General features: G+C 39.8%; 1 protein-coding gene across 18 annotated transcripts; it reads right to left on the minus strand.

Moving 5' to 3' along the window:
* Positions 1-17973: 17973 nt before the first annotated feature.
* C1H2orf42 (chromosome 1 C2orf42 homolog) lies at positions 17974-216508 on the minus strand. 18 transcript variants are annotated; one of them, XR_011972686.1, is made up of 14 exons: positions 215950-216085; positions 208131-208965; positions 204873-204983; positions 203618-203722; positions 201383-201487; positions 198482-198589; positions 196331-196431; positions 192636-192798; positions 170616-170728; positions 103902-103971; positions 102841-103102; positions 86755-86858; positions 78484-84959; positions 75787-77709 (listed from the first exon to the last, which is right to left on the minus strand). XR_011972686.1 is itself a non-coding variant. In XM_072635268.1 (11 exons), exons 2-11 carry the CDS (start codon positions 208951-208953, stop codon positions 103098-103100), a joined length of 1704 nt encoding a protein of 567 aa, XP_072491369.1. In that variant the 5' UTR covers positions 208954-208965; positions 215950-216085; the 3' UTR covers positions 102698-103097. The 18 variants fall into 18 exon arrangements, 11 of the variants coding, with proteins under 11 accessions (XP_072491369.1, XP_072491374.1, XP_072491365.1 ...); XR_011972687.1 differs by having other exon boundaries at positions 75787-77712; XR_011972685.1 differs by lacking the exons at positions 75787-77709; positions 78484-84959 and adding an exon at positions 17974-18228.
* Positions 216509-224792: the final 8284 nt, after the last annotated feature.

Below are 224792 nucleotides of genomic sequence, written 5' to 3' on the forward strand. Positions count from 1 at the left end.
CTCCCATCATTGAGTCAAATAAGCCAGGCTGCTTACAGAACACTAGTTGGTCAAGTGGAACCAAGGCTTTTCCACCCTGAATCATATACAGAACAATTCTGAGCATTAGAAGATATATTGTCCGTATTGCGGTTTCAGACAATGTATTTGCACAAATACTGTGGGTTGTTGCTGCCAGGAAAGCTGCATGGAGGATGTTAGACTCTCCCACATTGATTTCTCTCATCTCTCTGACCCCCACGTAGGCCTCCCCTCCTCCTCTTCTCATATCACTTAGATGCCATCTGCCATTATCTTCTCCTTTGTCCCAGTCTCATTTAAAGAAGTGTCCCTTCTCCTTGACAAGGCTCTAACATGCACAAGTGATCTCATTTCAATCCATCTTCTGTTAATTCCCTTTCTCTCACTATCTTATCTCCCTGGTTACTTTCTTCCTACTTACTCTACCCTCAAAAAACTCTCACTTGCTCCATCCATTCCCATTAACTATTAATCTAGCATCTTGCTTCCTTTTCATTGCTAAGCTGGAGAAGGCCATCTACAACTGGTGCCTTCACCTCTTTCCTTCTCACTCTCTGGAGTCTGACTTCTGACCTCATCGTTTGACTGAAACTCCTCTCTCCAAAGTTACCAATGATCTCTTCATGGCCAGACCTAATGGCCTTTTCTCAATCCTAATCCCTCTTGACCTTTCCACAGGCTCTGATACTTCTCCCTTGACACTCTCTTCTCTCTAGGTTTTTATGACCTGGTTCTCCTCCTGCCCGTTTGAGCACTCATTCTTAGTTTGCTTTGCCAGACCTTCACCAAGTCCCTCTATGCTACTTCCTTTGATGATCTCAGCAGCTCCCATAGATTCAGTTATCTCCTTCATGCTGATGATTCTCAAATCTGCTTATCCAGACATAAATTCTCTCCTTATCTCTGGTATCACAATTCCTACTGTTTAATGAATATTTCAAACTGGATATTGTCTAGGCATGATAAACGCAATATGGCCAAACCTAAACTCACTTTCTTTTCCCAAATCTCTCCCTTTCCCTCTTCTTAACTTTCCTTTTCCTAAGAAAGGCCCCACCATGGATGGTTTGTTATTCCCATTTTGCATAAGAGGAAACTAAGGTACACAGAAATTAAGTAATTTGCCTGGGGGGGGGTCACACAGCTATTAAGTGTCTGGGGTAAGACTTGAACTCAGGTCTTCCCGATGCCAGGTCCAGCATTTTAGGCACTGTACCACCCAGCTGTACAAGGTTCCATCCAAATATAGGATATCCAAATATAATCCCAATTCTCCTCAGGGACAGTTAGGACTTGTATGAGAGAATCACTGGAGAGTAGTAATTTATAGTCCATAATGTTTATGTTCATTTACCATTGATAAGGGGTACAAAGGCGTTCTCTGTAGCCTGGCACTAGTACAATCCAGTCCTATTAATCCCCTATCAACTTCTTTATTTGTGTGGGTTTAATCATGCCAAATTGGCTTCAGAGGGATGTTGTGGGTATCCCAGGAGAATATATGGATGAAAATGTTGAATAAAGCAGAAAAACAAAAGCAAAAAACCACAGAAACAATAGGAGGATGTAGAAGGGGGAAGGCAGGGAGGTGTGTAGACAGCTTGACTGGCAGGTAGGCCTGGCTGTTGATCTGGGACCCTTTAGTTTGGCTGACTCACCTGGATCCCTTAATGACTCCATGGACACTCAGAAGGAAGAGAAGGAGGCCTGCGTGAGGTTGGGAGGGTGGAGCAGTGACTACCCAGTGACTAACTGTCTACTGAGTATTGCAGCTATCTCAGTGGCCTCATCTGTGAAATGGGTGCTGGACTTCACCCCACCCTTCCCCCAGATAGTACAGAGGGGTGGAGAGTTTACGGTAAGTGAGTAAAATATTTACATAACCCTACCCCTACCAAGGCTAAAAATAATCACGGTCATAAAAATGTCACCAATTCTATCTCCTTCAGAAAAACTATCTCATACAAGCATAGGCCACCAGAGCTAGAAGAAAAGTTAGGGTTCATCTAGTCACTAGAAGCCCAGAGAGCTAAAGTGGGCCTGTGGCCCCTTACCTGAGGTCCAGTGCTTCAGGAGCTGTACCTATACACTGCCCCACCCTGATAACAACATCCAATGCTGCTGTCTCAGTTTCCTGATTGCCTCCTAGACTACCAGCATCACCTGTCATCAGCAACAATCATTCATTGAGTGACTAAGTGCAAGGCCCTGGGTGCAGGGCTCTGGGGGAAGATGCAAAGAATTTTAACGCATGGTACCTACACCCTCAAGGAGTGTTCGATATACTGGGGGGATAAAAGAAAAAGATTCAGATTCAGAGTTGAAACCATAGGATCCTAGAGTTGGAAGAGACTTTAGAGGATATGGAATCCAACCCTTTTATTTTACAAATAAGGAAACTGAGGCACAAAGAAATAAAGTGACTTGCCCAGGAGCACACAATTAGTATGTGGTATCTAAGGTGAGATTTGACCAAGGTCTTTTTGACTCCTTATCAGTTTCAGATCTCAGAAATCATTTACTTGTTTTCCCTGGTCTGGACCTCTGATCTCACAGGTGTGTGAAACTCCCTCCCTCAAGACAGATTGTCAAATCACATGTAATTTATAGTCTTGAAGAGTTGCCTGGGTCACTGAGGGGTGAAATAACTAACTCGAGATGACAAAACTAGTATGCATCAAAGGCAGAACTTTAATTCCTCTATCCAATCTCACGTCTTCCTACTAAAACCTACTAAAAACTTGGATAATTCACAATCTCCCTGGGCTTCAGTTTCCTTATCTATAAATGGGGCCTCTGGGTTCCCTTCCAGCTCTCCCTCTATAATTCTATAACTCTAAGACTGGCTTCCTACCCATGATGCCATATTAGAGGCTAGATTTGGAATTGAAACTGTGTGACCCTGGACAAGTGACCTAACCATTTTCAAGCCTCCCTTTCCTCAACTATGTAGGAAACAGAGGAAGAAATTCTGTTTCCAAAGGTTAATCAGAGTTGTAACCTAGCATGGTCAGATTGTGGGTTAGAAACTTGTGCACAGACTTGATAAGGTATTTGAGGAAAAGCCTATCAGAGAGGAGAGCATGAAGTCATATGGCAATGGGTGGGAGGTCCACAATTCGGAACAGTATCAGAAGCTTCCATTGGTCTGAACAAATAGTAGTGTTCCTGTAACCTTACTTGGGAAGATACTCATTCTTTCAAGGGGAATAAACGTAAAGCTTAATAAAAGCTTTCCTGATTTCACAACAGGTACTGTTCTGTGTTTAAGGTGAGCATGTTTCTCACAGCTGGAGACTTGTTAGTTGGACTCATTTCTCACAACTATAAAATGGGGACAGCATTAGTATCTACTTCCCAGGTTTGTTTAGAGAATCAAATAAGAAAACACATAATGCACTTGACCAGTCTTAAAGGGCAATTACTATTGTTCTGTATTATCAGTTGCGTCTAACTCTCCATGATCCCAGTTGGAATTTTCTTGTCAAAGATTCTGGAGTGATTTGTTATTTCCTTTTCCAGCCCATTTGACAGAGTAGGAAACTGAGGCAAACGGGGGTAAGTGACTTGCCCAGGGTCACACAGTAAGTATATGAGGTCAGATTTGAATGCAGTTCTTCCTGACTCCAGGCCAGATACTCTATCCATTGGATCACCTAGCTGCACCATTATTAAAAGACTGTGTATGTTCAGTGCCAAATGAATGGTGCGTAGATGAGGTGCTGCAAGTGATCAGAAGGAGAGCTGGGTCATCAAGGAAGGGTTCTCAGAGGAAATGAAACTGGAACGAAGTCTATGTTCTCCTGTTGTTTCTGTGTTTATTTGGTTTTTTGTTTGTTTTTTGCTCTACTCAACATTTTTATCTCTATATTCTCCTGGAATACCCACAACATCTCTCTGAAGCCAGTTTGGTCACTCAAAAAAGAAAACTGATAGGGGATTAGTAGGACTGGATTGTACTAATGTACTAAGAAGAACTTTGTGTCACTTACTGACATGAAATGAACATAAATATTATGGACGATAAATGACTACTCTCTGGTGATTGTCTCAGACAAGTCCTAATTCTCCCTGAGGTTATAACATCCTATATTTGCATAGAACCTTATACAGCTAGGGAGTACAGTGCATACAAAGCCGAACCTGGCACAAGGAAGATGATGTTGATGAACCCGAGTTCAAGTCTTTCCCCAGACACTTAACAACTGTGTGACAACGCCCCCCGGCAAGTTTTTTAACCTCTGTCTGACTTAGTTTCCTCTTTTGCAAAATGGGAATAATAAAGCCTCCATGGTGGGGCTTTCCACAGTAAAAGAAAAGTTTGGAAGAGAGAGAGGGACAAATTTGGAGACAGAAAATGAGTTTAGTTTTAGACGTACTGAGTCAATGATATCTAGACAATATCCAGTTAGAGATATTCATTAAGCAGTGGGAATTGTGAGACTAGGGAGAAGGAGAGGTTACACCTGGGCAAGTAGGACCTTAAGGAATCTGAGTGGGGGTGGGGGTGGGGGTGCAGGGCGGGGGGGATTCTAGAGAACAGCTTTTCCAACCTCCTCATTTTTCCTCCCAAAACTTTACAGATGAAGCAACTGAGGTGCAGAGAGATACAGCGATTTAGGTAAGGTCACACAGACTATAAGTATCAAAGCCAGGACTGGAAACTTGGTCTCCCAGTTCCAAATTTTGCCTCTGTACCATGTTGTCTAAATAAACGAGTAAAAAAGGCTAGGATGGTGCAAGCAAGAGCAGGAAGGGAAAAATAAATGTTCCAGAAACAGTAGGTAGAACCGTTTGGCTAGCAGTGTCATAAGGGAGGAGTGGGACCAGATTGTACTGGGCCTTGAATGGTAAGCACCAACTATGGATATTAACAAACACAAATACTATAGGTTATGGGATACTTTTGTTCTCTTATTGCTTCCCCTGGCTAAGTCCTATCTCTTCCCAGAATTATAAGATCTTCAGGCTATAAGGATCCTTGTCTCCATACATTTCACAAGCCCAGCCCAGAGGTAAACAAACATAGAGAGGCAGGATGGGACATTGGAAAGTATCCTATACTTGAAATCAGAGCACCAAATCTAAGTTCTGAGACTTTCTAGCCAAATGACCAAAGGAAAGTTACTTTCTGTCTCAAAAACTCCCCATTTGTCAAAAGAGAATTGGACTGGGTGATCGATCTCAAAGGTCTCTTCCAGCTCAAAATAAAATACTATCCTAACATGACGCCAACACTCAGAACTACCTGGAACATAGCACATTCTTAATAAAAGTTTGCTAACTTGACTCAACAACTTGAAATAACAACAACAGTGATGAGATAAAGGTGCAGAGAAAAGATGATTGATCCCAGGAGTGAAACTTAAGCAATTTCCAGTGATAGGCTGAGGGAAGAAGGAGGCTGCCAGAGATGGTGAATAATCTGTGAGTAGTTGAGAGAGGAGGATGAGTCAGAGAGAGCCAGAAAGGTGCTTCCTCCCAGAAAGCCAAAGGGACATGGAGAGTCACAAGTAGGCCTGTGCCATATTCCTGAGCTAGGGGTGAAATTGAATCACTTTAATTCTTTCTCTTCTTCCCTAGCCATCGCACCAAACCCCTGGAGGTGGTAAAGGTGTGTCCCACTTTAGTTTTTTAAAAATGCAATATACCAAAAAAAATAATAATAATCTTAATTTCCAAAACATTTTTAAAAGGATGGTTAATCGTGCAGGAAAAGGCTTTATGAAAAATTTTCCCACAGGCATCCTTTTTAAATATCAAACTCAACCAAGTAACTTAATATAAAACTTGGCTCACAAGAATTCAGTTTATAGAAAGTTACTAAGGAAGGCACAATGGAATTTGCCATCAGGATATCTAGTCCTGGGGTTACAAGTGGTGTGTGTTATATGATCCTGGGCAATTCAGTTCAATTCAACAAGTCATTCCCCAATTGATAAATGGTCAAAGGATATGAGAAGGTAGTTTTCAGATGAAGAAATTAAAGCTATCTATAGTCATATGAAAACATACTCTAAATCATTACAAATTAGTGAAATGCAAATCAAAACAGCTCTGAGGTACCACATCACACCTATCAGATTGGCTAATATGACAAAACAGGAAAATGATAAATGTTGGAGAAGATGTGGGAAAATTGGAACACTGATGCATTGTTGATGGAGTTGTAAACTGATTCAACCATTCTGGAGAGCAATTTGGAACTATGCCCAAAGGAATATAAAGCTATGCATGCCCTCTGACCCAGCAATACCACTTCTAAGTCTGTATCCCAAAGAGATCGTAAAAATGGGAAATGGACCCATTTATACAAAAATATTTATAGCAGCTCTTTTTGTGGTGGCCAAGAATTGGAAACTGAGGGGATTCCCATCAATTGGAGAATGGCTAAACAAGTTGTAGTATATAAATACAATGGAACACTATTGTGCTATAAGAAGTGATGAGCAGGTAGACTTCAGAAAAACCTGGAGAGACTGATATGAACTGATGCTGAGTGAAGTAAGCAGAAGCAGAACACTGTACACAGTGACAGCAACACAGTGTGATGACTAACTTTGAGAGACTTAGCTCTTCTCAGCAGTGCAAGAATCTAAGAGAACTCCAAAAGACACGTAATGGAAAATGCTATTCACATCCAGAAAAAGAATTAGAGAGTTTGAATGCAGATCATCGAGGTGTACTATTTGCTCTCTTTCGCTCTCTCTTCTCATTTTTTTGCTTCTTCTTTCTCATGGTTCATTCCATTGTTTCTAATTCTTCTTTACAACATGACTAATGTGAAAATATGTTTAATATGGATGTATACGTAGAGCCTATATCAGACTGCATGTTTGGGGATGGGGAGAAAATTCAGAACTCAAAATTTTATGGAAGTGAATGTTGAAAACTAAAAATTAGTTAATTAGTTCATTGATTTTTAAAATTTCAGTTCAATTCAACAAGCATTTATTACACCCTTCTCATGTACCAGGCACTGGGCTGGGTGCCCAAAATACAATAAAAATGCCTGCCCTCAGAGAGCTGGCATTTTACTGGGAGAAAAGGAAAAAGAGAGGAAGGAAGGCTTAAGGAAGGAAGTAACAGTTGTACACTAGAGGAATGCAACATCTATACAAATAGCAGATACAAGGTAATTCAAGAAAGGAGACCACACTAAGTGTATATGGGAGGAAGGCGGGAGGATCAGGAAGACTTTCTATAGGAGTTGCCAGCTGAGCTGAGGCTGGAGACCACCATAACTTGAGGCACTAGTGAGCAGGGAGAATATTCCAGGCATTTGGAGGTGGACGTGGGCGTGAGGGCAGGGAAGAGAAGGGGATAGTCTATGCCAAGACACAGAGATGTGAATTTGAATGCTGAGTTAGCACTTTGACTTAGACAAAGTCAATGCTGGTGGTTTCAGTATCAGGAAGATCTGCATTCAGATTATGATTTTGACATCTTACAGTTGTGTGACCCTGGGCAAGTCACGTAACCTGAAACTCAGTTTCTCCTCCAATGGAGGGATTGGCCTAGAGACTACTCAATGAACTCCAGTGGCTTCCTCTTACTTCCAGGAACAAATATAAATCCTCTTTGACTTTCAAAGCCCTTCATAACCTGCTTCCCACCCCCTTTCCAGTCTTCTTACAGCCTGTATCTTCCCACACACACTCTTTGATCCATTGACATTTGATCCTTCTTACTGTTCCTTAGACAAGATACTCCATCTCTCGGCTCTGGGAATTTTCACTGGCTCTCCCCCATGCCTGGAATGCTCTCTTTCCTCATCTCTCTGCCTTCTGACTTCCCCGGCTTCCTTCAAGTCTCAGCTAACTTCTTCTACAAGAAGTATTTCCCAATCCCTTGTATTCCTAGTGCCTTCTCCCTGTTCCCTTCCAATTTATCCTGCATATGGCTTATTTGCACGTTGTCTCCCCCATTAGATTGTGAGCTCCCCTAGGGCAGGGTTTTATCTTTTACTTCTTTTTCCAGCCCTTAGCACAGTGCCTGGCACACAGTACTTAGCACACAGTAGGTACTTAATAAATGCTTAGTGACAGATTGGTCTCTGTGGCCCTCCCTCCCAGCTCTACAGCTATGATCTGATGAAAGTTGAGTCCGGAAAGTTCAACTGGAGCCAGATGGAGCAAGGCTTTAAATGTCAGGCTGAGAAATTTATATTTTTGAGCAGTAAAATGATGTGGTCCTGTCCCTTGGAAGGATTAGTTAGGGAGTTGTGCAGAGAATGGATTGAAGGGAAGAAAGTCCAGAAAGAGGGCCACCAGTTAGAAGACTGTTTCAATAGTCCAGGTGAGATATAAGGAGAGCCTGAATTAGAAGAGATGCTGTATAAGGGGACAGAACAGGGCAAAGGTACCGGAGAGACAAATTATCAATATTTAGTAACTCATTAGCTCTCAGGCGGGGCAGCTAGGTGGTACCTAGAGCACCAGGCCTGGAGTCAGGAAGACCTGAGTTCAAATTTGGCTTCAGACACTTACTAGACATGTGATCCTGGACAAGTCACTTAGCCCTGTTTGCCTCAGTTTCCTCATCTGTTAAATGAGCTGGAAAAGGACTTCAAACTACTTTAGTATCTTTGCCCAGAAAACCCCAAATAAGGTCAGAGAGTCAGATACAACCAAAAAACACCTAAACTACAACAAAACGTCTAGGAGTAAATTAACTGAAAGAGTCAAGGATGACTGAGGTTATGGATCATTTGGGTGACTGAGAGGATAGAGGTGCCCTCAAAAGAAATGGGTAAATTTAGAACAGAAGGTTTAGGAGGATTTTGAAATGTTAACAAGGTGAAGGTATCCAACCCAGAGTTGATGATCTGAGACTGGTGCTTAAGAAACAGATCTGACCTGGATATAAAGATTTGGGAATCACCTGACTAGAATTGAGAATTGACTCTTTAGGCTCAGATGAGCTCACCAGGAGGGAGCACAGAGAAAGAAGAGGGCCCAGCACAGAGATAGCCTTGGGAAACAACCCTTCTTGAAGAGCTAAAGACAGATGACAATCCAGCAAAGAAGGAGGAGGATGAGCAGAGAGATGAGTAGGCAGTAGAACAGTAGAGGGGTGTCTCTCAGAAGCCAAGGTGGGTGAATGTCCAGGAGGAGATGGTTGGCAGCATCAAAAGCTGAGAAAAGTTCAGCAAGGATGAAGCCTTAGAAGAGGCCATTAAACTTAATCTTAGACAGTGGTCAACTTGAAGAAGGACGTTTCAGTTGAGTGATGGTTTTGGAAACCAGGATGCAGAACATGTGGCTTCATTTTACTGAGCCCCAAGTCTCCATGAACACAGAGAAACCTTCTAGCTCTATTGGTTAATATTTCTATTGGGCTTTAAAACTGACTTTCTTTATGTCCCTGTGAACAAAGTAAGGCAAAAAGTATTTTCCTCATTTTATAGATAAGGATAATAGGCTCTTGGAGATTACATGACTTCCCCAGGTTCTCACAGTTCTCAAGGAGGAGAGCTGAGACTTAACCCAAGGGCTGTTTCCATTATACCTGACTAACCTCTCACTTAAGACACTATACTATAGCTAACAAGAGGTATACCTGAGCCTGGGATATCTTATTCCTCCTTTGACCTCACAGGAAGCCTTGCCAATGATAAAAGCCATACATAAAGTTATTTTCATAACCCAGAGTATGGCGGGCAAAAGGATAGTTTACAAAGTTTGATTCCAAAGACCATAAGAGTTTGAATGTGGAAAGGGCACTGAGTTTGGAGTCAGATGACACTGATTTAAATCCCTGCTATATAGCATATCAGCTTTGTGTCCTTGGACACTCAAAGACCAGCAGATGACACAGAAAAAAGTTTAGAAACTCAGAAATGCATGAAATATATGTATAGTATTGTATGACATCAACATCCTTTATCTTTTACTACTGTAAGTCAGACTACTTCTCTGGTATGAAGGGAGGACCAGAAACTTTTACATGGATTTTCCAGATCATGGGGGTGCCTCACCCCAAAACCCCACAATGTGGAAGGGATAACTACCATTTATGTGGTGCCTACTATGTGCCAAGCACTTGCTAAGTACTTTGCAAATATTATCTCAATTGATCTTCACAAAATTCCTAGAAGATAGGCACTATCATTATCTGAATTTTACAGTTAAGGAAACTGAGGTAAACAGATGAAGTAACTTAACCACATAGCTAGTAAGTGTCTGAAACTGGATTTGAACTCAGGTCTTCCTGACTCCAGGAAGCTGCAGTATTAGCTGCCCCTAATCATAACCCTTCTCAGGTGATTAAATTAAGGAGATTACATACAAATCCTGACTCAGCTACCCTATCTGTGTGGCATCTGGTGAGTCATTTAACTTCTGTGCTATTTCCTCAACTATAAAATGAAAGGGCTGGACTAGATGTCTTCTGAGGATCTTCCCAACTCTAACTCTGTGATCCTTTTGGACAACTTGTTGGACTTGGAGGCGAGAAAATTCAGGTTGGAATTCTGCCTCAAGCACTTACTAGATTTGTGATTTTGGGCAAGTCACTTAAACTTGGCCTCAGTTTCCTCGTCTGTAAAATGGGTGTGATTGCAGTGTTGCGGTAAGAAGCAAATGAGACGACATATGTGCAGTATTTTGCAGACCTTAAAGCACCAGTGTAAATGATGTCCTCCTCCTCATCATTCCTCAAAGCAGCAATTCTAAAATGTCTTGGTCAGTCAGTCACCTTAACCCTTCAGGTATCATGGGAATAAACAAACACTTCCCAGAAATTTTTAGATACTATTATAGCTATATTTAAATGTTCTTCATTTCTAATGTAGCTCCAAATATACAAAAGAGTTTCACACACACACACACACACGCACACACTTTTTTCTGCACTTGATACCTCTGTGATGAGTCTTCAGAGCCAGCTGCTATTACATTCAAACAACGGTAACTATTGTTCAGTGTCCAGGGGGGTGAAAAGGCTAATAGAGGAATAACTTTATACTCAGTCTGCAGAACTGCAGACCTGAAAGTCTCGAGACCTTGGAAGAAAGAAAACAAGTTGTAAGAGAACTTTTAAAATAAAATATTAGAACTGAAGGGCCTTAGAATGTAGAATGTCAGACATGGCAGGAATCTTAGAATATCTGACCTAGAAGGGATCTTAGAACGTAGAATTCAATTTAATGAATATTGACTAAAGTCCATATATGTGCATGGCACTGTTCTTAATGCTAGAAATATAAACTAGTTCCTGTCCTCAAGGAATTTACATCCTAAAGAGGGAAATATGCTTTAAATACAAATAGGCATTATTATGATAATTTTTTGGAAAAGGATATGGCAAACCACTCCAGTATCTTTGCCAAGAAAACTCCAAATGGGTCATGACGAGTTGTGAAGACACAACTGATAGTGAGTGAATAACAACAAATGGCTGTGTTTTAACATTCTGAACATTTGCCCAAATAAGTGTAATAGAAGGAAATTAGAGTAAGAGTGGAGAGAGGTGGAAAGACATGAGGGAAGGTTTAACAAAGAATGTAGGCCCTGAGCTGAGCCTTCAGGAAAAACAAAGATTATCAGAGACATAAGTGAGGAGTGAGTATATTCCAGACACGAGGGACATTCAAAGGGATGGACATGAGAGATGAAGGGCTGAGTCCAAATCTCTTGGAATATAAAGCTCATGCAGGGGCGTGGAATGAAATAAGGCAGGAAAGCAGCAAAGTAAGAGCAGGAGTGGAGATGACCAGGCTGAAGAGTTTGCATTCTATCCTAAGAGCAATGAGAAGCCAGGGAGACAGGACTGCACACTTGCGACCCCCAAAGGATTTGGGATAGCTGGAGAAAAATGTAGGGTTGCCACTGCACCCTTTGTCACATGACCGGTGGCAACCAATTATTATCAGTCTGTCTCTAGTCTAACCTATCTGCAGCCCAAGAAGTTTAGTCTATTTTAATTCTGGCCCCTTCCTGTTGCCAAGCTGTGCAGGTCTACACTGAGGGCTTTTGAAGGGGAAAGTGATGTAGTCAATCTGACTGTGCCTTAGGAACATTCATTTGGCAGCACTATGGAGGCTGTATTGAAGAGGGAGAGAAACCAGAAATGGACAGACCAACTCAGTCAATCATTTAATAAGCATTTGCTAAATACTTACTATGCCATAAGCACTATGCTAAGTGCTAAATACAAGCAGAAAGAAAGAGTCCCTGCCCACAAAGAGCTTACATATTAATAAGGAAAAGACAACAAAAAAGGAAGGAAGGAAAAGGGGATAGATACATGGCAAACAGGCAGAGTAGAAAAAGTCCAGAGGGTAGTTTGGGGAAACATGAAATATGGCTGCTCTGGACACGCTGAATGAAGGCTCTGGGAGGAGCTATTCTATCAGAGGGAGATTCTGCAGGGGCAGAAGATGCTTCCAATGTGTGAATCGCATGGTTACAGTAAGGCTTCAGAATGCACAGGTTCCTGAGATATGACAGAAGTCCAGAGTGTATCTGGAGAAGAATGAGGAATTAGGAAGCTGGTGCAGCAGTCTAGTTGATGAAGGTCTCAGAGTTAGGATGGCACCAGTGCCAAGAGGTAGGATCTAAAAACTACATATGGAAATTGAGGAGAAGCAAAAAAGTCAAGGATGCATCTAAGGTTAGAAACATGAGTGACTGGGCAAAGGTGTCTACCTGACTAAAATGGGTAAGGTTAGAGGAAGGATAAGTGGAAGGGGAAAGATGATAAGATGGTAAATTCTACTTTGAATGTGCTAAATGGGAGGCCTTAGAGATTATGCAACAAAGTTGAATCTGGGGTTTGTGAGCAGATTTATTTATTGTGGGTGACAGTAAAGAGGGCAGCTAGGTGGTGCAGTGGATAGAGCACCAGTGCAGGAGTCAGGAAGACCTGAGTGTAAATCTCACCTCAGACACTTGACACTCACTAGTTGTGTGACCTTAGGCAAGTCACTTAACCCCAATTGCCTCATCTTGGGTCATCTCCAGTCATCCTGATGAATATCTGGTTATTGGATTCAGATGGCTGTGGAGATGAAGTGAGGCTGGTGACCTGCACAGCCCTCCCTCACTCAAAACAAAGTCAAGTGCAAGTCATGTCATTATTTCTCTGATGGCATGGTCTTCTTCGTCAATGAAGGACGAACACACAGTACATAATATATAAATACTTCAATATTCAATGGCTCTATGAGCTTACCCATATGGGCACTCCTTTTAGTGACGCACATCACATACTATTCATCCCTTTGTATCCTCTACGATTCTTGTCCATGTTCTCCCATAAATCCTTGAAAGGGGGTCCAGCCAGAGGACTAGGAGAGACTGTTCCTCTAGATCTCTCGGCATTGCATGAACACCAATGCAGGATAGGGGTTGTCCCTCTGTTCTCTCTCTCTCTCTCTCTCTCTCTCTCTCTCTCTCTCTCTCTCTCTCTCTCTCTCTCTCTCTCTCTCTCTCTCTCGTTGTCATAGATTTCTTTGATGGCTTCTCTTGATATTGTTATTGGTACCTAATCCATCACCAGTAATATGTATAGGGAGCTCACCCTTACTATGTACTTCTTTGAGTTTTCAAATGCAATTGACCTTAATACAAATGAACTGAAATCTTATTTCTTTGGAGATGGCCTTTGTCTCAGGGAGAAGCTTAGGAACATCGAAAGCTCTGTTCAAAAACCTAAACAATAAACCCAGTGGGATCTTGTATTCTCTTACCTTTCAGTCTATGCAGGATGCGTAAATTTGGGATATCCATCCCAAATGTTTATACAGATTATCTGTGCCCAACCTGTGGCAGAGCGTTCTGAACTCGTACTGGTCTGATCAGTCACAGTCGGACACATTGAAATTTCACTTTACAGCGGTGATGTAATTTTGGTTTGCTTCGAAGACGAAGGACGACAACCAACCAGTCTATATATTTATATATTATATTATATATTAATACATTACATTGTATCATATAACTATATTTTGAAATTTTATATATTTATATATCATATCACATATCTGTAAATTATTTCCAGAGTATATTTATTATTAATAGTATTGTATATTATATATTTATAGTGACACTTTGTGTTACTATAAAGATATGGCCCTCCACATATTATGATTTTCAAATGTCCATCCTCTTATTTTCATCATGGATGTTTTCAACATATGTACAAGCCATTCTCATAATGGTCTTGTACAGAGATGAGAAAGTAGGTATGTGGGTTAGTGGTTCTTAGTATTTTTTCAGTCACCTTTTTAAAGTAATAATATTATGATTTTTCCACTCAGCCTAGTGAGCATAATTTTGGCTATTTTGAGCCTCAATCCTTAAAAAATTCTCTCAAAATTGGGTAATATCCAGGATGCACCCCCTCTCTATATGCAATTGCTTTTTTCCATCTTTGTTTTCTTCAGTACCATTTCCACTTGCCCATGTGATGCAATAGTCCAAGAGTGGCAGTTCTCTCATCAACAGTTTGTTGTAGAAATCTTGATGGAGGTAGTATGGTGTGCTGGCTAGAGCTGAGGACTATATTAATTTGTTACACAAGGAAGACTCCTATTAAGTGTCATGGGGACATGTAAAGAGTGATTTAGTTGTCAGTGATAGACATACCAAAAAAAAAGAAGAAAAGATCAATAAAACATTAAAAAGTACACAGAACAAAATAAGAAGTTTAAAAGGTCAGAAGGGGACAAGGAGGGCAATTGTATTACTACATCATTAAACTTAATATACTTTTTTTAAAAAATTGTACTGTTTAACCTGATGAACCCTGAACCCAAGAACCTTTGGAATAACAATGCTTCCAACCCAGTGTCAGATGGTTCAACATCAGAAACTAATAGGATTTTTTAAAATAATTTTTTTATTTCTAGAAATCAGTACTTGGATTCCAAGGCTATTCTGAAATCATGCAGTTAAAAGCCAGAACATTCATTGTAAAACACACACACACACACACACACATACACACAACAAACCAGAAGGTAAACTAAGATCACAGTGCAATTAATGAAGTACATGAGTCAACATAAATATTAACATGTGCCTAATTATCAATTTTACAAATAAAAATTAGATACTAACAAGAAGTGATAGGGATACTACTGGCAGGGGAACAACTATACAGCCTTGCCATTCTAGCAGAACTGAAGAACCTTCCTAAGCCCAGAGAAGACAGTCCTCTCCTACACCATGTGGGTAGATTGACATCCCGTAAATTGAAATCCTGGATCATGACTATTCACGAGATCACTAGATCACCAAGTCACTGGATTGGAACTAAAACTAGAAAACATCAAACTACAACAGCTTAGAAAAGAGCTATTACATGAGCACCACAACAAAATTATGGACAAGAAGTTTTTCTTCCAAGATTAAAGAAATTCGAAGTAAACTTTTCTAAAGCGATCCAATACTTCAGTACAAAAATATAAAACACTGATTACAGCCATGACCCAAATGAAATTTATTGTATCGTACATGTATTTCCAAGGGCAATGAGATGCTGGTGGAAAGGGATTTTGAAACAGTAAAAAAAAAAAAACACAGCTAAAAACCAGTATGATTTTATCAGTTTGTTGTTGTTCAGTCATGTTCAATTCTTCCTGACCCCATTTGTGGTATTCTTGGCAAAGAGACCAGAGTGTTTTGTCATTCTTTCTCCAGCTCATTTTATATATGAGGAAACCAAGGCAAACAGGGTTAAGTGACTTGTCAAGGGTCACATAGCTCATAAGTGTCTGAGTCTGGATTTGAACTCTATCCACTGTGTCACCTAACTGCCCTGATTTTTCATTGGAAAGGTATTAATAAAGAAGTATTACCATCTCTTTTTTTGTCCCTATAATTTAGGAACCAGAGGATCTTTTCATCTGACTTTAGAATGTGAGTTACCTGAGAGTACAAACTTTTGCTTCTTCTATTTGTATCCCCACACTTTAGTACAATGCTTTACACATAGTAAGCATTTAATAAATGCATTATGCATCCATTTAAAAACATAAATTCACACTTCCCTATATGATCCTTTTTAAAAAATTCCTTTTGTATGTTGAAATGTTCGTGTTTGTTAAGGACTGTCAGGTTCACAATTTTAAAGATAGAACTCTGAGCATGGAGTCAGAAAGACCTGGGTTCATATATAACCTTGAAGTGCACACTAACTACAAATTAATTAAACTCCCTTAGACTCGGTTTCTTTATTTGTAAAATTGTGATAAGAGCACTTATCTTGCACTGTTGTTGTGAGAATCAATTCAGACAATGTGCTAATGTACATGAAGCTCTTTGGAGTCCTTATAAGTACTATGTGTCAGAAAGCATTATCTTTTCCATTATTTTTTTGTCTGTTGCCTTTTAGTTTTAATTCTTCTACAAATGCTCTTAAGATTATCTGGCTTAAATAAAGACTTTCTCAAAGCTTTCCATGAAATAATTACTAATTCTCACTATTTTATGAAGCAATATTGCTCATAATTTTCTGCCACAAAAATGGACAAATGACTTTATATTTTAAACTGTTGCCCTTGGCTACCATACATCTCTTGGCAAATAAATCTAATGTTTGTTGATTAAGATGGTTTCTAGATCATTTTTGACCTGCTTAAGCTGCTCTACTTTCTTTCAACTTTAGGAACATCACCTGAAATCTCATCAGCATGAAGATTGATCCACATTTAATATTCAACAACTTCTTAATACCCTCAGTTACCTCCCTCCCTCCACGCCATTGGAGGGCTAGAGGACAAAGCAATAAACTTCTCCCAAAGTTTTCCCTTTATAGAGTACTCTGAATGTCTCAGCTAATTTCATTTTCCATTAACTGCTCTCCTTGATCTGAACTCCACAAATATCGTGTCCTCTGCACAAGGTAATCTCTGATATACCACCTTCCAACTCCTTTCTAGCTTCCTGTTATGTATTATCTAGATATGTAATGGGAGCAGGGACTGGTTGTTTTTTTCCTAATTTATCTCCCAGCACTTAGCACAGTGCTTGGCACAAAATATATGCTTAATAAATGCTAATTGACTATTGGTTGTTAATGACTACTTAATCAGTTAAGCTTCCTTAGAAAATTATGATATTCCATGTCAATGTTTGTTCTTATATCCATTTCCTACTTGTATCTTAAATAGTTTGCTTAAGTAAATTAAGATTATTATGACATCATACCATTTCAACCCTTCTTAATTCTTCTGATTTGGGATTGGTTTTAATCTTTGCTCTAAAGGTTTGACATTCTAGTCATACAAAAGCAACTAATTTGGATTTGAATCCCACAGAAATGAGTTATTTCCAGTTCATTAAGATATAGATAATTCCATTTTGCTTAATGTTATTCTTTGGTTGTTATGTACAATGCCTTCCAACTCCTTTAGAATTCTTTTCTTGAAGAGTTGTTTCAGTTGTGTCTGACTCTTTATGGCCCCATTTGGGGTTTTCTTGGCAAAGATATTAGAGTGATTTGCTATTTCCTTCTTCAGGTTGTTTTACCGATGAGGAAAGTGAGGAAACAGAATTAAGTGACTTGCCCAAGGTCACACAGCTAGTAAGTGTCTGAGGGCAAATCTGAACCCAGGTCTTCCTGACTCCAGGCTCTGAGCACTATCCACTGCACCACCTAACCACCCCTTCTTGAAGAGACTATTCATGATATATATAGGCATAATGACTCTATAGGCTATAAGTGTTTGTTTTTTGAATCTCAGAGATATATTCCAACATATTTTTCTCCTTTATGCCCATCTTTTCAGTATAGTCATTGAGTATCATCACTATATTTGTTGGTTAAAATTGGAGAGCTTTCTCAAGTTCTCGAAAGTATTTCTCTCTTTTCGTCTTCTGCAACAAATATTGGCCCATAAGGGGAAAACTCTCTTCATGACAGTATTTTTGCTTATAATCAAGTATCCCATAAAGTGGTATTTCTCTTTGCTTTGGAAATACAATAAAACCAACTCTAGTCTCCTCCTTTATATGCAAATGTGCTTTATTATGGGAGAAAAAGGGTAGGAGTAATGATGGACCTCTCTGTCCCTAAAATCTCCAAGAAGGTAGTAGATGGTCATCTCCATTGAATGACTGTCCTTGTCTTGCTCCACTTCTTTAGTCGGTTGGTGACATGGGGAGGCAGTCCTGGTGGCAGATAGAAGAGAGTGAAGTCTCTTACTTACTACATGAATGACCTTAGATAAATTGCTTCCACTCTTCGGTTTTCTCCTCTCTAAAATGAAAGAAGAATGAATGAATGAATGAGTAGCATTTATTAATTGCTTACTACGTACCAAGTACTGTGCTAAGCTCTGAGCATACTAAAGAGAAATAGTGAGAACACAGCACTTAGAATCAAAGACTCAGAAGACAGAATCATCTCACCCCCTTGCTTCCTACCTGTGTGATTCTAAGCACGTTACTCCTGTCTGAGGCTCCTTTTTCTCATCTGGAGAATTAGGTGGTTGGAATAATAATCTCTGAAATCCCTTCCTGCACTATCATTCTGTGACTACATGTTTGCTAAGGTCAATTCCAGTTCCAAATCCCATGACTAAGAAGTAGTTCAGCTGGTTCTAAAAACTACCTGGGGTTCATCTCCATACAATAACTGCGGCTTCCTCTGACCTTTCCTGGCACTTTGTTTTGGTTCCTCAGATGCACTTATGACCTGTTTTGTGTCTTACTTGTTCCTATCTGTGTTGTATCCAACTACTGAACAGTGAGTTACTGAAGAAAATAGAGCAAAGCTAATTAATTTATTGTATGTTAATTTTGCCCAGTAGGCACTTCATAAACATGCCATAACTGAATCAGCCCCTACCCTCACTCCTTTTGTCCACAAAGCAAAGGAGTCTGAACACCTCCCCCTCTAAAATAATAAGTCACACTATCTAGCTATTTGGGTTTACCCCACAACACTGAAAGGAAAGCTATAGTACTATCCCCAACATAGAGAGGAGGAAACTGAGCCTCGCAGATGTGAAGTAATGTATCCAGGACAACACAGCTGGTAAGTGTCAGAGTCAGTGTTCCTGGTTCCCAATCCAGCACTCTCCATCACTTTAGCTCCTCTGGCTGACTGCCTTGCTCATTTTTTCCCGCTTGTGGCATTTCCACCCCTTCATTTGCCGCTCAAGACTGCCATGATCGGTCTCGTGTAGCAAAGACTGGCACATATTTCCAGTACCTCTGACAGCATCTCTTGATAGGGAGAAGCTGAGGAGACTGCTTCCAGGAGAGCCATGATGATAAGTGATTGTGTGTTTGTCCTTCATTGCCAAAGAAGACCACGCCATCAGAGAAATGATAACATGACCTGCACTTGACTTTGTTTTGAGTGAAGGAGGGCTGTGCAGGTCACCAGCCTCACTTCATCTCCACAGTCTTCTGAATCCAGTGACCAGATATTCATCAGGATGACTGGAGAGGAACCAGGATGAGGCAATTGGGGTTAAGTGACTTGCCCAAGGTCACACAGCTAGTGAGTGTCAAGTGTCTGAGGTGAGATTTGAACTCAGGTCTTCCTGACTCCTGCACTGGTGCTCTATCCACTGCGCCACCTAGCAGCCCTATGAGTGATAAAGGGATTTTGAAGGGATTGTGACTTATATGCCTAGCCATTCTGTGGAAGGAAGGAGTCTTCTTCATCATGCATCATCATGACCTTCCTGGAAGCAGCCTCTCTGTGGATATTGTCAAAAGCAGTTTGTGCATATGCCTTTCTCAGAATTTTTTGGGGAGGCAATCTGGGTTAAGTGATGTGCCCAGGGTCACACAGATACTAAGTGTCTGAGGATGAATTTGAACTCAAGTTCTCCCGACTTTAGGACCAGTACTTTATCCACTGTACCACTTCGCTGCACACCACCACCACCACCCCCCCATACACAATCAATGAATAAGTATTTATTAAGTTCTTACTCTGTGCAAGGCACTCTGCTAAGTTCTGGGAATACATTTTTTTTTAAAAAGGCAAAAATGGCCCCTGTTCTCAAGGTATTGACAAGGAAGACAACATGTAATTAAACAGGTGCATACAAGATATGTACAGTGTGGGTGGAAAGTAACTTTATTGTTCACTGTAATCTAATTTTACCTGTATACAAACTTTGAAAGGGGAGCAAGTCACACAATGTAATTTGCCCTGAGTGAGAGAACCCCATAAGTTTACCCTGGAAGGTGGACAAGATGATTTCTTGAAATCCTAGCATTATTGACCTAGAGACAGACTAGAAGCCATCTTGTCCCAACTCCTACCCCCATTTGACAGATGAGGAAACTGAGTCCCTAGGAGGTTGAGCGAAATACCTAAGGTCACCTAAGTAAGCATCAGAGGTAGGATGTGAACCCAGGTTTTATGACTCCAGAGTTGGTGCTTTTCCTATTGTATTTCCCTTTGTTTTTTCTATTGTATCCCCCTTCTAGTCTGATGATTCCTAGGACTTACATGCCCTTTGTGCCATAGCTGGCTGTGTCAACTTTAGCCCATTTTGGGCCTTTACTGTGAGGAGGCACAGCACAGTGAGAAGAGAACTGGATTTGGCATCAGAGAACTTGGGATTTAATCAAGCTGTGTCAGTTATAAGCCATGTGATCTTGGCTAAGTCATTTCCCCTCTCTTGGCCTCAGTTTCTTCAGCTGTGCTCCAACACTTCATGATTTCATAAGGTGTGGATGTTCTCTCCTCTGACACAGATGTGACCCTTCTCTAACCTAGAAGATGGCCTTCAGGAATTCCTATGCCCACAAAATTCCTCCCACTGTGACCAGTCTTGTGATGAGCCTCTCCACACTTGGCTAGGCACCATGGCTCTCGGGCAGCAGCCAAATAGCCTATCCCTAGCCCTCTACTAAAAGTCTTCCCAATGTGGTAGCACCAGCTAGAGATCAAGGCACACTGGCCAAGCTTTGGAGGGCCCGGAGTCACCTTCGTAGCAGGATGAGTCATGAGAGGTCTTTAGCAGAGTTTCCTCATCTGTAAAATGGGGATAGTAAAACTTGTAATACCTCCCTCACAGGGTTGTTTGAACAAGGGCTTTACAAACCTCAAAGTACTAAAAGAAATTTGGGGCCACTTTCCTGCATCACAGGATCAACATGTTGGGGGAGAGGGTGGGGCTCAGGTGTCACCCAGATTAACATTCCTTCTGCCCAAGCTCCTGAGGGAGGCCTTCCATCACCGGCTACTGCAGAAAATAAAATTGTTTTCACAGGTGGAGGAAGTGTGTGTGTGTGTGTGTGTGTGTGTGTGTGTGTGTGTGTGTGTGTGTGTGTGTGTGTTTGTGTAAGTAGTCTTGTACAGTAGGTAGCAGCTAGGCTCCCTCCTGATCAGCAGGAGTGTAAGCTTTCCACCTGCCCTCCTAAAGCATCCCAGTAACTGGGGCTTCCATGGCCCTGTCAGAGGCCCACACTAAAGTCTAGAAATAACTCTCCTAGGCCACTTGGGGTAGGGAAAGTGAATTTAGAAAACTGATTGAAAGGAGACAGCAAAGTGTTGACCATAGGCAAAAGCCTGGGGAAAGGAAACAGGAAACCCAAGTTCTCCTCACTGTCCTGCCATTTCCTTGGGTAAATTCCTGCCCCTCTCTAGGCCTCAGTTTCCTTCATCAGCTAGATAGTTGCTATAGTCTGTTCTGATTTATCTTTCATTCTCAAGGAGGACCAAAGACGCTAGGTCTATTCCAAATCTAAATCCGGAGACCCTAGGGGATCTCCAAGAAGTCTTTCTAGTTCTGACAATCTGTGTGCCTGTTAAGTTTATTAAACGCTGAATTTGTGGTTGAAGGAAAGAAGCGGGGAAAGACAGACAGCTGTAGGAACCAGGCTGGGGAGGAAAGGCCTTGTTTGTACAGAGATGCTGTGGTCAATGGGAGAATACACAGAACTCAGGGTGGGCTGTGATACACACACACACACACACACACACACACACACACCACATCTGTCAACAAAGCTGTTATTACAACAACCAACTGACTTATCCAGAAACAAAGAGGTCTTCTAAATACCCCAGCTGTGGACAGTGTTAAGAACAATTGGTTTGCCAAGAAGGACGTGTTTGCAGGCAAATACATGGACCACCACCTACCTAGAATTACAAGGAGAAAGCCTAGACTTTATCCTTCCGCAGCCTCACAAGTCTAAAATAGCCCAGCACCCGGACATCACTCCAGGAAATCACAAGACCATGGGATTTTTAAATTGAAAGAGACAGAAGTCATTTATAGATGAGGAAACTGGGGCTCAGAAACAGAGCTGGGATTCGAACCCAAGTCTTTGATTACAGATCCAGGGCTCTTTCCACTACACCGAACTTCCTACTGTGTGACCGGCACTGTTAGGTGCTTTGGGGAACAGGAGAGAAGAAGGAGCTCTTGTCCTCAAGGAGATGAAAGCCTCATTTGGGATATAAAAAAAACACATAAAAATTCCCTAATAATACAAGAAGTATCCGACTGCCTACGGGAGAGCTGAGTGTGGGCTGTAGTTTCAACATCCTTCTTATTACCCACAAACATTCACGGAGCACCTGCTTTGGTAACCTGGTATAGTTAAAAGGGTAGGGAGGGATCTCAGAGGCAAAAGAACTTGGTGGGATTGTGACAAGTCAGAGGAGTCGCGTTCAAATCCTGCCTCTGTTACTTAATGCCCATGTCATCTCATACAAGTCACTAAGTCTCTCAGACTCTGTTTCTCCATCTTTAAAATAAGACAGAGGGAAGGAGGAAAAAAGCATTTATATAATGCCTACTATGTGCTAAGCACTATGCCAAGTGCTTTACAAGTATTATCCCATTTGATTCTCACAACTCTCGGAAGGATGTGCTGTTATTACCCCCTTTTTCAGAAATGAGAAGCTCAGACGAGAACAGGGGTGAAAATTTCAAGGAGTTCATGAACTTAGGGAAGAAAATATATCTCTATTTTCACTAATCTGTAACTGAAGTTTAATAATTCTTTCAATTACATAAAAACATTAGCCTGAGAATAAACTTCAGCAGACTGCCAAATGAGTTCACGAAGTCAATCAGCATTGAGCACCTACTATGTGCCAGGAAGTATGCTAAGTACTAAGGAATACAAAAGGAAGCAGACAATACCTGCTCTCAAGGAGTTCGCATTCTGATGACAGCAAAGAAAGATGTACAAACACGTTCTAAACAGGATAAATAAAGAGAGGGAAGGCATTAGAATGAAAAGGAGTTGGGAAAGGCTGACACCAAAAAGTTTAAGAACCCCAGCATCAGATGGTACCTAAGTTCTCTTCCGGCTCTGAATTCGATGGTCCTATGATCTGAGGAAGTTCCAGCTTTCATACTTAGTAGCTGTTGGTCCATCTCACTGGACCTAAACTTCATTCATGAATAATGGCTCTCCTCAAATGAGGATGATGTTTCTCTCACTCCTTTCCTTACAGGGTGTTATTTGGAAAGTCTTTTATAAAGGCTAACATGCTGTAGGAAATATGAATCACTACTACATGCCGAGCACTGGCTAAATTAAAAACGAAGAAGTCTAAGGGTTCCTGGTATCAGGAAGAATAAAGTCTAGTTGGAGAGGTAGGATCTGGTAGTCTTAGAGTGATAGAGATAGCTCTATACAGTGGGTATAGTGTAGGATCTGGACTCTGAAAGACCAGGGTTCGAACCCTATCTCTGACATTTCCTAGGTATGTGACCATGGGCAAGTCACTTTAGTTTCTGAGTGAGCTTCAGTTTCTTCACATGTAAAAGTGAGAAGGGTGGGAATAGATGGTCCTTGAAGTCTCCTCCTCTCAATTGATGATCCTACAATTGGGATAATAATGCATGCAGATCACAGGTTCATCATGGCATTTATATGAGATTCTCTGAAAGCATTTTGCAAAGCTTAGAGCATTATATAAATGTCAGATATTATTATGATACATTCAAAATATTCATGACAATTGAAGGTCAGCTATGTTAAGTGTCCAGTGAGTGGAACGTAGATTAGTAGAACAGGAGCCCAGGGAGGGTTGGGGGGGGAGGCGGGAAGGAGGGTGCCACCACAAGGGCTAAAACATTCCAGAAAAGCCTCAGGAGGAGGTAGGGCTTGAGCCTTGAAAGAAGGGCAGGACTTAATTGGTTAGGAGTGGAGAGGGCATTCCAGGTCAGGGTAAGTAGTGTGAGTAATAGTTCTTGAATACTCCAGTGAATCCATGGTCTCCTTGAGGTTGGTACTCCCTCTAATGGTGCAGATCACAACCCATCTCGGTATTCCCATACTATGCAATTTTCGTTCATGGTCTCCTATGCACCTGATGCTTAGTACGGTGGCTGATATGTGGCGTGTGCTTAAGAAATGCTTATTGACTAACTGACTGTCATCAAAGGAAGATCCGTCCAATATTCTATGCACTTTCCTCCAAATCTCTTGACTTTACAAGAATACCAATGAAAATTCAAATTGTCTACCTGTTATCCCTCTTTTCTCACAACATGCCTGGCACGTGACCTCCTTCTCTCTAAATCACTGTTTCTGTTTTATGAGACAGTCGAGATCATAATATACCAAAAGTCTCCTCTGCAAGATTCTGCAAATGAGTCAAGCCTTTATTCAAAACCAGCATTGCCCTTAGCTGTCATATTTCTCCAATGGGCAAGAAGAACAAGAGTTTGCTGGCTAATGTAGTTTCTGGGTTATTTTGGCTACCTATGTGTCTTGGAAATGAGACCTTTACTCAAAAGGATTGCTGCGAAAATTGGGCAGGTAGGTGGTCATTTGGAGAGAGCTCTGGATTTGAGTTAGGAAGACCTGTATGAATACTGCCAAAGGACACTCTCAAGGTCTTTCTTAAGAACTTTGAAATTGATTATGTAACATGGGAGACCACTGGCACAAGACTTCCTAGCATGGCGTGCCTTGATCGGAGAAGGTGCTGTGCTCTATGAGCAAAGCAGAATTGAGGTATGTCAAAAGAAACATGAGATGTGCCCATTTAGAGAATCCACCCCAACTGTTCACATGGCCTATCTATGCCCGACCTGTGGTAGAACATTCCAAGTTCATATTGGTCTGATCAGCCATAGTTGAACACACTGTAAGTTGACTCTAACACAGTGATATCATTTTGGTCCTCTTCAAGGACAAAGAAAAACAAAATGAGACACAGCATCTGTGTGACCCTGGGCAAGTCACTTAATCTGTCTGCCTCAGTTTTCTTATCAGTAAAATGGGAATAATAAGAGCACCTACCTCCCAGGGTTATTGTGGGGATCAAATGAGATAATATTTGTGGAGTGGTTTGCAAACCTTAAAGTGTTTTTATAAATGCTAGCAGTTATTTTTTCTAATTAATTGCTTCCCTTTTATTCTTGATAACAAATACAAAATTGCTTTCATTATCACTTTATAGAATAGTTTTGAGATTGTAGAATAGTTTGGCACTAATAGACCCCCTTTGTTCTCATTTTTTAATTATTTCTCTTGAGAAATAATTCTTCTTTTCCCCTCTATGTGAATTTCATTATTTTTCCTAATTCTATAAATTCTATTAAGTATGTAAGGAACTGAGTCAAAATTTAAAGAAAAAGATTCATTCCTTGGTTGATAAATGGTCTAAGAATATGAATAGATAATTCTTAGGGGGCAAAACCCAGGTTATCTATAACTATACTTAAAAATGCTCCAAATAACTGCTAATTAGGGAAATGCAAATTGAAGCAATTCCACCTCACACTCATCAGAGTGTTAAAGATGACATTCTAACAATTGATTTACAGAGACTAAACATCTGATGGAAATGGTAGTGATTCATGTTGAAGTCTTTTCTTTTATCAATTTCTAATTTTCATCATTAGTGACATTTGTTTTTTGAAGTCTCAACATGTTATTCAAGTTGTATTTTTAAGTGGTGGCAAATTCAGTATTTGGAGGAGAGAGCATTTCATTCTATACAAATGAAAGACTAAAATGTATCTGTTAGTTTGCTTTAAAAAATTAATGCGAGAATATCACCATAAGTCCAATTTATATTCCAAGTGATGTCACTATGAAACACCCTCTTCCCTTGCTTGCAATTCTGCGTCCTATGAGTCTTTTTGAATATAACTCATCCAAAGAGAATGGAATCACAATAAGGACTAGGAAGCAAATAGTACACGATTGACTTATTAATCACATAGAAATGGCTCCACAACAAAGTAGTACAAAGTCAATACCTAAAATATTTTACAGACAACTTTTGGCAGAAGAGGCATCTAATCAAGACTGGAACAATTCATGAGAATTTCTTTTCTTTTCTTTTCAGATTCTATTTTCAGACAAGTTTTTATTCCATCAAGGAATGAGCCTTTTTCTACCACTTAGAATAGATGTGGAACCAAATTGATTGCAATGAAGAAGTGAAAATTTCATTCATTTACTCAGTACATATTCACAAAACACCTACATGTCATTATCTTTCACTAGCAACTATCTCGAGATATAGGGGCAGGTAGGTGGTGCAGGGGATAGAGCACCAGTGCAGGAGTCAGGAGGACCTGAGTTCAAATCTCACCTCAGACACTTGACACTCACTAGCTCTGTGACCTTGGGCAAATCACTTAACCCCAATTGTCTCATCCTGGGTCATCTCCAGTCATCCTGATGAATATCTGGTCACTGGATTCAGATGGCTCTGGAGGAGAAGTGAGGCTGGTGACCTGCACAGCCCTCACTCACTCAAAATAAAGTCAAAAGCAAGTCATGTCATTATTTCTCTGATGGCATGGTCTTCTTCAGCAACGAAGGACAAACACAGATTTCTAGATATAAAGGGTAGCTAATGGCTCAGAGAATTCTGACAGCTACTGTGGCAATCACCACACATCCCCAAATACCCGGAGCTGAAAGGACCTTTTGTTGAGTTGGGTTTTTCCTTTGACTCCGAAAAGATAACACTTTAAAGCAATAATAGTCTTTAACCTGGAGCTCTAACATGAATAATACATAGCAATACCTATATGCCAGTCATACAGCATGGAAAGGTACACTAATTTCTGAAGCAAAAGTTTAAAATTAAATTAAAATTAAATTTTTTCTGCTTGAAATTCCAGTCCTAGATCAGGCTTATGGCCCCTAGCTTTGCCAATGGCTAATTTAGACAGGTCAGCTTGGAGCTACTTGTATTATATACCATATTGCCTTATCTTTGCTCTTTTTTTAAATTTGGTGTGAATTTTAATCTTTGTTCTAACAAGCTGGTGCGTTTATTGCTACCATTTGGTCATTTTATTCGTATCTGACTCTTCTTGTTCCCATCTGAGGTTTTCTTGGCACAGATACTAGAGTAGTGTGCCATTTCCTTCTCCAGTTGATTTTACAGATAAGGAAACTGAGGCACACAACTGTTCCCAAGGTCACACAGTTAATATCTGAAGCTGAATTTGAACTCAGGAAAATGAGTCTTCCTGATTTCAAGCCAGGCACTCTATCCATTGTGTCACCTAGCTGCCCTGATGTCCTTACTATACGTAAGCAATTGATTTGGAAGTGACTTCCATACCAGTAACTGACATTTCCTGTATGTTAAAGATTAAGTCAAATCCATTTTTTGTGATGTTATTCAGTGTTCACTGTACTCGCTACCTCCCACCCTTCTTTTTTAATAGCATATTCGTGATTTATAAGCATGAAACTTCTGGTAGTCTACAAGTCTTTGGCTTCTTTCATTTCTTGATTGTGAGCTATATTTTTCAACGTTTTCTGCATCCTTCCCATGCCCACCTTTGCATTGAAAGTATGAAATCTTTTGGATTTACTTTGGAGGGCCTTATCAAGGTATTTGGGGGAATTTTTCTCCCTTCAAATCCTTTATAAGCTGTATTAGCACACAAGCTTCAATTTCCTTCATAACAACCCATTTGATAATGTTTATCATGAACACTGGAACATGAAATGTTTCTTATTGCCATTGGATGAACCATAAAAACTAACTCTGCCAACTCTTTTGTTTCTCCTAAGAAATCTGTCAAGTCATCCCTCCATTTAGCTCTAACTTCTTTTGTGCAAATTTAGAGCCATCTCCACTTCAAATGTTCATACAGACTATTTGTGCCTGACCTATGGTAGAGACTTCCCAATTCATACTGGTCTGATTATCCACAGATACACCATACATTGACCCCAATGTAATGAGGTCATTTTGGTCCTCTTCAAGAACAAAGGACAACAGCCAACTGACCAACTTCTTCACATATTCTGGTTTCACTTATAGCAAAAATATACAAAATGATATGATTTGATACTGGAAAAAGTCTTTGAGATCATCTAATCCAATGCCCTAATTTTATAAATGTGTAAACTGAGGTTTATAGAGGTTAAGTAACTTGCCCAAAGAACAGAAGTCATAAATATCAAAGCTAGGAATTAAATCCAGGTCTTCTGGCTTCAAATCCAATGTTATTTCTATTACATTGGATTGGGTTTCCAAAAGAAGGAGGAAGTCAATAGATTCAGTATAATCAAGGAAGAGGAGAGCTGAGAAAATGTCATTGGATCTGGAGATCATAGGGGATCTTTGGGAGAAGTTTCAATAAAGGTGTGGGGACAAGATTGCAAGAAGTTGTAGAGTGAACATTTGGTAAGGAAATGGAGGCAGCACATGTAGACTACTCTTTGAGACCTTTGGAAACAGAATGGTAGCTCCAAGAAATAGTCTTGGCGAACATTTGCTGTTGTTGGGAAAGGAAAGACCTGAAAATGGAAATAGATATGTAGAGAATGAGCTCATGAAAATAAGGGGAATAAGGATGACTGATGAAGTTATGCAGCGATTGACCTCAAAGAAATTAGATTGGGCCAAGTGAATACAACATGTATATAAGTAAGTAAATACAAAATAATTTACAACGTACAAAATATATATAAAGAAATTTCCAAAGAAGAATGCAAATAACTAGGAGATCCAGAAAAGTCCTGTTTAAGAGGTGATATCTGAGCTCAAACCAGATTTCCTTTAAGGGCCGTTTCTCTTCTCAATCCTGACAACACAAGATTCTGTGACTTGAAATTAGACATTCACACCTTGGGGTGAATGAAATACCTCCCAGGGTTTCACCTCCCTTCCCCTGGGCATTTGTACTCTAAACTTTCCCTCTCTGCGTACATCAATGGTTTTGTCCCCATTTAGGGAACTTCAGGTCCACCACAATGGAAAATTTGGAGAGCAGATTAGGGAGGAAAGTGGAGGAAAATACCCTTTCCTATAACACTTTAACATTTGCAAAAACACTTTCCCCACAACATTCTTGTAAGGTTGCTAGTTTATTATTCCCATTTTATAGTTGAGGAAACTGAGGGTCTTCAAAGTTTCTGCAACCATATCCCTGAGAGGCAGCCAGGTGACACAGCTGGTGGAGCCCTGAACCTTAACTCAGGAAAACATGGTTTTAAATTCAGCCTCAGAAATTTATTTCCATATGTGACACCTGGGAGAGGCATTTAATCTGTATACCTTGATTTCCTCGGCTGTAAAATGGAGGTAACAAAAGCATTCATCTCCCAGGGTTGTTTAGAAGATATTTGTAAAGTGCTTGGTACTATGTTCAGTACCTTGCACATAGTAGGTACTTAACAAAGTTTGTTTCCTTCTTTCCATAAGGAGTAGTCTACTTCTGTCCTGAAAAAAAACGCCAGTGTGGTACAGAGCACTAGACTCTCCAGGCGATCATGTTTGGGATCACAACTCTAATGTGTATTAGTTTTGTGACAGTGGACAATGGATAGGTCCCTTTGTTTCTTCACATGTGTTTTCTCATCTGTAAAATAAGGATAATGATATTACTACTACCCACCTCCCAGAACTACTACGTAGAAAAACTGGATTTGCAGTCTAAGGACCCCTCTTCCAATCTGAGCTCTGTCTCTTACCTTCCCCTCTCTGTGTCAATCTTCTCATTTGTAAAATGAAAGAATTGAACTTAATAACATCAAAGAGTCCTTTGAGCTCTAAATCTACTATCTTATGGTCCAATGATCTTAAAGGGTCATAAAAACATGTTATTGTCACTCAATGAATCCATCAACAAGCATTTATTAAACATCCACTGTTTGCCAGGCCGTCTGCTTGACTTTGGGGATAAATGGGATAAACTCTGTGTGAATGGGCCTGCTGCCCCAGACCTCATTCTTCGAATGGGTCTGAAGGGATAACGTTTGGAACGTGGTGGGGGGGTGGGGGTGGGGGCTGGGAAGGAGACTTGCTTCTTTCCTCAGCTGAATGTCTCAAGGGCAGAGAACACAACCCAGCCCAATCCCTTCTCCCCTCCCCTTTGAAGTCAGACCTCTTACTAAGCGGACTCTCTAGTCTCCACAATCCTGTGCCTTCTGTGCCCTAGGCAGCTCTGCTTCTATTGTAAGCTGTCAGGCTAGAGCAGCCCAGTCTCCAAGGCAGCTGGAAGAAGCCTGAACTTGTTGACAGGCAGCTGTTTCATCAGAAGTCACAGCGGTTGGAGAGGCTGGTTCTTACCCATCCCCCATCCCCACCTCCCAAGGAGCTGCTTGGCCTGCAATTCTAGTTCACTCCGGTGATGACAACAGAAATAGCCATTTCCATGGGGTTTTAAGGTTCATCAAATGTTTTCCTCACTGCAATACCGTGGGGTAATAAATTTCAGAATCATTCTCATTTTACAGAAAAAGAATGTGAGTCTTGAAGAGGTGACTTTTCCAGGATCATACAGCTGAAATTGGAGCTGGAATTCAGGCATGGGTAACCTGAGGATCATAGATGTAGAGTTGGAAGGGACCTCACAGGTCATGTAGTCCAACCCCTTCACTATACAGATAAGGAAACTGAGGCCCAATGAGGGTAAATAACTTGTCAGAGATCACCTAGGTGGCAAGCATCAGAGGCAGGATTTAAACTGTATTCTTCCCACCATGCCACACTACCTCCAGCATTTTCAATATAGCAAGGCAGCAGCAGGAAGAGGCTTCTCCCTCTTGCCCCCCTCCAACCCCCTGCCCTGGGAGTTCAGTAACTGTGTGAAGCCTTAATTCCTTTTTCTCTAAGTTTTACAGAGTGCTTTCCTCACACCAGCCCCAGGAAGTAAATGAAATTAAGTAAACCCCCCATTACATAGTGTAAGCTCCTTGAGGGAGGGGACTTTCTTTTACCTCTTTTTGTATCTCTATTAATTAGCGCAGTGCTTGGCACATACGTAATAAATGTTTATTGAATGAATGAAATAGTATGTGTCCTGTTATTTCCATCTTATATATAAGCAAAAATGTCCTATCCCAAATCTTACTGCATGGAAAGAATACTGATTTTTGAGTCAGAGGACCTAGGTTCCAATTCTGCTTTTGATGCTAATCTGTGTGACCTAGAGCAAGTCACTTAACTTCCTTGGATCTCTGTATTCTTGTCTTAAAATAAGGGGGTTAGACTAAATAGACCATTCAAGAGCTATCACTCTATTAGACCTGGAGAAAAGTTTTTAAATCAGACAGAAAACTTCCTCTTTCTACTCTATTGTGCTACCTACCTGGCTGAGAAAAGCCCAGCATGCTTCCTTACTTGTCTGGAAATCTTAATGTTTTTCCAGACAAATTTATGGGTAAAGGAGAGGGAAATAAAGGTCTTAAGAGCATTCGTCATTCTTGGTTTCTAATGGCTGTATTTCTCTGCATGGATCTCTCTTTTGCATTTAGCTTACTCTTCTTTGTATTAAGTTATTTTCCTCTTGTCCTACCCTCCATTACCCTATTTCAGACCCTTATCACCTCTTGCCTGAACTAGAGCAATGACCTCTAGATTGATGTCACTGCTTCCAATCTCTCCCTCATTCAATCCATGCTCCACGCTGTGGTGGTTAAATTCTAATTCCTATGGCACAGGTTTGGTCATGTTACTTCTCTATTTATGGCTCCCTATTGTTTCTAGGATAAAATATTTAACTTGACATTTAAAACCTGCCATCATCTGGCTCCCACCTACTTCCCAGATTTATTTCATCCCACTCCCCTTCGTGTACTCAAGGTTCCAGTCAAACGATCTGCAGGATGTTCTCTGAATCTGATATGGCATCTTCCATCTCTGTTCTTTTGCACAAGCTCTAGCACAAAGCTGGAAGGCACTCCCTCCTCACAGCCACTTTTTAGGAACGCTCCCTTCTTTGTAGGCTCAGCTCAGGTGCTGCTTCATCTAGAACCCTTTCCTGATCCTCCCAGTTCTCCTTCCTAGCTCCCTTTTCAATCTTCCTTGTGCTACACTTCATTGTGTATGTTCAGCCCCTCCCTCCATCCTCATGACACCAGAAGCTCCTTGAATGCAGAGACTTTTGTTTTTAGATCCCTGTGTCTTGCACATAATAGGCATTGTTGTGAATTAATTTGAATTAAATTGGACGACTCCAATTATCAGAAGTTTTCTTCCTTACGTAGAGTTTCCTCTCAACTTCCACCAATTACTTCTGGATATGTCCCCGGATGCTAAGCAGAACTAATCTAATCCCTCAGCCCATAGGACTCATTCAAATATTTGAATATTTGCAACCATACCACCCCCATCTCCCAAAGTCTTGTCTTTCCAAGTATAAAATAGTTTCCTTCAGTTTCTTCTCCTATGGCATAGTCTCTAGCTGACTAATGGTTACCTTCTTCTAAACATGATCCAGCTTGTCAATCGAAAAATGTTTATTAAATACCTACTGTGTGTCAGGTACTGTGCTGAGGGTTGGGAATATAAAAAATAGGGCAAAAGACAATCTCAAGGAGCTTACAACGTAAAAGCAATTTTCTAAATAACAATTTCCTAAAACATAGGACACAGAAGTGAACACAATATACTAAATTTGGTTTGACCCGGGCTGAGCACAGAGGGACCGTCTTTCACCTCCCTGGCCCTTGACTCCATGCTTCTCAATGTAGCCTAAGATCAAGTCAGCCTTTTCTTGTCACAACATCACCATATCATAACATTGACTCATATTGAGCTTGACCTAGATTAAAACCCTTAGTATTTTTTACATGTACTATTCTCTAGTAACATTGTGCCCTGAAGTCTGCTCTTAAAAAGGTGATTTTTTTTAAAGGCCAACAATTAGACCCTAAAGGGCAGCTGGGTGGCACAGTGGATAGAGTGCAAGGCTTAGAGTCAGGAAGACTCATCTTCCTGACTTCAAATCTGGCCTCAGACACTTACTAGCTGTGTGATCCAGGGACAGTCACTTAATTCTGTTGGCCTCAGTATCTTCATCTGTCAAACGAGTCAGAAAAGGAAATGGCAAACCACTGTGGTATCCAAGTAGCCAAGGAAACCCCAAATGGAATTGCAAAGAGTCAGACAAAACTGAAATGACTCAACAAAAACAAATTAGACTTTATATTCAGACTATTCACTGGAAGGTCAAATACTGAAGCTGAAGCTTAGATGCTTTGGCTACATAAGGAGAAGACAGGACTCATCGAAGAAGAACTTGATGTTGGGAAAAATCAAAGGCAAAAGGGAAGAGGATGAGATAGACCACAGAATCAATGAACATGAACTTGGACAGACTTGGGAAGATAGTGAAGGATAAAAGGGCCTGACATGCTATGATCCATGGGGTCATAAAGAGTCGGACGTGACTGAGCCACTGAACAACCAAAACAGCATTAGACTTTATATTCTCCTAGTAAATTTACTTAACTTATAAATGAAATTATAAAAATAAAATAATAAAAATAAAATAAAAAATGAATTATAAATATAAAATAAGCTACTTAAATGGCACTTAAATTAATTTCATTTGGTTGAGAGACCATATTGTATAATGAATAGGGAGCTGGCTTTGGAGTCAGAAAAGTTTAGATTCAGCTTCCACTTTTGATGCAACAATCTAGAGGACTTTCAGTGCTCCAATAATAAGTAACATCTTAAGAAAGCAGGCAGCCTGTGAAGGCTTCTCAAAGAGGACCGGTGGTATTATGAGGGTAATGTCTTGATTTGTGCATGAATCTGATTTAAATGAGGCAGAGTTGTGCAAAGTATCAGCTTCACTTTCTCCTCCAGTCATCAAAGTCCACTGACAAGACAAAAATCAGTCTTCTGAGCTTACTAACAAAAGAAGAATTAGGTCCAACTTCCTCTTTTCCCCCTACTGGTGTAAATCCCTAATATTTGAGGACAAATCACGTAATACTGATAGCAAAATAAATCTGAATAATGTCCACATGTGATATTTGATAACAGTTAAAATAAGGTTGAATTACCCAGGACCATCTATCCCTCTTTACCCCAATTCTCTCAACCATCCCTGCCATCATTGACCTGTAAAGGACTGAAGTTATGTAGACAATTCAACCCTATTTTATTGCTGACAAACTTCTCATCAACTAATTAGTCACTAAGAAGGTTAAAAAGTGATCAAGCCATGACCCACTCCACCACAGAGAAGAAACACAGGTATACTTTCCTAAACAACTATGAAAAAAAAAATTTGCAATGCATCTAGACCAGAACTTCTCAAACTTTTTGGTCTCAGGACCCCTATACTGAGGATTCCAAAAGAGCTTTTGTTCATAGGGGTTATGTCTATCAAAATTTGCTGTATTAAACAGAAATATCTTAGTACTATTATGGAAATAATTTGACCTTACAGACAGCCTGAAAGGGTGTCAGAAACCCACAGGAGCCTCTGGATCTTTATGAAGCCCTGAATCCAGACTTTCCACTTTAGCTTCAAAAGCATTTCCAAGATTTGTTCAATAGGTCCTTGTTAGAGTTTTCTCCCACTAACTTCCCAATAAGACTTCTCCTTGGCCAGATCTAGTGAATTGCCTTATAGATGAGATATGTTACAAAAGAAATATAAAATCACAGAATCTCTGAGTTAGAAGATTTCTCAGGGTCATCTAGTCCAATCCATACCTGAGCAAGAATCTCCCTACAATATACCAGAAAAGTGGCCATCTGACCTTTGCTTGAAGACTTCAAGTAAGAGGGATTCCCTACCTCTTGAGGCAGCTTATTTTACTTTTAGAAAGAACATAAATCTTAAGTCTGTTCCTTTGTAATTCCTACCCACTTAAGCCTGAGCTAGGCTTTCTCAGGCCAAAAAAGACTTAAAACTTGGGCTGGAGAATCTCATTATGGGCAGCTCCAGTGTTCCAGATGTTCAAATCATTATTAAACAAGTAGAAGAGATAGAGAGAAGTTTCCCCAGGCCTTGGGATAGATTCTCCTACTCCAGTTATTCCATTTGACTCTGAGTAATCTGTCACTGTTGGTCCAGTGCTTTAAAGATGAAAAGCCCCACATACATGATAATTATTAGTGGTAACCCTGGTAATTATTCATTTCTACAGGGGAAGATTCATCACAAATGAGTTGTGAGCTAGAGACATATGGTCTAGGAATATAGGTGCCTGGCCCGGGGAGCCAAGAACTCTCAAGCTGGCTCAAGTCCTGTTTACAATACCATACTCAGAAGAATCTGAATGTTCTGTCTCTAGGAGTTTGAAATAGAGGAAAGGAAAGATAATATGCCACACACTCTTATTTGCATATACCCTCAATGACCCGAATTGCCCAACTCTTCATGACCCCATTTGGGGTTTTCAGCATGGGTGTGTATGTCTGTCTGTCTCAAGATATGCATGTATACATATATATGTGTGTATAAACATATGCACCTGTATATTGGTTATGCTATATACATATACTACAAAATAATATGCAATATTAGTATCATACAATTTAGTGTATTAGAGAGTAAATTGTTTCATGACTTTAGAAGAAGAAGGAAACCTATGAGGAGGAAGGAGCATTTAATGAGTAGGATTCTGAAGGATGGGTAAGAATCCAACAGGAGAAGAGGGAGAAGAAGGTCTCTATAGCTTTAAGGAGCACCCTGATTAAACGCTTGGAGATAGGAAAGCGCATTTATGTTACAGAAACTCAAATGTTTGTGGCACGAGGCTAAGTTTTTAAATTAAGAAACATTCTCTCACAGTATAAGAAACAAAATGGGGAGATGGATGGACCCTGGGGCCAATGAGCATGGCAGATTTTTGTGGTCTTATGAAATAAAAAGGGAATGAGGAGGAAAGGGAACAAGAATCTGGTTTAGAAGTACCATCCTGGGATGCTTCAGGCCTGCTAAATATAAGGTTGATTTCTTCTTCATTATTTAAAAAGATTCTCTAATCCCATCAGTGTGGGTGATTTCTACCCTGATGAAGATAAGGAGCCTTCCGTAGGCAATCTTAATTGAGCTTCTGTGCTCAAAGAGATGGATCATGACTAAAATAAACAGCAGAGAGATGATTGCTCATTCCCCTTCCCCATACTCACACCCCTGCTTTTCTCTAGAGATATGACCAGATCAGATTCCCTGCATCCTTTGATCTCATATATGAGTCAAATGCAGAGTTTCCTGCAAACCCCTTCCAGAACTGAGTTGTTGGGAAGTTAGAGATAGAGACACACGCTGCTATGATTATCTCATTGATTGCCCTTTGCTAGAGAAACTCAGTCACCTAAGCATTTGGACTTCAGTTTGCCAAGAGAATCAATTCTCCACCCTCAGTCTGCCACGGTCCCACTCTACTTTTGCAGGTTAGATCCAGTGTCTTCAGAAGTCTGCACACTGATAAGGAATAATAACATTGATTATAACTTTCATCGAATTCACAAAGTGCTTTACCCATAAAATACTATAAATAGAATAAATGGGTCCATGGTAAATATACATTATTCATACTGGGCACTCACTATTGCATGGCAATCCTTTATTCATCTCTTATTGATTCTATCACTTTCCCCTACAGCTCACCTTCTCTCTCCTCCATCTTTATGACTCAGCCAGCCAGTCCTTTCTTTCTCAAGAAATGATCTCACCTCCATCTGTTATAAACTCTCTTATCTCCCCTATCCCACACCTCAACATCTTTCCATATTTACCTATTCTCTCCTTTTTTCTTTCAGTCTCAGAGACTGAAGTAGTCAGCTCTTACCCTTGCAGAGACTAATCCCTCCACCCATCTCCAGTGTTAGTGTGTAGTTTTTTTACCTGGTCCTGGTTTTAGTTTCAATCCAATGTAACTTTTAAAATGTAAAGATCTTGCCTGGTTGGGTGGCCTGTGGAAAACTGAGTTTAGATTATGGCCACAGCCACCATCACCTCTCATCTGATCTATTGCAATAGCTTCTCAATTTTTCTTTCCTACCTCCATGTTGCCATCTCCAATGCATTCTCCACACAGACACCAAAGTGTTATTTCTAAAGCAGGGGTTTGACCATGTTGCTCCTCAACTCAAAACATTGCAATGGCTCCTCATTTCATTTAAAGAGTTGAGAGTTTGGTAGAGCAAATTTCACTCACGTAGACTATGAGAGCCTGTGGTTACAACCATTAGGCATATCAGAGGAGAGTATTAGTTGCTTTGTGGAACCAAGCCAAAGGTGGATCATCTCCAGTTGTCCTGATCTATATCTGGCCACTGGACCCAGATGGTTCCAGAGGAGAAAGTGAGGTTGGTGACTGCATAGCATCCCTCACTTAAATCCAATTCACTCGCATGTCATGGCATCACCTCCCAGATATCATGGTCCTTTTCAAGAAGGAGGGGCAAACCACAACCATCTTTAAATTAAAATACTAAGTCTTGCCTCTATGCAGCCTCCTGATGCATCCCTTTCCTCCTACTCTCCTTTTTCTCTCCAACCTTTCCTTTTTCTTTAAGGCATCCCTCCCAAACCCAAGTATCTCTAGCCAGTATCCACCAGGACCCTGGTGGCTTAGAGATTTTCCCATAAATGTTTCTCTACTCTCAGTCCTGGAGCTCAGACTGATGTGTTTCATTCCCCTCCTTTCCCTTGCTTGCTTCCATAACATCCATGTTTTCACAGGCACCAGTCTTAGAAGATAACACAGGATATGAGGTTGGAGAATGAGCTATCTGACTGGGCTGCAGCCAAGGAATTCTACAAGAAGTATGACTCCAAGGACATTATCAGTGGTGAAATAAACTCTGTGGCTAGATGCTATATTCACAGAAGTTCTCCATGAACTGAAAATTATTGCTGAAAGATTGAGTCCTGGCCAATTCAATTCAATAAACATTTATTACATGTCTATTATATGCTTATCAAGTCCTAGCTGTTTTCCCATCCAATCCTCACAAATAGCCTTTGAAATAGGCACTATTATCATTCCCATTTTATAGAAGAGGGAAGTGATTAAATTGTAAGCTCCTTGAGGGCAAGAACTATCTTTTGCCTCTATTTGTATCCCCGGAACTTAGCACAATGCGTGGCATATAGTAGGTTCCTAATAAATGTTTGTTGATTGATTGATTGCTGATAATGCTGCTACCCCCATCCCTGCTGCTTAGGACTATAGGATTGAGTGGAAGGAAAAGGGACCAGCTAAGAATATTCATATCTTTCCTGTTGCTATTCATTTTTTTGTGTGTGAAATAAAGTATTTTGTACATTGAGGGGAAAGCACAAACTCCTTCATTATTTAAAGTCCTTCCTTGTCTAGATCAAGCCTATTTTCTAGGCTATACCCTATACCCTATACACTCCAACCAAACTAGCCTGCTTTCTGTTCCCTATATAGGACATTTCATCTCTATGTCTTGGCAGAGATGTTCTCACTCCTCACTATGCAACCCAAAACTCTCTTATCTTAAGTGCCACTTCCTTCAAGAAATCTTTCCTGGTTCCCCCAGTTGTTAACTACCACCACCCCCATCACTGTATGTGTGTTTTAAAAATATAATCTTTACTTATTTGTGAACATGCCATATTCCCCAGTAGAAGATAAGCTTCTTGAGGGCAGGTACTGCATCACTTTTGTATTTGATGGATTGGTAGGAAGCATTAGACAAACAGTAATTAATTAACAGAATCAGTGTCCATTCTGAGAGTGTGTCCAGAGGATTTCAGTAGCCCCAACACAACTGCAAACCCCACTGGTACGATAAGTATGTCTGTTCCAATTTGTCCCTTGACTCCTCTGGTTCCAGTGTATGGTCCAAGGAGTGTGTGCAAAGGCCCCAAGATCAGAGAGATGAAAGAGAAGACTAGAGGCCATTGTGGATGGCAACCTGACTATCAGAGGCTTTAGAGCCAGAGGAGACCTTAGTGATCATCCAGTCCAGCCTCCTCATTTGGCAGATCAAGGAACTGAGGTTCAGAGAGATAATAAAGTGGTTGCCTGAGGCCACACCAGTAATAAGTAGCAGAGCTAGAATATTAATCTGACCTCTGACTTCAGAATCACCTCTTTCCACTCCCTCCACACTGCTTCCTTTTCAGACAGAGATTTTGTTAATGCTCTGTGGTTTGATGCAGGAGAATTATTTGCCCCTTTATTGGACACAAAGATGAGAGGAGCCCAGATGGCAACCTTGAAGACTGAGAATCCCTTCCACAGATCATTCCACAAATCCTCCCACAGTCTACCATCCTCGTTCCATCACTGTTCAGATACACTCAGGGAAGAGTGGAGGGCTGTGGTGGGAGGAGAGCACAGCTCCTGACAGCCACCAACAGGAAATCTACATATGCAGGTGCTGAGATCTAATCTGTCTCTTGTTAACTCAGAGATCCTGGTATTCCATGGGCCTAGCTATGAAATCTATCCGATACGAGGCAACAATTGCTAGAGACGATTCTCGGGAGGGTCCAGTGGACTCCTAGCTCAAAGCTCCTTCAGGAAAGATAGCTGTGGATAAAACACTGCATTGGGAATAAGGAAAGTTGGGCTCTGGTCTCAGCATTTTGTAGGTATTGGACCTTGGACTAAATCAGCCCACCTCTTTATGTTTAAAGTTCCTCATCTGTAAAATGAATAGTTTGGCTTGAATAAATGATTCCTAAGGTCCATTCCAGCTCTCAAGAAGCTTATAATCTAATGATGCACATGTGGCCAACACACACACACACACACACACACACACACACACACACACAGCCATGTGGTACAGTAAAAAGAGACCTGGACTAAAAAACCTAGATTAGAATCCTCACGATTATTATAATAGGCATCTATCTGGCACAGCAGATAGAGCACTGGCCCTAAAACAAGGAAAACCTGACATCAAACCTAACCTCAGATACTTCCTAGCTATGTGACCCTGGGCAAGTCAACTTCAGTTCCCTCAACTGTAAAATGAGGATAATAAAAGCACCTAACTCACAGGGTTGCTGTGAGCATCAAATACGATCTTACTCATAAAGCACTTACGCACAGCACCTGACATATAGTAGGCATTTAATAAATGCTCATTTCCATTCTTCCATAAAGAGCAAACTACTTCTGTCCTGAAATCAGACCAGTGTGGTATGAACTTTCAGGAGGGGCAGCTAGGTGGCAAAGTGCATGGAGTATTGGCCCTGGAATCAAGAGGACCTGAGTTCAAATTGGGCTTCAGACATTTATTAGCTGTGTGACCCTGGACAAGTCACTTGACCCCAATTGCCTTAAAAAAAAGAAACTCACCAGATGATATATGAAAGAGAGATAAATAGATAGATATAGAGATAGATATAGAGAATATCTATATCTATATATATCTATGCATATATACATATATATATAAAAGATACAGCCAGTTCATAATAGTCCTATGTAATCTTAAGTGATTCAGACAATAGATGATCAATAAAAGGTTTCACAAGAGGGAAGGATTGGTTGGTTGTTGTCCTTCATTTTCGAAAAGGACCAGAATGGCATCACTATGATAAAGTCAAGTTTCAATGTGTCTGACTGTGACTGATCAGACCAATATGAGCTCTGAATGCTCTACCACAGATTGGGCACAGATAGTCCGCGTGAACATTTGGGGTGGATACACCAAATTTGTGCATCCTACATTTCCTTTGAGCTGTTTCAATTCTGCTTTACTCATAGAGCATAGCACCTTTTCTGATGTGGGCACACCATGCTGAGTGGTCCTGTGCCAGTGTCTCCTATGTCACACATCAATTCCAAAGATCTTGAGATAGACCTTGAGAGTGTCCTTGCATCACCTCTTCTGACCACCATGTGACTGCCTGCCCCATACGAGTTTTCCATTAAATAGTCTTTTTGACAAGCGTACGTTTTTCATTCGAACAACGTGACCAGCCCATCAGACTTGCACTCTCTGAAGCATAGTTTGAATGCTTGTCAGTTTAAATAGAGTAAGAACTTCAGTGTCTGTTACCTTATCCTGCCAGGTGATCTTCAGAATCTTCCTGAGACAATTCAAATGGAAGTGATTCAGTTTCCTGGCATGGAGCTGGTAGATTGTCCATGTTTCACAGGGATACAGCAATGAGGTCAGCACAACAGCTCTGTAGACTTTCAGTTTGGTAGTCAGTCTACTACCTTTTCTCTCCCAAACTTTTCTTCAGAGCCTCCCAAACGCTGATCTAGCTCTGGCAATGTGTGTGTCAACCTCATTGTCAATGTGTACATCCTGGAAAGTACACTATCAAGGTAAGTGAACTTATCCACAGCATTCAAGACTTCTCCATTTTTGTAACCAATGGTTCCACATTTGGATGGTGTGGTAGTGGCTGATGGAGTTCCTGTGTTTTCTTGGTGTTGTTAGGCCAAAATTAGCATAGGCAACAGAGAACTGATCCATACTTTTCTGCATCTCCGTTTCAGAGGCTGTGTTAAGTGATAATCATCTGCAAACAGAAAATCATGTACCAACACTCCCTCCACTTTGGTCTTGGCTTGAAGCCTTTTCAAATTGAAGAACTTACCATCAGTACAGTAGTTGACGTTGATGTCGTGTTCATTCTCATTGAAAACATTTGTCAACATGACTGAAAACATCATGCTAAAAAGCATGGGAGCAAGCACACAGCCCTATTTCACTCCATTGGCGACTGGGAAGGCACAAGAGCTTTGTCCATCATCCAGAACCTGGGCAAACATGTCGTTATGAAATTGATGTACAATGCTGATGAACTTCTCTGAGCAACCAAATTTTGACATAATTTTCCATAAACCCTCATGACTAACAGTGTCAAAGACTTTGGTCAGATCTACAAACATTGGATACAGACCTCAGTTCTGCTCCTGGCCTTTCTCCTGGAGTTGTGGGGCAGCAAACACCATATCAACTGTTCCTCTGCCCTTTCTGAAGCCACACTGGCTCTCAGGTAGATGAGCATCGTCCAGGTGAAGGATCAGCCTATTAAGGAAGACTCTAGCGATAATCTTGCCAGCAATAACTAAGAGAGAGAGAGAGAGAGAGAGAGAGAGAGAGAGAGAGAGAGAGAGAGAGAGAGAGATCCCCCCTCCCCCATGATTGTCGCAGGACAATCTATTTCCTTTACCTTTATAGAGATGGACAATGGAGGCATCCTTGAACTCTTGGGGGAATAACCTCCTCTTGCCTCTTACTAGGGCTCAAAAGTGAGAGAAGAGGAGAAAGAAGGGAGGTACCAGATGTAATAGAAAAAGTCTTGAATTTGGAGTCAGAGGAATCGGGTTCAAGTTCTGGCTCTCTCACTTACTACTTGTATGATCCCAGGCAAGTCACTTAATCCCTAGATTTCCTCAGTTGTAAAATGAAGATTTGAACTAGAGTAACCCTAAGATCCTTCCATATCTAAATCAGTGACTGTATGCTGCCAGAAACCGCTAGAACCCTGGCTCTGGAGTCAAAAAAACCTTAGTTCAAATCGAAACTCAAACTTTTACTCGCTGTAGGACCTTGGGAAAATCCCTTAACTTCTATCTACCTCCATTTCCTCATCTGCCAAATGGCAAGATAACATTTTTAAAGCACTTTGCAAACCTTAAAATATTGTATAAATGCTAGCTAATAATAATAATAACTGAGGTTGACCTAGTACTTAAAGGTCCAAAAACCACATTGCAAGCATTTAATTTGATCCTGACGATAACCCTGGCGGGGCCGGGGGCGGGAGAGAGAGGGGAAGGTGCTGCAGGTATTATAGTCTCAATTTAACAAAATAAGACACTGAAGCACTAAGAAATGACTTGTCCATGGTATCAAGGCTGGTAAATTGCAGGCATGGCAGGACAAAAATAAGATAATCAAGACCTTCATGGAGTCTACATTCTATTAAGGGAGACAACATATACATAGAAGGATGTGCTGTTGAGAACACATTATTAAATTTCCAATTAGTTTTTTTCTTCCTTTTTTTCAGTGTGGGCATTTACACCTTCAAAATCATCAAACCAATGAATGAAGGCTTGATTTGTTGTTTTGTTTATTATTTAGACTTAAGAAAGTGATGGAGAAAATTGTAATAATGCAAATTAAACTCAAAAGTGTATAGTGTGAACCTCTTTTCCCCCCAGAGAGCTAGCTGTTAAATATCCCTGTTACATGTCTAAGTATAAACAAAAAAAAACCTAAAGTGATGGGAGGATACTAGCTTCGCATAGTAAACAGCAGAATCAGAATTCAAACTCGGGTTTTCTAGCGATCCTTTGACTGACTCGTGTAATCCCATTTCTCACCCAAGGTGGGGGTGGGGAGGGGCAGGCACATTTTATACACCTATACCTGCTAGCTCCCTTCCTCCAGTTTTCCCTTCTCGACCTGCTCCAATTCTCTATCCCAACTCTTAACCCTTCCTCTTCTCTCCCTCCCTGGAAACTTTCTCTAAGCACAGATTGTATGCTTTATGCAAAGCTTCAAGCATAAAAAAAGAAAAATGCAAGTGTGGATTCCGTCTCTAGCAGCTAGCCTCAGGGGGTTATTCTCCTTGCCGAGGATGGCTGGGACCAGGCTCGCCAACCATATGTTGCAGTCTTCCAATTACACTTCTCCAGGGGGAATACACACTGAGGGCACTCTTGTACTGCCCCTGGTTATTACTATTTTCACGGTGTCTCTGGAAGGACTTGAGAAACTGGACTGAGCAGCAGCAGTAGCCTTCTTCCTCCCTTCCCCAGCCCCTCCAGCCTCCACGACTGAGAGGTAAGCTGTAGGTGCTTGACCCCAGTGGAGATCCAGGGTGGTCACATGGGATGGGCTTCCTCCCTGTTTTCAGAGCTGGCTTTGCACACTCCTGATGTGACTTCAAGAACGTCTGAGATGCACTCTTGCTCCCCACATCTTCATCCAATATTCAACAAACCTTTATTACTGTACCTGCTGAGCTTCCAGGGAGTGCTAGAATTTAGATCACTTGGGGGGGGGGGGACAGGACAGTGAGGTTGGGGGGTAACAGGGTGCCTGGAGCCATTGAGCTAAGCAGGACCTTAGATACTAATTGCTTTGGTTAGAGTAAAGGAAAGTGATGCTTAGGAGAAAAGTCATTTGCCTGAAGTCGAACTGCTAATAAACTAAGATGTCAATCCAAATCTTCAACCTCCAAATTTAGACTCTTTCCACTGCCAAGACACGTCCTGCTACCTTAGAGTTAATATTCTAGAAGGAGGCATAAAGATAATAATAATAGCTGATATTTACATAGCGCACTAAACTGCAGAGTGCTTTCCAAATGGTGTATCATTTGATCCTCACAACAATGCAGCTGGGCATAATAAATATTTGTGGATTGACAACAGACCTGGGAGGTGAGTGCTGTTATTACTATTCTCATTTTACAGTTGAGGAAAGTGAGGCTGACCGATGCTAAGTGACAGGAACAAACCTCTAACAAGTCTCTAAGGAAGAATTTGAACTCAGTTCTCCATGGTTCCAAGTCTAGCATTCTGTCCATGGCACTCACAAACTGTACACATGATAAATGCATGTAAAATACTATGGAAGGTTCAAAGGTTTTGTCAGGGGGATCAGAGAAAGTTTCCCACGAAGGTGGCATCGGTGTCAGGCTTTAAGGGATGGATACGAATACAACAGGTGAAGGGGGGGAGTGGGGAAAGGGAGGCAGAGGGGGACAGTCCAGGGTAAAGGAATCATGAGAGAAAAGGCACCGAAATGAACCTTTGTCAATGTTTGCAATTCTTCTCATGGGACAAACGTCTTTTATTCTCGTTTGCAATGAAATCTAAGTCTGAAAGTGGGAGTGCACTGGAAAGGGACCACCCAGGGACTTAAATTCAGTTTCACTAAGATTAAAAAGACTGATATAAAAGTGTTTTGTTATTGTAGTTGTTGTGGAGGATAAGTTTCAGCTGGTGAAAGAAAACCCTCAAAAATGCTGGGTGCCTGAAGGGTTTACAGAGAAGGAGCTGCAAAAAGAAAGTGAAGAATTCAAATCTAGGTTCTGACACTTACAGGCTGTGTCTGCAGCTCACTTCACCTCCGCTTCCTCATCTGAAAAAGGAAGATGATGATACTTGTTCTGTCTTCTGCACAGGATTAAAGTGAGGAAAGCACCTTGTAAACCCTAGAATGTTATGGAAATGAGAGTGATCTTTGTTGTTTGTTGTCATTATAGTGTGGTTAGTTTCTAAAGTCCCACTTTCTCCATGAAATCTCCCCTGTCCACACCATCACTAAATGGTTTTGAAACTAGCCCACTATCATGTCGATGTCTACCCCAGATTTGGGGAGATAATAGAGGGGACCCCCTGGCCTGAAATTCTACAGAAAACATCCCGCCTAGAAAGGATGGCAATCCAGAAGACCAACACCCCCCCAAAAAAACCAAACAAACCAACCCAGAAATCATTTCAGTGAAGAAGCAAAGAGGGAGCTGTCCGAATAACCTAATGAAAATGTCCCCAGAAATTCACTGACCAGCTTGGATTTTTAAAAGATGTATAGAAGAAAGAAGCAAAGGTGAATGATATAAAAGTGAATGTGCACCTGTGGCACAGTCCATGAGAGCAGTGTTGGGAAATCTAAAGCTCAAAATGAGCAGATGCTGATGAAGAAATGAGGGCAACAGAAAAGGGTTGCTGTGTTTTGTTTTTAAAAATCTATATTGAAAAGAAAAAAAGAGGAGAAAGAAAGGCTTAGGACAGACTCAGTATGCATCTCATGGTAATAAATGGCAATAAAAAGGCAGAAATATTAAACTCTTAGTTTGCTTCTGCAAAGGTGAACGATCTTGGTCCTGGGAGCAGTCATAAAACAACAAACATAAGTAAATAACAAGAAAGCCCTTAGCTGCCCTTGATGAGGTCAAGTTTCAAGATTCAGGCAAACCACATGTGCAGGGTTCTAAAAAGTATGGCAGATGTGAATGTTTAGATGCTGTCAGTGATCGCTGAATGACTATGGAGAATAGGAAAGATACTACAGGTCTGGAAAGATGACAATGTTTTCCCAATTAAAAAAAAAAAAGTCCTGCTCTAGACTATATTGCTAAAGGGATGATTAGTGAAAATCTTTAAAGAAAGAGAGAGTTATGTTCACAAAGAACCAGCACAATTTCAACAAAAATAGTCAAGTCAATAAACATTTGTTAAACAATTAATTTCATTTTTTTTTCTGGCCAGGTTCCTAGACTGGTAGATTAAGGAAGTGCTATAGATAAAGTTTACCTGGATACTGGCAAAACGCTTGAGAAAGGCCCTCATGCTATTCTTTTAGAAAGCACAAAAAGATGAGGATACAGCTGTCATTAAAATCATAAAATTCAGAATTGGTTGAATAATTCAACCCTGAAAGTAGTTGATGGCTCCCTATCATCTTGGAGAAGTCCATTGTAGAATGTCCAAGGGACTATACTTGGACCTGTACTTTTTAATATTTTTAATATTTTCATCAATGACTTTGATGAAGGATTGATAGCATATTTATCAGATTTGCAGCTGACACCAGCTAAGAGTCAGTGGTGTCAAACTCCAATAGAAATGGGGGCCACTAAATAACACACAAGCATCCCTGTGGCCCATACATTGACTTAGCAGTTTTATTATATTTTTATTGATTTTGTTAAAAATTTCCCCATTACATTTTAAACTGATTCAGGCCATTCTCAAGAGAACTGAGAACTGCGTGCAACCTGGGCAGTGTGTTTGACATCTCTGGTTTAGATAACCTGTGAGATGACAGTCGGGATCCGAAAAGATCTCTATCAACTAGAATAATTGATCTATTGGAAAATAGAATTGGAAAGTTAATTTCTAATGAAATTTCATTGGGATATACCAGAAATGCCACAGTTGGGTTTTTAAATCAATATCATATAAATAAAAATAATAAAAAATTTAAAAAAACAAAATAAAAATAGGAGACAAGAATAGTCATTTATCTGGGGGGAAAAAAGAGTTTGTGCTTGATGAGGCAAAAGTGAAATGTGGCCAGACAAAAAAAGCCCCCAAAAGCCTTTTAGATTTCTTTTTTCTTTTTTACTTAACCAGATCTGTGATTTCACTGGAGTAGGGAACTCCCAATGAGGAAATACTCCTTCCAATGCATACTTATCATTCCTGCATTTTATAGTATTAGAGAGTTTCTGAGGCAAAGAGGTTAAGTGTCTTCTCCATCTTTATCCATCCAAAATGTCCTAAAGATAGGTCTTACTCTTCGTCTTGCTTACCCTGATCTTGGACTCTATCCAGTATACCCACCTTGTTTCTCTCACACTATGACCAGAAAGGCTTACCATCCAGAATAAGGGAAGTGACAGTCACAGCAATAGACTGCCTTGGTCAGCCACATCTACAGAATCATTTTCAGTTTGGGACACTACATTTCAGATCAGTGTGAAGAAAAATTCCCTACAATTGGAGCTCCCCACAAGTGAATTGAGCTGCCTCTGGAGGAAGTGAGAACCCCATCACTGGAGGGCTTTGAGCAAAGGCTGAATGATCCCTGTCAAGGATGCTGCAGAAAGGATTCTTATTAAGGTAGAGATTGGATGCAATAACTTTGGTGTTTCTTCCTAACTCTAAGATTCTGTGATACAATTTGAGACTGGTGAGGATATGAGATATAGAGGCAGCTTCCTTTCATGTAGTGAGAGTTTGTTGGGGATTACACCATCATGTGAGTGTTCTTCGTTCCTCATGGAGGGAAGGGTACAGGGAGGGGCTCAGAAGCAGGGCAGGGAGGTGGCATATCTGTATATAAGTTTCCCTTTTGAAAACAGCATCCATGGTTACTGGTCACATCCATCAAGGACCACAGTATCAGTGACCCCTGATCTCTGACTCTGGCACACCTGAAAGAGAAAGCAAAGGCTCGGCAGGCATTGCCAACTATATAAGGCTCTGACCTTGTGACAAGTCCTTTAAAGTCTGATGTGCATAAGATCTCCAGAAGTTTACAGTATGACTCCAGGCACGACCCCCCAGGAATACCAATAAGATAGAGAAACAAAATACAGACACCCACAGGGGAAGCTACACACATAATCTGACTCCCTAGAGTTGCTCTGTTTGGTCACAAAGAGGTGTCACCCGACTTTGTTGTTTTCCCTGATTTCAAAACCTTTAGTTGCACAGACCCCAGTAGGCCAACCTAAACACCATCCCAGAAGCCTAGACTGGCTCTGCTTTTATAAGCAGTCTTGAGAACTTGCACAAAGGAAGAGTCACTAGCAGCACACTTGCTTTCTTCCTGACCCACAAGTCAACTGCCTTGCTTCCCTCGTAATATGGGTAAGTGGTTTGCCAAGACCTACTATAAGGCACTGATATTGCCAATAGAATATGCTAGTGAAGAAACAAGAGTCCCTGGACTTCAACTTGCTTCCTGAGAAGCATTTCCCTGCATGTTGTACAACAGAGGCTAAGATCCTAAGAATATAACCAGCAGCCCACAGAGAGGGTCTTAGAAGGGTGAGGGGCAGGAGGGGCAGCACTTAAACTCTGTCCACTACAGGAGGTATAAGCAGTGATTTTGCAGTTTAGCAGGAGCACCAGATTTAGGTCATCAAATTGTCCCACCCTAGCCTGCCACTAATGGCCCTGAACCTGTTGTTCTATCTACTGGTTTGGGGGATGGGAGGCACAGGAAAAGATCTTTGTGTTCCTGGAGCTAGTATGAATAAATTCTCAATGCATATGGAATGTTCCATTCTGATCAGACTAAAGTGATCTTCTTATCAACAATTTGAAGACAGGAGGCACATGTTAGACTGGGCTTTGACCTGATGGAGGAGGAATACAGCCCCAGGAAGTCATGGGACACTGATACTATGGCCTTGGACATACATGACCAGTGACCATGGATGTTCTCACAAGGAAACTCAAATACAGACATGCCCTCTCACCTTGCTTGCCTAAAGGGGGCAACTGAATCTCTCTTCATCCTCCCTAGAGGAACAAAGAGCCTTCACATGATGATGGGATCCCCAAGGCTTACAGAGAGGAATATTCTTCCATGAAAAAATAGTAACTTTCCCACTGGAGAGCTACCGGCAATCTCAAAACAGTTCCTAATATATCTTTGTGGGGTCCCATCACTCAGTCCAGGTCCACCTACCACAATTCCTGTCTTTTATCCGTTCTACACCCTGGCCCCTTCTTCCTGGTCCAGGCTTCTTACCCATTAGCCCCCTCCATGCTCTCCGTGGTCCAGTCTTACTGGCCAACAAAGTCAGCCCGAGCACCACCTTCTATATGCAGACTTTTCCTCATCCCCACAGCTGCTAATGCTGCTTAGAGAGTTAGGCTGAGGGCTTTGCACAACTCTGCCTCACTTCAATTCACCCACGGGTCAAAACATCACCCGGTGATGTCATTGGTCCTCTTTGAAAACAAAGGACAAACAACTTCCATCCTTCAGGATTTCTCACAGAAGTAATCAGTCGCTAGAAACAAGCATTTTCAGTACCTTGGGTTGGAATTTGTCTGGATATAAATACTTGTACTTGTGCCCCTGTCCAGGGGAAGCAGGAGAGATCATGTCTTGCTCAGGGACAACAATAGCTTAAGCTCATTATGTTTTATCCAGATTGGGTCAGAGGAGAGTCAGAGAGACACTCTGGGTAATCCCCCACATTTCCCAATCTCTGGAGACTTATCATGGGTGTTTAGGTTGTGGGTTTGTTTTCATCTTCCCTCTGTGGGGAACCACTGTGATTTTCTGGAGCCTGGGGGAAGAGGGTGTGGTAACTACCTCCCCACCCCCAACCTCATGTATGATGTGTAATTATGACAGGGTCCTAGCAGTTAATTGCTAATGAGTAAACAAGAGCTGCCCCTATGGCTCCTCTAGGAAAGATAGAATGAGTCTGGGTCTCAGCAAACAATCAAAGATCAAAGGACACAGGTGTCTGAGCAGGAGACAGACCAGTTAGAGAAAGAGACCAAAAAAAAAAAAAAATGGAGAGGGGGGAGGGGAGTTTTGTGGAAGCTTTGAAGCAGACACCGTATCATCTTAACCACCCCGTTTTATAGATGGGGAAACTGAGGCACTAGGGAGGTTAAAGCATCCCATAGGTTAACACATAGTAGAACTGGGCCTCAGAACCATCCCTTCTTACTTCAAAACATAAAAACATGCAGAGGAAAGTCCTCCATGCGTTAGGTAGGTCCTCTATGGAGAGGCAGGGACAAGAGGGCATGGATGTATAGTGATCAGCACTGATTATTAGGAAGGAGTGCTGTCCTTAATGAGATCATTATTGTGGGAGAGTAGGAAAAGCCCTGGTGCTGGGTTCAAATCCTACCTGACACATTACCTGCAGGTGCTTGGGCAAGTCAAGTCACTTGCACTAAGTGGTCTTTCAGTTTTAACTCTGGTCAGTCAATAAGCATTTATCACGTGCTTGCTATCAGACACAGGGTAAGGGACTGGGTTTTTATTTTGGAATTGTTTTAGTCATTACCAACTCATTGTGACCCCATTTGGGGTTTTCTTGGCAAAGATACTGGAGTGGTTTGCCATTTCCTTCTCCAGCTCATTTATAGGATGAGGAAACTGAATCAAGTGACTTGCCCAGGGTCACACAGCTAGGCAGCGTCTCAGGCCAGATTTGAACTCATGAGGATAAATCTTACTGATTCCAAGCCCAGTGCTCTATCCACTGTGCCACCTGACTGTCCCAAGGAGCTGAGTATACAAAAACAAAAGTGAAAGAATCCCTATACTCAAGGGGCTTACATTCTGATGGAAGAGACAGCATTTACATATAGGTGTCCCAAAAGTCTTAGAGCATTTTTAAGCTTTAATAGCTTAATGAAACTGTTAAATGGAGAGTACATTGGGCCTGGAGTCAGGAAGGATCTTCCTAACATACTGAAGTCCAGTGGCAGGAAAAATGTCAAGAGGACTGGTGATGGCCTGGTATGCAATGGATCACCTTGGTTTCTTCAGTGTCTGAACAAGCTCTAAGCACTCCTCAGTGTATGGTTCAGCCACCTTTATGGCCACTGGAACAAATCCACTTGGGGAAGCCTTCACATACTTGGAGTAGACAACCCCCATTTCAGCAACCGGTTTATGGCTGGTCAGTTGCCCTCAACCTGATTTAGCCCACAGGCCAAGACAGTTTACCAGGGTGTGGCTACTACACATGCTACAGCTTGTTGGAGCCCCAAGCGAGAGAGTGCCAGGTGGACACTAAAGGTAGATAATCAGTCCTGAAAAGGATTCAGCAAACCCTCACGCCAGAGGTGCTAACCCTTCTTCTGGTATTTCCAAAGAATTTCTCCCTCTTTAAAAAGGAGGGGTTGGACTAAATAAGGGGTTTTTCACCTTCTTTTGTGTCATGGATTCCTATTTCCCCAGCACCCCATTTCTCATTTCTGTGCGTTGCACAGGCTGCCCCTATGCCTAGAACACCTTTTCTCACCCGTAGACTAGGACTGATTTTCCACAATAGGGATTAGTTTTTCCTAAAAGGCAACAAAGCTGTCCCTGAGACTTGGTTGGCCCTTGCCTACCAGTTTCCTGGTCACCTCAGGGCACCTATGTGGAATTGGGCCTTTCTGACTTGGTGGATTTCTGAAGGCCACTGAAGTCACTGTCTTACCAACTAACCAGATTTCCACATGGAGACAAGGGCAGGGTAGAAGTCACTATTCAGAAAAGCCACAGTATCTTTGCTGAACTCAGCAAAGGCTGAGTTAGGGCAAAGTAGACTTCCTTATTAACTAGCCAATGACTTGTGTGTGCCTCTTTTAATCCCAACATTAAGCCTGAACAAGTTGCTAACTCTAAGCCCACCCCAAAAGTCTCTCAGAATCCTCATCTTCCTCCTCAGCTGACCTACTATCTCCTCCACAAAGCTTTCCCTCAACGCCCCCCCCCCCCACTCCCCAAGGTGTTAGTGCTTCCTCCTTATGCAATTTTTTTGTCCTGTATTTGCTTGTGTACATGTTTGCACTCTCTAGTAGAAAATAAGGTCCTTGAGGAGAGGACTTGTTTTGTTCTTTTCCGTGTCTCCAGTGTGCAGCAGTCTTTCAAATACTGGAAGCCTTAAAAATATTGGTTAGGTCAGAACATCTTGTACTTTTTCCAAGCGACCTTGGGTCCACAGGGATTATTCACCAGGTATGTTACCCTGTAGATTTGTCAAAACTTTGTCAATAAAATGTTGGAATGTCAGTGCAATGTTAACCAGCCCAAATGTCAAGACAAATTCTCAGAGGGCCCACATCAAATACAGAACACCATCTTCCAGTAGTCTTTGATCCTTTATTGAGGTTGGTGCTGGGAGGAGTCTTTAGAGGTCACTTACTACTCTAACCTACCACACACAGGAATCCCCTCCACAACTACCATATTAAGAAAATTATTTCAATCTTTATGCAAAGCTAAGAATGACTCAGCTACTTAAAAATACATACACATGTATGGGTATATGTATATATAATATATATGCATATAGGTATACAAAATATATGTGTATGTATATAATATACACATGTGCACACAATACACATATGTATTGTGTATTTGTGTGTGTATAATGTGTTCATATAATATACATGTGTGTAAATACATGTATATGTGTATGCATAGTGTGTGTATATAACACGTATTGTATATAAGACATTGGGTATATGCGTATATAATGCACATGTATATATTATACACATGTGTATGTGCATGTAATATAATGTGTCTCTAATGTACATGCATATCTATAATGTAGATATATGTTGTTGTTCAATCATGTCTGCCTCTTTGTGACCCCATTTGGGTTTCCTTGGAAGAGATACTTGCCATTTTCTTCTCCAGCTCATTTTACAGAAGAGGAAACTGAGGAAAACAGGGTAAAGTGACTTGCCCAGGGTCACACAGCTGGTAAGTGTCTGAGGCCAGATTTGAACTCATGAAGATATATCCTCCTGACTGGCACTCTGTCCATTGTGCCACCTAACTTGCCATATGTATGTATGTGTGTATGTGTGTACGCATAAATGTATGTGTATTTACATATATACTATACACACACAAACAATATCTAATATGTGCAGAGCACTGTTTTAGGCACTGGGGGGGACATTCAATGTTTAGGTAAGACAGGATCTTACCCTCATGGAGTTTGAAGACTGGTAAGTGAATGTCAATAACTTAGATCCCTAGAAACACAACATTACATGACAAGTGCATTAGAAAGTTACAGAGCAAAGTGTCATGTGGAGGCTGAAACAGAAGGTCTCTACCAGCTAGAGGAATTAGGGAAGGCTCCAGCAGTCTGTGTCTTCATGTCCCTTCTAGCAACAACAGTCTATGTACCTTTTAGCTCAGCTGTTCCATCTTCTGAGTTAAAAGGCAACTTCCAATTCTCTCATTCCATGTTCTAAGATCCCTTTCAATTCTAACATTCTATGTCCTAAGTTCTAAGTTCCTTTTCACAGGAGACTATCACCTCTTTCAGGTGGTTCCTTAGATTCCCCAGGCAGTGTTCTCTGGATGGCCAGGAATCATGGGAGAGAATAACATATATAGTTGCCAGGCCACATTATAGATCCTATTCCTTCAGTGAAAACACTCCACATGGAGGGCTAAGTGTCTTCCTTAGATAATTTTTCATTCCTCAGGCCAAGGTCTGAAATAAATCTAAGAAGCAGTAGCTATCGAAAATTATCCAATATTAGTTAGTTAATAAATATTTCTTAAGTGCCCACCATGTGACAGCTATCAATTAGAACTCATGAAACAAAATAAATTATTTTGATTACATAAAAATAAGTCTTTTGTACAAGAAAAGGCAATGTAAACAAAATACAAAAAGAAGCAACAAACTAAGAAAACAATTTTCACCAAAAATGACTGATAAAATCACTCAAATCTCAAAGGCATTGGTGCACATTTATTAGAGTGTGGAGTCATTCCCTGTTGAGCAAAAAGTCAAAGGATATAAGTAGCAATTTCTAGGAAAAACCCAAATTAACTAAAAAAAGTCTAAGTTCCTAAAAATAAGAGAAACCCAAACAACTTTGAGACACCAGCTTCTATACATCAAGGACAAGTGAAACACAATAAAATTCAATGCTGGTGCAGATTTGGAAAAACAGGTATGCTAATATGCTGTTAGTAGACCTACAAATCCTTTCAATCTCCTTGGAAAGCCATTGGGAATCATACAATAAGACATAAAAATGTTCATATATTTTGACCCAGTGGTCCCATTATTAGCACATTATCCCTAAGGAGGTTATTGACAGGTAAAAAATAAAAGACCTATTTGTGTAAAAATATTCCTGGCAACTTTATTTGCTACGGGGGGAAAAGCTGGTTACAAACTATGTGTCCAATGATTGTGAAATGGCTAAACAAATTAGAGTGTATATGAATGGTATGGAATTTTTTTTCCATAAGAAATAATGAATATGAAGCATTTAAAGGAATATGGTAAAAAAAATTAACATAATGTTATGCAAAGTGAAGCCAGTCAAAAGAAAAATATGCTCACTGACTATAACTTCTTAAATAAAGACAACAATATTATCAGCAAAACCTGAAATTAAATTCAGGAGTCATAGAAACAGACAGAATGGGTTTGCTACAACCTTGTTAAAGTTAATGTGCATGTTTTTGATGACCTTTTAAAAAAAGTTGATGGGCATATGTATAGTAATTTATATTCATTTTTCTTTTGTTTTCTCTTGATTTTTATTTTCATTTATTTATTTGAACATTTATGGTTCTTTATGGAAATATCAATTTTATAAATCAATATATAATAATAACAAGGTCCCTTCCATCTGTCACATCCTACTATGTTCTTTATTTTAAGGTCTCTTTCAGGTCTGTATTCTATGTCTTGTGTCTGAGACTGTCTCATAACATGAAAAACTTGTAATTCTTGTACTCTCGAAAAGTGGGAAAATATATTCATGATATCCTCAGAATCCTGAGACCAGTTGCCTGCTCACAAACACACAATTCACCATGTTGCAGAATAAAGTTTTACTGAAATTAGAAGTAAAATAAAAGAGACCCTTGGATGAGCAAATATTGGTCCCCCAGTGTTTCCTCAATCTGCAGTCACACTACCAAATTTGATGACTCCTCTGGCTCTTCAGACCCCCTCCCCCAAAAGTCTTTTCTTGGCTCATTGTTCCTTAGCGATCCATGAGGTGTGAAAAGCAATGTCTTTATTCTTTCTCTCTTCTTCTTCCAGCCATTAGATTGTAAACTCCTTTAGGACAGGGACTGTCCTTTGCCTCTTTTTGTATCCCCAGTCCTTAGCTTGGTGCCTGCCGCATCACTTAGTATTTATTGATTGCTTGATTGATTTCTCATGGTCTTTCTAAGGCTGTATTACCAACAAGCAGTCCACCAATTTCTCAGCTAAGGCAAATCTCAGCTTTTTGCCACATAGACTGTGAGACACCGCAATAAGGTCATTGATTAGCAGTTCCTTCAGGTAATTTCTTAGGTTCCCCAATAACATGTACATATTTACATATATTTACATATATTTACATATATGTATGTGTTTATATATTTACCTCATTATATATGCAAAACCTATGCAATGGTGGGTGAAGCACTAACAATCATGATGAAGATGTAGGTTTGAGACACATGACTTTTCTCTCTAAGAAGCTTAAAGCACTTTAATTAATTTATTATAATCACAGTTCGTATTTCTATAGCACTTGAAGGGGGTAGAGGGAAGGCAGGCAGGCTTGTGGTTTCATTGGTGTAGGAAACTTCTGCTGAGAAAATTCCCTAAGTTCAGTCAATGCTGGCCTCTAGAAAGAGCAGTTAGGCTCTTTCTCACTGTCTGGCTCAATGCTGCCCCAACTCCAGAATAAGTTTTAGGAAAGCTTAAATATAATTTCACTTTGGCTTATGTTTAGGGACTCTCCAAAAGGGAATGGGGGAAAAAATCCAATATACCATGTAGATCAGACATGGAATAGCTGCTTCCTTCACACAAAAGAAATGATCAAACTCACATTGACAAAGACTTAAAGTATGATACAGTATCCCATAATTCCTCTTATACTTCCCAGGGAGGTTGATGCTTAAAATATTAAGTCATGGAATACTTAGTAGGACTGCTCAGCATCTTTGCTACAGTGCCACACTGTGTGAACGTTTTTCTCAAAGCCTATACTTTTTAGTAAACTAGGGCCTAGTTTGAGTTTCATCTCCAAATGAAGTGTAGATGTGAAAAATTTATTCTTCTACCTACCCAGGATGCCTAAACTCCTATAGTGGCCAGAAGTCTCAGAAATGCTCTCTCAAGGTCAACAATTGTCACCTGTGCTCAGGAAAAAATACAAAGAAGAGGTAGCCATGGTCCATCAGGGTTATTTAGCACATGTACTCCTGTTACCATGTTTGAGGGGTCAAGATGGAAAGGGTGGTGGGGAGAGGGCAAGAAAGACGAGAGGAAAAAGCCACAGGAAGCCCAAGAGAGAAGCCCCCAGAGTCCCCATGATCTGGAAAAATAGCAAGAGAGAGCACCACAAGGCAAAGTCGCTCCCTATGAGGTCCATTGAGTCAGCAGATCCTTTAAACTCAGTAGCAAATCCTCTTTTACACAACACCTTCCTTTTTCAAATGGAAGGGAGTTCACAGGAGATATACAAAGGGATGTGTCAGGGTGAATAGTGTATGGAGGGTCCCTGTTCATGTCTTTCAGAAAAGGGTGAATACTATTAAAGTCCATGCTCCAATGAGACCACCTCTATTGTATCTCCCAGCCCAAAATCCTACCGGTCACTCTGATAACTCAAGGAAGGCATACTACAGTTATCCTTTCCACATCTGACTTTCCCCATCATAGTTTCCATATATCAAGGGTCGGTGTAAGAAGTTAAATGGGAATTTAGAGGGGGGGAAGTTTTTCGTAGACAACACATGAAGGCCAATAGACAATACAGGGCCTGTAATCAAACACTTAACCCAAATTTTACAATAAGGTACTGTAAACACCCAGAAAAAGAAAAAATTCAGATTTTTTTTTTCCTCTGGTACAAAGGGAAGATCAAAAAATCTTACACAGATTTTCTAGATCACAGGCATGTTGTGTCCCTAACCCAGAGATGTGGAAAGGATAACTGCATTTTTTTCTCATTACTTAAAAGACAGAAGAAAGGAGAAAATATCCCAGCCCTCACTATATATTTTGTGAACTCACTTCCAGTTCTAATACTCAAGCCTTTGTCCAAGACTAACCCTTGCACACATTGCTGTCCCCTCTGCCCTGCTGCCCAGATGTGCTACCAGGGGTTCCACTTCCTTTCCCACCCCTGTCACCCTTTCTAACTGCACTACACAAAACCTACCTCCAAGTTAATGCAAGTCTCATTTTCATTTATCATAAAATTTCCCCTTTAAGTGTTTTATTCTAAAGGAGGAAAGGAAAGAGAAGGAAAATTTTATTTGGCTCCAAGTAAAAGATTTCAAATTCAATGACATCTCATTAATACAGAGGTTAGTTCCTCTGCAGGGGTTCACTGGTAAATAAAGAACAACTGGGTCTCAGGGGTGGAGGTGGAGAGGGGGAAGAAATATATCCATGACACATTTTAAATTTAAGCTGCATCATTAACATTTTTTCCCTATCACTTTAAGTCCAGAAAATGAGCAAAACAATACAACAAGCCTTGATTTGCAGCATTTGCTGATTTTGAAGGCATGAGATATTCACACTGACAATTTAATAGGAGCCAGGGCAACACACACTGATTATTTGGCAACCTCAGCTATCAGAGACCTTGTGAGCACCTGGAGGGCAGGGGCTGTGCCTGATTCATCTTTATAGCACTGTGCAGGACCTTATCCTAGAAGCATCGTGTTCTAATGGAAAGAACAGTAGCCTGGGAATCCAAAGAACATGGTACAGTGGAAATATCTCTGATGTTGAGTCCTAGGACCTGAGTTCAAATCCTGCCTGTCCCACTTACTACTATTGTGACTTTGGATAAGTCATCTCAAGTCTCTGAGCCACCATTTCTTCATCTGTAAAATGACAGAGTTGGATGGGATGATCATAAAGGTCTCTTCCAGTTCTAGATATATAATCTATGATCCTGGTTCTAGATCTGTCTGGGATTGAATCTCACCTCTGACCCCTAACTTAAAAGCTGTGTTCAAGTCACTTAACCTTTCTACCCATCAGTTTCCTCATCTATAAAATGGACATAATAATATTTGTCCTGCTTCTCAGCATTGTTGTGAGGAAAGTGCTGTTCGTAAGGAACTAGGTGCCATAGTGGATAGATCACAGATTAGTGTTGGTGCTTATCCTTCATTATTGAAGAAAACCATGACATCAGGGAGGCGATGCCATGACATACGAGTGAATTGGATTTAATGAGGAAGGGTTGTGCAAAGTCACCAGCCTCACGTTCTCCTCTGGAGCCATGTGGGTCTAGTGGCCAGATACACATCAGGATGACTGGAGATGGCCTCACGGGGCACAGGACTTGTCATCTGGGAGACCCAAACTTCAAATCTTGGTCCAACATTTAATGGTTATGTGACCTTGGGCAAATCATTTAACCTCTGTGTGCCTCAGCTTCCTCCTCCACAAGAGGGGCGTAGTTATTGCCCCTGACTCCCAGATATCCCAAAAGAGACAATAACATTGGTAATATGTTTTGCAAATCCTAAAGCGTTATATGAATGCAAACTTTTACTATTATTATTATTAGGGCAGCTAGGTAGACAGAGCGCTGGGCCTGAACTCAGGAAGATCTGAGTTCAAATCCTGCCTCAAATGCTAGCTGTGTGACCCGTGGCAAGTACTTCACCCTGTTTGCCTCAGTTTCCTTATCTGTAAAATGAGCTGGAGAAGGAAACGTCAAACCACTCCACTATCTTTTCTAAGAAAACCCCAAATAACGTCACAAAGATTCAGAACGACTGACCAGTAACAACTTTTGTGTTGAGTCATTTTTAGAGACTCTAAAGATTAAGGAACTGGCTCACTGTCACACAGCCAGTAAGCATTTGAGGGAAAATTCAAACCCAGGTGCTCTCTTCACCATACCACTAGGCTAACAATTCCATTCACCTGGTGGTGAATCCTCTAAAGAGGATCCTCTCTGCATTTAACTAGCTCTGGGCTGGTCTTCAGTAACCCACATACAAAGGGTCCCCAGGCCATCCTTGAACTCTTTCCAACTTAGTAGGACCTACTCTGTTTAGCTCCAGTAACATAGCCTTTGAGAACCCAGGGTCATCTCCATGCCATGAGACATTCATTATCAGTGGAGACCTAGCACAGAGCAGTAATTTAATAAATGTTTGTTCAATCAATTATTCAGTATCTAATACATGCAAGACACCTCTAGATAAAAATGAAATGATACTAGGAAGAGGGGGCTGAGTCACTGTACAGATTTAGTAGCTTGGGGCAAATAGTTTCCTTCTCTAAGAAGTTCAAAATACTTTAGAATTCTGACCCCAACAGCAGGGATATTTCCACTGTACCACTCATTGGGTGGGGATGGAAGGGAAAGTAGACCTGTGGTTTCATTGGTATAGGGAACTTGAGGTAAGAAACCCCCTTCTGTACCATTACAGATCATAGGTAGTACCTTCTTTACAACTTAGTCTGAGACTGTTGTCTGGCTCACTAAGGGATTGTGACTAGTTCAGTATCACACAGAATTTATCGGAGAAGGAACTTGATCAATTGACTCTGAGGTCAACACTCTCCCCAGTAAGCCAAACTGTCTCTCTATAAATCACCCAGTATTCTCTCCCAACCAAGTTACTAACCAGGCTTGACCCTCTTTATCATCCAAGATCAGACTAAATAAGGTACATTAAGAATGACATAGAGGTTTAAGGTTGAAAAATATTTTTCTCCAAACTACCAAGTAAGGTAGGTACTTTGAGTATCATTGTTGCTGTTTAACTGTTTTTAGTCATTTCCAACTCTTTGTGGTACCTTTTGGAGGTTTTTGTGGTAAACATACTGGAGTGGTTTGTCATTTCCTTCTCCAACTCATTTTACAGATAAGGAAATTGAGGCAAACACTAGTAAGTGTCTGAGGACAGATGTGAACTCAGGAAGGTAAGTTTTCCTGACTCCAGGCCCAAAGTTCTATCTGCTGTACCATCTAACTTCCCAGTAAGCATCATTAATCATTTTTTATGATTGAAAAAACTGAGACATAGAGAAATAGAGGTTCACTAAGGACCCTTCTAGACCTAAATACTACATGTGATTTGTCCACTGTCATCCAGCTAGTAAGTGTCATAGATACTGAGAAACAAACCCAAGTATTCTATCTCTGGATTCCACACTCCTTCCACTAGTCCATAATGCCTCTTAGGAACACCATATTCATTTTGACTCTTGTTTACATCAGACAAAGAAGGAACACAGAGAGAAAAAAGGGAAGTTATTGGCTTAACATCACTTAGCAAATCACTGAAAATACATGAGTCAATTCCGGGGAAGTAGAAACCAAGGGCTTACTAGGGAGAGCCTCAGCCCTCCAGATGTCCAATTGGAGTTTGCAAGTCATTCAGAGAGAGAGAGAATCTGCAAAGAGGACCTGCCTTCCAAGCTCATTTACAGCCTTGTCATCTTGGACAAGTCATTCAACATTTTATCATCTTTAGAATGAGGGGATTGGGCTAGAACAGCAGTTCCCAGTGTGGGTTAAGGACCCCTGGGGGTCCCTGACACATTTTCAGGTAGTCTGAAAGGTCAAAACTATTTTGATAATAATACTTAGATGCTTTAGTTTCCCACATGGCAGAATTCAATAGCTATGACCCACAACAACAAATCTCTGTGGAATCTTGAATAAATTTTAAGTGTGTAATTAACCTGAGAACAAAATGTTCAAAAACCACTAGACAGGATCTCTAAGGTTCCTTTCAGGTCTTAGTCTATGATCCTATAGCTTCCCTCTGTTATCTCCAATTCATCCTGTCTATGTCTTCTTTGTACGTAGTTATTTGTATGTCATCTCCCTCCATTAAACTGTGAGCTCTGTAAGAATACGGATAGTAATTTGTCTTTCTTAGAATCCCCAGTGCTTAGCACAGTGCCTGGTACACGGTAAGCTTTAATGAATGTTAATTGACAGATCAACTGAATAGTTCTGTGACTCAAGGTCCAGGTCCCTCCCTAAACCCCCTGGGTTCACTTGAACTTCATTTAGTTTCAGGGGGATGATCCCAAACCATCAGTTTCTCTTTTTGACTCTTGCCCCCTGACTTCTCGGAAAAAATCTCTTAAGAATACTCAAGGTGACACTGTTTGCGCAAATAAAGTCAGATTTAAGTAAGTGGAAAAACATCATTTACTCGTGGGTAGGCTGAGCCAATATAACAAAAATGACAATTCTACCCAAATTAATTTACTTATTTAGTGCCATACCAATTAAACTATCAGATAATTATTTTCTAAAGCTGGATAAAATAATATCAAAATTCATCTGAAAGAACAAAAGGTCCAGAATATCAAAGGGACTAATGAAAAGAAATACTAGGGAAGGTGGTCTAGAGCTACCAAATCTCAAATTGTATTATAAAGCAGCAATTATCAAAACCATTTGGCAATGGCTAAGAAACAGAAGAGTAGACAAGTGGAATACACTGGGTACTCAAGACACAGTAGGCTATGAATACAGCAATTTCCTGTTTGATAAACATAAGGACCCCAGCTTCTAGGATAAGAACTCACTGTTCCACAAAAATTGCTGGGAAAACTGGATAACAGTGTGGCAGCAACTAGGCATATACCAATGCATGATACCATACACAAGAATAAAGTCCAAATGGGTACACAATCTAAGTATAAAAGTTGATACCATGGACAAATTAGAGGAGCAAGGATTAACATATTTATCAGATTTATGGAGAAGGGAAGAATTTTTGACTAAAGAAGAGATAGAAAGCATTATGAAGTGCAAGAAGGATAATTTTGATTACATTAAACTGAAAAGTTTTTGCACAACCAAACCCAATGCAACCAAAATTTGGAGGGAAGTAGTATATTGGGAAAGAATTTTTACAGTTAATCTTGGGGATAAAGGCCTCATTTCTAGAATACATAGAGAACTGAGTCAAATGTATGACAATACAAGTCATTCCCCAATTGATAAATGGTCAAAGGATATGAACAGGCAATTTTCAGAGAAAGAAATTAAAGATATCTACAATTATATGAAAAAATGCTCTAAATCACTTTTGATTAGAGAGATGCAAATCAAAACAACTCTGAGGTACCACATCACACCTATCAGATTGGTAAACATGACAGAACAGGAAGATGATAAATGTTCGAGAGGATGTGAGAGAGTTGGAACACTAATTCATTGTTGGTGGAGCTGTGAGCTCATCCAAACATTCTGGAGAGCAGTTTGGAACTATGCCCAAAGGGCTACAAAAATGTGCATACCTTTTGACCCAGCAATATCGCTTCTAGGACTGTATCCCCAAAAGATCATAAAAATGTGGAAGGGTCCCACATATACAAAAATATTTATAGCAGCACTCTTTGTAGTGGCCAAAAACTGGAAATCAAAGGGATACTTATCAATTGGAGAATGACTGAATAAATTATGGTACATGAATGTAATGGAAAACTATTGCGCTATAAGAAATGATGAACAAGAAGATTTCAGAGAGGCCTGGAAAGACTTATATGATCTGATGCTCAGCAAAAGGAGCAGAACCAGGAGAACTTTGTGCACAGCAATGACCACAGTGTGTGAGAGTTTTTTCTGGTAGACCTGGAACGTCATTGCAATGCAAGGACTTAAAAAAAAAATTCCCAATGGTCTTCTAAGGCAAAATGCCTTCCACATCCACAGAAAACACTATGGAATTCAGTTGCAGAATGCAGTAGATCATTTTTGTGTGTGTGTGTATTATGTTTTGGTTTGTTATATGATTTCTCCCATTCATTTTAGTTCTTCTACACAGTATGACTATAGTGAAAATGTATTTAATAGAAATGTATGTGTAGATCCTATATAGAATTGTATGCCATCTCAGGGAGGGAGAGGGGAGGTAGGAGGTAGATGGAGGGGAAATCTAAGTTATGTGGTAGCAATTGTAGAACACTGAAAATAAATAAAATTAATATATAAAAATTAAAAAATTTAAAAAAAAAGAATACTCAAGGTGTAGCTTCTGATAGGACTGTGGCATAGTGGGTACTGACTATGTGTCAGGGAGACCTAGATTTAAAGCCTGCCTCTGACACATTTTATCTACATCATTCTGGGTAAATAGCTTTGCCAGGCCTAGAGGCCTGAGGGCTACCCGAGTCTTACCTCACCTATCGCAGGTCTTCGGCTGGCCAAACCGGATAAACGTATGAGAGAAGAGACTTTCCAGAGTCGAACGAGGGTTAGGCTTTATTCAGGGTCTTGGTTACATGTGCAGGGGGAACTCTTCCTTAGGAGAGAGGGAAATCTCCCAAGGAGGCAAAGATCTTACAGTAAGAGAATGAAAGCAGAAGTGGAAGTGGGGAGAGAGGGGAGAGGGAAGAGCGAAGAGAGGAGAGAAGGAAGAGGGGCCTTCTGTCCTGTAAGGGCCCCTCAGCGCTAAGAGCGCCTTCAGGCTTTCCTGACCCTACTTAAGCTCTCCTGCCACATAGTTTGCACCTGAATACCGTGCCTGTTAGATAACAATAGGTGTGCTCAGACCCGGGCCAATCTCAAGGGCGGGGATGCTCTCTCCCATCACTTTTCTCACGGGAAGAGGCGGAAATTCACGAGATAGCTCGGTCTCACACCTCAATTCCCTGCTGTTCCCTGGGGGGCCTCATGAGAACTCTAAGGTTTAGAAGTTCTCACCTTTACCTGCCCGAGACTGTCCACATGGAACTGAGCTTACACCCCCAACATAGCTTCACCTCTCAGTGCTACACAAGCAATTCTTTAAGACTTCCAATTGTAGCAAAGGTATTGATTTGCACCAGTGGATGAAATTTTCCTCACCAGGAAAATAGCATCATAGATTTAGAGTCAGAAGGGACCTTAGAAGTCCAACTTGATAACTTAGAAGTTATCAAGTCCAAGACTTTTAGTTTCCAGATGAGGAAACTGAGGCACAAATAAGTGTTCCATAAATGGATGAAATAAAGGATAGATCTAGTCTTCTCCTCTGCCTCCTAAAAGTAGTTTGTGTGTGTTTGTTTCCCTAAAATTGGATAACAGCATCCCCAATTCCCAAACAGGCACTTTAATACAATATGGGTATCCTGTGGAATAGCCTTCATACCACCCAAGTTTGTAAGACTCACAGAATCTTGTGAATGCATACAATAAACATAAAGTATTAAAGTAATTTACTATTTTTATGTGGTTAGATAATATTCTCCATCAGGGGTGGAGCCAAGATGACAGAGCTACCTGCAGTAGCTCTCCTCCCATAGCCTATAAAATACCTGTAAAAAATTACTCTAAACAAATTCTAGAGCAGCAGAAGCCACAAAACAACAGAGTGAAAGAGTTTCCAGCCCAAGACAGCCTGGAAGGCCAAAAAAAAGTCTATCGCACCAGGCTCAGAGTGGAGTGCAGCCCAGCCTTGGCCATGCGGTGCAGCAGGGACAGGACTGGAACTGACATCAGGGTGAAGAATCCTGGGTAGGAGCTGTGGTTCCCAGATTTCTCAGCCCACAAACGCCAAAGACAGCTTCAAGGGTCAGTGAGGAAGTTCTTTCACCTCGGTGAGAAGGGAACAACAGGGTCTGACCCTAGCCCTGGCCCCAGGTGGCAGCAGCATCCATTTTTGGAGCCCTCAGCCTGAGGATCCTGGGGGAATTGAGTCACTGATCTGGATCTCAGCCCTGAGTGGAGGTCCTGGAGTGAGGAAGAGCACTGGCATGGTGGAGCTGGTGGAGACTCTGGACAGGGAATCCTGCTCACAGATCCTGAGCAGAAAAGAGTGCTTGTGGTTGCTGCCAGACCAGAGAGCAGGTCAGGAGAGGAGTAAACCCCTCTCTCTTAATTATGCCACCTTGGAGGAACTGAGAACTTATAGGTCCCCAGAGTATACCCTCCACTTGACAAAGGACTCAAAAGTCAAGTAACTGGCTGGGAAAATGTCCAAAAAAGGGGAAAAAATAAGACTATAGAAGGTTACTTTCTTGGTGAACAGGTATTTTTTCCATCCTTTCCAATGAGGAAGAACAATGCATACCATCAGAAAAAGACATGAAAATCAAGGCTTCTGCATCCAAAATCTCCAAAAAAATATATGCAATGGTCTTAGGCCATGGAAGAGCTCAAAAAGGATTTTGAAAATCAAATAAGAGATGTGGAGGAAAAATTGGGAAGAAAAATGAGAGCAATGCAAGAAAATCATGAAAAGCGAGTCGACGGCCTGCTAAAGGAGACCCCAAAAATGCTGAAGAAAATAACACCTTTAAAAATAGACTAACCCAAATGGCAAAAGAGGTCCAAAAAGGCAATGAGGAGAAGAATGTTTTAAAAAGCAGAATTAGTCAAATGGAAAAGGAGATTCAAAAGTTCACTGAAGAAAATAGTTCTTTAAAAATTAGAATGGAGCAGATAGAAGCTAATGACTTTACGAGAAACCAAGAAATTACAAAACAAAACCAAAGGAATGAGAAAATAGAAAACAATATGAAATATCTCATTGGAAAAACAATTGACCTGGAAAATAGATCCAGGAGAGACAATTTAAAAATTATGGGACTACCTGAAAGCCATATTCAAAAAAAGAGTCTAGACATCATCTTTTATGAAATTATAAAGGAAAACTGCCCTGATATTCTAGAACCAGAGGCCAAAATAAGTATTCAAGGAATACACCGATCACCTCCTGAAAGAGATCCGAATAAAAGAAACTCCTAGGAATATTGTAGACAAATTCCAGAGTTCCCAGGTCAAGGAGAAAATATTGCAAGCAGCCAGAAAGAAACAGTTTGAGTATTGTGGAAATACAAGCAGGATAACATGGGATCTGGCAGTTTCTGCATTAAGGGATCAAAGGACTTGGAATATGATATTCCAGAAGTCAAAGGAACTGGGATTAAAACCAAAAGTCACCTACTCAGCAAAACTGAGTATAACACTTCAGGGGGAAAAATGGTCATTCTTTTCTCAGTATTTGGGTAGTTGGAGGGATTATATACTATATATATGGACAGAGGGCACAGGGTAAGTTGAATAGGAAGGGATGATATCTAAAAAAATAAAATTAAGGGATAAGAGAGGAATATATTGGGAAGAGAAAGGAATAGGGCAAAATATCTCTCATAAAAGAGGCAAGAAAAAGTTTTTTCAATAGAGGGGAAAAGGAGAGGTGAGAAGGAAAAAGCAAATCTTACTCCCATCACATTTGGCTTAAGGAGGGAATAACATGAACACTCAATTCAGTATGAAAATCTATCTTACAATACAGGAAAGTAGGGGAGAAGGGGATAAGTGAGGTGTGGGGGGAATGATAAAAGGGAGGGCAAATGAGAGGAGGGAGTAATTAGAAGTAAACACTTTTGGGGAGGAATGAAGTCAAAAGAGAAAATAGAATAAATGGGGGCCAGGATAGGATAGAGAGAAATATAGTTAGTCTTTCACAACATGACTATTATGGAAGTCTTTTGCATGACTACACATGTATGGCATAAATTGAGTTGCTTGCCTTCTCAGTGGGGATATGAGGGAGGAAGGGAGAAAAGTTGGAACTCCAAGTTTTAAGAACAAATGTTGAGAATTGTTTTTGCATGCAACTGGGAAATAAGAAATACAGATAAGGGGGTATAGAAATCTATCTTGCCCTACAAGAAAAGAGGGAAGATGGGGATAAGGGAAGGGAGAGATGTTACAGAAGGGAGAGCAGATTGGGGGAAGGGGTGATCAGAATGCATGTTGTCTTGGGGCGGAGGAGGGGAGAGATAGAGAGAAAATTTGGATCCCAAAATCTTGTGGAAATGAATGTTGAAAACTTAAACTAAAGAGATAAATTAAAGTTTCAAAAAAAATATCCTCCATCCATCTTGACTTGTGCTAAAACAGCAATAGCACAAAAAGTTAACAAGGGAGAGATCTTCTGAGGCCCCCAGGCATGATTTTAGACCTTTAGTTTCAAGGTCAATGTCTTTCTTCTCCGAGGTCCAGGCCATTGAGGAAATCTCTGTCTAGGATGTATTATTGAAACCTCCAATTTAGGAACTCTCAAATTCAGGATCACTAATGAAGTAACCCCCAAGGCTGGGAAGGGTCATTCTCAGGAACTTTAATCTAAAAATCTGTGCTCAGGAAAAGAAGTAAAAAAGGAGGAGGTGGGGGAGGTCACCAAGAACCAAAGGCATAGATAGCTCTCTCTGTGCTTCTCCAGCACGTTACAATTTTCAGTTGCTTGCTGTACTCTAGCCCAGAAGTCCAAGAGAGAGAAAGGAAAAAGATTAAGCCATTTCAATCGATCAATATACATTTACTAAGCGCCTTCTATGTTGCAGGCACTGTGCTAAATGTTGTGGATAGAGAAAGAATAAAAGCATCTCTGCCCTTAAAATGCTTACAATCTAATGGGGGAGACTACATGCAAATAAATATATACAAAGTAAACTATGTACTGGATAAATAGGAAATCATTAAAAAAAATTTTTTTTACTTTACACTTAAATACAAAATGAGAAAAGAACAAAATTGCCCCGTACACAGCAGATCATAAGAGAAGATTCAATATAAAACAATAAATTTCCTCTTCAAGAAAATCTATAATGAATACTATATATCCATTGTTTTCAAAGTTGCCCAGCTTTTTTTTTTACTTCCTTGCTGGTTATCTTTTGTTCTCTACTGTGTACTTTTTACTATATTTTTCCCTCTGTCTCCCCACCCTAAAAAGGGTTACAATTAAGCATGGGTATATATGCATATACATAGATATCTATAAACATACACATATATACACAAATACACTCACACATTTATGTAAGACTGCTCTAGACTTATTTCCCCCATCATTTGTTTCTCTGAAGGTGGATCACATTTTCCCTAAGAATTCTAAGTCTTTTCATGTTTTTCTAAATCAACTAGCTCATCATTTTCTATACCACAGCAATATACCTTTCTGGATTCAAATGGCAACTTCCTTCATTGGATCTTAGAGGTTAATTTGAGTATTTATAACTTGGTCACTCAAAGCTATTCTTAAAACAATACTGCTGTTACTGTATACAATGTTCTCTTGGTTCTTCTTGTTTCATTCTTTATTATTTTGTGGAAGTCTCTCCATGCTTTTCTAAAATCATTGAGCTCATTATTTCTTATAGCACAGTAATATTCCATCATGAACATAAACCACAATTTGTTTAGCCATTCTCCAAATGACAGGCATCCCCATAATTTCCAGTTCTTTGCCACCACAAAGAGAGCTGCTATAAATATTTTAGAACATGTAGGTTCTTTTCCATTATAGTGCTATTGCTGTCAAAGTGTATAGGCAGTTTAATTACTCTCGATATAAATCCAAATCTCTCTCTAAAATGGTTGGATCAGTCCACAGATCCACCAACAATAAATTAAGGTCCCAATTTTTCCACATCCCCTCCAACATTTATTATTTTCCCCTTCTATCATTTTGGTCAGTCTGATAGGTACAAAATGATATCTCAAGGTTGTTTTAACTTGCATTTCCCCAACTAATAATGATTTAGAGTATTTTTTCATATGACTTCATATCACATTCTTATAGATTTGACAAAGTTCTTTATATGTTTGAGATATGAGATCTGAGGAAATGTCTATAAAATTTTTTCCCCCAGTTTTCTGTTTTCCTTCTGATCTTGGCTATATTTGTTTTATTTATATGCAACCTTTTTACTTTAATGTAATCAAAATTAACCATTTTACATCTCACAACACTCCATCTCTTGTTTCTTCACATTTGTAAGTCTGACAAGTAATATGTTCTATGTTCTTCAAATTTTGCACACAATATCTCCCTTCATATCGAGGTCATGTATCAATTTTGACTTGTCAATGACTTATCTTATCAATGTAAAATATTCATCTATGCTCAGCTTCTGCCTGACTTCCAGTTTTCCCAATAATTTTTTTTTTACCAAATAATGAATTATTATCCTCAAAATATAGGTCTTTATACTTGTCAAATGCTGGGTAACTGTATTCATTTTCTGCTGTAGATTGCATGTTTACTCTGTTCAATTAATCTACCTTTCTATTTCTTGCTAGTACCAGATAGTTTTGATAATTACTGCCTTATAATATAATTTAAAATCTAGTACTGCTAAACCTCCCCCCTTTATGTTTTTTCATTGGTTCCTTTGATATTCTTGACCTTTTGTTCTTCCAAATGAATTTGGTTGTTATTTTTTCTAGCTGTGCAAATAATTTTTTGGTAATTTAATTGGGATGTTATTGAATATATAGATTAATTTTGGCAAAATTGTCATTTTTATAATATTGACTGCCTACCGATGGACAATTAATATTTCTCCATTTATTTAAATTGGATTTTATTTGTGTACAAAGGTTTTTAGGTTTTGTTGATATAGATCCTGGGTTTGTTTTGGTAGGTGTTTTCCTCTATATTTTATATAGTCTAGCATTACTTTAAATGGGATACCTCTAGCTATCTCTTCCTGCAGGATCCTGTTGGTAATATATAGGAATGCTGATGATTTATGCAGGAAACTGTTAAAAGAGGGAAAACCCTAGAATTAAGAGGAATTAGGAAAGGCTTCCTGTTAACTTACTCTAATAGACTATAGGGAAAGGACAACTCTTTCGACAAGAGTCTAACCTCTCTGACTCAATCACCAATTATCTTGTAGGTAGCTGCCTTTACTATCCCAAATGCAGGAGTTTCCTGCATCTGCACAGCAACGTGCTCAAGCAAATGTTCACCTCCATGACAGGATCCCTTCTCACAAAATCCACAACTTTTCATTTCATCAAGATGGTTGGGGGTAGAGGGAGACTCATCAAATGGATCAAAGGTTCCCCTGATCCTTAATATGACTCCTTGCTGGAAAGATACAACAAATTTGCTGTTGTTCAGTCATTTTTTAATTATGTCAATCTCTTCGTGACCCCATTTAAGGTGTTCTTGGCAAATATGCTGGAGTGGTTGGCCATTTCCTTCTCCAGCTCATTTTGCAGATGAGGCACCGAGGCAGGCAGGATTAAGTGACTTGTCCAGGGTCACACCAGTAGTAAATGTCTGAGGTTAGATCTGAACCATCTTCATGACTTCAGGCCCAGCACTCTTTCTACTTCACCACCTAGCTGCCTGTGTCTCAGTTTACTCATCTGCAAAATGAGGATGTTGAATTAGATGGCATTTGAGGCCCCTTTCAGTTCTAAATCTATAATCCTATGTGATGTTAAAATGCAAGTTCCCTTATCCCATGAACATAAGTGTGCATAGGATAGGTGCTGGCATCCTCTGGGAAAACATTATCATCAGCCAACTCCCTACGCCCAGGCCATCTATCTATCAGGCATATTCCCTTCCCCTTCCCCTCCTTCTTATACATACTGTTCCCACTTGTCTAAGGTCACTTCATTTTGTTTTGTCCTCACATGTTAGCAGGAACAAAGTTGGAAGCAAGAATTCCTGCTCTAAGCAACGCCCCCCCCTTCCCCCCCCCCCGCCATGTGAAGTATGCTTTAGGGCTATTGATGTGGTTCCCTCTTGTAGGGTTTTGTTTCCTTTATAGCAAGTCCTTCAAGGGAAGGACCAAGAGTAACACCAACATACCTGGCCCACCCTTTATTTCCTCATATGTCATGAATTTGTGGTTACTCCAACCTTTGGTCTTTTAACAGATAACTTCCTTGTATGCCCTTTCATAGGGCACTGCTTTTTCTGAGCAAAATCAGTTTACCTTTTTCATAATTGTCAACTATCCAGGTATTTGCATCAAGGAGTATGTCATAAGTTCGTGTATTTAGGGCTTGAAAGGTTTATAGAGGCATCAGAAACATAATCACAAAATTTGGAAGCCAGAAGGGACTTCTACAGTTCAATCTATTCACTAAAAGAATCCCCTTTATAACATATGGAACAAGTGATTGCCAGCCTTGGCGTGAAGACTTCCAAGGAAAAGGATCCCACCACCTCTTGGACAGTCCATTCCACTTGGGGACAGCAATCATCATTAGAAAGTCTTCCTTTAGTTCTGCTCATTTCACTCTTCATTATTTCATGCAAATATAGAATAATTTTACATACACACCACACACACACACACACACCCACCCACACACACCTGTTTGCCTCTGATGGTAGCCATTGTTGGGGTAAGAAAGGGAGGGAAGAAAAAAAAGAAAAAATATACATGATAACTTCATTATATATTGAAAAGGAATAGAAATTGTACATAACAAATTGGCAGCTTCATGTACAATCATCTTTTTTATTATATTATGTCCTTGAAATGTTTATTTTATTCCATAAATTAATAATAAAATAATGGGGGGGGTGGAGTTTTTCCTGACATAAGACCTAAATTAGAATCTTGGCAACTCTTACCCATTACAAAATAAATCTAATCCCTCCTCCATATTACAGCCCTTCAAATTCCTGAAGACAGCTGTCATGTCATCCAACCTCCCACCCTAGTCAGCATGCCTATTCTCCAGCTTACACACATCCAGCTCCTTCAGCCAAACTTCATATGTCACGTCTCAAGCCCCTTCAACATCCTGATTGCCCTCCTATGGTTACTCTGCAGTTTACTAATGCCCTCCTTCAATCATGGTACCTGGAACTGAACACAATATTCCAGATGAGATCTGATAAGGGCAGGGCACAGTAGGGCTATAATCTCCCTATTCCAGGAATCCATGCCCTTCCTAACGTAGCCCAAGATCACATTAGCCTTTTTTCCCACCACATCACACTATGGAACTCTCAGTCCACTGGAACCACAGGCCTTTTCTAAAACAACTGCTGTCTAACCACGCCTTCCCATATCATAGTTGTGAATTTTTTTGGACCCAAGTGAAAGACTTACATTTATAGTTACATGACACTGACTTATATCCAATAGGTCTCCCTATTGAATTTTACCTTATTGGATTCAGTCCAAAGTATTGGCCTGTTAAGATTCTTCTGAATTCTGACTCTGCTTGTTGTCACCTACAAATGTGATAAGGATCCCTTCTATACCTTGAGTCAAATCATTGATAATAATGTTAAATAGTATAGGGCCAAGGACAGATCCCTGGAGTACTCCATCAGAGACCTCCTGTCATATTGATGCCAAGTCATTAACAATTCCTTTGAGTCCAACCACAATCCCATTTGATTGCATGATCATCTAATCTCCATCTTCTCCACCAGAATAGTATTAGATGCTTTATCAAAAACTTTGCTAAAAAAGAGGTGAATCATATTATAGCATTCTTCCAGTCTACTACTTTAATAATGATAATTTTTGTGGTTGTTTAGTCTTTTCAGTCAAGTCTGATTCTTTGCAACTCCATTTGGGTTGTTTTGTTTTGTTTTGTTTTTTTGGCAAAGACAATGGAGTGGCTTACCACTTCCTTTTCCAATTCATTAAAAAAGATGGGAAAACTGAGGAAAACAGAGTGAAATGACTTGTCCAGGGAGCTAGTAACTATCTGAGGCCATATTTGAACTCAGGAAGATGAGTTTTCCTGATTCCAGGTCTTGTACTCCATCCACTGTACCACTGTAACAGCAAACAAAGTGGGATTTTTGTTGTTTTCTTTTTGGAGTACAGTTTCCCAGGCTCAGGCTAAATTGTGAGTATCTGAAGGCTCAATCTCCTTTGAACCCTGATAATTCATAGCTGTGCTGAGTCATGTAGGTTTCATGCCTACTGACTCTGAGCCAATCAGGAGCCGAGTATTTGTTATATATACTGGGAGGTTGGTATTTTACTTTGGGGGTTCACTTATAAGAAGGATCTTGTGATTCCCTGGTGGAGACTGTGAGTGGTCATATGTTCCAACTGCCTGACTGCTCAGATGTAAAGGCTCCCTCTATCCAGGGATGTAGGTAAAGTGTACGGCAATATTGCTTTGATTCAGGTGGTAGAGACCTGTCTGTTGGTCTTTATTTCTCTGCTTATATATTCTCTGTTTGTTGAAGGTAATTAAAAAAAGATTGTTGACCTCTTAAATGGCAATCTTTCCTAGTAAAGCAGGTCTAAGAACCTGTGCTGGCAGCCATACTGGGTGTGATGGTGTGGTTGCTGTTACAACCACCTAGCTATCCTAAGTAATAATAATAACAACTAATATAAAGTACTGACCATGTGCCAAGCTCTGTGCTAGGCACTTTACAATTATTATCTCATTTGATCCTCACATTACTCCTGGGAGGCAGGCAGTATTATTACCCCCATTTTACAGAGGAGAAAACAAACAGAGGCTAAATGACTTGCCCAAAGTCACACAGCTACTAAGTGTCTGAGGCCACATTTGAATTCAGGTCTTCCTAACTCAAAGCCCAATGTTCAACCCACTGATTCTATCCCCTCTATAGTCCTCCTTTTTTCTCTCTACAGAGCTAAAAAATATAACTAAAATATAACTTTAAAAGTCCTTTTTTGTCATTCCTATCTGCCGTCACCATCCTCAGCTCATTCTGAGCTTTAATAGTTCTCACATTATTTTTAAAAGACTGTGACACACATACAGTCATCCTCTGTTAGCTGACTTTGCTTCTGTCTTCTATACATGTCTTTTTTAAGCTATAAGTTGGTTGATGAATTCCCTGTTCATCTATGCTGATCTCAGACAAGTCCCAGTTTTTCTCCTCTCTGGAACTGTTTTCCTTTGAATCCTCAGAATTTCATTCTTGAGCCCATTTTCCTCCTCAGTCAACTTCCCCCGAAGCATTCTAGTTCATGAGCTCTGACCATGTTATCTCTGATCCTGTTGGCGCCTCATTCTCAAAGGCGAGGGTATATTTCACACTGTGCACAATTTTCCTCTCATCCATCAGAGACTAGGATGGAATGGCCACTTTACCTCTAGATTCCCATCATTTCTGCTTCAGGAAGCAGTTCCTCCCTATTTTTGAAAATCAGATCCAGAACACAGTTTCTCCTTCAGCCCATCTCCTCATTTTATAGACAAGGAAGCCAGGAAGCTGTGTTACCCAGAAGTGGACAGACTGTCTCAACAGAGGGCAAGAGATCTTTCTCTAGTTGTCTAGAAAGATAGTTATAAGTATATCTAACATTTATTTACATCATACTTTGCATTGGTGATCTCATGTGAAACAACCTGGTGAGCTAGATAACATAACTCTTATCTCCTCTTACAGATGAATAAACCAAGATTCCGAGAAGCTAAATCATTCCACCAAGGCTACGCAGACAGGAAGTTGCAGAATCAGGACTCAAATTCAGGTCCTCTGTGTCTAAACCCAGTGTTTGCCTCTATGCCTTGGCTGAGTCTACCTCGTGGAGGCCAGGAAAAAAAATGGAAACAGGACAGACATCTTGCTCTGGAACCCTGGCATCACAGACATTTTCAGGGCAGTGGATTACTGCCCTGACCTCTCATATGGCTCCAGACATAATTTCATAAGCCCTGGGGTTTGCAATCTTTTGCAATATGTCTTTAGTTTCCCCTTTTCTGAGACTCTCTCAGACACTGTTGAAATATATCTATATAATAAATACACTTTATGTAAGAAATGGCTATTGACTAAATGGCATCTTTCACTGGAAGCAAGGGTTCTCATGAAGTAGTTGTCCACATATATATCGTGTGTGGTTTTTAGTTGACCTGGGGGATACATCGAAGGTCACCACAGGTCTTTGGGTCCACATGCATTTAATAGAGAAAGACCAAAGGAGAATGCCCCCAGCTGTTCTACAGCCCATCCTTGAACTGGGTCTTCTCCTTGGGGATAAAACCAATTTACTCAATAAGCACTTATTAAGCACTTACTGTGTGCAAGGAGCTATGCTAGATGTTAGGATAGAAAGTCAAAAAATAAATAGTCCCTATACTCAAGGAACTTCTACCGGATAGCTACAACATGTATACAGAAAGGGTAATGGAAGGAAGGAAGGAAGGAAGGAAGGAAGGAAGGAAGGAAGGAAGGAAGGAAGGAAGGAAGGAAGGAAGGAAGGAAGGAAGGAAGGAAGGAAGGAAGGAAGGAAGGAAGGAAGGAAGGAATTAAGGGCCAGAGGCAAATTACAGCCAAATTCAGAGGATAGGATAACAGGAAATCCAACAAGGTGATATATTAATTAACCACAAAGAATGCTCCTTCTGAATGCTCTCTCAGCACCCCTGCCTTTCTGGCCTCCAGCTAGGTGCACAAGCACACGGATTCCCTTCCTGCTACAGAGACTCTGCTAGCAGACACCACCCTCCATCTGTGCCCATTCACTAAGCAGCAGACACTGACTCTGCTGAGAGATGGGGAGGAATGAGTCTTCCTTCTGCCTGAGGTATCCCCTAGACTGGGAATCACCAGACTGCAGATACTCTGTCCAGAACCCCCAATCCTGCAAAAAGCAGCAGACACTGATTCAGCCTAGACAGAGAAGGAGAGAGCAGGTGGAACTAGGACAGAGCATCAGCCTGTATGACAAGGGGGAAGAAAGCTACAGGAAAGTAGATAAAATTATTGTTGGGAAAGAAACTCCTTTTATTAAACTCATTATCAAACTCCTACTCATTTTATTAAACTCACATTTATTAAACTCCTACTATGTGCCAGGCACTATGGTAAGTGCTTTACAAATATTATTTCACAACGACCCTGGGAGTTAGGTGTTATTATAATCCCCATTTTACAGTCAAGGAAAACTAAGATAGAGGTTAAGTGACTTGTCCAGGGTCACACAGCTAGTAAATGTCTGAAGTCAGGTCTAAACTCAGGTCTTCCTCACTCTAGGCCAAGCACTCTATGCACTGCACCACCTAGCTGTCTCCATTTAGGGACAAAGCACTAATTAAAAAATGAAGGAGAATAAAGAAAACCTTATTTTCAAACATACTGTTGATGCAAATGAAGGAAAGCATAAACCTAACTAAGTCTCATAACTTTCCATGTGAACAGTTTAAGAAACCTAATAAAATTAAAGCAAGTGACAGGTTGGATAATACAACAAAAACCCTACAATCTGTTGCTTACAAGCAATGCATCTAAAAGGCAAAGATCTACACGGGGTAAAAATGAAATGCTACAATAAAATTCACTATGCATCAGGTGAATAAAAAAAAAAGCAGGAGTCACAATCATGTTACAAAGCAAAAATAAAAATTCAAAAAATTGCCATGACAACGCATGAATCCCATCTGCTAGGAGTTGCCATCTCTATATGTGGAGGGAGTCCCCATGCTAATGAGGGTGGAGCTCGTATTGGAGAATGATAGTGGCAGAGCAGAAAAGCCTCCTGGCTCCCCTTGAGTCCCAGCCAAAATCCCACCTTCTAAAGGATGCCCTCCCTAATCCCTCTTAATTCCAGTACCTTCCCTCTGATTTCCTATTTATCCTGTGTATTACTTATTTGGATACAATTGTTTGCTTATCTCCCTCATTAGTGGAAGCTATTTGAGGGCAGAGACTGTCTTTGGTCTCTTTTTGTATCCTTGGCACTTAGCCCAATGACTGGCATATAGTAGGCACTTAGTAAATGCTTATTGATTGACTCACTGAAAAAGAATTGGACCTATAGACGAGAGAACTAGGTTTAAGTTATGGCTGATATTCACCAGCTATGTGAAGGGCCCCAGTGAGAAAGTGCTGAATCCCAGAGTCGAGACCTGGATTTTAATCCCAGATCCAGCATCAGGTTTGGAGTCTGAGTGTCTCTGCCACTTACTACCTGCATGACCATGGACAAAATGCTCTATCTCTTAGTGCCTTAGTTTCTTCATCTGTAAAATGAAGGGTTTGTAGTCTAGGTTATCTTGAAGGTCATTCTTCAATTTTCTAAATCAGTTTCCTCATCCATAAAAGGAGGATGATAATATTTACACTGGGCAGCTAGATGGTGCAGTGGATAGAGCACCAGGCTCATCTTCCTGTGTTCAGATCTGGTCTCATACACTTACTAGCTCTATGACCCTGGGTAAATCACCTAATCCTGTCTGTCTCAGTTTCCTCATCTATCAAATGAGCTGGAGAAGGAAACAGCAACCACTCCGGTATCTCTCCCAAGAAATCCCCAAGAAAATCATAAAGAGTTGGACATGACTGAAACAACTGAGCAACAACATTTACACTACCTTCCTCACAGAAGTGTTAGGAGAAATTTTAATTAAAATTTTTTAATGTATTTAATATATTTCTATTAAATTAATATTTTAAAGACATGGTTCCATTGAAGTGGGTGCTCCCACTTCTGACATAAAGTTCAACTTTACAATTCTCAGTAGATGTTTCCTTGAATTACTGTGATCAAAATAGCTCATCTTCTGGTGGCCAACCCTTTGGGGTCGAGCCTTTTGGACATAAGCTAGGCTAGTCCTTGAATGATGGACTTGTGGAAGGTTCTCAGCTTGGCAGGACCATCCAGAGTCTATACTTGACTGACAAGGCATTCAAGAACTCAGTCATCTCCATGCCACAAAGAAGAACTGGAGGAAGATGCTGCTGGGAAAAAATCAAAACTAAATGAACACAAATTTCATTTGAAAAGTTATTACTTTATAGCATAAAGGATGTCATCAAAGAGAAAGGAGCTAGTGTCTAAACACGTAGCTAGAGCATAAATAATGATCATGGCACTTTAGGATTTGCAAAGCACATTACATACATTATCTTATTTCAGCTTCACATCAACCCTTTGAGGTTATGTTCTATGGATATCATTAGCCCCATTTTAGAGACGAAGAAAATGAAGTCTCCTGCCCACACCTAGTGCAAAAATCAAGATTCCCACCCATATCCTCCTGACTCTGTGTCTAGTGCTATATTACATAAACACACATGTATATACACATATACATACACACATATATAACACTATATATACACTATATAGTATACTATACTATCTATATTATATATGCTATCTACATCTCTCTCTGAATACATACATGTATGTATATTTATATATACATGTATGTATATATTAGGATATATATACACACATGTATATGTGTATATAAAACAGAAGAAGAATCTTTGTAACAACAATAATAGCCTATAATATACATATACATACATACATACATACACACACATATTGCTCTCAAATTTGTATAAGTTTACACATATTATCTTATCTGATCCTTACAAATAACCCTGTGAGGTAGGGGCTATTATTGTCCTCATTTTACAGATAAGAAAACTGAGTCTGAGAGAATTGTTCGAGGCAAAATCTACTTTCCTAAAACTTCCACCTATTGGCTGTAGCCTTACCTTTCAAAACAGGCAGGAGGACATTTTTGAGATGGAAGGCTTTGGTTGGCAGCACCACCATACTCTTCCACTCACAGGTGTCCTGACAGGGTTGGTGTCGACTGTGGAGGTGGAATGGTTCAAACTTCTTTGTCTTTCGAGATGCTCAGAGAAAGTGACTTACTCAAGGTCACATAACATTTAGAGGACAGAATGACAACGACAACAATGAAAAACAGAAAGAATGATAACCTGAAACTGAACACTGTGTGATTATAATGACCCATCTTGACCCATCAAGGCAATCTGATACAACATAAAGAACAATGACTCTGAAATCAATGGATCTGGGTTCATATTCAACTTCTGATGCTTACTACATTTGTGACCTTAGGCAAGTCATTGAACTGTGTTGGGCCTTACTTTCTTTAATGTTAAAATGAAGGTTTTGAACTAGATGGCCTCTAAAGCCCTTTCTAGCTCTCGACCTATGATCTTAGCACCTTCCTTTCTTTGCAGAGGTGGGGGACTATCGGCATGTAATATTGTATTGTATGTATTTTCAGAAGAAATCAATGTGTTGGTTGCATTTCCTGAATTTTTTTCATTTTAAATCTGTTATAAGAGAAGTTTCAATGGGCGTGGGAGAGGAGGGATATATATTCAAAAGTAAACGTAATAGAAAAACAAAAGGCATCAATTTCAAAAAAGAAGAAATTAAGAAAATTTAGATACGTAAGCAATAAGACTAGAAATGTAAGGCAGAAGAAAGATGTCTGGCCCTGCACTTAGAAGACCTGTTCTGAACTCTGTGCCTTACTAAGCTATACAATTTCTGGTAAATCATTTCCCCTAGATCTCAGTTTCCTCACTTGTAAAATAAGAGAGTTGAACTAAAGGCAGCTAGCTGGTGCAGTAGATAAAATGTTGGACTTGGAGGCAGGAAGACCTGAATTCAAATCCCACTTCAAACACTTATTAGCTATGTGACACTGGGCAGTTCCCTTAGCCTCTGTCTGCCACAGCATCAAAGGTTTACAGCTAAAAAGGACCTAAGACTTAAGACTTCATCTAGTTCGATTCCTTTATTAGAGAACGTGGGAACTGAGGCCCAGAGAGATTAAGCAACTTCCCCCAAGGTCACCCAGAATGTAAGCATAGATTTAGAGCTGAAAGCAACCTTCCTAGGGTTAGCTGACCAAGGTCATCTAATCCAATCCTCTCATTTTTCATTTGTGGAAACTGAGGTCCAGAAAGTTTAAGATCGATTCAATAAATGTTTATTAAGGGCCTACTATGCACCAAGCCCTAGTGTTAAGCACTAGTGACACAAAAAGAGGCAAAAGATGATCCCTTCCCTCCAGGAGCTTACAATCTAGTGGGGGAGATAACATGCAAATAAATAAATACAAAGCAAGCTATATATAGGACACATCAGAAAGAATGACCAGAGGGAAGGCACTGGAATTAAAAGAGTTTGGGGAAGGCTTTCTGTAGGAGGTAAGATTTGAGTTGGGACTTAAAGGAAACCAGGGAGTTTGAACCCTTCCACCTCTATAGATGACACCAACCTTGTCAGGACACCTGTGAGTGGAAGAGTACGGTGGTACCATCAACCAAAGTCTTCCATCTCAACAATGTCTTTCTGCCTAGTTTGAAAGGCAAGGCTGAGACCAATGGGTGGAGGCTTTAGGAAAATAAATTTTGCCTTGAACAACTCTGTCAGACTCAATTTTCTTATTTGTAAAATGGGGAGGAAACCAGGAAGGCACTAGATTTAAAATAGGTTTGGGGAAGGCTTTCTGTAGGGGGTGATATTTTAGTTGGGATTTAAAGGAAACCAGGGAGGTCAGTAGTCTGAGTGAAGGGAAGGCATTCCAGGCATGGGGGACAGACTAAGAGACGCCCAGAGCCGGGAGGTGAGTGTCTTGTTCGTGGAAAATCCTGGAGGCCAGTGTTACTGGACGGAAGATGTTAGGCAGCAAAATGTAAGGAAACTGGAAAGATAGAAAGGGGTCATATGATGAAGGGCCTTAAATGCCAAACAAGCATTTTGGTTTTGCTCCTGGAGGCCATAGGGAGCCACTGAAATTTATTGAATAGGGGGAGAGACTTGCCCAAGTTCAAATTAGTAGTAAATAGAAGAGCTGGTATATGACCCCGAGTCCTCCGCCTCCAAGCAGTCCCTATGATTCTAACACATGAGATGGTAAAGTATTACAACACCACCCTAATGGGTGTAGTTTCTTCTACTCCCACCCCGGGGCTCCCAGTAATCCCTGCCTCAAAGAAGGTGTGGCAAAGACAAGCCACCAAAGCTTGCTAGAAATCAGAGGACAGAATGAGAAACCAAGCTCCTTGACTCAAAGAAGGAAGGTCTCAACTTCCAGACAGTCCCAAACCAAACAATCAGAAGATAAAAAAACCCATCACTGAATGGAGAGTGGAAATCCCTGAGGCTGCTCCACATCCTCCCCAAGACTTCTTGGCCTAGACATGCTCTGGCCCCATTCTGTGTTGTCCTACTTAAATCAGAGGCTGGGTGCTAGAGAGAACAGGACTAAGCGTTGTGACTGAGTAGCAGCTACAGTGGATCCCATTGCTCTCTCCACCCTCAGCAATGCCCGGTGGGGATTTGCTGCTGCCATGCTTATCCTATCTTGGTATTCCCAAGCTGGGGCACAAAATAAGTGCTTTAGAAATACCAGTGATATTAAATTCATAGAACCAGAGGATTTAAAACTAAAAGGGACCTTACAGTTCAAGCCAGGGTGATAGAAAGCACCCAACTTAGGGTCAGGAGACAGGGTTCAAACTCTGGTGCTAGTTGGGACTCTCTTCCACAAGTCTCTCCCCACTCCAGCCCATCCTCTACTCAGATCAAAGTGATCTTCCTAAAGCACAGGTCTGACCATTAAACCCTATCTACTCAATAAATTCCAATGGCTCTCTATCACCTTCAGGATCAAATAGAAAATTCTCTGGTTTTGGCATTCAAAGCCCTTCATAACCTGCCCCACCCCAACTTTCCAGTCTTCTTATATCTTACACACACACACACACACACACACACACACACACACACACACACACACACACACACATATTTTCACTGGCTGTCCCCATGCCTAGAACGTTCTCCCTCCTCATCTCCATCTCTTGTCTTCTCTGACTTCCTCTGAGTCCTAACTAGACTCCCACCTTCTTCCGGAAACCTCCTGCTCCTCCTTAATTCTATTTAGTGCTTTTCCTCTACCGATGATTTCCAATTTATCCTATGTAGAGCTCGGCTATACATTGTTGTTTACATGTTGTCTTTGCACTAGACTGTGAGGTCCTTGAGAGCAAGGCCTGTCTTTTGTCTTTGTTTAGGCAATAAATGTCTGACTACGTGACAGGCTGATATCATCAGTAGGTATGACCCAAGGAAAATCACGGGATAACAAGAACCACAGAATTTCGGAGTGGGAAGAGACTTATTTAGACGGTCATTTTATCTAATTCATAATGGATAAAGAATTCCTACCGTAACACATTGGACTAGTGGTCCATTGCTTTCACACCTCCAGTGAAGAGGAACCCATGACTTTCCAAGGCAGCCCACTTTCAATAGCTCTGATTTTTAATACATTTTCCTTACATGAAGCTCCTTGCAAACTCTCACCTAATGCTCCTAATTCTACTCTCTAGGGCTCCTTCTCATGGCAGATTTTTGAGTCCCTGCAATGCTATCTTGACCCTCCTACGGCTTTGCTCCAGGTCAAACACCTCAAATTCCCTTAACTGATTTCTTTTGTGGCACCAGCTACTGAACCTTTGCCACCTAGACTGCTCTCCAGTTTGCCAGTGTCTTTCCTAAAATGTGGTACCTAGCTCTGAACACAACATTTCAGCTGTGAGCTGGCCAGAGCAGAGTACAGAGGGGAGAACCTCCTTCTTTCTGGAGGCTATACATTTTGATGCAGTTCAAGATTAAATTTAATTTTTTTGGCTGCCACATCACACTGCTGACTCATGCTGAGCTTACAATCCTCTAAAACCCCCAGATTTGTTTTCAGGCAAGCTACCATCTCATCCTGTCCTTCCCTATTCTGTACTTGTGGGGTATAGTTCAGTTACTTGAACCCAAGTGTAAGATTCCAAATGTATCTCTATTAAATTTCATCTTGTTAGATTCAACCCTATTTCCCACTTTCCCCAACTCCTTTTGGGCATTTACTGTCATTCAGCGTTATTAGCCATATTATCTGCAAATTCAAAAAGGATGTCATTTATACCTTTATCTAAGTCACTGACAAAAATGTTAAACGGTATAGAGCCAAGCACAGATTTTGGGGACACTCCATGAGAAGTCTACTACCCAGTATGCCTCCATTGTCCACCTCTATAAAGGAAAGGCTAATAGGTTGCCCTGTGACAATTATAGTAGGGTCTCTCTCTTAGTCTTTGCAGGCAAGATTCTTGCCAGAGTCCTCCTTAATAGTCTGGTCCTTCTCCTAGAAGAAGGTCATCTACCTGAGAACCAGTGTGGTTTCACTGTTTACTGACCACCCTCCAAGAGAAACATTAGGAGTAGGAAAAGGGTCTGTATGCAACATTGTCTATCTGATCAAAGCCTCAGATACCATCAGTTGTGAGGGCTTGTGGAGAGACATGGCAAAGTTTGGTTGTCCAGAGAAGTTCATCAGCATTGTACATCAGTTTCATGATGGCACACTTGTATGGGTTTTAGATAATGGATGTTACTCTTTCAGTCACCAATGGAGTGAAACAGGGTTGTGTGCTTGCCCCAGTGCTTTTTACCATGATGTTTCCAACACTGTTGTCAGACACCTTCAAGAGGATGAAAATGGCAGCTACCACACTGATGTTAAATTATTTAACTTGAAAGGGCTACAAGCCAAGATTAAAGTGGAGGGAGAGTTGGTACATGGCTTTTTGTTTGCAGATGACTGCATTCAATGCCATCTGGGAAGCTGAGATGCAAGAGTATGGGTCAATTCTCTGTGGCTTATGTTAATTTTGGCCTGACAACACCAAAAAAATGAATTTCTCTACTGGCCAACGCTGCACCATCCATATGCGGAACCATCAGTTACAGCAAATTGAGAAATTTTGAATGCAGTGGATAAGTTCACTTACCTTGGCAATATACTTTCCAGGAATGTACAAATAGATGATGAGGTTGACACACTCATTGTCAGTGTTAGCTCAGTATTTGGGAGGCTCCAAGACAAAGTGTAGAAGAGAAGATGTATTAGACCGCCTACCAAACTAAAGATCTATAGAGCCGTTGTGCTGACCTTATGGCTGACCAGCATCATGCCAGCAAAAAGAAACACTTCTATTTGAACTGTTTATACAAAGATTCTGAAGATCACAAGGGAAGGCAGGGTACCAGACACTGAGGTCCTTTCTTGAGCTGACCTACCAAGCATTCAGATTCTACTGCAGAGAACACAACTCTGATGCGCTAGCTACATTGTTTGAATGTCAAACAAGTACATTTGCCTAAAAGACTATTTTATAGATAACTCACACATAGATCAGAAGAAGCATACAAGGATACTCTCAAGGTCTCTCTGAAGAACTTTGGAATCCATTGTGAGACATGAAGACACTGGCACAGGACTGCTTAGCATAGTGTGCCCACATCAAGGAAGGTGCTATGTTCTATGAGCACAGCAGAATTGTGTAAATTTAGAGACTCCAAATGTTCACATAAACTAACTGTTCCCAACGTGTAGCAGAGGCTTCCAAGCTCATATTGTCTGATCAGCCATAGTCGGACACACTGTACTTTGACATAGTGATGACATCTTGGTCCTTTTCAAACATGAAGGACAACAACCAAAATGATATTGAACCATTAATGACTATTCTTTGAATCCCATCACTTAACTAGTTTGAAATCCCAAAAGTATACTGTGATCTAACCTATATCTCTCCATCTTTTCCACAAGAGTAGCTTGAGACACATTATCAGATGTCTTACTAAAATTTAGCTAACCTATATCTCTAGCATTCTCTTATTTTACTAGTTTAGCACTCTCTTAAAAAAAAACAACAGAAAAAAAGAGTTTAGTTTGGCATGATTTGATTTTGATAAAGCCATGCTATCTTGGTGTCATCCATTCTTCCTTTTTTAATATTCAGTGTCTCTTTAATAATATGTTCTTAATTTTTCCAGGAGTCTAAGTCAAGTTCGTTGACCTATAACAATGCCCAGGCCCTATTCTCTTCCCCTTTTTTATAGTGTTGGGATATTTGCCATTCTCCAGTTTTATGATACTTCTCACTTCTGCATCATCTTTCAAATATCACTGGTAGTGATCAGGAATCATATCTATTGGGTCTCCAGTGCCTACAGATATCGTTCATTTGGGTCAGGCGACTTAAATTCATCTACAACCACTAGCTATTCTTTTCTTATTCCTTAATTACCTTGAGGAGCAAGCGCCTATTGGCCTTTTTGGTTCAGTCCATAGATCATTCTTCTTGTCATGGAAAAAAATAACAACAACAACAAAAAAAGTGAGCAGCTCTCCCATCAGAGGCCATCATCCCATTCACCCAGAGTCAAAGTCCTGTACCTTCCTCGATTTCCCACTATTCCTCTGTATAGGAAAACAAAACACCTCTTTTTATCGTCCTTAATTTTCTTGCTAGTCTCAGCTAGTTCAGGGCTTTAGCACTGGTAAGGTGAGGTTTTCTAATTTATTCTATTACCTTGTCCTTGCTTTCATTTCTTGTGCAGCATATTTTTTTTTTTACAATCTAAGTTAGTTGGTGAGTTGTCTATGCATATAGAGACCAACATGGGTCAGACTCTTCAGACAATTCTCATTTTTTTCATCATCCAAATTGTCATTTAACCTCTCAGAGCTTTGTTTCCTTGTTTGTAAAACAGGGATGATAATGCCTGGGTTACATGTCTCACAGCACTGCTGGGAGGAAATTGCTTTCCAAAACTAAAAGTGCTATATAAATTAGAGATATTATTATTAAGCCAGCTTCCTTGTTTTACAGATGGAGAAAATGAGCCCCAGAGGGGAGAATATACTTACTCAGTGTCACACAGGTACAAAATAGCAGACAGAGATTCTGACCTAGATCTTTTTATTTCAAATCCCATTATATTGTGAATTGAATTGAAATTCATGACTATATTATTAAAACAAAAACAATATGTGCTAAACTAGATTATAAGCTCATGGAGACTTAGGTACTAGGTTATTTTTTTCATCTTGGTAGGCAAGGGGTACCTTCACTTTTACCTAGGGGCAACTAGGTAGTGCAGTACACAGAGCACCAGGCCTGGAGTCAGAAAGACTCATCTTCATGAGTTCAAATCTGGATTCAACAACTTATGAGCTATGGGGCCCTGGGTAAGTCACTTAATCCTGTTTGCCTCAGTTTCCACATCTATGAAATAAGCTGGAGAAAAAAATGGCCAACCACTCCATTATCTTTGCCAAGAAAACTCCAAATGCAGTCATGAAGAGTTGGAAATGACTGAAACCACATCAAAATCTACCTGAAATTGCCTTGTATACTTTGTAGTTATTTCAACATGACAATGAATCTCTCCCCTGTAAAATTTAAGCTTTTTGAGAGCAGGCCCAAATAAGATCACTGTCAGACTGGACTCAAAACAAATGATCAACAATCCCTACTTAGCACAGGCCTAAATGCACATTTGTTGAATTGAACTGAACTGAATTTTATTCTCCCACTCACTGGGTTCCACTCTAACAATCCTTATCCTTATTACATTTCCCTATCTGTTGTTGTGTTTATCCTTTGAAGACCATGACATCAGGAAGATGATGACAAGACTTGCAGTTGACTTTGATTTGAGTGAGGGAAGGCTGTGCAAGGTCATCAGCCTCACTTTCTCCTCCAGAGTCATCTGGGTGCAGCAGCCAGATATTCATCAGGATGACTGGAGATGGCATTCCCTTATCTACTTTGAGCTTGGTAGAAGGGCACAGCCAGAGGATGGGGATGTGTTCTCAAAAGGGGAAGCACAGAGAAGGGGAACAAAGTTGATAAAACATGATAATATAAATAGAGAACCACTTCCCTTCCCTCCTTACATCTCAGGTACCAGTTTAATTTTGAAGTGGGAGCCCTGTCCATCCTAGGTAGGGGGCCTGTGACCACCTTCGCATTTTCCCCTCCCATCACAGTTAGTCCCAAGAGAGGGATGAATGCAGTGGGTGGAGAGGATAGGGAAGAGAAAAGCAGGAAAGGTAGGAAAGGCTGAATGACTTAAAATCTTTTTCAAACCTGTTTCAAATCCAGAAACAAAGGCAGCTGGTACAGGATCTTCCTTACAATGAGCCAAAATCTGCCTCCGTCTAACTGCCACCCATTTCTCCTGTTTCTGCCACCTGGAGCGAGAGAGAATGAAATGTAGTTTTGTTCCATATGAGACTCCTCATATATGTAAACACAGAGACCATGTTGCCCCTAAAGTCTTCTCTTCCTGGATGGATCACTTCATGCACAGACACAACACACACAAACATATACACGCATGCATGCACATGCAAACACATACATACACACATGAATATGCACACACATACTCTTGCTAGTAAGTAGCAAAACTGTGATTCAATCCCAGCTCCTCTGATTCCATTCTAAACATGTTCATTTCCCTGAACCATTCTTTATATGACATGGTTTTATATATGTCCTCTTTTCTATGATGTGAACTATCCTTTCTATGATATGGCTCTCCCCCATCCTGGTAAGCTTTTCCAGTTGATCAATACTTCTCTTAGAATGTCTTAGGATGTTAGAGTTGGAAAGATCCTCAGAAATCATTTTGTTCAAATCTCTTATTTTACACAAGGGCAAATTGAGATCCTGAAAAGAGAAATAATTTACCCCAGGTCATCCAGCTGGTACATGGCAGAGCCAGGGTCCAAAACCCAGGGTCTTCACTTCTAGTCCTGGACCCTTCCTACTGAACCTCATAGCCTCGGGCAAGATGACACCCCCCCCTCAAAATGTCAACAATTCTCAGACAGAGTCTGAGCAACGCAAAATAGCAGCACAAGTAGCACCTTTGTAAATAAATCTCTTTGGAAACGAAGACAATAAAAGATCAGAGTAAAATATAAACATAAGCAGTTCCATTGCAGCCCAAGAGATCCACTGGGTTAACTGCTGGAGTACTCTGGAGCTGGAGCCAGCTCTAACCAGCTTGCAAAGCTGATTGTTCAATTTTCTGTCTGAGCATTTACATCTCAAAAACTGGCTACATATCAGGACTTGACTTATTGTTCTGCTGATTGTCTAGACTTGAGAAAGTACAAATAAGGCAGATTAAATTTAAAAGTGTGTGCATGCATTTACAGCACCACCCCCCAAAAAACCCTCTGGTTATTAAACATTTATTAGGGCATTTCTATTGTGCTCCACTGCTTAGCTCAGAAATACAGAAGAAGGCACAGAGAATGAAGTCATCACCAAACCAGAGGCCCGGTGTCAGCAAGACAATAATAATTAATTATAATAATAGCAACTAATACTTAAAGTTAAATTTAAGCACAAAGTGCCTAGGGATTAAAGTAACTCACCCAACGTCACAAAGGTAGTAAATTACAAAGCCATGATTCGAACCCAGGTCCTCTGTCTCTAAATGTTGCCCCACATAATAATGTGACATTTATTACATCACTAAGATATCTTTTTTTCTCTTTGTCTATTACTGTTGGGCAGAAGGCGTGTCCAGCAGACATGAACACTACATCCTTTTGGAGGGAGTTATATCCACAAGAAGCCTGTGCAGCTCAGCACAGGGCTAATGATAACCTGGCCTCTTCCTGTCTGTTCAGTCTTCTTTCATCTTACTCCCCACATCCCCCACCATGGACTCTGCAAACCAGCGACATCAGCCTCCTTGCCGGGCTTTACACAAGACACTCCATTCTTACACTCCAGGCATTTCCCCATGCCTAGAATTCTCTCAGTCCTCATCTCAGCCTCCTAGCACCCTTCAAGTCCCACCTTCTATGAGAAGTCTTTCTGGATTATCCTTAATGTTAGTACCTTCCCTTTGTTAATTAACTTCAATTTACTCTATCCTTTGTACGCAGTTGCTTGTATATTTGTTTACCCCAATTAGACTGTGAGCTCTTTGAGAGCCGGGATTGTCTTTTACTTTTCTTTGTATCCCTCCACTTAGCACAGTGCCTGGTACATGATAATTAGGTACTTAATACTCAGTGACTTGACTTGACAAAGTGACTTCAACACATTGACTCAACAGGCATACTTTCTGTCAGACTCCAGACTTGAAGTTTCACAACTTTAAAACTGCAATGAAGGTTTCACAAGGGATAAGATGCAGACTATGAGAGATGGGCTGGGATCCAGGGCATGGGAGCCAGGAAGAGAAGAGAAGGCAATGGGAGCTACATATAGATTACACTGGAGCTAGGACTCCCTGATCTGAGGGGCTGCAGGAAGTATTCCACCATCTGGTTTCAAAGAGGAAGCAACAAGGTACTTGAAATAGCCTGCAGTTCTGAAGTACCTCCAAGACACTGAGGCTTCAGCATTCCTGTGCTGAGACACAGCACCCTCCAGAAATGGAGTTTTTAGCATTCATCCAGTCAGCAAGTCATTAACATCCTTTCCATTCACAAGCCTGCAGTACCATCCTGGGAAGCCAGCATGGGAAACTGAGGGAGAAAGGAAGTGATCCAGCGGGAGTGCTCGGAGATGTTCACCTCTATAACAGATCTCTGCATGAACAAAACTGCTTTAGCCACTCTCCCACTGTATTAAACACAGAGTAAGATTATATAGGAAGGAGACCTGAAGCCTCAAGTCCTTGGAGGTATGGGAAATGGTAGCCTTGGGAAACAGGTGGCAGAAATGTATGTTGCTTGACGTAATTTCTCTAGGTAAAGGAATGTGTGAAGGAAGGAGGGAAGGATGAAGGAAAAAAATTTATTAGGTATCTAATAAGTCTATTATGTGTGCCAGATGCAGCACTAAGCACTTTTATAAATATCACATTTGATCCTCACAACAACCCTGGGAAGTAGGTGCTATTATCACCATCATTTTACAGTTGAGGAAATTGAGGAAGATAGGTTAAATGACTTGCCCAGTGTCACACAGCTAGTAAGTGTCCAAGGCTGGATTTGAACTCAGGTCTTCCTAACTCCAGATTCAGTTCTCTGTTTCATCAACTAACTGCCCATGATGCTACATGTTTCATTTTACCTTGCCTGGTGAGATTCTACTGAACTGGAGCTTTGTGAGTCACATGTCGAGACAGATGATTACTTCTTCAATATCAAGAACCTGGGAGTAGTCTATAAAGCCCTAAACCACTCACCAGGGGAAGTGTTTAGGAATGGATCAAGTTGAACAGCCAAGGAAAGATGTCTCTTGTTGACAAGATCCATGGCATATATGGTATCACAGCCTTATCAATGAGGTCCAGAGGGAAGAGCTTGTTGGGCAGACTAATGTAAGGCAGGTAGTTTTGAAAGGAAAGTGATTGACCCAGAAAGGTTGCCATATTAGTTGGCTTAATGGATGAACCAGGGATAGTGAGGGAATGATGACAGCTTAGAAATAGTGTTGGGTTAGGTGAGGAGATCAAACCTCCAGTGAACAGAGAACTCAAGTGCCAATCTTGACCCTTAGAGTTAAGAAATCAGCTTCAGAAGGATATAGAACCCATATAAGCAGCTAGAAGCATGACTTCAAACTAAAAGATGGTGGAAATGAGTCAGGGGTAATCAGAAAGAAGGCTAGATTCAAGATCCTTAGGAAGAGAGATGAAGGAAGCAAGTCAGATTGGGCATCCAACCAGAAATTCTAAAGAAAGAATTCTTGGGAAGGCCAGGGAGAAAAGGGGCTTCCTTTTCCAAGGAAGTAGAGGAAGGCAGGGCTCCCATTCAGACCAGAATTGTCTGCAAGAGTAGACATCTCTTTTAGATCAGAGGAAAGGAAGAGTATTTGGCAAGCCTTGAAAGGCTTCAGAACCAACCCTTGTTTGGAGAATTGGAGAATTCCTGCTTGTTACAGCAGGAATTCTTAATCTTTTTGCATGTCATTGAGCCCTTAGGATGTCTGGTGAAGCCTATAGATCCATTCTCAGAGTAATATTTTTAAAGGCATAAAATGGAATACACAGGATTGCAAAATAAACCAATTATATTTCAATATAGCTATTTTTTAAACAAATCCACAGACTTCAGTTAAGAACCTGTTTTAAAAAACACTGAAAAATTGAGAATTTAGCCAAACTGAATTATTGGATAGAAAGGTAAACTCAGAGAGCATCTAGTTTGTCACAAACTAAGACAAAGGTTGTTAATTAGCCAGCATTTGACTGGTTTGGTTGGCATGCGATTACATGAAATTGTTGGGTTTTGCTAATGTGCCATATTATGACTGAGTTTTTTTTATTTTCATTTAGGTAATAATAATGAAGACTAAAATAACATCTAGCAATGCCACATGCTCTAACAGAAATTACTCTGGGAGTCAAGAGCCCTGGATTCTAGTCTCAGCTCTATCACTTACCAGCCCTGCCATTTTGGACTAGTCAGTACGTTTCTCTGTGCCTGAGTTCCATTATCTACAAAATGGAGGATACTTGCCTCAAAAGGTTTCTAAGAGGAAATGGTTTGGCCAACCATAGAGCACTATAGAAATATGGGCTGTAATTATTACTATTATGCACTAACTCTGTAGACAAGATCATGTGATGGGACAAGTAGCAGATTTGGAGTCTGATGTCTTATGAACATGGGCCCATGAACACATAGGCTGGGTTCTGCCCTCGTGAAATCTGACCTCCTAAAATAAGGGTGAGGCTCTTTTTCCCTTCTAATTTGGCTTTTCAATCCCTACCCGAGCAGCCAGGGGAAAATTACTTAACGTTAAGATTTGGTTCAGTCCTGGGGTCTCCCCAAAAGGTCATAGAAGAAAAATGTTTAAAGTACAATATCTTGGCTCTGCTTCATGAGAACTGAGTGACTCTAGGAAATCTTTTCAAACTTTCTGAACATCATATTCCCTTTCTAAAAAAGAGGGAATCAGATTAGATTACCTCTTAAAGATCCTGCCCATCTGTATTTTAGGATCTTAAGTAATTTAGCAAGGAGAAGAAGGAAGAATCTAGTTTCTATAATTATTCATGGAGGGCCAGAATTGATTGAAAAACCCTGCAGAACTTTGTAAACATCCCCTTATTTGCTGTTGTAACACATAACTACATTTCCCCATACTAGCTAGGGACAGTCACAACTCTCGCATGTAGCACTTTGCCATGAATTACGTGTGTCTTGGATATAAATAATCATCTGCATGCTGTCTTCCTCACTAGAACATGAGCTCCTGGAGAGCACGGACCACGTTTTTGACTTTCTGTATATTCCTGGTGCTTATCACAGTACCTGGCACATAGTGAGCATTTAATAAATGCTTTCTATGCTTTTTGACTGAGTGAATGAATGACTGTTGTAGAGACTATGGGTGTGTATGGAATGCGTGGTGCTGAGAGTCCTATAATACCAGGCAAGGCTAGGTGCCAAAAACAGCAGCGCCAAAGATTTGTCAAGATAAAACCTAACCAAGCCCAACCTGTTTCCCTTACAGGCTCATTTCTTTGTTAAGATTTTCTTCAGGTTCAAATAGGCAATCTATTTGAAGGGTATACTCTAGATCAGGATAATATTAATTTTAAAAACTGTAGAAATTTCCTTTCTGATCAAGTCATTCCCACACCAGTCTAACTGGAAAAATTGTCTTCTTGCAGATTAGTTTCACCTCTCTTTTATCACATTGGAATGAAATCGTTGCAAGTTGCCCACATACCTTTTAGTATTTTCAAAAAACATAGGAATACAAATAAGCATAAAAAAAAAAAAAGTAAGGCTTCTAATTTCAGACTGCAAAAGCTGTAGCTAGAAGGTGGGAGGAGGGGATGTAGTCTTTCATCCCTTTCCATTCCACACCCCTCCACATCACTGATAAGAGGAGGGAAATGAAATATGGTTGGACAAGTAAAAGGAAAGGATCATTTTCCCAGGCATGGAGAAAAAAAGGGAAATAAAGGGTCTATGGAATAGATTCCCAGAATCTCATCAAAGACATGTGGATTCAACCTCATTTACTATCTTCTTCTTTGACTGGTCCGAGAGTGCCTTCATCTGGCCCAAGTCTATCCAGCACCTTCATCTCAGTTCTATGAAAGAAGAGATTTTGTTCAGTCCCGCCGTCTCCTGCTCATCACTGTCAAGTCTGTCACATGTCCTAGCAAGCAAATGGTCCTCACCAAAACAGAACTGATATATAAGGAGTCCCAGAGTCATTCGCTTTCTTCATGGTTCCTCTCCAGAAGAAAATTGCCACCCCCACCACCACACCCAGCAGTGCTAGTGACAAAGGGACGAGTCAGGAAGACTTAAATTCAAATCTAGTCTCAGATACTTAGTAACTGTGTGAGCTTGGGAAAGTCATTTAACCTCCGTTTGCCTCAGTTTCCACAACTGTAAAATGAGGATAATAATAGCACAGTGCCTAGTATATAGTAGGTGCTATATACATGCTTATTCCCTCGCTCTTTCTCCCCCAAGACCAGAAGGATCTCAGCCATTCTAGCTTATGATTCTCCAAAATATCAGTGGATATAGAGTCAAGTGGTAAGAATGTACTTCCCCAAACCCTAGCCCCAAGGCGTCACAGCAGGAAAGTGGATTTTGGGGTGGGTGAATCTATGGCATTGCTTTCAGAGAACCTGACAACGGAAAGAAAGCAATCACGATTTACAGCTGGAAAGAATCTCAGAGGTCACCTAGTACTATACCATCATTTGACAGATGAGGAAACTGAGGCTAACAATAGGGAGGTAACTTGCTCAAGGTCACATAGGTAGTAAGTAATAGAACTAGGATTTTAACCCAGGTCTCTTGACTTTGAATTCAGTGTTCTTTTCACTATATGACAAAAATGGTAACAGGTAAAAGAATTGTATAAATGATGCCCCAATGTCTGGTAAGTTTGCTTGGTCTGGTTATTGGTCAGGGGGTAGGGACTGTATTTTCCTTCAAAGGGGACAAAATTGAGAATTCTAAAATGAGAGATAAATCGTAGGTCCCCTGTCTGATGTGATGTGATTTAGGTGATCATGTAATCAGAAGATCATTTAGTCCTTTATATTATAAGTGAGGAAATTGAGGTCCAAACATGTTAATTGATTTTTCCCATGATCTTAGAATTCATATTGGTAGTAAGATTTTAACTTACATCTTCTCTAACTCCAAGTCCAGCACTGGGATCATAATTCTAGGATGCTAGTTGATAAAATCCTCCAACACCAACACCCACAGATATCCAAAGGATAAAAGAGTCTGTTGGCAACTTGTGGATTTCCCAGCTTGGTGCCTACATAGGTAACCCCCCAGGAGGTGAAGTAGTGATCTACTTTACTATGGATCTGTGGCCACCAAAAATTCTATATGACTGCATGCAGAGTTTAGAGAGTCTGCCATTGTCTGTGGACAGAGTACTATGGCAGAGGTACAGAACTTGGATTTGGTTGGCCCCAGTGGAAACGCAAAGGCTGGGGTGGAGGCGTAGATACCCACCTGAGACTGTAGGGTGAACACAATAGATAGAGTATACAGGATTATTGGCTGGTCCTGACACCCCAGTTGAGGGTCACAAAATCAGCTGCAAGTCACCTTTTCTAGGGATAGTATCTCCTATGGGACCATAGACTTAGAAGTAGGCTTTCAGCTAGTTTATGAATATGCTCATGCAGAAGAGGACATTGGCACCATACTTCTGGCTACCAGAGATGTAGGAAATCTAAATTTGGAAAGACAAATAATTCAATTAAATCCAATAGCAATTTAACCATCACCTACTAAGCAAAAAACACTATGCTACGGACTAGAGCTATAAAGAAAAAACAATTCTGACTTCAAGGAGTTTACATTTTACTGGGGGCAAGGTGTGGGGGAGGGATGAAACATATACAAATAAATATAATACAGGGGAAATTGAGGAGGGAGAAGGCACTAACAACTGTAAGATCAGAGAAGGCCTAAAAAAGGAGGTGGCACTGGTGATGAGCCTTAAAGAAAGACATTTAATCTGGGAAGTGAGGAAGAGTGTGTTCTAGGCATGAGGGAGAGCCTGTACAAAGGCACAGAGCTGAGAGACTGGAAAGGCAGATTTGGAGAACAGCTGGGAGAAGGAGAAAGGAAAAAAGGAGGAGGAGGAAGAGAAGGGGGGGAAGAGTTAGCATCTTAAAGCATAGTGCTTTAAGGTTTACAAAACACTTTACAAATCTTATCTCGTTTTGTTATCACAACAACCCTGGGAGGGAGGAACTATTATTTTCTCATTTTACTGATGAGGAAACTGAGGCACACAGAGGTCAAGTGACTTGCACAGCTAGTAAATGTCTGAGGCCAGATTTGAGTTCGGGTCTTCTTTAACTCCAAATCCAACTATTTAATCTACTGTGCCACCTGAATGACTCAGAGTGCAGACTGAAGCATTTTTTTCTCTTTCATTTTCTCTCTTGATTTTTTAAAAAATGGAATATGGCTAATGTAGAAATTTCTTTTGTATAACTTCATATTTGCAATAGTTTGGTTTTCTTGCCTTCTCAATGGGTGGGAGAGGAGATGGAGAGGAGGAAGAGAATCTGGAACTAAAAATAAAATCAAATTGAATTTTTAAAAAGGAAAAAAAAATTACTAGCCCTGACTTGCTCTTGTTGCTAATCCTGTACACTATAAACTCCTTGGAAGCAAGGATTATTTTTTACCTTTCTTTGTATATCCAGCACTTAGCACAATGTCTGGCACACAGTAGACACTTAATAAATGCGTGTTGACTGGCAGACTGCTGCTATTGCTATTACTCCTGGTACATACCTGTCTTGTTTTTCTCTTCATGTTTTGCACATACCATTCCAGGCAAGAATACCTGGTCTCTCTGTTTACCTAAGTCCTGCCCTTCCTTCAAGACTTGGCTCAAGTTCTAGCCCCTCCCTGAAGCTTTCCCTGACAAATCCAGGTGGAGGATTTGTTGTGTGCCTCTGATTTGGCACTTGACAGAGCTCCCTTATAATATGACTTATCTCTACATCAAAGATTAAGTGATTTCTGAGATTCTCTCCAATTCTTGGATTTGTTAGGATCATAGAGTGTTAGAACTGAGAGATTTTAGAGATCTTCTAGTCTAATCCCCCCTTTTCTACAGATGAATAAATAATAACAATAATAACTAAAACAAATATAGTGCTTTGAGATTTACAAAGTGCCTTAAGCCATTACCTCATCTGATTCTCACCAATCTATGGGGTTGGTATTATGGGCATTATCATCCACATTTTACAGATGTGAAATCTGAGGCAGAAAGAGGTTAAGAGTCGTGCTCAGTATCACATAGCTGGTGTCAGAGAAGACTCAAACCCAGGTTTTTGTGACTAACACTCTATTCCCCCAATACCTCATTGGTATTGTCTTATCAAGATATGCAAAAGACCTATACGAATACAGATTTCAAATGATTTTGACAGACATCAAAGTAGACCTGAACAAAGGAGGAGCAGTCCATGCTCACGGTTAGATATGATAACCATAGCAAAATGTGTTGATATTTGGCAAACTAATTTATAGATTTAACATAATCCCAATCAAAATATCAATAAGCCACCTTCATAGTTTTAGTAATAACAGAATTAATATGGAAAAGTAGGCAAGAATGTTAAGAATTATGACAAATAAAAATGTAGGAGTTGCCCTATCAGATTTCAAAATATATCTAAAGAAATTATTCTAAGACCTATCTAAAACTGGGCAGGGAGGGGGAAGGGAGAAAGTAGAAGAAAAGACTAACAGATCAATGGAACAGAATAGAAAATCTAGAAATAAAACCCACTTACATATGGGAATAATGTTTGATAAACCTAAGCCTAAAAATACACCACAAGAATGGGATCAGCATTCATTGAAAACTATTAGAAAAATTGAATATAACTATATGGATCAAAACCAGTTTGGGTTCTTCTCTCACACCATTCATTATAATATACTCTAACTGGATCAGCAATTTAAAGTGTTGTTGAAATCATTTTAAGAAAAACAACAAGAAAAGTAAAGAATATATTCACACTTTTTTCTTTTTTGTCTATAAAAGTAATGCAAAGGGGATTATTAGCAGCACCAAAACAGCATATGTGTAATGGACATCCCACTTAATTCTGGAATCTTAACACTCCTTGGTAGCACAATGTGCAGATCATTGGACCTGAACGCAGGAAGGCCTGAGTTCAAATCTTGTCTCAGACATTCACCACCTGTGTAACCCTCAAAAAGTTGCTTAACCTTTATTTGCTTCAGTTTCCTCATCTAAAATAGGGGTTGTAATAGCACTGACTTCTCAAGCTTGTTGTATGGATCAAATGAGACAGCATATGTGAAGTGTTTTTCAAGCCTTTAAGTGATATATAAATGCTAGCTATTTTATTTTTATTATTAATGAGAAGTACTATAATATTGGTTCTAGCCCCTATACAATACAATACAACCATAAATCAAAAAGTAAAGTAATTGGGAAAGAAAAGAAACATAAATAATAAGGGAAAAATTAAGCAGTAGTATCACGCCCAGCACCACCCCCTTTGATATACACAGATGGTATGTATCCCATTCACTATGCTCTGGTAAGGAAAGGAACACATGCCCAGAGAACTTATTTTCTGTGGCAAGAAGAGTTTCAGCCTGAGTCCCATGTGAATAATACTCTTGTCTGAGTCTGTAGAATTCCATTTCTCATTGGTGTGGTCCAGGAACTCCACTGTTTTGGGGTTCTACCTGCTGTCTGCTTTTGTAAGGGCTACCTGCTGCCCTGCTCCATCGAATGATGTAACTGTCATCCGTTAAAGCTCTGCCTTTTCATTGACATAATTATTTTCTACTGAAACTTTGCCCTCTGCTACTGGAAAGGAAAGAAGGAAAGAGAAGGAGGGAAAGAAAGATGGAAGGAGATAAAGAAGGATGGAAGGGAGGGAGGGAGGGAGGAAGGAAGGAAGGAAGGAAGGAAGGAAGGAAGGAAGGAAGGAAGGAAGGAAAGAAGGAAGGAAGGAAGGAAGGAAGGAAGGAGGGAAGGAGGGAAGGAGGGATAGAAGGAAGGAAAGAAAAAAGAAAGGAATCAAGGAAGGACAGAGAGAAGGAAGGAAAAAGAATGAAAGAAAGATAAAAAGGAAGGAAGAAAGAAGGAGAGAAAGAAATATGGAGAGAGAAAGAAAGGGAAAGGCTAAGCTAGGAAGGACAAGAGGCACAGCCTGAAGTGCGTTTTCCCAGGCTAGCCTTGAAACCCTGATGCTGGGCCCATATGGGCTGAAGTATTGTGTCTTTCTGTTCTGTCTCTAGGCATGGATCTGGTTCAGTCCTACTGGAACCTACCTCCTGATTGGGGAGATTAGTTCCCCTTTCTCAGACTCTACAACTCATTAAGTTTTCCACCTCTATGACTCAGGGAAAAATTGCTTAAGAGTTAGGTTATAGCTTTTATCTAGGTCTCCCCAAAGGTCAGTAATGAATAAAAGAGGTACTCAATATGCAATATGAATCAGGAATGGGACAGATAATTTATACACACAGAAAAAATGATAAATATAGAACATCCACAAGTTCAAATGAACAGAGTGAGTTAAACAGGATTCCCTAACTTACCTTGTAAAAACTATTACAAATGGGTGAGAGGCTAATATTTAACCTTATTAGATCATCAGCTTTCAGTATTACCAATTAGGCATTTCATGTTTTAGCTTGGTTCTATACCATCCCTACAACTCTGATGGTAAAATGGTCAGGCTTAGGCTAATCTTCTTCTTCCTGGTGGCTGACCTCTCCAAAAGTGTTGGAATAGTCACCACCTTGAAAGCACCTGCCAAGAGACCACCAACTTTTAACCAACATATCCCCTTGCCCTCTTGCACTGGTGTTGGGTAGGGAAAGGATTTACCACACCATCATAAAACACCAATTCTTTCCAGGGCTGGGCCCTGACATGAGAGGAAGCAACTAGGAAGTTCATCAACCCCAAACGGCACAAGCAATGAATCATCATGTCCTTAGAACCTCTGGAAGATTCCAGGGGATTTTCAGGTACCCACTGTCTAAAGGTCAATTCAACTCCTCTAGAATTTATCCTCTATATACCCTCCTTGGAACTTCAGAAAACATAGCCAAGAGTCAAATTTTGCTACGTACTCCTATCAACATTATACATTTATCATTCTAGTTTTTAACCCAATTTTTTCTTTAAAAAACACTCATCTTGTACTACATACAGAACTCTGGGCTAGGCCAGGGGTGGGGAAACTGTGACTCCAAGGCCACATGTGCCCCTCTAGGTCCTCAAGTGTGGCCCATTGACTAAATCCAAACTTCACAGAACAAATCCCTTAATAAAAGGATTTGTTCTGCAAAACCTGGACAGAGTCAAAAGGCTGCACCCAAGGATCTAGAAGGCCACATATGGCCTCAAGGCCAGAAGGTTCCCCACCCCTGGGCTAGACACTGGGAGACACACAAAGTTTGGATAAAACACTCTCTAGCCTGAATATGGAGTTTATACTCTAACAGGAGAGTATAAGACAAATACCTGTCACACACAATGTTACACAGTGTCTTGGGAAGCATCAGTCTGGTTACATCATTTCTCTATTCAATAAACTCCAGTAGTTTCCTATTATCATCAGTACAAAATATAAACCCTACTGTTTGGGTATTTGAAACCCTTCCCAATCTGGTTCTAACTTACCTTTACAGATTCACTGTACATTTCCCCTTTTCATGCAAGCTATAGTCTAACCAAACTGGTTTACTTATTGTTCCTCACAAATAACACTGCATTTTCCTGGTCTCCAGGTCTTTGCATTGGTACCACTCTATGTCTACTAGGTAATCTCTCCACAGCTCTGTCTCTTAGAATTCCAAATCTACTTCAAAGCTGAGCTCCAGCTTCAGCTCATTAGCTCTCAAGGTGTTAATGAAATTATTTACTTTTTGTGAACTATTTTTTGAAAGAGTCTGATAGGATTTTAGATAAATAGGTTTAATAGGACCAGGCTAATAGGATTTTTTTTTATCATTTGCAAGGTTTAATAAATCCTAGAGGAAATGAATATTTGTATATGCATATATTATATCTGGATATATAAACAAGTAGATGGCTAGGTGGCTCAATGGGTAGAGCACTGGGCCTGGTGTTAGGAAGACCTGAGAGTTCAAATGCAGTCTCAGACACTTACTAGTTATGTGACCATTAGCAAATCACTTAATCCTGTCTGCTTCAGTTTCCTCATCTGTAAAATGAGCTAGAGAAGAAAATGGCAAACCATTCCAGCATCTTTGTCAAGAAAACCCAAAATAGGGTCATGAAGAGTCAGATATAACTGAAACGAATGAACAACAAAATGTAAAGAGGTACTTTCTTTACGACATGTGGGGACTCTAGAAACACTGTGCCTTACTTATAGATTCATAGATTCTTCTACAGCTGGGAAGATCTTAGAGCTCATATAGTGTGAGTCTCATGTTTTATAGATGAACAAACAGACTCAAGGAAGTAAATAAGATAGAATATTAGTGCTGGAAGTGAACTTAGAGATAGATCAACTAGTCAAACTGTTTCCATCTATAGAAGAGGAAAGTTGAGGCCCAAGATCAAACAAGTTCCTGGCTGTGGATTAATAGAGCTAGGACGCCAACTCTGGGCCTTCTGACTTCAAATCCAGGGCCTCATAAGTGACATGGATGAGAATGACCATCCTTCAATTTTGTGGGCAAAAGCTCTTACACACATGGTGAGGGGCTAGACTTGAGCTCGTCCCATGTAGCTGGTCATGGCGTCTGGTCCCTTACTAAAGGCCATGCCCCACCAAAGGCACCCCTTTGGTCTGTTGGTTCCAATAACCAGACATGAGTGAGGGGTGTGACTGGCCACTCGGCTTTGTTTTGAGTGATTCATTTGGAACACGATGGCTAATTACTATTCTCACTGAGTAGGGGACAGTGGAAGGCACAAATTAAATTTTAAAAAGAAAAATCAACAAAGAATATTATACCAGGCTATGTTTATTTCAATGTAACTTATTGTTGCGCAATGGTATTGCTCTGAATTAAAACTCAGCCATTGAACACACTGCCAAAGAGGAAAGGTGAAAATACACTGAACATTCAATAATCCGCAGCTCCTCTATGAATGTTTACCTCTCAGAAGAGTATAATTGGAATTATGAGTTAACATTTTATTTCTTAAGTACTTTTCAATGCATTTTTATGAGTCTTTTTTGGTGGAAGAAATCAATAGCTGTCTTAAAAGTGACATCCACTACTTTATACAGGGAGTACTCTTTTAGAAAGGACCCTTATTAATCTCAATTGGGGGGGGGGAGGATAAACATCAGCCATACTGAAGCTTTGTTTATAGAGTTTTTCCCTTGAGTGGGGTAGCGGCATAATGAGTCACTGGATGTGGGAAAAGTCTGGCTGGCATCTTTTAGGAGTCAAGTACTACCAGGACTGCCAAAGCAATCTTCCTGAAGCACAAGTCTGACCATGTTACCCGCCTACTTAATCAATTCCAAAGGACTCCAGGATCAGTTAGTTATAAAATCTTCTGTTTGATTTTTTAGCCCTTCCCACCCCGGCCCCTTCTACATGGTTATCTTCTACCTTCTTACTGACTGTTGCCCACACCTGGAATGTTCTCCTTACTCACTTCTACTTTCGGTTTTCCTCTTTTACCTTCTGCAAAAAGCCTTTCCCAGACCCCTTTAATACCAGAGCCTTCCCTCTGAGATTCCTGGCAATTTATTGTAGGCATACTTGCCTGCATATATACACATGTCTATAAAAACCATGTCAATTTTATATACACACACATATATACCCATATGTGTATGATACGTGTATGTACATAATATACAGTTGTATGTTGTCTCCCCCACTAGAATTTGAGCTCTCTGAAGACAGGAGCTGTTTTTATCTTGTAATCATAGCACTAAGTTGAATGCCAGGTACACAGTAAACACTTAATAAATGCTTATTGACTCTAGCCCAAAGTGGGAGTCCCCACATGGGGGATGGGTGCTTTCTGAGCCATAGGACAAATACATATTTCATGTATGTCATTGTCAATTTTCAAAATCCAGCTAACAGAAGAGAGAAGTACCTACTATTAAATTTTGTGAAGGATAAGCACAGCGTTTTCTGGAAGGCCTAATAATTGCTTAGCCATGAGTGGTGCTTTGCTTAGGGATTACAGCGTTGTAAGTTACTGTTGGGTCTTCCAAAATTGAGTATTAGTTCAGCCTCCCTGGCTAATGTAGACATCTTCTGGTTAATGAACCAGGACCTGAACTTTAGCCATAGCCCATGTTCAAGATAAAAAAATCCTAGTTAATTTAGTCAAGCCCAGTAGGGCACAACTAATTCCCCTTGTGTGTGTGAAAGGTGAAAAAACAAAGATCCCTAGATCAGAATCAGGACACTCAGGTTCTAGTCCCATTTCTCCTAATACCTGCCTGTGTGATCTTGGGCAAGTACCTCTCAGGGCCTCAGTTTCTATATCTTTAAAATGGGGAAATTAGACTAGATGATCTGTTAAATCCCCCCTAGCTTTAACATTCTTTGTTCCATATTCTAAGGATCTTTTTCCAATACTGACAGTTTACATTCTATTTTCCATGACCCCTTCCAACTCTGACACCCTGTTCTGTGTTCTAAGATCCCTTTCAGCTTTGACTTTCTCTGTTCTAAGGTCATTCTTGTTTTCATATTCTCTTTTTCTCTCTCTATTATTTTCTCACTTTATCAACCACCCTCCCAGATTCTCTGAGGCCTTCAGATTTTTATGCCGTTGATTCTGGGGAGTCATTCAATTACCCCTGAAAACATGTTCCTGGCTACTTAGTAAGCAAGCTGAGTCTCCATCCTAATTCTCAATGAGTACAAATTTGGGCTGTAGAAAGTCACAGACAAGCCAGGGAATAAGCAGCTTCATCTTTTCTGTCCCCAGACATGTAATGGTACCCCAATACTGCTACCTTTGAGAATCTTTCCAGCTTTGGGGTCAAACCTCTCTCAATAATGCCCCAGAGCCTCCATCCCCTGAATCTCCCTTCTCATAGACAAGTCCAAATTTATACTATGACCTCAGATCACAGTGAGTAGAACAATTTATTTAAAATAGAAAGCAAAAACTAGAAAATTACATTGAAAAAACCCCTCCCAAAGCATAACCACACATATCTGCTAGGGAATCTCTGGTCTCAAGATATCATAGCAGGCTAACAGCACTCACAGCCAAGTGTCAGCACAGGAACTGGGGAGCTTTGTAGAAAACTTCCTTGTATCCCCTGGGCACATCAACAGGGAAGAGAGCTGCAAGGGACATCTCTTCTTCTTTTCCATCTGGCATTTCTCATCCTGGCTCAAATCTTCCTCCTTGGTGCTGGAAACCCTTTTTCCCCTCCAGCGGCTTCCCAGTAAAAGTCTCTGGCACAGAGGATGAGGACAGTCTCAGAAGGCTGCCAGAAGGTGACTGTGTTGCCATGAATCCTAGTCTGGTGCAGGAAGAGGGAGAAGAGGTCCAAAAATGACAACTCCTCAATAGGATGGGATGTAGCTCAAAGGACAACCTTGCTATAATAGCCATTTGACTATCCTCCCTCTTCTATCTTCTCTACCTGCTCACTCCTGACCTTACAGCTTCCCCTCCTTCAGAGCCTCTTGGATAATCCTGTGCTATGGGCACTGAATGTATGCCAGAAGTAGACACTAAAGGCAGTTGCCAGAAAACATAGCCATGTCTACTAGGATATGCCTCTTGTATATACAAGAATTACCAGACCTTAGAAGACTTCCTCCAGCTATCAATGTGGTCCAATGAGTCCATAGATTATATAATGATAAAATTTACATGATTCTAGGAAAATATATTTTTATCAGATCCAGTCACTAGTGACCTCTTAGAGCTAGAAGGGACTCTAGTAATAACCAGATGGGTTCTGTATTCTATTTTGATAAATATATTTCAATATAATTAGTTTCCTTTGTAATCTTATGTAATTTATTTTATTCATTCAAAAACATTCTGAGAAGGGGTTCTTAGGCCTCATCCACCTGCCAAAGGGTCCATGAGACAAAAGAAGGTAAGAATACCTGATTCTAGATCAATTCCCTCATTAAATAGATATTTAATAGACAGAAATTGATGCAGCCTTAAGAAATGAAATACTTTGTTCAAGGTCACACAGATAGCAAATGGCAGCCACACGAGTCAAACCCAAGTCGTCTGACTTCAGAAGTGATGTTTCTTCCACTGAATCAACCCTTTTCCCAGTTTCTTGTGAGTATACTTACATTGTACAGAACCACATTTTTTAATTGCTCTTCCATGGATCCCTGGGGTTCCATAAAAGTCCAGGGGAGTCTACAAAAGTAAAAGCTCTATGATGGTGAAGAAGCAGAGAAAAAAACCTGCCATTTTGCTCTCCATGTTGGTCCCTCACCCGGTGTGCAATAAGGAGGATCTTTAGAGATTGATATTGAAATTGATCAAATGATGAAAAAGTCAGCTTCTTATTGGACTAGACTCATCCTCTATGCCCAATAATATATGATGCCCACAGGAAAGCATCTTGGAAAAATGCTTGTAAAGTCTTTTATATCCATGGAATTGATTTATTTAACAATAAATATAATTTTGTACCAACAAACCATCAATAAGCAAAATTGCTGAGTTCAAGGAGAGAAGTTTTCTAAATGCTGAAAAAAAACATATTTGATGAGGAAACATTCATCTACAAACTTAGTTTGAGTACTGTGTCTGAGATATAGAAGAAATATAAATAGTCAATAGATATCTTTAATTAGGGTTTACTTAGAATTATTCTGACATCTTTCAAATTACATTGATATTTTCCAATTAAAAAACTTTTTAAATTATTCCATGGTTCTGGGAAAATTGCAATAGCAATTATGAACATAACCCAATCCATTTTGAGACAAGACTCAATTTTTTAAAATGAAAATTTATCATAGAATCACTAAATAACAGATTTGGAAAGAACTTCAAAAGCTCTCTAGTGCAAACTATAGCTAAACAAAGTCCTCCTTAGAGCATACCCTTCAGTGAGAAGATTCTTCTGCTTCCTGAGGCAGCCCATTCCACTTTTGAATGATTCTCATTGTTAGGAAGCTTTCCCTTCCATTAAGCTTAAAACCTGCTTCTCTGCAATTTCTACCCAGTTCTCCTATTTGCAACCAAGCAGAACAAGTCTAATTCCTCTTCCATATATAATTTCTCTTTCAAATACTTGAAGAGAGCTATCCTGTGTCTTCTAATTGTTCTCTTAAGGCTGATTCATTTAGCTGGACACTGACTAGAAGAGTTTTCTCTCTGCCAAAAGGAGGACAACTCATAACTTCTTGACTCACTATACTAAGTCATTTATCCTTCAAATGCTGGAGGAAGAAATGAGGAAAATTACTGTTCCGGGTCAGATTCTTTTTTTTAACAGCATTTTATTTTTTTCCATTTACATGTAAAGATTTTTGACATTTAACAATTTTAACATTTATTTAAAAAAATTTTTCTTCCTCCTTTCCACTCCTTTCCCCTCCTCAAACCAGTAAGTAATTTGATATAGATTATGTATGTACAATCATGTAAAACATATTTCCATATTAGTCATGTTACAAAAAAAGAAACAAACCAAAAGAAAAAACACACAAAAAATAAAGACAGTGAAAATTATATGCTTTGATCTGCATTCAGACTCTATCAGTTCTTTCTCTGGATTTAGATAGCATTTTCCACAGGATCAGATTCTTGCCAACAAAAAAGAATCAGTAGTTTCAGGTGGAAATGATGGGAAATTTGGGGGAAAGTAACCATTACATTTTAGAATGTGCATTTTATTATAAATAAGCATCTATTTTAACTCTGCATTTCTTCAAAACCTGGCAGAGTTTGGTTGTCACAGAAAGGGTTAAATGAGTATTTATAAATAAACCAATGAATCAAACATAAAAAGGAGAGAAAGAAGAGGAAAGAAAATTCAGACATAATCAGATATGCATATTAGATTTGGGGAGAACTGGTTTCAAAAGGTTCAGAAATAGGATAGACAGAATTCCAGGAATCAAGCCTTTGCATAGTAAGTCAGTCCAGGAAAGATAGGAAGCCCTGGAAACTGAAATTCCAAAACATAAAGAGAAATTATGCCAACAAATGAGAAAGGGAAGAACTATCTTAGTAGACTCATGGAAAAAAAGAGATTCACTTCCCAACTTAGGGAAGTGCAGAAAAAACAGAAGGAGAGGTAACTAAGGGTAAGTACAAACACATAGCATGGTATTGCAAGATTTACACATATAGGGCTCTCTAGCAAACATATGTACATATATACATACACACATAGATGTATGTAAGCACAGAGTATCCCAAAAGTCTTAGAGCAGTTTTAAGTTATTAAAGTTTTTGAGACACCATATATTGATATATATATATATGTATGTGTACATCCATATACATGTGGGTGTGTATAAGCATTTGCACGCACTTGTGTGTGTGTGTGTGTGTGTGTGTGTGTGTGTGTTAGACAAGGTCAAGATACACCAAGGACAGGCAGCCTCTCCTCCAAGAGTGTTATCAGACTAGACATATCTATCTGCCATTACTCAAGTGTCTCTAGTCTAAGGAATGTGATGATTAGAGGTTCAGAAGGAAAGTTTCTTCCCTGATCACTCTTAATTGGGAAGGATAGCCCCTAGCTTACATTCACCAGCTTAGCCCATTCCCACAAAATGCTAGTCAACACATAAACACACACACACATCACAAATTACAAATAGCAAATAGCAAGTAAATTCATTTATCCAAGCAAAACAGCAAATATATCAGAGTTCTGTGGATAAGAATATACAAGAAAAAATGAGCTTTTCATTTGAGAATGAGACAAGATCTCAGCTTAAACTAGAAGAGAGAGAATGATCTCACCCGATTCATTCTCAGCAGTATCTAGAATTGTAAGCACAGGAAGTCAAGGAATATGATTCCATCATATGATTATATCCTGTTCATGTGCATTGCTCTGAGGGCTCCAGTCTTATAGTCCAATAGTGATTCAATAGTCAGTCTCTCTCTCTCTCTCTCTCTCTCTCTCTCTCTCCCTTCCTCCTTTCCTCGCTCCCTCCCTCCCTCTTTTTCTCTCTCTCTTTCTCTCACACAATCTCTCTCCCCCTGTCCCTCTCTCCCTCTTTTTCCTTCCCCTCTTTCTCTCTCCATATATCTCCAAAGTTTCTCCCTCAAGTGTCTGTAACACTGAAGTAAATCCCTTACACAGATATACATCATCATACTCAGAACTGTCTCAGTCAGAAATCATATATCCCTCCTATTTACACAGCAAACAGCACAGAGCTAAACCTCCAAAAAAAATTATTCTGGCCTTGGACAGAAGGAAAATTATAAGGCTACTATAAGAATAGCTTAAGGGATAATAAAGCTTAGGATGACCTGAGACTATCAAGGAATGCTTAGGCAAATCAAAGATTTTGTGGTTTTATTTGGAGCTTTGGGAAAAAAGAATCGAAGAAAAGATAGAAGCAAAAGGTAGAAGTAACTGTTTGTTTTTGTTTTTAGGTACCAAAAAAATTTTTTGTACTGGATAGAACAAAACAGAAATTATTAATATGGATTTAAAACCCAAACTAAGCAGAGAGACAGTAAGAAAGCATCTCTCTGCCCTAAGTGACTTCAAGTCACCAAGCCCAGACAAAAACCTTATCATTGGTATGAAAAGAACGGGCAGATACGATTTCTGAGCAACCGTCAATGATATCTAAGAGATCAAGGAGGATTTCTTTTTGCCATGATGACCACCTGAAGTGGAGACAGGATGCCCAGCTCTTACTCAAGCAGGACCCTAAAATTCACACCAGACTTAATATTGACTAATTAAATATGAAAAACTACAATAAGTGACATGTCTGTCTTTGTCACAGAACTGTGCAAAAAGTTATCTAGAAGTCCACGGGAAATAGGAAAAGCAGCCCTACTTAAGCAAACCAAGTTAGACAGGAAACATGGAGCCTTTAAGACCCCATGTCAAGAGACAACAAAAGTGGAGAACTCACTCAAAAATGACCCAGAATAGCCAGAAAGCCTCAGGATGGGAACACTAGGAACTCTGGGAAAAGACGGTAGGCAACAACCAATGACCGGTGACCAGTGCTCAGACCTGAACAACTCAGACCCAGGGGCTCTGAGGTCCCTATCACTCTGTCCTGAGACACTGGGGAAGTCTCTGAAGATCCAGTGCTCCGAATCCCCCGAATCCAGAGTGGGGCCTAACCTTGAGGGTGAAAGTCTGCACAAGAACCCTGAGGACCCAGGGCAGGACCAAGAAGGGCAATCCACTCTACAGAAAAGCACAGCAGGGGATGGAATCTGGCTCTGCCCTAAAGCCCTGATCCAGAAATTAAAGCTGGAAAGATGAACAAATCAGAGAAAACACCATTTGCAACTCTAGCTCTGTAGAAGATGCAAGTAAAAATTCAAAGGAAAAAAATGGATTTTCCACAAGAACTATATGAAGATCTAGAAAAAATGAAATGAGACTTTTAAAATGAAATAAAAGCACTAAAGGAAAGAACCAGAAAGAGAGAAAACCATTTAGAAGAGGAAGTAGTAAACTTTACTCAGGCAACGAATTCCCTGAAATCTATAATAGACCAAAACCCAAATAGACCATGAAATAGCAAGAAATAATAGAATAAAATAAAAAGATGAAAAGTAGGAGAAAATATAGAGCATCTGATATCACAAACAACTGATCAGGAAAATACATCAAAGAAAAAGCATTTAAGAAACACTGAACTCCCTAAAAGCTATGGGGAAAAGCTTGAATACTGTATTTCAATAAATCATAAAATTGCCCAGCTTTACTAGAACTGGAGGACCAAGAAAAGATAGAAAGATACCAATTGCCTCCTGAATGGAACCCCTACATGAAAAGCCCCAAGAATGGCATAGCCAAAATTCAGAATTCCCATATCAAAGAAAAAAGTTCTGCAAGCATCCAGAAAGAAACTGTCTAAGTGCCAATGAGTCATACTCAAAATCATACCAAGCCTTCTAAAAACTAGAGATCTTGGAATATAATATTCCCAAAGGCAAAAGATACACACACACACACACACACACACACACACACACACATACATACACACACACATACACACACACATACACACACACACACACACACACACATAGGCTTACAATCAAAAACAGCTTACCCTAGAAAGTTAAGCAGTTGAGTATAATTGGGGGGAGTGTGGAAGGGAGGGAATAGACCTTTAATGGAATCTAGAGGACTTTAAAGTATTTTTAATGAAAAGACCAGAGCTGAGTAGAAACATAAATTCATTTGAGCAATTGAAAGGAACTATAGGGTAATGAAGTGCTAACATTCTAATGGGGGAAAAGAAACAACTGTCCTTTCAGTCAGAACTTTAATGTCTTCTAAGAGTATTGAGGGAGTTTAATAAGAAAAACAGAAGGAGGATGGTAGGATTGGCTCTGTTCTGAGGGTTTATAAAGGAGAAATAGATGGATAATTGTGAAAGTACCATGTAGAATTTATTATGTACTTGTTAAAAAGTAAGCAGTAAGAAATGGATTATAGTTTCATATATAATCCTCTTTTTGTGTTCTATAGTCTGTACAGAATTGCTTCTCTTTGAGGGTTTTAATTTCATAATTCAAATTTTTGTTAAAAAGTTTGTGAAAGAATGCCCCAGAATCCAAGAAATATTGTTGTTGTTTTCAAGAAGGAGGAGGAGGAGAGGGAAAAGGAGGAGGAGGAGGAGATGAAGAAGGAAAAGGAGGAGGAGGAGAAGAAGAAAAGGGAAGTTTGCAAACTATAGACGAATGAGTTTGATGTTGATTCCTGGCTAATTCTAGAACACGTAATTCTTGTCATCATTGTTTGTCCTTCCCTCAAGAAGAGGACCAATGACTTCAGGAGGATGATGTCTTGACTTGCAAGTGAATTGGATTTAAGTGAGGCAGGACTGTGCCAAGTCTTTAGCCTCACTCTCTCCTCCAGGGTCTTCAGGGTTCAGATATAGATCAGAATGACTGGAGATGACCCTGGATGCAGAGGGAGACCTTATCCTCTTTAAGCTAAGGTCTTTCCCGGGTCTCAATTTATCTGAGGCAACACCCATTCAGGTAAGAAATGAGGCAAAAGATAACCTAATTTGTCTACTCAAAAAAAATATATATATATATATACATATATATACACATACATATGTATAGATATAAATATAGATATGTAGAGAGATAGAGAGAGAGAGAGAGAGAGAGAGATGATAGATAGATAGATAGATGATAGATAGATAGATAGATAGATAGATAGATAGATAGATAGATAGATAGATAGATAGATAGACAGACAGATAGATAGATCAAACTGGGAGGGGAAGATCCTCAGGGTCTTTGTCCAGAACAAAAACAATTGCTATTTACATTCATTCAGAGCCATCAAAATGCAAACAATGACCAAGTGAGGCTTGGGCTGGGATCTATTATGGGTCAATGAGTGAGAGCCAGAGTGATTTGAGTTTAAGGCATGCTCAAGGAGCTCCATTTGAATCCCAACGTGCTTTTTCAAAGTATGATTTTCCAGAACTCTATTTCAAGAAATCATAAATGAGAACACATTCTTAACGGATTAGTAAACAACTCTAAAGGAAAATGATGATCCCAAAGTCAATACGGCCTCCTCAAGAATAGCCAATGACTGATTGACCTCATTTCATTTTTTGACACAGTCAGCAGGCAGGTGAGCAGAGGACTGACTGACATTGGCTACAGTTTACTCAGATTAGCACTGCATTTGATAAAGTCTCTCTTGCTGTTATTACGGACAAACTGGATGGGATGTGAGCTATGCAATAGCAGAATAAGTGGATATGGAACTTTCTGAAAGGCTGGGCCCAAATAGTAGTTCCTAGATTTGGTGACTATTTGGAAGGAGCTCTAACGGGAAGAGTCTGTTCTAAGTGGTATATTGACATCTTTATGAATGAATTGGAAAAAGGTGTGGCTCAAACCAGTCAAACATGTGGCACCCAACACTCTTGAATGCTACCCAAAACAGATTAACATATGCCTGGGAAATATTTAAAGCAAAACTTAAAAAATAGACAATAAAACATAGATAACATTACATTTTAAAGTTAAGTCAGTATGTAGTCCACAGGGATCCTTAGGTAAGGACTTAAGGCTCCCCATTTCTACTAGAGTTTGACACCACTGCTCTAGAGGACATGATTACTAAATGTGCATACGGCACAAAGTGAGGAGCAATTAACTAACAAATTGTATGATAGGATGCAAAAAATTATGGGCAAACTTGAACCCTCAATTTATTGAGGCTAATAAGGTGGAATTTAATAGGGGCAAATGTGAAAGTTTAAACAGCTTCAAAAGATCATCTTCACAAGTACAGCTTGGGGAAAGCTGGCAAAATAATTGTTCATCTGAAAAAAATCTAGGGTTTTTTGTGGACTTCTAAATTAATGTAAGTCACCAGTCGCATGTGACAGTCAAATTAAAGCTACCTAATATAATCTTAGGCTGATCAAGAAAAGAATGGCTTCCAATAATAAGAATAAATATGACTGTGTATAAATATAATAAGTATAATAATGTATTCCCAAAAATATATTCCTCTGTACTCCTGTCCTGGTCAGACAATATCTGAAATATTGTGTTGCACTCTTAGAACCAACGTTAGAAAGGACAATGATTTTTCCAGTTGATTGGAATTGTTTATCTTTGAGTCCTCAGAATTACATTCTTGTGATCTTGTGATTCCTCTTAAATCAATTTCCCCTGAAGAATTTTAGGCTATGAGATCCTACTGACATTTCTTCAAAATCTTCTCTCCTAAAATTAAAGATATTCCAGCGTACAAAACCTAGGAGAAGATGCTTGTCTTTCTTTCTGTATCATTAATTCTAAGAATAGTCACTTCTCTCTAAGGTTTCCATTGCTTATACTTCAACAACCAGTTACCCCTTTTTTGTTAGAATAAGGGCCAGAATAGCAGTTCCCTTTGTCCTTTGGTACAATACAAATCACATTGTTTCTTGAGTCAGAGGACTTGAGTTCAAAACCCACCTCTAACACTATTTGTATAATCTTAGGTAAGTCATTTAAGCTCCCTAGGCCTCAGTTTCTTTGTGGATTGATAGGGGAGGACTAGATGGCCTCTAAGTGCCTTTTAGATCTACAATCTTCCTTCCTCAACATCCTGAAGAAAGAAGTTACAGTCAAGGCCAGCCAATAACGTATCCATTGCTCTGCTTCTGGCAGAGAATCCCAACAGCTCTTTCCCGTAATTGAAGTTGTCCATTCCTATAATATTATACCTTCATGCTAGATTTATGATCTCTTTTCTGATACATTCTCATATTTCCTTTTTCTGCCCAAGTGGGCTTCAGGATACTCCCACAACAATACCATTTTTGTTGCTCTTTCTGGTGAATCTTAACTAGTGTCTTTCCAAAGCTTCCCCTCTCTAATTCCTGGATTTCTTCAAAAGTTTGTCTTCTTAATACATAATGCCACTCTGTCTTCCCTTTGATCTACTTTGTGCCTTTGGAATAAGGCAGCTAGGTGGCTTAGTGAACAGAGCACTGGGCCTGGAGTCAGGAAGAACTGAGTTCAAATATGGCCTTAGACAATTACTAGCTGCATAACCACGGGCAAGTCACTTAACTTCTGTTGGCTTTAATCCATGGGAAAAGGAAATGGCAAACCACTCCAATGTCTTTGCCAAGAAAATCCCATGGACAGAATCAACACACTACAGTCCACAGGGTCATGAAAAGTTGGACATGACTGAACAACAAGAAATACTCCTATTTCTTTGTAGGGCAGCCTCGATAGGGTAGTTATGGTAGCCTTATTCCATTCATGAGTACCATCCCACCAAATCTCAATTATACCCAGGTATTCAAATTGGCCTCTTTACATTAAAATGTGTAGTCCACCTTCTTTATGACTCCTATTCCGTGCATTTTCTTTTTAGACCAGGGATCTTATTGCTGCTTCCTGTCTCGGTTATCATCTCCCATGAATTACTGGGACTCTCAACTGTTATTTTTCTTCCTACATTGTCACTGCTACTCTCCATGGTAACTGGCTTGACCAACACATGCAGGCAATTGTCTCCCCCTGCCCTCCCCTTTCAGTTTAAAGCCCTCTTGTTCAGATTTCCAAGATTCTAGTCAAATATATTTTTATCAATCCTCATCCCCATCATTCCAACACTTTGAAATCCTAGTTCTTATGTTCTTCCCTTTGCCGCTTATGTGTCAAGGAGGAGGAAGCCTGAGGAACCCCCTGGTTCCAGCTCTGGTGCTTGGTGGAAAAGCAAAGCACCCTTATTATTGTGTTACAAGTGACACCTTCCCCACCCTTAAGACCTACATTCTATATTCTCTGAGACCAGTCTTGAGAAATAGGTACAGCCAAGGGACTAAGACAATGTTTCCTAAAAGATGCTGTTGGGGGCAGTCAGTAAGTCTGTCCATAAACATTAATTAGGTGCCTACTATGTAACAAGAAGGAGAAAAAGAAAAACACACACACAGAGGTCAGGCTGCAACCAAAGCAAAGTGTTAGTTAGAAATATTCACAGGTTGGGGAATCATAAGAACTTGGTCATAGGGTCCTAGGACCTGTGCTAAAGCACTGGGAAGGGGATTCTTTGCTGTGTACTCTGTTTCACCCAGGTCAAGCAGAACCCAGAGTTTCCCTGAAGGAGACCAATAACATCTCAGGGGACTCTAGGTGGGGTGTAGTTACTTGATGAGAACCTTCCAGCCTATTTAAGGTGACTTGGTATTGGGGAGGGATAGAGAGGGAAGGAGAGGAACTTCCCAGGATACTAACTAGGGGTCTTACAATGGTCAGAAATCCAAATTCACTTCTCAGACATCATCTTCTTAACTGCCTTTTCAATCTAAATAAAACCTATCCTCTTCCCAAATCTTTAGCATCAATCAGCAGCACTGACAAAAATATCACCTATGCCCCTATAATTTTCTGCTTAGGACTTGGTAAAATCTAGTGATGCTTTTTGGCAATATCCTTTGCCTCCATGTAAATTTCCTGAAGTGTGTCTAGAGACCTTAAAGAAGGAAGGAAGGAAGAAAAGAAAGATAAAAGGAAGGTAAGAGGGAGTAGAAGGGAGAGACAGAAGAAAAGAAAAAAGGAAAGAAGGAAGAAAAGGAAAAAAAGAAGGAAGGAAGGAAGGAAGGAAGGAAGGAAGGAAGGAAGGAAGGAAGGAAGGAAGGAAGGAAGGAGGAAAGGAAGGAAAGAAGGAAGTCTCATTATGTGCCAGGCACTAGCAACATACAGAGGATGGAAATACAAAAGGCAGCCAGTCCCTAGCCTCAAGGACCTTATATTCTAATGAGGGAGAATGAATGAACGAATGAATGAATGAATGAATGGAAAAGTATTCATTAAGAGTTTACTAAGTGTTCAGGAGAGTGGTATGGCCCAGGAAAGGTGTCTGGAGCAATCAAATGACACACCCTTTCAAGAAACCATGGTAGCCCTGCTTAGATTACAATTCCAAAAGGAAGAAAGAGGAAAGGGGAGAACCTCTGCTTTCCAAGGTGGAAGAGCCTGTTCTGAGTCCAGGTAAATAAAATGAAACCTCAGCAAATGAACAGCCCAGACCCAGGACAGGACTACAAAACTCCTCCAGGGCATGCATGGTCTCTAAAGAGCCCATAGAGGACCCAGCAGCTACAACAGAAATGGCAGCAAGTCAGAATTCCCCCCATCCTTACCCCTAGTAGTTTGACAAAATTAGGGAGACCCTCGATCATGCCCCAGGAAGCAGATCTTCTAGGTGCTTTGGTGGCACGCTAGATAGGAAGTAGGGCTTGGAATCAGAAAGACCTGAGTTTGAATCCTGCTTCAGATATACCCTAGCTGTGGGATGATGGGCAAGTCCCTGTCAGTTTCCTCATCTGCATTATGGGTATAATAGCACTCACCGCCAAGGGTTTATTTATATATATATATATATATATATATATATATATATATATATATATATATATATATATAGCACTTTGCAAACCTTAAAGAGCTATATAAATGCTAGCTATTAATGTCTCAAGAAAACCTGAGAAATTGCTGCTTCAGCACCTTTGCCAGGGAAGCCCCAACCACCATTACTTTTTGCTTGATTCTGGTTTTTGTTATATCATGCCTCAATCAGGAGAGTCCTGGTAAATGTTTAACAACCAGCTCTCTGAAAATGTATGTGGCACACTTTTAATACTGTTTAATATTTAATATATAATAATGTAGTATTATTTAATATTGACACTTTTTCCATAACTTTCTTAAACCTAGACAATCAACAAAACAATCAATAGAGCCCCGATGTGTAGCTGTCAATTTCAGAGATGTCAATGCTCAAACTGAATATGTAACAATCCGCTAGGGAGAGGCTCGGTCTCCTCATCTTCGGCATGATTTTGCGGAGACTTTCAACCAAAAGATGTGAGTATGAATCCAGTATCTGACACTTGCTAGCTATGTATTCCTGAGCAAGTCCCTTAACCTTTTCGAGCCTTGGTTTCCTTATCTGTAAAATGGAGTTCGTTATATTGAACTAGGGATTATGGTAAGGAAGGGGTTTCATCTGCTTTAAACCTCTGTACAAATAAGCACTTCCTACCTGGCTACAATGTTTCCATGGTGAAACCACTTTACACTCTTCAGTAAGGAATCCAAGTCACAGTAGAGTGTTTGTTGCGTCTGGAGTCTGGAAGACCTGAGTTCACATCTACCCTTGGACGTTTATTAGCTATGTGACCCTGGTCAGGTCACTTCACCTTGCTCCGCCTCAGTTTCCTCATCTGTGAAATAGGGTTAACAATAGCACCTGCTTCATCACAGGATTCTTGTGAGCATCATAGGAGAAAATAGGTATAAACCTTAAAGTGTTATACAAATGCTTACTCTGAAAAACTTTAAAGTGCCATAGAATGTGACTTCTTGTCATTATCAGTATCAGTGTGGGCCCCAAGAGTTAGGGGAAATGAGAGAGAAGCCTTTGAGAGCCTGTGATAGGAGTGGGTCTGCATCCTGCGACCAGGGCTGCTGATGAAGTTTATGTGTTTATGAAGTTCCAGGTTTTATCAGCCTCACAGCTCAGTCACGGGACTTGGAGTAAGAGGTGCTGCTGAGGCAACAACTCTTTGGGTGGTGAGGTTGCGACATTGTCCCTTAGGCAGCTTGTACACCCAAGTTAGGGGTGTGCCTAACCAGCTTATGAGGGCCTGAAGCTGGAAGTACCTACCTAGTTAATTGGTAGGTCAGAGATGACAGAGCACTCAGCATCATGCACCTTTCATCTCCAGACACCACTGGACTCCTGCTGGCACCAGCCACCATGTCCTGGCTCCTTACCATGTGCCCAGAATCTCTCCCTTCCCTTAACTGAGTGATTCATCTTTTTTTCCCTCACTTAATAGTATTTTATTTTTTCTAATTATATGTAAAGATAGTTTTCAACATTCACTTTTATAAGATTTTGAATTCCAAATATTTTCCCTCCCTTCCCCAAGACAGCAAGCAATCTGATAGCGTCTATAAATGTACAATCATATTAAACATATTTCCACATTAGTCATGTTGTGAAAGAAGAATCAGAACAAAAGGGGAAAGCCATGAGAAAGAAAAAAAGAGAAAATAGTACTCTTTGATCTTGAGTGGTTTGTCTTTAAAGTGTACGAAACTAGGCTTCTTTCTAGCTTAAGCTCAGCTTGCCAGTGCCTCCTTTAGATTTTTTTCCAGTTTCCCCAGATGTTGGTGCACTCTCTCCCCTCAAACTGCCTTATCTAAACATCTGTGTGCATGTTATATGTCACTACACTTCCCCAGAGTAATGTAAGCTTCTTGATGGCAGGGAATGTTTCTTTAATGTTCTTCCTGACCCTGCATTGCCATGGGACCAAAGGCTAGGACTAAGAATCAAAGGCTAAAACCTCCCTGAAACTATCAATCAGGAACTTGAAGCAAGGTGGATCTGGAACAAGAAGGCAGAAGTTCATACAATAACCCTGCAGAGGTCACCAAGCCTGCTGCCCATCTGAGGCTTCCTGACGTCAGTCTATAAAAAGGCAAGGTAGCTCAGGGTCCCAGGCTGGCACTTCTAAGGTACCCTTTACACTGTCCAGCTGATTGTGTTGCCAGAAAGAATTCAAGATGAAACACCAGCATGGCAAGATGCCTAACTCTGGGGAGTCTGGGTACTCCCGTGGCTTTCCCTTGGGTTTGAATTAGCCTGTGTACTATTCTAGCTGGCTCCCTAAATGTGTGTTGTTTGATTGACAAAGCCTGCACACAAGGAAGAACAATTTAGCTGGCCCAAATTATTTTGTTTATGCATCAGTCCTAAAAACTATAATATTAGTTTGGGTAAAGAATTCTCTATGCCTGGAGCAAAGGTGTTGCCATATGAAAGGACTCCATGAATTCAGTTCCCTAGGATCAAATGAACAGAGCCTCACTGCTCTCCTCTAGCCTACCTACCCCACCCTCTGAGCCATTCTTTCATTTGGGAGACAGACTCACTTCCTCCATGAAGTTTGCCCTGACTTCTACAAAAAGACAGCACCCCTTCTAAGATTCTAAAACCTTTCCATTCCCATCTTTTCTGATCTCCTTATAACTCCCATGGTACCTCTAGTCTGAAACACACAATTTAGCATTCAACCTTGGTCATAACTGACATTCATATGGTATTTTATGAGTTACAGAGCATTTTTCAGACATTGCACCATCTAATAATCCTCACCGTAGCCTTTTTAGATAGCTCGTACAAGTTTCATTCTCCCCATTTTACAGAGAAAGAAACTAAGTCCCAGAGGGGTTAAGAGACTTGCCTCAGGTTTCAAAGCCAGTGTCAGAGTGAGGATTTGAATTCAGGTCTCCAGACTCCAAAGTCATTACTCATTCCACTGAACCACAGCTATCTCCAGTTTAGAGTTTTCATTACCCACATGTTGATCTCATCTTCTGAACAAAAATATTGTAAGCTCTTTGAGGGGTCATGGAATATAATTCTACCCTCTTGAACCATCTCACGGAGAAAGAGCTTAGTCAAGGTCACATAGACATTTGGTGAACTAGAACTCTAGTTTTCTGTCTCTCAGCTCAGTGTTTGTTTGTTTTTTTTCCCAGGCTGTTGCATTGTTTCACTGGCCATACCAAACTGAGCACCCATGCTAGTGACCAACGCCTGGCAAAGAACCTTTGTGGTTGCTCAGTTGTACCCAATTCTTTGTGACCCCTTTTGGGGTTTTCTCAGCAAAGATACTGGAGTGGTTTGCTATTTCCTTTTCCAGTCCATTTTACAGACAAGGAAACTGAGGTAAACAGGGTAAAGTGACTTACCCAGTGTCGCATAGCTAGGAAGTATCTGAGGCAGGATTTGAACTCAGGAAGGTAAGTCTTTCTGACTCCAGGCCCAGAGCTCGATCCGCTATGCCCCCTAGCTACTCCAACAAAGACCCAAAAGAGAACAAAAAACTACTCTCTCCTGTCACTGTTTTCTCCTGCCTTAGTCAACCACTCCTCAGATATTTTTGGAGACTGTGGTTTTTCTACCAATAGAGCTTTAGTTAGTCAGAACTGTGCCTGGGACAAATCAAGTTGGGAAAAAGGAAGTGCAGACATCACTGTGGCCCAGAGGAAGTCTCAAGCCACTAAGACACAATGAGAAGGGGGCAGAGTGTGTACCCTGCACAGGAAGGGGAGAAATGCAGGAGCAGCTCTTCCAAGCAAGAAGTAAGAGCTTCTCCTCACTGCCCCACCATCTTGGAGCATGAGGGCAACTCCTCATTGGCCCTGGGCTCATTATCAAACTGGCTGCAGGTTTCAAGTTTCTTTATAATTTCATCCACCTTGTGTGACTGTCTGGAGCTTCTAAATTTGACCTCCTGGGTCCCTGGCTTGCCTAGTGGTATCATTCCTCCCTCGACCCACTTGATTAAATTTGTATCAGGATTTCTCTTGTTCCTTTTGGCAAAGGAGAAGAGAGAAGCAAATTAGAGATGGGGGAGAGGGACTACGGATGACGCTGACAGGTAGGAAGGGTGCATTGACAAAGTATTTTACAAACTTTAAAGCCTTAAATAATTGAAGACTCTTGTGGTGGATGATATTATTTGGCAGTAGAGGACCTGGTTGGGTACCCTGCATCTGTTTCTTCTTGTACAGGTGACCTTGAACGAGTCATTTGATTTCCTTAGACTTTATTTTCTTCACCTTCAAACTGGGAGGACTGGCTGATCTTTTTTAAACTTCCAGTTCTAAGATGAAAAATGTACAGAGTGAAGAGCCTACATAGCTGATGTAAGACTGTTCTTTGAGTTCCATGGGTGACTGTTAGGAAATCCGAGAAGCCTACTGAGGCAGTGGATAGATTGTGGCTGTGGTTTGTCCTTTGTTTTCAAAGAGGACCATGACATCAGGGAGGTGATGTCATGATATGCAAGTGAATCGCACTTAAGTGAGGGAGAGCTGGGCAAAGTCCCTTCTCCTCTGGAGCTATCTGGCTCCAGTGGCCAGACATAGATCAGGACATCTGGAGATGGCCCAGGATGCAGTGGAAGACCTTGACCTTTTTAAGCTAAGGTGTTTCCCAGGTCTCACTTTGAGTGGGCAATGCCCACTCAGTGAATAGGCCTGTTTAAGAAGTGAATCGAGAGAGCTGACATGGGAGTCAGGAAGTCCAGAATCCAAATCCTGCCTCAAAAACTTACTATGTGACCCTTGGTAAGTCACTTGACCGCTCTCTGCCCCAGTTTCCTCAACTGTAAAATGGGGATAATAACAGCACCCACCTCACAGGGTTGTTATGAGGACCAGTCCAGCACATAGGAGATGCTATATAAACACTATCTGTTACTATTATCAGAGCTGAGCCCATTATCATCTCGAAATGTTTCACACACTTGTACATATGTAAACACATACTCAAATTCAACACATCCAAAATCATTCTCTTTCACAGTTGGGTAGTACAATGGATAGAGTGCTGGATTTAGACCTGAGCTCCAGTGCTGTCTCAGACACTTACTAGCTGTGCAAACCTTGGAAATTCACTGAGCCTCAGTTTCCTCATCTGTCGCAGCACCTGTCTCAGAGGGTTGTTGGGAAGATCCAGTGAGATACTATATGTACACTCTAAGTAAAGCATATGTATATAAAAACAGCACATAAACTACGTCACACAGTGGATAAACTGTATGTAAAGTGCTTGGCAAACCTTAAAATGCTATATAAAGGGTAAGCTCTTCTTCTATTTCCTCCCAAACTTTTCCTTCTCCCAAACCTTCCGATTTTTATCAAAGTCTCCACCATCCTTTAAGGACTCCTAAGTTTGTAACTTCAACGTTATCCTCTGCACCTCCCTCTCCTTCACCCCACATATTCAACCAGTTGCCAAATCTTGTCCTTTCTAACTCCACAAAGCCTCTTGCATCCAACCTCTTCATTCACTCAGCTTCCACCTCAGTTCAAGTCCTCATCACCTTCCACCCCTGCCTCACCATATTAGAGACATTACCCCATTGGCCCTATGCTGCTTACAGAGTTGTGTGTAAGTTCCAGGTTTCTTCATAACTTCATTGGCACATCTGATTGGTACACCTACTATGACCTCTTATAACAGCCTCCCAGTTGGCCTCCTTGCCTCAGGTCTCTCCCCACTCCAATTCATCTGACACACCTGTGCCAAAATGATTTTTCTTAAGCGCAAATATGATCAGGTCACTCTTCTATTTGATCAATTCCAGTGGTCCCCTTGAAAAACTGGAAATTCCTTTATTTAGCTTTGAGAGCCCTTTACAAACTGACCCCAACCTATCTTTTCAACATCACTGGACATTACTTTCCCTACATATACTGATCCAGCCAAACTGGTCTTCTCCCTGTTCCTCATGCATGAGCTCCCACTGCCATACCTTTGCACCAGCCTGGGACACACACCCTCTTTACCTCTTCTTCATAAAGACTCTCCCTTCTTCCAAGACACCATTCAAACACCATCTTTTGTATGAAGTCTTTTCTGCCCTGCCTCAAACACCAGTGCCTTCCTCTTGAACTATTCTGTGTTTGTAAATATTTGAATTTATTCAATTTAATAAACATTTATTAAGCAACCTACTATCTGCCAGGCACTGTGCTAAGCTCCAGGGATACAAAAAGGGAGAAAAAAATCTCTGCCCTCAAAAAGCTTCTGATCTAATGGAAAAGAAAACATGCAAATAAATATGTATAGAGAAGTTCTATACAGGATAAATGAGAGCTAATGAGCAGAGGGGTTGGGGAAGGCTTCTTGTACAAGGTAGGAGTTTAGTTAGGACTTAAAGGAAACCAAGGAGGTCAGTAACTAGAACAGAGAAGAGAGAACATTCCAGACATGGGGGACAATCTGAGAATGTCTGGAGATGTTCTTGGAACACCCTTGTTCCTGGAAAAGTCAAAAGTCAATAGATCAAAGAGTACTCCCATTTAAGTAAGCTGTAAGAAGACTGAAAGGTCACTTAACCTTATCCTCTCTCCACATATTTACACGAGTGCTTGTTGTCTCCTACCTAGAATGACATAGCTTACAATATGAAAATGCAGAAAATCAAATAGATTTTATTCTGTCATTGATTTCCTTTTGTATCTCTACCAACCTTTTGCGTTAACTACCTAAGTCACACTTCGTTTGCCTCTGAGTTAAGTTTGGAAGCTCAGCTTTCCTGCAAATCACTCATTGTCTCTGAATTAAGTTGGGAGGCTCAGTTTTCCTGTTAGTCACTGTTCTATTCTTGTATCAAGGAAATCTCTTATCCTTGAAGGATGCAGGTGGACACCAGGGAGTCTGGTCTGTTAACCAAGGAAGTCTGCTCTACTGTGGCTAAACTGTCCTTGCAAGTGGACTCAAACAATGAACATCTCTTAGCGACAGGATGGAAGGAGGAGTTGTTGCTCGTCCCTCGTTCCTGATTTCCAGCCAATCATATTGCCCCCATCCCTGTGATGCTTCAGACTGTAACCAATCATACTGTTTTCCCCATCTGTGATGCTGCCTTCGAGTTTTTAGATACTCCTCCTTTTGTCTGCAAAAATGATTTGTCTTCCCTCATCTGAGGTCTTTTGGCTTGCGGAGGGGCTAAAGACCCCTTTTATTGGTAACTGCTAGCCTTTCCCCAAAATGATCATGCTTGGAGCTTTGTGTGTTTCAGTTTGCCTTCATTTCAATCATATCAACAGGTATAACACTTTAGGGTTTACAAAGCTCCATATCTTATCTCATTTAATTTTTACAACGGCCCTCGGAGGTAGGTACTACTATTATCCTCACTTTATGGACGAGGAAATTGAGGCTGAGAGAGGTTAAAGTGACCTTCCCAGGATCACACAGTAAGTATCTAAGGTGGGATTTGAATTTGGGTCTTGGACTCCAAATCCAACATTCTCCCTGGCTGTAAACTCTTTGTAAGTAGAGATTGTTTCATTCTTCATCCTTAGATCCCTCGTTCCTGGCACGTAGTAGCTGCTCAATAAATACTTATTGACTGATTGATTAATATATAGCTAACACTGATAATATTTCTCTACCAGTTTAAGGTTTTCAAAGCCTTTTCCTCACAACAACCTTGTAAGGTTAGTAGATGAAATACTATCTCTATTTTCCAGATGAGGAAAGTGAGGCTCAAAAAGTTTGAGTTATTGGCTAATAGTTACACAAAGAGTAAATACTGGAACAGGACCACAAACTTGGGTTTTCTCATTGCAAGTCCTACGTTCTCACACACACACACACACACACACACACACACACACACACACACACACACACAAACACATCCAGTTACCTCTCTCTCATCTTTTACCCATTATATGGTGGTAGTGAAGTTAACCTCATTTTACAAAAATAATAATAATGATAACAGTATTACTGCTCTTCATGATTCATGAGCTGCTCATTCAGTTTGTGATCTAAAAGATTCTTTCCTTCTCCTCCTGTGGGCATGGCAAACAGAAAAGTGAATGGTCAAACAGAGGCATGGCATCTAGATTGAGGGAGAAGATAGAACCACATTATTCAGTCCTGGTCAGAACACATTTGGAATAGGGGGTTCGTTCTGGGCACCAGGTGTAAAGAAGAATATTGATAAGTTGGAGTATATCTAGAAGTGGAAAATCACAGTGATGGGGGTCAGGAAAGGGCAGACAAGCACTTATTAAGTGCCTATTATGTGCAAGGTACTTTGCTAATCTTTACAGATACTATCTTATGTAACCCTCACAACAACTCTGAGCCACTATTATCCCCAATTTACAGATGAGGAAACTCAAGCAGGCGGAGGTTTAGTGCCTGGCTCAGGGCATTGGGGGGGGGGGGGGCGGCGGCATGGAGAATGTACACACAACACATTTTTAAGTTTAACTTGCATCATTAACATTTTTTCCATCATTTTCTTAAGTCTAGACAATCAACAAAACAATAAATCATGCCCTGATTTATAGTATCTGTTGATTCCCAGGATATAAATGTTCAAGATGAAAATTTAACAATCAACCCTCCCCAACCAATTCAAGCAAGCTCCAATACTAGCTTCTATCATCCAAATAGAACAAGGAAGTGATACAAGACATCTTGAGGAAAAAGAGGACATTAGCCACTAGGGAGATTTTTTTTAAAAGTTTCCAAAAGGCAGCGGTGCCCAGTATGGCCTTGAAGGAACCTCAGGACTCAAGAAGAGGAGATGAGGAAAGACCTCATTCCAAGCTGCAGGCATGGCCCGAGCAAAGGCACAGGTGGAAGATGGGAGGGAGAGCTCAGGAAACAAGTAAGCCAATCTGGCTGGAGCCTAGAGTCCGTGAAGGAGAGAAGTAGTTGGAGGCACTGCCTCTCTCCAGGACTTCCTCTCCTCTCTCAACTGGGAGATCTTGAGGGGAGGGAGAGGGTTGCTGATTTCTTACGTCTGCTTCCTTCACCACATATCAGAGCATCCTTGACGACAGCTGCTACTGACATGAAAACAATGAAAAAGTCCATATCCTCTGGTTCTCTAAAGTTCACAAGGTTCCTCCTCCAATGAAAGAGCATTCCCCTCCCATCCCAAGCAATTCCTTCTAAGGGCTTTGGCTGGAATGATCTCTCCTGGCTTACTACTCACTCAACTATGGATTCCGACCAACTCAATGATTTTTGATGGGTCCCTGATGGCATAACCAAGTCCTTCAGCCAATCTGGTCAAACTTCCTGTCCCACCCAAGTTGATGTCCATGCCTTGTTCACATCTAGTATAGACAACTAAGAAATGTTCTCACTTGATAAATGTATCAGGGTTGAGAGGTGTGGGATGCTTTCAATCATATCCTTATATATTCATTTGGAATATGCTTATTTATGTTTCCGTTGTCTTGTCAATTAGAATGTAAGCCACTTGAGGCTAAGGAGTGTGTCACTTTTTTCTTTTATCCTCTGGTTGATCAACTGATTAATTATAAGGAGGGAGAAGATGACAAGCTTCAGTGTCTAATTAGGTATGAGAGAGGTGAGTTGTCCTGACCTATGTCTTGCCACTGGACTCATGACTGGAGGAGAAAGTGAGGCTGATGACTTTGCATAGCTCTGCCTCACTTAAACCCAATTCACTTGCAAGTCAAGACATAGCCCTCCTCATGTCATTGGTCCTCTTTGAGAAAGATGATGAACAATAAGAAATGAGAAGGATCCCAGATTCCTGGGCAGACAAGTAAGAAAGATGAATTATTGGTGAATCCCCCTGCATGTTGATGGTAAGCACGTGACTTTGGATTGAAGAAACGGACTCACCCATTATTACCTTATGGGCTCTTGACAGGTCTTAACAATGTTACTAGGGCAAGGTAATGGAGGTTTGCCCCAAAATTCCAAGAGCAAAACTATTTCTAGTGTGATTCAAGCAGGGATTTTCTCAAGACCCTGAGAAATTTAGAGGGCACATGGTGGGAAGCAGGAAGAGTTAGTACCCTCAACATTCACTGCTCCCTGTCAAAGTTAATTGGCCTATAGAAGAAATCTCTCCACCAGGTTCTGGGGAGGTCAGAACTAAGCATCTCCTTTACCCTTAGACTACCCTGCTCTAGTACTCTTAGAACTCCCCACTCAAGTTGGGAGGTAGCCATGGGAATGGAGACCATGGAAAGCCTCTAATCTTTAAAATTTCACGTAGTGGATAAGCTAGGGGATAGAAAAGGGAGGAAAGAAAGAGAGGGTAGAACAGGGGAACACCTGCCTCCAAGAAGCTGAATCCAGGAGGACTTCCATGAGGGCCTTCCCCTCAGTGGAAGAGAAGTGGGGGAGAGAGCAACCTGGTGTCTGCAAGTCTCTGTCTCCTTTTCCCTCCTGTAAGGATTTCTTTCCTGTCTTCTTCCTGAGGCTTGCAAATTCCTCATTATGGTTCTGCTGGTTTCTCCAAGGTCATGTTGTAGAAAGAATAAAAATTCACTGGATCATAGATTTATAGGAAAGATATTATAGGATTATATGTGTCCTATATAAATAAGGACAATATATTTCCTATATAAGGAAAGAGGCATTGAGCCCAACCTGATTTTAAAGATGAGTAAACTGAGGTCTGAAGTGATTAATTAACTTGCCCAGATCTGAATAGTTAGTACCAGAGATAGGATTCAAATTCAGGTCTTTCTGACTCCAAATCTAACATTCTAAGCATCCCACCATTCAATAAGACCTGGGTTCAAATCCCACTTACTTTCTGTAGGACTTTGGGCAAATCATTTCTAGGCCCGAGTTTCCTCTTCTGCAAAATCAAAGGGTTGGATTTGTTGACCTCTAAGATCCTTTCCAGCCCTAAACCTATCAACACTCTCTGAAAAAAATGTTGATAAAAATAGTTGTGCTTCCTACTCATAGAGGCAGTGTGGCATAACAAATAGAGATCCAACCTCAAAGTTGGGGCAATTCAGTTTCAAGTCCTACTTCAGACACTTACTGGCTGTGCAATCCTGAGCAAGTCACTTTTGCACCCCCTTTGACAGTCTGGTGAAGTCTGAGCACCTCTTCTCAGGATATTGTTCTTAAGTACATAAAATACATAGGCATATTATAAAGGAAACCAATTATATTGAAATTGAGTTATCAAGAAAATTTTTTTAACTTTACAGTCATAGATTAAGAACTGCAGACTTAATCCAAAGGCATATATAGTCTAATGCCTTAATTGTATGGTCCCAAAAGGTCACATGAACTATTTGTGCCTGATGTGGGAGAACTGGTACAAACTGGATATACCGTACATTGACCCTGACACCATGATGTCATCTTGGTCCTCTTTAAGCACAAAAAACAAAATTTTATAGATTAAGGAAATAGACCCAGAGATATTTCATTCAAGTCTTGCTCCTAATGAATCTGTAGAACTGCCACTGGGTTCTCCAAGGCTATGCCAGAAGACCAGAAGCTTTGGCAGGTCCTTCCAAGCTAGAAAGTCTTCAAACATGGGCCCAGTTACTGTGGGCCTGTGGTTCACACACGAGGGTGAACAGCCTAACTAACAGCCAAATTAGTGTAGAGAGAGGCTCATCACCTGATCATTCACTAGGGGATGGATTTTTTTTTTCAGCCGTAAAACTCATAAAGAATAGACCACTGAGGTGTAGAATGGTTGAACCAAATCATCTGAAGCACATCCCTGGTGTCATAAAAAGTGTACTAGGTATAGAGTCAGAGAACCTGGGTTACTTACTACCCATATGCCCTAAGGCCAAGTCCCTTCCCCTTCTCTGGGTCTCAGTTTCCTCCTTTGCAAAATAAAGGAGTGGGACTCTCTAAGCTCTAAACTCTAGGAAGCCAAGGGATAATAGGGTTGGGGGAGGGATGGCAGTAAAACCCACCCTTTCATTTGGTCCCATGCCCCACACCATACCTCGGGATGCCTCTGACTAGATAAGTGCACATATGCCTAGCCCAGTCCTGAAACAGAATCTCAACTTGGCAAGACTCTACAGAGTCATTCTAATTCTTTAATTGAGTGCCTAATCACCCAGCACACGCCTCATGTAATTACAGGGTGGGTTAGCCACCAGGGCTTGGCACATGAGGCCAGCCAGCCATGGGGAAGATGGGCTGGGTAGATAACCAGCCCAGGTGAAAGCAAAACTGGAACCACTGAAGTACATGAGCAAAGGTAGGCCTGGGAAGTTAGGAAATTAAAGAGAATTCTAATGGGTGACATTTATGAAGACTAAGCTTTCAGGCTGGCAGAGAACTTTACAACAGCCCCCTGTAAGCTACGCATTATAGATATTATTATTCTCATTTTATAGATGAGGAAGCTGAAGCCAGGAGAGGGGAAGTGATTTGTCCTCAGTCCTACTAATAAAAAGAATTCAAATCCATGGTCTTTTTCCACTACAATGCACTGTCCCATTGGGTACAGGTACACAATGGACAAAGGTTATTATACTGGAAGGGTGGACTCTCTATGTGTTGTACTGGTAACTACCCTGCACTCTATTACTCTACCTAACTGCCCATACTGATGGGGTGGCAGGATTAGATGAAAGTTTATCTGAAAAAGGTGGGGGGAGGTTGGTTAAAGGACCCCAAGTTAAATATGAATTATTATGCTATGGTGGCCAAAAGAGCTTCTATGATCTTGGGTGGCGCTGAGAGGCAGCACTTCCAGGAATCAGGATGAACCTTCCTCAGCGTTCAGCTTTGGTCAGACTACATGTGTGCCATTGAGTTCTGAGGGACATGGTTTGAGAAGATAAAGATCTGCTAAACTGGCAGATCACCAGAGGACAACCATGATGGTGAAGAGTCTCCAGTCCATTGCACATGAGGACATGGGGATCTTTAGCCTGGAGAAAAAGAGACTTGGGGAGGACATAGTAGTTACATTCAGATATTTGAATATGGAAGGCTTTGGCCTCAAAAGGCAAAACAAGAACCCACAGGTAAAAGTTACAAAGAGTACAAAGGGACAACCTTCAGTTTGATTATTAGAGCTGTCCCAAGAGGGAAAAGACTGCTTTGGGAGGTAGTGGGTCCCCCCTCACTGCAGCAAATCTAGCACACTTGATATAGACAACCCCTTATCAGGAGGGTTATGGTGGGGATTCCTTTGAGATATAGGGTGGACTAAATGACTACTAAAGTCTCTTCTGACTTAAAAATTCTGTTATCATTGCATTCTTTGTGGGTGAAAGTGCATTGGATTTGGACATTGGAAAGCTGGATTCAATACTTATTAGATGTGCCACTAGGGGCAGCTAGGTGGCACAATGGATAGAGTACCAGACCTGCGGTCAGGAAGACCTGAATTCAAATCCAGCTTCAGATACTTACTAGCTATGTGATCCTGAGCAAGTCACTTAACTCTGTTTGCCTCAGTTTCCTTATCTGTAAAATGAGCTGGAGAAGGAAATGGTAGACCACTTCAGTATCTTTGTCAAGAAAACCCCAAATGGGGTCACAAAGAATCACACATGACTAAAACATATGAACAATAACAACTATAAGCCAAAGGAGCATGTTGCTCAACTCTTAAAGCTGTTATAAGGACCATCCAAGGCTGAATGATTCACCAACCAGCTCCTCCTCACTATCTCACTAGCTGGGTGAACCTGGACAAATTAGTCCCTCTCTCTGGGCCTGTTTCCCCAGGCATAAAATGAGAGGTTTTGACTAGTTGGGTTCTGATGTTCCTTCCACTCTGTTCCACTCTGTATCCTCTGTTCTAAGGTCCTCTCCAGTAACAATATTCTATGTCCTACAGACTCATCCTCTACTGATGTTTTATGTTTAATGATTCTAAGCTGAGCTCCAGTAGCCTTTAGGTAGAAAAGTAAAAAATGAAGACAGCCAGGATTTTACCCTTAAATAGGAAGAATAAAGGATGAAACAGGTAAAACTTTTTGTCTCATGTGACAACTAAGTGAACACAGCAAATGGAGCACTGGGCCTGGAGACAAGAAGACCTGAGTTCAAATCCAGCATTTGTCACTTACTAGTTAAGTGAGCCTGAGCAAGTCATTTATTTAACCTCCATCTGCCTCAGTTTCCTCATTTGTAAAACAAGGATAATAATAGCACCTACCTATCAGGGTTAATGTGAGGATCAAATGAGATGATACTTACAAAGTGCTTAGCACAGTGCCTGCACATGGTCAATGGCATATAAATGCTAGCTATTATCATTATGTAAGCCCCAATTCCAAAGTGGATCTGCCTGTGCCATGTCCTTTCAGGGACTTCCTTTTAACTTTATAAGGCGACAATGTGACTAATGTAATCAACTAATCTAGATTAGCATAAAATGGGTGGTGTAGCCAGATAGCAGTTTAACTGGGAAAGAAAAAGGGGGCGTTTTAGTGGACTTCAAACAATATGTCTCTTGTGTAATTTGGCAGGCAAGTAAGTTAGTGCTATCTGAGGCTACTTAAGAGGTACATAGGATCCAGGACTAGGGACATGATAATCATTCTGCACTCTGCTGTGGGCAGACCACATTTGGAAGCTGCTGAGGTCAGTGCTTGCATTGGCGAGCCAGAGCGTATATGCAGAGGAGCCGCCATGATCGTGAAGGCCTCTAGTTTCATGCCATGTAAGAAGCAATTGAAGCAACTGAACAGGGGAAGACTGATAGGGAAATGATGGTTGTTTTCAAGTATTTAAGGAACTGTCACATGGAAGGGTGATTAAATTTGTTCTGCTTGACCTCAGAGGAGACAACTAACCACAGGGCATGGAAGTTGCAGGAAACAATTTCACCTTGTAAATGCAAGGGGGTGACAAAGTCCAGATCTCTTGCCCTCATAACATGGCTTTGGTCCATCAGCTGCAGGGGCTACTTCTCTCCTTCTCCCTTCTCTCTCCAAGGCTGGATGTTGCTCAAGAACTATGTGAGGCTAGATTTGGGGATTATAGCCACTAAGGAGTCAAAATCTTCCCTCTTCCCAACATGAGATTGGGGTTCAGAAACATTGTCCATGAACTACACTCTCAAGCTAAGTGAGTGAACATATGTCTGTTTCTGCCATGTGCTTCTGCAGGAGGTCTCTCAGTGCTCCAGCTGCTGCCACTTTTTGGGCAAGGAAAGTCCAGCCTCAAATAGCTGCAGGCAAGCACATGGAATTTGCATGAGCCATTACTAGTTACTGGGGAGAGGAAAATGTGCCAATGTCTGTTTTCCAGCCTTTCAACTCCACACCCCAGAATTCAGATCTGCTCTCTTGGTCTGTCTTTTGAACGTGGAAAATGTGAATAGGCAAAAAATAAAAAGGGGGGGGGAGCTGAGAGTAGTCTGTTCCCCCCCTTTACAGGCCTAATGAAAAGGGGTAACTCCTATGACAAGATTCTGTCCTCCCAAATTCCAAGCCAAATGCTTTCAGAGCTGCCTCAGCCACTAGAGACCAGTCAAGAATGATTACTCTTCATTTTAACGAGGTACCAAAGCATATAGCCAGATGGAGAGGGGAAGCCCCTTGATAAACATCCCCTATATATGATCAAGTGTTAAAATAATTGTTATAAATAAAGGCTAGAATAAGGAGGGGAGGCCAAACAAGACTAATTCTTCTACCAACAAGAAGACTTTCTACAACACATCTCTCAAGTGTTCCTCCAGCTTCTACCTGGAGACTTCCATTTACAAGAGACTCACTACTTCCCAAGATAGCATACTAAAATTCTGTCTAGGTCTGGCATCCACCCATTCATTATACTTAGCTCTGATCTCTGGGACCATGCAGAGCAAGGATAGGGGCAGCTAGGTGGCGCCAGAGTGCATGGAGTCTGGAATACTTGTCATCCTAAGTTCAAATCTAGCCACGGATACTTACTAGCTGTGTGACCTTGGGCAAATCACTTCACCCTGCTTGCCTCAATTACCTCATCTGTAAATAAGCTGGAAAAAGAAATGGCAAGTCACTCCAGTATCTTGACAAGAAAACCCCAAATGGGGTCATGAAGAGTTGGACACAACTCAACAACAACCAAAGTACAAGTCTAATGCCTCTTTCAGACAGCCCTTCAAATACTTGGAGAGAATTATTATCTGTGCTCTTTTGTTATCATTTAGTCATTTAGACATGTCTGACTCTGCATGACACCATGGACCGTGTGGTTTATGAGGTTTTCTTGAAAAAGATACTGGAGTGGTTTGCCATTTCCTTCTCCAGTGGGTTAAGGCAAACAGGTTAGGTGACTTGCCCAGGGTCACACAGCTAGGAAGTGTCTGAGGTTGGATTTGAACACAGGTCTTCCTGACTCCAGGTCCAGCTCTATCCGTGAATCACTTAGTCTTCTGTGTCCCCTAAGTTTCTTCTCCAGGTTTTCACATCCCCAGTCAATTCAATTAAGTAGGCATTTATTAGGTACCTACTATGTACAAGATATTGTACTAAGGGTTATGGATACAAAGACCCCCAAAAAGCACTAATCGCTGTTTTTCAAAGGTGTACATTCTCTTGGGGGGGGAGGAGGACCAATAACTAGAGCCACTGTGATATAGTGAAGGGAGAGCCCAGAAACCCTGGGTGAAGGTGCTGCTTCTGACTCATACTGGCTTTGTGACCACAGACAATTCACTTAAGCTCTCAGTGTCCCCAGGCAGCTCTCTGAGACTCTAACTTGCAAAAATCCCTGCCAATTTTGCATTAATAAAAGGACTTTCCTCACTGGAAGCTCCCTACAATAATAAAATCACTGGTTCAAACCAAAAAATTATCAAGCAGGGGATATAACATGTACACAGATCAGTGAACACACAGTCTAAGTACAAGGTAACTTCGGGAGGGCGGATCAAAGCAGGCCTCTTGTAGGGAGGGGGTGCATGAGCCAAACCTTCAGTAGAGAGAGGAGGGAAAACATTCTAGGCAGAGGGGACACAGTCTTTGTATTCATGTCCCCAATGCCTAGCACAGCATCTGGAACACAGAGAAAACTTAATAAATGTTTGCTGATTGACTGATAGAGGCCAGAGAAGAAACTTCATACATGGAAAACGGCAAGTAGAGGCCAGTTTGTCTGAAAAGACAGGTTCATGTCAGATTGCAAAGAGGAGTGGAGATAATAGGAAGCCACCGAACTTTGAGTGGAGAAAGGGAGAGGACAAGATCAGATGTGTGTTTCTGAAAGATCTGTTTGGCAGCTATGGGGAAGATGGATTAAAAGGGGGTGGGGGGATGTAATAGATCTATTAGGAGCATATTACAAAAGTTCAGGCAAGAAATGAGGAGGGCCAGAACTGAGAGGTAGGTGTGAGAGGAGTAAATGGAGGGAATATGAAAGGTGTTACGGAGGTCACATCAGCAACTGATTGTTTATGAGGGAGGAGAGGGAAAGAGAGCAAAGATTCAAGGATAACTGAGGTTTTGAGCCTGGGGTCTGAAGGCACTATGGTAGATAGAAATAGGGAAATGAAGAGGAGTTAAGTTTAGAGAGTTAGATACTGTTGATAGGACTCTAGACTCAGAGTCAGTTTCCACTTCAGACTTGCATTAGCTGTGTGACCTTAGGCAAGTCATTTGATTTGCTTTTATGCTTTAATTTCTTCATCTGTAAAATAAAGAGGTTAGACTCGACAGCCTCTAAGACCCCTTCCTATGACCTGATTCATATGACCAATACTCTCTAGCTTATCAGTACCCTTTCTAAAAATGGTAGCCAGAACAGAACATTGCTTCAGGTGTACGCTAGCTAAGACAGAACAGAGAAAGCCTATTGTCTCCCTAGACGCTGGACTTCTCTGCATGAGAGCCCAGTCTATACCAGCTTCTTTCTACTGTGTCTCACTGCTAGGATTCCCTGATTCCTAGAAGGGGCATTCAAGATGCCGTAGTCTAATTCTGCTTATTCTACAGCAGAGGAAGTGAAGGGACTTGTGTAAGGTCACATAAGTAATTAAACAGCAGATTCATGATTTTAACCCAAGTCCTTAGCAATGCTACTACATTGTGACACAGTGTATAAAAGTGTTGGACCTGGAGTCAGGAAGACCTGAGGTCAAATCCAGATTGAAACACTTAGTAGCTGCGTGACCCTGGGCAAGTCACTTAACCTTGCCTGCCTCAGTTTCCTCATCTATAAAATGAGATGGAGAAGGAAATGGCAAACCACTCCAGTATCTTATGCCAAGAAAATCTGAAAAGGGGTCACCAAAGTCAGATGTGATTGAAACAAATAAATAACAACAAATTATCATGATGCTTCTCTCTTTTAATAAAACTGGTACTTCTTGAGTCTTTCATTAAAAGAATTTGATCCACAAATAGCCCCTCCCCACTAGAGTGCCTCTTGGGATTGAGACCCCAACTCTCCACCCCTAGAGAGAAGCACTATTATGGGGTGGCAAGTACGCTGGATTTGGAGTTGGAAACCAGAATCCTGATTCTGACCCTCACTTTCTGTACAACTTCTCTAACAATATTTACACCTTCCTTACAGACCCATTGGGGGTGGTTGGGAGGAAGTATTTATTACCATTAATGCATTATGGGAAAGTGAGTTATTGTTATTACTAGGTCTAGAGAAAAGTGGGAATTCCTGTTGGGGGGAACTAGTAATGGGCACAGCTTGTGCCTACTTATTCCTTTTTGCCCCTCCAGAAAACAGCTGGAACTGGGGACTTCACCTGTGGTTTCAAAGAAAGGAACTCTTCAGAGCCATCCTGACTCACCAAATCCACTCCCCAGGTGTGCTCTGAGTCATAGCTCCCGAATTGACTTGGCCCCCAAACAATTTTTTCCTTCGGTCAGCTCTTCAAACCCAGTTGGGTTACATTCCCCTTCCTACATCATTGTCCAGGTGGGGCAGGCTGAATAGCAAAGAGCCCTAAAGGTCACAACATTCAGGACTTTGGGACATGGGAGCCAAGTTGTGGGAGACAATGTAAAATCCCAAAGGAATAAATAACACTACCCAATAAATGGCACTCCAGAAGACTGAATACCTCAAAGCCCATTCCTAAATACTGTGAGCCTCAGTTTCCTTATCTGTAAAATGAAGAGAGTAAATTTGATGATCTTGAAGGATCCTTTCAGCTCTCAACCTATGATGATACTACCATCCCATGACCTTATCTACTGGAGGACAAGAGAGGGGGCAAGTATGTTTAGTCATTTCAGTCATGTCCAACTCTTCATGACCCCATTTGAGGTTTTCTTGTTAAAGATACTGCAGGGGTTTGTCATTCTTTCTCCAACTCATTTTACAGATAAGGAAACTGAGGCAAACAGGATGATGTGACTTGCCCAGGGTCATACAGCTAGTGTCAGTGACCAGATTTGAACTCAGGAAGATGAGTCTCCCTTACTCCAGGCCTCGTGGTCTATCCACTAGATCACCTAGCTGAGGGGCCAAGCAACCTTGACCTTATTGGAAGACAGTATATTGTACTGGGAAGTACAGTCCTTTGGATACAGTATGTCCTTAATAAATACTTGATGACTGATAGATTGATCTATTGATTCTCAGTGTCAGTTTGAATCCTAGCTGTCAGATGACTTCAGCTTCCTAATCTACATAATGAGAAGCTTAGATGAAATAGTCTCTTAAATTCTCTCAACCTTGAAGCAGAGCGGCTACCAGGTGCTTACACAGCGGCATGTTTTGAAGTCAATGCCCACCCCCAAATACTTCCCCCTCCGACCACAGGGTTGACTGCCAGAAATTATACTAATGGTATTTCATTTTCCCCACCATTGGAGAAAATTAAATGGCATTTGAAACTGTTTCTGCTCATTAACAACTTTATGGGAATTAGTTTATCAGACCTTTTCCTGGGGTGATTAGGGAGGGTGGAAAGAGACGCCCAGAGCATGGAATTAAGGCCAACTTGCCCAGGGTCACACAGCCGGTAAGTGCCAGAGGTTGGATTTGAACTCAGATCTATCCTGACTCAAGGCCTAGCATTCTATCCACTAAGCCACCTAGCTGCCTCTAGAGCATGAGATACTTACTACTCACAGGATCCAGAGAGGGAAAGGACCTGGGAGATCATGGACTCAAAGACTGGTAAAGCTAGAAGAAATTTTAGAAATAAATCTTTCTCCTTCTTTTAACAAATGAAGAAACTAAGAAAGGAAAAGTGACCTGTTTAAGGTCTCAGCTAGCTAAGTGACAGGCAGGACTCGAACCCAGGTCTTCTGCCTCACAGAATAGTGCTCTTTCCAGGACACTCTGGCTGCTTCTCCTCTTGCACTTTACTGCATTGCCTCACATGGGTCTGTGCTGCTAGATCCACGTGGATGGTGAGAAGGCCTCATCATAAACAGTTTGTAGGGGAGGGTAAGGGAGGGGACGCTGCCAAAGACAAAAGTCCTTTCCACACAGTGCAGAGGAACTTGACCCCAGCTAGGGCCAGCCTCTCCATAAACAAAGGTTAGGGACCAGGCCCTGTCTAGACTTTGTGTCTCCCACTGGACCTGGTGCATTACTCTGCACGTTAGGAGACATTTAATAAATGGTGGTTGAATTTGAATTTGTGAAGAAAAGACTATTGGGATTGTCAATGCTCTTTGGGGGACCTGGATTCCTGTCACAGATCTGCCACTAACTAGCATTATGACCTTGTGGGAGTCATTTCTTTTCCTCTGGGCCTCATTTCCACCATCAGTAAAATGAGGGTATTAGACTATGTGATCTCTAAGGTCCCTTCTAGTTCTGCCAGTCTCTGATCCTGTCTCTCTCTCTCTCTCTCTCTCTCTCTCTCTCTCTCTCTCTCTCTCTCTCTCTCTCTGTCTCTCTCAGATAAATAAAGTAGGAAGCCTAGTGAGTGATGTCATCTTTTTCCAAGCTGCTTTTCCTTACTCCTCCGCCTGTCATGGGTTTTTTTTTGGGGGGGGGGGTGCAGGGGGAGGGAAGAGACACCTTACAAGCTATGCTCAGTCTAAAGCAGAGACATGGACAACTTTGTGTCCTCTGGTGCCATCTGGTGGACCATAGACTCTAAGACTGGCCAGGCCACTGCAGCTGGCAAAAGACAAAAACATGATGTCATCCCCATGGAAGGAAAATTCCTTCAAGTGAAGAACCTGCCTAGCTCCCAGGCCCCTTCCCCTCCCCCACCCAGTCTCCATCCATATCTTCCCCCTACCCTTTCTCCTCTCCTCTCCTCATCATTAACAAAGAATCTAGAAATACATTCTGAGTAGTAGTTTTCACATTTTTTTAAAAAGCTATCAACAAGTAAAAATAGCAATTCACATTTCTTCTAGCCCTTAAAGGTTTACAAAGCACTCTACTCACAATAATCCCACGGGATAGTTAGTGAAAGTGTTATTAATCCCATTTTACAGATCAGAGAACTCTGAGGCTTACAGAGAGTTTTGCCCTGGGTCTCAGAGCTAGCCAATGAAACAGTCAGGACTTGATTTCAGGTCGCCTGACTCTCAAAGTTCAGGATTTTTTTCCTCCTATACCAGTACTGTGATTACATGAAGTAGAAAAATGGACAGGTTTTTATGTCATTTCTCATTCCTAGGCCTTGTCCCTTTGCCAAAAGAGATGAGAAGAATTCCACAGCCACTCTGATGAATCCAGTGAAAAGATATGTAAGAAAGACACCACCCAGTGAGATCGTGTTAAATTGGATCTAATGGGAAAATCAAAGAATGTATTTTCTTCAGGAACTTCTAGGACAGACACCAAAAAATGATCACATCATTGGTTAGAGAGAACCTTCAGTAAATTTAGGAAGACAGTTCATTTACAGAGCAGGATGTGACATGAGAACTAAATGAAGATATTATGAATACACAAGGTACAAGTCTACATGGAAACTAAAAAGCAATTTATTCATTAATGTCTGAGTGAAAGGAAATCATTTTCAAAGCCAAATTACCTCCTAGGTGATGACAACATAAGTTTTGTTGTTGTCACTCTGTCATGTCCAACTCTTGGCGACCCTATAGATCATGGGGTCCCCTTGGCAAAGATAATAAAGTGGTTTGCCATTTCTTTCTCCAGCAGATTAAAGCAAACATAGGTTAAGTGACTTGCCCAGGGTCACACATCTGGGAAGTGTCTGAGGTCAGATTTCAACTCGGGTCTTTCCTGACTCCAGGGCCAACACTCTGTCCACTGAGTCACCTAGCTGCCTGATGACACAAATACTATATATCAAAAATTAGAATTATGGCATAATAGAAAGAGAATTGGAATTATCATTAAAACAACCGAACTCAGCCTCACAATACCTTTGTGACTTCAAGCAAGTCACTTCCCCCTCTGTGCCTCAGTTTCTCCATCTGAAAAATGAACTATGAACAACAACAATGTCAGTGAATAGAATGTGAAAATGAAACCAAATTCTGTGTAATTGGAATGACTAATTTTGGCCCTGGAGAACTGAAAAGGAAATGTGCCTCTCTCTTTTTGGTAAAGAGGCAAGGGATTGCAGGTGTGGAATACTCTATACATAGTCCAGCATTTGGTTCTACTGAGTTGTTTTCATTTCTTACAACATAGAGATCATTGGATAGGTGGGCAGTATTCAGTGTCAGGCTTTATCCAGAAATAGCTATCATGAGAAAAACAAAAGCCTAATGTCAATAAAGCTCTTCTTTTTTAATTTAAGAGGCTGAACTAGGCAACTGCTGAGCTCCCATTCTGCTCAAAATCCAGTGATCTCATGGCATCCTCACATGGTATCACCTCTGGGGGAGGAGCAAAGAGAATTACTTGTATACTTGGACACCGTGAGAGAACAACAGTGTAACAGCATTTTCTTCATGGTGGCTTCACTTCCCTTCTTAACACTGTAAACTTAGAGTCAGAAGAACAGAATGCAAGTACAGACTCTGCCACTAACTTACTGTGTGATCTTTGGGCAAATAATCAGTCAACAAGCATTTATTAAGCATTTCTGTACCGGGCACTGTGCTAAGTACCATACCAAGGAAGGCAAAGACCCTGGCCCTGCCCTCATGGAGCTCATGTTCTAGTAGGTGAGATGACATGCTGTAGAATAGCACATGTGTGTGTGCGTGTGTGTGTGTGCGTATATATATATATATGCACTGTGTCCATAAAGAAGGTAGGATTTGAGTTGAGTCCTGAAGAAAGTCAGGAGGTTGGAATCAAGAGGAAGAGCATTCCAGGCATGGGGGTCAGTCAATGGAAAGACAGAGTGGAAAGATGGCATATCATGTGCAAGAAATGGCAAATAATAGGGCAGAGCAGCTGCATTGCAGTATATGGAAGGGAGAAAAGTATAAGACTGGAAAGGCAGGAAGAGGCCAGGTTGTGAAAAGCTCCAAAAGCCAAATAGAATTTTATATCCGATCCTGGAGGTAATAAGTAGACACTGAGGTTGAGTCGAGGAGCATAATATGGTCAGACCTACACTTTAGGAAAAAGACTTTGGTGGGTTGTAGAGGTAAGATCAGAATAGGGAGAGACTTGAGACAGGAAACCAAGAAGAAGTTTCTTGTAATAGTTCAGGCAAAAGGCAATGAGGGCTTCTGTCCTGGAGGGGTGGTTATATGAATGGAGAGGAGAGACACAAGAGAGAAGCCATGTAAAGGCAGAAATGACAGGATTTCACAACAGACTGATACGTGGAGTAGGCGCAATTGACGAGTCCAGGATGGCATGACAGTGGTGAGCCTGGGTAATGGGGAATTACCAGTAATTTGAAAGTTGGGAAGAAGGGAAGGTTTGGGAGGAAAGATAATTTTTCAGACATGTTGAATTTGAGATATCTATGAGACATGCAGTACAAAATGTCCAACAAATAGTTGGTGATATACGATTGGAGTTTAGGAGAGAGATTAAGCCTGGATATATAGATTTGGGAACCCATGGGAACTGAGATCACTATCTTCTCTGGGTCTCAGCTTCATCAGCCATAGAACATGTGGGCTAGATTACAGGATCATAATATTGGTATAGTCGCTCAGGGCCTTTCCAACATTATGATATTGTATTTTTTAATTTTTAGTTTTTACTGTTTACAGAGTAATTGAGGAATAGTTTTCCTTTGTTTTTACCAATAAGGGAAAGAAGGCATATGTCCGCATAATTCATAACCTTTTTGCCTCACATTAGGAAAAGGTAAATATGTATGTTTAAGATGTTTTCCTATGTAAGACAGACATGTCCACATGGGTTGCCTAAATGTATAAACATGGCTCTAGAATTTGTCTTACCTCTCTTCAAATAAGTCTATGGTTTTCACCTTGAGGGGAAAAAAGACAAAGGTTCTTGGCTAAGCAAGCTTACCCCGCTCCAACAGCTATCTGCCCTCAGATATTTCTCCTCAAGGGTATAATTTCAGGGGTTCAGAAGGAAAGCCTCTTCCCTGTTCACTAGCCCTCAGTTTACACTTACCAACATAACTCCTTCCCACCAAATGCTGGTAACACAAAACCACAAATAGTGAATTTGAGTAGACTTGTTCATCCCAAAAGCAACCAGAAATTGGAGAATTCTACAGATTAGAATATGCCAGAAAATATATAAGTAGGAAGGCAGTCTGGAAATCAGGAAAAGAAGCCAGTTTCCCCTACATAACTGTTGCTTCCAATATCCTTCTACTTGTCTATCTTCCAAAAAGTATCCGAAACAACCTATATCTCTCTCCCCCAAGAAGTTCTAGCACCAACTGTGCCCCCTTACATAAGTCCAAAATATCACATCAGCATCCATTCCACCAATGCCAGGGATTGAAAGCCTGTGTGTGTATGTGTGTGCACGCATGCATTTGTGTGTGTGTGTGTGTGTGTGTGTGTGTATATACACTGTGCTTAATTCAATTATTTATGCTCAGACTCATCCAGGGCACAAATTATCCAGTGCTTGACTTTCTATCTCACTATTGCTTAAAGTTTTTATATCAATTCAGTTCAATTCAACAAGTATTTATTAAGCACCTACTATGTGCCAGGAATAAGCTAAGGACTAAAGATACAAAAATAAAAATAAAACTAGTTTCTACCTTCAAAGAGCTTCCTTCTTCTGAGCAGAGCCTTGGGGCAGACAAGACAAATCTAGGGTATAACGTGCAGAGACAGTGAGGAAACAGTGAGAGCTGCCTTTAAATAAGATTTCCTACCCAACACATTTTTAGCACCAAGAATGTATAATCTCCATGGCTCACAGAGATTTATTTTGTGATCCACCAAGTCACAGGAGTTAGAACAAAGGCTTGAGTGATCTGTGACAGTTCCAAAGGACTGAAAACTGCTATCTACCTCCAGAGAAAGAACTGATGGAGTCTGAATGCAGATTGAAGCAGACCTTTTTTTTAACTTTTTTTCTTGGTTTGGTCTCAGATTTTGGTGGGTTTCTTTTTGTCTTTGTTTTATTTCACAGCATGACTAATAGGGAAATATGTTTTGCATGACTGCACAGGTGTAACCTATATCAAATTGCTTACTTTCTCAAGAAGCAGGGAAAAGAGGGAGGGAAAGAGAATTTGAAACTCAAAATTTTTATAAAATGAATTAAAATTGGTTTTCTATGTAATTGGAAAAAAATATTTTTTAAAAAAAGAACAAAGGCTTGAAGCCTTCTCTGGACACTACCACATTAGCAGGTACAAGTTTCAGATCTCATGCAAGATGCCTTGGTTCATATAACGTAGAACTGGTGGGCAAGTAAGAGAGGAAAGATGTGAACTGAGATCCTCTAAAAGCAAATCCAGGGCTGCTCCTCACACCTTGAACTCCCCCCTGAGAGGAATAATAGAACTGGATAACTGGAAAACAAGAGGCAGACCATAAACCACTCACCTAGATGTTTTGCCTACTCCTATTAGAACAGCAGCTACTTGTGGGCAGACTGCCTTCACTTTTGCATGTATATCACTTGAATTTATCATGTTTATATACTACATGTTACATATGTAACATGCATTTCCACTCTTCCCTGTGAGCGATTAAGGTATGTGTTGGGGAGGGGGGTGTCTAGACTCTCTGTGAATGACTCCAGCCCCCCACCAATGTTGTTCCCTCAATTGTAGGGGATAGGCCCTGGTACCTCACTTCTACTTAGTCACTAACAATTAGATTTGCTTTTATGAAGGAATATTTACTTTAAAATATCACATATTTTGAAAAGATCATAAAATATCATATTTTTTAATAATCACAAATATACAAACTTTCTCTACTCCATGATATAATTCCTCTCATATTTATCACCTCTGTTTCTTGGGAGGGGAAGAAGACTAGGTTTATAGCTTATCTCAGCTCCTACAAAACACAGTTTCGGTTCCAAGTCCAAAAGCATGGAATAGTTTACTTGTCAGATCTATGGATAAATGAAGAATTTATGACCAAACAAGCGTGCATTACAGCATGTAAAGTAGACAATTCTGATTACATTAAATTAAAAACGTTTTGCATAAACAAAAATAATGCAGCCAAGATTAGAAGGAAAACAGAAAATTGGGGGGAAGGGATTTTACAGAAAGTTGACCAGATAAAGACCTCATTTATCAAATATATAGGAAACTGAGTCAAATTCATAATAATATGAGCCATTCCCCAAATTGATAAATGGTCAAAGGTTATAAACAGGCAGGTTTCAGAAGAAGAAATTAAAGTTATCCATAGTCATATGAAAAAAAATGCTCTAAATCACTACTGATTAGAGAAATGCAAATTAAAACAACTCTGAAGTACCACCTCACACCTATCAGAAATGAGAAATTCTAGAAGGGATGAGGGAAAATAGGCTATACCAATGAAGTATTGGTGGAGTTGTGAACTAATCCAAACATTCTAGAGAACCATTTGGAACTATGTCCAAAGGGCTATACTTTTTTGCTTACCCTTTGACCCAGCAATACCACTACTAGGTCTACAGAGCAAAGGAAAAGGAAAAGGACTCATTTGTACAAAAATATTAACAGCAGCTCCTTTTGTGGTGGCAAAGAATTGGAAATTAAGGGATATGTATCAATTGAGTTGTGGCACATGATTGTGATGGAGCACATTATAAGAAATAATGAGGGGGGTGTGTGTCAGAAGAAAAAAAACATGGCAAGACCTATATGAACTGATGCAAAGTGAAATGAGAAGAATCAGGAGATAATTGTGCACAGTACAGCAATGTTTCAGTGATGATCAAGGGCAGCTAGGTGGCACAGTAGGTAGAGCACCAGGCTTGGAGTCAGGAAGGCCTGAGTTCAAATTCAGCCTCACACACTAGTTGTGTGACTCTAGGCAAATCATTTAACCCTATTTACCTCAGTTTCCTCATCTGTAAAATAAGCTAACAAAGGAAATTTTTCCAATATCTTTGCCAAGATAACACCAAATGGAGTCACAAAGAATCTCAGACAAAGCTGAAACAACTAAACAACAAAATGATGATCAACAATGAAAGACTTGGCTTCTCAGATTAATATAATGATTCAAGATAATTCCAAAGGGCTGATGACAAAAAAAAGCTACCAACCTCCAGAGAGAGAACTGATGAACTCAGTGCAGATTGAAGCTAATGTTCTTGCTTTATTTTTTCTTGCTTTTTTTTTTTTTACCAATATGGCTAATATGGAAATAAGTTTTGATGATTTCACATGTATAATGATATCATTTTACCTGACTTCATAGTGGATGGGGGAGGGTTGCGAGAGATAATTTAGAAATCAAAATTTAGAAAGAAAAGAATATTAAAAACAAATAATAAATTTGGGGGAGAAAAAAGAGAAACATAATAGGTTTCCTTCATGGGAAGTCTCCAAGCAAAGGCACTTATTAGGGATATTGTAAAAGGGGGAAATTTTTGTTTCGGGTCAGATTAAACAAGATGGCGCGAGGTTCTGTGGCTCTACTATTCTGAGAATGTACGTGAATAGTGTTGGGCATCGGCAAAGATAAGAGATCATCAAGCAATAAAAGTACTTTTTACAGCACTGACAGATTACAGCACAGAAAGAAATCGTGGACTTAGAGATAAAGGCTGGATTCAGATCCCAGCTCTGCTACTTACTACAAAGTGTGACTTTAGGCAAATTATTTAATCTCCTCTGACCTCAGTATCCTCATCTAGAAAATGGAGATTTGGGACAACATTATCACTAAAGTCTCTTCCTGTTCTTAGTCTTATGATTCTACTTTTTATTTGTCCTTCCTTCTTCTAGTTTCAAAATCTTTCAATGGCTCCCTACTATTCTGACATTCTAAGCCCTCCGTAATCTGACTCCCAACCCTATCTTTTCCACTCTTATTTCACACTACTCTTCTCCAGCCAAAGTGAACTTACCATTTCTCAGATACCACATATACATCCTTTGCTTCTGTTTTCTAGGACAAAGGTTCTCAAAGTGTGGTCCACAGATACCTGAGGGTTTATAGGTCCAAAGAGATAAAAACTATTTTAATACTAAGATATTACTTGCCTGTTACAATTTTCCTCTCTTTTTCAATTCCATGTCTGTGATGCCAGATTTTCTTCAAACAAAACAGCATCACAACAAATTTAATGTAAAAGCAACTGTGAGAATCCAGCGGTCTTCTCTTAAGCCAGATATTAAAGAGATTTGCAAAAATAAATAAAATAATGCCATTCATTAAAATTTTTAGTTTTGGGAAATACAGCTTTTTTCACACCAAAAAAAAAGTTATTTATAACAACATGCAATAAAGTTTTTATCATTAGCTTCAGGTAAGTTGATAAATATTTTAAAATTTTATCTATTTTATTTTCTAATACAGTAAAAATTTTGATACAATCCACATAAGCAAAAGCTTTTTGGGGTCCCTGATAATTTTTAGAAGTGTAACAGGGCCCTCAGGCCACTAGATTTGAATGTCTTCTTTCCAAGCCCTTCCCTAATCTCCACCTGTCAAAAGCCTACTCATCCTTTAAGGAATAGATCAAATGCCATCCTCTCCATGAAGCCTTCCTTATATCCCAGTACTTATTAAATAATGACGCTTTCCCTCTCTGCCCTTCCTTACATGGCACTTTGTGTCTTTCCTATACACTTAGCGGGTGGCATGTGCCAGCACAGGGGACACAGTAATCCCCCTGTTTTCGCCACCACCACTAGGGTACACCCTGCCCCTTTACTTTCCCAGTTCACAATTGCTTCACTGCACACAGGGCTTAGATTACATGAGATTCCAATTCTGATGAGATACTGAGCAAGGCCTTACAATCCAATCTGCCACTGCCCCTAAAGATCCTTAGGCCTTCTCATCTCCCAGCACTGGCATCTTCCCTATTTAGATAACCTAAGGACATTTGACCCCGCCATTCAGCCCAATGCTGAGTCCCTTTGGACTAGACTTCTGCCCTAGCAACTGTCTCCCTTAATAAGAGGGTGAGCTCCAAGAGAGCAAGGACTATCTCACCTTTTCTTTTTGTATCCTCAGTACTTAGCACAGTGCTTGTACATAATTAAGAACTTAATAAATGTTTTTAATGCATTATCATGTGTACTTTTTGTATTACAATTATCTGTCTACACTTCATATCCCCTATTTAATCTTTGTCTTTTCTTCAGTCTGAAGTGACTTAGCACATAGTAGGTGCTTAATACATGTTTGGTGAAATTGGAAGTGAAATTAAATTTAAGTCTCTGCTAAGAGACTTAATATCCTCAATGGATAAATGGTCCATGGATATAAATAGGCAGTCTTAAGAGGAAGAAATCCAAACTACCAGCAATCATGTGAAAAATGCTCTAAATCACTAATAATTACAGAAATGTAAATTAAAGCAACTTTGAGGTCCCACCACACATTTAACAGACTGGCAAAGATGACAAAAGAAGGAAATGACAAATGTTGAGGGGCTTTGGGAAAACAGGTACTATAATGCACTGTTGATGGAGCTGTGAATTGGTCCAGCCTTTCTCGAAAGAAATTTGGAACTATTCCCAGAAAGTTACCAAACTGCATTGCCTGTGACCTAGCTATACTACTACTAGGCCTATATCCCAAAGAAATTAGAGAGGAAAAGGATGTATGTTACAAAAATATTTGTAGGAGCTCCTTTCACGGTAGCTAAGAATTGAAAACTCAAGTAGGGGGGGCAGATAAACAAATTATGGTATATGATATAAATGAAATGGAATGTTGTTGTGCTATAAGAAATATGAAGTGGAAAATTTCAGAGGAAACTGAGAAGAACTCTATCAAATGATACAGAGTAAAGCAACCAGAATGAGAATAGTTTATACCATGACAGTAACATTATAAAGAAAAGCAATTTTGAAAGACATTAGAACTCTGATTAATAAAATGATAAACCACAAGTCCAAGGGAATAAAGGTGAAACACACCACTCATCTCCTGACAGAGAAGTAATGAATTTAATATGCAGAGACACATTTTTTGACATTGCTAATGTGGGGATTTGTTTTGCCAGGATATGCACATATGTATTCAGGAAAAGGATTGTTGGGGTTTCTTCAATCTTTACAGTGGGGAGGGAATACAGTAGTGGATTGGACAGATTAATTTTTTTAATTAAAGCTTAAAATAAAAAATAAATGAATTACAGAGGGAATGGGGTGGGGGGAGAGGGCAATGGTAAAGAAGAAATGAAATCTTTCCTCCCTCTTATTTCATCCAAAATACAATTCATTTCAAATCAGCCATTCAGCAAGTGCCCACTACTTCTAAGGCCTTGTTCTTCATGTATGAGGACATAAAATGAAAAATGATATAGTTCTTACCCTCAAAAAGCTTCCAAACCAACAAAAGAAAAGCATACTACACAGATGTGTAAAATATAAGGTAGATGAATGGATCTAAAGTAAAATACAGACAAAGGAAATTCTGAGGAAAGACAACTTTTAGGTGGAGAGAATCAGGGAAGACTTTATAAAAGAGAGAATATCTTTGCTGGGCCTTAAAGGAAGAAAATGATTTTAACAGTGATAAGTAGGGAGCTAGATAGTGGATAGAGTTCTAGCCCTGGAGTCAAGAAGGCTCATCTTCCTGAGTTCAAATCTGGCCCACAACTTCCTAGCTATGTGACCCTGGGCAAGTCACTTAACCCTGTTTGCCTCAATCTCCTCATCTGTAAAATGAGCTGGAGAAGGAAACGGCAAATCACTCCAGTATTTTTGCCAAGAAAACCCAAATGGAGTCACAAAGAATTAGGCAGAATGGAAATGGATGAACAACAAAAAGCAGGGAATTCATTTCTGCTGAAGGAGGAATCCTATCCAATGCATAAAGTAAGAAAAGATCAGATAGAGACCAGGAAGTAGTTAGGAACATGGTTTGGTGAAAACACAGTTCTTTTCACACAACATGTATACACTTAGATGTTTGTTTTTTCAACTGAACATAGAATGTGTGATGGTGAGTAATGTGAAATAAGGCTAGAAAGGTAGGTTGAAGTCAAGTTATGGAGGGTCTCAAATGCCAGGCTAAGGATCTTGTAAATAGTTCAAGATTAGATAGGAAAGAAATAGCCTGAGAAACTGATTTAGAGAATTTGTGAGCATCAGAAAGTGATTTAGAGTATTTTTCACATTATAGGTGATAGCCTGAATTTCTTCCTCTGAAGACCGCCTATTTATATCCTTGGACCATTTATCAGATCTTCAGAAGATCGGATCATCACAGATCATCACGCATTTATACTTTGGCAGCTGCATGAAGAAGGGATTTGACAAAGAGGAGTGTCATTCATCCTGTGTTAGGTGACAAGGAGATAGGATTTCTTTCAGATTGGTTTTAGGAACCAATAAAGGGTCAACTTGGATCTCACTCAGAGCTTTCCTAACGGCAACAGAAACCATGGGGTAAACCTCTGAAGATACATCCTCAGGATTAGCATTAGCCTAAGCTTTTTAGCTGAGGGAAGAAAAAAAAAAAAAAGGAAAGGGAAAGGAGAAAGGGAAAGACATATCCAATTGAATGCAGAATTCCAGAGAAGAGCAAGAAGAGATAAGAAGATTTTCTTAAATGAGCAACACAAAGAAGTAGAAGAAAATAACAAAATGGGAAAAACCAGATCTCTTCAAGAAAATTAGAAATACTGAGGTACCACATCACACCTATCAGACTGGCCAACATGACAAAACAGGAAAATGACAAAGGTCAGAGAAGATGTGGGAAAATTGGAGCACTGATACATTGTTGATGGAGTTGTGAACTGATTCAACCATTCTGGAGAGCAACTTGGAACTATGCCCAAAGGGCTATAAAAACGTGCATACCCTTCGATCCAGCAATACCACTACTAGGTCTGTATTCCAAAAAGATCATAAAAAAGGGGAAAGGACCCACATGTACAAAAATATTTATAGAGGCTCTTTTTGTGGTGACAAAAAATTGGAAATTGAATGTATGCCCATCAATTGAGAAATGGTTGAACAAGTTGTGGTATGTGAATGTAACAGAATACTATTGTTCCATAAGAAATGATGAGTAGGAAGACTTCAGAAAAACCTGGAAAGACTTACATGAACTGATGCTGAGTGAAGTGAGAAGAACCAGGAGAACACTGTACACAGTAACAGCAACACAGTGCAAAGACCAGCTTTGATAGATTTAGCTCTTCTCAGCAACACAATGATCTAAGACAATTCCAAACAACGCATCATGGAAAACGTTATCTACATCCAGAGAAAGAACTATAAAATCTGAATGCAGATTGAAGCATACTGTTTTCTCTCTCTTTTTTTCTTTCTCATGATTTTTCCCTTTTGTTCCGATTCTTCTTTCACAACATGACTAATTTGGAAATACATTTAATATGATTATACATGTATAGCCAAATCAGATTGCACACCATCTTGGGGGATGGGGCAGGGGAAGGAGGGAGGAAAATTTAGAACTCAAAATCTTATAAAAGTGAACGTTGAAAACTAAAATTTCATTTTACTAAATATCATTAAATATCACTAAATATCATTAAAATATCACTTAAAATAAATTTTAAATTATAAAAAAAAGAAAATTGGAGATAGCAAGGGAAAGTTTCATGCAAAAATGAGCATGATAAAAGATAAAAATAGTAGGGACTTAACAGAAGCAGAAGAGATTAAGAAGAGATGGCAAGAATATACAAAAGAACTATACAGGGAAGATCTTTAACATCACCAATAAACACAATGGTGCAGTTACTGATCTAGAGCCAAACATCCTAGAGAATGAATTCAAGTAGGCCTTAGGAAGCACTGCTAACAATAGGCTAGTGGAGGTGATGGAATTCTAGCTGAGCTATCTAAAATCCTAAAAGATGATACTGTTAAAGTGTTGTACTCAATATGCCAGCAATCTTGGAAAACACAATAGCGGTCACTAGATTAGGAAAGATCCATTTATATCCCAATCCTAAAGGGCAATGCCAAAGAATGCTCAAATAACCAAATAACTGAACTCATTTCACCTTCAGTAAAGTTATACTTAAAATTCTGTGAGCTAGATGAACCAAGAATTACCAGAAGTGCAGGCTGTTTTTTGAAGAGGCCAAAGAACTAGAGACCAAATTACCAGTGATCAGTGGATTATGGAAAATGCAAGAGAGTTCCAGAAAAACATCTACTTCTGCTTCATTGACTACAGTAAAGCCTTTGACTATGCGGATCACAACAAAATGTGGCATGCTAGTGTTCCTTCCCTTCTCAAATGATTTTGTATATACTTATTTATATAGAAAATTTAAGCTGCTTGAGGACAGAGGATGAGATGGATAGATAGTGCCATGGAAACAGTGACCATGAAGTTGGACAGACTTCAAGAGACAGTGGAGGATAGAAGGACCTGCTATGCTATGGTCCATGGGGTCATAAAGAACCAAATATGACTAAACGACTGAACAGCAAGGCTTTCATTCATTTCATTCATTCCATTTTTTCCACAAGCTCATTTCATAGGCAGCAACAAGGAGATATAGGTGGCCAGGGCCATGCCTTTCTTCCTTCTCAACTCTGACAGAAATGGTGGAATCCTCCAGTAGGATTTTCAAGGTCCTTCATATTCTAGCTTCAACCTACCTTTTCAGCCTAATCTATTACTTGTCTGTGTAAAACCTCCGTTCCAAATAAACCGATTTCACTGTCCTCTGAACATAACTGACCCATTTCAGCTTTTTATCAGACTGTGTCCTCTACCTAGAATGTCCCTTTCCATCCCTCCATCTATGCAAAACCTACCTATCCTTCAAGGTCTCGATCAAATCTCACCTGCACTGTGAAATCTTTCCTGATCACTGAAGTCTACAGTGGTCTCTCTAACCTTTGAGTTCAAAGAGAGTTTGCTGTAACGCTTAAGTCTTTCTTCTCATGTCATTCAAAATGCAATTCATTTCAAATCAGTGCATTGTAAGTCTGAACATATTAAGTTATTATAGCTATTTCCAGTTCATAGAACTTGGGGTTAATAACTATTCAACCTGCTGAACTTCATAACTGAATCCCAATCTGAGGTGGTTCTGTGGACGTATCTTACAATTTTTACACTCAGTTGACCCTTAGCATATAACCACTTTCTTGGATTATTTTCTTCCTATGTGTTTGTCATCTTCCCAGCTACAACAGTAGTTGTTGGAGGGCAAGGACTCTTATACTTTTTCACAGGGAATATTTAAAGAAGTGCTATGATATAACAGAAAAAGCAATGAACTTGAAGTCAGAAGACCAGGATATAATTTCTAGCAGTTTATTAGTTGTAATCTTGGGCAAGTCAATGAGGCTCAGGCTCCTTATCCATAAAATGGGGCTATTAATACTTGCACTACGTACCTGTAGCACATAATCACAGACTTGTTTGGGAGCTCAGAGACTACCTAATTCAACCTATATTTCCAATTCAACCCAAGCCAACAAACATTTATTAAGAATCTCTTATGTGTGAGACACTATGCTAGGTACTATGCTAGGCACAAGGAATACAAAAACAAAACAAATCATAAGTCCCTGACTCCAAAAACTTAAATTCTCTAAGTAAATAGGTATATACACAATCATTTGAGAAGGGAAGGAACATTAGCAACTAGGGGTATCAGGAAATGGTACAACTGTGTCAATATCATATTAGAGTTTTTTTAATCCATTCACCTTTTGTACATCATTGGTTAGTTCAAATTGGTCAGGTTAGAGTTGCCTCAATTATAGACATCTTTTTATTTTTATTATTTTCTTCTTTGACAAGGATGCTGATCTTTTGCTCAAAAAGTCAATAGTGCAGCTCTACATAGCTAGCTGATTCTAAATTGATTCCCACATAAGTAACCAAGTGATACTTGCCTTCATATAATCAATTTCTTTTTTTTCTGATATTATTTAGTATTAGTCATGTCCAAAACCTACTGACTCTTCCTGAAGAAAACGGTCACAGTACATAGGCCTGGGGCTCCTGTATAGCTTTCAAACCTTTGGTCTCTCACACCTCTTCTTCCTGAATGATGTTTTCCAACATATTTTTCACTGTTGTTTCCTATGACCATCTTTCCATTCCATTGATGTCTCTAAATATTAAAGTATATATTTGATTTAATTTGGAGGGTCTAATTGAATTCTTTATAGAACTTCTGTATCACCTTATTCTCAGGAACATATGTTGACTTGTAAGCTACAATTATCTTCCTAGTGCTGCCTTTGCAGATGCTCATCATGAGCACCACAAAGCAAAATGGCCAGGCCTCCCAAGAGTTGATATACAATGGATATACAATGAAACCAACACTATCAATTCCTTTATTTGACTCCAACACAAACACTTGTGAACTCTCCTTCAATTTAGGCATAACTTCCTTTTGTCCTCTGCTTTCTTTTGTAACAAAAATGCCAAGACTAATTCAATTCACTTCTTCTAGTAGAATGCCTACTTGTTAGTTACTGGACAGAATCTCATACTTAGAATTAAAACAGCTAAGCTAATGTTTGTAGAGAGTCTAAAAACTGTGATTCTTGGCATCTACAATCCCCATTTCTATCACTCTGTTACTATCACTGTAGAAGAAGAAAGAGGCTACATGGGACCACGGACCATTTCATATTTCTTTTCATATATTTTGGAAAGCCATGGCCAAAGAATTCATTACCTAGCTGCCAACCCAACTTTGCAAAGGCTGTCCCTCATATCTACCCTCCCTATTAAGGGAGAGGGAGCCCCAGATTTATAGGGAAAATATTTGATTGCTACTTTGCTTACTATACTGCTTCATTAAATATCTTTGCTTTGAACTAACTGTGCTTTCTGGTTGACTATTAAAGGTAAGCACATCAGTGGGGGCTTATTAGCTATTGTATTAGGAATGCACAACCACAAAGTACCCTGAACTTTAGTCTTCTGTGGGACACACTCTGTGAGTGGAGGAGTTTCTTAAAGGCACTACATTAATTATTTCTCTTGAAAACAGACCACATCTATCCATTGAATCATAAGATTTAGGTTTGGAAGAGAACTTAAACGTCATTACATTCTATTCTATCATTTTATAGGTCCAGAGTTATTTGCCCAAGTCATTCTTTAAAAATTACATCAGACAATAATGAAAAAATAACAGCCTGGAGGTAGGCATGGGGTCCAGAGATACATAACTGAAAGCACCTTCATTGTAAAATTGGTGATTTCAGGAGTGAACTGAGCCACAAATGACTAGGAAGAAGACAGCCAAACACCTGGGAGCCATTCCCAGAAAAATAGTTGCTCCATGGTGGAACTTGAGCAGTGTTGAAAAAGCCCTGAGCCTAAGTTATCTGATATATATATATACATATATATATGTATATATATATATATATATATACATATATATATATATATATATATATATGTATATATATATATATATACATATACATATATATATGGAGAAAAGAGTTAAATATCTCTTTTTCCTTGGCCCAGAATCCTGAGATTACTGAGGATACCTAGGGAAAGTGAAAACGTTGAATACTTCCCGTGATGAGCAACTCGCTACTGCCTGGGCAACCCATTCTCTCTTGGGGTAACTGTTAGGAACTCTTTTTCATTGGAAAAGCCCCTGATTTGGGGGGAAACTGAAGGAAAGAGGAAAAGGGGACAACAGAGGATGAGGTGGATAAGTAGTATCATGGAAACAATGAACTTGGACAGACTTAAGAGATATGGAGATAGTCACATATATGGTCCACGGGGTCACAAAGTGTCAGACACCGCTGGAAAACAATTAGCAAGCTTTCTTTCTTCATGTGGAAGACTGGGGGTCTTTACAGTCTACCCATTGCTCCTAGTTCTGCAGATTGGGGCCAAACAGAAATGGTTTCATCCGTCTTCCACATCAAAGGCCTCTGAATACTTAAAAACAGATATCAAGTCATTCCCTCCCCACCCCTCCCTCAGGCCTTTAGTTCTCCAGGCTAATGGCCCCAGTTCCTACAGCAATTCTCATGTAGCATGGATAATTTTTTTTTTTAACAGGTAACAAATAGCATCGACATAATGCTTTAAAATTTGTAAAGTATTTTACATACACTATCTCATTTGATCCTCAAAACAATCTTGCAAGGTATATGTACTTCCATTTTATTATTTTTTAACAAATGGGGAAACTGAGATCGACACAGGTTAAGTGAGGGTCAGGGTCACTCAGTCAGCATTAGAGATAGGTTCAAATTTAGCTCATTCTGTTTCTAAGTTCAGGAGTCTAACTAGTGCACCATAGCTACATGGCCTTCAGGCCTTTTCCCATGCTGCTTCTGCCTCTCTTGAAGGGTTCCTACTTATCAATGTCATTCTTCAAAATGGAGCCCAGAGCTGGGCAGAGATGTGGAAGGGGAGAAGAAGACGAAACATTCCTCTTTGTTCCAAAGTTACTTATTTAAGGATACTTTTAGGAAAGAAAGAATACCTCTCAGTCAGTCAGTGAACATTTACTCATCTCCTACTATGGGCCAGACACTGACAAATGTTAGGGAATACAAAGAGAGGCAAGAGATAGTCACTGATCTCAAGAAGCTTACAATCTAAATGCAAACAACTTTGTACGAATAAGCTATATACAGGATAAATTGAAGATAATTAGCAGAGGGAAAGCACTAGAATCAAGGAGGATTGAGAAAGGATTTCTGTAGAAGATGGGCTTTTTACCTGGGACTTGAAGGAAACCAGGAAGCAGAGATGAGGGAGAACATTCCAGGCACAGGAAGCAAGACAATGAAAATGCCCAGAATCAGGGGAGGGAGTTGCTTTTTTGAGGAACAGCAGGGAGGGCAGTATTACTGAATCACAGTGTATGTAGTAAGGTATAAGCAGACTGGGAGAATGGACTTGGGGGACAATAGGCAGGACAGGAAATTGAGCTTCAGTTGATGAGTTGATTTTTTTTTAATTTTTAAAAAATTGCGTTAAAAATGCTAAAGATGAATGAAAGTTGATAAAAGTGTAAACAAAAACAAGACACATATAACAACCCCTGTGGGGTGCCCCCCGCACACTAAAAAGAATTGGGTCCTAGGAAGTAGCTGCTACACTAAGTAAGATTCAAGGGATACCTTGTAGACACCAGCTCCTAACATTATATGGCTCATGAGCCCCCACCAAGGAGCTTCCCATTAACAGACAGTAGATCCAACCAATTCCTAGCAAAAGTATTTATTCCGTTTCATGGCATTTAAGTTCTTCCCTAATTTGTCACTATCCTGTTTTCCAGCTTTGTCTCATAGCCCCTCCTATTACACAATATCCTACAAGAAAATCCTGCTACTTGGCATCTTCCAAATACACTCTATACTTTGCTACCCTTGTGTCTATGTTACTCCATCTTTGCCTTTTGAATTCCTTTTGTTTTCCTGTTGAGTCATTTCAGTGATGTCCAATTCCTTGTGACCTCCTCTAGGATTTTCTTGGCAAAGATACTGGAGTGTTTTGCCATTTCCTTCAGAGTTAAGTGACTTGCCCAGGGTCACACAGGTACTAAGTGTCTGAGGCCAAATTTGAACTCAGGTCTTCCTGATTCCAGGTCTAGCACTCTCTCCACTGAGCCACCTACCTGCCATTGAATTCCTAGGTATTCTGTAAAGATGAGCTAAAATGCCACCTCCACCTCCTCGAATCTTCTATGACAATAATACCTCAAATTTGTTTAGCAATTTAAGGTTTTCAAAGCAATTTCTCCACAATAACACCATGAGCTATGTTTGTTGTTCAGTCAAGTCTGACTCTTCATGACCCTGTTTTCTTAGCAAAGGTACCGAAGTGGTTGCCATTTCCTTCTCCAAAGGATTAAGGCAAACAGGTTAAATGACTTGCCCAGGGTCACACATCTGGTATGTGTCTGAGAATGGGTTGAACTCAGGTCTTCCTGACTCTAAGTCCAGCACTCTATCCTTTGAACCCCACCTAGCTGCCTCCATGAGCTATAAAGTACATATTTATTATCCCCATTTTACTTATGAAGAAGTGAGTCCTTATATGATTAACCCACAATCAGCTGAAATTGATATTGCCGTTTAAAGCTGGAAAGCATGTTGTATACATTTTATGCTTTCAGACTCACCATAACCCTGTTAATTAAGTAGTACATGATCATAGGATCCAATCAATGAAATTATTGGATTTTTTTAATTTTTAAAAAACCTCAAAAATGGATGATAGAGCTAAAAGGGACCTATGGGGCCATTTGGCCCAAATTCCTCATTTTATGTATAAAGAAACTAAGCTCCAAGGACATTCCATGACTTGCCCGAGGTTAGTAACTTGTCTTATTTTGGGAACTACCTTGTTGTAAAAGGATGAAAAGGAAGCTGGAATTTGTGCTGAAAAGTTGACATCTTTCAAGCAAATGGTTGATACCCTAAAACCAATCCTTTCTAAATTCCAATGACAGGTGTTTACACTCAGGTTTTACCATGGGCCAGTGGAAAATGTGGTGTCCCTGGAGTCAGAAGACCTGAGTTCAAATACTGATTCTACAACTGACTGACTGGGTGATCTTGGAAAGTTACTTAAAATCTGTGCCTCACCTTCTTCATCTGCAAAACAAAGGAAATAATCTATAAGGTCTCCTCCAGCTCTAAAACCAAGTGATTTAGAGGTGAGATTTGAACTCAGTTCCTCTCACTCCAGAACTGCCTCACAGCCCTTATTATCCATATTTTCCAGAGAAGTTAACTAACATTTTGAAAGGTTACATAGCCAACAATTGTCAGAGGTTGGATTTGAAGCTGGGTGTTCATGAGTCCTGGTCTAATATGTTAATTACCACACCACACAATCATTGATGGCTTTTTCCTCCTTGGACTTCACCTAGCACTTTATTTCACTCTCCTCTCATGTATGCATAATCTATTACTTTATATCCTAGTTATCAGTGCATGTGCTGGCTCTCCCTGCTGGGCAGAGATCTGTCCAGGACTGGAGGACAAGGACCATATGTTACTTTCATGGTGAATCTCCCCCAGTGCCTACCTCAGGACTCCACTCAGGACTACAAGCTTAATATGTGTTTGTTGAATTGTTGGCAAATGGAGCCTTGTGCCTCCTTGGTTGAATAAAGTGATTCTTATGAAAATACCTAATGCAATTACCTCCAAAGCTATTCCTCCTTAGGCTGAAGCATAGAGAATGAACAATAAAAAGCACACTCACTCCAATTAAGATTGCAACTGAAATATTAAAGCGAGAGATTCCTAAATAGACGTCTTCAAAGAGGTCCCAGGAAAATGGTAATTCCAGCAACACAAACTCCCACAATGCTCAATGTGCTAATTATACCCTGGGTTTATGGCATCCCATTAATAGAACACAGAACTGAAATTTGCCCATTGTAATGACATTCTGATATCTCACAATGCAAGTCAATGCTACAGAGAATGGCATGCATCTGCCTGGCCCCAAGCAAATGTGCAAGACTGTCCCAAACATACTGCTTTGGTCATCCCTAAAACAAATGTTTTGAAAGGCATTCATCATTTCCTCTTTGGTTGTTTTGTTTTTAAAATGTTGGCCAGCACGTGGGTTGGATCTATGCATGTGGGTGTGCTCATACTCACACAGGATCATTGATACAGGGCTGGAAGGGACCTCAAAAGCCAGAAGAAATTGAAGAAATTGAAAGACCAGAAACTCATCCTCACAAATCTACCTGATATTTCTGATATTTATATCCTGTATGGCCTTGAGAAAACTATTTCATTTCCCTGAGTTTCAATTTTCTCATATGTAAAATGAAATGGTTGAAAAGAATGGTCTTTGGGGCCCCTTCCAGCTCTAAATCTGTAACCTATGAAATAATTGTGGTAAGATGACCCTGGAGCTCAGAAGTGACATGGTCAGATTAGTGCTTCAGGAAGATTATTTAAAAGCAGGGAGAAAGATAAATTGGAAAATGAAAAAACTAGAACTCAAGAATCCAACAGGAGACTATTATTACATAATATACATTTTACAAAGCATTAACTTTTCTTTTAAACTTGTAATCTAGAATATTGGCCAAAAAAAGGTTTATATGCATTTAAAAAGGGGAAGGAAAGAGGGAATGGCCTGAACAAAGGGAGTGGGTAATGTCAATGCAGAGATGGATGGGGATGGATTTGAGAGATGCCATGGAGGCAGAACTCACATCCGGTAACGATGTATCAGCTAATAATAATAACAAATAATAATGATAATAACTTACATTTTTCTGCAGCTTCTATTACGTGCTGAGTACTCTGCTCATCTGATCCTCACAACAACTCTGGGAGGTGGTCGCTATCATTATTCCCATTTTTCAGATGAGGAAAGGATGCAAACAGAGGCTAAACAGACTTACCCAGGGTCACATAGCTAGTAAGTATTGAAGGCCAAATTTGAACTCAGGTCTTCACAAAGCCAGGCCCACTGGATTTGTCCACTCCAAAATCTAGTTGCCTCCAGATAGCTGGATATGAAGGAGGGAGGTAGAGAGAAGGCTCAAGGATGACTCTATGTCACAAACCTTGATGAATGGAAGGTTAGACATACCTTCAGCAGAAAGAGGGAAGTTTGGAGGATTTGGGGGAAAAGAGAGTGAGTTCTGTTTTAGAAATTCTGAATTTGAGATGTCTCTGGAACATATGTGTAAAGCACTTAGCACGGTGCCAGGCATACAGAAAGTGCTATATAAATGCTTATTCCCTTTCCCCAACCAGGAAGAGGCTGTTGGTAAGGCAGAAATGGAGATGAGGCAAAAGATGGAAGTTGAGTTTATGTGGGTTCAAGGAAAAGACAGATAAAAGGAGAGGGAATAAGCATTTCTATAGAATCTACTATGTGCCAGGCACTGCACTAAATAACTTTTCTTCCTTTCATAAATATTATCTCATTTTATCCTCACAACAACCACCCTGAGAGGTAGGTGCTATTATTATCCCCATTTTTTTAACAGATGAGGAAACTGAGGCGAAAAAAGAAGCTAAGTGACTTGCTCAGAGTCACACAGCCAGTAAGGGTCTGAGGCCAGAACTGAACTCAGATCTTACTGTCTCCAGGCCCAGTACTCTATCCACTGTGCCACCTAGCCCCTACACATAGCTCCCAAATATACAAATTTGAGAATCATCATAGAGATGATCACTGAACCCATAGACACTGATGAGATCAATAAAAGAAGGTATAAAGAGAAAGGAGCTTTGGTGAGCACCCACGATGCGGAGAGGCATGTGCTCCAACAGAGCAAAGGAGACTGAGAACCCATCAGAAAGGTAGGAGGCGGGAGTGTCACAAAAACCCAGGGAGGAGGGAGCGCCACCAGCCCCCTATGATTAAAGAACAGGATAATGAAATAGTCCCCATCATTAGCGGCTCCTGCAATTACAAATTCATGGAGAGCACTTTCCCTCCACACTCCCAACATCTTTCCCAGCCCCAAAGCACCCCAAGTCATCTAGGAAATATTTACAGTCACAAAGAGCCTCTGGGGAGGCATCATTTTTGTCAGGAAAAACAACAGAAAAAGCAGCCTGACCGCTGTTACAATGAGTGGATACGATGACAAAAGGGAGACAAGACTAACAGTTTCTGTAGGGACAGAATTTAACTGTCAGTCCAATATCCAATGTGCTCAAATGGCAAATAAGACCACATATGACCATGTGATTCCTGTACTCATTAAACACTAATGGCTCCCTATTGCCTTTAGTACAAAGTATAAACCCCTTTGTTTGCTTTTAAAATCCCTTCACAACCAGGCCCTGACCTATCTTTCCAGGCTTATCATTTACTGCTCCCTTTACCCACTCTTTGATCCAGGCAAATTGGCCTTCTCTCACACATGGCACCCCATTTCTGGTCTCTGTAGCTTTGCTTTGGATGCCACTACTTCCTGGATCACACACCCTCCTCTCCTTTGCCTCATCATCTCTCTCTTCCTTCAAGACATCATCTTAAACATCACCTTGATCCCCTCTGCCCAAGCTGGGAGTGTCCCTGCTCCCTAACTACCCAACTGCCTGGACTTCTTCTCTTTATATTTATTTTGCATATGCTCATGTGGGTATATTTTGTTTCTCCAATAGACTGTATGCTCCTTAAAAGTATGGATTGCTCATTCTCTGTTTTTATGTTCCTGGCACATAGTAAGCACATAATAAATGCTTATTGATTGATTGACAGAAAATGATATCATCTTTATTCTCATCAGTGTTAAAAGGGATGGCATTTTTCTTTACAAAGGGTGCTGCTCTTTCTAGAGAGTCCAGAGTACACACAATGGGTTGGATGGAACCATTCTGAGAAAGGGTGTGGCTCTAACTCCCATGCCCACATGAAGCACAAAATGGGGTCCAACCAAGCTTCAATTATTGATTTCATCTACACACACAGCTACCCCAAAGACAACATGAAGAACAAAACCCAAGAGAGGTTCCTCTGATAAAATTAGTGGTCCTTACCGGTTTAGGAAGAAAATGTCATTCATTGCCACTAGAGGCATCCATGCCAACCAGTGTGTATACTGGAGAAAGAAAGCCCAGCTCAACACTGGCAATGTCTTCCCAGTTGGTTCTATGCCCATTGTGTACCTGTTAACAAGGACAAGCTTCCCTACACATCTGGAATCTAGGCCACAGTGATCTCCTGCAATCCTAAAACCAAGAAAGCACAGGTAAAACTATCTTCAAGGTATAAGAAAATGATCTCCTCTACAGAATTCTTTGTTGCTGGAGGAGATCATATTGATAGACCTATCTTTAAGGCATGTCATGCCTCCTATAAGTACAAAGTTAAAAGGAACTGCAACAATCTTAGATAAAGTTGATACCACTTTGATGACAGAGAGTAAAGAGGAATTAAGAAGCCTCTTGATGAGGGTAAAAGAAGAGAATGTAAAAGCTGGCTTGAAACAACATCAAAAAAACTAAATCGTGGCAACTGGTCCCATCACTTCCTGACAAACAGAGGAAGAAGGGATGGAAGTAGTGCCAGATTTTATATCTTTGGGCTTAAAGATCATTGCCAATGGCAACTGCAGCCATGAAATTAAAAGACGCTTGCTCCTTGAAAGGAAAGCTATGGCAAACCTGGACAGCATAGTAAAAGCTATGGTTTTTCCTGCAGCAGTATATGCCTATGACAGTTGGACTGTGCCAGCACTTTTGAACTATGGTGCTGGAGCAGACTTTTGAGAGTCCCTAGGACAGCAAGGAGATCAAATCAGTGTATACTTAAAGAAACACTGAAACTGAAGTTTAAATACTTTGGCCACATGATGAGGAAATGGGACTAATTGGAAAAGACCCTGATGTTGGGAGAGATTGAAGACAAAAGGAAAAGGGAACAGTGGAGGCCTATGCAAGGTCACCAGCCTCACTTTCTCTCCAAAGCCATCTGAGAACAGTGGCCAGATATAAATCAGGAAAACTAGAGGTGGCCCCAAGTACCAAAATTATACAAGAGAAGGATAACTGGGGCCCAGAATAATGGCAATAAAAATTACTTTGGGGAGGAAAAAAGGAATGTTATCTAGCAATTGAGTCAGTCATAGATTCTAGGTTCTGTTCTTGACTTTACTACTCAAGTCAGTTATGACTTTGGACAGAAGGATCACTTAGTGATTTCTTAACACAATATTCAATGGTTGACATCACCATGGTTACAAAGCAAAGTTGTCTAGTGTCTAAATGCAAGAGACAATACGTTGTATATCTATAAGCTCATAGTCCACCAGTATCTGTCCTCTCTCTCTCTCTCTCTCTCTCTCTCTCTCTCTCTCTCTCTCTCTCTCTCTCTCTCTCTCTCTCTCTCTCTCTCTCACACACACACACACACACACACACACACACACACACACACACACACACAAAGCCTCTTATAGTCCTTATCTATGTCTTTCCACAAATCTTCTATAGAATAGCTATCCAATGCAATGGAAACCATCATTGAGTTTTGTTTTGTTTGTTTTCATATTTTATCGGTCACCTTTCACTTAAAGAATTTAAATGTTTCAACCTCACCCGAATGTTATGAAATTATAATGACCAAACCTGGCCACAAAGAAGAGACATGAGAATTCATATTCCTTGAAAATGACACCAAGGTTGAGAGACCATCCAGGTTTACAGGAGAATGTTTTATGGCTACTTTTCTTATTTATTAAATTATTCTTATTAAATTCCTTTACTTTGCAATAGGCATGTCTACTGGCCAGGGCAAGCTCAGTGGTGGGGCCTCCTCAAGTATAGTTTTAGGAATGTGAACTCACAGGTTATCCTCCAACAGGAGAGAGTAGACAACTCCCCCCAAGACCCAACTTGTAAACTTGTACATTTGAATGAAAGTTGAAGGAAATTACCCTAGATACAATTCTATGCATATTTTGCATTTGGGATCTTATTAGTTGAAATTCTCTTCAGGCTAGATATGGTGGGGGTATAGATTATAATACAACAGATCCACAGTTCCTTTCACAGAATTTAATTTTTTAAACACATTTAAATAAAGCTGAAGAAGTAAAAAGAAACATAAGAGCACTTCATCACAAAATACTTATTCACAGTAGCTCTCTTTACAGTAGCAAAAAAAAAAAAAAAAAAGGAAACATAGTTGGTGCTCAAAGACTCGAAAATGGCTGACTAAAACCGCAGTATGTGAACAGAATGGAATGCCACTGTGCTGTGATGAACAATGAGCTGGAGGAACCCAGAGGAACTGGGGAAGACTTACAAGAAATAGTCCTGTAAAGAAGCCAGAATCGAGAGAATACATTTGATAATCACTATAACGTAAGTCAAAACAACACTAAAATGCAACCAAATTCCAAATAATTTCAATGACCAATCTCAGTCCCAGAGATGAGATGATGAAATACATTCCCCTCTTCTCTGTAAGGAGGCTGGATACTATTGGCATTTTTTTGTCTTTGTTGTTCAGTCATGTCCAACTCTTTGTGAACTCATTTTGGGGCTTTCCTTCTCTAGCTTATTTTACAATAGAGGAAACTGCGGCAAACAGGGTTAAGTGACTTGTCCAGGGTCACACAGCTAGATTTGAGGCCAGATTTGAACATAGGAAGATGAGTCTTCCTGACTCCAGGCCCAGAGCTCTTTGCCCTGTGCCATCAGCTGTCCCCACACCACAGGCATACAGTCTTGTAGATGCCATCAGACTAAAGTGCTTTTCTAACAGCTTGGCTTTATTCAACTGTCTTTGTTAGAGGGGAGGATTCAGTGGGAGGACAGGCATGGTGTACTGGGAAATGATGATGATAAAAAAACAAAAAGCAGCCATAAAATATTTTTAAAAGGAGAAGAGAAATAAAGTAAGGAGCTCCCAAGTCACAATTCAGGAACTGATTCCAAAGCAAAATGAGCTCCAAGAGAGATCAGAGCTGTAGGCTTGACACCCAGAAGGAGAGAGCCCCTCCATCCTGGTTCCTCCTTCCTTCTCAGGTCTCTAACACAAGCATACTGAACTAGATTTGCCCTTTTGTGTCTAGAAGGACCAGTGATGTGCTCTAATCAGTTCATACTGACTTGCAAGAGCCAACTGTTAAATTTTCCATGGGAGCATTTATGCCTCAGAAATCCGTAAAGCCTACAAATCAAGGTTTCATTTATTCAGTTTTCTAATTGGTTCATTTTTAAAATTTTTTTTAAATTTCATTGTCTAGACAAATTCATGAACAAAATGTTAATAATACAGATTAAATTTAAAAGTGAATCATGTATACATTTTTTCAGGAGAGTTGGTTGTTAAATACTTACTAGCCCACCCCTGGGAAGGGCCCTAGTTCTAGTTATTCAGAAAGAGAAAGCCATCCCCCCCATCCTCTTTCCTAAGTCACAGAAGTACAGCATTGCATGGGACCTCAGCCACCATCTAACCCATGCCATGCCCACTAAAAGAATCCCTTCATCCTGCCTTTGCTTGAAGACACCTGCCGCAGTCTCCTTCCTACCACATCCAGAGGTGGTCCATTCTACATAATTCTGTTAGGAACGTTTTACTGACCACATCAAACCAAAATTTGCCTTCTGCTCAATATAATATCTACCCATTGATTCCAGTTACACCCTTGTATGCTAAAATAAATCTAATCTGACTTCCATACGAAAGCCCTTCATCTATTCAAAGACAGCTGCCATGTCCATACTTTTCCTTCTCTTTTGCAGATACAAATATGCCTAGTTCCTTCAGTCAGTCCTCCCATGGCATTTCACCATCTTGGGGGCTCTCCTCTGCATGAAGTCCTCACTAAACAGGGGAGTAGAACACAGTGCTCCAGGTACGTCCTGCCTAGAGCACAGTAAAGAAGAACTATTGCTTCCTTATTCCTAGGAGCTATGATTCTCCTAATGCAGCCCAAGATTACGATAACTTTTGTTGGCTGCCACATCACACTAAGTAATGTTCAATTTATAGTCTTTTTAAAATCTCAGATCTTTTTCAGTTAAACTGCTGTCTAGGTGTACAGAGACACTAGGTGGCGCCATAGTGCACAGATCCCTGGGCTTGGAGTCTGGAAGGATTGAGTGCAAACGCAACCTCAGGGCCTTACTAGCTGTGTGACCTTGGCCAAGTCTCTTAAAACCTCTGACTAATTCCTTACCTGTAAGATGGGGATAATATTAGCACTGACCTCCCAGGGTTGTTTTGAGAATCAAACGAGACAATATTGGCAGTACCCTAAATGTGCATGCCTGGCATATAGTAGGTGTTTAATAAATGCTCACTTCCATACTTTTCTATTTTGTGAAGATGATGTTTTGAACTTGAGAATGACTTTTCATTTATCGCTACTGAATTTATTTTTATTCATTTTAGCTCTCTGTTCTAACCTGTCAAGGCTGGGGTCCTGATTCTGTCATCCAGCAGTCTTAACTATTCCCTCCAAGTTTTGTGTCATCGGCAGATTTGATAAATGCACTTTAACAAAGTCATTGACAAAAACATCAGACAGGACAGGCAGGGTAAGGACAGAGGCCTGGAGGATCATACAGGATATCCCTTTCCAAGGGGACATACAACCACTCATGGCTCCTCTTTGAAGTAGACCAAGCAAACATTTCTTAATTTATCTATCTAGTCCAGTGGCAGTCCAAGTGTGATCTGGGGACCCCTGGGGGTCTCTGAGACCCTTTCAAGGTCAAGACCATTTTTGTAATAATACTAAGATGTTTGCATTTCAGTTGTGGTTAATATCAATTAGATATAACCCACATAAACAAAAGCTCTTGGGGGAGAATTCTCAATAATTTTCATGAGTGTAAAGAAGTCCTGAGACCAAAAAGTTTGGGAACCATTGCTTTAGTCCATATGTCACTTCATTTTTCCATAAAAATAACATAAAATACTTTATCAATTATTTTTCTAAAATCTAATCTGACATTTACTATTCCTGGCAGTTTGTGATACCTTCCTTCTTTTCTAGATTTTTACTAACCATCGCTTTAATAATACATTCTTGAAATTTGTGAGGATTCAAAGTTGAGGTCACTGACCCACAATTTACAGATCCAATTATCTTTCTTTAACAAAAAGAATAGGGACATTTGCCCATCTATAATCCTGTGGTAGGCCTTTACCCCAAGTTACCAAAATTTAGAGGCAACTTAGGTAGCCCAGTGAATAGAACGTCAGCCCAGGAATCAGTAAAACTCACCTTCCTGAGTTCAAATCTGGCCTCAGATACTTATAAGCTGTGTGACTCTGGGCAAGTCACTTAAACCTGTCTGCCTCAGTTTCCTCATCTGTAAAATGTAAATAATAGTAGCACCTACCTCCCTGGACTACTGAAGGATAATAATGAGATAATATTTATCGAGTGCTTTGCAAGTCTTAAGGCACTCTATAAAGGATCATCACTACCATTACTTATCCTAGTCACTTCTCTTCTGACCTTTTCAAACCAAAGGTCATTTATGTTGGCAGAGGAAGCAAGATAAATGAGAGACCCAAGCAGCTCCATCTTCTCTCTGTCACCAGCTGTCTTCTTTGCCATCCAGGTCAAGCAATGGCCCTATTACTTCTTTAATCCACCTCTTTCCCCCAAGATAGCTCTTCAAAGGCATTTTATTGTCTTTAGCTTTTCTTACAAGCCTCAGCTCATTCTGAATTTTAGACATTTTGACTTGACTCATGACGACTTCTTATTAGCTTTCCCAATCAAAATTCAGTCTATCTTGTTTTCTAGATTGTTCCAGATGAGGTGGGCCAATGGTGGACTCTCACTCCACCACTTTTATTCTACCTTTAAGAGGATGATTTCTTAGACATAATGTATTTTTGGAAGTTCCAAGCCATCAATTCAACATCTGATTCCAAACAATCCAACAATCCTTCATGATGATGCAAAGAAGAAAAAAGGCAATAAAGAAGAAATTCTGATGTATGAATTTAGGGGAAAATGAAAACTTATAATAGAAGGCCTTTATTTTTTTCAGTAAAGTAGGAGTCATCCTCCACTGAGGAAGCAAGTGGTATTAGGAAGTAGAAGTTAGAGACTCCTCTAGAAAATTAACCTTCCCTATACTGTGTTCTTGGGGTTGATTCAATATTTACCAAAGATGAGGAACAGGGACTAGACCTAAAGGTCTGAATGATATAGGGAATTCTTGGGTGAGGAAACATTGGTAAAGAACAATGCAGGTCAGTACTTTCTCTAAAACTTAGAGCACCGAGAGAGGTACTTGACCCAGGGTCACCTAGACAACATGTGTCAAAGACAGAATTTGAATTCAAGTGTTGCTGACTTTGAGGCCAGTTCTCTATACACTATGGAATACTGTGTCTCATAGTAAGGAAGGAGAACTAAATCCTTGAGTATACCTGGAGAATTTTAACTTGATCCTGTAATAATGGTTTAATGCCAATTAAATGTTTTACCTTTAAAAAAAAATCCAAGGGGGCAGGGGGGCAGATTCAATGACTTTTAAAGCTCTCTTGCAGCTCTGAAATCTTATGATTCTATGATGTTATTCTATACCACCAGGCAGAACCCCTGACCTCTCCCGTGGACATGTTCATTCTAATCTACCTATCCTATGCTAACCTCTCTGCTGACCTCTAATCTTGTGCCTCTGTCTTTCCAACATCTCAAACTAGATATCCAGTCCATATCTTACATTCAACATGTCAAAAACCAAACTCCTGCTTTTAAACCTCACTGTTACCCTAGAAATCAACAGCATCCTTCCAGTACCTCACAACCCATGTGTCATCCTGGATCTGCCATTCTCTCTTACTGCTTCCCTCACACAGACCACATACCCAATCTGTCTCCAAGATCTATTTACTTCACCTTTGCAAAAGCACTTGAATAAGCCCCCTTCTCTCCTCTGACACTGCCCCCCCCCCATTCTGGTGAAGGTCCTTATTACTTCACACCTGGACTATTGCAATTGCCTGCTGGTGCGCTGCCTGCCTCAAGTCTCTCCCTGCTCCAAACTATCCCTCATTCAGCTACAAAAGTGATTTTCCTAAAGTGCAGGCCCAACCATGTCACATTCCTCTAACTCGTACTCTCTATTGGCTCTAGGAGCAAATAAAAAATCCCTTCTTTGGCATTCAAAGCCTCATAACCTAGTATTCCAATCTTCTTACACCTCACTCCCCAACATGTACTTTTCAGTTCGTGCCATTGGCTTCCTTGATGCTCCACAAACAGGATACTCCATGTCTTGGCTTGTGTCATTTTCTCTGGCTATACCCCATGTCTAGAATGTTCTCCCTTGTCATCTCTGCCTACTGGCTTCAAGTGCTGCTAAAATTCCATTTTTTACAAGAAGCTTTTCCTAATTCCTCTTATTTCTAATGTTGTGTTACTTTTGAATAGTTCCATTTTTCCTTCACATAGCTTGTTTGTACATATTTGTTGCTTGCTGTCTCCCATTAGAGTGTGAGCACTTGAATGGAAGGACAGCCTTTCGTCTCTTTTTGTATCCCCAGCTCTTATCACAGTGTCTGGCACATGTCGTTCGGTCGTTTCAGTCATGTCCAACTCTTCCTAACCCCGTGAACCTCTGTGCATATGGCTTTCTTGGCAAAGACACTCCAGTGTTTTGCTTTTTCCTTCTCTAGTGGCAAACAGAGGTTCAGTGGCTTGCCCAGGGTTACCCCAGTTGGGAAGTGACTGAGGCTGGATTTGAACTCAGGTCTTCCTGACTCCAAGTCCCATGCTCTATCCACTGTACCATTTAGTTGCTCTAACACATAATAGGTGATTAATAAATTGCTTTTGAACAAAAAGGTAATTAATAAACACTTATTGACTGACTGACCAACTGTTCCAAGAGAAAGGAAATAGATTCAGAAATGTTATTTTAGGCACACAAGAAAGTTAAGCCTAAGGCATCTGGTCACCACCAACTAGTTCTTTATTGATTGGCTATATTCAGGACATCCAAGACCCTTGCCAACATGATAGTGAACAAAGAAAATGTCCCCCGGGAACAAGGATCATTGAGGCTTAAGAAATAAGGAGGGCAAGGTGAGTGAGTCATCTATACAAATGGCCCCAACCAACAGACCACAATTGGTACTTATTTGTTCTGAAGGACAGCCACTGATGGCAAGGTCATAAGACAGCAAGATGGAGTGAAAGAGGGGGAGTAAGCCACCAAGGCTGAGTAGACGGTCTTGGTCACTATTCTAAAGTCCCTGACAGCAAGCCACTTGAAATTATTATAGTAAAGTCTGGGTGTGTGGATGGGACAGAACTGTGAGAAGAAACAGAGAATTGAATAAGAGTAGGAATGTAGAAATGTCACAAGTGAGTGTCACATGGGTAATGGGTAGGATCATTGGTTTCTTTGTTTTGTTGGCCAGAATCAACAGTTCCCTGCTACTGCCTTGGTTGTGCCAGGCTAAGGAGTAAATAAACCTACTAGATGCTGACATAATTGTCCCCTGAATTTAAGTTACTTGGTAGTTCCCGAGCCATGATGGAAGGGAGCCTGAGGTTCACATACACCAGACATCAGACCGATTTCTCTTCTTAATGTGCAGAGGACAAAGAGAAACAAGACAAGGAATGTCCCTGGGGTCTCAAATGGCCACAAGTATACTGGCCTGCTGTGCTGAAGGCCCTGCTTTTTTCTCTCCTCCCCTGTGTTCATTTATTCTATGATGGAAGAAGAATGGGGAAGTTGGAGTGGTTCAAGGAGTCAACCCCAACAAAGGTCATTGCTCCTCACTGAGTAGACATCCTGACTAATTGTAGGCCCCCCCAGATGGAAGCAGTGGTATGCTCTCAGCACCACCACAGCACCTGCTTCCTCCTACTCCCACAATTCAGCTACGATGCCTTCCTTGGGCTAAGGCCCACACATTTCTGCTGCACGTACTCTCTCAAGAAACCCAAATTTAACCAGAAGAAGGATGAGAAAAAGGCATAGTAGGCAACTATTCAGCAAATGGAAGAGAAAAAAAAAACTAAGGGGGGAAATAAATTTTGGAGGGCAGAACACAAAAAGCGGCATGTTGCCTTCATGATGAAGTTTAGCAGGAATTCCAAGCAACAAATAGCCCCAGGGAATCTCAATCTCACAAAAGGATGCTTGGCTAGTTATGCACAAAAAAAAACTGCAGGATCCCCCAGGGCCCTGGGGGACAAAGTCTCCAGCAAATGTAGAGAGGAATATCTTCATTAATAAGTCAACTGCAACCAGTGCAGGATGAGAACAAGGGAGCTAACTCCCAGGAAAATGCAGAGCAGCACCAGGTTACTGTGGGTTTTGTTTATGTGGTGTTTTTTGTCTATTTGTTTGGTTGGTTTTAGCACATCAGGGTCATGTGACACTGGAGCACATGACTCTGAGCTTCAAAGCTGCTCACTATGTTTTATAGGAGATGGATCTACTGAGCCCTAATTTTTCAAAGGCAGCTACCCAGGCTATGAGGAAATGGAACATCAGACTCAGAGAAGAGGCCTATGGGAGAGTAAAGAGAGCCCTGGACTGACTCTCTTAGAATCAGATCATCCGTTAAGTCAGAGCCTCAGCCCTGGCTGGCTTGTTCCTTATCGAAAGGGACATCACAATGATATTATCTAGTTTAAACCCCTCGTTTTCCAGATGAGGAGCCAAGTCCCAGCTGGCAGAAATTACTTTGCCCAGGTCACACAGGTAGAAAATGGTCAAGACAAGCAAATTCAGATCTAAGGATGATAAATGCAGTGTTCTTTCCATTTATAGAATAAAGTAGCTGGGCTGCATGGTCTCTATGGTCCTTCAAGCTCTGTTAGTCCATGTTGACCCAAACCAATCCAACCCAGCAAGCATGTAAGTGCCAGGCACTGTGCTGGGGCAGCTGAGTGGTAGAGCACCAGGACTGGACTTAGGAAGACTTGAGTTCAAATTTAGGCTTAGACACTTCCGAGTTGTGCAACCCTCAGCAAGTCACTTAACCCTGTTTGCCTCAGTTCCTCATCTATAAGATGAGCTGGAGGAGGAAATGGCAAAACACTCCAGTATGTTTGCCAAAAAACCCCAGATGGGGTCAGGAAGAGTCAAGCATGACTGGAAAGACAACATCAACAACCCTGCTAAGGGCTTAACATTATCCCGTTTGTCCTTCACAACAACCCTGAAAGGTAGGTGCTATTATCTCCATTTTATAGTTAAGAAAACAGGCAAACAGGGCTAAACGACTTGCCCAGAGTCACACAGCTAGTAAGGATCTGAGACTAGATTTGAACTCAGGTCTTCCCGATTTCAGATCCTGTTCTCCATCCATTGAGCCACCTAGCTGCCCCTTTTAGATGCTTTTCTGTACAAAGGCACTGTACTGGTAAGTTAGGACCAACTAAACTGTGACAACTGTAATGCTTTAGAGTTGCTACATCCTTTTCATTAAGCATATAAGAATGTGGTTACCACACAGGGTTTTGTGTGACACCCTTCCCTTGTGAATGTAAATATACTGACCTCACTTGACCCAAATGAACCTCAGCAGTCCTGACTTGTCTCCAGACAGAACTTCTGGTACCTCTTCTGTGTTCCAAGAATATCCTCCAGGAAACCTCATTATGACAACTTGAGTTCTAAACTTGGCCAGCTCCTTTCCTCCCTTCATCTAGTGACTAGTTTTTCCACATAATCATTCCCTTAAAAGGCAAATGCTGTTAAGTGTAGAGTTTAACATGGAAAGGAGAATCTGATTAGTTCGCCATTTCATTTATTCTGAAGGACCCTCTTCCCTCAAATAACCCCAAAACAGCTACATGCTGGAAGGTATAGCGCTGAGACTGCATTGATATAAGGAACACTTAAGTGAGGAAGCTCCCACTACCAAGGTTGGATGGCACCTTCCCTGTCATTTAGTCTTAAAGGATTATCTAGAATAGAAGTGTCAAATATGCCTCTCCCACCCTCACCACAGCATTCTGAGGGCAGCTCAGCCTAGATTAGAATGTAATGGAGAAATGTTCAACAGAATAAATAAAAATAAAATAAAACCTAGATATTACATTTTAAAACTGTCAATATGCGGCCAGTTATATGTGTGTATGTATGTATGTATGTATGTGTATATATGTATGTGTGTATATATGTATGTATTGATATGTATATACATATATACATATGTGTGTATGTTCAGATTTAGAGGTTCTGTGATAGGATACATATACACGTGTGTATATATGTATTGATATGTATATACACATGTGTATGTTCAGATTTAGAGGTTCTGGGATAGGACACATACACACATATGCATACATATATACATACACAGGTAAAATATATATATATATTTATATTAGAGATGCCACTATGTATATATTTGGATAACTGTCTTTCAATATCATTGGCTTTTATGTACAAACCTATGCATTTTCTTTTATGTATTTAAAAGTATTACTCTGAGAATATCTTCAGGCTTCAGACCTCTGGCTTCACTCCTGACCAGCTGGACTTTCACCACCATGCAGAAGCTGCAGTCTTCTCACTTTGGAAGTGCAAGCCCTTCCTCGGCTTGATCGGCTTCTTCCAGAACTTTCGTTTTAATGAAAGTACCCAGCCAGCTATAACTTCATTCCTCTCCTGACTTTCCACCTGTGTGGGCACCTTCTCTTTCCCCTCCCCCCATTTTCAGCCTCTTTTTGTGTGCCATTTTCCACCGTTACAATATAAGCTCATTGAGGGCAAGGACTGACTTTATTCCTGCTTGCATTTGTATTCCCAGGAGTAAACACATGATGCCTGGCACACAGTAAGCATTTGTTGATTTGATTTGACTTGACTTGAGAAGAGGTCCATAGGCTTAAGCAAACACAAACTCTCCCCACCAGAAACTTACATTCCACTGAGTCTTTATAACACATAAATAAGAGTGAGGGAGGGAGAGAGAGAGAGAAGAGATCATTGATCGCTTCTACTGTTATATGAACAGGTTTCTCTTCTAATACCTTTTTCACTAACCTCATGAAGATCCCCAAGGTACTCCATGAATTTAAGAGGCAGCATGTCTTGGCCCATCCTGACTTATATCACCTGTTCATGGTACAGACACCTTTGATAGCAATACAGTGGTGTATCCAGAGGAAGAGAAGCAGATCATTTTTTGAGGCTATCTTATACCAGCATGATGAAATTCTGGCCCTGAGGAGTATACTGAACTCTAAAAAAGCTACTTACACAGGGTTGTAGAAGGGCAAGGAATCCAGAAGATCTGGGTATTTCTAATGGGATCTTTGGCCCAGGCTTTGATCTCATGTGAATGGATGCATAAGGTGACATCATGAAGGACCCTGGGGACACAATTCAGAGTAACCACATAAGGGATTTTTTGCAAACCTTTATACCCATGGGCAAACTACTGTGACAAACCCAGGCACTCTAGCTGGCCATGAATAAACAGGAACAAACACATAACAGCCCCTTGGTGATTGATTCCTTGTCTGGTGCAGGAATTTTGCCTTGGATGATTAAACTGGGGTGGGAGGAATCTGACTGCTGCAGCATTATAATGCTTTTAGCCATCCCAAGCTGTGACCACTAGCTTCAATGTTCTCAGCTCTCAGGAGAGCTTGAGCCCTCTTCAGAGCCAGGAAGTTCTATTGTAACTTTAGGCAAGTTTAGGCAAGTTTACCTCTATAATGAAGGGGTTAGACCAGAGTCTGGGGGGGAGGGGGGAGAAGAGTCCTTCAGGACACATGTGGCCCTCCGACTGAAGGGCCACAAGTGTGGCCCATTGACTGAATCCAAACTATGCAGAATAAATGTGGCCTCAAGGCCACAGGTTCCCCACCCCTGAACCAGATGATTCCGAAGACCCATTTCAGCTAGCTCTATATGCAAGTAGCCCATGTAGCATTCCTTTATACCCAGTTTCTGGAAGTGGACCAGCACTGTTCATAACGACTAGACGTGATGAATAGGATCAACATAGAAAACTAAGATTTTTATCTGAGAACACTCTCCTCTCCCCAACTCTGCAACTCCCAACAAATAGGTCTTAAGATATCACATTCATAAAATGTTGGAAGGTGTCTGGCCTATCATAGGGCCTGAAGAGTGTCAGCAAATGCTCAGGTTGTCTGTAGCGGGTCTGGAATTGTTTTCCATTTATATCTCCCTGAGAAGAGTATGAGTAGATAGCAATCCATATGAAAAATATCTGAGGGTTTTAATGGACTACAAGCTCAATATAAGTCAACAGAAAAAAAGTTAATGTAATATTAGGCTGCAATAAGAAAGACAAAGAAGTAGGGAGATAATAGTCCCAAGGTGACCTGCCTTGGTCAAACCACATTTGGAGAGCACCATTCCAAAGGCTGCTGATACGCAAGGACTCAACACGCTACAGTGCAAAGAACTCTGTGTGCAGATTGAGGACTTCGATTCAAATTTCACTTTGGACATGTACTGCATGATTAGAGGAAAGTCCTTTACACTTCTCTGAGCCTCAGTTTCTTCCCCTGTAAAATGAGGGGGTTGACTAGAGCCTCTGAGGTTACAGATGAAGGTAACCATGAGACAGTTGCTCTGCCTGGTTTCAACTGCACAGAACAAGAGGCCCCTCCCAATAGAAGCTCATCATTTCTAAACTCACCACTATGCTGCCAAGTCAAGCCTTGACTGCCATGGATTGTCCCTCCGCCTCCTCCCCTCTGATGGAGGGCTGGAGGATGGAGTAACAAGCTCCTCCCAATGCCTTATTTAAAGAGGGCAGAAACTGGATTCTCAGTTCACTCCTCTTTGCATATGCTGCCTTACCTATATTCAGCTCCATGAAATAAGATACCCTCATGCTAGGAACTCCCAGGTATCCCCATCCCCTTCCCCAAATCCTACTTTCCTGACTCCTTTTGTATGTATATTAGAAGTTCCTTGAGGGCAAGGACTGTCTTTCCTTTTGTTAATTGTATCCCCAACATTTAGCACAGTGCCTGGCACATAGTAGGTGCTTAATAAATGTATATTGGATTAGATTGAATTGGAATGGACAGTTGATGGTACAGAGGATAGAGCACTGGATCTGGAGTCAGGAAGATTTGAAAACCAATCCAGCTTCAGATTCATACTAGCTGTGTGATCCTGGGCAAGTCATTTAACCTCTGATTGCCTCAGTTCCAAATGTAAAAAAAAAGGAGAGTGATAACAGTACCTATATTAGGGGGATGATAACTATCTATATTATAAGGTTGTTGTGAGGACCAAATGAGATATCTATAAAGCACTTAACAAAGAAACTGGCATATAGCAGGCACTATACACAAGCTTATTCTTATCTTCCCCCTACCATTCTCTCTGTTAAAAGGCCTGAATATTATGCTATGGGAGGAGAAGTAGAAGAAATTGGGGATGGTCAGCCTAGATGTTAAACCTTTCCATTAGGGGAAACATGTCAGCAGTCTTTAAGGATCTTGAGTTGAGAGGAATTAGATTTGCCCTGTTCAGCCTCAGAGGGCAGAGCTAGGAGCAGAAAGATGTGGAAGTTGCAAAAGCAGGCAGGTTTCATATAAGAAAAACGTTCTCATGAGTGAGAGTTACTCAAAAGCAGAATAGGCAACATCCACACTTCTCAACAGTGAGAACCAACAGAACTGGAATTGGCTGTCACCCACATTTCTCAACAGTATGGAATCCCAAAAAGTGGAATATACTGTCATATATACTTCTCAACACTGAAGACCACCCAAAATGGAATGAGCAGCCATCTACACTTCTCAACAGTGAGGATCACTCAGAATTCAAATAGGTACCATCTACACTAACTACACAACAGTGAGAGACACCCAAAAGTGGAATGGGTACCATCCACTTCTAAACATTGGGAGCCACCCAAAAGCAAAATGGGCAACTTCCATACTTCTCCACAGTGAGGATTTCACAAAAATAGAATAGGCCGCCATTCACACATATAAAAAGTGAGGACTTCCCAAAAATAGAATGGGCTGCCATGTATACTTCTTAACAGTGAGGATCTCCCAAAAGGGGAATGGACTGCCATCTATAATTCTCAACAATGAAAGCCACCCAAAAGTGGAATGAGCTGCCATCCATACTTCTCAAAGGTGAGGAGCTCCCAAAAGAGAAATGGACTGATATTCATACTTCTCAATGACGAGAATGTCTCAAAAGTGCAATGGGCTGCCATCCACACTTCCAAGTAGTAAGAACTTACCAAAACTGAAAGTGGTACCATCCATACTTTTCAACAGTAAGAGCAATCCCAAAGTGGTAAGGAGTTCACAAAAGTGGAATGGCACCACCTACATTTCTCAACCATACAGATAACCCAAAAGCCCAAAAACAATACGGATGGCAACCCATTCCATTTTTTAGGTCCTCTCCATACTAAACAGTGAGAGGCACCCAAAAGTGGAATGGACACCATCAGCACTTCTCAATGGTTAGGACCTCCCAAAAGGGAAATGAGTTGCCATCCATAATTCTCAATGGTAAGAACATCCCAGAAGTAAAACTGGCACTATCCAAATAGGCTGCCATCCACACTTCTTAACAGTAAGAGCAAGCTCAAACTGGAATAGGCTATGATCCACACTTCTCAACAGTGAGGACTTCTCAAAAGTGAAATGGGGGTCAGACACACTACCTAACAATAAGGACTTCCCCAAAATGGAATGGGCTACCAACCACACTGTTCAACAGTAAGGGTCACCCCAAAGTGGAATTGGCTGCCATCCACATTTCTCAGTGGGAAGAGCTATCATCCATACTTCTCAAAAGTAAGGACTTCAGAAAAGTAGAAAGGGTTACCATCCATATTTCTCAATGGTGAGGAACTGCCAAAACTGAAGGGGCTACCATCCACACTTTTCAACAGTAAGAGCAACCTCAAAGTTAAATTGGCTGCCATCCACCCTTCTCAACAGTAAGGACTTCATAAAAGTGGAATGGCACCACATACCTTTCTCAACAGTAAGGATAGCCCAAAAACAGAACAAGTACTATCCGTACAACTCAAGAGTAAGAGGCACCCAAAATTGGAATGGACACCATCAGCACTTCTCAATGGTTAGGAGCTCCCAAAAGGGAAATGAGCTGCCATTCATAATTCTCAATGGTGAGAACATCCCAGAAGTAAAATTGGCACTATCCAAATAGGCTTCCACCTACACTTCTCAACAGTGAAGACTTTCCAAAAGTGGGATGGGTTACCACGCACACTTCTCAACAGTGAAAGCCACCCCAAAATGAAATGGGCACCATTTACACTTCTCAACAGTTAGAACTTCTGAAATGTCAAATGGGCTGCCATTCACTTTTGTCAACAGTCAAAGTCATCCAAAGGTAGAAAGGATAACATTTACACTTCTCAACTATGAGGACCATGCTAAAGTGGAACAGGCTGCTATCCATATGTCTCAATGGTAAGAACTTCCCAAAAGAGGAAGGAGCCAACATATATATTTCTGAAAAGTGGAACGGGCTGCTATTCACATTTCTCAATGATGAGGACCTAAAAAAATGGAATGGGTTGCCATTCATACTTTTCAATGGTGAGGACCTCCTAAAAGGGGAAGAGGCTACCACCTATACTTCTCAATGGTGAGAACTATCCAAAAGTGGAACGGGTGCCATCCACAATCCTCAACAATGAATACTTCCAAAAAGTGGAATAGGTGTCATTCACCCTTCTCAGTAGTGAGGATTTCCCAAATGTGGGAATGGGCACAATCTACATTTCTCAACAGTGAGGAAATCCCAAAAGTAGAATGGGTTACCATTCACACCTCTCAACACTGAGGATTTCCCAGTAGTGGAATTGATGCCATCCATGCTTCTCAGCATTGAAGACTTCCCAAAAGTGGAATGGGCTCCATCTACCCTTCTCTGTAGTAAATACTTTCCAAGAATGGAATGGTTACACTCCATCCTTAATGGGAGATGGGTTCCCTCTCCAAAGGGAAGTAGAACCTCACACAACTTCTATTTGGATTGGACTACATGGAAAATGATTCTACCTTCCAGTTCTTGGATTTCATAAATATGAATCAAGTTGTATGTGCCTTGAGACCTAATTTTGTGAGTATCATAGAGTGACCCTTTAATAAGGTTGTGTTCAATGACAGGGTTCTAGTCTGTTAGTGATTGCATTGAGGGTCCCATAGCTTCAACATAATGAAAGTTTTCTACTACTCTTTATAAATAGCATAAAAGATCTAGTGGGTAAAGAAGAAGGTTGGATGAACTCTGACTTAAGGTTCTTGGCAAGAAATTCCTGGAAGGCCTGGACCTGGGGGCCAACCAATGAATATATAAGAACCCATCAAAATCGGGGCTTTTGACACCAAAATCATGATATATTCTGTTGTGGAGACAAAACCAGTAGCTACTAGCAGTTGGCTCTAGAATAGGCAAGCAAGGTTGGCTCAGGACCTCTTGACTTGGAAAACCAAGGCTAACCCTTTCCTATCTGTATTGGCTCCATGAGAATAACCAGGGCCTTGAGATTCAATTATGTCCTATATCTGAATGATCCTGTGTTAACTGAGCATCATTCTGCTTGAGTGGCAGAACAGGAAGACAGATGGGCCACCTCTAAAAGGAGATCCCTATAAAAGGAGAAATTCTGACAATGACCAAGTCATTAAGGAGCCCTACTGTACAGAACTTTGAGGAGTTTGAAAGAGCACCTTATTAAGAGTTCCTCTCCTCCAAGGGAGAGTAGCTGACTTGAGAAGTTAAGTGATATATTGTTCTCAGGTGCATGTCCTTGAATTCAGGTGTTGAAGTTCCAGGAATCAGGGCCCCTGCTATACAGGATAACATTCCAATAAAGAGGCCTTGAGGCCTCCCATTCTACTTATCACAATCTGTTCTGTTTCATGCCTCAATCGCTACCTTTATGGTTTTTTACTATTTAAGCACCCCGATTCCCTGATTTATTAGCTCAGTATGTCTAGAATAAACTCAGCTTGTTCAGACTGCTGTGTCCCACCTGTCTTTTCATCCTCGCTCTGTGAGTCCCTGTAACTGCCCCGGACCTGCTGGACTGCGCTGGCCGCAGCACCCTACCCCCATCCCTTTGGCCTTATGCCCAACTTGGTACACTAACTCATCCAGTACCTCTAGTTGCCCACATTATAAGCACAGCTACCCCACCAATAATCTTCCTCTTTGTAAAGGAGTCAGTTAGTGCAAAGCCTCACCTACATGCATAAGAAGAGAACTTCTTTTAGTTTTGATGCAGGGCTCAAAAGTCTCCTTTAGTGGAAAAAAAAAAAGATCCCACTAGCCAGAGGCTCTGCTGGACCAAGAGTAGCATGCCCATCTTAAATTGGGCAAATTCAACCTGCTTGAAGAGTTCTACTAGTTTTTTTCTGAATAGTTCCATTAGAAACTTCATCCTAATAGATCTCGGCTTACCACCCGTACTAGTAGAGTCCACAAGGCCATTGAAGTTATCAGATCTACCAATTTGTAATCTCAGGTCACAACAGATTCTCAAAGGTCTTGCTGCCCCACTGAAAGGTTCTCAAACTTCTCCATCATGCAAACCAGAACCTAACATTCCTCAGACTATGAGACTAACATGTACTTGGTTGATAGGAAAAGTGCTTTGGACAGAACTTCCAGTACTACTTCATATGAGTAAAATGGCAGGTTTGCCGGGGGAATGAAGGGACGTAGTCAGGTTGGGCCCACTGCTACTACATCGAATAAGTCTTTTTTTTTGCAAAGGAAGACAAGGGACGCACTGCCTCTCCCCACCAAGCCAATGTTTTGAAGTAGCTCTTCTCCTAGCTGCATCTCTACTCCACCCCACCTTAAAGAACAGATTATCATTATTAATAATGACAATTCATAGCACTGCCTACAAAGAACATTTTTTCTCACAATAATCTTTTGGACTAGAGGACTATGAGCATAAGTATTTCTATCCCCTTTTTTTTTTACAGATGAAAAAATAAGGTTTAAAGAGGATACATGACACCTAGGGTCACAAAGCTAATATATTAGAGTTGGGACTGGAATCCAGATCCTATCACTTCAAGATCAATGCACTTTGGGAAGTTAATCTCATAAGTAAATCTTAGAGGATTTAAAGAAGGAAGAGATTAATTGAAGTCAGAAGGGTTAAGTAATTTGCCCAAGGCATGCAGGTAGTAAGGAAGAGAACCAGGATTCAATCCCAAGATGTCTGACTCCAAAGTTATTCCTCTCTTAAGAAGCAGACTCCAAGACCACCTCTTGAATCCATCCAGAATCCTACTATGCTCAGATCCATTAGCATTACTTTCATTATGTTTTCCTACCCAAAATTCTTTAACAGCCAATGGTGTACCACTGAATCTGGAAATCTGGGTTTCAAATCCCTCTTATAATCCAACCATACCTTCTCCCTATAAATTTTCTCATTTCATTCTAACATGAAACTTCATTGGCCCTATGAGCAAGCCCTGACTGCCTTCTATTATTTTACACACTTGAAATACTTTCCCATCTCTACCTATCCCAATTCTACCCTTTCTTCAATATCTTACCTCCTCCTTGAAGCTTTCTCTGACTATTCTGCTTCTCATTGACATTGGTAAGAAAAGCAAAAGCGTAGATTCTTCTTGTGTTGTATGCTATCATCTAATATGTGTTAGTCTTATCTCCCTCACAAGGATGTAAGTTAGGAATGGGCAAGGACCATGACTTAGGCATGTTCTCCATGACATCTCCTACAGTACCTTACTGAATATGTAGTACGCGGTCAATATAATATCAAGTGAGAAACTCAGAAACAAGAACTGCTTTTTACTGGCTAATAACATTTTGGGGTACAGAGTAAAAATAAACTCAATATCAAGGGCACGAAATTTTATAAGTATTGGTTAGAAATCCTAAGACCTATGTCTCCTTTACCCATTTTACTATCAGCTCCACCCAAGGGAAGATTTCTTATTTTGTAAACAGACCAATATAAAATGTCATCTTGAAAAGGGGTGACAATGTGCTTTATTTTAAGAAAAGAACAAAGAACATAATGGGAGCTCTGCCACTATGCTCGAAATGATAATACATTTGTCCTAACTAGGGTATTATCCTTCCAACATTCTGAAATCTGTTAAGACTTGAATTTTAGTTAATGTTTTTTTGAGAACGTTAAGAAAAAAAGACAGAAATAAGGTCTAAAGGAAATGTCCAGACAAGGGAAGGCTTCTCCTCCCCAAACCCCAGCAGAAATACAGCACAACTCATCTAAAGAGGGCACAGAGCAGCACCAAAACATGCTATTTACAAGAAGAGATTTTTCTTCAACATAACCCACTTCGATGCTTTGGAAAACAGCATCCTATCAAAAAGCAGTTTGCTAAGGAAACTGTCAATGTCTAAGTGCCTAAGGAATATCTGAAATCGCCAAGGAGTGGGGATGTGCAAACTCAGCAACAAAAGGTTCTTTTGCTTCATGGAAAAGTGATGGTAGTCAAAGGTGTCAACTCTAAGGTCTGGTCTAATGGGGGTCGCTGTTCCTGGTATTCAGCTGTATGTCCATTCCGATGGTGGCCATATTCAAACTTGATTCTCAGCTCACCAATCTTGGACTGGGGCAAAATATCTGGAATCCATTCAATGATGAAAGGTGTTGGCTCCTTCTGATCTGGAGAGGTGTTGCCTAAAAGAAGAAACAATAATCCAGGACTGAATTTTCACCTACATATTTTGATCATAATGAAGTGTGAGAAATAGTAAAATATGTGAGACTATAGGTAAAATCCTTTCCAGAATACAAAGAAACTATCTTCTCATCTTGTTACTCTTTGATCTTAGGGCTGAATTTTAATTAAGTAACAACATAATCAAGAACATTATAATCTTAGAAGACTTATAATGGTCAGTGACCCAAAATGCAAAGGAAAGACAAACAGCCACTGCAGGCTACAGTATATTACCAATAATGATTGGTGAATGAAAAGTGATGTAAAAGACATTATCAAGAACATTTATGACTGAAAGAGGTAGAGCAGTTACATAATAGGAGGGAAGGGTAACAGATGGACAATTCAAGGACTATACTAATACATCTTCTATCTAGGATTTAAAGAAAGATTGTCAGTGATTATCCAGAATAAGAAGGCAGCACATAATCTATACTGAGGGGATGGAAGGAAGTAGTGGGGGTGGAGGTGGATGGAAGACAGCATTCATGCTAATGAGCTTAAAGAGATAGAGAGAGGAAGAGGGGCTATACCTATGATTTCATAAGCATAGAAAATTCCCAGAAGCTCTACTGAGAGCTGCTACTCCACCATCTCAATCTGGATGCAGATTTGAAGGATCCTAGTATTCCACTCCCATCTCTAGTGGGCTATGAAGAATATCCTTTAATAAATCTCTTGTGGACATCTTGGGGAAAAAAAAAAACAAAGAAAATTCCCAGGAAAGAAAACACTTCTAACCAAAGCAGATCAGTACCTTCTCAGCAACTTAAGGTCTCAGAGAATTATGTAGGGCACTAATAGTTTAAGACACTTGCCCAGATCACATAGCCAGTGTATGTCAGAAAGAGAACTTGAATTTATGTCTTTCTGACTTCAAGGCTAGTCCTCTGTCCATACACCAAAGGTGTCAAACATGTGTCCCATAAGCACATGTAGCCCACAACACTCCTGAGTACAACCCAAACCAGATTAAAATGTAGTTTCTGATTTTAATGTTTTGATATATTCATGAAAAAATAAATATTTCTAAGTAATTATGTGGCCTGAAGAACTCTTTACATATGGTCTAGTGGTCCTCATCATCTGTACTACACCTGATGTTTCTTGTTAAGAGCACAGATTCATCAAAGTATTAAAGCACCACCATATTACTTCTATCTGAAGTGCTTCTATTTAATATAACAGTCTTCACCTCACCCTTTGGGAATTAGGTAATCACACTGTTGGAAGATGTTGCATTCTAAACCAGTCTGAAACATTACCATCTTCATTCTTAATGCTTCCTTCATCTGGAATATACTCTTATCTCCACATAAGTCATCAAATTTTAGAGCATAGCATTATTTGGCTCTTTTGTAGGAGGAATTTGGTAATTAATTTTGACAAGCTAAAAAAACAAAGTGGTAACCAATGCCTAAAACAGCAATAGAGCTTATTCTAATCCCATTTGTAACATATGCTGTTAAAAAGGATGATATTTACTCAGGGCTATATCTCAGGCTACTGAAGATATTTCTTAGCTATTTCCATTGAGAGAATAAATTTCAACAAGACTCTCTTTGAAGTCTTTAGAGCAAGATGACAATTGAAAAAGAAGCTGGAAACTACACAGGATTGAGAACAGTAAAAGACTTCAAAGATCATTAATTCCAAACTTCTTTATTATAAGTGAGGAAATTGAGACCAGACAGGTCAATTGACGTGCCTTAGTGCCAGTTAATATTCAGAAGAGATAATATTTGAATCTAGGTTTTCTGACTCCAGAGCCATTGCTCATTCATCAGTCTTCCCCTAAAGCCTTTTCTTTACCTCCCTCCAAAAGAAAATGCTCTGTCTCTGTCTCTCTCTCTCTCTGTCTGTCTGTCTCTCCCTCCCTGTGTCCATTCCTTCCTCCCTCCCCTCAAATTTCTCATAGTACAGTACCCAAACATCCTGTTCACACATAACTCACTCTCTCTTATATTATCAATATTTATGTACTTGTTTCTCCCCCTTTAGAACGTAAGTCCCTTTAAAGGAGTTCTTTGTATTATCTGTTTCTGTGCCTTGTACAAAGCAGTCACATTATAAACAGGTTTGTTGAATATACATGTTTGGTAAAGGCCTTTATCTATGGGCAAAGAAATATTTTAGATATAAATGTCTTTGCAGTATGTCTCTATGTAGAGATATTATCACAAGCTCATTTGACTTTGTAGCTAGCAGAGTACCTTTCTGGCATACAGTAAATGATCTACAAATATATGAATTCACTCCTGCAAAAGATATGTTCCTCAAAAGTTGTGTTGATGCAACCTTTTCTGTCCTAAATGGTGCTTAAGAATCCAGTAAGTAGGGATTTGGGGACAAAATGGTTGCCTGAATGGGAGTTAGACTGCCCTCACATCAGCTCAAATAATGTCAGAAAAAAAAAAGCCAACCTAAAATCACAGTAACTTTTTCCACTGCAGGACTGCAAAAAAGTCAGGCCAAATCCCATGAAACACAGGAAAGAATAAAGCCAGGCAAAGAAGAGACAGGGCCTATGTCCAGAGGCCAAGACAGTTGACAGCTCCCTAAGAAAGATTCAAGTGAAACAGGAAAGCCCTCGGGTGGAAAGAAAACACCAGGGAGAGAAAAGGGGTTGAAGCTCGGAAGCCCTGGGGAGCAGCAGTGACCAATGAAGCATGAGAGAGTTCAGACTGGGACAGCCCAGATATCCAAGGACTTCAAGGTCTCTAGTACTGTATCCTGAGATGACACAGAGGGTCCTGAGGATCTAATGTTATGAATCTCAAAGATCCAGGGGGACTGCAGTTCTGGAATTAAGAGATTGGTACAGGAAGTCAAGGGACTCAGAATTAAACAAGCAGTGCTAACCATTCCACTAAAAATTACAGCAGGTGAAAAACTTAGCTCTAGCACAAAAACTACAATGAGAGATAATAAAAACAAATACAAACCAGCACTGGAAAACAGTGTGGCAGAAAGTTGGTATAGACCAACATCTTATACTAAGATATACTATACCAAGAGATAGTCAAAATGGGTATACAACTTAGACAAAAAGAGTAATACCACAAACAAATAAGGAAAACAAGGAATAGTTTACCTGTCAGATCTATGGAAAAGGGAAGAATTTATGACCAAACAAGATATAGAGAATCTTATAAGATATAAAATGGATAATTCTGATTATATTAAATTTAAAAGATTTTGCACAAACAAGACCAATGCAACCAAAATGAAAAGGAAAGCAAAAAGCTTTTTTTAAAAAGTGTCTCTGATAAAGGCCTTGTTTCTCAAATGACCAGAAAACTGAGTCAAATTTATCAGAATACAAATCATTTCCCAATTCATAAATGGTCTAAGACCATGAAGAGGCAGCTTTCAGGAGAAGCAATCAAAGTTATCTACAGTCATATGAAAAAAATGCTCTAAATCGTTATTGATTTAAGAAATGCAGATTAAAACAGCTCTGATACTACCTCATACCTGTAAGACTGGTTAATATGACAGAACAGAAAAATGGTAAGTGTTGGAGAGGATGTGGGAAGTTGTTGATGGAGTTGTGAACTGGAACTATGCCCGAAAACTATAAAACTGTGCATGCTCTTTTATCCAACAATATCACCACTAGATTTGTATCCCAAAGATATTTTTTAAAAAGGGGAGGAAAGTTCACATTTGTATAAAAAATAGTTATAGCAGCTCTTTCTGTGGTAGCAAAGACTTGGAAATTGAAGGGATGCCCACATCAATTAGGGAATGGTTGAACAAGTTGTGGTATATAATTATAATAGAATACTATTGTACTGTAAGAAATGATGAGCAAGATGATTTCAGGAAAACCTGGAAAGACTTACATGAAGTGATGCAAAGTAAAGTGAGTAGAACCAGGGGGTAAAAGGGGAAGGAGAAAGAGAATTTGTAGCTCAAAATTTAAAAAAAAAATTAATGTTAAAAATTGTCTTTATATGTAATTGGGGGGAAAACTAGAAAAAAATACCAACCAGCATCAAAAGTTTTTAGAGGTCTCCCAAAAGTAGTGAATAACTCTGTAACAACCACAAGCAGACTCAAAGGAAAAATGAATTTTCTACAAGGACTACATGAATACCCAAAAGAAATGACTTTTTTTTTTACATGAAAGCACTACCAGAAAGAATTAGAAAGCAAATAAACTGCTTAGAAGAAAAAGTGGTAAACTTCACCCAAGTAATGGACTTCTTGAAAACTGGAATAAACCAAATAGAACAATGACTCCATGTATGAAACAGTGAGAAATAATAGAACAAAATCAAAAGACTAAAAAGTAGAAGACAATATAAAGTATCTGACCTCACAAACAACTGATCTAGAAAACAGGTCAAGTAGATATAATTTAAGAATCACTGGACTCCCTGAAAAATCATGATTTTTTTTAAAGCTTAGACACCATAATTCAAAAAATCATAAATGAAAACAGCTTCAATCTCTTAGAAACAGAGAGAAAAGTAAAGGTAGGAAACATCTACCAATCACCTCCTAAAAGGAACCTCAAAAGGAAAAGTTCTGGGAATGTCACAGATAAAAATCTAAAGATCAATCACCAAAGAAAAATATTCAAAGCTTCCAGACAGAAGCAATTTAATACAAAAGAATTAAAGTCAGGATCACATAAGACCTGGTGACTTCTAATATACATGAGAGATCTTGGAATATACAATAATGCAAAAGGCAAAAGATAGAGACTTGCAACTAAGACTAACTTACTCTGAAAAGTAAAGTATAAACCTATAGAGAAAAAATTGACTTTTGAAGGAACAGAAGACTTTCAAGCACTCTGATGAAGAAAGCAGAACTCAGTAGGTATTTTGAAAATGCTAAGCACAAGAGTCAAGAAAAATCTAAGGCGGCAAATTTATTTGAGCAATTGGAGGAAGCTACATGAAAATGTAGTGTCAGCATTCTAATGGGGGAAAAAAACAAGTGTCCAGAACTTTAAAGTCTTCAAAGAATATTGAGGGGTTTAAGAGAAACAGGTCCTGGGGATAGATCGGTTCTGTTCAGAGCATATGAAGTATGGAAAGAAAAGGGAGGGTAAAAGGAATACATGAGTGTAGAAAAGGAGTGGGTGTAACTTCCTGTTTCTTATAACTGGGGCTCATTAGCAGACAAATATTTAAACATGATGAAGTGTGAATCAAATAAACTTTACTCTTATCTGAAATGAAAAAGGGAGGATTGAAGACTTCTCCTAACCACCTCCCTCCAGACCTACCCCCCCTCCCCATCTCCACAAATACATACAGAGTTTGGTACAGAAATCCATCAAATTCAACTAAGAAACAAATAGGAGTAGAAAGGTAGAGGTATTTAAGAGGGAAGATAATACTGGGGAGGGAACAGCTACAAGCAAAACAAACTTCATCTCAAAGTGGGGAATAAAAGGAACAAAAAAGAAAAAAAGAGCTAGAATCCAAGGGGATGCCCTTCAATTGAACAAACTGTGGTTTATAAATGTAATGGAAGATTATATACTATAAGAAGTAATGAAAAAGGAGATTTCAAAGAATCTTGGGTACTATGAACCAATAGAGTTTAGACTGCAGGGCTTCCAAAATATTTTCACGCATGACAGCTTTTCTCTTGTGTGGCCTGAGGGCATGAGCAGTGCAAAGTGTGCATACTTTGTGTTCAGAACCAAGGCTGCATTAAAGTTGTCTGATGCAAGACGGGCAAGCGCTGCCAGAAACACCTCGGATTGATTACGTGTTTGATTTTTAATTAATTTTTGATCACTGCACATTCAGAAACCTTTTACTGTTACCCAATTTTTCATGACCCACAGTCTAAGAAGCACTGGTCTAGAGAACAACAACAAAGAAAAAAAAAGGAGGATAATTTATACAAGGACAACAACATTATAAAGAAAAACAACTTTGAAATATTTAAGAAACCTGATCAGCGCAATCACCAACCATATTTCCAGAGGACCTATGATGAAGCATGTTACTTATAGGCCTCTTGATAGAGAGGTGATAGACTCAAGGTACAAAAAAGAGACAATGCAATTTCAGATACAGCTACTGTATAGGCTGGTTTTTCTCTATTACACTTGTTACCAGGTTTGTATATTTTCTTTCTCTCAGTTTTTTGATGGGGGAAGAAAGCTTGGGAGCAGAAGTGGGATTAGCAATAGTGATGTCAAAAAAGAGAGAAAGAACCATTGAAATATTTTTTTTAAATGCACAGAACAGAAGAAAGCTCAAAAGGAAACAGATGTGCAGGAGAATTTTGAAAGTAATGTGTAATTTACTACATACTTTTTTAAAAAGCAAGTGCAATAAAATGCATATTCAGTTTCATATACAATCCTTTTTATATTCTGTTCTGTTCTCTATATGGAAATGCTCATTTCATGTTAAAGTTCAGAGAAAATATAAAAAGAAAAAAGAACGCAGCAAGTAATCTTATTAAAGGAAATACATTAAGAATAAATAATTCTGTAAAAAACAGACATTTACTTCACTTTTTTTCAGTAAAGTTTAAATCAGTAAAGCAATTTCAACTTTACTAGGTCAGAATTTTTGATAATCTGGATAGTACTGAACAAAAAGCTAAAATTAAACTTTTTACTACCTTTGAAAGAGCCAACAAATTATTATTTGCAGAGGAATTGTGTCTAACCTTTCTAAGCTGACTTTTCCTACATTTTGATGCCAATTTATATAAATATCGTGCTAATTACAAGCAATTCTTATCTGTTCTTTAAAGTAACTCTCCTAAGGATTGTTCTCACTATATGCTATGAGAAACTGTAGCACAGAACGTAAAATGTTGGCCTTGGAATCAGGAAAACCTGTGATCAAATTCTTCCTCCAACATACTAGCTATATGACATGGGCTAGTCACTTAACCTGTCTGAGCCTCAGTTTCCTCATCTGTACTTTGGGAGGTAATCATAATTATAGACTTACTTCACAGGGTTGTAGTATGGCTCAAATGAAATAGTACATGTAAAGCATTCTGCAAACCTTAAAGTGCTATGTGTCATCTATAGCTGTTACTTTCAACAATCCTGTGAGACAGATTTGACTACTTTTACATAAAATCATAAAATGCCCATGAAAAGAATATTCAATAATTAAAACTTCTCATTATTCAGAGACTGGCTTTCCCTAATTAACTACTGATATGCAATTCCATCTGAGCAATCTCTCATTGATACACCATTGCAAACTTTTCATATCCCAGCAGATCATCTTCATGAACTGGTTTTGCTTAAAAAAAAATAGCGATGACCCAAGCAGTCAGGTTTTTGAGGATGGAACTGGAACTTTTGAACGAGCTACGTTTTATCTGTCCCTGTATAATGTATTACAATGGCAGAAAGAAATGCACCAAAATGAACAAAATCATGTTTGTTCTATAAACACTAAAGAATCTATGAATCATCAAAGAAGAAGCCAGTAAAACAGAACTACATGCTCTGACACACAAGAAGATAAGATCCAGCCACATTATCAGTTTGAAAAATCTAAGATCGAAGGGCTCACATTCTCAGAAGTGGTGCAAGATAAAGCCCGTCTACAACTAAACAGAAAGCCCTCTCACATGCAAACTAGAATTCTCTGATTTACACCTTCCAGCAGATGGCATTCATAGCTACAAAATAAGAATGAAAGATACAGAGGACCAGATGACAAAAAAGAATAACGAAAAAGGACCGAGTATATGCTTGAGAAAGATGTCTTATACAAGATCAAAATGAAAAAGAAAAATTCCCTGCACACAGTGAAATGGGGTCCTCCAGATGCTCCTGTTTGAAGAAGATATTGTACTGACTGCTTCCTCAATGAGATCTACCATTACTAAATAAGAAATCAGTGTAACATTACATAAAGGAAAAACATAAACAGATGAAAAGTCTGCACTCTTCAGATTAGGACAATTAAATGATTTAGTATATCAGTACACATATTTGGGCCAAGTACTACAGTTGAACAATAAATTGGATGCAAAACTGAATAGGAAGAAAGGAGCAGGGTGAATTATAGTTAAGAAACTACACAATCCTTTTAAACATCCCATGCTACCCTGGAATACAAAGACTTAACTTTTAAAAACAAATGTTCTACCAGAAATGGCTGTGAATGTAGTTCACTATCATCTTTGAGGTATTTAAGCTGTGGGTGATTCAACAGGATTTCCACTTGAAAAAGGAGAGAGATCATCAAAAAGATCATACACTATCACCAGGTGGAATTTATACCAAGAATTCAGGGTTGGTTCAATATTAGGAAAGCTAGCAGTGTAATTGATCATATCAATACCAAAAACAAAAATCATATAACTATTTCAGTGAGATGTAGAAAAAACTTTGGACAAAATATAAGACCCATTTCTATTAAAAACATTAAAAAGCAAAGAAATAAATGGAGCCTTTCTTAAAATGATACGTAGTATCTATCTAAAACCCAAAGTAAGTGTTTTATTCAATGGGCCTTCTCAATAAGACCAGGGGTGAAGCAAGGATGTCCATTATCACCACTATTATTCAATATTGTACTTGAAATGTTAGCTATAGCAATAAAACAAAAAAAATTGAAAAAATAAAAACAGACAACAAGGAAACAAAACTTTTGCAGATGATAGGATAGTATATTTAGAGAACACTAGAGAATCAACTAAAAAACCAGCTGAAACAATTAACAACTTTAGCAAAGTCACAGGATATAAGTAAACCCAGATAAATCATCAGCATTTCTACGCACTACCAACCAAACCCTGCAGCAAGAGATAGAGAAATTCTATTTAAAATAACTGCAGATAATATAAAATACTTGGGACTCTACCTACCAAGACAAACCCAGGGACTACATGAACACAATTACAAAACACTTTTCATACAAATACAGATCTTAACAACTGGAAAAAGTCATTGTTCACGGATAGGCCAAGTCAATATAACAAAATGGACAATTCTACCTTAAATTACTTTACTTATTTGGTGTCATACCAGTCAAACCACCAAAGAATTACTATGTGGAGCTAGAAAAAAAATAACAAAATTCATCTGGAAGAACAAAAAATGAAGTATACAAAGAGAATCAATGAAAAAAAAACGTGAAGAAAGGCAGCCTAGCAATACCACATTGCAAACTATATATTACAAAGGGGTAATCATCAAAACAATCTGATACTGGCTAAGAAATACAGTGGTGGATCAGCGGAATAGATAAGGTATACAATATATAGTAGTAAATGACCACAGCAATCTAGTGTTTAATAAACACAAAGATCCAAGCTTTTGAGGTAATTACTCACTATTTGACAAAAATTGTTGGAAACACTGGAAAGCAGTTCAGCAGAAACTAGGCATTGACCAACATCTCATACCAAGATAAGGTCAAAATGGATAAACGATTTTGACGTAAAGGGTGATATCATAAGTAAATTAGGAGAACATGGAAAAATGTACTTGTCAGATCTATGGATAAGAGAAGAATTTATGACCATACATGAGATTGAGAGGACCATTGGCAGTAAAAGTGATAATTTTGATTACATGAAGTTAAAAAGCTTTTGCACAAACAAAACTAATGTAGCCAAAATTAGAAGGAAAACTGGAAACTAAGGGGAAATTTTACATGCAGCAAATTTCTCTGATAAAGACACCATTTCTCAAATTCTTATGAAAAAGAGTCAAATTTATAAAAATAAGAGCTATTTTCCAATCAATAAAAAGTCAATGGATACAAACAGGAAGTTTTCAGAAGAAGAAATCAAAACTATCAATAGTCACATGAAAAAATGCTTTAAATCACTACCAATTAGAGAAATGCAAATTAAAACAACTCTAAGATACTACCTTACACCCATTAGATTGGCTAACATGACAGAAAAAGAAAATAACAAATGCTGGAGGGGATATGGAAAAATTAAGATACTAATGCACTGTTGGTGAAGTTGCGAATTGGTCTTACCATTACAGAGAACAATTTGGAACTAACACAAAGGGCTATAAAACTGTGCATACCTTTGATCCAACAATACAACTGTCAGGTCTGTATCCCAGATTTAAAAAAAAAGGAAAAAGACCTACTTGTACAAAAATATTTATAGCAGTTGTTTTTATGGTCACAAAGAACTGGAAATTGAGGGGATGCCCATCAACTGGGTAATGACTGAACAAGTGGTGATATATGATTGTGATGAAATACTACTGTGTTATAAGAAATGATGAGTAGGATGATTTCAGAAAAACTGGGAAGACTTACATAAACTGATGCTGAGTGAAGTGAACAGAGCCAGGAGAACACAGCATACAGTAACTGCAATATTGTAAAGATGATTAACTGTGAAAGACTGAGCTACTCAGATCAAGACAATGACCCTAGATAATTCTAAAGGATCCACAATGAAAAATGCAATCTGCCTACAGAGAAAGAGCAAATGAACTTCGAATGCAGATTGGAGCATACTTTTACTGTATTTTTCTTGAATTTATTTTTTTGGTCTTCATTTTCTTTTGCAACATAGCTACTATGGAAATATATTTTGCATGACCTCACATATAATTAATATCAAATTGCTTGCCTTCTTAAGGAGGAGGATGGGGTAAGAGGGAGTGAATTTGGAACTCCACATTTTTAAAAACGAATGTTTAAAAAATGTTCACATGTAATTGAGAGATTCTCAAGAAATTAAAAAGTATGTTTAAAAAAATGGAGAGAGATACATGGTAGGCACAAGTAAGCTGCAGCATATTTCCAATGATGACCTATACTTAGTAAATCACATGAGATATTACCTGGTTGCTTGCAGAATTTGTTGTCTCTAACTGGAATTCTTAAATTTAACCTTATGTGTCTTGGAGTTTTCAAGAGAGGGTTTTTGGTTTTGGTTTTGGTTTTTTTTCTGGTAGCAATCTGCAGATTCTTTGAATTGGTGCTTTGTTATCTGTGTTCAGAAGTTCTTATATTATTTCCTTTCCATTTCCATCCATGTGTTTGGATGTTTTGACTTGTGATGTTCTTCTGGAAGATAGGCATAATCCTTAAATTGTCTCTTACATGTCCCATCTTTGAGATCAGTAGGTTTTACCTGGATGTAAATGTTTGCTTTTAACATTATCATTGCTTTTTGCTTCTCTTCTTCCAGACTGTCCTTCACTTTTGTGTATTCACATTCTCAATCTTTGCTTTTTCTTTTGTTGGCCACCACTGATTCATGTTTTTCTATTTTGCCCATTATTTCTTCTGCGTAGGCTATAAATTCTGCTTTCATGATTCTTATTTCTCTTTTAAACTATTTAGGAATAGCCAGCGGTAGTTCTATGCTCTCTTAGGAATCCATAAGGCCCTCTGCCTCATCAAGTGTTGATTTATTTTTCTTTGTCTAGCAATATTTATTCAAAAATGTCTGGATAGATTTGCCTAGTTTATGTAAAGGCCATATTCCTTTCTGGTTCTTATAGTCTCCATTTTTTATCTGCTTATTCTTAAGGTCTTCAAGAGTTTTCTTCCTTCTGAGATCTTTGATAATTTCAGTCATTTTTCCTTATTTTTCACTTTCTGACTCCTCCTTTAATTACAATTCTCCTGGGGACTGGACTTTCATACTGGGCAATTCAGGTTTCACTAACCTCAATCTCTTCCTTAAATGACTTTGAGGGAATAGAACTAGCCCCAGCTGGATGTCAGTCCCCTTTCTTTCAGGTGTAATGGACACTGCCATACACTGGCATCCTGTTCCAGTTTTCTCAGTTCTCTAGCAAAGTAATGTTGTGTCACAGAGAACGGCCATACTGCAGTCTCAGTCTCCCAAGCTTCTGCCTTTTGGCTTTCCATAGCACAGGGAGGGGCCAGTGGGGAGAACATAGTTCTGCTGGAAATTCATGAGTTGGCTTGTGCAGACCTGACTGAGGATAGTGGCTGGTAAGGGAGAGAAGTGCTGAGTAAAACACTGTGGAGGTTAGGGATTAGTTTTCTTTGTTATTAGCTCATCTAGTAGTTATCTTGTTAACTTTCCTCATGTCTTAAGCTGTGGAAATAGATGAAACTGCTTTATCCCTTCACACAAGTTCTCTTTTGGAGGGGTTTGAGAGGTCATAAGGATCAGGGAAAGTGGCTAGTCCTTAATTCTGTTGGTCACCTAACTTAGAAGTTCACATGAGATATCAAGTCAAGAAGTATTTATTTGTTAAGCACTCACTATACGCCAGGCATCATGATAAGAGCTGGAGTTACAAAGCAAGACAAAAATAATCCCTGCCTATAAGGAATTCACAATCTGATAGGGAAGACAAGCAAACAAATATGTATAAAGAGGCTATACACACAATTAAATGGAGATATTTCAGAGGGAAGACATTAATATTAAAGAGAACCTAAAAAGACTTCTTTCAGAAGAAGATAGGATTTTAGCAGAAACTTAAAGAAAGCCAGGGAAGCCAGGAGGTAGAGTTATAGAGGGAGAGCCTTCCAGACATGAGGGACAGCCAGTGAAAAGTGCATGGAGTCAGGACAGGGAGTGTCATGTGTAAGGAACAGAAAGGAGGTCAGAGGCATTTGATCATAGAGGATCTCTGAGTTCCCTGAGAACAGAAACTGTGTTCTGCCTTTCTTCATATCTCAAGAATTCGGCAGAGTGCAAGCTTGGTACATAGTAGGTACTTATTAAATGCTTGCTGACTTGACTTTAGTAAGGTTTAAGAACACTAGAAAAGTAATAAAGGTTATGGTTATTTAAAAGCCTAAAAGAGGATTTTATATTTGTTATTTTACATTACAGAGAGCCACTTGTGTTTACTGAGTCAGACCTAGGCTTCAGGGAGGACTGATTGTGATAGCTAGGTGGAAGAGACTTGAAGCAAGGAGGGCAAGGCCAGTGTAATGGTCTAAGAAGGAGAGTGATAAGGGCCTGGACAAAAATGATAGCAATGTCAGAAAGAGAGAAGGGGTTATATACAAGAAATATCACCATAGAAATGTATGATTAGAAAAGGCGGACTAGATAAATGGTGTATGTAAGGCAAAGTAGATGGATAGCCATGTATATTCCAATGGAACCCTCAAAATGAAAAAGTGCAAGGCATACTGGTCAGACTTCTGTAGAAGAACTATGTAAGAACATGGACAAAAATTAGGCAAGATGAAAAGGCAGAGGTGGATTGTAAACTGTACCAATGGAGGAAAACTCTCATCAGTTAAGTGTCAAATCCATTGAAATATAAGAACAATACAGTGGCAGTATAGCAGAGTGTAAAAAGTACTGGATTTGTAGTCGGAGGACCCAGGACCTGAGCTCTGCTAGCAGGGTGGGGGCAGTTTAACGTCCCCATGCTTCAATATCCTCAACCGTAAAATGAGGGGGTTGGATTATATGATCTAGAAGGTCCCTTTCCAGTCCTAAATTGTATGACTCTTATGCATGTCTAAGAAAGTAGGGTGTACAATACCAAGGAATGGGTCATTTCTTTAATTAACTTCTTCATCAAATATCTTGTATAAGGTTTGATATACATAGCAAAGATTCAAAAATGCCCTCGCCAAACATTCATTAAACTTACCAACTTTCAAAAAAGTTTTCAGTTCCAAAGGTCGGAGCACTGGCTGTTTCTCTAAACGACCATACGTTTCTGCTATGTTCTCTACTTCCACCTTGGGACACTTAAACAACTCATAAGTCCCATCCCGGTTCTGGATAAAGCTCCTGGTAATTTCCAAGGGCATCTGATCACAAAGACAATACCAGAAAAGAATCAGAAAAAGACAAATCTTTACTAAAGGAGACAGATAAGTCAATGATTTAAAAAAAAAAAAACTCTTACTAGTTTAGTACATTCAAACAATGTTTGAATTTTCCTTTTCCTTTGTACCTCAAGATTATTCTATTAGCAAATTCTGCCTGTTTTCTGCATATTATATATATTCCATACTTTATATTTTGTATCTACAGTGCAATCCTTAGTGTGAATCAAAGTAAGTTCATTATCTCCAGCAATCACTGCAATTTCACTCTGGTCTACTTACCTCCAGTACAATTTCCTGGATTATAGTCAAGTTTATTTTTTAATATACATTCTGATTTCATCACCTGTCTCCTCAAAACTTTTCAATGGCTGCCCATCACCCACCATTCCAAAATAAAGCTCTTTGCCTCACTTTCTTATTGAATTCTCCTCCTTCCTTACCCTCTTCCCACTATTCCATTCCACCCACACCTAGAAACTACTTGTGAATTGTCCTGAGGTAATTCCTGAAGTCACTGTATATCTGGAATGTCCACACAAACTACATATAAGCTACTACAAATCACATGTAAGCTACATGGCCACTCCAAAAGTTGTTTATCTTTTTTCTGGGGATGTGATATGACTTATCAATGTAATATGGTATTGAATCAGTTGCATTATATTAGCCTTTCCATTGTAAAACTAATCCTCAACTAATAATATAAATCCTTTTTCTTACCAAGCCTTCAATATCCACCTGAGGGAAAAGTTTATAAATTGCTCAGGGAGTGAAAAACACTAATAGATGATTAATTAGGCAGAATTAGCTATTACAAGAATTCCAGTTCTGCAGAAGTTTGATGCCTAAGCCATTACCTGCACATCCAGCATATAATCTTTGCAAAGCCTCAAACACTTTCAAACTGCCTGCATTAAAATAAAAGATCTTGATGATGACCTAGAAATTATAAGTCTCTTAATGCCAATCCAATCGTTACTTGACTTACAAGTAAACACGTATCAGAGAAAGATCCTCCCAATACCATAGGTTACTAGGTTAACACGTAATTGCTAAATTCAATAGCCTTCTCTCAGAAGGCCTCCACCTCCTGGACCTCTGCAGTTTCTAATGCTGCTGATCACCCTTTCCCCCTGATCACTCTCTCCTGCCCTGACTTCCACAACATTGCACTTTCCTTGTTCTCCTCTTCTCTCTGATCCCTCTTCATCTCCTTGGCTGGATTACCAGCCATGACAACACTCACTCCCTAATCATGTATGTCTCCTGAGGCTCTCTCCTGGGCCTCCTTTTCTCTCCATACACTTGCACTTGGAAATCTCATCAGTTTCCATGGAGTCAACTATAGTCTTCATGCAGATAAATGATAAATTTATATATCCAATTCCCATCTCTCTCCTGACTACTAATGCTATATCATCAACTTCCCATGGGAAGTTGCCCTGGATAGCCCACTGTCATCTCAAACTCAACAAGTCCAAACGAGAATTCATTAACTTACCCACAAAATCTGTCCCTCTTCCAAACTTACTTATTTGTGCAGAGAAAACTACTATTCTTCTTGTCATTAAAGTCTGCAATCATAGAATGATGTCCTCCCTATCCCTCACCCTCTATATTCATTTACTTGACAAGTCTTATCCATCCTACTTCTACAACCTCTCACATCCACTCCCTTCCCTCATCTAGTCACTCATCACTCCTTACTCAGACTATTACCATAATCTACTAATTTGTATGTCTACTTCCAGATCTCAGTGCCTCCTCCAAACAACTGCCAAAACCATCTTCCTAAAGCATAGTCACCTTAGTTCTCATGACACTTCCAGTGGCTTGATACTTCCTACAGGATAAAATAGAAATTCTTCAGTTTGGCATCTAAAGCTGTTCACAATCTGGCTCTAGCCTGCCTTTCCAGACTGACTTCACTCACCTTCATGTATTCTATATTTCAGTCAAACTAGATTATCTGCTGTTTCCTGCCTGAACTTGGCCTCCCATCTCCGACTCAATGTACTTGCTGATCATTCCATGCCAGGAATGTACTCTCCCCTTCTAACCTCCAATTCTTAGAATCTCTTAGCTCAATTCAAGTGCCATTTCCTACAGCAAGGCTTTCTTGATCCAACTAGTTGTTGGTAATCTCACCAGTGGTATGCTAGTAAATGCTTTACAGTAGCTCCCTGAAAAAAAAATTGCACACCAATATACTTTTAAGTTTAATCTGCAGTAATAACATTTTATCCATACAATGTCCATCTAATTTTTAAGTCTAGATAATCAATAAAACAATTAATCAAGCCCTGATTTGTATCATTTGTTGATTTTTGAGATACAAATGCTCACAATGAAAATTTAATAATCAGCTCTTGCAAGTTGGTATGAGCTGGCTCCAGTACACCCCTTGGTTCCCTCCTCAAATAATCATGATTTTAGAGTTGGAAAGAACCTCATCAGTCATCTAAGTTCAACCCATAAATAAAAAAGGAATTCCCACTATAGAATATCCAACAAGTAGCCATTCAGTCCCTGCCTAAAGACCTACAAGAAGGCAGTCAATTCCACTCTTGGACTTGACATCAAGTCTAAATTTGCCTTTTTACCGCTCCAACTCACTGCTCCCATTTCTGTCCTCTGGGGCCAAAACTGAAAAAGCCTAATCCCTCTCCTCTATATGACAATCTTTCAAATACCTGAACAGAAATTACCATGTGCCCTCCTAATTCTTCTTATCTCTAGGCTAAATATCCCCAGTTCCTTCAACCAATCCTCCTGTGGCACATACTCAAAGTCCTCCAATATCTTGTGGACACTCCAGTTTATAAATGTCTTTCCTACAGTGTGGGACAAAGGACAAAAATCATTCATATATATGTGTGTGTATATATATATACACACACACACGTATATATGAATATATATGCTTAAAATATACTTAATGAATATATATACACATATATATGAATATATATGTGCTTAAAATATGCTTAGCGAATGAATAAATATTTTTTCTTGTTAGGAAGAATACTTAAAACCAAAGAAGTCAAACAAAGCCACCAAAAATTGGTGGCTATATCACCTACAACTACAAAAAAAGGAATGCCTCTGCAATTCAATCAGTTGTTGCAATAGGCAACCTCGATTATCAGAAAAGTTGGAGCTAGAAAAGGCCTCATTGTGTAGAAGAGGAAACTGGGACCCAAAGGGACAGCCAAGACCCCATCCCAAGTAAAGAAGAGGAAGAGGATTCCAAGCTGTGTTTTTCTGTTCCAAATCCAGTACTTTTTCAGCTACACTACATGGGCTTTACCAAGACGACCGTAACAAGTAATACAGTAAGGAACTGGCATTTCGCTGAATAATAAACTTTTTTTTAACAGCAGGAGAGACCATCTTTAAAGGCAGCGCCCCATAAGTACTCGACATGGCAAGAATCACACATTAAGATCTATGTGTCTATCACATTTCTGGACTTTTTCTCCAGAGAGTTGTGATAACAAACTTCCCATACCTCTGGGGTGTCTAAGATTTGCTTAACCTGCAGGATATTTGTGATGTGCCAGGTGTATTTAGAGAAGGTCCCCAGCGGCAAGGCATCTTTTCGCACAAAAGCTGCAATTAAAAAGGGGACATGGTTAATAATAATAGCTGACATTTACATAGAGCTTTAAGGTGTACTAAAAGCTTTACACAGTGGTATCTTTGATTTCATTTATATTTACTAGAGTATTAATGATTCAATTCTGTTCTTTCTTTACATGCAGATTTATGACTTTTAAAATAAACATTTCCTAGGAGTTTAAAAAAAACAAATAAACATAGGAACTAGCTAAACTGGCATAAGACCAAAGATTTCATTGTGGAATTCTTGCCATGAAAAGTCTGTTTAGCACTGCTTTTGGATTTTCTTTCACAATCACAAAGAATCATAGAATTTAGAGATGAATGGGACCTTAAAAGTCATCTAGATCATCTGCTCCATTTTATACACAAGAAAACTGAGGCCCAGAGGAAGAAAGTGATTTGCCCGAGGTTACATGGATAATAAGAACCTGGCTATGAACTCAAGTCATAAGACAACAGGATCATCGATCTACAGCTGGAAAGGAAGGGGCCTTATTGATTATCTAGTCCAACCTCATTTTACAAATGAAGAGACTTGGGCTCTGAGCAATGAAGGGTCTTGCCCATGGTCATACAAGGTCACGAGTAATCAGTGGCACAGCCAGGATTTGAACATTTCAAATCCAGTGTTCCTTTATAATGCCATACATCCTCTTTTTGATATGTAATATACATGCTATTGTTATCTACTTCTGCTCTGGAATTTCATCTCTATGCTTCCATAAAAAGTGATTACGTAGAAAAGGTCCTGTTGTAACAGAGCTGGTTATTACATGAATTTGCACATGCCAAGGTCAAATCATATCCCTGAAGTAACTACATATGATAAAAGTTTTCTGAACATGCTTAGCCCATAACATGGCTATCAGTCTTGTCTCCTGATACAAGCAATAGACAGGGGTCCCAAAAATCTCAGTGAAGTTTTAATCTTTAAACTGCACTAAGACTTTGGGGACTGCCTGTATAAAAGGGTCCCATAGTATGTGATTTGGCTAGCAAAGATAAAGAAGGGAAATGTATCCCTAACATAAAGCTACATCTTAAGATGGAAGAAAAATCACCAAATAACCATTCAAGGTTTATGTCTGATAGTTGTGGATTTCTCTATTCTGAAGGAGGCAAGTTTCATGTAAAAGACACAGCAAAGGTTTCTGGTGTTAATACTCCCAAATGCAGGGGTTCATGGGAAGTATTACTCGAAAACCAAGGTCATAAGCATTTCTAGAAATCAAATATTTACAGAGGAAGCAACATGTTTTCCCAACTATAGTTATCCATAGGTGGCCTACCACTAATGATTTAGCCCTTTAGACTGTGACTTCCTTAATAACAGGGATGTTTTTGTCTTTCTATTGGATCCCCTGCATTTAGCAGTGTCTGGCACAGAGTAGGTATTCAATAAATGTATGATGACTTGTTGACTAAACACTCTTCTCTGTCTTTTCTCCCTTACTTCCAGCTGCTTAATATTAAAGTTACCAAACTAAAGTTCTTTGATTCTGTGTCTGGGGATCCTTGGTTAAAAAAAAAAGTGATAAAGCTAATAAATAAATAAACCAAAATGAAGATGTAATGATATAAGCATATTAAGTCTGAGTTACTTGGACCTTTAAAATAAAAAATCTGTTATCACCCAAACCTGATAACCACAGAAAAAAAATTGGTCATTAAAAAGCCAGGCAAATTCTAACCCTTGTACACTATATTGTGGGAAGTAATTGTCCAGATCTAGAAAACATTAAACTTCAAGATAAGGAAATCTTTAGTAATACCACTTCATCCTTCTTAATTTTCCAGGTTTGAAGCTCCTTAAATCACTTGATTAATCTGAATTATAATGAAAACGACCTTTTAAGAGTGTGGTCAGTACTCTAAGCCTATGTTAGCACCAACCCCTGCCCCACATTACTGACACATACCTCTGTAAGGCTGGCAGAAAATCACCACTGAAAGAACCCAAAGACAGCTTCATATTCTACGGTATATTCTACGCCATAAGGCCAGGGGATTTGATTAGTCTTCCTGAAAGATCCTGTACCTGTAGTGGAGTTGGGGAGCCTTTTCTTTGCACTTCCAACAGAAATCCTCTGCTGTAGAGCATCAAAGAAGGACTGAGGAATGTGGAACACCAATGGCTCTGGTTTGCCTACAAAAAATGAAAAGGAACTGAAGTAAAGAAACTAAAAGAACATTCTGATGGGGAAAATGGAAAAGGACATGGTATTAAAGATAATAACATTTAAGTTATTACTGTCAGTGAGGTTTCTTTATATAAAGGCACAAGGTAAATTTATAGTTTGAATTGTTATCTCATCAGCTTTTGTTAGTGAAGAAAGGTTAAAATAAGTCAATATCTCAACGAAGAATCAACTCTAGACCTAAAGCTAGGGTCCCTTTTGATCATTAAAATATGCAATAAAATTTATTACTCAGTTACCTTTACTATTGACAATAACAGACAAGTCTCTACTATCAGTATTTTTCTCTAAGTGTGTCAGTTCATTTTAATCACTGTATCAGACATGCAAAAAGCAGAAAGTTAGGGTCAACAAGAATTGGTCAAAGTTGAAACAGAAAGGTTTAGGGAATGAATCCTATAGATTCAGAGTTACCCTGCCAAAGCTCTGCCTTTTCCCAACAAGTAGTTAGTATAGGCAGGTGGAAAGCACTCAGGATCATTTGTTCTAATTGAATAATTCCCTCTACCTGCCTGCCTCATTCTTTATAACTCTTTTAATACTGTAAGTGGCACCACTGCCCTCCCAGTGACTCAGGCTTGAAAACTTGGTGTCACCCTCAAGTAGGCAAGGTAGAGCTCATTAAGTCTTGTCATTTCTACATTAATAACCTCTAGTGCTCACTTATCCTTCTCTTCACTCAAACAGCCTCCACCCTGCTGTGAAGCATCACCTCACACCTGGACTACAACAGCCTTCTAATCAGCCTTCATCCTTCAAGTCTTTCCACTCCATCCTCCTCTCAGCTGCCAAAGTGATTTCCCCAAAATGCAAGTCTGATCATGTCACCCCACTACTCAATAAATTCCAGTGGTTCCCCATTACCTCCAATATCAAGCATAAAATGCTACTACATTTGCCATTTAAAGCCCTTTACAAGTTGGCCCTTTCTTACCTTTCCAGACTTGCTAAACTTTACATTCCTCCTTCTACACTACAATTCAACTAAAGGGCCCTTCATGTTCTTCCTTTTGACCCTCTTATCTCTCCAGCTCTGTGCCTTTTTATGGGTCCACAATGCACTCCCTCTTCATCTTCATCTCTTGGGTTCCTAGCCTCCTTCAACAATCAGCTCAAATCTCTTCTGCAAAAGGTATTTCCTGGTCCCTCCCACTTCCAATGTCTTCCCTCTGAAATTACATTTACAACATACATATCTTATGTGTATCTTATGTGTATATAGCTTTTTGCATGTTGTCTCATTTATTAGAATATGACCTCCCTATGGGCAAGTGGGTCATGTTTGTGTCTTTCAGTGTATCCCTTAGTACAGTGTCCAGCACACAGGAAGCACTTAGTAAATGCTTGTTGTCAGCTTGATGTGTTCTACCAAATACTAACTTTTTAGCTTATATTTCACAACCTGACACCTGTTATCTCAAACATTCACCTGTTTTTACACTCTAGTTTACGCTCCATTTCAGTCACCTAAAATCTGCTTCCATTCTCAGGACATCACTGGCTTAACTTTGATTTGGAGTGTCTACATATGCAATCTTATCTTCCTGAAATGTCCTATCTCTCTGCTCTATAATCAAAGCCATAGTCTCTTCATTTCATGATTCAATGCCTCCACTAAATCTTTCTTGACTGGTCAGACCATAATGCTATGTTTAGTTCTCTATGCCACATTTTCAGAAGGACACAGAAAAACTAGAGTATTCCAAAAGTGATTAGGACAATGAAAGGCCTAGAAATCACACCTTATGTGGAATAACTGAAAGAATTATAGACATTTAGCCTATAGAAAAGCAGCCTCAGGGACAATATCTGTCTTCAACCATCTGAAGAAATGTCACAAAAAGAGGGAGTAAACTTAATTTGTTTTGCTCCAGAGGGAAGAACTCTAGCAGACTGGTAGGAGAAGGAAGGAAGGAAGGAAGGAAGGAAGGAAGGAAGGAAGGAAGGAAGGAAGGAAGGAAGGAAGGAAGGAAGGAAGGAAGGAAGGAAGGAAGGAAAGGAAGGAAGGAAGGAAGGAAGGAAGGAAGGAAGGAAATTCTAACTAAGACTAACCAAGAATAGAATGGGCTGTCTTGCAAAATATGGAGTTCTCCATAACGTGAGAGTGCTAAAAGAGAAGTTGGATCATCATCTGTCAAGACTATGGCTGAAGGGTTTCCTGCACAGCCTGAGAGGTTGAACCTCCCTTTATCTGTGATGTGCTTTCCAATTCTAAGCTTCAGTGACTCATCCCACACCTGAATGTAGTAGCAGGACTAAGCATCTGAGTATAGAACTTTATATCATCAAATAAGAAAGCACTTAAAGTGCTATGTAGATGTGAGTGATTATATTGTTTCTCTTGCTTTTGTTTTCTTTACTTGTACTTTTGTCATATGTATGTCCTCTCTCCTCCATGACATTTTCATTCATAAGTCTTGGACTGTCTCTCCAACATTTTTCAAACCCCCTACATAGGATTAATAGAACTAGAGTACTATGGGTACTCATTGAGTTTTAATTATTAGTATTTTTTTTTACATTTCTTATGACTTTTTATTAGCACTACATTTTTACTGCAACTGTTGTTATCTTCACTTGTCTTGTTCCTTCTAACCCAAGACATCTGAATTTTCAACCTATTAGTTTAACAGATATAAAGTAACAGACAGAAGTTCAATAATGCTCTTTCAGAATAAAGTAACAATACACAGTTGAACTTCTTCTTCCAGAAAGAGCTCAGTTGAAAAATAAGTACTTACCGTCAAACTGATAATGCATAGTTTGGTGGATGCGTTCTGTGACACTGGCCAGCCAATCTTGAAAGGATAAAGTCACTTGTGATTCATCTAGCAGCTGATTACAAGCTGAAAGACAAGGATCTCTTCGGTAACAACTATTTTTGCTCATAATATAAACAGTCAAAAACATGGAGAAAAGTTGGCTTGTTTGGAAGAATCAGAAAAGCAAAGAGTTAAATTTTTTTGAAAAGTGGACAACTAAAAAGAAAGACGATTTTTATATTAGCTGGGAAACGTTTAGAACAAAACCCATCAACATACTGAGAAACTGGCAAATTTTCAAAATCTAGCAATAAATTTAAGTACAACACATCAAATAGTTGTTCAGTACAGTTCCCAATGAACTGGCACATACAAATTTGTCTAATTCCTTTTCATTTCTATCACCAAAGAAACCAAAATAGCTAAGCTGTTTCTTAAGAGCCAAAACCTGCCTTCAAGTGTATTAGACTGATCTCTACATTATGGATTAAAATATCACACCTATACATCCAGATGTATAGGGTAGCGAGTAAAGAGCTGGCATTGGATTCCCAAAGGCCTGTGTTCAAATATTGCTTCAGACATAAATGAGCTATATGATGTTGGGTAAGTTATTTAACTCTCTAAGACTATAAGTAACAGAACAGCGCCCGAATGCCTTGGAAGAACAAGTTACCTCTCACTGGGAAGCGTGTACAATAAAGTTACAGGTCTGGACCACAAAATATCCAATCCATCATTTAACTCAATTGAACAAATATATTTAATCACCTACTATTCGCAATATACTGTGCTAGGTGTCAGGGATACAAAGAAGAAACAAAACAGTTTCTACCCTCTAGGAACCTACAATTTAGTGGAGCAATATGGTGTAGCAGAAAACAATGGATTTGAAGTCAAGACTCCTAAAATGCTATCCTGGCTCTGATTTTTACTAGCTGTATGACTATGAACTTTGTTTCTAAGCCTCAAGGTGCTCATCTGTAAAATGGAGAGAGCACTACTTGTACCATCTACCTCACAAGGCCATTGTTTACATTTTGTAAATCTTAGTATTAAAGTGCTATATAAATGTGCATAAAAATAAGTTATTATTATTATTACTGGGGTAAGACAAATGTACAGATAAGTATAATGCAAATTATAATATGATAAATGCATAGGAAACATATAAGCAGAATAGTCTGAGAAATTCAATAAGGAAAAGATTGTCTCTGACTGGAAGAAAAGTTTCATGATATACAGAGGAGGTGGTATGTGAACCAGGAAGCTCAGGATATAACTACAAGATCACAGTCTAAAGAGGTTCCGAAAAACACCTTAAGTCTTTCAGAAATGGCAGCAGAAGTAACCATCAAGAAACAGGGGAGTCTTCGGGCTGAAAAATGTAAACTCACTATCACATAGTTGTTTGGTTTGGGGGCTTGTTTTTTTGTGAAGCCATTAAAGAACTTTCAAACATTTTTAAATTTTAAAAATTGAGAGATCATTGGTGACCTTGAATAGAGCAGTTTCAGTCAAGTTGTGGCACTGGAAGTCAAGTGGCAAGGGAATTCATTTGGTGTGGAGTGGGAGTGGTGGTGAAGAAATGGAGGCTATGTGTCAATGACACTTTCTAGGAGAGTGATTGGAAAGGGGAGAAGAGGTAAAAAGTGATGGTTTGAGAAGAAAACAGAGTCAAGTGATAGTTTTTTAAGGATGGGAAGACCTCGGCATGTTGTAATAATACAAAGTTGTGTATCTTTCCCGCTTACCTCACAGACTTGCTGTGAAAAGCAAATGAGATGACGAACACAAACTAAAAAGCACTATATGACTGTAAGGTATTACTAGAGAAAGGGACTGCAACACCAAGTACACATGTAGACAAGCAAGTAAGCAAGGAATTCTTTCTCCCCATCACAATTCTTCAAAATCCACGCATGCTACCAAAACATGTCAATGTATTTCTACGACATTTGTTCATTTAAAAGATATAATTTAACAGCCTGATACTGTTTATTCTACATTCCAAACATAATACAAAGAGGATCTAGTCACTGCTCAAACACACTTCTTTATTTCCCTACCTTCCTCGTCTCCTTAGTCAAAATCGTAACAACTTCTCCTATTTTCCAGTGTCCAAATACTTGAACAATTATCAACAGAAAGTCCTCTGAGTTCCCAGGGATAAAACTCCACCCCTTGAAGTCATCCCCGTAAAGAGACACTCACCCTGCCTTTTTACTGAAGAGGTGACTGCAGGCTTTTTCAAACTGCTTTTTCTTAGATTACTGCTCACTGCGTCTTGAGCCAAAAGTGGACTATTGGTTTGTGCACCTAAAATACAAATGACTAAAAACTAGCAATATATCTGCAGGATATACATGAGATTTTAATTCTTGCAGAGACCAAAACGTACAATGATTCCTACATAATGTTTGGGTACACCTGGCACATTCTATGAAGGGAATTAAAATAAATCTTTACATGTAGTTTTGAATTTCCTTAACTAACACTGGAACTGAGTGTTTAATAGAAAGGAATTATATCCCACTGGATGAAAATTTCAAGTCCACAAACTTTTTTAAAATGCTGTCTACCTCCAGATTCAGAGTACAGAATGAAGCATATTTTTTCTTCTTTCTTTCTTTTTCTTGGTTTTTTTTTCCATTGTTGTTGGAACATGACTAATAGGAAATTGTAAAACTTCATATTTGTAATGGGTTTTGTATTTCTTGCTTTCTCAATGGGAAGGGGAAGGGATGGAAGGAGGGAGAATATCTGAAATTGAAAAAATACAAATGAGTGGAAAAAAATTGTTTTAAATAAAATTGCATTAATATCTTTCATTTTAAAATTATCTACATTTCCCAATGTATGCTTCCTCCCAGAGACTCATTCTTTATAAGTAAAAAAGAGGGAACAAAATGACCAACAAAACTAGTCAACACTTCAAAAATATGCAGTTATATGCACCAATATAACCCGACCCTACCACTTCCACAATGCAGGTAGGGGAAATTCACCTTTAGATAACAAAGCCTGTCCACAAATGTAAATGGGGAAAGAAGCCCCAGGAAGTGATGGAGCCTCCTCAGGCTCTAGCTCCCTGAACAAAACTGGCAAGAAGAAGGTGCAGCTGGATAACATATTCACTATCTTATAAGATAAGGAAAAGGGTAAAAAAAAGTCCTTCCTAGAAAAAGGGCAAGCTTTATAGTACTACTTTAGCTAAAACTAAAGTACAGTTCCAACAAGATTAAAAAAATTTTAAATTTGTAAAATTTTTCAGAATTCTAAAAGATAGAAAAACATCAGCAACATGAAAATGCCAAAAAATCAGAGGTTGCATTATTTTGACATCTAGATGTGAAACTACTTCTTGATTTACTCTAAAAAAACAATTCTTTGAACTCCCCAAAAAATCAAGAGGGTCGACAGCAACATATGAAATAAAATAAAACAAAAGTTCAAAAGAGCTTCTCACCAGATCCTTCATCCCTTTTCCTCTTCTTCGGCTTAGAGGTGGTAGATTCACAGATCTGTGTGGTAGATTCTGAATGACAACCTAACTGTGGCACAATAATCCCTTTAAGACCTAGAAAACAGATCTCCAAATTAACAACGAAAATTTAAGAGACCCAGTGTGCCCCACTTAAAGAAAACTGAACTTATAAAAGTCCAAACCCCTCAAAATATTTATTAAATCTGTTTCAAGACAGACTTCTTCTAAGTACTGAGCTCCCTAATACATAGAAGTGTTTTTTCAACATGACAGAAAGGCCAAGGAGGGAAAGGGGAAAGAAAGTGTGCACAGAAGCTTAACGATAAAGAGTTAGATGATGACTGCCAATGGGACATAAACACATTTTGCATTTTTTTTAATCACTGAAATCCAATAAGACTAAGGAGTAAAGTAAAAATGTCCTTTATCACCATAATTACTTAATAGTAGGACCAAGCATATTAAGTGATACAAAAGTTTTATTGTAATTTTACTCTGAATTAAAAATCCTACCTATTTTTTTTTTTTTTGCCTCATGGATTAAAAAAATGCACTACATCAACTGACAGTTTGGCCCTTTCAGGTATTCTTAAATTCCAGTCTTTCTAGTGTAAACATTGTGCTGGAAATGCTAGTTAAAGCAGTAAGACAAGAAAGAGAAATCAAGGGCATGAGAATGGCAAAGAAAAAACAAAATGGCCATTTCCTGTGGATGATATGATTTTAAATTCTTAGAAGATCCTAAAAAGTCAACCTAAAAATTAATAGAATCAATGAATGCAACAAAATTATAGGATATAAAATAAACCACATAGATCAGTAGCATTCCTGTTACTACCAAAAAAAACCCCAAAAACTTAGCAACAGGAAATAAAAAAACAAATACCAATAAAAATATGTAAAATATTTGGGAATCTTTCTCCTAAAACACATTCATGAACTACATAAATCCAACTATAAAATTATTTCTCCAGAAACACATACAGACTTAAATAATTAGATAAATATTAATTGTTGATAGATAGGCCATTATAATAAAATTACAATATTATCTAAATTAACTTACTTATTCAAACTATCAAAGGATCATTTTATAGAGCTAGAAAAAATAATAAAGAAATTCATTTGGAGGACCAAAATGTCAAGTATCTCAAGAAATGTAATGGAAAAAAAGTGAGAAAGAAGGGGACCTCTCAATACCAAATTTCAAGCTGTTTTATGAAGCGGCAATTATCTCAATGACTTCATACTAGTTCAAAAAGAGAGGTCGATCAGTGAAACAAATTAGGGATATAATGTATGGAACAGAATTAAACAAATTTAGTAGCTTAGTGTCTGATAAACACAAGCATCCTCACTACTGAAACAACAACTCACTGTTTGGTAAAAACTGTAGGGAAAATCAGAAAGCAATGTGAAAGAAATTAGTTACATTCCAATATTTCACAGTGTATACCAAGATTCCAAATGGACAGTGACTTAAGACATAAAAGGTCACATTATCAGCAAATTAGAAAAACAAAGAAAAAAATTATCCTTCTGATCTATGGATAGGGAAAATACATAACCAAACAGAGGACAAAAGGGTCACAGAAGATAAAATGGACAATTTTAATTTCATAGTTAGAATGTTATGCACAAATAGAATCAGTATAGTTAAAATTAAAAGGAAAATAACAAGTAACTGGGGAGAAATCCTTACAGGAAGGTTCTCTAGTAAAGATCTCATAGCCAAGATTTACCAAGACCTGACTCCAACTTTAAGAGTAAGAACTATTCTCCAATAGATAGTAAATGGATATGAGTGGTCAGTTTTCAAAGTGAGAAATCTAAGCTATTAACAATTATGTAGGGAAATGTTCCAAATCACTAATAATTAAAGAAAATGAAAATTAATGCAACTCTGAGGCTCCATCTCACAAGCATCAGTGACTAGCAAAGATAACAGAAGAGGAAAATGACAAATGCTGCACAGGCTGCAAGGAAGCAATCACACTAATGCACTGTTGGTGGAACTCTGAATTGGTGTGGTCATTCTGGAAAGCAATTTGGAAGTATGCCCCAGAAGTCACTCAACTGTTCCTACCCCTCCACCTACCACTAGGCATAACGCCCAAAGAAATTTTAAAAAAGGAAAGAACCCAGAGAAAGAGGAAAAGGACAAATATAGCAGCCCTTTTCATAGTAGCAAAAAACTGGAAAATATTGGGGTTCCCAAGTATTGGGTAATGGCTAACCAAACTCTGGTATATGAATGTAATGGATAATTACGACATGAAAAATGACCATAAACAGTGTCAGAGGAAATTAGGAAGAACTTTCTCTACGAATTGATATTGAGTGAGCAGAACTAGAAGAAAAATTTATGCAGTGACATTACAAAGACAAACAGCTTGCAAAGATTTTAGAACTCTGATGAATGCAATGATAAAGCACAATTCCAGAGGACCAAAAAAGCAGCATATTATCCCACCTCCTGCCAAAGAGACAGTGGACTTCAAAAGCAGAAATGAGACATTGATTTTTAGACATGGTCAATGTGAGAATTTTTGTTTTACTGTGTATATTTGTTATAAGGTTTCTTTTTTTTTTTATTGTATATTTGGGGGAACAGAAAGAAGGAAATATCACAGAAACCAAAAATCAGAAACTACAATTGCTCTTCAGAATTTTTAAGGACCACATAGAGAATAAAGACATTGTAGTTTTCTGCATCTTCAAAAAAAAAAGAAAAAAGAAAATTGAAGGTTCTTAGACTTTTTAAAGATTACCATCTAACAGATGAAAAATTCAAGTTGAAGCTGTCATCTTCTAAACATATGAATCAGGAGTTTGGAGCTCTCTGAATATTCACATATAGATAGATTGCAACAAACTGAGTACAATGCTGTGCTCAGATAATAAAGGGCTTTGCTGCTGTTTTTAACACCAAATACTTCTGTTAATTTATCTTATAAAAATGGGCAGGTTCACTCAGCTAGTTTCACTGTCTGAAATAAAATGTCAAAAGATACATTTGAGAGACGCTACATATCAATCTACAGTATTGTTTGTGATAAAGATAAGGAAAGCCCTTTATCTTTGAATCTTAAAGCAACTAGTTGTTCCTTAAGATTGCAAAATCTTATTACAACACTACCAGGTGCTACTGCTCACTCTTCTTAAGATTCTGGCACTTTTTCACTCAACCATTCCTTCTCATTTTAGAAATGAAAGAGTGCATGTGCCAACCCCACCTACCATTGGAATCAAAACTGAGAAAGTCAGAGAATTCCTGAGCCAATGTCTCATCACTGGCAAAGGCACAGATGCATGCAAAGAAGTGAATGCATCTTTGGGCCAGCTCATCCTTAGAGGTGTTTGACTTGTTTGATTTCAGAGTCTGGCAGGAGCAGAAGAACCGGCGCTCAGTCATGCTCTTGGAACTGATTTTCTGAACAAAGGATGCATGCAAATACCCTAAGCTGTGCTTCTGGCTGGCCTTGCATTTTACCACCAAAATGTTTTTAGTAATCCTTTGCACCAGTGGGCCAGTAGGTTCTGTGGCCAACTGCCAGATGGTCTGTTTGGTTTCTGGGGAGGCCTGCATTGAGTTCAAGACTGAGCTTTTCAGGGTCAAAGGTGTGGCCTCTGCCTGGCAGTTTATGGCCAGCTTAATATGCTGACACTGATTTTCAACAACACCTTGAGTGGCTGCTTTTAAACATGAAGGAACATAACATCGTCCTGAGCTCAGCTGGCTAATGATGGTACCATCTACTGTCTGAATTGTTGTCTCTGAAACACCCAGCTCCACAAAGCATCGGTAATCTGGACCCCTGTCCCTCTGCCGTACTGAGTAGATATGCAAATCAGATCCTGTGATTATTTTGACAGCTTCAATGCTGGGCTGCTTTCGTGCTCCATAGCGAAAGATGGTTCCACATGTTTTGTTCTTACAACTCAGTCCTCGGGTTCCATTATATGTGCCACACCGGGGACACTTCCTGATCCCCCGCAAGGTAGCTTTTCCCAAATCAGATAAAAATGCTGGAACTTTAGTCCTCAGCGAGTTTGGTTCCATTTTTCACAGGCCCTAGAAAACACATTAAGTCTATCAATAGAGATGTACAATTCATAACAAATACTTAATTTATGTGTAATATTAAAGAAAGCATTTACAAAAGTCACTCACCGCCTTCCAACTGAAATCACAAACATAAATATCAGCTTTAACCTACTAGCAAAATAAAAGGTAGGAAAACTTTGTATTTTACGTATTCTCTATAGCATGTAACATGATGTTGGTGTTTAATATTACCAATCTGTTAAAAGTTTTCTTTAGGTGAGCTTCTGCTCTATAAAAAGACCAAGATATAGAGAATATCTAACCTAATCCTTTAGCTTTAACATTCTATGCTTGAGTAAGGAACCAAAGGACAAGAACATTTCTTTCCCTTTCAGAGTTCCCTAAAATCCCCAAATAATCTCAGGGTATCAAAGCAACTGTTGAACTTAGATGATGGCAAAACCTAACTGCTTTGTGGATTCACAAGGCCTAGAAGGTATTTATCTTGTCAGCTTGTGATCACTAGAGAACAGGTACCAAAAACCCGTCCAAGTCATTGGCACTAACCAAACCACTTATGGTGTAACAATGAGGACATTCTGCTTCCTCTTTTCCAACCAGCCAATGGCAGGACACCTGCCTGATGGTTCCAAAGACTAGGCAAGATTCTTATTACATTCCACAGTGAATTGACTTTAGCCTAAAACTGATAAAAAAAAAAATATCTAAGGAGGAAACAGAAAAGAAGGAATCCAAATTATTATAGATGATATAGGGAGATGCTAAGTTCTGCGAAAAATAACTGGCCAGAATGGTTTTGGCTGTCAAGAAAGTATAAATAGTGCCAATGTACTAGAAAAGAGGCAGCTGATAATACTTGTATATTAGTTATTCATTCTTGCTAATAAAAATAATGATTATAATAATAAGTGGAGGAGTTTACACTATTCAAAGAAATTACATGTACATTATCTCATTTGAGCATTATAATACTGAGATATAGGAAAGTTTACAACAAACAGTGAAACAGAGACAAAAGGAGTTTAAGTGACTTGCCAAGATAATGTAACAAGTCATAAACAAATATGGACCGGATGCAAGTCCTCAAGACTTCTAATTCTATACTCTTTCATATCATATTGGTTCTCATAAGACTAAAGAGCATAAATCTTTGTTTCTAAATGCTGATATGTTAGCATTGCTCCCAAGAGGGCCTGATTAATTTGATTGTTTCCTTTTCAATCTTATGTTGATAGTATCCAAGCTGAAATATTTATCTGAAGACCAATAGACACACTACTAGAGGAAATGAACCACATTTATAATGATATTATTGCCATGAATCAAACTAAAGGAATAAAGGCCATGAAACTAAACAGAAGGGTAAGTCACAGATTCTCTTCAGAGAAATAAATAAAGGAACCAAGAGCTGATCTTGTGAATTCTTATAAGACAAGAAACCATTTTGTGAGAAACTCAATTACCTTGCCTTAAAATATTCACAATAAGCATAAGCAAACATACGATAAAAATGACTCTCGCTTATTTAACAACACCTGTTCTAAAGAAAGAAGTACTAGAGAAAACATATGAAGAATAAAAGATCCTCTAAACTAAGAGAACATTTACTTTGACACTGACAAACTAAAAGGTAAAGGTGAGTACACTGGAGGATAAATGACTGTGATGAAAATAGCCTTTGTCAAGAAATGAAAGAAGCCAAAGGCTTGTAAACTACTCCAAAGTCTCGCCTATATATCATACAATAAATCAACCCATCGGAGAATCCGCTCAGTTCAGTTCCCATAGAAAGAACTTTCTCCAAAGGTCATGTTTTCATGCAATCAATTAATAAATTGGTAAGATATACTGGAATACAGATAAAACTACTGTGAAAGAGCTAGCTAGCCTTTATTCCTATGCAATCAAAAGTCACCACCATCACTGAATTTTTAAAAGGTGGTTTGGTCAAAAGGCATGAAAGATAACAAACAACCCAGTGTTGCAATGATACCCATAAACTATGGAAAGGACCTGAAAAAAGCCTCAAGTGACATTTGAGGTAGCTCCTCCATGGAGGATTTACAGAAAAGCATGGATGAGAATGGCATAGTCAGTTAACAAAAGCATTTGTAAGAAAGAGGGAATAGGTTGCAATATGTGTGACTAAAGGTAAAATTAATATAGACAGAAGGCAGAGTCACTGAAAGAAGACAGTTCCTAGTGAGTACACTGCACTCTATCTAGTAATCAAGCTGTTTATGTAGAATTTGCAAATTTGATATATTTTTGTGCCTGCAACTCTTCATCTTCACTTGAAAGAGAAGGAAAAATATAAGGAGTCAGAAGGCCTATATTCTCATCCTCTTTCCTACAAAATAGTATGTGATCTTAGGCAAGTCACAATCTGAGCTTCAACTTTCTCATCTGCTTAATGAGGTTATTATTTACACAATCTATCCCAAAGGAACCTAAGGATTGGGAAGAATTTAATAAAGGTCAAGTTTACAAAGCATGTTTCTCACAGCAACACTGTAAGATAAGTCGTATAAGTATGCTTATAATCCCCACTTTCGAAAGGAAAAGGAAAGGAGAAAAAAAGAAAGAAAATCAGAGAACCTAAGTGATTTGCCACAGAGCTGGTACTGGTAAGAGCTAGAACTTAAACACAGGTCTTTTAGTACATCTGAAATAAATCATTTTCACTATTTAGCATAGAAGATAGCAAAAGCTCACATTTTCACAGACCTCTGTGATTTACAAAGCCCTTTGCACAGACTCTTATTTGACCCTCTTTTACAATGAGGAAAGTGAGTTTCAGAGAGGTTCTGACTTGTTTAAATCATAGAAACACTAAAACATCCAGGTCAAAAACTCAGCTCTTGTACGTATGTATGTATGTCTATATGTAGGAACGTACGAATGCATGCATGTATGTGTAGGTATATAAAGCCAATGGTTTCTTCTCCATTTTTATTCTTCTTGACTTCTCTGAAATATTCTGCACAGCTGACTGCCTCTATCCCTCTTACCTATTCTCTCTTATAGTGGAAAGCACATGGGATTTGGAGTCAAAAGTGTCGCACAGTCTGAGCCCTGGCACTGCTGCTTAGTAGTGGCATAATCTTAGGCAAGTCACCGCCTCTCTAGGCCTACATTTCTCCACAAGTAAAATGAAGGGTTTAGAATAGGTGACTGTAGAGACTCCTTTCAGCTCTGAGTCTAAGATCTTTTCTTCCTCTATGTTTTACCAACACTGCTCTGTCTTAGGTCTCCTCCTATCTGTCTGGCCTTCAAAGACTCCTTTGCTGTATTATAATCCATATCCTGCTCCCAGGTTGTATCCCAGGGTTTTGTACTGGGCCCTCTTCTCCTATCTCTCTCTATACTCTTTTTCCTAGTCATCTCTATATCTCCCATAAATTCAAACATCTATATAGATGATTCCCAGATCTATAAATCCAGAGATGCAATTCTGAGCTCCCAACCCACATCACCAATGGATTTCAAACTCAATATGCCCCAAACAGAATTATCTTTCCTCCAAAAAAACCTTCCTTCCTCCTAACTTCTCTATTTCTTCTGAGGCCTGTATCATACTTAAGCCAGTTAAGTTACCTTGGGGTCATCTTTACTCTCCCCTCATATTCCCACCTTTTGCTGAGTATTGTTGATTGCACCTCCAAATTTCTCATAACCACCATTCCTCTTCATTCACATGGTTCAGGACCTCATAACCTTTTGCCTGGACTACTGTTTGTCTCTTGTTAGTCTTCCTCTCCTCCAATCCATCACTCACATGGCTGCCAAACTGATAATCCTAAAACATAAGTCTGACTATCTCCCTTTGATGTTCAAAGCAGCATCTGTGGCTGCTTTTACCTCTAAGATAAAATGAAAACTCCTCCATTTGGCATTTAAAACCTTCATGCAAAAATGAAAGATATCAATGAAAACCTATTTTAAAATATATACATATATAAAATAATTTTCCAAAAAATTTTTGGAAACCACAGAATTCTAGGGATGAAGGTTCCCCATGAACAAAAGAAAAATCAGTGAATTGAGCCACCAAGTGTTATTTATTATTCTATTTGGTGGTTTTCAGAATTACTCTTATTTTCAAATAAGTTTCAAAGACAAAACTCATCATTAAAAATATTCCATATTACAACATCAATATTTTTAGCCACAATGGGGAGGTTGGCATACCCACAAGTCAATGGACTTTCTGAACAGCTTTCCTAATTCTTATTAGATATTAACCTACTTTTATTTTAAACTATCAGAACCACATGTCAAAGTGTTTACTTTGTAGAAGTTTGTACTTCTAAAAGACATAGGCTGTTCTGGCACATTTTTCCAGGCATAAAGGAAAAACAGTATCTCAGTACACCAAATCATCAAGTGATCATGATCGCCACAACAGTAACTTTGAAAACTGTAATAAAAAAGGAAATGACAATACCTGTTTCATCTATCTCAAAATGATAAGGCAACCCCTAAAATGTATATCAGTATGTCAGTTCTAATTTTTGTACGGATAACACTCAATCACAGCGCCTAGAACATAGTAAGTATTTAATAAATGTTTACTGACAAAAATAAAAATAATTTATTATGTAGTAGTATATTCTTCTAAAAGACCTTGCACACAGTAGGGACTTAACGACTGAAATGAATTTAGGCACACTGCCTAGCACATAAAAAGCACTTAATAAATGCTTGTTGATTGAACTCTACTCTTTAGGTGATGTGAGTTTGCATATAAATACCAACAAATAATTGTGAGGGAAATTGGGAAATAATGAAGGTGGATTTTTGCTAACTGAAAAAAAATAAAATTTAATTTGAAAAAAAAGGAAGCATGTCACTTCAGATGCACAGGGCAGCCTAATAAAAAAGATATTTACATTTTTTCTTCATGAAAGTCCTCCTCTAATGCCTCACTGTGGCATGGATAGAATTGTGATTTCTTGAAGAAATGCCAAGCTTTAACAGGCCTAAGCAAGCTAGAAAAAATTTAAGTATAGAATGTGATCTAAGCATATGATTTAAGTATAGAATGTGATCTAAGAACCAGCTAGCTAAGTTTCAAGGAGACTCATTTCCAAAAATCTGGTGATATTTTTTTGGATACAGAAATTTATAAAATTGTTTACTAATAAATAAATAATGGTACCCTACTGCCTAACAAATAATGTACAAACTCCTAATCCTGCATTTAAAGCCAGATACAATTCATCTCCAAACTACCTTTCAAGCTTTTTCTCATACTATGTCTTTTACTTTGTACTACATTTCCATTTAAACTGAATTATTCTCTTCTACCCTCTTTCCTCTGTGCCTTCACTCACACCATCTCCTTTACTTGAAACTGACATCTACTCTCTGACAACCCGTATCTCTACCTGCCCTCTTTTCCCTACTCAAATGCTCCCTCGTCTATCTCACACACACACACACACACACACACACACACATCCCAAATGCAAACTTTTCCCTCTTCAGATTTCTCACATTACTTTTCCTTTTCTCATTCCACTTCACCTTTTTAAACATCTCACTCCTTTGTAACAATTTTAATAGTTGTAATAATTGACCTGCATCCTGTCACTGAATATTTAAAAGTACTGAAACACTATATACTTGTAAAATATTCCAAAGTTTAAAAAAAAACTTTCAGATTATTTATTTCATCACTAAAATAATTTTGGGAGGTAGACGGAGAAAATATTGTCATTCCATTTCAGTAATAATCATCTTAAATTTGTAAAAAGTTTTAGTGATCTCTTTCTCAGGGATCTGTGATTCCCTCCATTAATATATTCCCAAGGAGTTGACAACAGCACTATTATTTAGCAGAAAGTCCTTCAGAGATGCTGTGGTCAAATCACTTTGCCCCCAACCTTACCATGAGCCTAACCAAATTTAGCTGGGATGTTCTTTGAATGACAGACAAAATCCCTCACTGGGCCCCTTTTCATCTTAGTAGGAGTTGCTAGAGTTTCTGCTCCACTGGCACAGTCCAAAAGAACCTAGGATCACATCTAAAACATGATCAAATACTGGAGGAATTTGGTGGAGAATGGTTCTCATTTCACTATTAATCCTCTCCTAACTCAAAATAACGCAAATGATGTTTTATTTAGGGGGCGAGGGGGAGGAGAAAAGGAATACTGAACTATTATAGTATCGATCTGGAAACATAAGGCATAGATAGCAAGGAAGAAGTTTTCTTTTATTTACTATTTTTATTTATTTACTTATTTTATTTATCATTATTTACTATTATTCAGTTCTCAGCTATTGAGACATTTACCCTTTAGCTATCAGTTTTGTGGCTATCAGTTCCTCTGTAAAGATCATAAACTGAAATAAAGCTTTCTCCAAATCAGTTTAGGATGCTCTTTTGAAATGAATATTGAAACCTAGGACCTGGTTTCACATCCAAGATCATTTACTTACTTACTAGCACCACGACCCCGCATATGTCACTGGGGTTCGGTTTTCTCAAATGCAAAACAAGAAACTGGATTTGGCGACTTCATTCGAGCTCTAGATATCCTATCCTATCCGATATGACCGGTAGTAGTGACCGAGGCTCGAACGGCATAACTTACAAATGTTCAAAGAGTCATAGAAAAATCAGACAGCATAATTGTCCTCTTTAGGGTCCCAAAGCACATTCCTCACAACCCAGCTGAAGAGAGCTAGCACGCGAGTCACCAGCCCTTTCCGCAGGGACACGAACTGAGGCTCGAGAGTTGGAGTACCTCGTCCGGGATCGCACAGGTGGGTAACCGGGAAGCCGGCAAGCACAGCCTCCAGTCCCGGGCCCTGAGGCAGCACCTCTGCCTCCCCCGGGTCACCGGTCATCCTGGCCCCGTCTGGACCAAGCCAAAAGGTAAGGAGTGGGAGGAGCCCCGTATCTGGGAGCGAAGAACCGGAGTTCGAACCTTGCCTATGCCAACTCACTGTGAGACCCCAGGAAAGTCCCTCTCCTCTCACCCGCCACGCGCGCTCCGACCCCCGCTCCCCCGAGCCTCAGTTTCCTCCGCCGTACGATGAAGGGGCTCTACTGGGTCACACCGGAGGTGCCTCCGCCTCGGACAGTCCCCGATCCTGGCGCTGCGGCTCAAGCGGACATGGGCGCCCATCAGCCTCCTTCCCGGGAACGGCACCCACCTCACGGCCTCCCCCGGCTCCGCACCCGCCTTTCCTCTCCAGCCCAGACCGCCTCCTCTCCATTCCGTCTGGGCGTGACGGGGACGAGCAGTTCCTCAGAGCCCCGCCACCCTCAGCGGAGGACAGCCTCCCGGCATGCCCCGCGCCCTCCTACATCACTTCCGCTCGCTGTCAGGCAGACAGAGCGGAGGCACGGCCTCTCTCGGCACGTTCCGTCCTCCGACTCCCTTGCCTCGGTTGCGAAGTATGACAGTTCTCTGCTCGCTGACAAACCGTCACATCGCTCACATATACCTGTTCTGGCAGCCCAAGCTGGCAGCCGCCACAGCCAACCCTCAGCTCAGACCGTCCGCCACGGCTTCTTACAAGCAGCGGCCAACCGAAAGCTGTAACGGCAGCTACGATTGGCCGAGAGGCTCCCGCGTGGCGGAGAGCCCCCGCGTCACACTCTCTTCTCCCGCCCCAGAGGGCAGCTGGGAGTTGTAGTTTTGCACTCCCGGATTCAATTAAATGCCATAACGATCTTATAAGTGCTCTGCCTTGAACAAGGGGAAGAGCGCTAGGCATTGTAAGTGATACAAAGACAAAAGAAGGTCATCGTCTTAAATACTGGAAGTGGGAATGAGATGGAGGAAGCAGAGCACGCAGAAAGGCTATTCATTCTTTGTCTTCTCGCACAGTAATGAACCCGAACTTGGAAAAGGAGGGAAACTGTTAACAGACTCGGAGTAGCCAGATTATTTTTGGAACAAATTTATTAATTCTGTAGAAGGTATGCCCAATTTTATCTTCGGTCAACAATATAACTCTATGTACAAGATACAAAATTCATTTCCCTGAAAGTGTCTCTGGTAGTATTGCAAACCCCTAGCTTTGTGCAACAATGTTTCACTTGACCTTTAAAAGGAAAAGCTGGGAAGCTGGAGAAACTGGTCTGACACACACGGACTTCGCTCTCTAAAAGCATGTGCAGCCAGGCACACAGCCCCTCCATAGAATCCTGTGCCCGAGGAAAACTAGCAGTAGCAACGGCAGCAGCTTCCTGGATCGAGCTTGTAGCCTTCAGGAGAGGCAGAAGCAAAGCTGCGTGCCCTGGCGTGAAAGAACAAACCTGGTTTTGGGCCATACAATGTGTAAGATCCAGCGTAGGAAGGTGAACTATATTGTCAAGTACTTTTCCCTTGCTGAGGGTCAGGAGGGGACTCAAATACTGTAAAAGGTATTATAACCAGTTGTTGGTCTTTCCTTTTGAAGAGCAATGACATCACAAGGTGATTGGATTTAAGTGAGGAGGGTTTCAGCCACTTCCAGAGTCATGGAAGTCCACCAACAAAATAACAGTCAGGACTGGTGAAAGTTCAGAATGCAGTGAATGAGGTTGGAGGCTTTGATGTCTGACCAAGCTCTAAGCACTCCAAAAAGCCTGCTTCAGCCTACATTCATGACCTTAAAACAAATTGTTTCCATCCACCTATAGGTAGGGGCATGTCCTTCACATGCTTTGGGTGAACTCATTGGATTTGACGGCTGTCGATTAGGTAACCTCAACATGGGATTTGCCCATTCTGCCCACATTCTGCTGTGAATGCCAAAGCTTCTTGGAGCCACAGGTAAGATTTGAGTAACAGATGTACATGACTAGCCCTGAAAAGGACTCTCACAACAGAGGTGTTAATCCTTCCTGAACACCCCAGTAAACCACATACAATACAGTATTAAATAGTCTGAAGGACCTTCTAGGGGTAGGGTTCAGCAGAAGGGAGTCCTGCTTGACTAGCACACAAATCAAATGCTTTCCTTTTGCTGGGAGAGGATGGTGCTTAAATCCCTGGGAAGTAGGATTCACCAGAGCATTTTAATCTTGATCATTTAAGAGTTTAGGTGCACATCTTTATGTCTAAATAAATGTATCCTATATTCTGTTATTAGCCTGAGTATTTTGCATGAGAGGTCTAGGGTCATTACCTTTTCTTGACATGAATCAAATTCTGGGTTCAACAGGAAGCAAAAAGATAATGAGAATCCCCAAAGGCTGAACCCAACCCAACCCTTTTAAACCCAGCAAGATGCTAATATGCCAGACCACAGAGAGAAATTGGACATTTGGGTAAGAGATGGCCACTGAGCTGATATTTATGCCAGGTAGGAGTTTCATCTCAGTTTAGCACAAGTACCTTGCATACAGTAAAGATTTAATGTTTCAGGTATTGTTACACTGTATTTCAGTCTAAGGGCTGAAACAAAAGCATAGATGACTGCAGTGAATAGTTTTACGTAACGGCATTAAATGCCAGTTAACCAAATAAAAAGGCCAACTGTACTTCCGACCACCATGGGTTTATGTGTCAGGTTACTTTTTCACCTCTAGTGACTGACCTTCCACTGAAAAGAAACAGATCTTCCAAGGTGAAAAATCCAAGTACATCCAAAACATCACAAAATATTTGAGCTGGAAAAGAACCTAAAGATAATCTAGTGAGTTCATAGATTCCCAAAGTGGGCAATTACTGCCCCTGGGGGGTAGTGGAACCATCCACAGGGGGTAGGGGTGGTAATAGCTTCAGGTACAATTAGAGGGCATTGAGTAAAAATAAGGGGGGGAGGGTTGTGGAAGCATAAGGAAGAGAAAATTTTGAAAAATCTTAAGTACGTTTCATCTCGTGTAACAGCAAGCCCGCACAATCTGCATCCTGCTGGCGAGCTGCCTGAAGCATATCAAAGGATTTCAGGCAGCCCATGAAAAAGTAGAGGAAAAAACATCCTTTGTATTTACTGTACGTAGAAGAAATCCTTTGGCAGACTCCAAGTAGTGGAGGTCTGTGTAACATAATTAAAGTCGAAATGATTGTACTATTTTCCAAATAAACACACAAAATCCAAGTTATAACTGATTAGTGGACAAGTCCACCTACAGGTCTTAACAAGCAAGTGTTGAGAAGTTAAGCATGCACTGGCAGGAATATTGTTGTAATGACTTGCTTACAATACAATGCCATACAGTTACATTTAATATTGCATCATCAAAATTTCAATGCAGGGAAAAAATCTACAGATTCAAGTTTTACATTTTATTTCTGAAATGATGCAAATTTCAAAAAAAACAACACGTTAAAGTAAGGTTAAAGAAAGTAGATTTTGGGGAAGAGGGGGTGGAAGGACTAATTTTTTTTTTTTAAAGGGATGGTAGGCCAGATAAGTTTGGAAACCTCTGATCTAGTCCAACCCTGTATTTTTACATATGAGGAAATAAGTTGAAAAAGAAAATTATAGTAGGCTACAGGTTCCTGATTCTTGTTCCATGTATTTATCCTATATATTATATCCCTTCAGATTGAACTTCACCCACACATCACGGCAAAAATATTGAATTTGAAGTCTAAAGACCTGAATTTGAATCCTGGTTTTAGTACTTACTGTTGAGTGTCTGAACCCATTTTCACATTATATATAAATTGAGAGGGTTGATCTAGAAAGATGTAAGCTTCTTTCCATTCCTGACCCTAAGAGTCTGTCCCTAGATTGGAGAGAGGGAGCAGGAGTCTACTCCCTGCTGTATCATTAATTCAGTATGGCCTTCTGGCATTTCATTTAACCTCCATGTGCTACCATACATGCTTATTAGAGGAAATGAGATAATTGTTTGCAATCAGGAGACTCACTGTATGACAACAGACTCCAGTTGTGCACCTATTTTCCTCAGCTGTGAGAGACTAGGGGAATGGCTGAACAAATTGTGGTATATGACTGTAATGGAATACTACTGTACTATAAAAATGATGGAGCCTGGAAGGACTTATATGAACTGATGCTAAGTGAAATGAGCAGAACCAGGAGAACACTGTACATAGTAACAGCCACAGTGTAAGAGGACTGTTTCTGGTAGACCTAGTCCATCACAGCAATACAAGGACCTAAAACATTCCCAAAGGACTCTTGAGGCAAAATGCCATCCACATACAGAGAGAGATCTACAGAGTTGGAACACAGAATGAAGCAGACTTTTTCTCTTATGTTTTGTGTTGGTTTGTTTTTTCTCATGGTTTCTCTCTTTCAATTCTTCTATGTAACATGACTAATGTGAAAATGTGGTTAATAAGAATGTATGTGTAGAACCTATATACGATTGCATGCCGTTGTCAGGGAGGGAGGGGGACAAAATCTTAGACTTATAGAGGTGATTGTAGAAAACTGAAAACAAATTTAATTTAAAAAAAAAAGGAACGTATCTAGAAGGGCAGCTTTGTTAGTCTCATGTTAATTTAATGTACACTTAAAAAACAAACTATATAATAGAAGTTCAGTTTCATATACCAAAAAAACAAACAGATTAATGCTTGCACTATATACCTCAGAGTTGTAAGGAACATACTAATTCACTACAAAAATGAGTTATTACATCATAACAGCAGTCATGCCATTAACTTTAATCACTGATGAAGCATTTGTGGTACTATAAGAGGAATTTGATTAAAGATGAAAAATTTGCATAGACAATTAGCCACAAATTGTGCTTGACTATTACTATTGTTTGGAATAGTCAAAGAAACAAGAACTACATGGAGAAGGAAATTCAGTAGGGAGAGCTCTTAAAGCAACAATATGAAAATGACTTCTATGAGGGTTGCAATTTGTCAGTGGAGGGAGGAACCACACTGGCAGAATCATAAATCCTAAAAACATTGAAGTATCTAAGGATAAAACAACTGCATATTTAAACTTTATTGGCTTTTTTGGAATAGACTGAAGAAGCAGAAGAGGTGGAAAAGACACCTTTTAAGTTCCCTACTCCAGCCTCTAAAGGAATCATTTCTACCACTTATACCTGATACACAGTTAACCTATCCAGCTTCTTGAATTGTCTTGCCTGTCCCTCTCCATGTGTCATATTTCTACCCATCCCTTACAGCCCAATTTAAATGCTATTTCATCTATGAAACCAAGATTTTGTCAATTACTGATTTTTCAACTTTAGACTTAGAATTGCATTGATTCTCGCCAAACATTATTTTGTGTCACCTGAATTGCATTTGGAAAAATATGCACTGCTTGTAAGTCTCAAACTGCTCCTTTATGCCAACTCCCATTGACACATTCCCCTACTGGTGCTATTTGGAATACAAACCAACAATTTCTAAAGACGCAAAACTATAGGTAGTCCCAAAGAGCACCGATGAAGTGGGTATCACATATAGTAGGCTGTACTTCCATCATCAACAATGACTTGTGCAGGAATAACTTATGATAGTCAATTAACTGATGACTAAAAGAGGTGGGCCAGTTATGTATCAAGCCTATGGACACAAGACCAAATAACACATACTGTTGCTCAATTCGTGTAAAAAGAACTCCCATGTGCTGGGTAGATACTCTGTGAAGGATCTGTGGGAGGGCATGGACAAGAATCACACACAGAGTTGGAGGTTGATGAACTGTGTCAAAAATTCACTATCTCATAGTGCAGCACACTCCACTACTGGACAGCTCTGTCAGTTTTTAAAATGAATCAAAATTTACCTGCCTAAAACAGGTAACTTCTACCTAATTTTACCTGCAGGAACACAGAATTTCATCTATGTGATCCTTCAAATACCTAAAGACATTTATCATTACTCCCTCTCTACCCATCTTTTCTCCAAGTTGTACATCCTCAGTTGCTTCAATTAAACCTTGTATTACACTTCATTCAGGTCCCACCACCTCCTGGTCACTCTTCTAGATGTACTATATAGTTTACTAATGTCTCTCATGAAAAATGGTAATTCCTCCCCAATCTCATCTTGATTGTTGAACTGTTGAACAAAATGGATATGCCAAACATCTCATACTCAAAACACAACCAAAACAGAAATAATCTTTCCTTTCAATCTCTTCCCTCTCCCAAATTTCCCTATCACTACTGAGAATCCCACCATCCTCTCCCTCTCCCCCATCACCTATACTCACAACCTCGATGTCACCTTTCAATTCCTCAAACTCATAACACACACCCATTAAGTTGTCATCGTTTTAACCTTCACAACACTTCTCATAAAGTCCCTTCTCTCTAATCACACAAGTCATCACCCTGGTGCAGATGCTCATTGCATTATTCCTTCTAATTTGTATTCCTTCTTTGACTCTAATTCTAATCCATCTTTCACTCAACTGCCACAGTGCTTTTCCTAAAGGAGGTCTGACCACGTCACCCCCCTATTCAACAAACCATAGGGCTCTCCAGTACCTCCAAGATCAAACACCAACATCTTTGACAAAGCTCTTCACAACCTGGCTCCTTTTCTACTATTTCCAGACCTTTCACCTTGCTTCCCTCCTTTCCCCCACATCTACAATCCAATACCACGTTCTTGCACTCCCTCTCCCAATTCTATGCATTTCTTACTGGCCATCTCCCATGCCTAGAATGCTCTTCCTCCTCACCTCCACTTCCTAGCTTTTTTCAGTCTCAAATTTTACCTTCTGTAGAAGCCTTTCCAGTCTTTCAAATGCCTTGCCTCTGAGATGAATCATCATTTATACCTCACTCAAAAGTGAGAACCTGAAAAGGTCTTAGTCTAAAAGGGCCAGAGTCTCCCACTGCATCCTGGGCCATCCCTAATCATCTTGATGAATATCTGGCCACTGGACCCAGATGGCTCTGGAGGAGAAAATGAGGCTGGTGACTTTGAACAGTCTCCCCTTACTCAAATCAGAGTCAACTGTAAGTCATGTTATCATTTCCCTGATGTCATGGTCCTCTTCGAAAACAAACATGTTCTAGATACTGTTGTAACAACACTGTAGCACAAAAGACTTGATTAACTCAATCCACGAGTAGACATCAAAGTTGAACACCCCAAATTTCCTCATCTCCCTTCATACAGATCTTAATCAACATTTCCTGTCTAAATTCTATAAATTAATTTCTATAGAAGATCAATGAATTTGAATTCAAGAAGGGTATCTTTGGGATTTGCACAAGTAAATTATTGTCAACGATAATCCTGAAAATAAGAAAATGAATAAAATCCCAAATTAAACCATTAACTCTAAACTTTCTCAAAAAGTTATGTTGTCTACCTTCTTAAAGTTTTAGTGCTGTAATTTTCAGAAAGGTCTAGTCAACACAAATGTTCCAACTCTGCTTTCCTTAGGTTTCTTTGTATATCTGCCCTTCTTTGAAGTACAATAACACCCTATTATATGTATATACAACTTTGTTTAAAAAATAAAGATATCCCATTCTACCTCCCTTTGAATAACATTCTTAAGCTAGTCCTATCACTTGCATCACTGTTTCAAAGGTTAAGCTCCTCTCTAAAAAAGAATGCACTAACAAATAAATAGTTTATATTCCTCCAAAATTTTGCCAGTGTTGAATTTTATAATTTCTAAACATTTTTCTTTTTTGTCAATTTGATGAATGTAAGGTGATATGGTATCTCCCATATAGATGTTTCATTCTGGAATGGAAATGACCATGGAATTTTGAAGGCCAAGCCAAAGCAACACAACTTAAAAAAATGTTTGTAAAAGTTTAGTACAGTGCCTGGCACATAATAGGTGTTATATACTATTAACTTCCAGCAGGTCTTAAGCTAAAAGCATTAGAATATGAGTTTGTCAACAGATAGTATTACTTGAGGACCAGTCTAAGATTGGAGATGTCTTTGCTAGAGGGCCAGATACCAAGTTGTGAATTTCTTAAGCCAAATCAATTTATTAAGCCACAAATTTACAAAGGGGTTGAAATCTCCATCAGTGGTATATGCTGCCAGGAAAAGTCACTATCTATAGCTAATCTTCCTTAAATGTTAGAAAAGGATTTTTCCAAATGGATGGAGAGAAGGTGAAAAGTGTTAGGGGAAACAAAATGCGGCAACAAAATAAACCCTTTTCATTAAAAAAAAACTCTATCAGTGAGTATCCACATGGAAGAAACTATAGTTCTTCAAAATACTTAAGTGGTACATCCTAACTAGTAATTCTCTGATTATTAGAGTTAAAACTTTTTCAAATCCTTTGACCATAACTTCCTTCAACTTATCAGTTCCTTAAATATTTTTGATGAGTTATTTTATCTGACATATTTATTGCAGTGCGGCATAATGGGATATAGAGCAGGCATCCCAGCTAAGAATAACTGGATTTAAGCCCCACCACTGACATTGTACTAGCTGTGTAAGCCTGAGAAGACAAGTCACTTAATCTTTACACTAGACCAGAGGTACCAAGCATACCCACACCACTCCAGAGTCCACCAGAACCATATTAAAATGAAATTAGGAAATATTTAATAAAAATTAAACAGATAATACTATATTTAAAAACTAAGCCTCCATAGCATGAAAGGATCTTTTACGTTTGGTTTCTGCCCATCCCTTTCTGAGTTTAACACCAACGCTCTGGACAATTTCATGAGATAGTAAGTTCCATAGCTTTATTGATAGTGAATGTTTCCTTATCTGGCAGTTTCCTATTATCACTGAAATCACACATCCAGCCTCTATTCATATATATATATATATATATATATATATATATATATATATATATATATTCATATATATATATATATATATATATATATATATATATATATATATATATATATATATTTATAGTACAAAAATTTTCCCCAACCTTTTTTGCCGGATTTAGTTTTACGTTGTATATAATTTTAGTAGTCA

Source organism: Notamacropus eugenii, chromosome 1 (assembly GCF_028372415.1).
Source record: "Notamacropus eugenii isolate mMacEug1 chromosome 1, mMacEug1.pri_v2, whole genome shotgun sequence".
Taxonomy (NCBI): Eukaryota; Metazoa; Chordata; class Mammalia; order Diprotodontia; family Macropodidae; genus Notamacropus; species Notamacropus eugenii.

Bases quoted from the DNA above. Each gene is read 5' to 3' on its own strand.
- C1H2orf42 (XM_072635264.1), bottom strand. From the start codon at position 208,953: ATGGAACCAAACTCGCTGAGGACTAAAGTTCCAGCATTTTTATCTGAT. The intron at 204,984-208,130 runs GTAGGTGGGGTT...TCTGTTTTCTAG, and splicing joins TCTCAGTTTTGATTCCAATG to GTCTTAAAGGGATTATTGTG. The intron at 201,488-203,617 runs GTGAGTGTCTCT...CTTGTCTTTCAG, and splicing joins CTCTTCAGTAAAAAGGCAGG to CTTGTAATCAGCTGCTAGAT.